Raw genomic sequence first — 288,358 nt, 5'->3', positions numbered from 1 at the left:
CTAGTAAACAAGGAAGTCCCTGAATAAATCTTTTGAGACACAGAGCTTCAGGCTGATAAAAGTTTGACTGAAAACATAGTATCTCATTTCCACTAAAGTATTCTCCATTTAAGATTTTTGGCTCATCCAAGGTCTACTGAAGCCAGCAAAAACACTTCCATCTTTTTCCATGTGTTTTAGGTCAGGAACTTTCTGAGGAAGATACGTAACAAATCTAGCACACTGAAAGCAGCAGACACATTTCTGGCTTTGCAGAAATTCTAGCTAGGAAGCAAAAACAGGCAAAAGAGGTGACAATTTTTGTGACTTTTTAGCAACAATAGCTGACTCTGTATTCATTCTTTTTCATACTTAATAATATTGGCCCCTTGTTCCCTTACCATGCCACTGTTTGTAGTACTCATTTGTTGTCTCTTGTCTTACTTTCTGACTGTGAGCTCCTTTGGAGCAAGGATTGTCTTTCTTTTCTGTTTTTGTATGGCCCCTGATGCATGTGGCCTAAGAGTTCATGGCCAAAATGCTACTGTAACATAAATAACTAATCAATAAATAATGACAATATCCTTTGTAAACACAGTAAGCAAAAGCGCCAGAATTTGCACAGATTTTGGCTGGGTTGAACAGTCCCCATAGTCCTCTTCTGTGCCCTTCTGGACTGCACAGTGCCAAAGGACTGAACGACTTTGTTCCAGCCCTTGCTAAAATGCTGGTGGGAAGTGCTGAGCCTGCCTGTCTCCTCTTAATGACAAGGGCAGAGCCAAAGGCACTCAGCAGGTTTAAGAAGATACCCGGTCCCTTGCAGGATTTGGCCCTGATATATTGCAATTGTATCATGATCTAGAGAGATAAATCTGTTAGCAGGTCATGGATACTGAAATGTCCCTGTAGTAAGAAAAATGGGAAATTATACATACCATGCCATGAAAGCAGTGCATTCTGACAGGGCTTATTCTGATAGCTTGCAGTTCTCTTGACTGCTTTGCACAGATTTTGTGGACAGTGGAAAGGAGTGTCCTTCTGGCATGATCTGGAGCTAATTCATCAAAAAGTAGCAAGTTTTCCATCACTGGCTCCCTGTCCTTTCTGTAGGCATGCTGCCATTTTAGTTAGGTATCCTGGCATCCTGTCCTGGAGCATCCAGCAAACCTTTTCCCACTCCTTGCTCTCAAGCATACTGTTGCCTGGACAACATGTTCCAGCTCTCTGCACAGGCATCAACACCCATACATATAGACAAATAAGACTGTGCCATCGAGATCACCTTCCATGGCTGTAACAGCAAAGGTCTCAAACTGCTAATTAAAAATAGATCAGAACAGATGAGCCAGCAGGCTTCAAGCCTCATCAGAAATGTATGAAGCAAAGACTTCGGATGACGTCAGGAAGCGCCAAGTGATCCAGTCCCCAGGACTCTCACTAATACGACAACCACAGTCTAGAGACGAGACTGACTGTTAGGACTAATTAAGCTGACTCACTGTAAAATGGCCATGGGATTAAAAATTCACTGTGAGGTCGATAACTGAAGCCCAGCAGGTGTTTGTGGAAGGGATACCCTTGCAAAGAGATGAAACTGAGGGCCACATTGAAGGCAAAATCTTGCCTAAGAGCGACAGAAAATCCCCTTAAGGAAGTGTGAACGGAAGGTGAAGAATTACCCGCGGAGCGCAGTGGGCGCTGCCGGGCCCCGCGCAGAGCGGAGGAGCGGGCTTGCCCAGCCCAGCGTGCGGGGCGGGGTGGGACGCCGCGCCCGGCAAGGGGGCGCTGTGGCGCCGGCAGCGAGTGCCACCAGGTGGCAGTGCTCCAAAGCAGGAGCCGTGGCCCCGCGGCTGTTGTTGATTTTTACTTAACTACCCTGAGCAGTGATTTATGAGGTTGTACTAGCAGACGTAGAGGGCTCCCTTTAACCTGGCAAAAACATGCTTATCTCTCAACCCCAGGCTTAGGGCCACTGTGTGTCACTGGAACCACTTCCTAGCTCTCATTTTCTACAGCACCATTTAAATTTCCAAATACAGTAGCGACGGCAGATGTTTACATTCTAGACTGGGGTTCTATTTTCTTTTTATTTAGAGAATAAAAATCAAGGAGTAAGGTTCATTTTTGATTCTAGCTTATCTCACTTTCAGATCCTCAACCCCACAGTACAGCAGCAGGGCATTTATTTGAAAACAGGTATTTCCCTTTTGCTGTTAACTGTGGAAATCATTTGTGATTATGCGATTCTTTTAAATCTAAGGTGACACTGCCCTTTCAGAGGTAAGCAGCAGTGCTGAAGCACTGAAAATGGTTTCTTTTATCAAAGGTGGCAATGAGGAGAGGGAAACCATGTGCAGTGATTGCAGGCTGACAGCGCTAAGCGGGTAAAGTGCAAAGTGTGTCAAAAGAGTAGGTAGTTTAAAATGGATATTGATGCATAAACTACAAGGTGTCCTTGAACTTCAGAGGTATAGGAGGCAGTGGAAAGACCAAAACTCCACTCAGAAAATGCGTGGATTTGATTTTGTTCATATTGGTATTGTACTTGTGCTGGGAGCTGCAGAGGCTCCGTGATACTTACTCTGGGGTGGGCAAGGAATGGGAACCCTCATGGCCAGGGAAAAGGGATGTCTATGGGAGAAAGGGCTGCACTTGCTGTTGCTCCATGTGCAGTGTATTTCTTCCGTAACTAGAGGTAAGATGCTCAGAGCTGCAGCCACACACAAAAAAAATCAAACATCTCAGTAACTTTGTGGATTTACACTCTGAGGTCTTTGTGCTTTGGTTTTCTGACTGCAAAAAGAGAAGAACAATATATCTTGCCCACTGGAAGGAGGACAACGTTGACAGATAGCACAGGGACAGAGGCCGTACAGATACCTGCAAAGGACAGTCCACAAAGTAAGTTTATCACCAGGGGGCTGATTAATCTGTCACCAGTCAGGTAAACAGAAGTGTTCTCACACTGACAAAATCCACCTTGTGCAGAGAGTGAGTGCTAACAGACCGACAGCTCTTTAATTTTCTTGAATGGCACCAAAATCTCATGCTTTCCTTTCTGAAAAGACCAAATTTCACTCTCTAAAAGCTGGTTGTCACCCACTACCAGTCTTGTCCACCACAGCACCCAGCAATGAAAACGGCAAATGCCCTGACACAAAGATGGAAGCACAACCAAACCCATGTATCTATACTGTAATCAGAGCAGCTTTGTCTCAGGACAGCGGCAGTTGGACCACCTCTTACCACCAACTCTCTACTGCTTCTGCAAAACAACCAGAGAATATTTTGGATGGAACTATTGGGAATAACCATGGAAACAGCCTCTCATATTTACCAGTCAGGAGTAAACTTCCTATGTAAAAGCCATATATGGGGTACAAGGGTACCAACCTCTGCCATACGATGGGGACAGCACATCTTGTCAAGTGTGAAACACCGGAAATAAATTTTTCTCCCACAGAATGGTGTCACACCCTTGCTGAAGCTCACTCCTTCCTGTGTCTTAGCAAGCTGCAAAGTTAAAATCAAACCAACCCCACCTAAATTTTGTGATGAAAAGCAACAGAGCAGCTCTGTGAAGGGAAAGGTCTTCAGCATCGACTGAGAAGATTCAACATTGTTAACTCTCTCAGTTTACCCCATATGCAGCAGAGCAGGAGAGGCAGGAAAACCACCTTGACTACATCCCACCCATGGGAATAGAAAGCCTCACTGGATGCATAGATATAAACAGGGAGCTGAGGATGAGCAACTGGCAGCACACTACTGGGTTACAGAAGTTGAGTTGTTTAAGGAAATAAAAAAGCAGGATGTGCTAAAAGCCGGCCATTGTCTCCTCCTGGAGAGTTGCCCACTCTTCAGGCACTTACTGCTTGTCTCAGCTTTTAGGCTGAATTTAATATTTACACAGTCCTGGAGATGGCCCTATCCAGCTTTGTGTGACACACAGTATAAATATAAAACCCTGCTTCTCTAGAGACACCTGGTTGGATTTCTATTTTTCTTGCCAAAACATCATCTTCTGCCTGATCTAAAGGAACTTGGCCCATCAATGCAGCCCGACATTCTTTGGAGCATCATCAGAGATTTCAAGACCTACATTAGCTGAGCAGCCGGCAAGCTTCCAGTCCCCCTAAATATTTTCTAAGCACTCGGCTCGCTGAGGGAAGAGATTTAAGAAGAAATTGGCATGCAGTAAAGCTACTCATATTTGTGCTGCCGCTGTCAGAGCAATGGCTGTGGGCTTTTTTTGGAAAGCTGCAGCTCTCCACTAGCATTTTGACATTTGTGTCTTTTTGTTTGTAGCTGACTGCCCAAAATGATGAAAATTCAATGCACCTGGTCCCCAACTGGGTACTGAAGAGAGTTAGCATCTCTGTACATTGCTATTTTACCCTTGTCTCATGCAGTCTATGTCCTTAGGAACTGAAATCCCTGCCTGGTCCCTCCCTCCTTTTCTGCAGTGTATGGTAGTGCACTGCTCATCCCCACTGCAGTGAAGATGAGATCTTCTGGCATCCTCCCTTCTAGTATAATAGACTGGGAATTTGCAGAAGATTCCTAAATTGAATATATGTCACTGGTAAAACTGCCAGGGTTTGCAGCAGATATTCAGGTGGGGTCCCAGAAAGACTGTGGTGAAGATACCATGGGGGGCAAGATGACCAGAGGTTAAGAGTCCAGTGTAAGTAACGCCCAGATCTGGAAGGGGGAAGAGGTTCGTTTGCTCCATTTTCCTGCCTTTTTTTTGATTTGTCCCTACCACAAACTTTGCCATGGAAGCTGAAGCACTATTGGAGATGCTGTGGCTCAGTGTCCTGTCCAGCACAGGGCAACTCTGGGTGAAAGTCAGAAACTGCAGCTACTCTTATGTTGGATCTGCAGTTATGCAGTTTTCCTGTTTATTGGAGCAGTTAAAGCTAACTAACACCACAGTGCAAACCCAGTGCAAACAGTGCAAACATTGCCCGTCACTGTAGCAGTCAACTCCCCACCCAGGGGTGCTCCTCCCAACTTTGGCAGTGCCATCGTAGGACATAAAACCATAGGACTCATCCCCAAGTGCTCCAGTCTCTCTGTGGGGAAGGAAGAAAAGGTTTTAGCATAGTGGTTATGAGCAGAAAGCCCAGCACCACAGAAGTGCAGATGCTCTTTAAACAAATCACCAGTGTGGAGAAAAAAAGTGTGGATTTGGATGCTGGTATCAGTGGGAATTCTTGACACATATTCGAGTAGGCAAACAGAAGCAAAACAAATACAGACTGAATACTTGTGAGGCTGCCTTGAAAAAGACTCCTATGACTCAACATAACATCCTATCAGGTCATGTTTGCTCTGAAGTTAGTAGCACAAAGACATTATCCCAATAATATTTTAATCTAGGAATGTCTATGAAAAGTATTTACAATTTGAAGATAAACTCACAGAGGAAAAAAACGAGGTGTGTTATTATGGCTGGATGATAAAATGCAGAATACCTAAAAAAAATAGGATTTTTACACTTCCACCCAAGTTTTCTAACATCTGTACTGGTATAAAGTCAGGATTCCTGCTGAGGTAGATGCAAGTATTTCCTGCTGTACAGGTCTGACACAGAGAAGGCATGGATTTTTCCCAGGCTGTGCAAAAGTGCTGCCCAAATGCCATGGTTAATGACTATTACAGGCTTGTACCCCACCAGAAAATGTGTTAGCCTTGTCAAGTATCTTCTCTTAGCCTAAGCTTTTCCCAGGGGAATTTTGTTCTAAGCACTTGGGACTGATTCTCTAATGCCCAGAGGAGCAATTACTGACCCTCCTCCTATTGGATGCAAAAACTGTGCTGAGAACTAGGGCTATTAAATGAGAGCTGGGTCTTGGCTCTAGGAAGGCAAATAGGTAAAGCAAATTCCTATAGATATTCAACTATTCCCCTCCCTGTATAGGGCATGACTGAAGAAAACAGGAGCAGTCAGCTGCCTGACCACTCTGTGAGGCTCTGAATTATTAAACTCTATTTTGTTTTTATTTATTCAGCTTGAATCCATATTTATAAACACTCTTATATACACATTCTGTCTCTAACCTCATACTGAAGCATCATTGCTGCCACCTCGGGAGGCCACAGTGTCCTTCCAAGTCCCAAGTCAGCTGCAGCAAGGGATGAAGGGATAGGTAGTCTTCTAGAGTTTGGCCAGCCCTGAGTGTGGCACTGGACCCACGTGTGCAAGGGAGAAACTGCCAAGGGCAGCAGCGTGGCCACAAGTAGCGCAGGCCACAGGGAACTCCACCCATGAGCCTGTCCATGGACCTTTCTCCACCACAGTCTGGCCACACATTCATTTAATGAGATGACTGCACTGTGGAATTCCCAATCTGGTCTCACAATGCAGGAAAATCCCCAGCATCCCCATCACTTCTGAAAGAGAGCAAGTTTAAGTGAATTACCAAGGTCATTTGAGAGCCTGGGCAGTAACACAAGCTTCTAGACCCTTATTCTCCTGCAAAATAACCAAATTCTAGCCTCTCAACATGAATTTTAGGTTTAATGCTCCTTATAAGAAGGTAGAACTGCAAACAGCCCTAAACTTCGTGCACTGACTGATAATAGAACTAACGTAAAAGGAAATATTATGAGCAAACCTTTTTGATGAAGTGCTTGTGTAACTTGTTTTGCAAAATTGTTTTCTGTGTTTCCGTGCATGTTCAAGATTTACACTGCCACAGTTTGGCTGTGTTAATCTTTAACTAGCCTACACAACACATGGGCTGATCAGACAGGCTGCTCTGGGAGGGAAGAGGACAGAAAATACAGCCATAAGGAAGGAAAAATGTGTAGGAGTTCGGTTTACAAACCAGTGAAACCAACCCATGGGCTATAAATCAAGATGAAGTTAAAGTGTCTTACTTCAAGAAGGCCCCAAGCATTGAAAAAATGAAGTCTGACTGAACTAATGAGACTGATTTGAACATAATGAAAGAGAAATTTGGTACTGGTGTGACAGCAGAGCATCGCCAGGAGCAGTCTTTGTTAGATCTCTTTTATTGCAGACATGCTGGCTTGATTCTTGGCATCACTGAGTGAGGGATGTTTGCACTACGAAGCTGAACCCAAATCATTTCTGTAGCTGTCTGAAGCTGGATACTTGGAGCCACCTCTGAAGCAAAGCAGCTGCTTTTTGTTGTTGCTTTGGATTACAGGAAGGAGAGGATCCGTGCTGCACTGAGCCCTGTGCATGAGTGTACTAGCTAGGCATTTATGGCAATTTTCAGCCATTAGCAGAAAGTGCTGCGTAATATTGCATGGACATGAATGCTGAGAGAGCTCCTCATGACCCTGCCTTGAGCGGTCTCTGCCTCCAGCTACACAACAGCCAGGTGCTGTTAGCTGAAGCAAAGGCACAAAGCTGAGATCTCTCAAATGTGTGGGCCAGTTGCAACTGGACTAACAATTCTGGAGCCTTATTTATTTTGTAGCTCCCTGTCAATGCCCTGATAAGTCTCTTGCTGCCACACATACACTGGACTTCCGTACTGTGTGTATTTGGCCTCAGACCTGAACAAAGCTAAAGCATTTAGCCTATCCTTGTTCTTGTACTCGCACTCTGCACAGCAAATGTGGGTACTCTGTCTCTGTTACCTTGGGGTCCAAGGTTGCAGCCAGCTTGCTCAGCTCCTGCAAGCACTTATAAGCTCCCCTGTTTGCATTCTGGTTAAGATTTTATGGTTTCAAGGTGGATGGTACATAAACACATGTAACAGAGTGCTCACAGGTTGCTTATTATTGTAGGAAGAACAAGGAGCCAAAGGGCCAGAACAGTGATCACTTAAGTACCCTTCCTTGCAATGCTTCCCTGACAGGCTGAATTACTGCTTGGGCTGGGGTTGGGTGATTCCAGGTCTTCTCTCTTCCTGTGCCTCCACTGGTCCTTTATCAGCAAACCCACTAACAGCCCAATGAGCCAACAAGAGCTCAGGACCAGGCGATACACTGCTTGGTTGCCAACCTGCCTGTACTGACCTTGGTCTGGCCTCTTTTCTGACCGAAGGATACTGCCATACAAACAGAAGACTGCCAAGGTTCAGTGACTATCAAATTCTGGCACTATGTCATGCCCTCTGGACACTGTTTTGTCCCAAAAATAGATGTAAAGAGACAGAAGAGTAGGATCAGCCCTACATTCAAAAAAGAGCTTGTAATTCAAGCAAGATACCCATATAGCAAGTCCTCGACATCAAACAGAATTTGTAAGTTATACAGACAGATTTCCCAGATCACTACTGAGCTGTTTTATTTATGCACCACAGCTGTCAATAATGATCTGCAGTTGCTGCTAAACAAGACACACAGTGTAGGATAAGTTCCAGAACTGTGGGGCAGGAGGTTGCAAAGCCAGCACTCTGGGTCTTTTGCCCTGGCTTGGACAGTGTGTACTGTGCTGAGGAGAACAGGGGGAAATGGACTTAAGTTTTTAATCTCTTCCTGCCCTGACTTTGGCATCTGTCAGCAAACATGACCTCCAAGGACTCCTTATCTTTGCAGAATTTTAGCATGCTTTGCCTCTTACAGGGACTTCTGCCTGCTTCTGTGCTTGTACGCTATCCTATCCCATCGCATACACTCCTAATACCCAGGAGCTTGCTCTAGGCTTGCTTAGCCATATCTCTGCTGCCACATGTGTGTTGGAAAGCATTTCACAGCCTGTTCAGGTCCTGTTTCCAACCTCATCATAAATCCATTCTCCATCAAGAGTCCTGAGACATGCTCCAGATCAACAGCCTGGAGTTGCACTCTCTTAAACATAATCTCAGCACTCCTTTAGGCACCAGAGTGTACGGATACATCTCCAGAAGCTCAAATAAAATGTTGATACAAGAGCTGTCATATCAGGAGCCTTTCAAGCACTCTGGAAAACCCAGACCCTTTTGGGGGTCTTCTTGTTCCAATGCTGTTTTGATAAGCTGGGCCTCTCTGGGTGCAGTATCGTTCAAAATGATGTATTTCAGGCAAATATATGTTTTCCATTCAAAAAGGAATGCTAGTGACCCAGAGCTGAGACCCTAAAATGTCGTGAGCTATGTTTTTTAGAGCTCTCATATCTTTACAAGTGAGGATCATTTTAAGGCTTTCCTAGACGTAAAGGCTTGGCAGACATACGTGGAAGTGGGCACTGTTTCCAGGTCATCATATCATAGAATCGTTTAGGTTGGAAAAGACCTTTAAGATCATCAAGTCCAATCGCTAATCCAGCACTGCCAAGTCCATCACTAAACCATGTCCCTAAGCACCACATCTATGCGTTTTTCAAACACTTCCAGGGATAGTGACTCCACCACCTCCCTGGGCAGCCTGTTCCAATGCTTGATCACCCTTTCAGTGAAGGAATTTTTCCTAATATCGGATTTACAGTTGACCTTGGTCCATCAGTCCAGCCTGTCCAGATCCATCTGCAAGAGCCTTCCTGCCCTTGAGCAGATCAATTGCCCCCCAGCTTCATGTTTTGGTGTTGTTTGCAAACTTACTGAGGGTGCACTCAATGCCTTCATCCAGATCACCCATAAAGACGTTAGACAGGACTGGCCCCTGTACTGAACCCTGGGGAACACCCTTTGTGACCAGATGCCAACTGGATGTAAGTCCTGTCTTCCACTTCAGGGAGCTGAGTACTCTGAGGGTGACTGGTCTTGCTATTAAAGTCTGAGGCAAAGAAGGCATGAAGTACCTCAGCCTCTTCCTCATCCTTTGTGGCAATGTTCCCCACCATATCCAATAAAGAATGCAGATTGTCCTTCACACTCCTTTTGTTTCTAATATATTTATAAAAACATTTTTTGTTATCTTTTATGGAAGTAGCCAGCCCGAGTTCTAGCTGGGCTTTCACTTCTCTAATCTCCGCCTTGCATAACCTCATGACAGCCCTGTAGTCCTCTGGAGTCTCCTGTCCCTTCTTCCAAAGATGGTAAACTCTCCTTTTTCCCTCCTGCATTCCAGCCAAGGCTCTCTGTTCAGCCAGGCCAGTCCTCTTCCCTACCAGCTCATCTTTCGGCATGTGGGGATGGACTGCTCCTGTCCTTTAAGACTTCCTTCTTGAAGAACATCCAGCCTTCCTGGACCCCTTGACTCATCAGGGCTGCCTCCCAAGGGACTCTGTCAAACAGGCTCCTAAAGTGCCCTCTGCAAGTCTAAGGTAGCAGTTCTGCTGTTCCCTCTCCTTCCTTCTCCAAGAATCAAAAACACTATCATCTAGTCATTGCTATGCCCAAGACAGCATGTGAAATATGTGAAATAGCAGGGTAATGTTTATTGAAACAAATACATATACAGCATTTGTATGCTGATTTATTTCTTAATGTCTGTTTTTATATTACATTATTATTAAGTAACTGCCCTTGCCAAATTTATCTAACCCTGATCCTTCATGTCACTATGGCAAATTGATTTTCAGGATTGTATTGAATACATGGAAGAAAGGGAAAAGGTCTTTTACAATGTTCTTTGTTTCTTTTTGTCTTTCTTAGTTTTGGGGAATTTCTCTGTAGAGGAATTACAGAGGACTGTATGAAAAGTTTATTTGTAAAAAGGTTGTTAAATACCTAAGTATGAAATGTTAAAAAGGAAAAGAAAAAAGGAAAGAAAAAAGAAAAAAAAAGGAGGGGAATTGTAGAGGAATGAAGGTGGGTTAATTATCATTGATAATATACAGCTGTGGGCTGGCTTCAGGGACATAAGGTGCAGCTGTGGCTGGTTCCTGCTAAGTGGTGAAATAGCTCTAAGGGGATTAGCCAATGGAGAGGGATCTGGAAGGGGAGGAGAGAGAGAGCGAGCGAGCGAGCGAGCGAGCGAGCGAGCGCGCGCGCGCGCGCGCGTGCGTGCGCGTGCGTGCCCTGGAGGGACTAGGAGAAGGCAGTAGGGGTGAGAGGCCAAGGGACTGGCTTGATGAGTATGAGGAAACAGCACGAACAGTAGATGGACCTTTGAGGCCTTGTGGGGGATTGGTGGCCCTGTTGGGACAAGGCATGCCAACTACTTATGGAAGTTAACTTGGTATATGATGGTAAAAGACCTTGCTGCAGCTGGCTAGTTTTGAGAATGCTGTGACATTTCTCTATATCAAAAAACAGTGATATTTTGTCTGTCTTCCTGGTTGAAATAATGCCATGTTAAGAACTGTATATTCACTTAAGTTTTAATTTTCAAATGAGCAGTCTTTTTAAAATGACATGACTTTAGATGTAACTTTGTCCTTACTGTGTATCTGATGTTCTAGTCTTGAAAGGATTTTGATTTAATAGGCTCAGCTTCTTATATGATGAAAGCTAGAGCAGAAGAATGTGATGTTCAGCATCTGGTATACTGAGTTTTCTAAATTCCCAGCTAATTCAATGGAAATTGAAAGTATAAAAAGTCAGATCATGAATGACTATGGATGAGTTTGGGACTAATAAATACATTTGCTTTATCAAGATATGAAAGCTTCACAAGATGTGTTTCTCTAAGATTTCTAATGTTTTGATATGCCATTTACATCTTACTTCTAATGTGTCTTTGCCCCATGAGCACTACAGACAAGTGAATATGGTATAGTTATATTTACATGCCAGATAAATTTTAAAGGCCTACAAGGATGGCCTTAATGATGAAGATGGAAAGCTAGGACTATGATCACTTTTCATTTCTTCTGTCAACCACCTTTGATGACTCTCCTCAAGTAATTACCAGCACTTCCACCACTGTCCATGTTTTAGGAAGAAAAATGGCAGGCAGCTCTGAAACCCAGCACAAGTTAGAGAAATGTTTCAGACTGAATCCCAGTTTCACCAAGGTGCTTCATGGCAGCCATGGGAAAAGTCTCCAAATCCAGGTGAGTGCCAAGAGAGTTAAGATACCTCACTGGCACACTAGCTGGTTTAGGAGCCATATTAAGTCCCAGCCTTGGCACTCTTCTCTTCTGCAGTCTTATGCATCTGACTCATCCCACACACCTTTCACCTGGGGCTGGAAGTCACAGTGCATTTTGGTCATATTGGTACTCGGCAAACTAGTAAGAAGCATAAACTGATCAATTTAATTTACCTTTGAGAAGTTACTTTGACCAAATAGCACGTGAAGGTGGAAGGGGTCACATTTACTGATTCTCAGGGGAGCAGTGCTGCCCTTCCTTGTCCTGGCTTCCACGTCTTCACCTCTCGTATGTGTGGGGACAGTTACTTGATTCTGCTGACCCTTGTGAGGTGTACTAGTCCGGCAGGCTGCTGCTTGCACAGGAAAGCTGCCTGACTGGATGCTAGCTTGCTTCAAGTAGTTTCATGGCTCTTCTCATCCACTGCATTTCTCCTGGGTGGCTGAGATGCTGGTCTAAGGATCCATGCAGAGAGTGGTAATGAATTAATTTGGATGATAATGAACCACTGAGCATATCTGACACTGTTAGCTAGTGAGCAGTTAAAGCCCTGAGGAAGTACAGTTTTACTTGTCTCCCCTAACATCAGCAGATCTGACTTTAGCAGGGAGCAAAGCCAGTGAATAAGAAAATGCCATTCTGACAGCCCTTTTTCAGGGCAAAACTGCCCTTTATCTCACCCAAACAATAGCGTGTGTAATGTTTTTCACAATCCCAGGACGAGCATAATAGTTGCTGGCAGCAGATCTGCTTTCATCATTATCAAGGGCCTTGTGTTTATGTGTGTTATTGGTTCCTGTTGAGATTGTTACATTGAAAACCATTTGTGGAAAATTAAAATTAATAGAAGCTTAAAAACACAGTATCATGTTTCACTGTTGTCCCTTAAGGAGTGAAAATAAACTATCTATGTAGGGAAGAAAGCTAAGAGCTCTTGTAAACAGGAACATTTATTTGCATGGAGTGCTTACATCTAACGCATGTGCTTTATCCTTGATAACTTACCATGTTTGGGTCCGGGAGAGCTCATTCATCATTTAAACATGGAATGAGGTACAAACCCTTCTAGCAAAGAAACTTGTGCTGTATTGAAATGTGTGCACATGAGAAAAGCTTGCCTGTAGAGTGTACTGATCCTTTGGCAGGCTTTGGCACAGATTAGAAAAGTACCAACTGAAAAAAAATAATGATATAAGTAGAGTGTCATTAGATGGGGATTGTCTGTACCAACATCCCTGACTTTGACCTTAACTGATCAAAGCTAATGTGAGCGGTATGGGGATAAGTGAGATGAAGGACCAGCCTTGATCAGAGATGGTCTTCAGGAGAAGATCTAGCAGATATATCCTGTATCATGGAGCCTGGAAAGACATATGTCCTCAGAAGGTACAATGCCACCAAAAATTCATGTCAGTAATAAAAATCCACAAGGGACCACTGAAATCACGAAGGTCTTTACATGTACTTCTTGTTCAGGATCAAGCAACAAATGGCCTGTGTATGAAGGGAAATTTTAGGAGGGACTTTCTCCTTCCCAGTCTCAAAGGGATCAAACTAGAGGAGGCCACAAAGTGACAGACATTATTTTTATTTCTCCTCATTTGTGCATTACTGATCTCCCAGAAGATGATGCCAGTTACATGTTCTTTTTCCTTAAGCCCTCACATTAGTGATTCTAACAAGGTTCTCACCACGCTAAGCATAGACCTGAGGCAAACTCACTTGTAAGGAGGTCTTTGTCACAGTGCCCAAACACAGAGTTTTATCACTCCGTTTTCTCTGGCCTCCCTGGCTTGGCCCATTGGATTACTCAGGACCACAGAGCCTGATCAGTGAGGGCAATGTGGATGAGATAGCACCTGATAAAAACTGGAGTGATGCTGACTGGCTGGGGAAAGCATCCAGAAGAGGTATTTGGGATGACTTTTCAGCTCAGCCTTTTTTTGTTAGCGGAGTTTGCCAACTGAGGGCAGCCCAGATGATGCCAGCAGGAAGTCTGAGCCTCTGCTCAGAGTGAAGGGTGTGCAATGGTGAGGTTAGATACCACAGGGTTATCTAGTCTATATCCAGCCTCTCCTGAAAGTGTTTAGCTGCTGGCTTGTTCAGTAATATTTGTCAACTTTGGTTATACCTCACAAGGTTTGCAATGCTCATTGTACCTTTTTTTTGCTCTGTAGCTTCTATTCCTCTCCCTATATCCTGATACTGGGGAGATTTTCTGGTTTATCTGCATTATTGGGAAGTTAGCAGTTTTGATATGGCGAATGACACATCTGTTTATTTAGGCATGTGTTGATAAAAGACATCATGGTCATAACTGCAGTGCAATACAAGGCCAGCTACATGAGAGGGGCCATTGTCTAGTAAATCCAGCCCCCATTTTTGCCTACAGTTCACAGGGTTCCTGCAGGGTAGTCTCAAGACAGAAGTTATCAGTAGATAAAAGAAAGCTACTCTACAGATGTCATTGAAGTTGAGCAAGTGCGGGTAAGTCTGTATTTTGTTACACAAAATATAGTTACTATTTAGAAGAGATACCTCCAGCAGGAAATGGCAGAGCAATATGGAGAATGGTGCAAAGTAGAATCATAGAATTATTTAGGTTGGAAAAGACCCTTAAGATCATTGAGTCCAACCACTGAAAACACCATTAAACAGCTGTCAAAGCTGACACACTGTACGAGCTGATCAGAATACAGTATAGTCCTTCAATATGAATGTTTCCATGACTTTGAACAAACCTCCCTGTATGCTGTTTCATGGGTATAAAGGCTCAGGTAATAGCACCTCTTGCTCTATCAGAAGAACTGTCCATAGTGACCAAAGGAAGAAAACGCAAGAAGGCAAGCAAAAAAAGCCATGACCAAGTAGTCAGGTTAAAAAGAGATGACTCTACAGAACAACAAATCACAAAAAGGCAGCATAAATATGCACCATTAACATCCGCTTTCTAAAGCAGGCAAGATGGCACAGGGCTCTGCATGGAATACTGATGGTAACTGTGAGAAGTTACCCTTAATCCCTTGTGCTCTGTTCCTGACTGTGAGCAGAATGTTGCTGCAGACAATTAGACAAGGAGCAATTGGTCTGTACAGGGTTTTGCACCAGAGCAATTTTTGTATTATTACTGAAAAACTTAAGTTTTGACCACCAGGTGAAATCAGGTGTCCTCCTCCTGCAGATCACTGTATATGATAGGACAGCTATGGACCCAAGTTTCTTCCAAGTGAAACAAGAGCAGGCATTAGAAAAAGGGAAGGTGAGTTTCATTCAACTGATTGGAAAGTGAGGTGCAAAAGGATTACGGGGTTTCTCAAAACTGCTCTGGAAGCTGAGTTGGCTTCTGATGACCCTTGAAACTGTATCTGTGAGCCTTACTTTAGTGAAGAACACATGATATTCCTCACTGAACTAAGATGGTAATTTTAATGCAGAGAGAAAATGTTTGTTTCCTGACAATTGCTACAGAGAGAATGGTTTTTTTCGCCTTTTTCTCTCTCTTGCTTTTATGCAAGAGCTTCACTTCAGCTCTATTTTTTTCCTTGAATAGATTTTGTGAGGCTGCAGGCTGACCCAAAAGCCCTCAGCAAGCACAAGAAAAATGCTAGTGCCAACAGCTATGTGATAGCTTGTGGCAGCTCAGCAGTGTACTGAGCAGCCAGAGCATCTGAGTGCTAGTTTGGGAGCCCATTGCTGCTCCTCTCCGCTGCCTAATTGGCAGCAAATTCCATAATTGCTACAAGTCAACAACACCAAGAGTTCAACACAGAAGTCAAACGAGGGGGGTGGGGGTGGTGTGTGTGTGTGTGTTGTGGCAACTTAAACGGCTGTACATGGCAGGTACACGCTTCTAGCAAGGGAGCCAAAGGCTGTGCATCTCTCTGCAAGTGAGCTATAAAGCAGGTTCCTAACACACGCACATAACCTCCAGCATGCAAATGTACTGAGCTCAGTGAAAATGATGATGACCAGGGACCTTGGTGTGTATTTAACTCATGGCATGGAAAGTGAGCTTTATGTAGTTAGGTTAAGAACTGAGAAGCATTTGCCTTCTTGTGTAAAGAATTTCTGAGACCCACCTAGGCCTGTGAGGCCAGGCATAGCTCCTCATGGCTCAAAAGAGGAATGCAGGTTTCCAGCCCCATTTGCAGGGACCAGAAGGTTTCTAACTGACCACAGCTAAACTTGAGGAACACCTCTCAGTGAAGTGCACGAGAAACATCCAAGGTTTATTTCTTTTGACTCACGTAACCCATCTGAATGGCCTTTTGCCTAGGCTCTCACACATTCCCTCTGCTGCATCATCTTGTCTCCCACTTCTCTGCAGACTCACAGAAGAGCAGCCAAAACATGAGAGCAGAGTGATTTTAGAGCAGTAGTGCCAGTTTGCCCTATAAATAATGCACAGAGCTCTTTTGTAGTGGTGAATTTTGCTTCTGAATCATCAACAGTGTTATCTTTCCCTTTCCTGCCTTCTGCTGCAGCCTTCCTGTAACCTAGAATTACCTAGAATTAAGGTTTCATAAACTTTAATTAGAATTAAAGTTTCATAAATCTAAAGTATTTTTTTCTGTGGGTTCAGTAACCCACCAAACAGCTCCTACTACTCACTGACTTCACAGATGAGCAGATCTCCTTTTCCAGGAACAGACAGCTGTGGAGCTGGTGCTCAAAGACAGCAATAGAGGGGAGGCCTTGAATTGTAACAATGCTGCAGTGCTCAGTGAGAAAGGACATTAAATACAGTTTTTGTAAGTAAACAGGACTGCATCCAAGAAAAGCCTGACCTTGACCATCCATTTTTCCACTTCAAGGGGAAAAAACTCAAAGGCTTCAAATACTGGCAAGTCAGAAGTAGAAATTCAAAGATCAAATCAGGTATTTTCCTATAAGCCAAAATCTAATTACCACTGATAGTTGACTTAGAGATAGCATGCTATACCAGTACAGTGGGGTGTGAATTATTGGCTGAGAGACATGTTTGCGCAGTTCTCTTCCTTAAAACAGACACAAAAGTGTAAGGTTTATAAATTTAAGAGCTACTGGCCCATTAATTTATTTGCTTTTCTCATGGAGATAGATAGCCTGCTGAAAATGTCATTCCAGCTAGGAAAAAAAGCGATTACTTCAGGAGTTCAAATGTGAGGCTGCACTTCCATGTCTGAAAGATCCCCAGATTGAAAGAAATAAACAGTTTATCATAAAGTCTGAATTGTGGCTCAGTGCCTTTATAATTGTATCAAGCATGCTAATGGCACTGAAGCAGAGACTAAGTGCATGAGAAAGCACCCATGCCTTCTGAACAAAAGCATAAACAGATACTAAAAACAAAGGAGATGATAGGTTTAAAAATTATGCCTTGCAAACCCCCACCAGCTCAGTGATATTTATATAAAGATGCTTGCCAGAGCCAAGAGCACCCAGAGGAGTATGTACTGTCATCTCCTCCTATCCACAAGTTTGGTCTTGGTGGCTCTCTGAGGCTGATCACAGAGGCAATTCAATGCACTTGGATTCTTTAAAGTCCACAGAGGTCACTGTTGACCAAAGGGATCCACTTTTTTCTCTTCCTACCCCGTGTTCTGCCCCGAGAGGCTGAGCCTGATCTTGACCACCCTTTGACCACCCCTGCCTCAGAGGATCTGAAGTACTGAGATCTGAACCGAGTCTGCAGTTGTGCCTTATGAGCCTGTGAGGCACCATATATTTGGATGCCAGTGTCACAGAAATAGTTCAATTCTCAGACAGCAATAGATGGAGCAATTCTTAACTGGCGTGCATTTTCTGCAGTGGTGATAAACAGTAGTGAAGCACTGTAACAACCCAGCCTCCTAGCACATAAGATGCTGTCCCTCCCCACCATCAACAGGGACAACTCCCTCTCCTAAAACTGTAGAAGCTGGTCCCTTCTGTTTCTCAGGTTGCTGCAAATCAACAGTTCAAGGGCAGAGATGGTCTGGACTGCTGAGCTCTTCCTTTTCCCTTCTTCTGCTTTTGGAGGGACAGTGTTGGCCATGGAGCTGACAGGATGGAGAGTCCAGAGTAGCACTGGCTGGCTGCTGTACCTTGGTGGCAGCCCCACAACTCTTGCAATGGCCCTCTGCCTTCCCAACCTCCCAGTGCTGGAAGCACTGGCAGCATGGGGACAATGTACTGGTGAGCTCTGTATCCTTTCTTTTCCACCTCCCTGTCCCTGGATTTTAATGTGTTCCAGGCTGGCACTGTCCCCTGTGTGGTGGATATCCTAGTTTAGCCAAAGCCTCTAAAAATACCACAGTTACATATGTAAAGAATGTGGCTGATATGTCTGCTTAATGTCTTGAAGTACTAGATTTCACTAGCCCCATTGGTACTGTTCTGTTCCCCAGCAACAGCTGGGGAATTTCTTAGTAATTTCTAGTAATTTTTAGCACTTTCTAATTCCTAAGTTACTGAATTCTTAGTAATTTCTAGCACTTTCACTGCCTCCTGGTATTTTGTCCCCTGAGCACTGGGTTCTTTCCATCTATCCCAGGAACAAGTTGGCACCTGGGTTACCTGGATGCAATTACTTGCAGCACATTCCTCCACTGACATTTCTATTCTCCCTCAACCACATTGGATCATTAATGAGTCTGTTACTTGGATCATTGACTATTATTTATGCAGAAACTCAATAAAACACTGTCAACTTGAAAAACTGTGTTCCTAGATGAAAACAAAAATTGTTGCTAAAGCTTCAAACACTGACCAAGTTTTCTTTTTCAAGTTCTTGATGCACTGGCCAGTAAGCTGAGAAGACCCATGCCACTTCCTTGCTGCATTTCCATTTGTGCTCTCCAACTCAGTCCTTACCACCACTGTTGGACTCTTCTTACGAATACAAGTCAAAACCTAATAAAACCTAATTACTAGAATCATGGGGAAAGCTATTTCAGGTAAGCTTCCCTTTCTAACCACATAAACTTTCATTAGCACATGTAGCTGTGCTTTCCTCAGGCATTTTCTAGCAGTGACTCTTTCATCCACAAAAGAATAAAGCTCCAAAGCACTGTGATTGAAACTGTGCCAAGGTTTATTGACATGGAAGCACCAAGGCTTTGGAGATCTATGAAATGGAAGCCTACAGAGAAAAAGATACATTATGTATAAGACCATATTCTAGAAAATACCCAAAGGGGAAAATTAACTAGCCTTGTACAACTGTGACAGAGACTTCCAGCCTCAGTGCTTACATTTCTGTTGAAATCTGATGAGGAGAACTGATGGAGAACCTGAAATCGATGAAAGTCAACAATTCACAGGTTTCACACAGCCACTGTAAATTAGTTAGTTGGATGGGAAAAGGTAAGACAGGTGAAAGATTTGGTTGCTTATTTTCTGTTAGAAATTAGTAAGAATTGGGTTTTTAAACTCCCCAAGAGAGAGGTGAATTCTAGCTTTATTGTCATAAAAGCTCAGAGGGAAATGTGGAACTGAATAAAGTTAACAGATGCATGGAAAAAAAATAATTGTTAGTAAATGTGAAATTTCAGCCTGGTTGTCTACACATATGGTAGGCAAAAAGCCAGCAGGTACCAGAAAGACTTGGAGATCCAAATGTACTCAAGACATTGACAAAACACATAATTGCAAAACAAAAATAAACCGGTCTATGACTGACAACATAATTTTTAGGTTCACAGCCTCAAGACCTTCTCACATAGTTCAAATTCTTGAGTGATCTTACACGTGCTTTAGGCTGGGGCTGTAGCACATATGCATTGGCTAAAAGCTCCTGATGTTTCGAGAACCTAGTTCCATTGAGGAGCTTACTCCCTTACAGATACCTTAAAAGCAAAGTGAAGGTATTGATTCCCAGTATAGTTTAATCCATTCCAGACCACTCCCAGCATCCCAAACCAGAGCCTAAAATGGTGATAAGCCTAGTCTTGCTTTTCCAGACAATAAAAAAAATGAATGGTTTAAATTCTAGCAAAGCTACAAATGCCAGCATTTTAACTTGCAAAAATATAAAGAGTGCTTGTTTCCCAAGAAAACGTATCAGCTTAACACATCTTAAATACCACTGTGATCTGCTTGGACACTTTTTTCCTCATCCACGATCTTTTCAGTGTCCTAGAGGCAGAATCTTTTAAGGACACCCTAAGAATTGCCCCTTCAGTCTATGAAATCTACAGGTTGAGTCAGCTATTGGCTCGTTCAGCTCCTCACTGCAACTTTCCCAGCCTCAGTTCCAGCACTGCATGCCAAGTTCGATGAGAGTCAGATAGAAGCCCTGCCCCTTCACACTTCCTCAGACCGTCCTGATGGATAAATCTGGGCTGCTGGGTATAGTAGCACCTGCTTATCTCTTTGCTTATTAAAATTAATCTTTAAGTGTTTCACCCCCAAATTTCTCCAAGTTAGAGATCCAACCCTGCTGTTTGAAATATTTTTTTTTTGAAAGAATTGTCCCCAGGGAATGGGCTGGAGCCTTTCTGTTTCCTTTGAACTTTCCCAGCCAAAGCATTATTTTTTTCAGCAGGGCCTGCAGGATAGATACAGGGGCCTATCAATACAAATCCCTCTGACTCTCAAGCAGGGTTTCCTGAAACAGTCCTGCTGCAGTGTCCAGCTCACCACACAGGAGGGCTGAGCTACTGTTTATGTTCTTCTGGATCTTGTCCTGTGGGACACCCCATGAAAGAGGACCTACTGGAGCTGTTCTCTGGCATTAGCTGTCCTAATCCTGCAGCCCACTGGCAGTGCAAAATGAAAAGTCCCATGACACGGTCTTTAAGTGAGAAAAAGCTGTTGGAAGCCACATTCAAATCGCCTTTCCTGTTCTTGTTAGTGCCCATATTGTAAAGTCTGAAACAATTGTTCTTGAAATGTTGTTTGCAAAAATAACATTTGGATAGCTTGCGCGCCACATTTCCATAGGGAGTGGATCTTTCTTTCAGTGGTTCCAAACACTTGGATATATAATGGAAAAAAACTGTTGTGGCTTGAATAATGGTACCACCAAACAGAAAGCAAAACTCACCAAGCAATGAATCCCAAAGAGTACTGAGACCTTGATGTCCAATTTTGCAAAGCTGTTAAGTATGGATGTATGTTGTTTTAAGCAAGCTGCTACGATAGCACCTTGCAAGATTTATTGTTCATGCTCTTAAGGTACATATTGACTCTTGGGATGTGCAGAACTGAAACAGTTGTTACAGAAAGTATATCAGAGTATTAGGTTTGGAGTGTTGTATCTTGGCTCACTGTTCCATCCAGTTCATCTCTCCAGTCTTTCTACTTTTGTTCATTAGTATCCCATGCACAGCTATGCTGTCTCGCTTTTCAAGCAAAATTTCTTAAAGCAGCTCAAAATGGAATTGATTTTAAGATCACACCTAGGTCCCTTGGGCTTCACAATCACTTCCTCAGGAAATATTTGAGAAGCCACCTGTGTGTGCAAACCCAGTATCTGCTTTTGCTTTATGAGGCACAACAAAAGGCAATTCAACAAACTGCGCCCAAGCCTACATCAAAATGTAATGAATGATGTGATGTGGAAGCAACCTTTGCCTGATTCACCAGACTAAATTAATCAGTAGCTGAACTCTGAGAAAGTCAATGGAGTTCTTTAACTACAGGCTGCAGGGGTCTTTGCAGTAGCATAAGACTTTTCATGCTCTAAGTACTGTAACAACCAAAGGCAACACATTAAAAATCTCGACTCTCTGGAGTTAACAGCTTTTCAGATTTAATACCATTTCTGCATTATTTCCTGCTGTAATTTCCAGCTAGCATGACTTAAATTTTGAAAACTGGCACAAAATTAAGAGAACCAAAATGAATATATTAATTTTATCTTGTGCTTTTTAAAAAAAATTCCATGATTTCTCCTGTAGTGCTTGTGATTCGGGACCCCTGGAATTGGCAGTGCAAATAACCCGGCAGATTCTGTGACTGACAGTGAAGTTGTTACATGGTGGTTCCCATGTAATTTAATCGGAGTCATGCTATTAAGATAAGACAGTAGCAAACTGCATTTTAGGTCTGCTCCTTCTTGCAAACAAACAATATACTAGCGTTATGCTGGAATCATCCCAAATTCTGCAATATGGCTGTCTGAAGATGAGAAGGCAGCTTTGAGCAATGACTGTCAAATGCTACGAGGCTGGAGTTTTATCAAAGGCTGCTGGAAGCCAGATCAGGCCAGGGGAATGCCCTTACTTGAGGGGCCAAACCCAAAAGCCTCAGGCAAAAAGCAACTGGGGGTCTCCATTCCCACAGAATATGAAGTCTGCATATGCTTTCCTCCCATTAACACACGGGTGTTGTCTCACAGAGCCAACAGAGATAGGCAGAGTTGTTGATTTCTTTCTGTATCTTAAGGTATATACAACTCTTTGCCTTTCTGCATGGGCTTTGCATTCACTTTAAAAAGGACAGGCCCAAGGGCTGTTCTAGTCCCCAGGCACAGCCTGCTGAACATTTGGGGAAGTGACATGTCCAGGAAAACGGCTGGTGACAAACATCTGCCATTTTGCCCCCCTGCTCCCAGATGTCCCCCATGGGTCAGTGCTCCAGAATGAGTGTTCTCATGCCCAAAGGAAGAAACAGAGGCTCTCACCAGTGCCAGCAACCTGATTCTCCAGGGTAGAAGGCCAGGTCCTTAGTGTGGTGACAGCAGGGCTGTCCTCTGCCCTGAGACTCTGCCCACTCGTCACCATTTTGTCCGCCCCCTCACAAGTGCCATTCTAAGGGTACACAAAATGGTGCCTGGTCTCAGGCACACAAAATGGCGCCTGATCTCAGGCACACAAAATGGCGCTGTAAATTCTGGCCATCCAAGCACAGCAGGTTGGAAGGCTTGTTCTTTTCACGGGGTAACCTTTTTAATCTTGTGCTTTAGGAAACTTCTGGGACTTGCCACATCTCGGGCATGTTTATGCGTATCAGATGTGCAGGATACTGTTGGTATCAAACACAAAACAGATTCTGCTTTCTGATTTTTTCTTCACCTGTTCATGTATACCTCAACACACTTCTGTGCTCCACAGCAGCCGCAGCAGTACATCTTGCAGCGTTACAGCATCCTGCTCTCCACGCTCAGTGCTCAGCCGTGCTGGTCAGCCTGCAAAAGTTCTTTGTGGACAGGCTGACAAGCACCCATGCCATCGGGTCCCTCTGGGGAGGTGCTGGTGGCTTGCCCTCCAGCCTTGGTGTGCAAGAGCACTGCCAGAGGGGCTGTGGCCAAAACAGCAGCCGCTCGCTCAGCCAGAAGTGGCTGGGTACTTTCTCTAGGTTGGCAGTGACTGGGAAGAGTATATGGGTGACCAAACATCCATCTTTTCCCTCTCAGCCAGAAAGCTTTACGCTTGTTGATTCCAGACTATGGATCTGATGATGAAGTTTGTGGCTTGATGTACATGAGGTATCTGGTGGTCTTCCATGAATAAACTGCAGGTCTGAATGGCGACTAATCTTAAGGAGGCAATATAAAAATCTGGCTCACATGCCACGTACAATGAAAAATTAAAATGGTCATAGTATAAACCAGACCTCATGTCAAATGGAAAGCAGCTAAGTGCATTTTTCTCAAGTTTACCCTGTTTGTCTTCCCAGCCTTTAGCTTCCAGTCTGATCGTTATTCCTGAGTGTTGCACACTTGTACTTGTTCATAGAGAGCTGGCCAAGGTCCAACACTCATTAAACCCATTGAGGACCTTCATTTACTCCAAGATCCAGATCCTCTCAACAAATGTTTAAAAGAGACTAACTCAAACTCCATCACAATAAAATTGTTTGTTTCTGTTATATGACTGTATGGGAAACAGCTAATTATTTGCAATGAAGAAGTTTTTAAATTTGCAACTTCTCCTTTGTTGGGGGTTTTTTTTGGCACAACAATGAAGTATTCTGCAGTCCCTACAATCCATTCTTCAGAATATTTTCACAAATTCAAAATCACAATCATTCAATGCTTTATTGGGCATGGAGTAGTTTTCTGTTGCAGGCAACATGCAGCCTATTTAGATACAGGAAGTTATGTTAGGATGGCTCTTGCAAGTCACATAGTAAAACTAGTCTCTAAACAGAAAATTGTAACTTTCTCCTTTGTCCTCCTTGGTGAACGTTCATAGAATAACCTTGGTATTTCCTTGCTGTTGCCCATCTTGGTATTTAAACTTACTCATGTAAGTTGTTCAGGGAAAGGAAATAAAGAAGCATAGTTCAGGAAGATGCATTAGAAATGTGAACCAGAATTTGAAGTAAAGCTTTTTCATTCAAGTAGAAAAATCAGTGATTTTATAAAATGACTTAAATGTTTAACACTCACATTTTTATTTCCTGTATAAATTATCCAAATGTTGGCTAAACAGGCAATAGTTAAACACTAATTATTTTTATCTTTGACACTAGGAGTCATGCAGAGCTATTATGTCTACAGATTTCACCTTGTGACAATTACAACTTGAGGATTCTGCTGTTTTTGTATATAAATATGTTTGCTTTTAATATACCCCCAAGTGAGACACAGTAGTCTGCATTCTTCTTATGAAGAGTATTCCTCCATTGATGAATTTGGAGGCCAGAGACGGCAAAGGAAACATGGCTTGTACCCCAAAGCACCTCAGTAAGGCAAAGCTGTATCACAGTTCAAGAATTCCTGGTTTCCAAGTTCCTCTTCAGGTTTACACTATACTTAACTGCTGAGCTCTACACGTTTACAGCCTGCTACACATTCAGCTCCCACACACACCTGAGTAGTGAGGTACAGGCACAGTTTCTTAAGCAATTAAAAAGAAAAGGAATTAAACATCAGAGAAAACAGACTTGTTACAATATCATTATTGTGTCTTTGGAAAAAAGTATAGTTTTACCTCACCTTTTAAATTTATTTTTATGGAATGAAATCTGACGTAAAGAGAACCCGTCCTTTTGAGCAGTGTCATTCTGTCCCCATCTATAAGGACAGATCAGTAAAAGCAGGTTGGTGTATCAACACTTAGAAAAACCAGATATAGCCAGTAATTGGTGCTGTAGACGCCATCTGTCTTTAGTACTTTACATGCTTTTAAGATGATGAAATACCTTCTGCACCACTACAAAAAATCTAGGCTTCTGTTTGTTATTTCACATAGTCAGTACTTAAACTATGGATAACATTTAATCTTGAAGCCAACACGTGATCAGCTTGAGAAACACAGTTTATAGGATTAAATTTCTTCAGCCTTTACTCCCCTGTTCTGTATTTCTAGGGATAGGGAACAGGGGCTTTGCTCTCTCCAGGAAAGCTTTTTACAATACCGTAAGGGAACTGTAGGAAATCCAACAGGGAGTTATTTTAGACACACACAGAGTAAACAAAGCACTGTGTTAGTGCAAAACAGGCCTGAGTCACCTCTTGTGGTTTTCAGTAAGTTCTTGAAGAATCTCTTGTGGGCATATAAGGGCAGAATTTGGGCCACAGTGTTGAGAAAACAGCACTGATGATGATTTCAGCATGAACAGAAACATATGGACTTCAACAAATGCATTCAAAAAAGACATGCTGAACAAGAGGTCTGTCATTTATGGAAGAGTTTTCTGCAAAGAGCTATTGCATGGAAAACATGTTGATGGATATAGTGAACTGAAGCCTTAATAATGGACATTAATGATCATCAATGTTAATTCCTTTTTATCTGCTAGGGACAGGGCTGTGTTTACACATAAAGAGGGCAAGCAGATACTTGGGGTTCCTCACTGTGTAAGGCCCTGTCATGGGTGGCTGCCCTGCATTGCAGCTGGTCCTTTTGGTTTTGCTTTTCCTCTCTATCATCTTTGAGCTCAATGGCCAACTGGAACTGCATGTTTCACAGATCCAGCTGTCTCCCCTTCACCACCCAGCTCAGGGATGCAGTAGGTGAGACAAGTTTGTGGCAAGTGGGTTTTGGTAAACTTTAACATGTGCTTCAGTCTCCTCAAAAATTATGAGAATGATGAAGTGGTTTTCTAGCAGTCTCCTTGTGTTTCTCATTCCTCTCCTCTGGGGTTCAGGGAAGGAAGATAATAATGTCAGTTTCTTTTCTAGCCATATACATATTTAACATAACTTAGGCACATAAGCTTGTCCACATTAAGTTAGACCAAAAGCCCTTCTACTGTGGGATCCTTTTCCAGCAGTCAACAAATTAACATGAGCAACAGAATATCATCATGGGGGAAAAAAATCTTTCCTTCCTTTGCCTGTGTGGAGATGCAGAGATGCTGAGTGCATATTCTGAACAGAGCCTCAGGGCCTGTTCAAGGCGCAGCAAGAACCAGAAATTGGAAAACCACAGTGTCTTTTCAGAAGTTTAGCAGACAGACCCATCCTGCTTCATCCATTGCTGTCAGAAATTATTTATTCAAAATGTTTACTGGAGCAAAAATGATGCTAAATATTTTATACATATATACATATTATACATATATATACATATTTGCAATTGATATTAGTTTTCCTCCTCTATACAAGTTTTGCTGCCAAGAAGACTCTTTAAGCAAGTGCTGTTAAAAGCACCTGCAAATTAGCTTTCACTTGATTTTCAAATTGACAAGTACCAATTTGCAAAAGATAGTTCCAGCTCTTCTGTATTTACTTTGGGAACAAGCACAGCAGAAATCCTCCCTGAGATTTCCCATGTTCTGCACAGCTCTGGCTGAGGAGCACAGGGATCATTCACAACCACCTCTTCCATCTGCATTTCATAGCACAGCTCTCAAAAGCAGCTTCTGGAAAGCTTGGAAAGTTCACGTGCCATGTTTGACAGGAGTGGGGAAAATAATCCCTTCTTTTGCATCAGTGCACACAACACCTCTGTGCTCCCCATTTCAAATCCTGTTCCTGATACCGCTGTGCCGGGCGGCTTTGTCTGCAGCACTGCCCTCATTCAAAATGTTTGCAGCCTCTGCTTACCATGCACAGCATATAAATCCTTAGGAGGCTGCAGCTCTGGTTTCTCAGTAAGGAGCACTGATTTGCCAGGAGCTCAGCCAGGCTGCAGAAGGCAGGTGTCTCTTTTCCCCTCCACACTTGCTCTCCTTTCCTCTTACACATTGAGTCCTGGCCAGGGAAGGACTAAGCAGAACTTTGTTTTAGGCAAGGGGGTCTCTTTCCTGTCTGCCAGGAGAGGCAAAGGCAAACTTTCTGCCTTGTGCCAGTTCCAAAGAAAAAGCATCCTTTATGCTTCCCTGCCTCAGGAAAGGCACAACAGCCTCAGAGCCTTTCTTCCTTTAAATTACCTTTAAACTACACTGGAATTCCTGTTAGCCTCCTTCAGCACAGCAAGTGCTTTCTCTCAGCAGCGTAAGATCTGTCTTCTGGTAGCAGCATGAGCCCTCTCCATAAGTCCCACTGCTACAGGAGGAGGACTTGTTTCTGGGTACCAGCCTGGGGCAGGTGAAGGAAGGGGCACAGAAACCATGTGGATACTCTTAAGAGAACTACCTACACACTTTATAGCTATTGCTTAGAAAATAGGGCATGTATAGTGGATGCTCAGATCAGCCAAGAGTTGCCTACAGCCTAGCTCTGAGTACAAAGAAATAACTGATTTCCAAATACGAGATTTCCATCTGGAGAGGGTGTTCCATAGGGCTTTCAGAGTATTCCACACAAAAATATGGGTAAGGAACACCAGCCCATACACTAGCCAGATTCAACTAACAATAATACTATTTAGCTTTGATGTTACCTAGCAGGAATCTTCATTACAAGCAAGATAGATTGTGTTCCCATTTTTCAGAATGAAATCCAGAGACATGTCTTCAGAGAGTTGTCCTGAGACTGAGCTCAAAATTCCTAACTTAGAATACACACAAAATTACACCTAAAGAAGGCATTACCTCAGGTATGAGAAGCTGTGGATATGCAGAGATCGTTACTAGGATTTATCCATCACTTGCCAAAACAGAGATAGCACCACGCTAATAAGATTATACCATTTCTCTTATAGGGAGGACTTGTGCATCTTTACAGCCTACCACTTGCACTCCACCTTGTGTACAAATGCCATGTGCCCAGTGCTACCTGCAGCAGCACTGCACCAAAACAAAGGAAGACACAGCTTGGTTTCAAAAGGTCAGGGGAACTGCCTTGGCTCTGCAGCAAAACTGTGCTGAAAGTGTGTGGGAAAACAGACCTCCTGCTTTAAGGCCTCCTGCAATTGAATGATTTTGTAAAATACAGTTTCTTCTATAATTAGAGACTCAATGGGGTTCCAAATTTACATTAACTTCATGAGCAATAATAAATTATTATTTTTTTCTTCATGCCATCCAGCAGTTATAAGGAGCTTTATCACAACCAGCAAGTTCAGAGTATGGAGTCCTTAAAAAAGGTCACAAATATCATTGCAGTACTTTTAATTTCAAGTAAAAGTGAGTTTGATTTTATACTTCAGCAAATAAGAATACATTCATAATTTTACCCCAATACAAGATTTCTTTATTTTCATATTCAAAATAGCATTTTTTCTCTGTGTATTTTCCACCTAATTAAAGACCAGATATTTACTAATGCACAAGCACTGTCATTTTTCAAATCAGTAACAAAGCACACCAAATACCATAATGCATCTTGCGCTTTTATTGTATTGTATTATAGACAAAGAGGAGTACATACAGAATAATCACTGTCATCACAACTGTAAAGTTGCAGTGTCACTGTGATCCCTTTGGGAGTCAGAGAACATCCACTTGTCATTCATTCCACTTTTTTATTGTAACAAGCTGCATGTATCAAACCTCAACTGTGAGCAACCATTTTTCTAAATAAAAACACAGCCAAAAAACCTCAGTGTTTGCTAACAGGACTTTGCAAGATTCTTTAAGGTACCAGCAGAATAAGCATGCACAATAGCAATACAAAACCATAGACACACTGCCCCCTGATAAGGTGAGCTGGGCTGGAAAATTCACAGGTTCAGTGCTGGAACTCCCTCTCCTGCGAAGAGCCAACTCAAAAAAACCTGTGCATTACTTTGGTTCAAATCTAAGTGGGAGTAAAGTAACCTAAGTTTAATATTTCACAAAGGAGTTGTGTTAAGCCTAGTGTTTTATCTGTAAAATAAAATATGGTCTATGATAAGAACCTCTATTGCTTCCTGTCAGTCAGTCACCACTGGAGTGTAATGCTGCTAGAAGCAATGTGTTGCTGTGTCATGCTGCTTCTCTTTTATACAAACTAGATCCTGATGACCTGTTAAGGGTTTTTCTAGAACACTACAAAGGACAAAGTGAATTTCCTGCTTGAAATGCAGGTGCAAGGAACCTTTTCCTTGCTGAGAACCACACACATGCTTTTTGAACAACTTTGGCAGAGTATATGGCAATACACTCCTTTGCGTTACTGAGTATGACTGCACACAAAGTTGGCAGTGGGTCACAGTTCCCTATTTCCCTGTGCCTAATGTGGTAGAGAAAATGGGAGAGAAGCACTTTGGAAACATACAAATATCTTCCATCATAACTTACTGAGCAGCCTGACAGCAAAATATCAGCCATTTATGGGAAGAGAGACAAATTCATAAGAATTGGCAAAATTACTTTGAAAACCACTGTTGTTGATACTGCTCCCACACTCTTGCTTGTATAAAAGCGTCTAGCCTGTACATAGATTCTCTAGCTGATACACAGATCTCTACTAATTATACTTTGGGGATGATATTTTAAGCCCTATGAAAAATCTTACTGTTATCTACAATAATTTTCCACGGGGGCCATTTTCTGCTCTCCTCCCCAAAACAAAGGAAAAAGGGAAAATAACACGAAAGGATTTGCTCTCCTTTTTCAAAGAGTAACAAGGCGCAATTTTGCCACCTACTACTACTACTACTACTACACTGCCTAAATTGTTTTGTTCTCTCTTGTCTCACACTGACTGCAGCAGGAATATTAATAGTATCAGCACTGTAACCCACTGCTATGGAATGTAAAGTCCATGCAAGAGCTATGGACCATTTTGGTAGAACTTAAATATTTCTCAGAATACAGTTTGCAAGAGACTCCTGGGCACACAGGCATTTTGTAGGCTCTCTGCCAAAACCCTGTGTAGAGGCCAGTTTGAGTGGATCAATCCAGTATGTGATTTGCTTAATGAAAGACACTTCTTCAGAAGATTTTGGCAGACGCAATCGGTTCAATTGCCAGGCAGTATTCATGCGATTACAAATGTTACTGATCACATTAGATACTTAATGCATCTCTCCAAAAAAATCACAGCTACTGTGCGGCTCTGAAGAAATTAAAATTGTGATACAGATTACAGTGTTTTCTGTGCACTGGACTATTGATACAATTGGGAACAAATACCTTCCTTGGACTGCCAAGCAGTGACAACTATTAATTTCTATATAAAGCCATGACTGCTTGTTTGTAAATGTTTAGCTATGCATCATTGCAAAGTAGCTTCCTTTTCATGTTAGGGATATATTCTACCATAAATGCATTAAAGAATTCAGCTCCATTGACTTTCACAGATCTATGGCAATTCACGTGTGCTGATGGGCTGGCCTGAGAATCCAAGGACAATTTTTGGCTTGAAATACTAGAAAAGTGAGATGCTATCCTCTCATAAAAGCCACAAGTGAGACTTGGGCGCTGTTTCTTCTGTTGACATTTCAGCAGATGCAATATTGCATACAGTAATGATAAAACACATCAAAGCAAAAATTATCTGAGCTGTACCTGCCTGGATAAAAATTGTTTTCCTTATGGTGTGGCACAACTTGCACTCTGTATCTTCCTGTAATTTATTGAACAGTATTTTAAAAATGAATAAATGTCCATTGGCCAAATCCCAGTGCTCTTTTCAGTGTACTGCACGAAAGCAATCACACAGGCCTCTCTTTTCCACTCTCAGGAGGAGGGTTTCTGTCTGCAGAAAAACATGAAATCAAAGAACTGAATATATCAGTTTAAAAGATTATATAATTGATTATACCTAATCCCTCCACACAGCTGTAGCCAAGGTGCTTTGCTGAGTGAAAAATCATAGTTATTAGTGCTGGTTTTCATCCAGAAAAAGTGAAGAAATAAGTATATTCAGAACCAAGATGCACAGAGAGTATTTTTATAGTTTAAATGTTTTCATTTTCACAGTTAACTACTAGGGAGTAGGCTGTCAAAATTATTAAAGTGTCCTTTATAAAGGCTGAGAAAAATTCCACTTTCAACTGCACGACTCTTAATTCCTATGCAGTTATTGCTGGCTTCCTGTTGACAACGTTTCAGTACTGTATGATTTAATTGCACCAGATACCACGTGCTGAGGAGCCAGTTGTGCTCCCAGTTACACTGCTGTTTCTCTAGAATAACTCTGAGTTCAATCCAGCTGTCAGACTAACCTTGTTGTCTGAAACTCATGATTTTTCATGACTTGAGTTTGTGGCTCCTATTTTAACCTGAGTTAATCTACTGACAGTTGCCTTATTATCGAATCCATTTGGAGCTATGCCCCTCTTGAAAACCATTCTCTACATACATCATTTAAAATTACTTGGTCTTGTTTTTGGAGCGCCTTTGTGGAAAAGCATTTACAAGCTTTTTTTTCTCAGTATGCAGGAAAGAATATTAACTTTAAATCCTTAAAGATATTTAAGTATCGTTTCTTTAATTGTGATCAAATAATTTAAGTCTTTTGTGTGTCCTGGTCTCACTTTTTGAGAAACAAAGGCTGAACTTCTTAAGTGGCACCATCATTTCAGAAGCTGAGTCTCCTGCAAGACTCAAAATTGTCAGTGCAAGCAACTCATGTTAACGAATGCAATTGTGACTGAAGAGAAACTTCCTCCTGAGCATATCTTGTGGTTTTCACCCTGTGGTCTGTGGTCCCTCAAGTAGTTTGTAGACTGACTTTGAAGAGTTTCTTGAGAGGGGAAAAAAAGTTACCAGGCTTAAATTCACCACGAATGCGTATCCCATCCGCACTGGGAAAAAACATTAAAGGTTGAAGCCCACTTATTAATAAATTATCTCATGCTCCATGAAATAGCAAGGTGTTCAGGCTGCTGGTGTTCCTCTGACATGATAGCTCATGAAAAATTAGTAAGAGCAAAGGGCTGATTAACAAAGACGCAGTTTCCAAAGGAATAGCCGGGCACTTCTACCTGGAGACCTGCTCCACCAAGCTTTTCCTGCTTGGCCAGCAGTACCTCTGTCCCCTAGCGGCTCCCACTCTCTGCTCCTCATGTCTTGCTCTCCGACTGCAAAATTTTGCAAGGAAAGGCAGTTTGAGAACTGCTTTTCCTTCCCCTCCACAGCCCTCTGTCCTTTTCAACTCAGACTTTTGACATCCACGTTTGCATTAAAGATGACTTGTTCACTTTCCTTGTCTGCTTTCACTTATCGGCTTAGTGCAGTGGCAGGCATTACTACACACTGTTCCTTGCTTGTACAATGAAATCTTGGATGAGTGAATGCTCTTATTGTTGTGAGCCCAGTAGAAATCATAGAATCACCTTAACATCAAACAGGCTTACTGGATTTCACTGTAATGCCAAGCTGTCACTGTTACCACAAACCCTGCCTAGGCATCACTCATGACTGCTTACAGGCAGGAAGAGCAGATCTGGGAGCACTCAATTGTAAACTGAAAGACTACGAAAAAGAAGCATCAATTACAAAATTAATTGCAGCCCTCTTGGCATTGGCTTAGGAAGTCCCTGGTAGGAACAGTCCTGCATGGAGTTTCCCCTTGTAAAAACTTTCAAGACTCAGGAGTTGTTGGACGAAGTTGTTTGTGTGTAAAACTTGAAAAATTATAGTCGGTCAGCATAAACCAAGCACCAGTGGAGTAAGGGTATGGAGGCTGTACCTTGCAGAGAATAGAAAGCCACAGTGTGCCATTTGTAAGGCCCTGGACCCTGCATTTCACTTTTGTATCTCTGCATCATTCAATAATTTGTACTTAACTGAAGCATCTCCTCCAGAAAGGGCTTTGGAGTCTCAATCCAAAGGCTGAAAAAGATGGACAGTAATATACCCTTTCTTTACTAGCAGTACTAAACTCTGACAGTTGTCAAAGCGTGGGTGATGTTCCAGATAACTGGTTGTGGTTGTTTTGATGATGCGCTGTTCCTATGCCCCTTGTTCTCTAATACTGAGGGCTGGCTGAATCAGTGCCTTAGCATCTTAGGCCTGTCCCAAGTCCTCACTGAAACAGCTTACCCTGCAGCACTCTGAGGCCAGCCTCTCCCTTTATATTCTGCCTCACTCTTAGGACACAGCATTGCCCTTTGATGGGTTGTATTCTTACTCTGCTCTGCAAATACAATAGCCAACACAGATATGTCTGAATATGTCTGTAAGTGGGATTAAGGAATTGTGCTGCCTCTGTTGCATTCAAAAAATCTTCTCAGTGTGGCTTAGAGAAATTTAGTACCTGCTTTAACTTCCCATGTAAAGTCTGGTGACAGTATAAGAACCAACACAGCTATGATTGCACATGGTCTTGCCGTGTCATGTGAAATGTAAATATTTCAGCTGAACCTAATCCAAACTTAGGTGAAATCCCACCAGGTACCAGAACAGCCTAGCACAGCTGCTGGAGGTAAAGAGTCCCTATTCACACTCTACCACTGAAGAGTTATTTAGTATTATGCTAGTGCATGGGAAACTTTTGCAACGTAACCCATACTGCACTCAGAGCTCTGCCCTAATCAGTTTGCTCTTGATAGCTCAAGAAAGCTAAAGTCACCCCAACCTTACTGTGTAGGGCCCTACATGATTGCCCAAGGTCACAAGAAAGCAAAGGCAAAGACATGTAATTGCCCTTCTGTGTTATAGTTTGAGAGGCACAATTAATTTACTACTCTGGTTGACTCTGCTGTGAATGATAATTTGAGTAGAGCATGACTTTAGAGAAGCAAGGAGCCCTTCTCACCTACCAACAGAGGTGACGGGTCAAAGGCACTGAGCAGGCACCTAAAGGAACTGGGAGACGTGGCTGCGAACTGGTTTCACTCACCACAAGTTGCTTTACTGTCATGTTGCCAGCGTTAATGGAGCTGTTAGGGAAGGAGAGGCAGGACAAAACACACATGGTGAGGCTTTATTAGAATTGAGAGACCTCCTGCCTCTAGCAAACTTCAGACAGCATGGGAACCACTGCGATAGGTCCTACCGCAGTCAGTGTTTATGCATACTTACGATCCCACATATGCATGCATTGCTAAAATCAGGGGATTTAACACACCCTCATTTTTTGTTCGTTGGGACCTCTGCAGCACAAGACTGGCATGTGAGGAAAATGCCCTGTGTGTTGTGATAACTACCCGAGCAAATGTGCTTCCCTCTTTTGCACAGACTATCGATCCATGAGCAAAGAATATATGTGCTTCCCTTTCCTCCCTGCCAGCCCTGCCTGCCACCTTCTTGCTCTCCCATTTGCTTTCCACTCCTACCCACTGAGCAGTCAGTCCACAGCTCAGAAACAATGTTGTGAGGTAGAGAGAAAATCAATTTTCTTGTTCTTCTCTCCTTCATGCATCATCTTTCCTTCTTTATTTGATGCAGGGACTGTCTGGGGTAATTCTTTAGCCTGTTATGCAAGAAGTTAGACTAGATGATCTTTAATGAACCTCTCCAGCCTAGGAAAAAATAATCTGTACTTGGTACAATCCTATTTGCTGAAATGGAAGTGAGTCAGCAGGGATGTCATTTCTGCTATACGCAGACAGGCAGACCTGGCCACTTGGCTATAAAGGCTAAGTAAGAGCATTTCTATAGAAACACATACCCGTGCGTCTAGATTATATGCCGTCTTCTTTAAATCCTGCAACGCCCTCTGCATGAACTCAAATGCATGGCAGTCAACACAGGGGCGACCTGGAAAAAGGTACAGAAGAAGACATCATTGTCACAGCATGAAATCTGGAGTGCAGCAGTACAGAGGGGGAATACTCAGAGACCTTGTAATGCCAGGAGCAAATCCATTTTGCCAGGCACCCACACCTGCATGTGCACAAGGTTAGGGCTGCCCGTGGACAGGGCTGTATCTGTCCTTGTGCACATGTCTGAGGACCAGAAAAAACACAAGAGCATTTTGCTGTGTGTACTCTTCTGAACACAGCTCAGGCTTCATTCTGCCCAGCGCCGCGTGCCTTCAGCCCCCAGCCTCTTACCTTAAAACTGAAATCCTCAACCCTCCTCAGACACGGGTTAATTGTCAACTGAAAATAGCAGTTTGCAGTGGTTCAGAAATCAGACAGGCAGGTCTGTTTTTACAGGAGCTCTTACAGAGCAGCCTGGCAAGGGACAGTGCCAGATCTGTATTTGCTTCCTTTCACCTGCTGCTGTATTTTTTCTCTGCCAGGAATGCAAAGCATCCCACTGGCTCTGCAGCTGGTGCCAGTGTGTGTGCACAGAGGGGCAGGGCAGGGAAAAGGCAGAGAAGAGGGGGAGAAGGAGACGACAACAACTAGAATGGCTCACTTCTGGACCTGGGCATTTCCACTCTGCCAGGATTCACCCTGCACTTAAGCCCTTTTGTGGGTTTTTAGGAGAAGAAATGCAGGTACTGGAGGAGGTGCAGGTGGAAAGGGAAGAGAGGCCTTCTGTACTGATCACAGAGCCCCTGTGTTGGGGGGAGTGCTGAAACCCTTGCCCACAGGCAGCCACTTGTGCTGCTCTGACAAAGCAAAGAGGGCGCAAAGCTGCTGCTGAGATAGCTGGGGAGCTGCCTGGAGCCAGGGACCTGCTGTGCAGCACTGCAGCACCCCATGCCTGGCACCCTGCTGCCAACATGGACTTAGCAGTTGGGCCTGACAGAAGGGAGCAGCCAGAGTGCTTCTTGGTCCCCAGCAAACCTCTTAGGGTCTTTGACCTGTTCAGGAGGTGTTTCTCTCCCATCCATCCTCCTCCATCTCCCCTCCGTGCAGCTGACATCTCAGGGAGACCCCGGGATCAAGCCAGGGATTGAATTCCAGCGATATGGGGAGATCCAAAGTCTCCACCTCTGTAAGTACATCACTCACAAAGACTCCAGGTCCAAGAGAAATAGTGACAGGATGGTTTCGAGCACATTTCAAAGACACACAACCCCCTCCTGGTTTCAGTATTTCAGTGATTTAATTTTTTCCACTTCAGATCATGGAGCAGAGTCCTCAGAGAGAACCTGCATCCTCAGTCTGCTGTCAACAAATCCATCATTTGCTTGATGCCATGGTCTGCTCCCTCCCCTTGCTGTGATCTCAGAAAGCACCCTGCCCTGGCTACACCTTGGTGAAGTGCTGCATATCTTGAAGTACTTGTTGCTAAAGTGTTCTTAAAATCAGAACTTGATGGAGAAAAATCCAAACTTCGGGTCATAAATGAATGTCTCCTGCTCTGGCAGTGTGGAGAAAGCTCTCTGAGGAGTCATGAATTCAACAGTCAATCATTGCCTGCTACCCAGGAAATCTTCCCAGGCCCTTATAAAGGCGATGGCTGCATGGAATCATTCACTGGTATTTATGGCAGCCAAGTGCTCCTGTGTGGACAGGGAGGTACTAGTGGAACGACACAACTATGCCAAGTGGTTGTTTCACTCTGCCACCCCTGTGAAAGTAGCTGCCCTGGCATCAAAGCAGCCTCTGCAGGAAGATGGTGGTGACACTGAGGATACCTGCCTGGGCAGCTCTGTGTCCTGGGTCAGCACATGCGAAGCTACTCACACCACACTGCTTTTTGACGCCACCATGCAGATGCAGACAGTTTCACCACATAATGGGATATTTATTCATACTTTCTAAAGTAGTCTCCTGGGCTGTTCTTGATGAAGAGTCCTTCTCCAGGCACAGCTATCCCTGGGTCAGGTTAGTACTCCTGCCTGCTGGGAGCTAGCAGCCCTGTAGCACTGGCAGCGAGAGAGCTCATGTCATTCTCCAACCAGCTACATCCCAGTATGGGACACACCATTTTGACTTAGAGCAGCACAGAGAGCACTCACTGAAGCAGCACTACTGGCAGATGAGAGGACAGCTGTACCTGGGAGGAGGTGATAAGCAGCCAGCGAGGTGGCTAGCTATAAACTCTTCCACCCATGCAGCCCTGCAGAGCTTACATCTGTTCAGCACTTTGGGAACTGAACTAGGGCAGTTCTGATCTCTCCATCAAGCACTAGCACAGAGCAACTTGCAAGCAGTTCCCCAAATAAAATAGAGGTGATACCCTGTTACCTGGAAAGCCTGTAGCTACAGTCAGACTTTTACCAGCAAACCTGCCCAAGTACTGATTTAAACAGGCTTTTAAACTATTACACTAGCCAGATTCCTGCAGTAGCCAATAGCAAATACTTAAGGAATATATAAGAATAAGATTAGAAATGTTCTTCCAGCCTATCAAGATGTTTGAGGATATCCTGAGTCTGACTGGTGTTTCTACATCTGATAAGGTTGCCGTGAATTTTTCTCACATTCATTTGCCTCATTACTTCCTGAATCCATGTAAACTTTTGGCACCTACAGCATCCTGTGACAATGAGTTCCACAGCTTAGCTATTCAGTGAGTGAACAAAATACCATTCTTGTCTGCTCTGAGGTTAACATCTGCTGCCTTCATTTCCTGCCTCTAATTTTTTGCAGTGGAAGAGACCGTTATTAAATATTCACTATTTTTGTCCAGCTTATGACTTTGCTGCTTTCCATCACTCCCTGCCTCAGTGTCTCCTTTCCAGACTGAAGAGCTGGACTGGTAAACTGGCCTATTTAGCTAGACTTCATCTCTCTTCATGCTTACAATATTTTCAGTAGGATGTCCATGGACATTTCCCCAACATATGATCTAAGGGTCTGTTTTCACAAAGGTTTTAAACAAATCTAAATGTGCTGTTGACAATAGCAGCAATCCCACCCTGATTTCTGTCCTTGGCTACATGTTCCCACACTTTCCGTCACTTACAGCAGGAGTAACCATGAAGTTGCTTGGTCAGCTGGATTGCTGATCTTTTTTTCTCCAGATCAGATCCTGAATACCCAAGTTCTGGGGCCAGAACAAGAAACAGGGCAAGGGCAGGAGGCCAGGTTATGGGGAGGAGGGCAAAGGCAGCATAGGCTTACATCAGCTTATAGTAATCATGAAACTAAACCTAAGTCGCCTCATAGCAAAGTACAGCAGAGTGCTATTAATTCCTTGCTGACAGCTGGGAACAGACTATCATTCATAGGGAGACTTAACAGGTTTGTGGATTAACATAATGAGAATTATCAAGAGTCAGCTATAATTCTTTAAATGGGTCCTGTCAGCACGAAGACTGTATGTGTCTTTGTGTGTTTGGGGAGAAGTGGGGGAGGAGAGCCTAAAATATGCTTCTTGGCTTCTTCTTGGTGAAAAACTGGAACTGAAAGCACTGTGGAAGTCTGATTTACTTTCCATCACATGCACATGGCATCTACTCTTTGTATTTCATGCACCTTGGCTAATGAAAACAGACTGACCAGCTTCTGTTCTTCAAATTCCACATTTCAGCTTTCACAGTGGGTGATCTGGGCTATAAATGAAATGGGAGACTGGAGAAACTACTTAATATTTTTTCTAGTGGATTGCATTGAACTTTAAACAAAATAATCCACAAATGTTAGTAAGACCACTTCATACTCGAACAGTTTTTTGCAAATGCAAAGTGCTGTGTATAAGGACATGGTTAACCACTGCTAATTAGCGTTATTCATAAAAAGCTGGGCCTGGCTCTCTGGCTGGCAGAAACTATGCCAAGCAGAGAGCAGGTGATGGTACCCCAAGCCAGATATCAGTGCCACACAGAGGGCAGGATCCCTCTGCAATGCTAAGAACTGTGACTCACTCGCATGCTTCTTTCGGGTGACTCCTGCACCTCCCACACTTGCATGAGGACATTGCTGTCCCTCTCCAGCTCATGCTGCTGTAGGAAGAACACATTTCTCCCACCAAGTGGGAGAGTGAGGCTGTAGGGCCGTGTGGTCCACAAGAGATTGTTCCTACTCAAGGCATGTTTCCAGTACCACGTCATCCACCTGGGAACAGAGAAAAGCATCGAGCACCACACTGGTCTGCCCTGCAGAAGGACACCTAGTACGGTTCATATACATCATATACCCCTGCCAAGAACATGTACTAGAGCCCCGGTTTTGTTGCTGGGTCATTCAGGATCCCACAGCCACCAGTTTACCTGGGCTGACAGTATGGACTTAAGTGCCAGCAATGGGGAAGGTATGTGCACGTGCGCCAGTAGCACTGCCCCCAAAATGGGTCAGTGCCCAGGAGGATCCACTCCATGATGAGAAATAGCCAGTGCATCTGACATCAAGCAGGAAAAGATCCAGGAATGTCTGCAGTATGTCACATCAAAGGTCTGCCTGGCCCACTGTCCTGTTTCTCATGAGCCACATCACTTCTAGTACAACAAATGTGTCTAGGAGCATTCCCAAGCCTTGAGAGCAGCTGGCATAGGACAGCTCATATCTGGAACAGATCTGGAACAATTTCCCCTTGAATTTACCCAATCAGTTCTGCAATCCCAAGAAAACTTTTAGCATCCATAGCTTCCTAAGGGAGGACTTCCACAGGTTAACTATCAGGAAGAGACTAGATGGGCAAAGGAAAGTACCTGGAACACTTAGCAGCTATGCAGCACTGTCTCAACAAGCGGCTGATTAGGAGCATCCTGAGTTTCTTGCTGCTTTAAAACTCTGTCCCTACAGCAGCACAGAACAATTCGCCATCCATGATCAGCTGAGAGTCTTCCTCCTCACCTGGCCTCAGACATAAATACCCTTATGCATTCGTAGCAATGCTACCAGCCTCCATTACTTAGGATAGAGCAGCCTGTCTCTCCAGAAACGCTGGACACAGAAACACTCTGACCTGCCCTTCATTCCTCTCTCTCACATGCAGGAGTCAGACAAGTCAAGGAACCTTCCTCAAGTGCTCCTCAGGGGTCTCAGTAGCTTGGCCAGAAGATATAAAAAATACAACTCCTTGAGACTGGGGTCAGAGACCCTGGCCAAGAGTTTTGTTCTACAGATAAAATGGGAGTTTCCACCACACAAGCAGAGTAAGGAACCACGATATACTTTGCCCCAAAAATGTGTTGACTTGCCTCTGCTAATAGACACACATATAGGGCACATATAGTTTATTTTTCAAGCACGGTATTCTCCCTGAGGAAACAAAATGGACTACTTGTCACAAAACTTACTAAAATTAATTAATACCTAAAAAACACACACACAAAATAGAGATGAGGTCAATGAGGTCTGTTTAAGAACCAAAACTTAGCACTAATAGAAAAGAATGGAAAAAGAAGGGAATTCAGCATGTAAACTCTGTAGAGACAAATACACATAGGTGTATTTGAAAACTAGTAATGGAATTATAGGAGAATAAAACAGTGACTAAATCAGGTCTTCTATTAAATATTTCTGCAGCCATGTGAAAAGATAGCTGCGATACAAAGTAAGCATGACTAAGAACTAAAGATAGGTTTGTATACAATTACCTTCCTTTTTTCTTTTTCCTCCCAGAGGATATTTTCTAATGAAAGGCTACTTTCCACTTGTTATCAGAACACCCTGAGAACACTGACTCCATGTTTTGCCTCATTTTGGAGCTAAGAACGTTTAAGTACAGACTTGCTCAAAATGACAGAGGAAGCTAATGCAGAGCTGTGATCCAAATTCAAGAGAACCCAGCTCCGTGGTGTGCTCAAGCCAGTCTGTCATATTTATTTATTTATTAGATCTGCAGAATAGCAGCAGGATTTCAGAAATCTATATACGCTTTACAAATACACTGATTGGGTAAACCTCCCCTGTGTCAGTCTGTAGTAGTTACAAGAAATTTGAACTTGACCTATTGTTCCAGCTAAATACTAAAATAAGAAAAATGTAATGCCTTAGCAGAAATAGACACAAATTTTCTTCCAACAATATCCAGACTAGCAAGCATGTTATATGTATTGTGGCAAATCTTGAAATGAAACTCTCTAGAAGCAGATCTAAAAGACCTAAACCCAAAGAGCTTTGAAACAAGCTCCAATAAAAATTATAGTATGCAGTTAGCATTTTTTTCCTAAATGACTACTAATCCTTTGCTTACGTGCTGTTTTTATAAGCGTTGTTTTCATGGGCTTTGCTGACATGTTACAAACTCATCATTACTCCCTCGCTAATCAGGCAATGCTGCGTTTTCCTGGAGCTTAAGGTCTGTGTGGCTGCTGTGAGTTAAGTGGAGGAAAGAAAGCAGACGCGGTGCAGCGGGAGGGCATGAGTGCACATGACAGGTACATACTTTCTGCAGGAATCACACTCCCAGGGTCCTGGCTGGCCCCTACAAGCCTCATGCTTAGCAGGCCAACCACTGAGATGAACGGGATCGCCACACGCATCACACTCCAGACAGACGGCAACGCCATTATCTCATCAATAATTCAAGCTATCTTCCCTGCCTGAAACAAGGAGAAATAGTGAAAATCAGCAGTTTGCTACCACACACAAACCCACAAAGAAGTGGACGAGACCTGATAAGCACAGACCCACATGCGCACGCAAACAAACCCACATGCCATGTGCTTGCAATGCACCCCACGGACCAGTTTGCCCAATACCTGATCTTTCTCTTCGCCTGTCTGCTAGACCCTTGGAGCAGTTGTAGCAAGCAGGAGAGGCTCCAGCAGCCGCTCTGAGCATGCGCACCCTCTGCATCCCCCTTCCCTGATTAGGGTCATTGCCATGGAGATTTGCTATAGCAACACTGAAAAATTGGAGCTGCCAAGTGGAGAAGATTTAAAGGGACCACAATGTGGTGAATGGTCATTGCTGAGCTCCTCCCCTGACTCAGTTCCTCAAAGGCCATGTCCTCTTCTTGGTGAACACTGGCTGCTGCTACGCACGTAAGAGGGTCTTAGGCAATCTTTGTGTTTGTCGATTTTATTCCCAAAGGGAATGTGCTGAAATATGCAGCTCCCATCCCTTGCTTTAGTTGTAACTCAAAGTGAGATTTTGTTCCAAGAGGTTTAAAATGAGATTAAAACTCCAAAGTTTGCTTGGAAAAATAAAGATGCAGGGCCTGTTGATGGTGCCCTGCACGCCAGGGAAGACTACATTATGGTCTTCATTTAACTACCTTGAAAACAAAGCCTTGTGGACAGCAGCAACATTGGCACATGAACCAGCCCAGGAATATGGATCCTGCACAGGATCACACTAGGTAACCATGATAACAGCCCAGTCAAAACCTATGTACTGTCAAATTTTAAAGACGCTCACTTCAAGATCAACTCTTGATCCAGGATTTTGCTAATAGATTGTGTCCTGACAAAGCTCAAGCATGAGCCCTTCTGGATCTCCGTAAGTAACTGGCTGAAATCAAGCTTTCAGGATGTGGAGGTGATATTTTTTGATACTTTTTGGAAAAAAGAGAGAGACACTTTCAATACCTGTTTGCCCCAGAGTGTGGTTCAAGACTCATCTTTGTTGTTCTTTCACAGGAGGACACTATGTCTCCTCTCACCAGGGAGCAGCCTCCAGCCTTCCTGTTCTGTACAGAATAACTAACCTGCCAAGCTGTGGAGGTACCAGCCTTCCCAGGCTGAGACACAATTTACCCCTGGATGTCTTCAGCTCTAGGGACTGTCACCAGCAACGTACTCTGCTTCTATTTTACTTGTTCCTGTGGCTTCCTCAGAATTACCTTTTACATCCCTCATTTCAATGCTTATGCTTTTTGCACCAGGTTAATTTAAAGGTCATCTCAAAGCCCCCCAGGCTCTTGACTGCTTCCTGGCAAAGTGGAATTGCCTTGTGCATGCAAGACTGCAGAGGGGCAGCCCAGAGTTGTAGAAGCAATTCCTACAAGAGTAACACATTAAGCAAATTTTTAGCCCAAAGTGCAACTGAAGCTCAGCTTCCATTGCATGGAAGGTCCAAATGAAAGTCTCAGCCAGTGGGGTCTTCATAAGGTGAGTCACGGCACACATGCACCAAAATGGCTCCACAGACTTTATGAGAAACTGAGACTCCTAATCCAGACTCTGAAGTTGGATGCCTGAAGTGAGTTTGTGTGAGATGGCTCAGTTTAACATTGTTTGTCTCTTCACAGGCCTCAGATGCCTGTTAAAGGAGCAGTTCTGTAAGAGCCAGGATATAATGGAACAACGTTGTACAGTTTGCCTATACACTCATCTAGCGCTGGTCACCGTCTAGCCCTGATCTGCAGTTTTAAATAACACCAAATGGAAATTCTGGCACAAAATGCAAACCTTACACTTCCATTCATGCTGGCATATGTGTTTCTTGCGCATACCCTCATTATGGTCCCATGGCCATATCATACTTTTCATACATGAGCTTCAAGAAAAGGACTGAAAGGAATTGCCTACAGATGCAATCACCTTTGATAACTTGGAAAGCACTGTTTGTTCTAATATTTTTTCAAGGTATCAATATAGTATTTTCTAAAGTCATAAGTATTTTGTAAAACCTTTTTCATAATTGTTTGGTCTTTTCAGTAGGTATGTAGAACAAGCAGTGCAACACACGATAAAGCAAGGAAAGGATTTTGACATCTCGGGGAAGAAGGCCAACCACAGAAGTAAGTAGTGTCACCCACCCTAAACAACTGCAAAAAGTATAAAGGGGATCAGAGCAGAGAACTTGGGAAAATTTGGAATAAAGCTGAAGGTCTTGAAATATGTCATTCCTAGGATGCCAAGACTCCAAGGATGCCTACACATGGTTTGGTGGTGTCTTGTTATTAGGGCCTCTATATCACAGCAAAGTTTTGCATAGTCGTATATGCATCCAATAGAGCTTCTCTGCGAGAGGATGGACCATCTTTGTCTTGGTTTCTGACTGCTCCACCACCCAATATCCAGACTTAACACGGCAATAGTACCACAGAAGGGGTCCTTGCTGAACCGGCCTACTGCCATCCAGACAGTGCACCACCATTGAACCTGGTCCCACTTGTGACACTGGGAGGGATCTGTGGTAGGGCACCCTCTATCCACCATCTAATGGGGTGGATGGTGTTATTTTTGTGTTACAGCACACCGCTAAGCTTAAAATAATGCCCATTTTTTTAATTGCTTGGTGCCAATGTAAAACAATCAGACATTGAACTTGCAGAGTTGGGTCAGTTTTTGTGTCAAATGACATGGTCTTTAAGAAGCATGAAAGAAGTTCCCAACTGCTCTTGCTAGCAGAACCGTGTGGTCCAAGACACAGTTCTCAATTCACAGGGAACAGAATCTGGTCTGCATGAAGAAGTTCCAGAAATCTGTGTTGTTCTATCACCTCCAGCAAAGCTGAAGAAGAGAGAAGCGTGAAAGCATTTGCATGACTTGCTTTGCTATTATATCCCCTATTGCCTACCCCTATGACTAAGGAATATCAGTACCCAATTTAATTTTAAGGATGAGAAAATTCCAAGAGATTCATAGGAGTCCAACTGCTGTCTGAAGAATGTCATAGTGAATCCCAGAGGGCTGTTGGAAATATTTGTACTTCATTTTCTTTTTCTACAGAGAAGCCATGCCTAATTATCATTTGCTAACAAAAGAAGAGTTTCCTCCAAAATAATCAGAACCACCCAGACATTTATTGGGAAGATGAGGGCAGACATCTGGTAGCTCCCTCAGAAAATCTCTTGTTGATGCCTAAGTGTCACAGGTATTGAAAGTTACATCTTTGCACTGAAGGAACAAAATGTATGTACCTAGTTAAAATCACTAACATTAAAGGCCTGAGTTAGATATGTGTGCCTAAAAGGAAGGTGCAGGCAAAGGTTCTAATTTTAGAACTCTATTATTATACTCATGAGTACACATGGCAAGTGGGGTGGTTAATCCCACTGTAATATGAAGTGTTAAATCATTGCCTGCTAACATGGCCATAAGCCCTTTTTCTGAACTCAAACAGAAGAAGAAAGCACAGAGACAGAAAAATCTGTGCCTGGTTACTATTACTTGAATAACAGAGTGGCAAGAGAATACAGGCCCCAGAAAGGCCAAGTAGCAAACCCAGATGCAAATAGTGAGAAACATGAAGAATAGCAAGAAAGCATTTTTTAAACACATGGAGAGTGAGGAAGACAGAAACCAAGTGAAGAGTTTGTTCTCTGTTCAGTAGAAGGGGAAAGTTAATCAAGTTGAGGCCTAGAAAGTAATAGAGGTCTTAGCATCTGTTTTACCTACCCAACCAAAATAAGGCAAACTAGTGAGCAGCAGGCTAACATAACTAATACCAGTGCACAAGTTTTAGGTAAGAACACTGAACAGAAATTTGCTTTGGTTACATACGCTTGTAGGTTTGTGGCACATCACTTTTCTGGGTTTCAATCTGCCTAGAGCTCTTTTTTTACTCAGGGCTATCACTAGACCTACCTCAGGATATTTAAAGAAGAAACCAAAGCAACCACCATCAGCAACCATTGCAGAGAGCTCAGGGAAGATGTGAGCTATACCGGCCATGGAAAAGGGTAAATGTAGTGACTATCTTTAAAAGGGGGAAGAGAAAATCTCCCTTATATTACACACAAGCCAGTTTACCATCAGTCCTTATGAATGTTTTAGAAGCAATAATCCCACCAACAAACAGTTTGTAAGCATTCAGAAAACAAAAACTGGAGTTGCAAATAGGAGGTATTTGTCAAGAATCAAGTCAAACCAGTTTAGTTTCCTTCTGTGACATGGTAACAGGCCTTGCAGGTAGGGAAAGCCAAATTTAATCAACTTCAGGAAGATTTGTATTGCTGTGTTGAACAGCATTGTCAGAAACAAGCCAAGGAAACTGCTCTGAGGCCAGCAAAACTGGTTGGGTCACTGCTGAGCCCTAGCAATAGGTCACTGCCACTATGGAAAGATATATCATATTGGGTCTGCAGAGACTCACTTAGTTCAAGGGTTATTCAGCATTTCATTAGTCAGCTGGATAATGAATAAGCAAAGTGGTTATTTAAGATGTAACATCAGTCCGGAGATTATAAGCAGTGCTGGTTACAAACTGTTTAAATCATACAGATAAGTTGAAAAAAAGGGGGTCTAAAATAATAATATTTTATAAGGACGAGGACAAGGTGCTACATTTCATCAGGAATAATCAACAGCTCCTATTTGGAATGGGGAACAGCAGGTTAAGTGGTACTTCTACGGTGGAGCTAGGGAGTCACAAGCTGAAATCAGTCTACAATATTCTGTCATTGCCAAAAAAATGTGATTATACAGGGATATAAAAAAAAAGTGCAAGATCTTAGACTGCCTTCAGCAGAAGGTCTGAGCTGCAGTATTGCATCTGGTTTGGTCACTGCAATACTAGGAACTAGCAGAGACACCAACAGCAGCAGAAGTAACTAGAGGTTTAAATTGCATCAATAAGGCACCAACAAAGCCCCTGGAAAAATTCTTAATAACAGGGATGGCACTGGGATGGATTGCCTGTCAAAGATGGGGATATCTAAGCCTGTAGGCATAAACTAGACATCATTTGGGAATGGCACTGGGACAGCTGGCTGTGCATAAAGACAAGGGATGAACTGGGTGATTTTTTATGGATACCTTTCCCGTCCTATTTTTAATGATCCTATGATTATGAGAATCATTTTGCTTCCAGGCAGTCACTTCCCAGCTCTCTGTGTTCTAATTCCAGTATAAACACAGACACCCCTGGGAGAAACGCATTGCCCTTGCACAGCATCTGAAATTCAGGCTATTTCTCCCTCCCCAGTTATCAGGGCAAAGGCAATGTTTTTCTGGCCTAAGCAAGTATGATGGCTAAAGAACATTCCCATTTTGGGATGAATCACTGATAAGGGAATTCAGAGACACTTGGCTGCAGGGCAGCTGCCAGGGCCCACCGCTTCTTAATCCTCCTTTAAATAATTATTTTACACTCTTGCAAATGAATTGAGAGGCAAGAGGCTGGTGCATTGTAGATGTTTCAGCCCATAAACAGAATAAATTGCATTGCCTTTTTTTCTGGCAGCCATCTCAGGCCCTGAGGACTGAAAATTAAAGCGCCTTGTACTTATCTTGTCTCTCATGCCATGAGGTAATGATTCACCTTTGCTTGATGGCTTGGTATCTTCTTTAAACACTAAGTCTGAGGTTTGGTGGGGGAGAAAGGTCTCCTTCATGAAATGACAAATTTGTTCTTGGCATCACTGATTGCCAAGTTCCCCATCTTACAGCTTCCTGGAAAACCCTTCAAGAACCCAACCACAAGCTAAACCATGGTCGGCTATGAGCCTTTGAGACACTGCAGCTGTCCCAATGAAGTCCATGTGACACTGCAAAACAGGGATGTGGCCGCAATTAGGAAGTATGATAGAAACTTAGCCCCAAGATCCTTTAATGCAGGAACTAGTCAACTCCAAGAGGCCTCTTTCACCACAGTGTAAGATGTGGAAAAGCATTCAGGCTTGATCAGTTCTCCAAAAATCAACTGAAGCCAAGTGTGACAAGCAATTTTAAACACCTTCTAAAGCCTACAATGCTTTCTGCTACACAGGGGCTCCTGTCAAGCTATTGTAAAACAAAGGTCAGTTCAGGCTTTCGGTTCCGAGAAAAAGTAAGAACCACTGGCAAAACACCAGTTTTCCTAGTTCATATTTGAGGTTTGCATTGGAGTGCTGGAAATTCAGCAACTGTCACTGTGCTAGACAAAGGGTAAAACTACAGCATAGGCAAGGGTTGTGTAATGCTTGTGTACTCTCAGTCTGAATGCCACTGAGAGTGAAGCTGACCTATTTGCCTCACTACTGCCTGTCTTATCCCTGTCTAGGAACATATAGACATGTCATTTTTTACTTGCTAGAGAGCTGTGTGCAAAAATCCCTTCTTAATTCTTGTGTTCTGAGAGCAGAACCTGTTGGTTGGGTTTTTTCAGCGCTGGGATAGGGGCACATTGTTCTGCGGCTACCAAAACCAGAGTAACTAAAGGCACAGGCAGTTCTGTGAATAGCCTGTATGTGCATACAGAAAGGGGAGGTGGGGAGACTCATTTTATTTTAGAAAAGCTATCGACTTCTGGGACACGGTTCAACCTTCCATGGGTAAAACACAGTTTGATTTTACATTGTATGTAAAACAAACCATGCTTTAAATGGGCAGTATACCAGCTGTCAAAAAGCATTTAAACAATGTTCTGTTCCCACTTCAATGCAAGACTGAATTGTGCATTAGTCATATTCAGTGCTGTTGGCTGAAATCAGATACTTTTCACAAGTTGGATGCTTTATTACAGTGTATATGTAATCCAGGATTAATGCAAAAGCTGCTTAAGCAAGAAATCATGTGTATGAAATTTACTGCCTGTATGAAGTTCTGCTCTTCAACTGAGGAAAAGAAACAAACACAATGCCCAGACCTTTGCAAGTCAACAGCAGTAAAGATGGCCTGCAATGAGAGCCTTGACTATAAGCATTCGCAAATGCAGGCAACTTTGATTTTGGTCCCAAAATTTGTGTCTCTCCCAAGGCCCTATATTAAACTGAAAAGTTTCAGAGTGAAACCATGCTTGTCTTTTTAGGTTGTAAAGAGTTGAATAGATATAGCCTCACTAAACCTGGTATCACTGGGAACTTTAAAGAATGTTGGCATTTATGCAAAGGAAAATGCTAAGTTTCACCAGGCTTAGTGTGGAAGCCACACAAAAGGACTTATTTTTTCCTAAATGAACATTGGTTTGCTCAAAATGTTTGACATTAAAATGTACTTTATGTTAGCGGATCTTTCCATTAATTTGGACTAGACGCAACTCTGTTATACAGAAAAGCTCCTACACTATTTCGTAGAGAAGCCCCTTAGATAAATATCCTTATGTATATCAAAATGTCATGCAATAAAAGTTTTTCGCACTTAAAGCCAAATAGAAGCTGTGTTTTGTCTGTACGTTCTGTAACAATTAACACAAAACCCTAACTGCTGTAATGCATCAACTGACACTTCATAGAGCAAAAACTCTCAGCAATGTGATTCCTTGATTTCTCTGTCAGTGATACCTACTGGCTTTTGCATAGCCAAATATTTTTGGAGTTTAGGAAAAAAATAAAGGAATAGAGTAAAATTAGAGTTCTAATCTTAAAAAAAAAAACACAAAAAACCAAACCAAACCAAAACCAGAAAATACCATCAATGCTTAGAAAACATCTAACAATTAAAAGTAGTTCAGGGTGGAGGCTGCCATTCCATTTGCCTGGGCACGAACATTAAGTGTCAAGTGCACCTATTAATGCACACACACAGAGTATTCAGATCCTCCCATGCCAAAATAAGAACCTGAACACTGGCCTCCCTTGAAACTAGTGCCCTGCTTCCCATATGGAACAGTCTGTCTTTCCAGTTGATTTGGACTCTCGAAGAGTGAAGCTATATAAAGAATAATGAGAGTTGCCTGTCCTGTTCCATTTTCAGACTTGATTGACAAGGAGAGCAAGCTATAGTTTTGCCACTTAAATGATCAGAAAAGTGCAATATCACTTACTTCGATTTAAACAGCAAAAGATGCTCAAGGCTAATGAAGACAAGCTGATATGTTAGTAAGTTTTCAGCAAGTGCATGGTTTGTTCAGAGCAGAAACAAATGACAGCCTTGACTATCAGGAAAGAAAAGTCTATGATGACCAATGTAAGAAATAGAATATATGCAGGTATTTGCATTTCCTTTCTCATTACATCCATGCCTGCAACTCTTTTTCTTCTGTTTTAAGTCACTTTTTAAAGTTCAGGAGCTCAGAGGCCTTGAAAATACCTTCTCTGCCCCTCCTTATCTCTACAAAGTTACAGTCAGAACAGCAAGCTGGAGTTAGAAGGTTAAGAAATATCTACATGGAGATTAAATTTCAAACCTATGCATAAAAGAAAATACTGTGTTTGAAACTAGAGCAACAACCCAGCATATTTTACATTGTGATTTTTATTTCGTAAGTTCACAACACCTGAAGGTGTGATGGCCACCTTCCAGTGCTACTGACATGACAACTTCTTTGCCCCAGACAGCTTTCAGTGCAGTCACAAAGCAAGAGACAACCACATAATGTACTGCAGGGGATAAAACAGGACAAGTTGTACAGCAAAGAGGATGCATGCATATTCTGATGGCCCTATTAACTATATATGAAACAACAGTTTGGATTTAGCAGGGACCTTTGGATTTTGAGGAGAAAAAATGCAATTCTTGTAGGAGGCACAGTGGCAGTTTTAATTATGATGGGAAGAGAAAGCATGTTTGTACTAACACTTTGCATTTTTAATGTTAAATAAATTTTAACATTTGGCTTTCACAGGGCAGAGAAAATACTGTATGCCTAGATGAAGAGGAACAAGAGGCAAAACAGTGCCAGAGCCATCAAAGACGTAGGACTATAAGTCTGGAAGAAATTTCCCAGCTCAGCAGCATGACCACAGCAACGTATGATCACTTTCAGACATTTTTCACATGCACAAGTGTTTGCTACTCACGAGTGCATTGCTGCAAGACTTCTTTATGGCATGGGACAGATGATCTGCATATTGAATGGTCAACACAAAGGGTAACTAGGACAGTGTCTTGAGCAAAAATCCAAGGCTGATAGGGCAAGGGTTGAAAGCTAGACAGAACTGGGCTTGTACACGAATCTCTGAGTAATTATATAGCTCCTTCCTGGCAGTAGGCAAATGTTTTGCAGTATCATTTCTTTCCCTTCAAAAAGAAGCCTTTACTCCTCCTTTTGGAGTGGTCTCTGCAATGTGCGGGGCTGCAGAAGCGGGACCACTGGCCTACTTAGCGGTGCCATGTCCTCAGTCAACAGGGAAACCCAGAACTTCAAGACTTGCTAAAAGTGTTTGTTTATAAGGGATAAAAAGGAATGGCTCTACGGAGCACAGGGAAGTTTATGTTATGAATTTGGGAAGAGGCTTATTACTACACATAAGAACAACTGCACCAGATCACACCAAAGATCCTTCTAAGACCAGTATCTTAGCTTTGGCACTGACTGATAGGAAATGTATAGGGAAAAACATAAACCTAGGTCAACTGCAATGTCTTCCTACAACACCCTTAACTTGCAGAAACTTGTGGTTCAGGAATCTTGGTGGTTTTATATTTAACAGTTTGCAATAGGATTTTCAGGAATGAGTCTGAACAGCTGCTTTTTAAACCCACATAAATTTTTAGCATCAGCAACATCCTGGAATGAGGACTTCCACAACTGAAACACACAGTAGATCAAGAGCATCATTCTCCTGTTTGCTCTGACCCTGCCTCCAGCTGGTTTCATTGAGTGCACCCCACTTGTTTGGGAAGGTACAGCAAACAGTCAGTCTCTGGTCATTCGCGGTTTTATAAACTTCTACCATATCCTTCTTCACTCACCTCTTGTCTAGACAGAAGACCTCTAGTCTGTACATTACTTTGGACTAGCCTAGCTGCTTTTGTCACCAGTTTATCTGGTTCTGCTGTATTCATTTGCTCTATAAAAATAGTCTTGACTTTTGTCACTGTGTCATATTAAACCTGAGTTTACATATTCAAATCCTTCAAGAGTTTCTGTTTACTTGCCCGGAACAGATATTCTGGTTGCTGGGTGCAGTTCCCAGACCTCCCTAACAATCCTTCTTTAGAACTGGTGGCATATTAACTGTTTTCTGCACTCCTGCTATTTTGCTGGGTTTGAACAAGAGGTAGTACAGAACAACCGTTCACCTAAAGGAAAATAGGTGAGGTGGTCTTCAAAGGAGCACACAGCAATTTCCACTAGGAAATCCCTGGTTGTAATGGATATTCTGCAGACTTTAAAGGAATCTTTTAATATTTTCTTAAAAAATTCACATTCTGAGGAAGAGAATGAGAAAGTTATCCCCCTTTCCCCATCTGTACCCCTCCTGGCTGCTGCTTCTTGTGGCAACAGGTGTTATGTCCTCAAGGGAATTAGGAAAAATAACATCAGAATCCCCTCTCCAGTTCACACTGAGCTTCTGCACTGGCCTGTATCCTGGTTCCATGCAGAAGAACATGCTGCACTTCTCAGTGTGCAAGAATTGGTTTTCCAAGCCCTGAGACAGGTTTGGCAAGCCACTGAGGCTGTCTGTTGTGTTCCCCTACTCCCCCAGCTGTCTCTTACCATACTGGGACTGGCAGAGCAGTAGTTGTTTTTCCTCTCTCGTCCACTTCCAGCAAAGTCCCACCAGCTTAGTTAGACAAGTGAAGCCACAGGCAGGCACTTTCTTCCAAATTAAGCTGAAGAGAACTTGGCCTTCAGATGTCTACCTCCCACCCATTCCCCAAACCAGGTCAGCACCCCACAGTCCCACTGTTGGAGTGGTTTGAGACAGCTCTAAACCATGTCAAACAAACTCAGAGCACCTACTCAAACTGCTCAGCCCAGTTCAGACTTGTGAGTGGACAACGTATCTCAGAATAAAGTAGTAGAGTTGAGGATAAAAATAATCTCAGCTTTCAGGTGCACAAGTCTTTCTTCACGCCTGAAACAAAAGGAGCAGCTTTCAAAGGCAACTACAAGGAAAGACCAAAATATTCATAGTTCAGTCCATCACAGAATGGACCAAATATACATGACCTGATCACTGCATTTCACCTGAAGTAAAATAAGGAGGACTCTCATGAAGAAAATTCTTGGCACCGCACAGAGCTTTCCTTCAATGTGATGTTGAGCAGTTGCTGTTAGCAGGATTGGGTACAGCTGGAACTGGCAAGGCTGCCTAGTCATACCCTTATTCTCCTTTTTCTACTCTAGCCACTTGACCTGCTAAGATAAAGCTATTTAGAGAAACAGTGGGTTAAGAATGGAGTGTCCAGGGAAGGAGGGGAAGAAACTAAAGGTTTGAATTAAATAAGACAACACTTCTACACAGGGTATCAGAAAACTCAACAGTAAGATATAAACTGTTCTGGTCCAAGTACAGCACACATAATTCCTCATGACATACTTCATCACAGCTGATAGAACTATAACATGCCTGAATGTGGTCACAGTGCAGACAACAAACAGAAAGGACTTCCATCATCTTTAATACACAGGCAAAGCCTACAGAGACCACAATGTCCTATCTCAATATAACTGGGTAAGTTGCCACAGATATATGTTCATATTGGAGACAAAGAATAGCTGTGAATGTCTCTGGAGCACTGTTGGCCATGTTTATCTTGTGGGTTACACTTGGCCAACTCTGATTCAAAAATCAAAGCAGGTAAATTTTTCCCCCGCCCTAATACCAAGTAAGATTTACTGAATTGAGCCCTTACTGGCAACCCAGCGGATGTGAAAAGAGGATACTCTTTAAAAAAAAACAACAGAACAGACAAATATAGAAGACACAGCCCCCCAGTTTCCTCAGTACATTGGGGCTCACATGCTTGCAACATGAACTCCATAAAGCTGTATTTTATACAGCTGCATTTTAAAAACCGCTGAACAGGTGATACTCCTTAGCTGGCCTCCAGGATTCAGTTCAGCAGATTTGCAGTTACACAGTCGCACAGATTTCTCTTTTCCACCTGAAGAAGCAGAGTTTCTGTCTATAAGAGGGGGGAACAAGAGCAACATCAAAAAACAAGTGTCAGCACTGTAAAACTAATTAGGTCCCAAAGAAAAGTCAGTTTTACTTTTGTTCTAAGATTTGGAATTGATTGTATGAGATGAGGCTTGAGTTAAATATAAGAGTTACTGCTTACTGCTCTGCAAAATAATTTAGTTTCTGGATGATTAATTGGCATACCAACATGGCAATACTTCCCCTGACATGGAGAAATTCAGTCCAGTACACATTCATGTTTTTCACATTAGTACATTCAGTATATGTCTGGGCATTGTTATTTTTGTTTAAAGTTACTTTTCTTTCTTACAATCTTACTTTCTTTTTACAACTGCACAAACTGGAGCATAAGGTCTCAAGTTCATGAAAGCCTTAAAAAAACACCAAAACCCTGTCAGTAATTTTACTTAAACACAGACTCAAACAAAAAATTTAAAGTATTTCAGCCTGGACTCACTGTTGAAATTTATACAAAGGAAGTAAGGCATAACTTAATCATGGAATCATAGAATGTCTCAAGTTGGAAGGCACCCATAAGGATCATCAGGTCCAACTTCCTGCTCCTTGCAGCACTACTCAAAATTAAACCATATGATCAAGAGCGTTGTTCAGATGCCCCTTGAACTCTGACAGGCTTGGTGCCATGACCACTTCCCTGGGGAGCCTGTTCCAGTGACTGACCACCCTCTCAGTGAAGAAATTTACTTCTGTTTTAACTTCTGCTTCACTGTTGTTACCGTTAATACACTGTTGGAGTCTAAAATAGACAGTAGGTGCTGAGCTGGCACAGAGCTGTCACAGTTCAAATGCGATGAGATTGCTGGCTTCTTTAAGGAAAGGGGTCCCAAAATGGTGGAAGCAGTGGTCTCCCAGTTCAACTGGCATTCATCAGTATCAGGAAATCACTGCTGCCCACAGGGTTTTTTTGGAGCAGCACAGGTAGATTTAGAACTTCTCAGAGCTGGAGCTGACCAGAAAGGCCTGCACCCTCTCAGCCTACCTGTGCAAGAAGGGGCTGAGGACCAGGGAAGGGACAGAAGGGCTACATAAGGGAAATGTGGGAATCCTTCCTCTCTAGCACACACACACTTTAGTTTTTCTGGATGTTTGGAGCACATGGCTTCAGCAGATGCACTACGGAGCACAGAGCCATTTGATTGTATCTTCATCTCAGTTTGTCTATCATGAGCTGAAGCTGTATCTGAGAATCAGTCTGATCCAAGAGAGGATTTCCTCCTTGTCATGGGACACACTAGCTGCGTGAAGTCCACTCACCAAATTAATCTCCACTGGTGTAACCAGATATACAAAAAAAGGGCATTATGAAGACTCTCAGCTCTAAATGCCAGTGAAATCCATCCTTAATCTTCCCATCTTGTGATTTTTGTGTGACATGGCATTGTCATGTGATTAAATGCTGTGTTTTAAAAGCTGTGTTATCCATTGACCCACATCAGCTAAAGACACTTAGAGCAGAGCTGGGCCGAAGCTTCCTGCTTAGTACCTGTCTTCTGAGTACAGTAAAACCTATCTATTTGTCACATTTTTTCCCCAGATAAATCACTAGACACAGCCGTGTGGTTCTATATTAAATCAGGTATCGCTTTTGATTGTTTCAGCTACTCTGCAAAACTGGAAAGATCTGATGAGACTTTGCCAATCACCTCAAAGACACTCAATCACTACCTCCTAACCATCTCCTTGACATCTTTTGCAATGGCTTGAATAAGGGAGGTTGACAGTATGCCAACAGCATTGGAGTTAAGCCCCAAGGCTGCTTACCATTTCATATATCTTTAATAACATTTTCGAGCCTTTGTTGTTACTTTCATGGGCACATCTAACTTAATATGCTTTGAATATTCCAAATAACCATTGACAGTTTAGAAGAGAATAAAGAGCAAAATGAATGGCCCCAAATACAGTTTTGCTGACTGTTTGTGAGCATGATCACATAACTATTTGCACAGAGATTTGTTATTACCCCCTGGTGGGTTAAAGCACATTTTAATGAAAAACCAACCCAGAAAAAAACCCAAAACAAAACAAACACTCACACACACATTCCCCTCTGGGGGAAGGGGGAGAGGGGGGGTGGCCGAGAGAGATTAAAAAACCCAAACAGGGCACAGTCCAGATTCTGAACCTACAAAAAAAGCTTGTAAGTTCAAGCTAAAAATGCAGTTCCTAAGTTCTTTGAAGTTAATATACAATGTCCACTGGTTAACTCTGAAAAATGGGTTGGAATCTTGAAAATAAGTGTCTATAGTGCAGATTTACAGTGAACTGTGTAGCCCGTGGACTGGATCTGTTTTACAGGATTTGTTTTATGGCCTTCTCCCTGCTGGCCTCTGTCTTGAGCCACTTTTAGATGCAGCAGGGAGCTGGCTGTGAACTGGCTGAATGGTTTTGATGGTAGCAGCTCCCTCCTAGCAGAACAAGAACCTACTCTTTAGTTCATGATCAGAGCTGCACCTGCCACACAGTCCGCTTTGGCTGAGTGGTAAATTACAGATATCCCCAGAAAAGATTGCCCAGAGTTGGTAACTGCTGTTAAAACAACTAATCCAGCCTGCAGCCTGCTCCAAGGGGCCAGCAGCAACAAAAAGGTAGAAAACTGTATGCAGGGGGACAAACAGATCTGGCACACACATAGGTAGTAGCCAGCTTCTTAGAGGTGGTCTGTGACCCTTTTCTTACTACATGAGCAAAAAGCAGCCAGCCTGTCAATCAGTAAGTGATCATCACATCAATGCAGGTTACAAACATGCCTAGTCTTGTAAAAGGAAGCAGATATAGCCTATGGCCCTCATAAAAGTGTGTGACCTATGCTAGAGTCAGTTTGCTTTGTGAGACACCATGCAGATCAACACAGGGCCGAATTAAGTGTGAAAACTCTTGAGTTATGCAATAAAACTATATGGTTCCCCCGTACAGAACTGCAGGGTGAGATTTGCAGAAGGAATTAAATGAGAATTTCCTCCCTAAGCTTCTGGGAATCCCTCCCCCTTCAACACAGTTAGGAGCTCCTTAGTCATCATCGAAAAATCATGCCTGCAAACAAAAGAGAGTTTTTCAAGGAAATTAGTGTCTCCAGTGGGAATACTAACAAAGGAAATTGTATTTTCAGGGACAGAAACATTTGCCCCGCTAAGGAGCAAAACAGACTAAAATAGTCAAACGTAAAATATATATGTGGCTGCAAGCAATTGTCTTAAAACTCCTAGTTTGCATCAAATTGGGCCACAGCTGAATAATAAAACTAAGACTTGAAACACGGTTCAAAGGCAGTTCCAAGTCTTCAACTATTAAATATTTCCATGTCTTTTGAAAACGTAGGCAGAATTCCTAGCTTAATGACTGGAATAGGCCTGTCCTAGTCCAGAGGTACTAAAGGATCTCAGTGTGGATTCAATTATTTAGATTTTAAAGTGGTAAGGAAGCAACAGGGTTTTTTTGGTGAGAATGTGTCATGGTGTCACATTTTCAGGCATGCTGTCAAATCTACAACTGTGAAAGTCAGTAATAGGACATTCCTCTCAACCGAATGTTTTTTGTACTCTAATTTCCTCTCCTTGGCAGTCTTTTATTTTTTAAAAAGTATTAAAATACAGTTGCTATGTTTGGGGATTTTACTGCTACTCCTGCTTTGGATATTTGTATTTTATAAAGCTTCTGTCTTGGTCTGCAAGCTGTAGTTGTTGTAAAGGTCACTACCATAGCCAGTCAACCAGAGAAGATTTTAGTTGAGATATTTTCAAATCAAGATCTAGAAATCCTGGTGAAAAGTTCAAAGGTTTGTAAAAGAAGAAAAGGTGTGCTAGAACTACTTTACAGCACAATCTGAACATCTTTTTTGAGCTGTATACAGTGCTCAGCACATGTATTCATTAACGAGATTTCTTTATGAAGAAGCTCAAAATACATTGGACCTGCAATTATTGAACAGATCTTGTTCAATTGTAAATGCGCTACATACTAATGTGGTTGTGCTGGAATGTTTGTTTGGGTTTTGTAGTATGTCACAATTCAAGTCATCTTCATTCCTGCACCTGCATTTTTACCTAAACGTCATGGACCCTCCCCAGAGTTACCTCCAACCATTCTTCAAAGATGCCAGTTTGCAGGCTTTGAACTGTGAGCAACCTTGACCACAGATTAGAAAATCAAGAAAGTTTGAGTACCTTCTGTTGAAAAATCTGTGTAAGAGTGTAGATATAGCACTTCAGGAAAAGGGAACACAGGTGGGGAGAAAGCTACCCTCCTGAGACACCAGTATCTGACAGCAGCTGGGATACAGCTAGTCACAGATTGCAGGTTGCAGCAGCAAGAGACAAATTCAACTCCCCTCACAGAAGGAAGATACCAACCTTGGCAAATACTTCACACTGACTGCAAGCCAAACAAGTTTCATTCCCTATGCTGTTCTACTTTGTGGCATTTTTCATCATTATGAAATCAGAGCAATGTCAAAAGTATATACATGATGATGTTTCCTCCCTTAACTTCTCCCTATGGGTAAAAGCATATGCAGGGGAGTATTTTATTTTAGCAGGCTTTTTGTTTGAACTGGCTCTCTCCTTTTGGGTAATAAATATAAATGATGCTCTCACCTTACTCTCCCTAACATAAAAAAAAAAATAAATGTGTGTGCTCAGCATTTGGAATGAGAATAGAAACACTAATGGCTGTAACTCTGCAAGAGAAGGACAGAGGGCTGAGGACTGGTAGTTCACTCTTCCCTAAGTGGTCTTAGTGTCCCTGATACCCCAAGGCAGAATAATTCCACAGATTATTGCATAGAGAGATTAAATGTAATTAACCAGCCTCAGTTTAGAAGATAGAACAGTACAGTTCATAGTCTTATTCAAAATCCTTCCCTTTATCTACTTTTACCCACAGCATTTTCTTCCATATATAAAAAAAAAAAAAGTACTTTAATGTTTCCTTACCCGTGTGTCTAGATTATATGCTGTCTTCTTTAAATCCTGCAGAGCCCTCTGCATGAACTCAAATGCATGGCAGTCAACACAGGGACGACCTAGGAGAGCATTTAGTAGAGCATCTAGTAAAGAATCATGACTATATGGCATGAAGTATTAAGGAGAAGAAATAAACAGTGATTCTGAGTATGAGGAAGAGCTACAGGAAAGAGTCCACAGAGTACTGATGTATGTATGCTTGAACAATCCAGGTTATTGTAAATGGTCCACCATGATGGTCCACACAGTCTCTCAACGACAAAATAATTACTTGAACAAATTTGCATTAAAAATTTTCTTCCTCCTTTATTGCTGTTTCCCTCATCCTTCTCTTGTCACAGTTCATAGTGTGGAAACACTAAACCCATAACTTGAGTCCTTTCTTTTGCTCCACCAACCCTGAGCACATTTTCATCCTCATCTTCACATTTTTCAGAAATTACCTCTGAAACCATGAACCTGTTCCTTGGAAAATCTTGTCTTCTAATCTCACAAACTTGAGCTTAAATAGAAACCTAATGGAATAAAATTGACTGCAATATCACAAAGACAGATCACTTAGTCTCTAACTTTAAATATGATACAGCTTTGTCCAAAGCTAGTAAAGCAAGGAGCAGATAAACCCAGTGCCCTGTCATTAGTGGGCATTGCTGATAAGCAGAACTGCTGCATTATGGACTAAATGCAGTGTTTGAGATAGTATTCTGGTATCTAGATATCCAGACTGAAGGTCACAAGGTTTGCTTTGCCTTGATTCTCATGTAACACAAAGCTGTGCCCTAACAGATAGCAGTACTGAGACAGAACAAATATAGACATGATGAAATGTCTTCGAATCATCAGGTTCTACATCTGCTCTTATTTGCCTCTCAGTGCCTGTGCCTCTCTGACAACTTCATAGGAAATACTGCACAAGTGAAGAAATTCTGAGCACAGGTTTAGTTTGCTCTTTGAGGTCTGGTAGGGAAGAAAAGATGAAACCTAGAGTGATGTTGGAAAATCCTGCAGTGTCTGTCAGCCTATTTTGCAGACACTTGGTATTTGACTGATTACTACATGCCTCTGATAAACCGGAATATGAGCTTCCAGCTCATGATCTGTGTGGTAACCAGCAGACAGGAGTTCTGCCTGCTGGAGAAAAGGAGTCTGCCAAATTCTTTAACTGACTAAGAAAAAGAAAAAAAAGATCAAAAATAAACATTGAGCAGTATTAAAGACCTCCCTTCTTACTGTTGTACCACCACCCAACCTTAGTGTTCTTATATTTGCACCAGACAAAAGGAGAGGACAGCATTTTCCACATAAACAACTTGATACAAGGAGCTGTCATTATGACATAAAATAAACTCAACACTGCTCAGTAAAGGAGAATTAGGTGGTTGAAGGCTGCAAGACTAGGTATTGACAAAGTGTGCTTTCTTGGCATCTTCACTGAGAATTTTTTTAATAAGTGTATTATCATACTATGTTTTTTAATAAAAAACAACAGTATACATTACCAAGAATGAAAGATGTAATAAACAGTCAATGTCAGTTGTAAAAAGCAGGTCACAATAATGTCTCTGAAAAGCAAACAGTAATTCCTGGCATAGAAAGGGTTAACACAATGAAAGGGCTGTACCAAAGAAAAGTTGCAGAACCATGGCAGATTTCAGGAGAAGCAAGACAGCAACAGGCAGGAGACATGGGTAAGAGAGTGGAGAGCCTTGGATGCAGGAGAAAAACAGCACTGGTATGCTATCAGGTTGTGGGTTTAAAACAACATGAGCAAGACACATCCAATATCATTTGAATTATTTGGACAAGCTTCAGTGACATGAAGTCCTGCAACATTAAATCTACAGTACAAGCTGTATGAGAGGACTTTAGGGTGGTACATACTTTCAGCTGGTATGGCTGTTCCCGCTTCTTGATCAGATCTAACAGGCTCCGTGAGCAGCAGTGCAACCACAAAAACTAAAGGAACTGTAAGGACTGCTCTTCTCAGAAGGCACGGTGCCAGCATCTTGGAAGAGGTGCTTCTCTATTTATCAAGAGACATAAATAAGTTTGTGAGGAACATTACAGGTACAAGGGTTTTGTTACAAAGAACTTAATGTTCCTGATGGCTAAAACATTGGCAGCCTTCATTTGAAAGAAAAAAGTATCGGAAGGTCTAGACCATGGACACAAGTATTCTATACTTTTCCAGTGGTGCACATAAAACCCAGCTGAGAGAGAATGTCCATAGACATGAAGGAGAAGATCAGAAGTCTCTAGGCAGTTTTTGGTTTCATTTGCAAGCCAGGATGCTAGCAACTTTACCTGCTCTATGACTCCAATCTTTTGTCTAACTACACAGTCCCAGACTAGCACATGAATCTGGACAGCTGGTTCACTTTCAGACCTTGAGATCAAACCTTTAGAGATTACAGAGGTGGCTAAAATAGACCTGAACCTGGAAATGAGGTTTTTTACCCTCTGGCTTGCACCATCTTTTCACAAACATCATAACTAAAGGTAACCATTATATAACTAAAGGTAACCACAGATCATAAAAACTTACTCCTTTATGGAAGTAGCTGAAGGAAAAGATTTTTATAAAACCTCTACAAATTCATAGGCAGAACTTCTAATGGTAAATGCATCAGAACTCTTTGCCCTTTTGTTTCCCCTCCTAATCTGGGCTTCAGACCTTTATTTGCAGCCATCCATTTGTTCCTGAACATTGCAGCCAGGCCACACCATGCCCTGAACACGCACGTTGTACAGATTGGTCCAGCAACAACTCCCCTTCACACAGAGGGAGAATTGTTTTGTAAGTACACAGGTTTCAAATTAAGTATTTTCCTGATCCAACAGGCAAACTGTTCAGGACAAGAGGGAATGCAGGAAACTTGGACTGGGTCAAGCTGCAGCTGTCTATCAGAGACTGCAGTCCAAGCCTCGAGGATCCTGGCAAACTGCTAGGGTGGTTCTTAGTTCAGCTTAGTTTACCTTCCATTCCTGTACATTCAAATGGAAGAAAGAATCAAATAAGGTTAAGCTGTAGCAACACAATAAAATCCACATGAAAAATGTCTTTAGGTAAACCTGGGAAAGCAGGACAACATTCTGTCTCTTCCTGATTTTTAAGTCAGTGCATACTAAGCAAAAGGTGTTGCATAAGAACTCAAATCTGTATATACTGAATGCAAAAGTACAGCACTCCCGAAAACAGCTTGTATTTCACATTTGGAAGGGCAATAGAGGGAAGCAGGAACAGAAAGGTTTTTCCCCATCTTATCACAAACACAGAACAGAACAAGCTTGCTCTTCAATATATGCAATCCACTGTTTCAGACACAACTAATCAGATGCTGCAAATTCTGCACGAGCACTTGCAGCACGTGCAAACCAGCCATTCATCCAGGAAAGGAGCATTATACACATTCCCCTCCTGTGCACCTCATCCTAAACATAAGAGTAAGGAATGGTTCAGAAGCAAGAGACACACACATACATCTATACTCACAGATATATTTGAGACCAGACACACACAAAAAAAGATCTGGTAATGTAATTGCTATAACCTCAGAACTGGATTTTCTATCCTTCCCACTATTTAGAAGTGATCTGATGTGATCCTTTTTCTTACTTGAACAGTCCTTGAAATAAAGGGATTAAAATCGTAACAAGCGGGTTGGATTTTCTGTTTTAATTAATGGTGATCTGCAGTTAAAACAAGTATAGCCCAAGACACCAGGTTTTGCAACAGGATACAGCAGAGTATCTCTGAATAACAGTAAATCAGGGCAATACCAGCCTCATTTGAAAGTACCTAACACAGACGCCTCCCAATCAGTAGAAGCAGAGGCTATTCTCACAGGTGACTATGTGTGCCTCAATGGTTCAACAAAACAAAGCAGATCAGCTGTTAAACTTTTTCAGGCTACCTTACACATCACCCACCCCAGCACCCGCTCAGCTTCATATGTGAGCCCCCTACAAAACAATCTCTCCCTGAGTACAGCAATCACCTTAGATCACATCTAACTGCTGCCTCTTAGTTATTCCGTGGGAATTTGCTATCTGTGAGAAATAATCATGACAGGCTTCAAGGGTGGTCTCTCTCTGCAGTGCAACTGGGAATGAAGACAGATCTGTGCATGGACTTCTGTGAATGAGAAGTTACCCCCTCTAACAAAGGAAAAAATATCAGTACCTGATCTCTCTCTTGTCTCTGTGATGGTCTCTTTGAAATGGCCGCTGCAAACTGCTAACAGAACAAGTGCAGCATTTCTGAGCATGTGCACTGTCTCTTTTTAACCTTCTCTGAAAGAGGTTATTACTATGGGGAGATTTCTGCCATGGCAACAATGCAGAGCACTGCAGCACACAGCACAGATTTAAAGAGGAACAGGCTGTGTCTCCCAGGACTTGGGAAGGATGTTTCTGCTTCGACATGCAAGTTCCAGCAGCGACTTAACTGCTCCAGGTAAGGTTTTTAAAGCCGGGCCATTTGATTCATCCTCTGAAGCCCACTGAATGTTTTTCTCAAAGTCTGCTTAGCTGGATGTGGTGCCTGATTCAAATTGCTTCCCTACTGCCTGAAAATAACAATGACAAATGACACCTGCTTTATGGGCAACTAGGAAAAACCATGGGATCACACTCAGGAACTGCAGGACATGTCACAGGTGAGACTTTGGTGAAAGCCAGGAGTTGTTCAGTCCATAGTTTGCCATTTGAATGGTTTTGAGTTACAGGGATCATAACCACTCATGCCTGCTTTCCTGGGTGTTTCTGCGATCCCAGTCCCAGAGCTGCCAGAATGGCTGCAGGAGTCCAAACTGAGTAAACTTCACCTCCCTTTTCCAGCCTGCACCTCTGTTCCCCTTCCAATGCTCCACGAGCTGTACTCCAGAACAACTCTGACAGCACTTGTGCTGAATGCAATACAATAACGGAGTGCAGATGATAAAACACTTCTTTCAAAGCAAAGCTAAATTCAGGGGTTGCATCACCCCCTAAAACACATTTCCCATCACAAATTAGACACCAGCAGTTCTTGTTCCAGAGAGAATGAGCACAGCTAAGAGCAGGCACAGCACTGAGAAGCATGCACAGACCTTCAAAGGGACCGTGCTCTGTGTTTGCTTTAGCCGGTTCAATAGGGACTCAGTCTTAAATGCTTTTATGGTGAAAGGTGGGGGCACTCAGTGTCCACAAAGGTCAGGCACACAACCTTTATTGTTTTCATGAGCAGAAACTCCTTTTCAGAATTATGACTACATTGCTGGTTAACATTTTTCTTTTCAACATGCTCTATAAACTTTCTATCCTGTACAGCCCTAGGGGAATGGTTTGCTCCCATTAATTCAACTTTTTAAGTAAGATGTTAAAATTTCACATGCTGCTGTATGAAGTTACAGCATCCATAAGCAGAGTCAAGTGGGGATTAACTATAGTACTGTCATCCCTATACATCCAAAAACAGAGAGAAGGGGAAAATAATTTTTAGAAGCTGTTCTTCTGGGCAAACAAGATTTACCATTGTTCTTGCAGAGATAACCATACAGGATTTGGTCTGATTAAGTATCTGCCTATACACAAATTACAAACGCAGAACTTTATTCTCACACCTTGGCCTCTCTTCTTGAGAAATAACATAGATACTAATTCACTTACACACACACACATCGTCCCACCCCCCGCCCCCCCCACCTTTTCTTAACCTGTGCTCCTGATCATTCCCAGTAAATTTTACCCTGTTCTCCCAAATCCTGTCATTTCTTTATCACAACAGTAACACCAAGCAAGCAAACCTTGGAAGCCTGAGTGTTATCACTGATACATTCTTCTAGACCCATGCAATGGACTTCTGACTCCCATTAAATAATTTTTTAAAAATCTGTTTCTGCCATTCTCAGCTACCAAATTCCTTGCTCTAAGCATATCATACCAGCTACTGTGATGTCCCTTCTTTAGCCTTGTCCTAAATCTGCTTGTCCTGCAACGAACAACTTGCTTTTTAGCATTTTAACCACATGTCGTCTTTAGGCACTTCTCCCCACTCTGTACTGTGCTAAGCACCATCTTTCCTTTTCACTGAAGCTAATATTTTGTCATCTGGAAAATATCAGTTCACCAAGAAGATCTTCTACAGAGGAGGCAGAAACCCCATTTTAGGATACTTTCACTTGAAAATGTTTTGAAAAAAATTATTTTGACACTTTTCAAACTGACAATTTCTGGCTTTCTGCTTCAAAATTATTTCCTTTTTAAACTAAGCTTAACACAGTAAAAATACATTTCATGCTCAGTTCATGAAATTGCAGAGTGTGAGCAGCTCTTATGTTAAGGGTATTGGGGAACATTCCCATGAGAACATTACAACACCAACAATTTCCTTATTTCCTTCATGCACAAAGCATGGGTGGTACAGATACTAGCCCAATGACACCCTGAAACTGGAAGTACAGACCAGAACTGGGACTACACAGCACCTAGCACCTGCACAACAGCCCTCAGTGGTGATTTCACTGGTGTGCCCAAAGTTGCAGTGGTGGTCATGTGGCACCTCTGGCTGAGCGTGAAAAGGGACATTTGGGTGAATGCTGGAATTCCCTGACTCCCCTGTTGCCCTGAGGGACCATTCATGAGGTAAGCAGAATTTATAGTCTCTTTATAATGAAGTTGAACACAGTGGGTTTTTTTCCATATCCCCACCAGCTAAAAAGCATCAAAGCACAGTTTCTAAGATTTCAATTTTTCATCTTGATAGCACATGTTTTTATACTGTAATATTTCTGTGGGACTGAGAGAAAAGCTCAGGCCTTCACCTTTAAATCTTTTCGCTGCTTGGTCTCTCCTTGGCCCTTAAATCTAGTACTCTGTCATAGCAGCAAACTTTCTTCCCTCACTAAAGGTAACAGATTCTGTCACTTCTCCTGCAGACACTTTTACTCTTTCTCAGAGTCTGCCCTCTAAATTACGGTAAAACTCCCCCCACAAGGTAGCATCTTGTCTTCCATCAAATCCTCTTTTAAGCTTTACCTCTGCTGCAAATCCTACAAAGCGATGCTGCCTGGCAGAGCCTGGGGAGGAAGCTGGCTGTGACTGCTGATGGTATGCAAATGTGCTCGTTATACCAATATCTTGCTGCTTCACACCTCTGGCTGAGTCCCTCTCTTGTCATCCCACCATAATACCGGGGCTGCGATAGCTCGAGGGCAGGGACTGTGTTTGCACTTGTTGGCACAGCACCACAAGGCTGGAGTGTTGATTGAGGCCTTCAGGCAGATGTGATGAATAATAATATCAAACCACCTAAAGCTGATCTCATTGCCCCACACTCTGATATATGAGCTATTCATAAAGCAAGACTCTTATTCTTTTCCTTCCAGTTTAAAGCTCTTGGGAAGTGTCAGAGTGACCAGATTAAGAAATTAAGCCGTCCTTTTTTCCCCAAAAAGGTCTCACATATCTTGGTAGCAGCAAATAATTGCAATTGTTCCTCCTTTCATTTTCCCTACCAGTAATTTTAGGAATAATTTCCTTGTCAGTAACTCCAACTCCTGCAGTCCCTATCTGTCTAAGTATAGCTCACCTGAAATCATTCTAGACCCCAAAAGTCTTGAGTTTCAGTGCAACACTGAGGCTTGGCTCAAGTCCAAGTCTGACTTTTCCACACAGCTCTTGGGGAGACCTGCATTGTCAGAATGACTTACTGCTCTTTGGATGAGATGCTAAACTGAGGTCAAATCTTTCAGCATCTCTCTGGAAGTTGAGAAGCATTTAAAAATCTCATGACAATATTCAGGAAGGGTTAGCATTAGCTGAGCTATCCTTGGCTTGCACTGTCCCTCCTGCACACATATCTTTTGGAAATAAGCTGCACTCCAAGCTGTGTTTGAGCTATTTCTAGGTACATAATAGTTTCAACTTTAACTAGTTTGCTAAGTCCACAGGGATGTTTTGAGTACTTTGCAGCAACTACACAAACACGCACATGTAAGAATGGGCTTTGAACTGGAGGGGGACCAACTGCTTTCTTTCCAAGCTCCCCATTCCAGAACCAGACTTCAGAGTCCAGGGGCCTTTTCTAACATGGGCAGCCTAGAAAGGTAAAGAAGAGATCTCTCAGCTGAGAAGCAGTGCACCATTAGCCATTTTCCTTGCAAAGGCTGCCTTGAAAAATAGCAACTGAGGAAGCTAAAGGAAATGAGATTGCTAACATTGGAAGGTTATCAAGGACTGGTTTTCCCCAAAAAGATGTTTATTATCTAAAGTCTGCACAAGGACTCTCAAACTTCAGAATCCAGAAGACTCGCAGTCAGGGGGCTCCAAATCCATTCCCTGCTCTAGGAATCAAGTCCTCTGCAGCTAGGACACCGATCCAGGATAACTTTTATGACACCAATACTTGGATCTCATTGATAATAATTCTGACATTAAGATCTCTGTGATTTAATGGCCTAAGGATGATGTATCTTCATCCATTTACGTCTGAAAACATCATCTTTAACCCAAGTTCATGTTTACAAGATATGTACAAGCTGACAGATGCGGCTTCTCCTTTTTACAATTTTTTTCCTTTCTACAATTGCTGTGCTACAAATTGCAAGCTGGTTAGTGCAGCACTATCTTGATGTTGCACTAACTGTGATTGCACAGTTTCCAGCTAAGAGCTTACTCATGTCTGCCTTCAAAATGTCTTGTGAATTAATTTCTTATTTGTGATCCAGGGATGTTTTTAGACAGAGTCCAGTGACAAATAAGGAATTAATATTCCTTAAGTATCATTATAGTGGTCACGATCTTGGCTGAGATACTGGAAAACAGACCTGAACCACCATGGCTAGTTACAGTGTAAGTGACTGAGTCAAAAATCAGTGATCAGAGCTGGGACACACTCCCACCCCCAGGAAGTCTAGAACTTGATCTAGGCAGGGATCAAATTCTAACACACAGTAATTAACAGATTTCACTCCCTGGGTCCTCAGGCTCACCTGGCTATCATTCTAGAAGAAAGGCACAGTGACCACCAGAGCAGAATGGGTTATTTGTTCTCTGGAGAGCTTTTTCTAACTGTTGGCAAAAAAAAGTGTATGTCTACAACACTTAAACAGAGTAGGTTCTTCTTCTGAAAGAAAAAATATGAAGAATTCCTAGTCTTATTTACTGAGTTACAGTTAGTAGTAGCAATTACTGCTAACCTGTGTTTGCACCCCCAATGATGTCCATATGCACTGCAGGGCACATCCCACACTGGAGGTGACTGCCTTCCTATGCTCCACATCCAGTCCCAGTTTCTAAGCAATGCATTCTTTGATTTCTGGCATCTTGGGAAATATCTTTGTTTTCTTTCACAGTCATCCACCTGGTTGTGTTATTGGCTTTCACTGCACACTGTTGTAAATCACATGAATTTATGCAGAAAGACAGCATCTAGGGTCTAGCTAGCACAAGATCCCCATCCAGGTTTAGGCAGACAAATGCATGGCAATGCTGCTTCAAGACTGTTCATTCACTGTTCATTTCCAGCACTTGTTGGAATACGTGAGGCAGATAAATATCTCATGCCCCAGCAATATCAGAATCATGAATCACAATGGTAGTTCTGCAGCTCTGAGACAGAAGGGCAGAGATTCATCTATAACTCATTTACCAATATGAGAAGGAGATAATGATAAATTTAATATTGGCAAATAGATTGAAGGGCATGTGAGGAGCAGCCCCACATACAGGTCAGATTGAAGCAAGATTTGCGGAGAAAAGAGCAAGCATGGTCATGCAGGATGCCAACAAAAGTGGGAAGATTAAGTTAACAGCAAAAGTGGTATGAGATAAGAAAGTAAGTTGGGTAGGGAGAGAAAAAGAAGGGCTAGTTTAGCTGGAAAAGTGGAGGAAAGATCCATTTTCTTAAACCTTTCAAGTCCTCAGACAAGGTTGGTGTAATTGTGATGCACAAGAATGCTTTATATTTGGAGATGAACAACAAATAATTTTTTTTCTAGACCCTCTCAAAAATGTCAATAATGATATATAGCACTCTGAGGAAGAAACAGATATCCTGACTTTGAAGGTCTAAAACCGATGCATGAACTGTAGGAAGAGTATAAGGACACTGCCCAGTTGCGTAGGGATGGGGTCAGGGAAGCCAAGGCGCAATGGAAGCTGAACTTGGCAAGGGATGCAAAGAAAAATAAGAAGGGCTTCTACAGGTATGTCAGCCAGAAAATGAAGGTCAAAGAAAGCGTATACCCCCTGATGAGCAAGGCTGGCAAACTGGTATTAATGGATGAGGAGAAGGCTCGTTAACAACTTTTTTGCCTCAGTCTTCACTGGCAATCTCTCTTCCCATACCTCTCAAGTGGATGGACTACAAGACAGGGACTGGGGAGCAAAGTCCCTCCCACAGTAAGAGAAGATCTGATTCATGACCACCTGAGGAACCTGAACGTAAATAATTCTGTGGGACCTGATGAGATGCATTCCAGGGTCCTGAGGGAACTGGCTGATGTAGTTGCCAAGCCACTCTCCATGATATTTGAAAGTCATGGCAGTCAGGTGAAGTCCCTGGTGACTGGAAAAATGGAAACATTGCACCCATTTTTACAAAGGATAGAAAGGAGGGCCCTGGCAACTACAGACCTGTGAGACTCACCTCTGTGTCTAGGAAGATCATGGAACAGATCCTCCTAGAAGATATGCTAAGGCACAAGGAGAACTGGGAGGTGATTTGAGACAGCCAGCATGGCTTCACCAAGGGAATTCCTGCTTGACCAACCTAGTGGCCTTCTATAATGGAGTGACTACATCAATGGACAAGAGAAGAGCTACAGATATTGCCTATCTGGACTTCCACAAGGACTTTGACATAGTCATCTACAACATCCTTCTCTCTAAACTGAAGATATGGACTTGACAGGTGGACTGTTCGGTGGATGAGGAATTGGTTGGATGGTCATAGCCAGAGGGTAATGGTCAATGGCTCAATGTTCAGATGGAGATCAGTGACAAGTGGTGTCCCTCAGGGCTCTGTATTAGGACCAGTACTGTTTAATATCTTCATTGATGACATAGTAGGATTGAGTGCACCCTCAGCAAGTTTGCAGATGACATCAAGCTGAGTGGTGCAGTTGACAAGCCTGACAGATATGATTTCATCCAGAGGGACCTGGACAAGCTCAAGAAGTGGGCACATGTGAACCTCATGGGGTTGAACAGACCAAGTGCAAGGTCCTGCACCTGGGCTGGGGCAACAGCTGGTATCAATACAGGCTGGGGGATGGAGGGTTTGAGAGCAGCCCTGCTGAGAAGGACTTGGTGACACCAGTGGATGACAAGCTGGACATGAGCTGGCAATGTGTGCTCCCAGCTCAGAAAGCCAACCTTATCTTGGGCTGGATCAAAAGAGGCATGGCCAGCAGGTCAAGGGAGGGGATGCTGCCCCTTTGCTCTGGTGAGACCCCACCAGGAGTGCTGCATCCAGTTCTGGAGCCCTCAGCACAGGAAAGACATGGACCTGTTGGAACAAGTCAAGAGGAGGGCCACAAATCAGAGGGATGACCACCTCTCCTACGAAGACAGGCTGAGAGAGTTGGGATTGTTCATTTCAGAGAAGATAAGGCTCCAGGGAGACCTTATAGCTGCCTTCTAGTACCTGAAGGGGGCTTATAAGAAAGATGGGCAAACTTTTTAGTGGGGCCTGTTGTGATAGGACAAGGGGTAATGGTTTTAATCTAAAAGAAGGTAGATTTAGACTAGATACAAGGAAGAAATGTTTTATGATTAGGGTGCTGAAACAGTGGAACAGGCTGCCCAGAGAGGTGGTACATGTTTCATCCCTGGAAATAGTCAAAGTCAGGTTGGACAGGGTTCTGATCATCCTGATCTAGTTGAAGATGTCCCTGCTCATCGCAGGGGTGTTGACTAGGTGACTTTTAATGGTCCCTTCCAACCCAAACTATTCTACAATTCTATGAACTATAAAGTATTGCTCAAGTGATGTAGACACATCGTAAGGAATGGGATGCCATTATGCAGCTTTGTTGTACGGGGTACTCTCTAGACATGTTCCATTACCATGACTTCTGTGGATTATTGTTTTAAGAAGTTTAAACCCCAGCAAATCAAGAAAAACAAGTTTCACTCTTATGCTGGAACCTAGAACTGTCAGGAAGCTGTAAGCATGTCTGTCTGATAGGTGAATCTGCCTGCCAAAACAGCTGAACACTTTTTCCAAAATTCAGCAATGCCTGAGTGGGAGTTGGACAGGTACTTATACAATTTTAATAGCTTCAAACAGTGCTTATGTTTAAAAGCATGAGCAGGTTATTTACAGTGCAGCCAAATTTTCAAGGTGAGGAGAAAGAGAAGTCACAGAAGATATTTTACTAAGTGCTTAGAGATGTGCACAAGACAGTATGGCAGCCAAGAGAAAAATGAAAGAGGTGTCTGTCAACTAAGCTCTTCCCTTTCTGACTTTGCCTCTGCTCCTTTCATATACTCCTCTTGTCTCTTATGCAACTTCTGTTGTAATTATTCATTTACTCTGGCTCTAAGTTCTTTGTCTCCCATTTGACATCCTTTGCTCTTCCAGCCCCTGATATTCTCCTGCAACCCAACGCTCAGCTGCAGCATGTGAACACTGACCTGTGGTTTGGGCCCTCAGCTGAGCGCAGTCTAACGACACTCCAAAGGAAGTTATTTGTGCACTTCTCCACCACCTTATCCCTCTGCCAAAATGCTACTGTTCTCTAGAAAGATGGGTGAAGCAAACACATTGGCTTCTTATCCCCTTGTAGTTGACAGTCTGGAATGCTATGCCAAAACGGATCATAAAGTGCTTTGTAAAGGACAACGTGGAGTGTCACTGATTGACTACATGCTTATCTCATCTGCCAGAATTAGCATCAGCTCGGCTGGCTTTCTGCTCCTAACACAGCTAGCTCCAAGCAGTGCAGGCTGTAAACAAATACAGTATAGATGAATGTAAAAGAAAGAGACATTCCTGTTTTTAAAAGTCACGTAACCACCCCAAGAACTTCAAACATGCATGGAAGTCTCTCAAAACACTGTGGAGATAGTAGCATAGGTTCCCTGAGATCAGTCAATAAATTGATATGATGGATACTGGGACTGTGCTGAATCAGTGCATATCGGCTATTTGGGGATAGTAAGACACGTGTCCCCTTTTTTTAAAAGGAATGTTATAGGCAGGGGAGGGCTGGGACAAAAATCTGCCCAATCCATCTCCCCAAAAATAAGAGCTGGCTCCAAGTCACACCCTCAGCCATTAGCAGGAGGCCATAGGAGTGCTGAAAAGGCTCTCACTAGACGTTCTCCACCAATTCCACACTGAAGCCCATCTTACCTTTTCTAGGACTTCCTACTTATTTTTAGGGATATGGGAAAGACAAGGCAGTAACCACCTGGTTATTCCTCTCCATTGCTTCTGGATGAGGATTCCTCAACAGGGAGGACTGCCTTGTCCCCAGGAATGGGGTTAGCCCACAGTACCATCCTGCATTATTTTAAGTACTGTATTTGAATCTGTGATAATGCGCAAACTACTTCTCATCTCCACATCTCAAAAAAGGAAAGAAAAGAACAAGGCAGAGCCCTCAGTTGCATAAATACTTTTCTCTTGCCAAGGAATCTTCTCTAGGCAAGCATCCTGCATTTTTATCCCAGAGAACAGCATCCTCTCCTCAGAAAACAGGTATCTTTAACTTACTTTGCCACTACAGTCTGGACATTGCAGCAGAAAGGAAAAGAGATTATGTGAGGCTTAAAAGATCCAATTTTTCAAAGCATAAATTCCGGTGATGTCTATGCTAATGGTGTACTTGTGATATGCTAATTTTGCTCATGAGCAGCCATCTCTCAAGAGTATCTAATCTAATATGACCCTGAATCACTATGGGGCAATGGGTTCACATCTAGGGCATGTGGTTGTCATATGGGGAGATTTTTTAATAAGCAATTTGAAATAAATATTTTCAAGATTTACAAAAATATATATTCTAGTGGATTTATGTCAACTTTACAATATACTTGAGGCAAAGACAGGTTTTCAAGTAACATTAGTTGAAGTCTCCTTTTGACAAAGAAATAGCAGGGCTCTCTACAGTGTTTGAAAAAGCATACACTATACATGGCAGATAAATGTGCCTACAGTATATTAAAGCTGAGTTACAGCTTTTATCATGATATTCACTTAACCTCTCCAACTGCTATTTTTTTCATACACTGTCCCAGAAGAGAAGTTAATTTAGGGAAAGCACTTTAAACAGAATTGATACACTAGTGTGAGAACAAAACAAGCCTACCATTCCTCACTTGTTCCAGTAGGTTTTTTGAGCCTGAAACACTCCCACTTGGCTCAGCTGTTTTTGTATTTAAACTTGAGGTTTTGAGTCAAAAACAAAAACCATTTGTTCAGCAATTTTAAAGCTAGAAGTATTTAACATTTTTCCCTTGATGTGTAAAATTTGATTCACTGCCCTGTTGTATTGATGTTACTGGAGAGGCTTTACACATGATTTAGAAGAGAGATCAGCATTGCAGGACACCCAAAATGGCAAGTGGGCAGACAGCATGCTGTTGGGCTGGCGCAGGGCAAAGAGCCACAGCTTCTTTAGAGAGGCATTTGTGAGAGGCAGTAGCTGTCAGCTCCTAGTTCAAATTGAATCCTGGGTTCAGCAAGAGCTGCTGCCTTCCAGAGAGGCAAAGTAATTCCCATTAGCCAACCAGCTGCAGGACCTTGTTTCCTTGAGAGGCAGGATCACCTGGTTCCAGCCAGGTTTCTGCAGGAGTATATACCCTCTTTCTGAGGGGAGAAAAATTAAGCACTTCAGCAGTGTAACCCTCTTTATCCTGAACCTCAGGAGTGCCTGTCCTCATTATTATCACTTAGACCTGCAAAGCTGCTTTTCTGCTCCAGGCTTGCAGGGGAGGGGGGCAGGGGCAGGGAGAAGCATACATATATTCTGAAATTTAAAAACTCTGAAAGGGAGGAAAATATTTGCTATTTATTATCAATTATTTTATTAGTTGGACTCTTTCTACTTAGTTTTTATTTATTGGAGAAAGTGTCAGATCTATTTTTTTTTTAAGCCTGTAATTAAGCACAGTCAGGAGTCATTAGATAATTCAAAAAGCCTGCTGTTTCCCATTAACTAAGAGCAACTAGCAAAACAAGGGGTTTTTTTAATGGACTAGGCCTAGCTCTAAGTGTAGAAGTATCTTGGCGGGCAAAGGCACACACTATACTTAGAGATCCCATCTTCATGCTGTAGAATGCTGTATTTGGTAATTAATTCCCTCCAAACTGGAGTTGAAAATTGCCTCTTTCCAAACACTGAAATTAACAGAGGATTAAACTGTCATCTTTTGCATAAAAATGGGCTTTGAAGATTGATTGTGCTATGAGTCACCTTTTATCTTGAGATCAGCTATTTATATCTCATGCAGGTTGTGCTTTTTTGCTAGCACTTCATCTAGGTGGGAAAAGACTGCATATAGTGGTGTGGGATGTTTGTGAATCAGTGAATTCTGGCTTTTCTATCTTCTAACCAGTGTTATGTTGCAAATGTCACTGGAGAAAAAGAGAAGAGTATGAAGCTAGCAAAAATGGTAACTCCAGTATAAAGAAAATAGAGCCTTAAGACCCCATCTTCCTCCGAGACAGGCAAATGTTAAAAAATACCTTTGTTGCACCAGCAAAAAAAAAAGACATAAGAAAATGTTTGGGCGCTGTTCATGTCACACCATACTATGTTGGCATTTCCATTTGACATGCAGACTTGTCAGTTTTAAGTGTAGCTGTGAACTACAGATGCTTTTAAAATAAGGGATAGAGGAAAATAGATTCCCATTCAAAATAGAACCTGTGCTAGGTCTAAAAAGGCCTGAAATTTACTAGTCATACAGACAATTTTTCAGCTGCATTAACACTGAGGGAGGGAGAGAACATACTGAGGTGCTCTCTGTCCTTTATCTTTCAAGCTGGTTTTGAAATCTCCAAACGAAATATTTCCTCAGTTTCTAGGGACCAGCTGTTCAACAAGTGGTGGGAAATGGAGGGAGCAACAGACAAGCAGCTTTGAAATCTGCTCATACTGGCATGGCTGAATTGTATTCACTCATCTTTCCAGAAGCCACTGAACCGATGCACTCATGCAGCAAAATGGAACTGGTACATTCATATCCTTTTCACCTTGGTACTTGCATAAAATATTTGCCCTACCTTTGCTGTTCCTTTGGATGCCCATTGGCCTTTTATCTATTTACCAAAGCAGGAAGTACCTAGTAGGACTGAGTTAATGTCTGACAGATCAATAGTATTTGCCAGGTACTATTGGCTTAGGCTTCCTAACAACCACTACTTTTAATGAAAGTGTTAAGATCTATAGGTAGGTGTTCCTTCTGGAGTTACACCACTGAACTGAAATTTAACCCTTCACATTTCCAAAAGTCAATCAGGCTGTCATTGAAACAATGGAATAAAATCACCAGTCCTTGATCTATTGCTGTTTCTATTTAAAGTTGATAAACAGTTGATTTCACATAAGATCTCATCAGCATTCCTTAGTCAGCATGATTGTTTCTGGACTTCCTGGCATTCCGACTAACTAAGCAAGCAAGTTAAGGTTATTTAGGAGCTTACAGCTAGGATGGATGGAAAGCGAAAGTAGACAACATGCTGCCACCTTTTGGTTACAGAAACAAGAACAGGTATTATCTGGACAGATCTATCTAGTGGAAATTAAAATACATCTGTGCTTGTTTTCTGTAACAAAACAACCCCAAAGTCCATATAATGCAAGGTGCAACCCTTCATGTTCTAAACTGCTGCTCTGAGTTTAGCTCACATTTCACACTTGTTCAGTCTTGTTTGTGCTCATTAATAATTACCAATCAATAATTAATAATTTCTCTCATTTAAAACATACAGGCTTGAGTTCTCTCACCTAAAACTAATGCTTTGCAACACTAAACTGACTTAAGGAATAACTGCAGAATAGAAGGTACAAGATCTCATGAATTAGTAGCTTGTAGAAGTAGATTACTGCATGTCATAACTCCTGTTTGGCTATTTATAGGGACGCACATAGTTAAGGCAGCCTGACACTTTCATTACTAGATTCGTTATCAGTATAATTGGCACGTTACAACTTTTAACCTTAACTGTTCGAGCGAGATTTTCTGTGCTGGCAGGCTGCTGAGGACCTGAAGGGTATTTTGTTTCCTTGCTTATTAAAACATTGGTTCAGCTGTCTTGTGAGAATAAAAGATGGAAGAATGCCTATCTTAATAAAAGAAATGCAAGATTGTTCTGTTAAAAGTTTGCATACCTTCTAGTTTGATGCAGAGCATTGGAATTTAACAGATGAGCTATCTGTATCAGGGATGTGCTTCTCACTGCTCAGATGAGTCACTGCACAAATTTGGGCCAAGTGGCAAGCCTTTGAAAATCCCAGTTTAAATATGTTCTGTAAAGACTTAGGGGAGCTTGTGAGCTCAAGTCCATGAATGCTCTGTTACTCCCAGCTCCCATGTGCCAGAGGCTCTTTACATTTACTGTGCATACAGATACACTAAGCATGCCCCACCCCGGGGCACAAAAATCCATCAAACACTTGATCTTCTGTTTTCCGACACTGGCACTGAGTTCTCAATCTCTTCTCCTAGCGTATGGGTAATGTAAAGGAGGATCTCATCTGCCTGTACTGCAGAAGGGACAGGAATTCTCCAGTCACCATCGAAGCAGTGTTGGTAGCCCTGTAATGCTCTATACCAATGATCCATTAGTCCTTGAGACCTGAAGCCCCTGATAGCCTACAAGATCTAGCTCTGGGAGTACTTGATAGGGTGGTGAGGGCCCCTCAGGTGGAACACCTGGACAATATACCCTAAGGGTGTCTGGCTGTGAGATCACCTTACAGGACACTGCTCAAGCCACCTGTGCAAACTGCACTTTGGTGCACCTCCCACCCAGATTAGCCCCAGTCACTCAACCATGAGCAAAGCTGTGCAGCAGACCTGAACTTGGCCCTTATGCCACATCATGCCGTTGTTACACTTAACACCTGGGTGCTTGTATGCAAAATGTCCCTGTCTCAGGGAAGACTTGCAGTCTTGCAGACCTTTAATGTACTAATGGTGCCACCCTACACTGTCTGCTGCACCACACTCAAAAACTGGCAGTTGGTGTGCACCCTTGTACCTTGAAGAGTTCTAAGCTCTCCTGCCATTTGGAAGAGTATCCAGAGGACCACAGACATGAGGAAAACCACCAGGAATTATCTTGTTTCTGCACTGACCACTTACTGACTGTCTCAGCAGAGACACTCAACAGCTTCACAGACACTGTCATATAAAGATCAAGAAGCTGAAGGAGACCTACAAGAATTGTTGGTAGGGATTTTGAAGGAAAACAACCCCCACCCATGTGTTATCACTTTTTCAGAGAGTTTAGCTTCATCACCTACCAGGAAAAGGAAGAGAGGAAATGGTTTCTCTTTTTAAGGAGGGAAGTGGTACATTGATTTACCATGCAGTGTGGTGCTTAATCTCTCAGGGAGGAGGGCATCTGTTATCTTTGACAGGTCAGGATCATGCCATTAGGAATCTGGGTCAGTGGTGGGAAACAGCAAGACAGATCCATCCAGAGGTAAATGAGGCCTCCTTTTCCTACCAGTAAATTCCCCTAAACCTCTTGGCAACCAGAATTCCTTCTCCCAATCTCAGCACTCATCTTCCACACATCTCATGAACTGTTTTTTACCCATCTTCCAAGGGCAGTTTTTTTATCCATTTACCCTACATGCTCAGCATCAGCACAGAAGACACGCAGTTGCCCAAAGCAGTCACTGAAGCCACATCAAGTTGGAGAGGCAGGGAAATACCTGGACCAGCAGGCCTGCTAGAAATACTTGCAGGGATAGGCTTTTATTTTTTTTTCTTTTCTCTCTGTCTGCAACTTTCCCATCATTTTTAGAGAAGCATGTCTAGCTTGTAGATATAGAGCTGTATATAGCTACTCAGTGCACAGAATGGACCATGATATGGAGATGAGTCAGGATTGTGTAATTAATCAGATCATGTCCAGAGGATCCTGGCTCTTTTGTTGCAGAAAGTGAACACAATGACTGCAGGAAGCAAAAACTGATTGCTGGCTGAGGTGTTTGTATGCTGCTCGAAAGGACTGGATTCTCTATTTGCCTTTCACACAGACTACTAGATTAGCCACTTAAAAACCCATTTTTCATGGGCAGCCATGAACTGGGTATAGGGTTTTGCTGCAAGCCTAAATTCTAACCTTGTGTAGCTGCAATGTAATGTAATAAGCTGTAATGCTATCTTCTCCTTACTTTATGAGGATGTAATCAAAATACATTGAATTCTGTCTGTGAAACTCTCAGTTCCTACACTATTGTGTACCATTGAAAAGTCCATAATGAAATTACTAACTCTGTCTTCAGAGCAGGATTTGAACAGTAATTATTAAGGCATAGAGTCCCACATCAGGCATCAAAGAGAGAACAAAACATTGAATAGTTGCTCATCAAATGACCACCATCCTTTCTGTGCACTGAATGGGCGCATGTCATGACTACTTCGCAAAATGTAAGGGGAGACAAATCAAAGTTCTGAAAACATGAATTCTGGCATTTTCTAACTTCAGAATCCTTGACTTTGCAGCCTTAAAATATAAATCCTATAAAATAGGATTCTTGTGTGGAATTTGAAGATACATTATGTAAAACAAAGCATTAAGAGCCATAAAAGGAATCCCTGTAGATTAAAAGTGCAATTAAGACTGACATTTTTAATACTTTAACCCTGATTATTATTAATTAATTTAAACCTATACATTCATCAGCGCAAGCTTTATCATAATATTAGAACTGTAAAAAGGTCCACAGAGTTTTGAAGTAGTTGAACTAAACTACTGTCAAACAGTAATGAGGCAGTGTAACTCTGTGTGTAAACAGACTTAAGATAATAATATGAAAGACATTTAAAGAGATTGGGAAAGTGTAAATTAATATATTTTTCTATTTCAGCTAATTATTCTCTTTGGAAGATTACACTGATGAAATTATGCCTGTAGCTAACATACTTGACCATCTGTGTCCCATGCTTCAGTCCGTAAGTTGACACACTTGGCTCTAGGTCTGTGGCACTGCAGTAGGTTGGTCTTACAGCTCCTTCTCTGTATTCATCAGGATATGGGTTGTTTGAACTGTCAGTAACAGAGTCTGCCTCTTAAATTCAAGCTGTAGGAGGTAAAACAAAATCCCAATACATCAGTCAAGAGGATAGGATCACACTTGTAAGCCAGCTATTAGAACACTAATGTTTTTCATGTTTATGGTTTTACTCAGAAGGCCTCTCTCTACACCCATGTTCATCTGCCCTTGTACCTCAGCTGCCAGAAATATGTTTTGCAAAGACCTTTAACTGAATTTACTCTGATGCAACAATAATCTCATCTCTGCACTTGCTTTTTCCCTGGATTCCTGCCAGCTCTTCAGAAAAGCTGGTTCCGGAATCAATTTTGTAAGGTTTGTATGTGAATGAACAGGACCTTTAATGTTTCATCTATGAACATTTTAACAGTGAAAAAGCAAATAGCAAATGACAGTAAAACAAAAAAAACTTGATTCCATCATTGTTTTCATGTTCATCACCACTCCATGCTTGGCTGGGATCAGCTTTCCCTTTGCTTGCTCATTCCCTGTTCTGCATTTTCCTGCCATGTTGTCAAATGTGCAAAGAACTGGTTTATCCCTGCCCCACCAGCATCAGCATTTTACCACGTTATTCCCTGAATTACTGTGGAAAGATTCTGTGTAGCCTGCAGGTTAGGACTATGATATTTCTATTTCAGTTTCAAGGTTTGCATTCTAAGTGCTAGTATTAAACTGGGACATTTACAAGGCATCTGGCAGCTTTGCATTTGGTAGTTTGCAAAGAAGCTGGGCACCTAGTTCAGTGGTGGAGTTACTTTCCTTGTTCTGTATCACTTGATATATAATTAAGATAAAATTGCACTACCGGGCTTTCTGCATGTCAGTGTACGATCTATTCCATTTAGTCACAGTAAATTACACACTCATCATTATCCTATGAAACAGCATAGTACCAGTGAGTCAATTATACCTGAGGTCAGATTGCTCTGTGTTCAATGTCTTCCTATTATGCCTGATTTTCCTGCCATTAAACTAAATGATGGTCTCCTATTGATTTAAAAAAAAAGTAGGATTTGAAGGGATTTAAGAAATAATGTAAAAATTGCTATCATTAACTTTTTCCAAAACATTTACTAAAATAAAAAAATATTTTTTGGAATTACTGAGGTTTTTTAATTTGCTTCTGTTTTTCTTTTCCCTCTTTTGCTCTTCTCATTCCCCTCCTCCATCAGTTTGAAAACCTGAGTGCATAATGTCACCTTTGAAAAGGGCTTCGAGAGCCGTGGATCAAAACCTCTTCTATGTAAGTGTCAGCACAATCAATTTCAAAACATCTTCCCTCAAGCTAACTGACATCACCTAACAGTATAAAAGGAATTAAGAAATTAAGCTGAATTTAAACATCCCCCTTATTAATACAACTGAAAATTGGGAAAAGTACAACATTCTTTTTAACTCCAGCTGTCTCCTCCTTGGTTTAGCCCAGTTAAATTTCAGAAGAGGAAAAATGTAGAGTAAAAATCACTGATCAGATGCTGGAGAACTGAGTTAAAGACCTGCCTCATGTAGTTTTCTTACCCAGCCCCAAGCATATAATTTTATCTACCCTAGTCCTTAGCTGCCTCTTTGTTAAATAGGGTAACACATGTACAAATCTCATAAAACTGTGAGAATCCTTTTCATCAGGGATCGAGTCATTAAAATCCAATGGCAATTAGAACCATACAGATGGATACAAATAGTAAATGTGAACAAAATATGTCTTCTGAAGCTCCCTGTGGATGTGTCCATCAAGACATCCTCAGTTACTAAATACAACAAAAGCCTTGCTAAAGTTATAATAATAATTTTGAAAAAGGAAGAAAACTCTCAGCACATCAGAGTGAAACAAATAATACTTATCCAAAATGCATGGAAAAGTAAAATGGTTTAAACACTTAATTTACTGGGTCTATTATGGACATTCAGTATCAGTTTGTACTGAGTAGCAATGCCTCAATAATTCATAAACAGTCACATGCTAAATATTGTAAGTTTGCCAGCAAAAACTGCAACCTTGTAAGTTATTATTACAGTCCCAGAGGAAATCCAGCCATGCTGAGAAAATTTGTACTGAAAAAGAAAGTTTGTAAGGAGAGGTATTTATGTTTCATTAGATGAAATCAGACCAAATACAAGGACTGTAAGCCTGAAAGCTTGTTTATTTTTCCAATTATATCTGATAAAATATGATGCCTTCCTACAAGCCTAACTCTTCTTATAGATTACAAAAGTATTACTTTAAAAGTAAAACATTTACAAGAAAAACTTCACTACAGTTGATAAATATTAACAAACAAATGGACATGTGAAATGACATAAAACACGTCCATTTGGAACCCTTCCTTCACCAATAAAGCCTAAGATAACTTATAACTGGAAAAGATTAAAAGAATTATAATAATTTTCACTGTTCTCTACATAGCTCTAAAACTGCAAAGCTAGTAATTTTCCCCTGCTTATTTGTATTTTTCCCATAGCAATGAAAAGAACGAAAATAAAAAACTTTAAAGAGCCGTAGTAAAAACATAAAAATGGGTGGAGAAAATTCACTGGCTTGAAAAAACTTGAAAAGCTTTTAGTTCATTTTAACTTTCAGTGACTATAGTTCAAGTTCACAGTATCCCTTAAACTATGAGAGATGTTTTGATTTCAGCCAGACTCTTCAGTTATGCATATCTTGTCTTGTCATGCTCTTCAGAGGTGTCTGTATTTTTTTTCCACTATAATCGGTGTTTTTCAGAAACTCCAGTTCTCAAAGCAGTATCTGAACTAACACTAGAGATCTTTATTGCCAGGCACTAACTGACATTTACTGTTTATTCAGACAAGCTGAAAAACATGTATGCATTTGAAATTTATTGTGGGTAAATTTGTATAATTTTATGATTGGGGGCGGTGGGGGGTGGGGGGAGAGAGAAGGAGAGAAAGAGAGAGAATTCTCTGGCTTTATATGCACTGCTATTAGAACTTCTCTGGAAAAAGTATTACTCAAACACCCATTAGCCCAAGCATGTCTTGCTGAAACACTATCCTGAAGCCATCCTTCTGCAATTGCTAAGTGGTTCCACCAAGAAAACCTCATGATTTTGCTGGCTACCCAGATTGTCCTTTCTATCAGACTTACCAGTTGCCTCTACAGCCTGAACTACTGGTGTTCCAGCTTCTGACACTTGCCTGTACCAGCAGACCTGTTGTCCATACAGCCAAGCATCAAGTATCAGTGTAGTCTGGTATTCAGCTCCTCATTTTATTGTCCTTGGAAAAGGAGTACTTGCTGTCCTAATGGAATCCTGCCCAGCAAGCTGCACAAATACAGAGACAAATACCAACAAATGAAGGAAACAAATGGGACGTAAGCAAATACTGCCATAAGGAATCTCTCTTTTAATTATAAGGAGCTACCACTAAAAGCAGGAAATTTTGTCTGAGGGACTTCTAAATTCAAGGACTTCTACCTTTTATCACTGCCAATGACCACAATCCAGAGCCAGCAGAGGTGGACTGTGAAATCCAGGTTCTCCATTGACTCATAAATACGGAAAGAGTTTCAGGCCCAGATAACCTACATCTCCTAAATCACACCTAGAACATCCAGTTGTATCACGCATGGAGTTTCTTGAACAGTGGAATAGGTACGTACGATACAATACAACTTTATGGTAAGACTGAGATACCGTAACTCCTGACTGAATATTTTAGTGTGTCCTTTCTATGCCTCCTGAGTTTTAAACTCTTCTCCAAGTGCTCAGTGTGGGACCTGTGCCAAAAAATTTACAAATTTTCAGTTCTTTCCTACTTTACACGGTGACATGGAAATGGTCTTTTTTGAGAAAGCATGGGCTGGGCTACCGGGCTATCAGATGGTTTGAAAATTGGCTGGACTGCCAGGCTCAACTGGTAAAAACGAATGGTTGACATGTAGCTAGTGAAGAACTTAGTGTTCAGCATCTTGACAAATGACCGGATGAAGACAGAACACACCCTGAGCAAATTTATGGACAGCAAATTATGGAGTGGCTGACATGAGGACTGGCAGAACTTAATCCAGAGACCTCTCAATATATTTGAGGATTAGGTCAACAGATGCCTCAGGCTCAGTAGAGAATAACCTCAGGCATCAGGACAGTTGGGAAACTGGCTGAGCATCAGCCCACAGAAAGGACCAGGGAGGGGATCATGGCGGTGTCAGGCTGAGCATGAGCCCATTAAGCCAACAGTGCACTCTCACTGCAAATAAAGCAAACTGCATCCTGGACTCCATCAAGAATCGAAAGAGGTGTATCAGGGAAGATACTATCCCACACTCATTAAAACAGAGAAATTAGGAGCAAAAATTTTCACAGAGGCTGAAAAATTCTACTTTAACTAAATGTTTATCCAGTATGCATAGAAAGTAAAAGAGCACCTTTTCATAAAAATGGGCATAAACTAGCTGGGAAATTAGAAGGTAGTAATCCTTACCAAAGCAGTGAGTTTCTGGAGTAGTTTTCTGCCTTCAGTAGCAGGGTAAAACAGTCAAGGTAGTTGCAAAATGGAGTTTAATAATTTATAAAAAGACAAACGTAATAATGTTGCACATAGCAGCAAGTGGTGATGTCAGAGGTCGCATCCAGTCTTACATTCCTGAATGCAGCATGCTTAAAGAGTGATAAAAAATGAAAGAAGATAAAAAATGGTTTCTGAAACATAATAAATAGGGAGAGAAAAGAGGAGGCAATAATATGGTTGTTGGCAAACAAAGTCCCTGGAGGTAACGAAGAGGGAAGCAATCTTCCTTGAAAATTTGGTGACTTTCTTGTCGAAGACCACAATGCTGTCTCAGTGTGGCCTGATGCCACTGACTTTAATAACCCTCATTTTGTAGCACAGTTTTATTGGGATGGCTGCTAGAAGCATTACTGCTTCTAACAAAACAGAAATACCACATTTTATACAGTGTATGCCATGGGATGTCAAGTAACAGATGAACCTGTATGATTCCCTTGCATCCCTTATCTACAAAGCAAGGCCTTTCTACCATTTGATCATATCATCATAAGCAAAGATGATATAAAGCATCACACATGCACAAATATATGACTTTGAAAGAACAAGTTTATTTGTGATCAGCACTTTGCATTTTAGGTCCTAGTGTTTTTTTAAAACCCCTAATGGTTTTTAATTTTGCACATTGTTATGCCTGATTAATGATATTTGTACTGCTCACAGTGGTTGTGTTCTTGTTTATTAAAAAGTAATTGAGAAGATAATTGAGCTCTGCATTCATCGTTTTATGTTTTAAATAACTATTGAACTGCCTCCTTTTGTTACAATAACACATTAAAAAAACCTTACTAAAATCAGGAGTGAAAGAAAGGCAACATAAGAGGTGGCAGAGGCAAGTGCTTCTATGTCAGTGGAAGCGCAATGGCTGTAGACAGAGATGTCCAGAAAAAGCTAAAGGAATACTCTTCAGCCAGGCCCACCAGCCCTGAGAACAAATACCCTTTTGATGACCTCTGAGGTCAAACATGGGAAGCAAATAAGACTTTAGTGAAACCTGGAAGTCCCATTAATCACCCCATATGCCCTGCTAGATAGGAGAGCAGCACCTTTTCCAAAGCAGTGCATACTAATGAAGCCAGGGCAACCCTAAGGAGGATGCACTACCACTACACTGAGTAGCTGCTGCTGAGTGACATACGGAGATGGAGGAATGTAGAAGGGGAGTTTCCAGTCAGATGGCTGGCTCCTCAAGGATGGGACCTATCACACAGGTATGCTGCTCTGCAGAGACTTCAAGGAAATTGTTTCATCACTGCTGATAACCTTCAATTTTCAGGCCCCATTAGCCACTACTAAACATCAGAGCCCCAAAGTGGCAGTGTATCGAATGCAGCTGCTCTAGAGCAAGATAGAAAGCAAATGGCTGTTTTGAATTCTACCTCTCACTCTTCATGGGCCTTTAGCATCTTATGATTTAAGTCACTACGCCATGAAGTTTATTTGGGGAAAAAAATAATCACAGAATCGTGCGGCTGAAGTCATGAGAGAGTATGACAGTAATATAAGTGTAATGGTAGCCAGATGGAGCACCATTGCAATAATTGCATGGCACATCAGGCCATGCCCATTCACAAGAGAAGAGGTATCCAGGACAATTTTCATAGCTTTTATGTCTATTTATTTCTGCAGAACAGAGTTATATAAGTTTCAAGAGACTTTGCCTGCCAGGGAAGGTAGCTGTGTCACAGCTGACACAAGAGGTTACCAGGAGCAAGCTTCCCATTTGTCTTGAGGAAGTCAGTTAATCTGGTTTTGAGAAAATTCTTAGTGTTTCCTTTCAGATCCCATCACTACAGCAAATTTTAAGACAAAATTAAAATGCAAAAACTCCTAAAAAAGTAGCATTTTATGAACTGAAGCAGTATAAAAATGTACTGACAGGTGCTAAAACTGATAGTAAATATCATTTTATGAAATCAACTACTGCTTAATGATTATTTCATTGTGTATGTAAAAGTACTGAAATAGATTTTCCTTAAAATTATGTTCACCTTAGACTTACTGACAAACCTCTGTTGTCAGTTAACATAAAGGATATTAGCCTGTTACTACTATCAGTCGCTCCATTAGTGTCCCTAACAGCTCTAAAGGTTTAACCACGCAGACAACTTATGTGCCAACCTGATACCACAGGACAAAATTTTTCCTCTTTTTGTGCTTTGAAAAATAGGAAACTGCACTTTAAAAACATACTGAAATATTGAATATACTAAAAAGTTGCAGTGTTTAGAACTCCAGTTACAAACATGAAAGTAAAAATAAAAGTGCAGAAAAGCTCAGTTATTCAACCTTAATGGCAATGTGGGGGGGGTGGGGTCGGAGGGTGTATTTTATGTTCATACACAATCTACTATATTGTCTACCTTCTTGGGCTGTCCCCTGTCATTGTGGCATGAATCACAGCCTAAAGCCTTGTTGGCTCAGAAACTGCCATACTTGCCATTGTAGGATGAGATGCTCATCCTCAGTGCCACTCAGTGCCACTGCTAATGCTGTTTATTGCATATGCCTCAGTGCTTCCTAAAACACAATAAAAGCAGTTTCTTGTTCACTGAGAACTCAGTGCCAACACCAGCCTGGGATCTCTGCCTATTGGCATACACCTCAACTTAGATGCCCAGCTGAGCAGTGCTGCTTTCCCCTGAACCAGGAAAACTCCAGGCTCTAACCCTGTGACGTCCTTCTGAGTATACACAATTATTCTGAGTCAGACAGGTAGTAACACAGCACTCTGCTCTCAGAAATGCAGGACTGATTCACACCAGCATATATTTTTCAAGAGGTAACAAGACAAACTGCAGGTAGGGAAATTCCTGGAGCATGGGTTTTGATGTGAGATAAAGTCATCTCTCTTTTAAAACAATTACAAAGTGGATTCAAGAGATGAACCCTTGCCTATGTCTGGTTTTTATTTGAATACTGTCACAATTGGGCAAGTGAATCCAGGGTGCCTCCTCCCAGTCTATCTTGTAGCGTTCTCCAACTCTTCTTAACAATCTGATATTCAACATCACCATCTTCGAAAAAGGGACTTGCGTCTTAGAGGAGAAAACATCTGCAGCCAGTTAAGAGTGCAATGCAACATCATGTGGGATATAAAGCACTTCCAGAGAAATCAAGTATACCCTTTCTAGCTCCAGGAGTCCCTGAGGAATGAACACTTTTATATTTGCCATTTTACTCTGAAAATCAATACTCAAACTAAATAAAATTTAGGTAAAAGAATATATAAAGCTTTATTATATTCAAACAGAAAGTTTATGTAGTAGTAACTAGACAGGACAAATACATGCTCTTACAGCTAGCTAGCACTTTGTCTTAATCTCCACAGTGTCTGTATGCTCAGTTAACAGCTAATAGGGACAAAATTGCAGGTGATAGGACTGGAGCCAAATCGACTATGCAAAACCTTATATTCCAGATACATATCACACAATAGGCTCCCTTTTCAAGTCACACTTCAGATAAGAACATAGAAGTGATTACAGTAGCTCAGACTAGACAGCCGTGCAGCTCTGTGCTTTAGCACTCGACAGTGTCCAAAAATAGATGCCCCGAGGAAAGCACAGAAAAAAAGAAAGAATGTAATAATACCCCTTTAGTTTCCAGCAGCTTGACGTTCCCTGAGAAAGCCAGTACCTAATCCCACAGAAAGTTTACTGCAACAAAGTTACCCTGTCAAAATACATTCAGTCAGTGTGAACTGGTAGAGCGAGGCTGTACAACTGCACACTTTGTACTGTGGCCTTGTGGAGCCTTTATCAGATCTGATGCTTAAAAACCATTTCATGTCATCTCATGGAACCAGGTTAACTCTCTGTTAGCTACTGCTTGAAGGCAACCAGCTGCACAAACCACTGCATGTTCTCTGATTTACTTCCTCCAACCCACCTTTAAAAGGAGTTGGTTACTTTTCACATTTGAAGGCAAGAACATTGCTAGCTTTCTTTGGTTAACTAGGGGGGGGGGTTGTAATTACACTCTCTCATGGATTATACATTTCCAAAAGCAGCTGACAGTAGAAAACAGAGTTAAGGGTGAGATATTAAGCTATGCCTCACCAACAGGTTTGGGGAATTCTGTCACAATTGTGCCACTTCACACTTTTTTTATTTTCAGAATGCTTTCTCACAGCAAAGTCCATACCCTTAAGTAAAATCAGACCTAAATCTATGAGGGACTATGTAAATTACAGGAACACATGTTCTCTACCCCAGTTAATCCAAAACCCACTCTCCTGACACAAAACAAATAGTGACAGTGGACTTGATAGGATTTTGCACTACAGTTAAGCATCTACCTAAGTTTTACCAATATTGGTGGCTACTTTAAACAGCTGGGTATAATTAATAGATGGTAAAGGTTACTAGTGAGTGGCATGTTAATTATATGTCTAAACTAATACCATTCATTTTACAGCTGATTTTTAAAACTTTTGCTTTAATTTATTCCTATTCTATTTTCAATTTAATCATTTATCCCAGTCTCTTACTTACTTTTTTTATTTCTGTGCAAACTAACAGATAGATAGTTACTACTGGATAAATAATTATCCCACAATTATGTATGGAACTAACCTACTGAGATAGAGGTCAACTAAAATTCTGGACAGAACAATTTATGTGTTAGACAGACTGTCTCAACTTTGATTTTGCTGTTCTAAAACATCAGCTGACTGTACACAAAAGCTGTGTCTTAAATCACATTTGTTTTAAGTGTACATTGATAGTAGCAACAAAATTCATGTGTTCATTTGCACACATAAATGATTAGCTGGGGAAAAAAAATCCTAATGTACTAATATATAGTTTATTCACATAGAAACTCTGCTCTAAAACACTTCCACCCTGATAAAAGTCAGTGTTTCATAGCACCCAAGAGCTGCAGACACCCAGCATTTTGTATATTAGTAAAAGCTGGGAACAAGAATAAAATATAACACTCCACAATGCTGTATTAAGGAAATATAAAGCACTCAGCAAAAAAAAAACTGCGCTACTTCCCTAGAGAAATCAGGTTGAAAGCAAGTTCTTTAGAGGAAGAATGTTGTAAAGAAAACGTTTTCATTCAAAAACATAAGAGAGAAGGTGAATTTGCTATGCACTCCTACAACTCCTGTGCTTCAATTTCAATTAGAAAGACACTAAAATGAACTGTTTATGTTGCAGTTGAAAACCCCCTGAGTCTTCTGGGATTTAGGCAATTGATTAATTTTTCATATTTAAATAACAATGAGCTGAATCACAAGGGAATATGAACGTTATGTGTACCAACCCCCAGCTCCTGAGGGCCTGCCGCTAGCTTTACGAGCCGCTGAGGTAATCCCCTTACAGCTCAAGCACCCAGCACAAAGCATCTCTGGGGAAAACGAAGAAAAAGACACTCAGCTCGTGCCAGACCGTGGCACCACCGGGGGATTCACCATCCAGCACGACATGCGCAAGCTGCCTTTACCTTGGCCGAGAAGCAAACCAAGGGCTGATAGGACCTGAGGAAAACAGGGAGGTGAGTGCGCTTTAAGGTGCTATTAGCACTCTAATAAGCTCCCCATGGTGCTGGCTGGGGGAAACAGACGGCCGTTTCAACGCCGGCCGACCAGAGCGAGCGACAGGCGCGCTGGCACGGGCTCGCTGTGCTTGAGCGGCCGCCGCTGCGGGACTGGGTTACCCGCCCCCTCGGGAACATGGGGGCTGCGAGGAAAGGAGACGTGGTGCTCCGCCGAGCGCTGGGTCGGAAGGCCCGGGGGCCGGCCTAGCCCTGGGGGGGGAGGGGCGGGCTGGCAGTAGGGCCTTAGCGCTTCGCCCGCCTTCAGCGGCAGCCGCTCGGCGTGCGGGGCCAGTGAGGCGGCTCCCGGGCAGGAAGGGGGAGGTGGGAGCCCGGAGCCCGGCGGGGGGAGGCTAGCGGCCTCGGAGGGCGGGGCGGGCCCCAGTCTATCCTGAGCTGTGCCGCCAGGCCCCGCGGTGGCTCACCCCCCCCGCTCCTGGTTTTTATCCCTTTTCTGCCTAGGAGAGCCCCGGAGAAGTTAGGGCGGACTGTGAGGGACAGCGGGTCGGGGCTGAAAGAGAAGCTTCTCCGCGCTGAGGCGGCGCCATCTTGCAATACGGATAAAAAAGCTGTGCTGGGCGCCATTTTGCATCTGAACGACAGATGATTAGAGCCTCGTTATTTTTCGCCGTCAGGGCGCCGCCATTTTAAGTTACGGCTGACTCTCCGCCTCCCCTAGCGCAACCTCATAGTGCGCCGCCATTTTGGCTTGCGAACAATACCCCGACCCGCAGGGGTCCTCACCTCCTCCATCCCTCCCTTTAGGTGTCTTCATAAAATGCCCGTGGAGAATCCCCTCTTTTTTCGCCCCGCTCCCAAGATGGCGTCGATGCGGGAGAGTGACACTGGCCTGTGGCTACACAACAAACTGGGCTCCACAGACGAGCTGTGGGCGCCGCCGAGCATTGCCTCGCTGCTCACGGCTTCGGTGATCGACAACATCCGTCTCTGTTTCCACGGGCTCTCCTCGGCCGTCAAGCTCAAGCTGCTTCTAGGGATGCTGCACCTGCCCCGCCGGGCAGTGGATGAGGTGAGAGCTGGGTAGGAGCTTGCGCGGGAAGCTTAACCGAAGCGGGGTCCGTGTGTGTGAGGGGAAGAGGTCGGTCGGAGACGGCGTGAGGGGAGACGGGGGCGCAGCGCCAGCACCACCTCCCCCGCCCGCCCTTTTCTTTTCTCATGGTGTCTGTGGGGCGGGGAGACCCCAGGGCGCGGCGCCTCAGGCCGCCTGGCGCTGCCCTCTCCGGCGCGGTGGGAGCGGGCAGCCCCCTGCGGCAGCCCTGAGGCAGGGAGCCGGGCAGCGGCTGCTCCTCAAGGGCAGGTGCCCGGCCGCACTCGGCACGGGGTGTGTAATGAGGCTGGTCCCCACAGACATCCCTGCATCTCCCTTGCAGCCTTTCTTGGACGGGGAGGGGGAGGAAGAAGGTCGCGGCTGGTGGGGTGGTTGGTCGAGGCCCAGTGCGGAGGACTCTGTCCTTGCTGCGAGGAAAAGCGCTAACGTTCCCTGTGATAAAAGGGAGTGAGTGGAGTGGAAGCTTTACTGCTGCTGCTCCTCCTCGCCCTGCTCTCCGGGGAATCTCTGGTTAGCACTAGTTTTTTGAAAGCAGTTTCGACCTGAAGCCCATCTTATGCCTCCCCATGGACTCGTAGTTGTAGGGCTGTGTTTTGACAGTCTGGGTGCCTTTGGGAAGAGGGCTTGTGGTCCTCCTAGGATTAGGACAGAGGCAGGACCGTTTGGGAACAGCCGTGTTAGGCTTCCTTCACTTTCCTTAATACTGGCAGCTATGTAGGTGTCCCAAGTCGAACATCTCTGCTTGGAAGGACAGCAGCAAGTGCTGAAACTTATGGAATGGAAGATCTGGGGTCTGCACTGAACAGTGCTTTTCGCCACCTTCTTGCAGTCAAGCATTGCTTGAAAAAACTGCCATGGGTGGGTTTTTTTGCTTCTCTTTACCTTTCTGGGAACAGCTGGTGCTTTCCTTTACTGACCTACCCCAACTAATAAGCTGGCTGGCTCAAGTCTGAGCTGGCTCTGCAAGCTTATTTGCTTGGCCTGGGACCATACCTCATCTGCAGCTGGCTTGTTCTTACCAGTAGGCAGTTACTGATGTTTGGGGCAATAGCAGGACAATGACTGGGAAACATTTTAAGTTTCTTCAGCTAGGTTTAAGGAGTACCTCTCCTACTTCCACCATGTATGGTATTGGATCCCAGTAACGATCATGGAGGTGGCATGTAGTTAATCCTCACATTCTTCTGTAGAGTATCCTTAGCTGTGCTTGCACCAGTCTCTTTCTTGGCTAGGACACAGCTGCTGCTTAGGCTTAATGTACATATGTACTAGGCAGGGTGTGGGGAGACGGTATGTAACTTGGATTATTGTATGCTCAGTTTTGGGGTACTTCTAAGCTGAAAATGCACAAGGATCACAATTAAGCAGTGGTTTAGTGTTTGCCAGTGCCTGTCTTGCCACATGCATCTGTATAATTGATCACTCTTGCATGTAGTCAGTGTCACTTAAAAAAAAAATGAAATAATTCTTGTTCAGCATAATTACTCTAATTTTCAAAACATGGTACTTGTGTTTAGTGCCTGTTCAGTGCACAAGCTGTCGTCTTCCTGTGTGACAAATGCAATTTTGTTTTGGCCAAACAAAATAACCAAGGCCAGAAAGGGGCATGGGGAGCTATGCATAAGCTCACATGAACTCTTGAATATGCTAAATTCTTCTGAAATAGTGTGAAAATCCAAGTAGCCTGGAAGAAATGAGTATTGCGATGTTTGGAAAAATCTGACAAATTAGTGATGTTTTTAGATCAAAAAGAGCTTAGTTTAGGGACCTTCATAAGTAACACTGTTCAACTCTTTGAGGGAGCAGCATTTAAGCAAATTAACTTGTTGAAACGCTGCGCGAGTGTTCACTGGGTGGGTAAAATAACTTTTTGAACTGATTCAGAGGAAGATGGTACCCAGAAACTTGGTCTGTGATTTTGTTAGCCATGGAGATAAAGTATATGTAAAGAAGAGCAAGTCAGTTGCTGTACCTTTTAGTGTAAAGTTATCAGTTATGTTCCAAACATAAAGCTGATCTCACTGCTGTAATAAAAGATATTCTAGGATTTTCCGCTGTTTTGGTGCAGTGTGTGAATGCAATCATAGATTTAATCCTTCATTGTAAACAAAGCACACTTGATTGAGATCTAGGGATTTAGCATATTTTCAGTCCTTTGCAAAGTACCTATAACATCTTAGTTATTTCAGGGATGTGACTTTAAAAAAAAATCTTTATTTGTTTTTTAACTGAGAGGAAGGGATTAAAAAATTGATAAAAATTAAAAAGTTGTGAGACAGAAACCCTTAACATTGGTTGTACCGGAAGGAAGCCTAATGATATAGCAGACCTACCAGCAAACTCCTGACAGAAAGGGATGTTGTCTTATCAGATGTTCATAATTTGTAGTGGCTTTGCTAAGATAGGTGGTATCATCATAGAGTGGTATGGGTTGGAAGGGACCTTCAAGATCATCTAGCTCCAGCCCCCTGCCGTGTGCAGGGACACCTTCCACTAGACCAGGTTGCCCAAAGCCCCATCCAGCCTGGCCTTGAACACTGCCAGGGATGGGCCATCCACAGCTTCTCTGAGCAACTTGTTCCAGTGTCTCACCACCCTCACAGTAAAGAATATATTCCTAATATCCTGTCTAAATCTGAAACCTAATCTAAATATATGTTTGTGTTCAGTATATGTGTGCTGTGCACCTCTCTGTAGTGTTCTCTGCTCAGTGTATTGTACTGAATATGGTGTCTTTTTGCTGGCAGAAGTACACTGGTACAGGATACCTGTAGCTGCCTGGAAGTGAAATTCATCATTTGGGAATCCTACCCATATCTCAAATGGTTAAACTTAACTGTGAAAGTACTTCATTAGTCTCTGTGGAAAGTCATATGTGTGTTTTCCATGCCATGTGCCAGTCTGTATTGATCATGTGTGAGAAGCACTGAGCTGGCATTTGGAAACTTAATAGCATCGGAAAACACATTGCATCAGCTTTGTAAAGCTTTGGGAATCTAGATAGGAGATGCAGGATGTGTTACTAGTTTATGTAAGATGTTAAATGATATACCCTGCTCTAGGTATTAGACTTAGTTACTGTTTTCTCTGCAAAGTACTGGGTTTTTGTTTTCTACATAATAGCATTTTCACTGAGGCACAGAATAACGTGGAGACCATTTGGGAGCAGAAAACTGAGAAAGTTATGTGGGAATTGAGGAAAATGTGGTGGTGCTTGGTTTAGAAGGGGTTTACTTGGCTGCTGATCCTTCCTAAATCTCTGTGAAAGCTTCAGTCTAGACAAGTGAATCTTCAATGAGCTGTCTTGAAGGCTAAGTCCTTTACTTAAGTGCTTTTTTCCTCAAATGTAATATCCTTCAATTTTCGTAATGTTTTCATTCAACACTCCAAATATTGTATATCTATAAGCAACTTAATCCTCATAATACTCCTGTGGGATAGGTAATAAACCTGATTATTTTTTTTTTTTATCATGCTGTGAACCTCATTGCTGCTTGTGTGTTCCTGCTGACTAATAAGAATAATTGGCTCCCATTTTTAAGTGTGTTTTGTAGGCAGTTATCAAAAATATCCTTTCCTGCTGTAATTCTCTGGGCAGAATTTGCTAACTCTTGAATCTCCCTGCCCCCCCGCTTTTCATCTGTTACATTTTTTCTAGATAATTGTGCTTATTTGAAATGATGCCTAAAGCTCAGTGTAGTGCTGACCAGAGTTTCAGTTGTGAATTTGGCAGAACAATTACTTCTGTTTATTTTGTATATTGTATTCTTGTTAACCTGATTCACAATGCCAATGCAAGTTTTCTTTTTGTGCCAATGTTTAATTTATTTATTCAGGGTTAGACTGTGATGTTACAACCAAGTCTGGAATGAGGACTGTGTGCTTCAGTGCTTTCTGAATTTCAGTCTTGAGAGGAAGATCTCTATCCCAGCAGCAGCCTGCACTTTTATTACAGTAGCTGCAAGAGACCGAAAGTCAAGACTGTTTCTTCTTGCTTGCTTATGTGAATCAGGAGTCCTCTATTCATGCAAGTGGGACTTGTGGAGTACTACTGCAAAGGAGTAAGAGGGCACGTGATGCTTGCCTTTCCCTCTGTTCAGAACAGGCAGGCTGCTATGCATTTTTCTGGCCTGCATTTAGTGTTCTTAATTTTTTTTGTGATGTAATATGGTATATTTTAATCTAATACTACCCCTGGCCACTTCTGCTCTTTTTCATGATTAAAATAAAAAACATATGACAGTGGTAGTTGATGCATCCTGGTTTTGTATTGCATAAATATTAATATTGTACTTTCAATCCAATGCTTTTAGCTTAATGAAAATGCTGTATAATAATACAGATACCTATAAATAACACCTTCGCTATCCCGCATGAAAGATTAAAACTTGATTGCATTTATTAGTCAACTGTTGATGTAATTGTGTAAAGGTATAGTCACATAAATTGAGGTGTACTATAAAGCAAATGAACAGGAAACCTTTTCGAGAAGTCATCCTGGAGTTATCACTTTGTGTGTTTCTAGTAACATTTCTTTCTTTACCTCTTCTCACGGTGCTGTTTGTGTATTCTTCCTGCACAGCCATTATTAATCTCCTTTTGTCTCTGTTCCCAGACTTTCCCCATCCTGCCTGATCCTTTTCTTCTCAGATGTTTTCAGTTGTGCCCTATTGGGTTTTTTTGTGCCAGCAGGCTGAGAAAAATACTTAAGATCCTTAAGTTTTAGATGAGAGAAATGCCAGAACATGTTGCATCAGATCTTGACATTCATGCTTAACAAGATGCTGGTTGAAGCTGATGGGGCTCTTACTGACCCAGTGTCGCAATCTTACACAATTAAGAGCTTGGGATTATGGCTGTGCTCTGTAAAGTAACAGAAAAACTATACGTAGGTTTCTCAGAGTTGCATTTCGTGCATTCTCAAACCACAAAGAAAACTTTTCTTCAGTTCACCACTGAACTGGCAACATATATTTAAATTGCTATTGAAAGACAAACCTGAGTCAAAACTCAAATCCAGGCTTGTTAAATGCAAACCCATATTTAGGCAATGTCTCTGGTTAGCTCACAGTATGTGTTAGTGTGCTTCGCTTCCCTGTGTATGACAGTGGCTGTTTTTTCATCCTGTTCTTTCTGCCATGAGGCCTTATGATGATGTTATTTGCCCAGTGCTAGGCAAACAAGTTGTTTATGGGCTCCATTCTTGAAGGAGCTGAAGTCATGTGAAGCAGTGGATTGTGGCATAGGTGGGTTGCCTGAACTTTAGTTGCTCTGTGAGCAATGTGGATTTGACATACCCAGACAAGAGCTACATAGGAACATACATAGTACAGGCATAGAATTGTTTAGGTTGGAAAAGACCTTTAACATTATGGAGTCCAACCGTTAACTCGGCGCTGCCAAGTCTACTACTAAACCATGTCCTGAAGTGCCACATCTACCTGTATTTTAAATACCTACAGGGGTTATGACAGCTCTGTGATTTTTTTGGTGCAAATGGGAGTTTTGTGGAGCAGATATGAATAGTAAATTGGGATGATACAGGAGACATCTTTTCTCCGACTATTGCCCGAGTTTGATTTGGTGGAGGAAATTACATTCTATACATTTACCTGCATTAGTTGTGTCAAGATAAAAGCTTGTAAAAGAGCTATAAATAAACCATAGCTTCATCAGTCCTCATGGCGTGTTTAAAATTTTCAGGTGTTTTAAGTAAATCAGTATTGGAATTCCTGTAGGGATAGACAGGAGAATAAAGGACTCTTTCAACAGTATTGATGCTTGTCCTCATCGACTGTAGTGGAAGTGACTTCTGATGAGCAGTTTAGGGTTGAAATAGAGATTGCTGAGCCTGTGTGGAGTCTAGGTGGGGGTTTTGTGTTTACTGAGAAAGAAGTGAGCAATGGAGGGCAATACAGACTAGAACTTTAGGAATTTATTCTTTCCATTGAGTAAGTGTTGGTTAAACTTGACAACACGTTAAACAGTGTGTGGTCATGGTTATGTGGTCAGTTTAATCCAAAGCAAATCAATAGTGCTGCTGAAGACTGTAACTGACAGTTGTAGTATCTCTGCTCTACTCTTGTGGTTCTAGTGTTTGTGTGACAGTAGTCAGCCACGCTAAGGGGCTGATCAAGCTTAAAGCTATAGAGAGATGCTGTTTTGGGTCAGATAAACTGATCTAGTTTGTTTTGCAAGCATGTTACTGTAAGTGCTAAAACTTGCAAGGAGGGGTAACGGCCAAACTGCCCCTGTAGTGCACTTGTAAACCTTTCTGAAGTGAGAGGGCAATAACATTGGGTGAAAGGAATTAAGAAATGTCAGTGTTTGCCTCTGAACCTTGAAAGGCTTGGGTGGGACATGGGGGTTGTTAATAGAGAGCAGAGATTTAACTTTTATTTCTTAGAGTTGCATGGGTAGAGTAAGCTTATTTTACTAAACTTTTTCATAAGAAGAGGATGGTTCTAAATAAAGGGAAAGAAATAAAGCATAAAGGTGAAGGTGAATCTCTTGCTTGTCTCCCTGTGTTCAGAAACATGTAGGCTGTAACTAAGCTATATGTGCCTCAGTGGGTTGTGAAAAATTGAAATTCAAGTATTTCCTTACACCTGCTTGTAAATTCTTCAGTGTTAGTGCCACACAGATAGTGTGTCTAAATAATTTACATAACTTTACTGTTATGTTTTGTGGATTAGATGCGCATTACGTCTCAAATATCTTAGTTCTGTGAAGCTAATGTTGTAATGCTTACATGAGAGTTTACTTAAAGCAAGCGTTCAGTCTGTATTTGAGGGGTTTAAGCTTAGCTGTGAATGAAATAACTAATTTAAGAGATTCACTATGTAAACCCCTGTCTGTAGTAACCTTGACTCTAGTTCATTTCATGGTGCCAACAGACTTGTTTAGTAATTTAAAAATATTACTGTGACAATTAATATTTTTTTATGCATTATTTCCCCTTTTTCAAGATGGATGCTTAAAGAAAAATGACTTTTTTCTGACTATAGAAACTTCAGATAGATGGAAAGTCTTATTACTTGTGGCATATTAGAGGGCTGGGTCTGTTTCTGTAATATGTAGTTTTTATTACATGAAACACATTTTGCCTAAGCAGTAAATTTTTGAGGACAGTTTATGTTCATATGATGCAGATATGGTCTGTCTACTTAATTATTCGGTAGTCCAGAAAGGGGCACATCTTCATTTAGATGACTGTTGTACATAACTTGTTTTCTAGTTGTGCGTTTTTATCACTGAATATAAGGTGTGGGGACACTGGGAGTGTAAATGTAGAATGTAAAGAGACAGTAGTGTAATGATCTGGTCTGTTACATTTAGTAAAAATGTTCAGTGCTAAACAAAGCTTCAAACTGCCAAAAGCTCAAAACAAACTTGGGTTAGATTGACCAAAAGCAATATAAAAAAAAAAATAATCTTGGTTCATTCTTTAATTCTTTACTTAGTTCTAGAGTTGTGTAACTGTGTTGAAGCAGCCTCCCTTTTCCCTTCCCCAGTAGTAAAACATTGTGCATGTTTATGCTAGTGTCTTATTAAAATAAAAAAATCCAGCTAACCTGTTTAAAACTGTTTCCAATTGGCTGATTTTCTTTTTCTTTTTTTGTTAGATGAAAGGGGCACTGACTGAAATTATCCAGCTCGCTACCTTGGATTCAGACCCCTGGGTCTTAATGGTAGCTGATATTTTAAAATCCTTTCCAGATACTGGCTCCCTTAACCTTGATCTTGAAGAACAGAATCCCAATGTTCAAGATATTTTAGGAGAACTTAGAGAAAAAGGTAAGCTTTTTCTGTTGGTGTGAGGTATAGAAATACAGTGCCTTTTTTCAGAAATAACTTGTTGTTTCACAGGCAATCTTGCTATCTTAATGGTACTGGTACCAGGACAAGTAGTATGTCTTGTCTCTTAACTGCCACAGTTCAAGATCTGGGAACTGATATTTGAGGAATGGTAACTTATTAAATTATCTTTTCACATATCATCAGAACTTACATGTTGGCTATTACCCTGAGTGTTTGTGAAGGGCAACACATAAGGTAATGTGGATTCATTAATATCTGACAGGCTGTATGTGCGCTGGTAGGTAATAACTGGCTTACTGCAGCTTAGGAAGTTGAGGTTTTTCATATATTGCTCTGTCTTCATATGTTGTAGTACCAAAGAAGACAGTAAGGCTCAGCTTCTGCAGTGCTTGTGTGGACAGCCTCGTGTGTGTGTAAGCACCACTGTTGTGTTGGGCAGGTGGGGTGCATTTCTGCTGGAAGTCCTCCTCTAGGCAAGAAGTGATAGGTGCTGGCAGAGAGACTGATCACAAGAAGAGTAATGCTGCTGATGACCCGACTAGCTACACATTGCCTAGCAGCTAAAAATAGTGGCTTAGGCACTTGAAGAGTTGCTACTTCAAACGATGTAGTAAATGGTGATGCAAAGCTGCTCCTACTTCAGGGAGTCTGATTTAGCACATTGTGTAGCAAAAGTCCTTAGGCATCAATGGACCGACATGGTCTTGAAGTTAGGATTGCAGCAGACCAATAATGAAATGACACAGTGGTGGTGGAAGTGTTTTGCTTTCTTACTATAAACAAATGATCATTTGTTTGTTCACACTTTGGTTTGGACTTTAGTGTAGTAGTTTCCTTGTTATGTGTAATTTTAAGGAATCTAAAAATTCAATCATTTTTATTATCTTTTACTCTAATAGCATATTTAAGATTCCTGCAATATGACTAGGTGTAATTAACATGGAAGTTCTTATGAAGCTAATGTAAAAAACAAACATCCTAATAACTGGTTACATACTGTGTAATAATTGGAACTAAATTACTCTCAGTGCTTAAACAAGTAATCTAAAAACACCTGTACAGTCTAGTTGTAAAATGTTTTGTAGTTAGCTATCAAAGAGGTGCTAATACCCATATGTACTGTGTTAACTTTTTATGCAGTAAGTGAATGTGAAACTTCAGCTATGTTGCCGTTGGAATGCCAATACTTAAACAAAAATGCCTTGACTACACTAGCTGGGCCACTTACTCCCCCAGTGAAACACTTTCAGCTGAAAAGGAAACCTAAAAGTGCCACTCTCAGAGCTGAACTCTTGCAGAAGTGTAAGTAGTAGTACAGCTAGTTGATAAGGTTGAGTAACAATTTAAATGGTGAAACGAAAACTTGTATTCAGTCTTATTCTCCAATATGGGGATATACGTTAAAATTATCTGTTATAAGAGCTTTGCTGGCTGATTGTTTTTTTTCTTTGATAGACTGATGTGTGGAAAAGCAGGTGCAAGTCATTCCAGCCATGATTACATTAAAATGCTAATCTTGATTTAAATGCTGTTCAGATTTCAAGGCATACGAAAAGCTGTAGCTTTTTAAATCACAGATACATTCTCTCATGTGTATATTTAAGGCAGTTGTGAAGACTCATGAGGGACAGCTTTGGTTAAAGCTCCTGAAACAAAACTGAAATGAGAACCTAGTTCTTATTTTGCCATGTTTTTGCAACAGGGAGCAAGAGCTGCTAAATAATGCTTTTGCTCAGTGTGGTTATATAGGGTGTGAAAGCTAAGAGGGTTTTTGCTAACAAAAGGCAACATGTGTACATACATGTATTGATAGCTGGTTAAACTAAGCAATCTTAAAATAGTTTACTGTACCTGCTGTTCCGTTGCAGCAGCTTGCTGCTTTCTTGCATGTGATTTGAGTAGTTGATCTGGTTAAATACAAAACATCTAACTTTTTATGATGTTATTTAGAACTTTAATTATTTCAGTCTTTATCAAGTAGATTTCTGCTCTGATTTCTTTTAGCTCAGACCATCTTGTTAGTTGCATAGTTATATTGATTTTGCATTTTTTCCAGATACTGTTTACCTTGCAAAAATAACATATATATTTCTTTGTTGCTATTTCCATCTTTTCATGTATTAGTTAATAACATTTTATATAAGAAGCAATGTATTGTATTTTTTCAGCACAGATTCTGTAATAACTACAGACCTTTCTCTTTTTAGCAACAGAAACTGCACAACAGCTAAAGAAGACTGCAGGAGTGCCTTTCCATGCCAAAGGCAGGGGACTGGTCAAAAAGATAGATACAACAAGTATGGCTCGCTTTTATCACTTCCAAGAAAGAAAATCTGATGAAATAGCCTTGATGAAGAATAAAATTACAGTCTAGCTTTTATAAAATCTTACTTTTAGAAGCAAGAGATTTCTCCCTTTCTGCTTCCCTCTCTCCAGATATTGAAATGTTTCTGACATGTCTTGTCAGAAAGAACAAGAGTGTGGGGTTTTTCTTAAATGGCATGTATATCTGCCATGCTTCTAAAATGTACGCAGCTAGATCATGCCTGTAGACTTTGGTAAGAACTTAATTTGCATCACTCCAGGAATAACTCCTGACTAAGCCATGTTGCTCCAAAAGGGAGCAGAGTGTGGATCTCTGTGATCTGCTGTGCTCTTTGAAATGCTGTGAAGTAGACTGAAACTATCCTGTATTTGTTTAATCCTGCATGTTGAAAGAATGGGGACAGTGTGTTCTCTGCAGCCAAGGCTTCTATTTAATGGACATGACAAAGATGTGTAATCATTCTTCAACTTTGCATTAATAGATTTCAGCTGTTTGCTGAAGTTCCTGAACTGCTTCAATTTTTCAAATAAGTTTTTGACTAGGAGCAAGAAGAGGGTTCAAAATTAGTTACATACTTTAAATCACTGCACAGATTTAACTTTTCTGACCACCAATATGATGCTGAGATGTGAAACTTGTGTGATTTCTTGGTGTGGTGGCTAGAAGCCATGAAGTTCTTTGTGCTGATGCTACTTGAAGATGTGGTCTTGAGCACCAAAGTTTGGCCACATGTTCATGCAGGAAATGCAAGAAGTGTAGTTGGTAATTTGAACTAAAAATTTTCCCTGTATAGAAATTGACCATTAGTTCTTGGCATTCTTTTTAGCTGTTGAACTCATAAAGCTGGCTTTCATACTTGGCCTTCAGAGCCAAGTGGTCTCTAGAAAGATGAGTTATAGGACTAGCTGAGGTTTACTCTGCTGAATCTTACTCACATTGGTCAGAGAGGATTGTTCTGTGGTGAAAAGGTTTTCAGTACAACATATAGAGGGATACAGAGTACCTAACCTCAAACTAAAATTCGGTGTTCCATCTTCAAATTGTAGGGTATGATGAGTATGTCAGGAGGCTCAAAGACCTGATAGATATGTTTTTGTCCCCCTAATTTTTTAGCAGTTGATGAAAGAATGCTGTCTTCAGGACTGTTACCCTTCTACCTTCACACTTGACAACAGTGTAAAGTTGGGGGAGAACAGCTTATAGGTGTAGCAGTTTCTACTAAGTATTGAGACAACAGGTTTTCTGTTCGCAATATAGACCCAAATTGGATCCTTCTTGTGCAAACAGCAGCTCTGATTTCAAGCCCTGGTGTGAAGCAGTAATTTATCTTTCCAGTAGATTATTAGCCCTGAGCCCTTAGCCCTGCAGAGCCTGGCTAACAATCTTTGATCAAAGACAGTTTTACCAAGTAACTAGATCTTAAAGTTCAAAGAGCAACTTTGGTAATAATTGGATTCAGAACATTCATGACCAGTACCTTTTTATGTGTTTCAAAGTTTTTGTTGTCAGTAAGGAAAGTAACAATGTATTTAGGAACAGTATATTTTGATAGCAGTGCACCTGTTCGATCACTTCCTGTGGAATGGAGTTGCAAGCATTAGCCTGGAGATTGGCTCTTACTCCTTGTTAGAAGGGTAAGATGTGATCTGACCTTTGAGGGACATGTAGTGTATTATAGACAGTTCCACATTATAAACCTTTGAAATTAAGGGGATGTGTGTGTGTTAAAAAGGGCAAAAGTCAAAGAACTCCTTGTTACAGTTCTTTGTAACTAATTAGATATGTATTATAATTGTTGCTTTTTTTGATCTTCCCTAAGCACCACTCAAAGGAATACCAAAACAAGCTCCATTCAGGAGTACTTCAGCACCTAGTGTATTTAGTCCATCTGGAAACAGAACCCCTATTCCTCCTTCGAGAACACCTTTGCGCAAAGAAAGAGGAGTAAAGGTAGGTGCACTTTTTTTAGTCTCTTGCTTTCCTGCTCGGTTCTTCTCCCTGATCTGAAGTGGATTTCTGATGCTGTTTTGAATCAAGTACCAATATATTAAAGAAGAAAATTAAGAACAGTATTTAGAGATAAACTATGTAAAGTTAACGATGGTTATTAAGTTCTCTGTGGTCTTTTTAGCTTTTAGATATCTCTGAGCTGGATATGGTAGGTGCTGGCCGTGAAGCAAAGAGAAGAAGAAAGACATTAGGTTGGTATGCATACTTACAAATGCTATTAATATGCCTGCAAATAGGATCTAGATTTGTAGTACCATTTTGTTCTTCAGTTGTTAAAACTTCTCTGCCCCTGAACTTTAAAAAAAAAAAAGGGGGGGGGGGAATCCCAAACCAAAAATGCTTAAAGAGAGGATTTTAACTTCTTTTAATGCTCCTAATCATACTGCCATGTGCCTAGATAATAACTTGAATCAGTTGCATGAAGGGATGGAACTAGTCAGTTGTGCTTTGGGCAGAACATAGGTGAATGAGCGTCTTCAGTACTGGAATTGTTCTGAGCTGTTTTGATGTGTTTTATTTCTACTGGCTGTGTGACCGGGTAAATTAATTGAAAGTAATGGTGAAAAAACGTATAGTGCTCCAGCATTCTGGCTGAGAGATCTTAACAAGTGGATCGTGTCTGATTTACTGCTCTTAAGTGACAGTACAGCGCTGTACTTAAGCATATCAGGAAGATACACTAGGCAGCATATTTGCACCAAGACAACCTTTTTGTATTTTTTTGCAAAAAAGAGTACCATTTAAGAACAAAATCGTAATTTTTTTCTTGGGTTTTGATGCTTTCTGATATTACAAGATTAGCCTAATTGTCTGCCTAATACTCAGTTACTATAGTCTGCCTAATACTCAGTTACTATAGCTTGATGGATGTATATTGTGGTTCAGTTCATAATTGGGTTGATTCTAAATTTGTGTATGAAGATTATCTACCAACCTTTCAACATATACCTCTTTAAGCGTGTGTTAGCAGACTGAGAAATGCATTTTTATGTCTTTGTTTTTTAAAAAAAGTGTATCTACTTCAGTATTTCAGGAGACTTCCTTGAACTGACTTCTGTTTTTATGTAATAGATACAGAAGTTGTGGAAAAGCAAGCCAAAGAAGAAACAGTAGTAGAAAATGCTACCCCAGATTATGCTGCTGGTCTTGTGTCTACACAGGTAAAATCAAACAAAACCAAAATAGACAAAACTCAAACAAACAAAGAAAAGAGGAAACAGTGGTGGATGTTATTCTTGAACACTGTGTTGATGTTTTACTAACTTGTTGAAACATGCCTCTTAGTGTAAAAATCTCTACATAGTTATTTCAAAATTCCATTATATTTTCACTAAACTAGATAAAGAAACAGGATAAGGTAAAGCTTTTGATGCTTTTTTTGCTATTTTAGCTTTGTGATGGGGTATGGCATTTTTGTAACTGAGGATTGTAGTCTTCTGTCAGGTGAAAGGAATAGGAGGGCTGTCCGACCATAGGTAGGTAGAATAATTTTCAGTAGTTCCTGCAGGTTTCACTCTGTGCCTGTGCATCCTTTGTTACCCTGGTGGAATAATGTCCACAGAAGTCTGTGAGGAGCACTTGTCACTGGCCTGTGCCCAGGACAGATAGCTGAATATAAGCAGCTGAGTAAGAAAGAAGTCTTTACACCTCACCTGTCTTGAGTTCTGGCTTGAGGGAAGAACCTATAGCCTAGTACCCTTCTGTGATTCTTTCTCAGTTTTTAGCTTGTAATCTTTGAGAATTGATGCTTTAATCCTGAAGGCAGCTTTTTCTGAGGTCCCCAGGCCTGTCTAACTAGGTTTAGCCAGTCCCATGACTACTGAAAGGGGAGGAGAAATACAGTGGAATTGATCTCCATCCAGATTACCCATGGTTTATAATTTTGTGCTGCTTAAAACCCATAAAGTTCAGAGGTGGCTGCTCCTTCTCTTTGACAGTCTTTTTTTTTTCCCCTCTTTTTCCCCTTGAGGATCTACAGAAAAAGTTAACCTGTTGCTAGAGGTAGTTCAGTTGGGGGGTGGGAGGTGAGGAGAGGAGTTGCATACAGGGGTTTTTAACCTGTTCTTTCAGATACTGTGCACTGGAAAAACTGATGCAGCTTTTTTTTCTCAGTCAGGACGTAACTTTTACAAGAATGTGAGATCCTCCCTCCATTTCTTAGTTAGAAACTGCCTCTTCTATTCCAGCAAACTTTGGCCTAGAATTAATTTGGACAATTGTGTTCTTTAGGTACCAATAGATAACTTGAGGTTGCTGCATCCAGTGTTTGCAAGCCTCTTGGGATGATAGAAATCCATCTCAAATCTTAAGTGTTGTGTCTTGTTCTAAATTTAAAGTGGTTATGATTCCGTCTGCCTCTGTTAGTCCACGTGTTGACATGCAATGCTTGCCTTTGGAGAGCACTCTTATTTAAAAGACCTGTGCTTTTGTTGGTGAGCCAGGAAATTTTTCCTCTAGAGCTTAATGGTAAGCACATGCAACATTGGTCCCATGGGGGGCAGCAATCTTATGGTACATGTGCCAAAGACAACATATAGGCAGGTGTCGGTAGACCTGTGTAGAGTGAAGGTCATTGCCTGTCTTGCTGCAAAATGCAAACAGTATCTTTTTTGGTGGGTTCCACATTTTAGAGTATCAGTCTTTTGTCTAGTAAGGCTACCTTAAATGATTTGTCTGCCAGATTTACTCACTCAAAGCTGCTTTCCTCTGTCAACCCCTTATGTTTATAAGGCTGTATTGGACCAAAGTGAAGTTCTTCATAGAGATACCATGCTGTTGACTTTATGCTGTGTGTGTGGTATCACGTATAGTCAAGTACAAAATGTGTCCTTTTCTTTGGCTTGATCCTAGATGACATCTGTCATGTTGTGCTGACATCCTGTTTCAGTGGAGACAGGGTTTTACCTGTACTTTACTGCTACCTTCAGCTTTCTTATGTCCCAGAGGCCTTTGCATTCTACTGGGTGATACTTTAGTAGGCCTTTTGCCCATGGATGAACACAGGTTTCTGCTTGCTATTAATAAGGAGCATTTTTGCTCAGGCAGAAGATTTCTATAGTGTAGTTCTTCAGAGAGTACCACCTGCACAAACTGCATAGAGTGGTCTCCTTGCTACCAGCTGAGGAATGGGACAGAGGAACAGCAGCTTGACTCTTTGCAGAAGTACATTCTCTGTAATAGTATTTTTTTTCTGGCTCGTACTGTGCCTTCGGAAGCAACTTTGATATGAATTAGGGGAAACAGAAGCTGGTTTTTCTCTTCTAGGGTAATTCAGATGTCTGAATTTTGTATAGGCAGCTAAGGTTGAAAGGGGAAATATGCCCTAATGGAGGAGTCCGTAATTGAGTTACCAAAATGAATATCATAGCAGAACCGATGTTGAAATTGTATTTAAAAAAACAGTGCATGAATATATGCAGTATGGCTATAACACTTTCTTTTCTGTTTTACAGAAACTTGGTTCATTGAACAATGAGCCTGCACTACCTTCTACAAGTTATTTACCCGCTACCCCCAGTGTGGTTCCGTCTTCCTCATATATCCCAAGCTCTGAAACACAGCCAGGTAAAAGACATGTTTTTTGCTTTTGGGACCTAATACTTCCAACTCTATACAGTTTTACTGTCTAGCTGTTCTTTATTAACAGACCTACTATCCCTCAACTCCAGTGAAACAACCTTAGCAGTCTAAAAATCAATTGTAGGAACCCAGCCTTTGGATTTGGGATAACCAGACCTATCATTTAACCTAAATAAAGAAAATGCTTGTTGGTTTGAAGTCTTAAAATGACTGCTAGTTAAGTCAAGCAAGCAAAGGAATTTGCTGGTTGGGGTTTTTCTTACTCTGTAATAGAAAATCCAACTTCTTTTTTTTAATCCGTAAAGAGACACCAGAAAAACTCTAGACTTGTGTGTATGTACTCCATACATGCATCCATATGCATGCACTTATCTGACTCTTGAAAGCAACTGTTTCATGTTTCCAGAGGCAAGTACATATTAGTTTTCACACAAGCTGGTATCAAGCCATCCATTTTACTTTCACCTTTTATAACAGTCTGATAGATTATAGCTGAGCTGCTGCATATTTTGAGAAGTGCTACATTATTTTCAATTCTAGAAAATTGCCTGTAGTAAAAAATAGTGTTTGTACAAATCCTTTATTTCTACACTTTTTATTTTAACATGGTTGCTTTTACTTTTCCTTCTCTGCTGTGTGTGAAGTCTTAGATGAGTGTATCAGTTGGCACTAACAGATGTGTGTGACTGGGATTCATTACCAGACCTTGTAGTTAACTGAAATGTTGGATCTCTTTAATGCATTATTTTTACTCTTGCTTGTTCTGACTTGGTACTGTAATGTTTGTCTTGATGTCTGTGAGCTGTGGCATGTTGTTCACTAGAAAAATGCGTATGCAAAACCTGATCACTTCACTTGGCTCTGAAACAGTTCAGAATCTCTGTGAAGGTCCATGCAAATCTTTGTCTGGCAGAAAATTGGCATCTTGGAAGGAATGCAGTCAAGAGCCCATCAGTGATGTCTGCAGCTAGTAGTATTTTCCAGAGCCTTGGCATTGTATTCAACATCAGAAAAAGCCTAGTTTAAAATTCTCTGTTGTTTTTGTTCTCTGTTTTTTCTGACTTATTTTTTTTCTTTTGGAGTATTGTGTATGTAGCTTTTCTTATGGACAAAGAATGTAAAAATTCTTTCCTTGATACTAGATGCACACAGAAGATCCACAGATTTGGTCTCATGTAATCTGAGGTTGCATAATTAAGACGTTACTTTATGCAAGTTGGTTATTCTGGCATGAAAGGAAGCCAGTAATAAAACTTAGACATTTGTACAAAATTAAGGGATAACTAATTGTTACAAATGTTTGTCCTCAAGTGTTCACTTCCCTGTTCCATATACTGCTGGGTAATAGCCATATCGTTGAAACCAATGCTGTGGCTGTGCTTAGATGGAGAGTGGTAGACATCTCATTCTCTAAAATCTGACCTGAGGGTCCTCAGTGTAGCTCTGGTCTGTGTCTGGCTTTTAGTCTACTGCAAATACAATGTAAATAGGTTAGCTTCAACCCGGTGAGATTCCTGAAAGATAGGTAAGCAGCTGTGTCTGAGCTGCAATGAATGTAACTGGCTAGAGTGTGTGCTGGGTAATTAGTGTTTGCTGGGCAGACGGTAACTTACATATACGATCAAGTTACTGTGATTTTGTAACTGCCACCTGCAGCTGGGTTTGGAATAGTAGCTCCTTTAAGTGCAGATGAATGGATCAGCTCTAAGAAATGACAGTGAGGACTTGTCAATACTGTGGAGTTTTAACCATCTTAGCAGTTAGTGTTTAAATAATGAGTGATTTGCGAAGACTACCTTTAATTCTGTCATCTGTTTAAGTATTTGTGTATTTTCAGTATTTGTTACTGGCTGAGACTTAATTGCCATTTCCTTTGAAAGCTGCTGCTACATTAGGTAAAAACTGATGAAATGTTTTTATAGTTTTGGCGTCTGCATAACAGTACAGCAATAATTCTGGTAGGGTCAGAGTACAGTTGTTACAGTAATACAAGCTAAAAAGTAAATAAAGCACACTCAATTTAATAAATCTGATGTTCATTAAATATAAAATTTGATGCTAAATATAGAGTAATCCATATTGGACAGCTAGTCAGTCTAATTATTGCTAAAGATAATTGTGTGGAAAGAGTGCTAGCTTTTCAATTTTTCATATAAATATTAGATGGCGTGTTGAATCATGGTGCTAAATGGGATAATCAGAATTTTTACTTTTCTTTAAAGGCTTTAAATGGTGATGCTAATCCTTGTTTGAGGATTGTTTTTAATTATCCTCATTGGTTTTTGCAGCTGGCTCTGCACGAGAGGCCTTGCAGACTAACAGACAGCCTGAAGAGCCTGCAGCTCCAAATGCTACTACAACTCTTCCTGCACAATTTAAACAAAGAACACCTATGTACAATAGTAACTCTAATCCACCTGCAGCTACACCTACCTCACCCCTAACACCTACCACACCTCCTGCCATTTCCCCAGCAGCACAAGCACCACAAGTAGCCCCTCAAACTCAGCAGCAGCCACCACCAAAAAAAAGCCTGTCTCTCACAGTAAGTAAAACGGGTTTTTTGACAGCTGCTTTTGATGTAGATTGGAAAACACAGCTTCTTATTGTTGGTCTCATTTAGTATGTTGGCAGTTCTTGGCCTTTGGATCATAGAGTGGTTGAGGCTGCATTTTTATAACCAAAGATAATGAACATGTTTTGTGGCTTTGTTAGCATTGCTGTCTTAATCACAACATTTTTGGTTGTGCAGTCTTAATAACACAGTATTTACTGCTATTTATTATGTAAAGTAATGTTGCATTACTCATAAAGAAATTTGGAAGAAAGGTGTATTTCCGGCAAAGCTGTCACCCAGCCAATTAAATATAATGAAGCTGTTAAAAAAAGATCCCGTCATTACCATGGTAGAAGAAAAGATACCAATACATTATTCTAAGGTGAAAACCTTTATTTCTTGATCCCCTCACCCCCACCATTGCACATCTTTTAAAGCCTGAGAGTGGGGCAGAAACCAAACTGAATTATATATGTCCCGGAGCTTCTTATTGCTGGTATGTTGGTATATATTATGTGCATTCTTGAAGTTAACCAGGTAGCTAATTCAGGATGCAACTGGTTTGAGGATTTTGCTAAGCAAATCTGTAAGCCTGGCTTGCAAGAACTGAACTTTAAGAAGCTGGGTGACTTTCTTTTCAGTACTTCTACTTCATTTATTAGAGGGGGAAAAAAATCATCTGAAATTATTGCAAGCCTGGGTTTGTTGGACTGTAGAAGAAGCATTGGGTTTTTTCCTCCTTTTTTCCCTAATGTCATAAAGAACACAAAATTGATAACGTAAATGTTAAATCTCTTAGCATATGTTTCCGTAACTATCTAAAGGTGTGGGGGTTTTCCAGTTTCAGAATCGTTGTCGCTGCTGTGTTAGGTGAGGAAAGCCTTGAGATTATGCTTTTTTCTGTTTACTTTTTTTATAGGTCTACAAACTTCCACATTACTCTCTTATGCTTGTCTGTGGCTATTAATATGGTACCTGTTTGTAGTGTTTTCTCCACTGGAATTCGTGTTTGTTGTATTTGTTGCAGAGGGAGCAAATGTATGCTGCACAGGAAATGTTCAAGACTGCAAACAAAGTTACAAGGCCAGAAAAGGCTCTTATACTTGGATTCATGGCAGGATCAAGAGGCATGTATAGAGACTAATTTAGCTTGCTTTTGAGTACCCAAATCTGAAATACAGCCTAGCATTTCTAATTGTGCATATGTGAGTGCAAGACTTTTGCTTTAGCTCTGCTCTATACGTACTCGACTCTTTGCTTTACTCTGGACTGTATGTAGTTTTATAGCTTATATTTCTAACTGGCTTAGTGCTAACTACCTGGAAACAGGTCTTAGGGTCTCTTTCCAGTAAGTCAAACGGTCTGTCGGAGCAGCTGCTGAACACAATGTATACATAACTGAGCACATGTAATACAGTGCTCAGGGGTTGAAAAGAAACAAAGCAGCCAGTCAAAACAGTGAACAGACTGGTCAGGTTGTAGCGGTCTGTCTAGAAGGCCAATGAAAGCACGTTCTTTCGTGGCAAGTCAGGGTACAAGCTAGGTAGTACAGAGCTTCTTTGCTAATCGCTTAGCATTAGAAATGTAGCAACTTTTGTCTCAGAGACTTTAGGTAACTGCAGGAACTGTGAATGACAGGGAGATAAGCTGTCTGTTGGCTAGAACCTGTCATATATTGGCCTTGATAGACCAAGGCTGTTTTACCCAGAAGATTATTGGATGTAAGATGAGAAGGGGCTTAAGAGTCCTTGAGTGAACTCTCTCATCTGCACTGGCTCTGATTTCTGACTTGGTATTTGAGGGCTGTTATCACTGGATTGCTGGAGCCTAAATGTGGCTCGTGCATTTGGATTAATGCAATACATTACTGAAGATGACCAGGGTAGAGTTACTGTGATGTTCCTTGGGCTTTAAGAAAGTTTTGTGTATCTTGCATTAATGATGGTGCTCTTACTACTAGAGGCTACCTCAAATTCCAGTAGGAGGGGTATAGTTTAATATTTATATGGGTAGGTTTTTGTAATGCAAGGTAAAATATTTTGGAAGTGTGCATGTGTGTGTTATCTATATATGCATATGTGAATATATAACAGTATGAATTCCTTCAGTAATATCAGCACCTTCTGAAGGTTGGATAAATAACTGCCAACTATGATATTCTTGAGTGCCAGTTCCAGTACCTTGAAATGTAATGTTTCATACTTCTACTGTCATGAAGCTGAGTCTTGGATGAGTGATTTCAGTGAAGCTGTTTGGGCTTCTAGAAGAGCTGAAAATTGTTGCTTTTAACTAAAAATGTATCCCAAATAAAGTAACTCTGGTAGTTCAGGTTTACGAAGTCCCATTTAAATATAAACGTCTCTTATGACTCTTCAAGCAGAGAGAAATGACACTGACATGTTTTACTCCCCTTTTGTTGTTGTTCCCATTACTTTAGCCTTGGGGTTCATCTTCTGGGGTCTGGTTTTGTTATCCTTAAAGCTCGGTCTGTGATGTATGGAGGGAAGAAGATCTTTGTGTGGCTATGTGTAATAGGGACATTACTTGCTTAATTTGGGGTTTGGGTTTTGGGTGGGGTTTTTTTCAGCATAAGTGAAGAATCTCAATCAAGTGCACTTTACGTTTTCTAATACAATGTTAAAATGTGTAATGTGTTTCTATTTGTTTTCACAGAGAATCCTTGCCAAGAGCAAGGTGACATCATCCAAATTAAACTTAGTGAGCATACAGAAGATTTACCAAAGGCAGATGGCACTGGCAGCACCACTATGTTGGTTGATACAGTCTTTGAAATGAACTATGCTACTGGTGAATGGACCAGATTCAAGAAGTACAAACCTATAACTAATGTTTCCTAAGAGATGCAGCAACAGCAGACTGGACCAAATCAAGCTTAGAGTCAACCAACTCATAGAGTATGTCAACTGTACAAAATGGCATTCATGTGTACATTTCTTATTACCCTCCAGAATAGAGAAGTTACGGCTCTCTAATAACTGGGCTCAGTGAATGCAGAAGAAGATGTCAAACTCACTTTGGTTTTTTTTTTTTTTTCATTGTGGGAGAGGGAGAGGTGATCTTAAGGTGGGGGGGAAGTTGTTGGTGTGATTTTGTTTTCCTACAGTTCAAGATGCCGGAAAAGGAGATCACAACTGAAAGATTATGGATGGGAGCAGTTTACTTCTCAGTACTGAAAGATAACTGCTGCAGTCATTCACAGTTTACCATTAAATGAGGGCACAGATCTTTATTGTAAAAATATTTTCTTTGGCTACATGGGTTCTATTGTAAGAATAGACATTTAAAGCACCACAGATCAGTGCTTGATTATTTTGTAGTTCAGCTGCAGTATAACTAAATATTGCAGGTGGTATATGTCCAGTGTCTGATGGTACCCACTGTATGTTAGCTTATTTATGCTTGGGTCATAGGCTGAGATTGAGCAGCTTTGTTAACTCGCTTACTGTCCATGTCCATGCCCAGCAGAGTTAATCTATATTTGGCATTATTTGAGAGAAACTGAGTATCGTAGCTTTCTGAGGAACAACACCATAATAAGAAAGAAATGATGGTGGCTTGTCACTGCCTGGAAGTGATAGCTAACTCTTTGCCCTCCAAGTCTTGGGGTAGAAGTTGATCTATGGTTTCTGCATAGCAAGCCCTTTGAACTGCATAACTTACCTGGGAGGAAGTGAAACTATTACATCTTGAGACCAATTGCAGCTGAATGTAAAAATGGCCCTAGAAATGGCTCAGTGACGCATCTGAATGTAGATAGTTGGAAGACTTGTTGTCTTGAGGCAGTGTTAATTATGTTTAGTTGAGCAGTCATATCGCGTATGAGCCCTGATCCAAAAAGATTTGAATGACTGTAGCTGTGGTTGTTACCAGTGCAAGTTATATCAGTATAATCACTAATGTGGCCACAATTATATGGGTGTATAAATGTGCCTTATACTTGTCCCCTTCTAGTAGAAGCACATCTTTGTCTTTATAACTGTGTTCACACCACTGGTATAATCTGGCTTTAATAGTACAAATAAATCTTGCAGTTATTGAGAGGGCTTATGTACGTAGTTCAGGATTCATCATCTGAAGGAGACTTGGCTTAAACATCTGGTTTCTGCAAGTATGTGTGTGTGGAGCTGTGCTTGGTTGAGAACAGTGCTTAAAAGGAAGAAATACAAAGATGAGTAGCATAGTGGTTGGTTGGTGCTGAGGATGTTATCTTGGGCTGATTAGAGGTTCGTGTTAAAGTGGAACTCTTAGGACAAAAAGGCTTTTTGCTTTCTTTTTTCCAAAAAGAAAGCAGACCAAATCCCCCAAGTACACATATACTAACAAAGGCTTTTAGGTGATTGATTAGAATCTTTTTGTATTGTGGAATTTTTATTGGATTTTATTTTTAGTTTTTTCAAACAAATTATCCAACAGAACAGGGCAAGTATAAATAATAAGAAAATCTATATTCTGCAGTGTTTTAATATGTGACCAAAAGTACAGATTTCTTAACTTATATAAAAGCAGATATACAGAATGTTCTAGCTTCTGTAGTGGGCAAGTTATTTGATGGTAGCTGCTACCATTACAGAGTTGTGCATGTAGTAATGTGATGTTTACTAACATGTAACTGTCACACCGGGGGCTCTCCTCTACATAATTACCCCATTTCAGAATCGATGCAGATTATAATTCCTACTGTGATTTTTCTTTAAACAGAAACCAGCCTGAGAAGTGAGGATGAGTGGTGGGGTTTAGTTTTTAGGAGTTCAGTAGAATGAGTTTTCATGATTTAACTTATTTGATTATAGTATGTTACACAGTAAGGGCTAACAATAGAATATGAAAGTATTTGCCTTTTTAAAAGAAAGGTGTAAAGAAAAGTGACATTCCTTTTCTTGTCTGCATTCAGATTTTTAAAGCTTTCTTGTGATGACCAGTTTCCTGTAAACATGTATGATACTTCTGTCTTAACTGTTCCTGCTTGCTAGATAAGCTGCAAGTACCAAATACAGTTTTTACAAAGAACTTTTAGAAAATTAGCTGACCTGAGGGGCATGTATTGACATTGTAAGTTGTTGATGCAAGGCTCTTTGCAATTTAGTAGTGTTCAAGAGGTGCTGTGTGATGGCTCTTTTGGCTTACTTGAGATTAATGGGGGTCCCTTGCTAAACTTTCTTGGTCCACAGAAGTCTGTATCTCAGACTGTGCTGTTGGGATGGAAACAGGTGTCCCTCTCCTCTTCAGGAAGCCCTCCGAGGATGCAGTGGGGTCATTTGAGTGCAGTAGTGTATAGGAAGCTTAACCGTGATGCTGTGTGTATTTGCTGCATAACAAAGTTGGTCTCCAGGCCTATTTGTCTAAAGTCAGTCATATGCAATAAACTGAAATTTTAAATAGAAGCATAGGATCTTTTTAATTCCTTAAAGTCATTAGTATGTGAAAATTTTAACACTGCAAAAATAATTTATTTTTAAAGTTAATTTACGACCCTCAATACGAGAGCATTACTTCATCTTGATCTGTGAGTCTAGAATTTTTTTTAAAATGCATAATGAAAGGGAAGTTTTTGCCACGTTAAAACCATAGGGTAAGAAGAAAAACTACGTGGAGCTTTTTGGTTCAGAGAATGCAATCGTTGAACTGGTGGCCTGAAAGTGGGGATAATGGCAGACAATTTGGAAGGGGCAACATCAGCGTTTAAATTCCAGTATGATAGAATTGTTGCATACAGAACAAAATCTGGCCCTGGAACTTGGTATTTTTTGTCTTGAATATTCAGTCACTTGGATGTCAGCTAGATTCTATCCAGTGAGGCTCAATGTGTGCTGTAAGATTAAACAACAACATTTGTTGACTCTAGGATGACTTGCAGATGTACTGACGTATTGACCAGAGAAGTAGCTCAGTTTTCTTAAAGCTTTGTTTGTGTCCTTTTCTATTTCCTTTTATCCAAGCATGAAGTTTTAGGAAATAGCAAGCCTAAACTCCCGAGGTGAATTAGTGCACCTCAGCAAGGCAGGATGTCCTAGCTTCTTTTGCCCTTGCTTGTAAAGAAGCACCTGTCTATGCAAGCCTAGGCATGATATGAATTAGCACGTTTGGTTTTTAGAGTATGGAATACTGGAAAAAATCAATGAAAGTGGCTTGTGTTTTCCCTGTCCAATCCAAACTTTTTTATTCTTAGGGGAGAAAGAGCACATACATGCATACCCAGGCTTCTTTAACAACTTGTCCTACACTGAAGTGCTGTGTTTCTTTAGGCTCCTTTTTCTTTCATGAGCGCTGTGAGGACCAGAAAGAGTGAAATGAGTGTAATGAAGATGGTGAGCCTGGGGAAGATACTGAGCAAGAGTTTTGATCATAGATTCCATCTTCCATTTCGACTTTCCTACCCTAGTGCTCTGTAGTTATCTCCATACAGAACAGTCTAGGCTTAATGTGGTTAACACTAGCATTGGGCCAGTATTTTGTGGGTTGACTTGATTTTTCTCTGGTAGCTTTGCTGTTTAATCTTTCAGTTAAATACCATAGGATGCTGGATGAAACAGGGAGGACCCTTTGGTAATTGCTTGATGTCTCTCTGTGAAATTGGTCTTTCCAGAGAAGAAAAACTTCTCTCACTAAGTTGTGTCAAACTGCAGACCACTTGTCTAGATGAAAGAAGCTTGAGACTTTGACATTATACAGTTTCAGAATGAATCACATTTTCATAGTAAGATCTGACTGGAAAAAAAAAAAAAAAAAAGACTAAAAAATGTTAAGCCAGAGCCCTCTGGGAATCTGGTGCCTTTAACAAGAACTGTCATTTTGTAAAACGTTTCATCTATAGTATAGCCCGTATGTTTTCTATTGTTTTTTTTGTACAGTTGTAAATTCAAAATATTCTGTCTTTGGGTACGTATTTTCAGTGTAATACAGTATGTATAATAAAAATTTAGATTTTCTAAGGAAGTGGACTGGGACTGTCTTTAATAACCAAGTTGCATATTGTACTAACAGCTGAATTGGTGATGAGTACCACTAGCTTGAGGCCAAACAGCCAAATTGCATGATAATGTGTATCCATTTTGATTTGTCACATTGCTTCTGTAGATGCATTTCAAAGTTGACATTTCGAAGTTGGCATGTGCTAGTTTTGTTGGTTAGGATATTTGCGAGTAGGAGGTTTACCAAAATACCTGCTTGCTGTTTTCTGGGTGGATTTGCCGAAAGCTGATTAACCTTGGGTGATGCAGCCCCACAGTGTGTGGGTGAGCATGTACTGAAGCACTCAAGCCACAGACCGGACCTGATGGTACAAGGAGGGTATGCCATGCACAGGTTCTGTGGGTGGCTCACATGGTAGGAAAGCAGAAGAAACTTTTTTTTCGTTAATGCCACCTTTAGTTGAATTACAGCAATGGTGGCTTCTCTCAATTATAGAGTGCTGCAGAAGGTGGCTGTCTTTTGGCTTGGGATTGGGGTTGCTTTTCAGGAATGGTGTTCATGCTCAGAGACACCATTTCTATGGTCTAGTTTATCCTGTGATAAACAAAGGCTTATCTTACAATGTTGAATTATATGGATGTGTGCAGCTGGCCTCATTCCAGTTCTTTTGTACGGCTGTGTGAAGTGGCTGTGTTACTTGCCTGTGCTGGTGCAGTGCCAGATGTAGTCAGGCTTTGCTTTTCTATGTCAGATTGACCTTATCAAATAGCCAGAGAGGGAATCCTGTTCCAGGTCAACTGCTCTGGTAGAATGCTTGCGACAAAGCTTTGAGAATAGGTTGAGATGCACATTTTATTTCATATGGCACTTCTGTCGAAGAGGTTTCATGGTGCCCAGATGAGTGACTTGCTGATACGTTTTATATTAATAGGTATGTGCCAGTTTGCCTGTCTTCTGAGAGTGGCCTGTACAGAATCTGGCCCGCCTATTTTTAGCGATCTCTGTGTCAGTAGACATTTTGGACAGACTTAGCTGGTACAAGCACGTAGGTCTTTTTAATGTTTAGGATGCTGCTCTGATACTGTCATGACTGATGATTGACCAAACATTGACCTCTTTAAGACCTGGACAAACTAATGCAAAATACTACCCTGAAGCTGTCCTGTATTCCTAATACCTTTAGACAGAACCTAAAGCATCTCAGACTTCTTCTCCCTGCCTCTGTGTGTGTATGGTTTCTGAGAGCAGCAAAGGAAAAAATAAGGCAAGAAGCAAAAAAGTGATTGCTCTAAAGCAGACAAGGCAACTTTTTCAGAACCTGCTGTGTTTGAAGACATTTGCATGGCACCAGGCCTTCTCCTGAGGAACCTGGGGATATTGCTTCATCTGGCTCTCAGAACATGGTTCCTAAATAGCATTTGGTATTAAAATATACTTACTCCTTTCTGGTAGAAATTTCATGAACAACAGAAAACAATCCATTTCTCTGAGTAGTTGATTCAAAAACTCAGTAGCATGTAAGTTTGGTTCTAGTGGATCTAGATCCATCGTTTGGTGTCCTTGTAGTCCATGGTGTCTCTTCTTTTTCATCTTTCAATGAAAATGATTTTATTATTGGCTTGTTTCTTCATGTAGGAGGGTTGGAGGCAGAAGCTCACGTGACTGATCTTGCTTATGCTAAAATAGTCATGTGCATTGATGCAGAGCTGTTGGCTAGATGTGACCCAAGCTGTACCTAAGTGGAAGATCAACCTTGTTGCCTTCTTCCCTCCCACAAACGCTACAGGCACTGACAGCAGAAGCAACAATCTGCAATGGATTTTTATAAGTCCTTCTCCTCTCTTGGGTAGAACAGAGCTCTTTTGGAAAACACTCCAGTCTCTTCTGCAAAGACCTTAGTGATGTCCATTAAAAGCTGTCCCGCTGAGTTATGAACGGAAACAGATTCTGTTTTCAGTGTCTTCCACAGTGCCTGTGAAGTATTTTGGTTTACTCTTACAGACCACCAGCTACCCTGTCAGCATTCCTGAAGTTTGAGGCCTGGGGAGCTAACAGTTGGAGCTGTAGACATGCTAGATAGAGGAAGCCTTGCCAGAGCGGTTCTTCATACTGCTTCGTTGATTGGGGCGTTCTGATGGCTGAAAGCTGCCCACAGTATGAATGTGTATGTATGAGCAGATGGGTTGAAGGAAAATGCAAGGCACCTTACCTTGAAATTCTTTGAGCTATGTATTGACAAATGCATCTCCCTTTCTACGGAGTCCTTTGTTTGAATCCCGTAGAGCTGGAGCGCTGTAGGAAGGCCCCATCCTTTATATGTGCTGTTTTGTCACGAAGGAGGCAGGTTATTGAAATGCCCTGGGAGTGGCTACTGGAAAACCCAGCATCTTCAGTTTAGATGTTGGTCATGTTCAGGGGTTTAAATCCCCACAACAATATGGGCAATATGTTAGTCTCCAGCTGCTGACGAGCGATCTTTCTGACTTGGTAATGCTTTTAGTGGTGTCTCAGCTGTATCTGATCCTAGAGTGCGTTTCAGATCATCACACTGACTCCCTTTTACCTTTATTTCTTTAAACCATTCTTCTGCGTATTCTGCTCTAAGGTAGCTGAGCAATTTGTATAATTTTTCTGCCTAGAGCGCTAGATGGGTTGACCTGCATCCTTGCATCCTTAGCACTGACTATGCCCAAGACATGCTGGTCCATTTTGGACTTTCTCACATTAAGACCCTTTTTTTAAATGATGAGGACTAATTAAGATTTAAGTGTTCAGTGCTGCTTGTGAGAAAACAAGCTTCTGGACTCAGGTTGTGTATTTTCATTGGATAAAGTCAGATCTCTGCTGCAGTACCACACCTTTCCTTTGACTATCTCTACTTTTTTAAGTTAGTATTCTTTCTAAATTCAAATGCAGAAGCAGCACATTTTTTAAAAGAAGTTTGAGCTATTTGTTTCAAAGTGACTTTAATAACTCTTCTTATTACTTAAATTTCTTCAGCTCCCTCTTGTGGGTTTTGTTATTCCATCTGCACAACACCAATGATGGAGGCTTCTGCTGGTGTGGTTTGAGAAGACCAGCGCTGCCTTTTTTTGCTTAAGAAGGGTGTTCGTTTTGACCAAGTGCAGGGATGTGTCCTTGCTCCCCGAAGCTGTGGTGCCATCATGTGGCCATTTGGTCAGGTACAAGTTTTAATGTCTGCTCAGAGCATAGAAACGTTCCGTCAGGAGCGCTGACAGCTTTGGCTTGCTGTTTTTCTCTTACCCGTGTAGAAGTCTCTTGGCCCTCCTCTTGGGCACAAGGCTGGTTTCAGGATCGCTCAGGAGCAGCGCAGTACGGCAGAACTTCTCTTCTTACTTGAAATGAAGGAAAATCCTGGTGGCCTCCTTCCTGCTCACTGAGTTCTAGATCTACCTAGAACTGTCGAGGAGCCTGGTCGTAATTCTGTAGCAAAGGCCCTCCCGACTGGGAGGCTCATCCACTGCATATGCTCGTAACTGTTTTGCTGAAGAACTGTTTTGCAGAAGCTCGTAACAGCTGCTGAAGAGCCTGCAGTGGATAAAAGCTGCATTTACATCACTGACTTGCAGGCTGTTGACTGGCGGCTGGACCTGTGCTCCTAAAGTCTGAGCTCCTCTGCTGTTTCATGAGTCAGTTTACATACCAGGGACTTGGGAGAACCTTGCATCTGAAAGGGAGTTCTGGATTCCCAGTTGCTTCCCAGCCCAGCTCATGGGGTGGTGCTTCCCATGGGTGTCAGGAATGCTTTGGTGCTTTTTTGTCTGCGAAGGAGGAAGTGATACCTGCTGGCCGCTACCTCTTCTATATGCAGCCAGGTTTTGGTCTGACTTGCAAGCTGCATCACTCAAAGAAAAGTTACTTTCCAAGAAAAGCGCCTGTCGGAAGCCAGCTTGCAGTTCGAGTATCTTGCTCTTTCCCAGGCAATAGATGCAGCCCAGCCCCTGGTGCTAGCTCAGCGTAGGGTACGCATTGGGAACACGCTGCCAAAAGGACAAGGCTTGTCAAATAGCTGGATGCAGCGCAGCAAGGGCCGTGGCTTCCCCTGGCATAATGGCAGCAAGAATGGTTTTGCAGTGGCTTGCTTGGCTTGGAGCACGACAGTCATTTGGCACTAGGAGAATTATCTGTTAAGACCTTAGCAGTGACAGTGGAGTGGTGGATAATCGTGGGAAGAGCCTAAGGATACAAGAATAAAGTGATCTTTCTGCTCTCATCTGCTGGCAATTAACAGGGACTTTCTGACCTTAGGGGATCACCCAGTGGTTGTGACCACTCTCAGGCTGATGGATACGTCCCATCTGCTCTCAGCACCACGGGCTGCTGATTGAGAGACTTTTCCTGCTCAGTGTTTCTTGTTTAATAAGTAGCTCTCCTTGTAAATAGACAAGTCACTTGGATATCTTAACACCCAGGTGACTTGCAGCCAATTGATGCACGGTCCTGTGGTGGCCCTCAGGTATCTCAGAAATTTAGGTCTGCCCTCAGCAAATTCCTTTACCCAGCTTGGATGGATGTGTGGTTCTGGGCAGCCTTGGACAACAGCTATCCTTTCCAAGCTAGGCAACATTTGTGGGAGTTGGTACAAGCTGTCGGAGTGTTTCAGCAGGTTGACATATCCCTGGGAGAAATGTCACCACTGCTGCTTCTGCCCTGTAAGGAGCCAGCTGAGTTTTGAGGGTGGAGGGCGGTGTCTGGTTTATTTGGGGACACAAGGTTCACCACCCATGGAAGAGCAACTGAACTGACAAGAAGAGGACCCTGTGCCAGCCTAGGACATCACTTTTGATCAGCTATGGCCCTGGTTTTATTCTTTGTGAACCAACTAGCAAAAGCATTTAATCTCAACGGAGACAAGGCAGGGCAGGTCGGGAGTTGGTAAGTACTCCTCTGCCCTGAAGTGGCATCAGACTTTTCCTGTTGGAACAGTATTTCCAACTTACCTAGTTGCTAAAACAATTGAAAGCAGCCTGCCTTGCCTCCCAGCTGGGCTCTGGTAGCTCATCCAGAAGGGGGGCTTTGAGGGCACAGGAAAGGGTTTAAAACGTAGTTTCCCTTTCTTCCCTCTGTTGGGCTGAAACTTGCCAGTGAAAGTACTGTCACAGTGGTGAGTGTCAGCGTCCAGTTCTTAAGCGCTTTTCCTGTGTGTATGTGTGCTCTAGCTGCTCAGAAAACATGTGACCCGTTCCTGGGACGCGGGGGTGTAGGGAAGGCTCTCCACAAGCGAGGGGTGCAGTCTGTGGTATGAAGGACTGGTCTGCCATCAGCTCCTCTAAAAGAATAAATCTCACTGGGTAGCTGCCGGCAGTGTTGTGTCAGTGCACGGGGCTGCTTTGCCCTGCAGTGATGCCCGTGCAGAGGTTGTGTACCGCTGCGAATCCTCAGCCCGCCAGCTGGGCTGCGAAATGGGTGGCCCCACACAGATATGGGTGGACCAGGTTGTTGCCTTGTTTACGCAGCCAGAGATCAAACATGCTGCGCAGGGACTCGGAAAACCTGTAAAGCCAAGGTGAGAAGTGTCGGGTTGAGAGCTTGCCCCCCTGCAGGGAAAGGGCAGCCCTCCACTGCTGCCTTGCCCCGAGCTGCTGCGTGGTATCTGTGTGAGGGGCTGCTGGGGTGAGTGCTGGGCCCTTGAGTCTGACTTCGCTTGCTGGCGGTCAGCAATTCAGGTTATGGTTGACAATGGGAAGCCAGCTGGTCACTGACTGACCTATACCCACCCAAACCTTAGATACCAGAGCTGGGGAGGCTGCCTGCCCCCCCTGCAGCCACCACGAGGCATGTTAGCATCAACAGACCGTTGCTGCTGGAGACAGGAGGACAGTGTCCCTGGCAGAGCTGTGGGTGTCAGGGAAGGTCCTTGGACCGGAAGGTGCTTGCATCTCCTGTAGCAGGGGCTGTGCTCTCTGCAGCTTGTGGGAAGCGCTGCTAGGCTGCGCAGGCAGGGATTGCACCAAAACGTCTGTTGTGCAACCTCCTTGCCCATGCGGCAGTCATGCAACGTGGGGGAGCAACCACACGTGCGGCGCAGTGCTGTCAGAGCACTACGTGCGATGCCAAACAGACCCTACCTGGGCTGCTGAGGAAAGCTGGAGGGTTTGGCTTGGAGCACGCTGGCTGTTGGCTCGCCGCCTTGAGCCCTGTGGAGGATCCTGGAGCACAAAACACACAGCAGTGCCTGAGCTGCTCGCTGAAAGCGTGGAGTGTGGCTGGGGGGGCTCTGCATGTGGAACATCCACAGTCCTGCACAAGTAGCCAGCTGTTCCCTGAATGTGGGGAAAAATGTGACGTAACGTGAGATGCGGCCTTCAGTTGTGTGCAAGAAGAAATCCTCCATGGCAGCGGAGGCTCGGCAATGCTGACTACCAACCGATGGGCACAGAGGCGAATGGTGGGTGGGGTGTGTGTCTTTCAAAGCAAGGCTACCAGATGAGAAAGCCATAGGGACATCTGTGTCCTTGGGTAGCACAGGCACAGGAAGGAGAACCTGGCCTCTGGGCATGAACAGCAAGCAGGATAGCCACCAGATAATATGTGGAATAAAATGGGATGGGGCCTCGCTAAACGTAATGTACTCACTTCAGAATCGTCATAATCGGAGCCATTGAGTTTGATCCTGACCACAACAACTTGATGCATCAAGTTTGACAACTTGGGGGCAACAAGGGGGGGGATGAAATGCTGATTGGGAATGCTCTATGCTCACCAGAAAGTGAATTTTGGTTATGGCATGGTTGATCTCAGTTAAAATGGGAGCTGCTTTGAACCGTGTACTCTTCTTGGGGTTATTTTTCTTCTTACAGGCAATCCTGGGTGTCTAAAAAATGAAATCCTTTTTATTTGACGAGGTCACGGGGGGCTGGCCAGCAGCCAGGCACAGGGCTCCAGCACAGCTCTGCCCCATCCTCTCTACAAGCCCATCACTTCCCCCAGCGTGCTTCTCTTGCATGTACTTCTGCACGCTGCAAGGAGAGGCTTAGGTTTGCTCTTCTGCTCGGTATTTAGCTTTGCACTGTGCTTTGAGGTCAGTAACGTCTTAAGACCTGTTGCAGTCTCTGAATATAACCCCCCGCCTTTGTTGGGGGGAGGTTGACTGAGCCACATGATCAGAGTCAGGTGACAATATTGGGCACAAAACCAGAGGAGAATAAACAGTTGGGTGTGGGAGATCTGTAGCTGCTGATCTTGCCTTTTGACAAGCTGTGTTACTCCTCAGGGAAAAATGAGTGCCTGGCCCTCTCCTCTGCTTTGGAGCTTAACCACGGTGTGTCTAACAGGTAAGTCCTCCTGAACCAGCGTTTGCTGGCTGAGCATGGAGGTGGGTAAAGCCATAGAGGGCTTGTGAAAGCACTGGGCTTTGCAGTCTCGGCGTGCTGCAGGAGGGCTGGGAAAGAGCAGGGGGGGAAGGCAGAAAAGGAAGTGTTGAAAGATAGGCACTGTTGGAAACGCGCTGTATGTGGTAAATATAAACACTTGCTTTTGTAAGAGGGGGAAAAAAAAGGAGAAAAAATAGAGCCCTGTTACTCTGCATACTGAGGATTTGCAGTGGCCTCTTCATGGCTTGTCTTAAACCCCAAGGAACAGGATCCCCCAATATGTTCACTTTCTTGAGGTATTTTAGTAACTGGGCCTTTATAAGAGAAAGAGCATATACAAAAATATTCAGGCATTTTTCTAATCATGCCTCTATCTGCTCCTTACCTTGTTCTTTTCATCCTTTTGTACTGCTTAGCTATATATATATATAAAAATAAATATCTGTGTTCTTATAGTTAATATTTTTGCTATGTGGAATATGCAAAACTCATTGCACTTCAGATCACGTACCTTCCTGCAGTCCACCTGCATTCGGGGGGCTGGAGGCTGCCGGGGCCCTGCAGCCACCTCCCTTCTTGGATCAAGAACCCATCAGCCCTGCTAGAACAATTTGCATTTTACTGAGTTCCTTGTCAAGGAACTGCTCAGAGCTGCTCAGAGCAAATACCTGCCGAGCCTCATCTTATCTGCGTGCGTACAGGGCAGCCTGGGCACGTAATGAGGTACGAGCCGTAGTCTGGCACTCTCATGGAATTAAACGACTTGAGGAAACTCTCCGTTTCAGGATCCAATTATTCACCTGTTGAATTCACCAAAGATGATTATTATCTTCATCTAGATGTGTAACTGTTAGCTTGGTTGTGTTTTGTTTGGCTTGAAGGATTAGTTTTTCAGAATGGCAGGCTGTGCAGTTGTGCAAGATGGAGAGAAAGGAAAAATAAGGGAGCATCCGCCCGATTTCTGCATTTTGTGAGTTCCCAGCCGGTGTCTGTGTGCCTCGCAGGTCAGCAGGGTTGCTTGCCTCATAAGTCAGGAAGGATTAGCTCTGTAGTTAAGAGTTCAGTGACCTTCCCTGATGTCCTTAAGGCTCTTGAAGTGACACATGATGCCAAGGTGTCACAGAGAGTGACCCATCCTTGAAGTGTCCCTGGAGATACCTTTGTTGATTCACAGCATCCCTAAAAAAAAAAAAAATAAAATTCTCTAGGAAGCAAGATCACTGCTCCTGGGCATAGACAGGGTAAGTGCAGGAGAGAAGAGGGTCTGATGAAGCTAAGGTTGTTTGAGTATTGTTTTTTCTCCTGTGATACTACAACCGGTAAAACAAAACATCACCCATTTTTACTAGATGCTCAAAACTATTTTTTCCAGCCTGCCTACTTTATAATTTCGTTTAAACAACTTCTGGAGGAAAAAAAAAAAAAAAAAAAGTAGTACTGGCTACTGAAGTTTTGCAAGCGCTTTTTAGTGACTATTTCAGTAACATGTTACGAAAAGTTGTTTTCCATTTTAAAAAATTCATCCTAACAGTACCACCATTTACCACCAGAACCAGCCAGCCAACGGAAGCTTACAAAAAAGCAATATTCAACTAAAAAATGGTGTGCAGCCCGAGGCGTTTAAATCCCCTGCAGTGCCTCTGGCTGACAGAGCTGAGCAAATGTTGGGGACAAGCTGCTCTGTGAGAGATTGGACTTTGATCCCAGTGGTCCTGAGAGCTTTTCCCAGGAGAACTTGATGGGGCCGTTGACTTACTGCTAGCATTTATTTTGAGATCAGTGCAATAAAACTCGGCACCGACTCTGCTGATCGCTGGATGTGAGGAAAGAGAAGCAGACTTACTTCAGCCCTTAAAGCAGGTGAGTCAGGTGGAGAACTGTGCATCTTGGCCCAGGGTCAAGGCACAGCCGAGGCAGCAGTGTCCTCTGAGGGGTGCAGAGCTGCGCTCCCTGCCTAGGACCAAAGCTGGTGTTTCCAGGTCACCTGGATTTGGGCCTGGGGCAAACAAATACGCCACAGAACGTTCACTGTTAAATTCAGCATCTGTGCTGGGGGCTACAGCAAGAAAATGTGGGCAGTGGCCCAGATGGTCTGGCTGCTTATCTGCTGCTTCCTTCAATAGGTACAGAAAGATAGTTTTTTGCACACAGTGGAGTACAAAGCAGGCAGTATGCAACAGGGGGGAGAACTTCCAGTGAGCTCTCTCCATGTGATCGCAACTTTGTAAGGACTCTTTTATTCAGTCTCCTGATCTTGCTGTAGAAATTTAACTAGAGATACTAGTCAGCTTGGTCTGCATATTGTTGTTCATACTATGGTGGGGCTAAGCACTGGTACCCATGGTGCCCAGCTTCACGTGCTGTAGCCAAAATTGAGAGAGAAATCATAGGCTGGCTGGAGGAGAAGCGGGCTTGGGAAAGAGCCAACAGGGCCCTGTAGGTCTGCGGTCACCTGGTGCTTGTCCTGTTGCGACTCAACAGTGCTGCCCCTCTGAGTCCCTAGCTTCTCATCCTGCTCATGTCATTCCTCATCCACACCCTGCTGTTGGCTGTCAGCTGCACTCTTTGAGCTCCTTGAAACCCATAAAGCAAGTCCTTAAAACAGTCGTTTTACTTTCCATGCCAATGGCCGCTTGATTTCAGCAGGCCCTCTTGCTGGCATGGCTTAGCACATGTGTGGTGGTTGGAAGAGCATGTAAACACCATGTTATTAGCCATAGTTGCATACTGATGCTGTGTAAAGTTGGACATTTTCTGAAGCTGCAGTTATTTTAGAGTAAATCCTTGCCCTGAGTTTCTGACTCAAGCTGATGTGACAGCTGTTGTGGCAGGAGCTGGCTATTTTGTTTTTGCGTTGCTTCCTTTGCTTAGTACCACACTGCTAAATTAAAACCAGCTTGCTACTTTTCATGTTTAGGCTTATGGGTCTCTCCTCTGTTCAGAGACTGGAAGACATCCCCTGTGCTTGTGTGTCAAGAGATGGCTTTCAGCAGCAAACAACATTTCGGTCCACTACGCATCATGGCGAAACAACTTGAACTGTAGTAACACCACTTTTCTCAGAAGATTACAGCTGTCCCCACTCTGAAGGGGGGATTTCAGAATCAAAGCGAGTCTTGGCCTGTGGGTTCCCTTCTGGTTACTGGCTGTATCTCCAGAACAGCTTAAAAAAAATAAATAATCTCACACCCATGACTTCTCTGTTTTGATCCCTTTAACTGAGATGGGATAAAACAGCCAGCTACTTGACAAGCATCTTAAGTCAGACTGTTGTGACATCTCAGGATAAAGTGTCTCGAGGAGCTGTAGCTAACAAAACCGAGTGCCTCAGGCTGTTGTTGTGCCTTTTTATCCAGGAGAGTCAGACCTCCTGGACATCTGCATCTACTGAGTTGTGGCCTCATGGACCCACTAATTTATTTCCTTGATAAGTCTCTGGTATGCCAGGGATGCTTAGATGCTGCCCATGTTTGCCTCCTTTTTTCTGAATTGCTCTGCAGTGGAACAGAGCAGAAGGGGGTTTCTGGACATCAGACAAGGATACAGGGGTTAAGCAACTGATAAAGCCCTAATGGGAAGCCTCTGTTAAAGGCAGAACAATAATATGGCCACTAAGGATGTTACTTCTTCTCTTAGGTATTACTTTAGGCCAGACAACCACCGCCCAGGTCCCTACTGCATCAACACCAGTGCCTCCCAGTGCAACTACCACGCAGGTCCTCATTGTGTCAACGCCAGCACCTCCCAGTGCAACCAATACCACAGCTTCTGCTGCCCCAGCTGCCCCTGCAACACTCTCAGCCAGCGTGGCATCAACCACTGCAAACCTTGTCATGTCCACAGCAGCACCCTCTGCTGATCCAAGCACAAAAGAGCCTGATAAGGCTCTGCCCACCGCGAAAGATGTGACCGTCCTCATCTCTGGCAGCATGGCCACCTCTCCAGTGTCTACGGGACCGATGGCTGCACCCACCAGTGCCCCAGTGTCCCCTCCAGGCATGACCACGTCTCCCAGGGTCCCATCAGCAGCTCCATTCCTCACCACCCCCAAACCCTCGAACTGCAGCAGAGTGAACATGACGGCCTGTGCCCGCTGCTCCCCAGGGACGTATCCCAGTGAAGGTAAGAGTGTTAGGTGGCAAAGTGACTCATCAAGGGAGGTGAAACCAGCACACGTTCCCCTGTTGGAGGCTGGGACAGGCAGCAGGAGTGGGAGCTAATTCATTGTACTTTTCTGGTTAGACTTGGCCGTTGCTGGCCTTGTGCTGTGTATTGGTCTTCCCGAGGCTTCCCCAGTAGGATGAAGAAGCGGTGGGGTTCTGGCACAAAGTGTGGCACAGGTGCAACCCTGATCTGTTGGCCGGAGGGTGTTGCTTTGAGGTAAGGTGCCAAATACAAGGACAGCTTCTAAATATGTCTCGAATGTTGGAAACGGAATCTCTGCTATAGAAACAGCCTTTTCACTTTGGCTTGGGAAGCTACTCAGTCAATCCCTGTTGTGGTCAAGAGTGCATAGAATTACCTTTTCCAGAAGTTAGTTATGTTGTAACATGGTTGGTTTTGTGTTTCTTTTTCGTTTGCTTTTTTGTTTGTTTGGTTGTTTTTGGTTTTTTTGGTTGGTTTTTTTTTTTTTTGGGGGGGGGGGGGGTGTTTAAACATCACCATCACATTCCCCAAAAAATCTGAAATTTTTTAAAAAAATCCCTAAAATACAAGTCATGTACTTTTTGCTTACTTCCCCCACTGAAGGGCACTTTTTAAAAGAGGAATGAGCAGCTCTGATGCTTTGGGGTAAATCTGCAGAGGATGGGAGGTAATTCCTGTCTCACTCACATGCAGGATGTTCATCTGCGGGGTCTTCTCCTTTTCCCATGCTTGGTTGCTGCAACACCAAGGACTGGGTCCTGCAAGCGGTGGGATGGCAGGTCTGATGTGTGCAGCTACAGCAAATCCTGCATGATTACTCTGTGTAGCTTGGATTTGTTTTGTGGAGCAGAGAGGGCTAGAGCTTGTATCTGGTGGGAATGCCATGGTACCTGTCCTGAAAGAAAAGCTGTTGCTGCTTAAGGCAGATCCTCTGCTCTGGGGTTTTATTCTTCAGTTCTGCTTCCCACAAGCCTAAATTATCAGTTATCCAAAGGAGTATGTAGTAGTTTTTTGTTTGTGTGTGGGAGAGAAAACAAGGGAAACCCTCCTGGCCCCTCAAGTTAAAAGAGAAGAAAGCAGTTATCTTAATTACCAGAAATCCACGCTGACAGACTTGAGACCTTAGATCATCTTATGGCTATTCTTCAGCTTGCTAATGATGCACAGCAGGATAATTAGCATTAATATTACAGTTTCTATTCTCCAAGACTGTCTTGCAGGTGGGGTTGCATCCCAATGCTTCTGCATCCATGGCAGCCGGAGTTTAAGTCTCGCGATCCTAATCCTGACTTTTTTGTTCCAATTTAGGCACCTTGAGCTGCTCGTGCTGTGGGGGGGGCTCGTGCATAGACCCCAGTGCCTGCACCTCCTGCCCGCTGGGCCACTACCAGCCCGAAAGTGGGCAACCATCATGCCTGCCTTGTCCTCAGGGCCATTATGCCAAGTAAGTGACTGAGCTGCTGGGCATGGGGTGGTGGCTGCTCTTCCTCAAAACACTTCCCAGCTGTCAAAATCTCCTTTGGGCTATAGGAAAAGCACTGCCAGGGTTGTTTCTCAGTGGGAAACACAGGGGGTTTTACATCTCTGAGAGAAAGAGCAGCTCAGGGCTCGCTGCACCCACCCATGATGCAAGATAGTAGGCGGTGGCAGCGAGAGGCCGTGCGCTCCCTGGCTTCTCACTGGGCTTTGTGGCAAACTGGGTCAGGGAGCTCAGTCACTGCAAAGCTGAAATAGCTACGTGCCTGTTAAGCTGACCTACAAACAGCCCTGCCTCTGGAGAAGCCCCAGGCTGCCCTTCTCTCTGCTCTTCAAATGAACTCCCCGTGGGGCAGGCGGAGGTGTGAAGGTGTGTGCCTCTTAGCACTGCTACATCCTTTCCATCAGGAAACCTTGGTGTGGGTGTCCTTGTGCCGAGGGCTTCCCAGACGCAGCTCCAGCTCTCTGCAGGCTGCCTTTTTTTCCCCCGCAGTCTTTTGTATGTGTTAGGAGGGAGAAAAAAAAATCTTTTTTTTTTTTTTTTTTTTTTTTGTGATGGGGGCACACTTGGGAGCGAGGTGTGGGTTCAGTTCCTCAGCTTTTTTCTAGGATATCTCTAGCCAACTGGCTTTATCTCTATGCTTTGCCCAATTACTTTCTCAATCCCTATTCTGTTGCCTCCAAGGGATTCATTACATTTAAGTTACTGGCATCTAAAGCAATATATTTGGGATGCTATAGTGTGGAAAAGCTAACGATATCTCAGCCAGAAGCCCAGCCTTGCAGTTTCACCAGGCTGCCTCACCCTGGGTACACTGCACAAGTGTCCTCTGGCTGCAGGTTGCTGCCAGCAGCCCGTGGGCTTTGTCCCGCAGGCAGCTGCAAGGACAGGCGAGAGCTTCCCAGGACAGTGTCCCTGGCAGAGCACCTCCATTCAGGTCAGTCCTGGGGAGAGGGAACATGCCCACAGGGACGGGTGAGCTGACCACACAGTTTATTTGCAGCAGCCCCTGAGTCTGAGGGGCCACCAGCTTCCTCCTCCGTGCTCCTCCCTTGCTGTTGGTGCTGTGAGGACCTGCCTTACCTTATTTACCCCTTTTCCCCCCCAAGCGCTTTAGAAAAATAATCAGAAGCAGTCTTCAGGGCATCACACACACGTTGCCGTTGGGATGTTGGAGAGGGCAATGCAGAGCCGGGGAACAGGAAGGTTCAGCAGACAGCAGCTGGGGTTACGCATGTTGGAGGGGGGACCAGTAGAAGGGGGGATGCAGGGAAGCGGAGGGGAGGGGGTCTGATGGGCACAGTGTGTGCGTGGCCACCTCTGTGGCAGCTGCCCGGGCCTCAGGGCTCCAATGGGATTGTTTAACATTTTTGTGGTATTTGGAGAATCCAGCACTCCCTGAGCTTTGAGTGGCTCTGGCTGGTGCAGGCCCTGTATTGGTTTGTTCTAAGCAAAGCATTTGCTATGTTTCCAATTTATTTTTATTTTTTTCCCACAAATCTTGCTCAGCCCTGGGGTTTCCAAAGGAATTAAAGAACATGTCCTTGTTTTCCTCCAACACATCTCTGAGTATGTTAACAAATTCTTATCCCCACATGCTTGTTGTTGGGGATTTGGCTCTGTTGGTGACAAATGCAATAGCTTTTCTCTTTCTCTGCCTTTCCCTCTTTTCTTCCCCCTCCTCCTGGAGGTCTAACATATTGTATCCCCTTTCCCACAGCCTCTGTTATTTAAGGTCAGGACTCTCACACATCAGTACCTGTGGTTTAGCTCCTTTTTTTGACTCTGAAGTGAGTGAACTTTCAACAATCAAACGACTCCTTTAAAAATTGCTGATGAATGCTGAACATCCAGCACCTTTCTAATGCAATTCAATTTCCAAGTGTGAATATAAAAGCCTGGCTTTAAACCCAGGTTTTTAAGCCTGGCTACAACATAATTTTCAAGACCTAGAATTCAGACTAGAAAACCTGTCTTTTCCATATAGCCCACAGGCACAGGGCATCTCTAATGTCAGTAATACAGAAAACTTTATTTTTTCAGTGGACCTTAAACATTCAGGTGCGATTATATTATTGGTTTTCTGCCTGAACTCCTTCTTTATAATTACCCTATTTCTAGACTTCTCAGTAAAACGGAGTTATGCTCTGCTCTCTCCTCTTAAAGTCGATAGAGGCTTGGGTGACCTAAAATAGCATTCACCTCTGCTTCCTCCTCTCCTAGCTTCACAAGGAGCACCGTGTGCCTTCCCTGCCCACCTGGCCATTTTGCTAATGAGTCTGGGGCTGCAGTCTGCAGAGCGTGTGAGAAAGGTAGGCTTTGATTTATTTTCAACCCAAATGCATTTTCATCAGGCTATGCAATGCTTTTTCCCATGGCCAGATGCAATTACCAGGTAACTTAAAAGCACTGGAGAGTAAACAGGTTATTTTGTTCAGGCTAAATATAGAATAGCAGATTCTGTTCTGTTATTGAAATTTTTATTAAAATGAAAAGAACAGATCTCAGAGTCATGCTTCTGTTAGCAGCAGGCTAGTACTAACACTGCAATGAAAGCCTTTTCCAGAAAGTCAGGAAAGAAGGTTTATGAAATGCAGTTATAGCACAAGGGGGAGGAGGGTGTTAGGAAAATAAAATATTCTTCTATTTTTAATGACAAAAATTAGTCTAAGCCATCTTTGTTTTCAGTTTGGCAATCTTCTGTGGTCTGAATATTAAGTGTAAAACTCTCCTTATTGCCCAGACCTTAAAACCTGGGTTTTCAGCAAGCTACTTTGCACCTGGCTAATGCACTGTGAACCTGGTACAATGCGGTCGCAGTGTAACAACATGTTCAAAACAGACTAGCATTTACTTATGCAAAAACCTAATTAACACATGCAATGCAACAGCTATTCTGTACACAAATTAAGTGCTCCTCATACGTGCACAACTGTTCTTTTGAAAATCTGCCCACCAAACTGTTTGGCTGGTACTTAAATCTTGGCTATCACTTGCTAAGTTTGAGAGGGGAAAAGTCTTAGCTGCTGACAGTGCTGCAGTATGTCACTCCCTTTATTCATTTATAAATTGCAAATGCAATTTATAAATGTGAAATGTATTTCAGGGCATTTCACTCCTTGTGCTTTGGGGAAGGATCTGTACGTGTCCTCCTGCCCATTCATGGCCCTGGTGGTGCAGGGAGGGAGGGTGAACAGCAGATTGCTGCACTGAGCAGAGCCGTCCTGGGTGGTGGGTCTTGTGCCCTTCCTTTTTGGGGGAAGATGCACCCCAGGCTTCTTGGGGTGGGGGAACCCCTGGAGAGGCTTGCCCTGGCCAGAGACCTGCTCCAGCGGAATAACCTAGGAGTCGACACTGGAATCGCCTATTTCAGCTTCATTGCAGCTGAACCCAGTGCTAGGAAGGTTGACAGGTCGTTCTGTTTCCCTGGCAGGGTTTTGGATGTGAGAGTGACACCAGGGAAATCTGCCTAAGGCCTGCCCCAGCATGGCAGAGGTCGTTATGAAACTGTCATTGCTCCTTCAGGGCTTTTGACAAATAGAAAAACGAAAGTCCTGAGTTAGCCCATGAAATGGCACTTCAAGTGTGTTGTGGGGAGGTGATTTGGTTGCTTGTAAAATGGAGATGAGATGAGCAAATATACAACGATGTGTGGTGGTGGTGGTGGAGGAAAGACCCTGAAGCCTTACTTTTCTCTTTTTCAGGCTATTTTAGCTCTAAGCAAAATGCAGTTTTTTGTCTGCCTTGCCTGCCTGGATCATTTTGCAAGTAAGAAGTCTGCTTGTGATGCTGGCCATCAGGCAGACAGGGAGGGGTGGTTTTCTTTTAGCCACAGAACTAGAAGAACCAATGCAGTGGCCAAAGGCGAGTCGCCTGCCGTTTTAGCTGTAGGGACATTGGTGCTGACCCTGGCAAGAGAGGGATGGTATGATGAAGGGGGGATCCTGGCTACGTGTGGAGGTACCCCGTGATGACATGGTAGAGCATCAGCTCACAACCCGCTTCCCAGCGTTGCTGTATTGTGTGGGCATTGCACACCACCGACAGACTGATCCTGGCACAGGGACTGAGCTGAGCACCGCTCTGCATTCTGTAGGTTGAAGCTGAGCTGGTGGTTTATTTATTCTGAGTAGGGATGTGCAGAAGGCAGTAGTTAAACTGCCCTGGCTGAGCTGTCACCTCCGGGGTGGGAGGGAGGCCCTGAGAGAGGTGCTAGTGTGGGGTACCTTGTGATGGGCTCTGCACCCACCAGGTAGGGTTGCCTGCATGGGGTTTACATCCAAAACAGGTGAATTAGCACATGAATACTTACTTACCTTCCTCCTGACCTCACCTTGGGCTCATTTGTCCCGTGTTATGCAGCAGATCTCTGCTGACCCTTGATTAAATTGCCACAAGACTGGACCCGGGGCTCACCCAACTGTATCACAGTCTCTCTCCCAGCTCCCTGCCAGTACCCACTGACTGGTTCCAGCCAAGTTTGCTAAGGAATAGCGACTTCTGGGTCAGCAAGTTCCTACAAGTGTCATGCAAATAAGTAACCAAAGAGAGGACAGAAACATCATCATGTGCCCAGCCCTAATTAGACACGCAAGCAAACCACACGGGAGAGAGGCACGGTTAATACCCACAAAATGGCAAAAGCTTAGTTCCTGGTAGACCCTGGAGACTTCAGTCTGTGCATACATAAGAGAGCTGGCTTTGGTGGGCTGGGCTGGGCTTGGAAGTGCCAGTCCTACAGCGTTGTGTGCCTACTCTCCCCTCCGTAGCAGCAGCAGCTGCACGGCGTGCCTGCCTTGTGCTGCTGGGCAAGAGGCTCTTCGGGAGGCGTCGGAGGCGTGCATGCCCTGCCTGCCAGGTAACGCCTGCAGCTGAGGAGGGGGTGTGGGGGGGTGGGGAGTGGGGAGCTGCGGGAACGTGCCTGCATTGGCACCAGAAGGAACGGTGCATTCCTGAGACTTGAGCCTCTGACCTGGAGTTTGCCACTCCTTGGCGGCACAGATGCCCTGGCTGACATCTGCAGAGCAGACTGTTGCCCCCACAGTGATGGGAGGGTGCTGGGGGTTTTTGGCCCTTCCTAGTTTGCTAGGACCTACAGCTGGAGACTGTGCCTATGCCATGCCTTCCCGCAGGCATGGTTAATGGCTTGGAGGAAGGCTGGTCGCCTGCATGCCGGGGCTGCTAAGAGCTGTGGCTACATATGGTTCTAGCAAAAAAGTGTCTTCATTGGTGGTGGTTGTTTTGCTGATGAAACCACAGACTTGCTAGCAGAGGTGGGGGATGCTCCACACCCAGCAAGAGCGAGGCAAAGGGGAGGTCAGTGGGGTGTGTGTGTGTGAGGAAACGACCCTGCTCCTTGCATCGCTGTCTTAAATAACATCAGACTCCGGTGGGTGAGCCAGCAGGAGGGCAGAGTGCTCGGGTTGCTCCCATAGCCACCGATGGTGAGCCTCTGTTCTGGAGGCAGTAGCAGGGATTTCTTGCAGGTAAGTTGTGTTATAAACATGCAGAAAAATATTTGCTGCTTTGAGACCCAGGACTTCTGTGACCTGTCATTCCCACAAAGCTTAGGAATCTGAGCTGTGCTTTAAACTTTGCTCAGTGAGTTTCAAACAGCTAGAAAAGGTTTTGAATCCAGAATTGGAGAGGATGAAACACTACTGGCCTCCAGCTCCAACCTTCTGTCAGCTTTAAAGCCAGAGCTCACTACTAACCCATCTCCTGCCATACTTCCACTCGTACTTGGCAACAACTCTGGTTGCCAAGACCTAACCTCAGATATCCTTTAGTCCCTCTGTCCTCGTTTGTTCTGTCCTGCCCCTTTGCCACTGAGCAAGGGCCAAAGCCCAGGCTCAGCTTTTGTTATACACGTGAAGTATTTAATGGTCTTTCTCCTTGTGTCTTTGAAAGCTCAGTCATCCGTATGCAATTGCAAAGGCCCCAGAGTCTAGTCCCAGATCTTAATTTTTGTGCTTATTTGCTGTTTTAGGTACGTTCAAAGGTCCCAGTGATAACAAATGCAAGCTCTGCAGGCCAGGAGAATACCAGTTACAGCAGGGCAAGGAGAGCTGTGACCTGTGCCCAGAAAATCACTACTGCCCTGTGAGTCTCTGGTTTGACAGCCTGGATTAACAAATACAGCTGTCCCAAGACAAGCAAAATACACTTAATGCCGTTTTTATCTGAGCCTCTTTCCTATTCTTAAACAGAGACAGGGCTGGTTAAAGTTATGGCACCTGGAGCTTGGCTTTGTGCCACCCTTGGAGCTGTCTGGTCTCATCATGGGAACAGCAGAGGATGGTGTGTCCTTTAATGAGGGGGTGGTGGTGTATGGACATGCTGTATAATGACATCTTCTGCTCTTTGCCTTGCTCTGAATAACACCATAGGAGCAGACAGGCTGAATTTAATGATGGCAGGTTAATTACTTGGTTATTTTCCTCATGTTTTTTTAATGCTGAAGTGTCACCTCCCTTCACGCTAGTTACCTTATGCAGTCCTCGCTGTTTGCTGGTGCTGAATTACTTCTTCTCTTGGGCAGAGCCCAGATGTGACCCCGGTCAAGTGCCCTCCCGATGCCTTTTGCCCCACGGGCAGCACTGAACCGGCGTACTGCATGGAGGTCTTTCTTTACAAGGCAGGGAACTCCTGCCAGCTGACTCCCCTGACGGTCATTCTCCTGGCTGTCTTCTCAGCAGGTAAGTGTCGGTCTTCTTCGTCCTCTGCTAAAACCAGACACCCTTCTGCAGCTGGGTGCCTTTGTGTTATGCCAGTGGTGCTCTCTGGATGGTGTGTTTTGTGTTTCTGGAAACCTGGATTTCTAAAAAAGGTCTTTCTGTCTGCCTTCAATGCAAATGATAATCCTTTCCCCATTTGTAAGTAGGGATATTGCTGTGCTTGCTTGAGGGAAGGCTGGCATAATGCTGAAGGTTTGTTTGCCTTTGGGAAGCAAGTACATATATGGGCCCCAAAACAGGAATTTCTTTGCTGCCCAAAAGTAGGAAAAAGGACGATTTCCTTTTGGTACGAGACTTCAAGTTTTCTAAAAGCATTTCCCCCTCTAGCTCTTGCCACAGCATCCAGCAGGACAAGGCACTGTCAGCTTGTGCAGTGTTGGTTGTATGAATGCTGTAGGGCACCTTGTAACCAACAGCATGAAAGACAACAAACACCTACTGAGTATGTAGAACGACAGAATCATTTAGGTTGGAAAAGACCTTCAAGATCATCAAGTTCAGCCCTTAACCCAGCGCTACCAAGCCCGTCACTAAATCATGTCCCTAAGCACCACATCTACATGGCTTTTAAATACCTCCAGGGATGGGGACCACCACCTCCCTAGGCAGCCTGTTCCAATGCCTGACAACCCTTTTCGTGAAGGAATTTTTCCTACTATCCAATCTAAACCTCCCCTCATGCAGCTTGCAGGCTGTTTCCTCTTGTCCTGTCACTTGTTATCTGGGAGCACAGACTGACGCCCCTGGCTACAGCCTCCTGCCAGGCTGTTGCAGAGCCACCGGGTCCCCCCCAGCCCCCTTCTCTCCAGGCTGACCCCCCCGCCCCCCCCAGGCTGGTGCCCCAGCCCCTGCCCCAGCCCCTGCCCGGCTCTGGACACGCTCCAGCCCCTCAGTGTCTGTCTGGCCGTGAGGGGCCCAACGCTGAGCCCAGGCCCCGCGGGGCGGCCCCACCAGTGCCCAGGGCAGGGGGACAGGCGCTGCCCCGGCCCTGCCGGACACACCGTTTCGGACACCGGCCGGGACGCTGCTGGCCTCCTGGGCCACCTGGGCACGCTGGGGGCTCATGCCCAGCCGCTGCCGCCCAGCCCCCCCGGGCCCTGTCCCACCGGGCAGTTCCCAGCCCCCTGCCCCCAGCCCGCAGCTGCCGGGGGCTGGTGTGACCCAGGGGCAGGGCCCGGCGCTCAGCCCTGGGGACCCCCACACCACCGGCCCCGGCCCCTCGGCCCGGCCTGCCCGGAGCCCCCCGCAGAGCCCCCTGCCCCCGGCACAGCCACGCTCCCCCCGGCTTGGTGCCATCTGCAAATTGGCCGCGGGTGCACTCGATCCCCTCGCCCACATCATCCATAAAGGCATGAGACAGGACTGGCCCCGGCGCTGGGCCCTGGGGACACCCCTGTGACCGGCCACCGGCGGGAGGTAACTCCATTCCCCACCGCGCTTTGGGCTCGGCCACCCGGCCAGCTCCTAACCCAGCACAGACCGCGGCACCCAAGCCATGAGCAGCCAGTTTCTCCAGGAGATGCTGTGGGAGATGGTGTCAAAGGCTTTAGTAAGGTCCAGGTAGACACCACCCATGGCCTTTCCCTCATCTACTTGTTGTAGAAGGAGATCAGGTTCATCAGGCAGGACGTGCCTTTCATGAACCCGTGCTGGCTGGGCCTGATCCCCTGGCTGTCCTGCATGTGCCACATGATGGCACTCAGGCTGACCTGCTCCGTAACCTTCCCTGGCACCAAGGTCAGGCTGACAGGCCTGTAGTTCCCCTGATCCTCCTTCCTGCCCTTCTTGTGAATGTGTCACCCTGGCTGAGCTCCCGTCTGCTGGGACCTCCCCAGTGAGCCAGGGCTGCTGCTAAATGATGGAAAGCGGCTTGGCAAGCTCCTCTGCCAGCTCCCTCAGTGCCTCCAGGTAGATCTCACCCAGCCCCACAGACCTGTGCGTGTCTGAGTGGAGCAGCAGGTCACTGACAGTTTCCTCCTGGGCTGTGGGGACCTCATTCTGCTCCTCGTCCCTGTCTTCCAGCGCAGGGAGCTGAGTACTCTGAGGGTGACGGGTCTTACTATTAAAGGCTGAGGCAAAGGCGGCATGAAGTACCTCAGCCTTTTCCTCATCCTGTGTGGCAATGTTCCCCCCTGCATCCAGTAGGATTGTCCTTGGCCCTCCTTCTGTTTCTAATATATTTGTGGAAACATTTTTTATCTTTTATGGCAGTGGCCAACTTGAGTTCTAGCTGGGATTTCACCTCTCTAATCTTTGCCCTGTGTAACCTCACAATGTCCTTGTAGTCCTCCAGAGCTGCCTGCTCCTTCTTCCGAAGGTGGTAAATTCTCTTTTTCCCCACCAAGTTTCAGCCAAAGCTCTCTGTTCAGCATGTGGAGCATCCCTCATCCCAGATGCCACCTGCTGGAATTAGCTCATTAGGGCAAGCCAATGGGTGGATGAGCTTTTCCTCTTGGAAGCTACACCACGAATACTCATTGCAAAACAATGAATAAGCATTTGTAGTCTTAGCAAAGGGAAAAATAAGAGTTCTGTACGTTTTAATCAGTATTTGGGGGAGGCTTAATCAGAGATAACCGTTACAATGCAAATGAGCAACTGTTACTGCTATGGATTGCAAAAAGGGCAGACGAGCGAGCTGGGAAGGACTCAGCTGTGCACAGGCAGATGAACAGAAACTCCACTGTAAGTGCCTCTTACACTACCAGCTCTCTTGCCACAAGATTATTAATCTCCAAGTTAGAGAGATGATTAAGTCATCTGAGGATAAGGAATTGCAGCCTTATATCCATGGGTTTCTCTGGCTTAGGCACCACAGTTAGGTGCCTCCTGCAGACCTGTTCTCCATGTTGTTAAAAGGCAGGGGAGAGATAAAAATTGACGTGTTATTCCCCATGACAACCGGGAGAACAAAGCTGCTTCTCCAACAACACAGCAGCACTAGTTGTTCTCATCAAACTCTTCTCTTGGCACCTGAGGAGAGGACTGCATGGATACACAGAAGGGGGGAAAGGACAGCAGGGTCTGGAGGAGCTATACCTCCAGGAGCACTGGTTGACTGCTCATCTCCAGAGGGCTGAAACATCCCTATGGGAGCAGATGAAGGTTGTGCCGACAAGCTGTGGCTTGGAGCTGTGTAAACGCTCCTCCCCTGGCCTGTATCCCCTTGTGCCAGGCTGCAGTCCAAAAATCTGCCAGAACAGATGTCATCTTAAGTGAGTATTAATTAGAAAAAGTAGATTAAAATGAATTGTATGAAAAGCCTGTCCACCTAGGGACAACGGCCCATTAACCAGCATTTCAGATAAACATGCCTGAGGGTCACAGAACAGCATTCCTCAGTGAACTCCTGCCTGTGATGGAGCTTGCTATGAAGAGGGGTAAAGGGAACGGCCATGCAGGAACCTGCGAGTGTTTCACGGCTGGTCTGACAGATCAGTTGTTTACCACGATACTGTCTGCTCACACAACCTAAATTTGGATATATTTGTCTGGCCACATTGCATCACAGCGACAGATTTGTGCTCTTATGTTAAGATCAGTTTTCCCTGATAATGCTTCTGCCAGAAAGAAACAAACAGAATGTCATGGTACTTGGTATTTACCAATTATTTCCATGTCTATGCCCAATCTAAAAGTAAATTTTCCTGACAGTCCTGATCTCAGTCTAGACTCAAAGTTAATCTTTAGTTAGTTAGTTCTTGTGCTTCAGTGTAAGGTCATTTCTCAACAAGATCCTTTGGTGGGATCTGCAATGGGTAAGATGCCAAGTGCAAAATAACAGTTCCACAGAGTAGGAAAGGAAGTTTCTGAATTATTAAACCCTGCCATTAGTCATACAGCTTCCAGAGTAAAACCGAAATGCTGAAGTTGGGTCTTTGTTATTACAGCTAGTTGGTTGTTTTTGGTTTGGGTTTTGGGTTTTTGGTTTTTTTTTGGGGGGGGGGGGGGTTGGGTTTTTTTTGGTGCAGAGTATGTAGGAGAGAAAATCCCCTTATTTTACCAGAAGAGAATCCTTGAGTTGGGAAGGCCTACAGCAAATATCACCTGAAACTTTACTTTTCCATCTGAAAATAACTACCATACCTTATTTTCCAGGTGGAATCCTTGCTGTCTTTCTAATAGTTCTAAGAAGAAGGCAAGAATATAGCAAGAAATTGTTAAAGTCTCTATTGCTACCCCGAGGCTCAGGACGACACACAACTTATGGGGGGACTGAGCACACAGAACCTGTCTATGCTGGCTGGTAGCTAGGACATACTATCAGCAACCATCTTGCTTCTCTTTTACCTGGGACAATACAGATGTGTCTGTATAGGCAAGGTGTTCAACCATGAGCAACCTATTTCTGCATAGCTAAAATAAGTGCCAAGAAATAAAACTGAATTTTTGAGTTGTGGCTACTTGTGCTAACCAACCCTGGTGCCAGCCGTACTAAAATGGACTGACAAAAAAAATCTTAGCCTTTCAATTCCTGCCTTCTTTTACAATTAATACTGCTTTCCTCAGGAAAAAACCCCACACCACAACAGCAAACAATTAGGTCTCTTTTTCCATTTCAATAGTCAGCTCAACAAACTGAGTGAGGACCGACTTTTTCTTTTCCATTCTCAAAACTTTGCCATCACTTTAAGTCCAGGACAGGGATCCCAAAGCCTTCCCCTTCCTCTCAGCTGTGAGAAAACATGCAGCTAAAATAATGGTTGACTCCTGGACAAATATGTGTCTTTTCTTTCTTGTTGTAAGGTGGTCCTTCATACTAGAGCTACAAAAGCAACTCAAAACTTCCAGCAAAGCTCACGGGAACTGTTTCTTTCTCTGCTGAGCCACATGGGTTACGACGTGAAACTGGCAACCATTTGGAGCCAGACAGAACAGCATGCTGCAGCCATGGAAGATGCCTCACACATTTTTGCACACCTAGGAGATGTGCCTGTACTAGACCCATTGCTTTAATGCCCATGTAAAGTCTTTGCCCTGATCACTGACAGTTGATTCGTCTCCCACCCACAAGAGCAGCACGTGTGTTCTCTACCTGTTTGCCCCACAGAGCTGTGGCACTCCAAGCTTTCTCCTGTGTGCATTTTTTGTATTTGTGTATTTTACAGGGATGATTTCAAATCATGCAGGTGTTTGTTTGGCTGGTTGACCCATCTCTTTTCAAATTTGTTGTTTGCTCATTATGCGTGGTTTTTTTCTCACAGTGATCTTTAGCTTTCTGCACCTGGTCCTGGTGGCCATTTGAGGTCACCACACCAGGCACTCAAAAATGCCCGTCAACTGTAATGGAGCCAGCTTCAACTGCTCCGTAACATCAGTAACTGCAGACTCTTAACCTTCCCACCCTGTTGTCCTCCTCTTCCTACAGTGAAATTCATACACGTAGTAGGTGTGCTGTGTAACCCCAGACAGGCCAGCCACCTGTGGCCTTTTGTCACAGTCCTGTGCTTCACCAGCTCTATGAGCGCTAGTAAAAATAGCATCTACATTAAAGGATCTCTGCTTTTCAATGAATGTGTACCAAGGTGGAAGCAGGTGTTACTTCTCATGTTAAGTCTTTTGCTGGGCTAGTGCAGCAGCAGTCAGCTGAAGTAACCCAGCCGGAGGGGGGTTAAGTGATTACTGCCCTCAGCTGCTCAGTCTCTTCTCCCCAGGGGAGGTGTTACTCTGTTTAAAAAAAATAATAATATATATATATGAGTTCTCTGATCTCTTTCAACTATGCCAGATGAATAAATGGGTAGGAAGGGAGGTACCTCATTCTTTGTGGTCAGACAAGTTGCTCAGAGAAGCTGCGGATGCCCCATCCCCGGAGGTGTTCAAGGCCAGGCTGGGTGGGGCTTGGAGCAACCTGGTCTAGTGGAAGGTGTCCCTGCCCGTGGCAGGGGGGTTGGAACTAGATGATCTTTAACATCCCTTCCAACCCAAACCATTCTATGACTCTAATCTGGAGCAGTAGCAACATGGATTAGTACCTATAAACCATACCCCAAACGCCACTGCACAGCACAGGCAAAGCTCCCCACATCCCAACAGTCTCTCTCACAGTTGATTTAGCAGACAGGCGTTAAGTTTCTCAAATGGCAAAAACCTGTGGTTATTCATGACAGCAGCACAGGGACACAATCCTGATGCACAGCACCAGAGGATCTCAGCAGAACAGTAATCCATTAGTATCAAAGCAATTTTCTGAAATGCTCTTTAAAATATATATATATATATATATATATATATGTATGTATGTAGCTGCTGTCAGACACGGGAGATTCCATGCATGAAGTGAAACCAGACCCAAACAAAAACCCGGCTCAAAAAGCAAAATGCAGTCAAATTCAGACCAGACCAAGCAGGAGCAGCACCAGTGACAGCTAAATGAACCCAAGAGAATGGAACTGGTAGGATTCCATGACCAGTTAAAAGTTGTTAAAGCCTACGAAATTATGAGCAACAGGAAAGAGCACTGTAACAGGAAAAACTGGACTGCAAAAAAATGTCAACACTTTTGTGATGAGCAACACTGTGAAAACAAGCCAAAGCACAATCATTATCACCTCCATACAAGCTTAAAACTATTTGCACAGAGTCTCTTAGGAAGACTTGGAGTGTAAGTTTTCACTATGAAAGAACAACATCCAGTTCCCTCACTGCCAAACCACAGTATGTATCATTTCCCTTTTTTTCTTTAAAGAAAAAAAAAATAAACGTGCAAATATAACTATACAGATCTGTTTTACAAAAAAGAATTAGCAACTTCTTAAATAACTAGGAATGAATTTTAATATTTAATAAGACACTGAAGTTTCTCAAGCAATCAGACATGGAATAATGTGACTCAACAATGCGGAAAAATCCATTAATGTGTCTTTCAAGATATTTTGCTTTTCCAAGTAATTCAAATTAAAAAAACCCTAAAAACTGACCATGAACACAAAGCTATTGAACAAAACAGACATTTAATTTGATTAATCTTCCTAGATTGTATGAAAATACATCTAACATATTCAATTGAAAATTGTTTCCATGCTTGCTCATGTGATAAAAGAACAACAAATTGTGAATTTGGCTATTGTGTACCAGCTTTGAGAAGTTTGCTGGAAAAGGAAATACTTCTTTCTACTTCGATGGCCAAGACACTAAGTACATAATTTAATGCCACATAATATGCCATACTTAGATGTTATTTTGATGAATTTATAACAGAAAATATTTCAAGTTACTGAATGCTAAAAAGAATTGAGTTGCATCATGAGGAAGCTTAATTTTTCCAAGATTGTTTTCCCCTGTATTTGAACAGTGGGAGAAGGAAAGCAGCGAAACAACTTTTCTTTTGTCTTCTTTTTTTACCAAAACTTCAGCCTATTTTCCCAGTGCTGCAGAGTAGGGCACAGAAGCCTTCGTTAAGACACCTAAAAACCACCTTTCCTGATTCAGAAACTAAACTTCTAGCAGATCACCACCTGAGTGACTTAGCTGAGCTCATGGTGTTACATGATCAGTACATACGAAGGGAGAACAGGATCCACATTTCTTTTACAGATCAATCTCCAAGTATGTGCTCAGCAGAAGGAACAAATTCCTCACAACTCAAAAGCAAACTCCCCAGTTTGCAGTCTCAGTGGTGCAAGCCTTTGTTGGCCCAAAGAGCTGAGCAGTAAAGAGCAGAGAAGAGGTAGAAGGAAGCAGAAAGTCAAGCAGCCACTTGCTAAGATCTGTTTGTGTGAATTTAACGTAACGAAAAGAGGGCTAAGAGGGGTTGCTTTGAATGCCAAAGTCTTTATTTACCCATAGACAGATACAAAATGGGTGGCTGACCTGCATCCTGCCATACTAAATGTGCTTGTGAGCCCACCCGAGAGGCAGGCAGGGAGCTGTAGGCTCTGTGACCCATCTTAGAATGGATGGTGTTCCTGCAGCAGTGCCCATCAGTAACTATTTGAGATGGTGGCTTCTGGAAGTGGGTATCTGCCTCTTAGGCCCTGGGGCATAACTGTTCCAGGGTGCCAGAGCTGTTACACTATACATGAAGAGGAAAAAGCAACGAAACAACTAAAAAATTAACAAATTATAAAAGCAATGGAATGTAAAGGTAAAATTTTATAATAACTTATTTAGAAGTATTCTTATAAAGCCTTCCTTACATAGTAACAGTATTCAAAGAATGGTCCCAATGACATCAAATTCCTTCATTTTGTTTAAAAGCAATGAGGAAAATCTTTCTGCTTTACTAGCTGATCTCACTTTCCTCTCCTTAAAAACCACTATTATAAAAACATACATAATACCATTTTTTCATTTTGGCTTTAGGCACATCTCATGCTTCAGTCCTGGTATAACAAATATCCATAGCAGAGGGAGTTTCCCTTCAAAATCAATTAAGAAATGTTCATTTTTAGCTCAAGTGCAAGGCTTGGCATACCACTTTAAAAAATGCAAAAATGTAACACTTCCCTCTATACTGAACTGTGCTATTTTTTCAAAATTGTTTGAAAAAAATTAACCTTCCAGCAGTGTTTACGAAAACGGATGAAAAGAACAAAGCAGTCTGGTCACAAAATAGAACCCAAAGAGTTCAGGATAGGGCAATGCTACATTTCAAACCTCTTTCCATAAATTTCTTCTAACAAAACCAAAGTTTTTACATGTTGGGAACAAAACAATTCCAAAAACTAAATCTGCAATCAAATCCTGAAGAAATACTTTGAAAAAAAAAATACACTTTCATGATATAGCAAGGCTTCATTTTCAAAAGGGCTACACAGAGTGCACTATTAAAGGCAAACTAAGCTAGAACATACACAAATTACTAAATGGACATGAAGGCGCACATTGTGTTTATATAGGCTAGGTAACAATGGCACAAGTCAAAACTTACTTGTAACACTGCCTAATCACACACCAATGACATGCACTGGGAAGAAAACAGGTAAAGACATTTTTCTTTACCGTTTTTTCCTAGTTCTAATATTAATTTCCATCAATACTAAATCTTGTATATTTATCTCTCTGCAAGTGTGAGAACCTAACGGGAGCAAACAATTCAAAACAGCTTTGCTGACACAACACAGTGGCAATAAGACAGTTGAGAGCAGAGCTCCTAAAAAAGTAAATAGTTTCAGTCTGCCAAGTCAAGTAGCCAGTTTTAGATAAACTACCAAAAGGAACAGAGTCAGGCTAAATTTCACATTACAGTTGCTCCTTATGTGGTTCTTCAAAAATCTATTTCACTTTTAATTAGTTGTTTTGAATTTAGTTCTTGCACTTCAGTCAAGTTCCATCTTCTGTTTCATTCATGGGTTTTTCTCTGTTCCTTGTTGGGCATTTTTTGCATTATCACAAAGTTGTAATGCTTGGACTCCAAGCATTCCAAAGAAATGTTTGCCTCTGTGTTTTACTTGACATTAAGGGGAAAAAAAATCAAGTAATTTTTTTCAAATAATAGGTTTGGCAAGATTTTTTTTTTTATTAAGGCACAAAAAACCTAGAGTATTGGGCCTCGATTGCAAGACAATATACCTTTAAATCCAGACTTGTACAGCTCTGCAAGATCAAGTAACTTCTATTTTGCTGGAATAAAATACAGGAAAAAACAGTATAGAAAAAAATCTCTTCCAATGTAAGACTTCCCCTCTCTGGTACAGGGTGTGCCTTTCCCACCATGCACTGTATTTCTTGGTGGAAGGATATTTATAAACATGTTTGTTTAAGAATCATTGGAGAGCTATTTTATAAGAGCACAAACAAACTGTTATGTGTGTGGTTATAGCGAGATACGCACCTGGATCATGAATGGCATTCAAGCACTTGCTCAAAAACACACAAGGCAAGCAAATCTCATTGGGACCACAGACCAAGCCATTTTTACTTAAAAGGACTTGAGAGCTAATAACTTCTTTCAAGGATATACTATTTAAAACTTCTGTTGGTTGACAAATACTAACTCAAAAACCTATGTTTATGCCTACCTGATTTGATTTTAACCTACCTCCAGCCTGAAAGTATTTTGGAGGGAACCTTTTACATTCGCAACAATTCAAGTGTAACTGTAATGCAGAGTAATAAGTTTGGTTTGTCCTGAAATTTTCTGAACTATGCAGTTCGTTATCAGTGCAGAAGCAGCAGGAGACTGCTGTCGTTGGCTCAGTGGATTTATAAAAAACAAAACAAAACAAAATAAAAAAATCCCCCCCACGTAACCTTTACAGAATATATGTAAAATTGTGTCCTTCCCTGGTCATATTCACAACTTATCTACAAGATAGTGTTGGCAGTAGCAACTGCAGTCCATGACTATTTGCATTCAGCTCTCATCCATCTGTTCCTCTGCTTTCTCTTAGGCTTCAACTTGTTCAGTTTTTTGCGGGGTTTCTCAGACTTCTGAGTTTCAACAGAATCCACCCCGAGAACATGTTCAGAGCAGCATAACTGTCCATTCAACATAGAATTTAGTACTGTCCCATCTTGGTGTTCCTTGCAGAAAGAATTTGGGCAGAAGTGGCAGAAAGAAACAGAAGGTTTGCCACAAACATCACAGTGGTGCCAAGGACACTCCCACTTCCCTGCAATCAAAACCAAAGAGCGCATTAGTGGGGAGTACAAGGTGTCATCATCTTTTAAACAAGTGTTGTGTTTTAGCAGCTGAACAATACACGGTTTTCCTGACAAAGCACGATGAGACAGCAACTATCAGGGCTAATCTCAAAAATCAAAATGCTACATCATACTTCTAAAGCTCAACTGACAGCAGGAAGTAGCAGACTTGACATCCTCTCATTTGAATACAGCAGTCAACTCTAGCTAGAAGAAATTATTCAGGCTTTATTCAACAGCATTTTATAGAGCTTGCATCTGGTAGGGCATCCAAACATCCAGTCAACTGCTGCCTACAGTTACAATGCTCGCCTGTTTGTTGCAAGTTTTGCTCAGGGACAGCTAGTGTGCTTTACCTAGAGACATCCTTTTGCCCCAGCATATTTTGTCAGTCACCGTTTTACTTGTTTCTAGAATAACAGGCTTTGCCTGCTTCACTTCTTCATAGCCCACCTGACACGGCTGACTGGAACCAGGTAGCTCCTGTGGTTGGTGGGACTGCAGCCTCATGTCTGCTGCCCTTAACATTTTCCTACTCGCCTTGTTCCAGATGCTGCTGCTATTTTTTTGGCTTGAACCAAAGTGGCTTCATGCGTTTCTTAGATATAATCAACTTTGCTGTGACAGGGCCACAGTGCTCCTACCAAGTGATGTACTCAGTCACCTACACTTGTAAAACAAAAAGCTCATTTTGCCAGAGAGGCAGGAGAAAGGCTGTCATCTTGTCTCCATACTCAAGATGAGCTCCCACATGATGCACGAACAAAGTTCTCACCATACGAGAACAATGTTTTCAAGATGACACCCGTGACAAGGTTTCAGTGCAATAAATGAGGCACCTGCACAAGTTTTTATTTACAGAATTTTAAGAGGCAAGCTGACTCACCAAAAGGACGTTTCACCAAACCAAGACAGGAGAGATGATAAGCTTTAGTACAAGATTTCCTGTCGCACAATACCAGCTGGCCTCCATCACCACAACGGAAACAATCATCTTCAGATTGTTTCTTCCCTTCATTTTTCGTTCTGCGTCTCCGTGTTCTCTTTTTGGTCTTTTTGCCTTTTTCTTCTGAGGCATTAGTGGAAGAATTCTAAAAGAGTAAGATCCAAATCTGTAAATGCCCGTTTTGCACAGGAAAACCACCACACAGCCTAGCAAAACTGTTGGCATGCCTGGCAGGCCTGTGCATGCAGGGAAAAATTTGCCTTGGTGCAGACTTATCCAGTGCCTCACCATGCCTCTGTGTTGACAAAAAAACTCCACACTGACCCTTGTGAAAAGCTACTCCGAAACAAGATCTTGTCCCTACAGTTCCTTCTTACTGGAAAGCTCTTCCACTTTCTTATCAATGGAAAAAGGTCTTCCAATTTCCAGCCTAATCTACTTGCGGCTAATGTACCCCCATCTTGTTCTTGCAGCACCAATCACTTCAATATCCATTTTTCTCTTCCACTTGTGTACTCACGCTCGAATTACTAAAACGAGTGTCCTCTTCTCTTTGAAGAACAGACAGCAGAATTTCAGGAACTGCAGCTGTGTCCCTAATGCTAGAAAGAATATACCAAACCTCACCCGCATTTCAATCTGACATTCTGCTACTTGCATTTCAACTCTCCTTCACGAAATCATAGAAAAACCATTCTGGATGTTTTTTCAACATTCCTACCATCATTCCTTCCAACCTCACCCCAGTAATCATTACCTACTTTCTTTAAAATTAGCCCATTCTATCTACCAGTGCAGACATCCCTGCAAAACTGAACTGTATCTTTTCATTTCTTTATGGCTGTCTGTGTAAATTGACCACAAGCTTAAGTGAAACCTCACTTTAGCCTAACCCTTAACAAAAACCAGCTGGGTGAATTCTGGAGATTTTAAGTCCACCCTCTGAAGTACCTGATACTGAGCAGTATGTAGGAACACAATAAAGTGCTGCCTTTCTATATCCACAGGTGAGATTTTCCCTCGCACTCCTATGCCAGCCCTTCAGGAAGCCCCATCAACTGCTGGATTACAGGTTTTAAATTAACTTTGTATGACACAAATCATACAGGTCATTTCTTGACGTGATTTGGTATCATTCAAAACTTACATTTCAATTTAATGTTTTTTAACAAATCTTAAGAAAATAATCATATTTTAAGGTTTAGATGGCAGAAATATAAACCCCAGTATCCAAATAATCTCGCTGACTGTAGTTAGGCTTGTTCTTAGTCAGTTTCTACCTCCTACAATCCTTCCCGTCCCCACACTTCAAATGGGACTGGGAAGGTTACTCCTCCTGTAACCCCTTTTTTAATATGCTTTTGATTCCAGAAGCTAGCACAAGCAGCTAGCAATATTTCTTATTCAGGACCCGAAGTAATAAATTTCTCATAGGAGAAACTGGAGAAATCGTTTTAGGGTGCTCGCAAAACCTTGCTCGCCTGCTGTACTATTACAGCATAAAAACGTATTCTTCAGCACCAAAGTTATGTTTGGCAAAAGGGTGCCTCCATCTTCCCAAGGAAGGGAAACCATAAGCTTCTTCCTCAGAGGACAGGTAGCCTGTGTTCAAGCAGCATTGACCCTTATAACAACACAAAACTGGTCCACAAAAAAAAATAACAAGGCTAGTAGGCGAGATACTGTTAAAATCTCAATGCATTACTTGCCTTTGGTCTGTCCCCAAGAAATCCACTGCAGTTTGGGGCACCACATTTGCAGACTGTTTTTTCATTGCCCAGACAGTCAAGGTTGTAATTAAAAGTCAACTCTGTACCTGAGTGAGATAAGACATACCCTTTCATTATGAAGGACAAGGTAACAAAGCCTATCAAAATTATTACAAACAGATAGAGGTTTCATTATCTGTTGCCTGGTTTTCAGACTATCTGTCTGCTGATCTTTTAGCATAAGATCTTCCCCCTCTTTACTGCTCATAAGCATTGACAATGATTAACTAGACGCCAGTACAGCATGACATCTTATGCAATTACATTTAAAAATAAATTGGTCTGACCTCACAACACTGTGCATGTGTTGTGTCTGGTCTACATACACACACATTATATATCTCTATATCTCTATATACAGAGCTAGACATACCTATAGATAGACAGATATATGTGTACGCGTGCATGCGTGTACACAAACCAGAATACAAATACTTTCAAACAGCCGCCTACATCCACTCCTTAAGCTTATTATCTTCACTTGAAAAGATGCAGAAGTACTGTTTGAGATAACTAAAACAAAAACTGTGCTCTACAATGTGAAACGAATGCAAAGATACTAACTAGGGGCTCTTTGGTGTTCCCTTAGAAGCAAGCAACAAAAAGCAGCCATGAGACTCTCTATTAAGAAACATTAAAGTAAAAGGCAGATCACAAAGCATCTCTTCCGTGTGCCGAGTTCTCTACAAAGACATTTGCACTGAATCAGTTAAACCATGACCGTCCCACCCATAAAGCGTGCAAAAGTCTTAACTCAGGGAATATTAAACCAAACCCAACATAAGCTGATATACCTGCAGGAATGTCGCACACAGCAAACAGGCCGACACGGGTGTCTCCATTTACTGTCCATTTTAGGGTTTCACAATTTGGTTGGCAGCTGTGATTCATAAACCGAGAATAATTTCCTTTGGGGCCAGCATCAATAATACGGTCCTGGAGATCAAACCAGCAACAGATTGAATGTTTTTTCTCCCCCCTCTCTTGCAAAATATTAAATATCCATAAATTATTTCAGTAGTTGCATTCAAAGCAGACATGGTGTTGCTATCCAGAAGCACACAAGCAAACTGATGGTACATGTTGTATTGAAAACTGTAGTGTCTCATGTGGCCTGGAACGTGACACTCCCAAAGCAATACTCATGCTCTAGCTCACATTTTCCCAGAACCCATCGCAGCCACACACGGCAGGATAAGCGTTCTTGTGAGCACTGTGGTGGTCATGTCAAAGAACCCCCTCCCTCCCTCCAGAAAGCCTCAAAACTCAAACTCAGTCCATTTACCTTTTACTTTGCATTCACAAAGCTGTGACACATTTACAAATACTGTGCTTTATGGTATTTACCAAGTCACTGCATGATTACTTGCAGAGATTACCAGTTTCTCACCAGCTTTCTTTCCCCAAATCAGCCTAGTTTAAACAAAAACAAGCTCTTGGTAACGTAAAAAAATCCCATCCCTATACACAATTGCCTTTTAATTTTTATCTTCACCAAACATATCAGACTAACAAAATAAGTCTTGAAACAGCCAGAACTGTGTTTCTTTGCACAGCTGCTTAAGAAAACCTTGCTTATTTATGAAATAATATTATAGTTTCCTTCTAACTCATTTTTGTAATGCACATATATGATTGTCATGACTACGCGCACATACATCCAGGCACTCTAACTGCATGGCCAGCTCAGCCTCACAATAACAGGCATTTTTGCAAGATAAAACCAATCAGCATTTGTTAACTATGGCAAGAGTCAAATACATATTTGGTCCAGATATCTAAACGCACTGATGTTGTATGTCAGCTTAGTAGCGGGGTGAGAAATTCAAGTGTTCAGAGAATTCTGGTTTCACCATTCTTGGGTGATAACCTCTGTGCAGGAACTCCTCAGTTACAGGACTAATGAAAACAGTAGCTGTGGAAATACAGAGCAGGACAGTCTTGAGCAAAATAAAGGTGATTACGACTGAAACAATATACAAGACTGACAGCCAATTCTTTGTTTTTCTCCTAAGTAGCTGTTTGGGGACTGAAGCTAATATATATATATATATAAAATCAATGCCCTCTGTTGTCCAGGTTCTCTAATTTCTTCTCTTTCTCAGGAATAAAATACTCAGAGGTGTGCACAGAGAACCACAGATCCTGAATTAATTTGCTGCATTAATTAATCTGCTGGATTACTTTGCTGCAGAATCGATACGTGGAGTGCTGGCTGGCTATAAAATGCAGTTAGTGCCTTCAGAAAAGTTTCTACAAAAGCACAAGTCTAGTTTTGCTATAAACAAAGAAAACTATGCATAGCAGCAAAAAAGAATAAATGCCCAATATAGGACACAGCCTCACAACTATATTCCATGCTATTCTCATGTGAGATTTTTTTGTGGTTAAAATTTCAGTAAAAGGATTGCTAACAGTAATTCTTTCAACTGTATCATTACTATTTCCTGAAACTTCATACTTCCTTTTAAGACTAGGTAAATAAATACCATTGCTGTAATTGATTTCGAGCAACAAAGCACAATTTATAGACCTTAATATATTATAGACTTTATTACATTATATAATAATTATAGACTTTATTACATTACGCACTTAGAACTAATGAGATGCATTATATATATATAGAATGGAGCAAGCAGGCACAGAAAGTACAACATTGCGAATACATGGAACTGCAGAACATCAAAGGTAGCAGAGTGCTCTACCAAGGTAATCAACAGAAGGAAAAAAGATCAAAATAATGTTATAATTAAACAAGGGAAAAAATATACAATACTATACCTTATCAATAGTAAGCATATAGAAGTGGGTGATGTCATTTTCATGTGCATATTTGATTCTTGCCATACATTCCTCTTCATCAATGAGTTCACCAACATACTCATTCACAAACTCTCCCTGAAAGATACCAAGTATCACTAGTAAAGTATATACCAAACCCACAAACAACATCACAAGTCACCGATTCTTTGCCAGGCAAGAATGATTCATACCTTTTTAATGTCCCTCTTAGCAACCAGACCCCACCCTTTGCCGTCAGTTTTGATGATCTTTGTCTCAGGGTACTGACGTTTCGTAAAGCACTGGTTTTGGCACCGTTCTCCAGCTGGACAAACTTGTGGATGGCATTCGTACATCAGCATCCGATTTAGGCACTCAGAGTCAAAGCCACAAGGGTTTTCATCTGTGGGTTTGCAGTTGCACTTGGGAATCTCAGAAATGTCAGCAGTATATATCTGCACTTTACCACAAGGTTTATTGACCTGAATAATACACCAAAACAGTTCAAAGATCACTATAAAACATTTGAATTTATTTTAAGTTATTGCAGTGGTTACTGATTTGGTTTTGCAATACTAGATGTTCCAATGGAAGCAAAATTTCATCATATCATGACTATAAAAGCATGATTACCAGCACATCATTGTACCCTCTCCTCCCCATCTCACCACTCAGCTCTTCCACTCCACCGCTGGCTTAGACCTTTGAGTATCCAGTGAATTTTCTCAAACTTTACCTTAATATGCTTGTACGGTGGAGGTTTACGTTCACTTTCTTGGGTTTCTTTGGCTTCTCGCTGTAGCTTTATTTCTCGAAATCGAGCTTCAGCTTCTTGCAAAGCTAAAAAAGATTGTTGTATTAACAGAAAGGCTAGAAAGAGGATTCCTTCCCCCAAGCTGACTTCCCATGTGTGTTAAAGAATCATCTTCTACTTCCTAGTCCCATCATTCAATTTTCTTGCAAACAATGTTTCTGGAGCGTTAATGCTCTTACCATATGTATCAATTCTACTCTTTTTGTCTCCCAGTTAGACTCACCATTTCCTTTCCAGAAAGTAAAAACCATGAGAAATCACTCCCATTAGATGCTAGGCTTTTACAAGCCATGAAAATAATGCTTTCATTCACAGCAATAGTGACTACTGCCCAGGACACCAAAACATTTTTTTAATTCAATATCGTAAAACAAATGTACAAATCCAGACCCAAGGCTATGTGTGAAGAAAGTAAAGCATGCATACCGCAAGATTAATTTTTGTTTACTTTTAGCTACGTACCATTTTTGAAGACTTTTCCAATTCCTTTGATCCCGTGGTATCTACTCCCTCTGTCTCCCTCCATGTAAGGGAACACCCGTGCTTGGTGCGTCCAATAGTAATCCTTAGAACCAAAGAAAAACACAGGAAATTCTCCGATTTCATGCTTCATTTTCTGGATATTTGGGGGAACGTTTTTCGGATGGCAAACTTCTGCAGGCCACCATCTAGCACAGACGTAGAAATAAAAAAAATACAGCATTTTAGTCAAGCTCTTTCTGCAACAGTTTAACAAAATCACCCTAAACAGCAGTAACTGATTATTACTTCTAAGATCCAAGTGGATTTAAAATCTTTTCCTCCCCCCACTCGCTAGGCAAAGAGAGAAGACAGGACTAGAGAAGGAAAGCCCAACGCTCAAATCTGTGAGGCGCTTTTGCAGCCTGCAAGATAAACATACACATGAAGCGCCTTGCATCTGGTTAGCAATAACATCATCTTTAACAAGACCTGCAATCACTGTAACTGTCAAAGATCAAGAGACAGCTGATAATAGCTATTAATGCTTTCTGGGATAAACCCCACCCACCTCTGTCTCACTCAAATCTCAATGAAGTGTAAAACACTGACAACCTGAGTGACTTCTCTCCCAGCCTGCAAGGCAGTAATTTAGCCCATTACAAATTATACCAGCTTAATTATTTGAAGAGATCTCTGAAACAAAAAGGGTTGAAGACTCATGCACTGGAAACAGATGTCAGAAGACCACAAGGAGTCCTGTATGGGTAATGCCTTGGCCCAGAGCAGCAGTGAAGCTACAAGTCTATGAACTTGAACCTTGCAAGAAGATGGGGTCCCTATTTCACAGAGGAATGGGAAATCTATGTGCAGCAAGGCTGGCCTACAGAAGCAACCAACTGTATGATCCTGTACTGTAAAAAATAAAACTATTAATCAGACCTGTAATTTCCCAGTTTAACCCAAATAATATCCTGGAAATGGAGCTTCTTCCCTGCCCTGCAGTCATTGCAGTACCAGCTCCCATCTGGCATTTCAATGTTTAAACAGTCTGGGTGAAACGCTGCAGGACATGACTCGCAGCACAACAAGCTTCCTCCTTCAGAGAGAGAGAGTGAAAAAAAAAAAAAAGGTTGGAAACATCAAGACAAAAATAACAGTTTTGCATCCCAACCAGGTTCAAAGTAGTGCAATACACATGTGGTAGGCTCAGTTAGAAAATAAATGGTTAAAACATGCTGGCCTGCAACAAATACGTATCGTTTAGTTGTGTACAAAAACCAAAAGGTCCTTACTAATTTGAATGCTTAACAGACTAGGATTAGAAATATATACAAAATAACAAGCAAGCTAGTGATAAAAAAGCCAGAATAATGTACCACAAATTATAATTACTTTGTTTTACTTTAATGACTACATTATAGTTAACATAGTTTACTATATATTAATATTTCACTGTCTGCAAAATTTTAACAGATTTCTCTTGTGGTTTTTTTCCTGGGGGGAGAGGGAATGAGGTTGGTAGTTTGCTCCATGAATTATCAAGTGGAAAGTTACCTACAGCTTAAAAGCTGCTATGCTGCACGTTAATTTGTTACCAAATCAGGTGAAATTTCACGGCTACAGTTTAATCAGCACTATGAATTCTGTGGTTCTCAATAAGAAAAACAATTATTCTACAACGTAAAACAAAACACTGTTAATTAGTGGCTCTCCCAGCAACAACTAACACTGATTCAGTTTGCTGTCTGTGCTAAACTAAAAGCAACTCTTAAAAATATTTACGTTTTAATGTTACATATTAGCAATAAAGAAAAAGCTTCAGCACACTGAACACAGGGGAAAGCACAGAGATACTTCTCATGACGTGTCTCTGGTAAAGAATTAAATCAAGCTTCTGGTTGCTGGACAACGTCCAAGAAAAATTCTTTAACAAATGGTATCTGCAAAAAAAGGATACTCAAAAACTTGAAGCAGCACAAGCCAACCTGAAGTTATTTCAATACCTAACAGAGCCTAACTTAATATGCCACATTTCTAATGATTTTCTATAAATATATTAGTAAAATAAAATTTAAATTAAAGATTAAAACGCTCTGATGCTGCATTTATGAAGAGTTTTGCATCGGTTTACCTTTTGAACACACAAAGCACCAGCTCACATTGACATGCGCATGATGACTTTTTCCTTTCATGGCAGTGAAATGATTCGTACAAACAATGCTGTTGGAAGCGATGACTGCACATCCCGCGGCAATGCAAACGTCTCCAGCATGGTATGCAACAGGACAGCGAACACAACGCATCATCTTTCCTAGCAAAGCAGAATACTGCCACATTATTTTTGAACAAAACCGATTCATTATTTGAGCTAAAAAACGGTAGTACTGCCTGAGGGAGCCTACATACACAAAAAAAATGTATCAATTATGTTTTCAAAGCCTGCATATTTGCATTTAGCAACAATACTGAATTAACAAAGGTTTTTTTTTAAAAACCTTACACTGAGTTTAAAGCACGATAATATTTAAACATGAAGGCTTTAATTATGCATACCAGGGTAGACAAGCTTTCCTCAGTCACGCAATTTTGTCTACAGATGTTGCCCAAAGCTAAAAATATGCACAGAATCAAATGTCTCCCCATTCCGCGAGCCTTGCCGCAGTATTTGTACATTCACAGGTCTTGCCCTCGCTCTGCTCAGCCTGTCTCTCCTCATCATATATGCATTCTAGATCTCATTCTCTCTTGAGAAGAAAACATGGTTAGCTATAGATAACTGAAAGCTAGTTAAAAAAAGAACACAACCAAGGTAAATACTCAAGTTGGCTAAAAATGGTTCAATTATTGTTTTTAGAAGAATTCTGAATTGATCAATAGTGTATGCATGCCTGAAAAATTACAGCTAGCAGCTATTAAATGGGCAAATTCCTTACCTTAATATACCATAAAAAGACTTAATTCATCAGTCATAAAAACGTAAAATGAAACTACCTTTTGAAATTCGTGGATGTAAGGGGTTACTAACATGACAACTCAGGCAGCTGTGGAGAGGACATCGAAACCCCCTGTTCTCAAACACAGTAAGATGAAATTTTTTCACACAAGCTTCATGGTAGAATTTTCCACAATGGGATACGACGCAGCGTTTCACATCTGCCTTTCTCTCCTTACACACAAAACAGGTATGCACACCTAATGGCAAAAGTAATACAAATAATGTAACTAATTTTTCACCCAAACACATGAATTTAAAATGCTTCTGCTGTGAGTTTTTGTTATGCATGAGGAAGTTGCTTTTGTTGTGGATTTTTCTTTTAACAAACTCAGATCAAATCCTCTTACTTGATGCAAGTCTATTTACTTTAACTCTTCAGTAAATACTAATCTGCTCAGATACATATAAAATGAAGTTACAATGCAAACCCATTGCAGTTAAAATTGTACACAACACCCAAAGCTCACCGATCTGCTTTTACATTCTTATTTATAAGCCTCAGTACACCGGGATGACTGTGAATTTAATTTTTTTTTTTAAAGCAGTGAACTAGGATAATGAGTTGTCTGTGATCCTGTGAAATTTGAAGCAGGTCCAAAAACCAAAGACAAGCATCCTCTAATTTTATCTCTGGACCGCTTGGAACACCTTTATTTTGAAGCAGCCTTGTTCCAACAAGGTTTACTGTGTGTACTGAAATAAGCTTATGAGCAAGAACGCAAATCTTTTATGTAAAGTTTTGAGATTCAGAACTTCCAAGCAGTTATTATAGGATTAAAAGCAAATGAAATTAATAGCAGTAAGGTAGTCTTTTAATAGGAAGAGCAGAAGATTGATATAGACAGACTGAAAAAGGACTTAAAATGTTTCACTTGCTGCTGTTTTCTAGGATTTCTTAACTCTTTGTGGCAGACTAAATCGAATCTGTAATTGTACTCAGAGAGCAAATATTGTGCAGTTAAGGTGGCAATGGAATTCAGACTAAATCAGCCAGGTTACAAGACAGTTCTCACTGAAAACAGAGTGAGCTTTATAAAACATGGCACACTTAATGGTACTATATGAATTCCCACCCTGTCAGGCACCAAAGGATAAATATGGTTTCTCCAAAGATACATACTCTGTCCAGGAGGATTTCCTAGAACAACTTATGGGAAAACTACAACTTTTTTTTTTAATTAATAGAAAGGGACAAACTTGCCTGATGTACATTCACTACAAATGAATTTTCCTGCTGGTCTTCCAGAGAGGCCAAGGCAGCTTACATGAAAAGCTCGATAGCAAAGTCCTTCACACAGTAGGAGATCACCTGTTTTTTCACACAGCTTTTACAACACAAAGGCATTGAATGTTAAAGAGAAATTCATATGTGGAAAAAACTGTTTATTCCTTTTCATATATTGCTCCTGAAAATCTCTTTTCCCGTTGTGGAAACCAAATTTAACAAGTGAAAGATAATTTTACAAGCATCATCACATGCCCTGGCTTCCAGTAGAAACAGGTAAGAGTCATTAAACCGCTAGAAATACCACTCATAGAACCACGGTTCATGAGTAAATATAATCTGACAGAAAAAAGGAAAAGAAAAAAAAGCTTTAAGAAATTTTCCCTGAGCACACTGATGCATCTGAGTAGGGTTAAAAAGCATCCTTATTTTCCTCCTCCTTGGCAAAAGGAGATTAATCTAGGTGGCACAATGATACTTGTATGTCTGAGTGGTTAGCAATGACACATGCATAACTAAAAATGAACCGAACAATAATGCTGGCAGAATTTAAGGGATTAGCCAACATTTACAGACGGCTATAACCTCATCATGACTACGTACAAGAAATGGAAATATAACTGCTTGCCCAGTCTCGTGAAAACAAATTCCATCTGTTCATTTGTATTGTGTAGTCATTTCATAATCTAAGCACTCTCTAGAATAGTTTGAGAAAGCTTTTTGCTTTCAATTAGCTTGCCACGCACACGCGGCTACCAATGCATCACTGCAATCTCTGCTGCAGTAGCACAAAACCCACTGGGTTTTACTTCCCCCTCTTTATTAACAGATAAGCGAGCAGCTCTTCTCAATCATTTAACTAGTTACCTGGCAACACTCATGCGCTTATTCTGAGGTACAAATTACGCTTATCATAGAGATCTGGAAACTCAAGCAGAAAGGCTAAGTTGCTTATTGGAGGTCAAGAAAAAATAATAACTAGGAATTAAGAACGCCATTTACTGCCATGGCACCCTCACCGCTCACACATGATAAGCCTGTTTCTGGCCTATTATTGTCATTTTCATATTTAAAAAGACCTTTTCTAGGAAACCTCAGAAAACACGGCTCACTGCCCCAGCTAACATCTCTCACCTGACACACATATTCTTTTTTTGTTCCTGCTCCTCGCTCAGATTTTTTGGATGATATAGACACTTCAGTCTGAGTTTCATCAGCACTTTCATAGGGAGACTCTGACCGCTCATCTCCTTGGCCATCGGAGATCTGAAGATTAAACATACATGTTAGAGAAAGCAGTCATGTGTGGTCAATTTTGTACAGAATATCATCTGAAGGAAGCAAACAGGCTGCAGTTCAAACTAGCAGATTTAGGCACACTCTTTCAGTTTGGTTTCCCCCACCTTTAAAAAACAAGCTCAATTAATACCAGAGTATACATTTGTGGAAGTCTCATCAAAAGGACTATATAACAATCATCCCCAGCAACTCAAAAGCAGCCAAAACAAAACACCAAAACTTCGTAATACAGCTTTTTATTTATAGTCATTTCTGTAATACAGTTAGCTAGAAATGCCTAGTCAGTAACACAGGGATACCTTCAAATCCTTTGATTAAAGTTTGAATATGTATTTTATGAGAGAGTAACAGTTCATTTTTAGAAAGAAACTCGGTAAACTTCAAGCTGCGTATGAAAGCCTCCGACCCAAATACTCTCCAAGAAAGTGGGAACAGTATATAGAAGAGAGGCAGAAAGAAAAAAAGTGGCTCCCTGAATATGTTTAACGAACATTATAGGCAATAATTAATTCAAAATACTACAACAGATAGAGCTGTTAGGGAGAAATCTTATATAACAGATCTAGATATATTAAAGATGGAGGATATTTAAAAATATTCACAATGTACCTAAAAAACACCCCAACCTAAGTAACATACTTAAAACAAAATATTGGGCAGTTTTCAGTTCAATAGAATTCAGGGAGGAATGGACAACAGAGTCATTTTTATCTCATGTTACACCAGAAAATGCAGAATTTCACACTGTTGCCCCCGGAGGGTACTCAGTGAGTTGTGTTTCACTATGTACATTCTCCAGGAGAGCACCAATTGGATGCTCTCCATCAATCTGGAATCACGAGAGAAACCTGTCACTTCTCAAGCTTGTTCTAATGGTTATCACACATACCATCAAAAATACTGCCTCATGTCCCTTTCGAGTTGTCTATGCGCAACTCACAGTTGATGATGATTTCTCCAGGTATATCAGCTATATTAAAAGCCTTTGGAAGCAGACATTTTCCTCTTGTGGAAGCATGCTGCAACTAAGCCCGTTTCAATCCTTTTTGGTAAGCCAGAATGCCCTCGTATTTTCTGCCTAAGGAACTTTTTCCAGCATCAAGGGAATTTTGGTGGGTTTTCTCTAAAACTTATCTGTACTTTAAAAAGGCTGTTGAAAATTCAGGCATGAAAGCTGGAAGCAATAGCCCATTAGGTCTCGTAAGTACAATACCCAAATCAAACCAACATGCTACTCTTCTTCACCGCTTCTGTTCCACTGTGTAAGGATTTCCCTAAGTCTTTTCAATACAGCACTGAAAGTCACTGTAAATTGCCGTGGTACTCAAGAGATCATTTTGCCCATAGCTGTTTGCCAGGATACAGACACTCTGCTTCATATGAAGAATTTGCTTTCTGGTTTGAGACATACTATCTCTTATTTGTCTACAGTAAAGCACATTTTATTAAAAATGGTCCAGCTTACCAAGTAATGGAGACAGCTACGTGCAACCTCCCTATCAGCCAATCTTCATGTCATGTGTGTAAATTTATTAGAACTGATTTATTTTGAAATCAGAGAAAAATGTAAAGCTGAACCAGGCCTAGCATTACTCTATGGAATCCCTTTAGGAACAGTGGTTTTGAGCAATTACTTCTCACCGTTGCTGCCAGCTAACTTGCATTCCTCCATTTAACATTTGCTTTCCTTGACCATGTCTAAAAATATTTTGCAAATTGGATCAGATTGGCAGTTGTTGGTTGGTTGCCTTTTTGCAGACTACTTGCAAGGGTGTAAATGCATTTCCTCTGTGCAAATTCATACTATCAAAGCGACTCGTACCTACGCTTCACCTATGAATATTCCTACAACTGGAGTAATTTGGAGATTCTGCCCGGCTGTTTTAGAAGCGGTTAAACGAAACTGCATGTAAAATCACTGCTTTGATCAGGCACCAGGAAGTCCCCTGGAAGGAGCTGTGAAATAGTAAACTGCAAATGCAACCTAAGTGCTCGGCCAGGAGCAGCCAGTCCTGGCTGGGAAGGGGCAGATACAGAAAGGTAGCGTGGTAGTTTGGCAAAAACACAGGAACAGTTTCCCTTACAATGTAAGTAAACTTACACACATGCTTATTTCTGTTTAAACTATTCCCACAGAAACATCAAGTATTATAAGCAGTGCACTGCTCTAACATTTTTAGTGCCTCATTACGCTCCTGTTTCAACTAGCCAGAATTAGTCATGTTTAGAAAAAAAAAGAAAAAATAAACTGGAAGGTCTTAAATCTGTATCTTTCCTACCTTAAAAAAAAAAAAAAAAAGTAGTACTCTTCTATGTTGTAAACAAAACAAGCAGTCTTATTATAACTTGACACTACGGTTGTCCTCCATCTCTTACCCACACCAAAAAGTACACCTAAAGCCCTGAGAAAAACTGCTCATGCAGCACACCGTAAAAGTTAAGACGATCTTCTTTCCAGCAGCAAAAGCTATACAGTCTCACCCTTGAGGATGTACTCCTCTTCCCCCAGATCATTACTTTTGAAAGCAGAGCAGAGAAACAGAACATATTCAGTGAGAAATCTACTCAGTCACAAGAGAATGAGGTTTGTTGCAAAGCAATGGTTTCCCAGATCTTCTTTGGTTTATATACTTGTAAAACGTTCAAATGAAGGATACAGACTTATAAACGGAAAGATAACCCTACTGGCAGATGACAGTTTTTCAGAAACCCCCTAAATACAAGTCACAAAATCCCAGCCGCTTGTGAAACACAGGTAACAGCCATTTTCCTACAGAACTGAGATCTTACTGCCTCGACATCAATGCATCAGCCCTTCATTTAAACTAAACTGTTACTGAGCCAAAAAGGAGCAGTGCTGGCAAGAACAAAACTACATCACAAATGCAACCACAAAGCCCAAACTGTATCAGCCCATTCCACAGAACACTTGGCGATTTACACCCGCCTATAGATTAATGCCAGATTTCAAGCATGAATACCAACACACATAGCATGAACAAAATACTTCATCAATTGTATAGTTACCAGACTGAGAGTATCTTTCAAGATCTCTCCTTTACAGCTGTCAGAAGCCTCATACACTTCGCAAATCAAATGCTCTATTAACCATCAGTTTTGCACTACAGACAAGCCTGGATACCTGCTTATGGCTGTTGCAATTCCTAAGAATCAATACGTTCCTAAGAAGCTCAGCAACACACTTCTGATGCAGGCTGCTGCTGCAGAACGCGTTTCTTGGTCCCTGCTATCATTACCAAAGGTTTAGTGATGATACAACTGATATTATGTGATATCCAACAGCCACGTCATGTGTAACTCATGCACAGCTCATACCCACTCCACAATCATCTGAGAGTTTTCGTACCCTCTAATTTTAGGGGGCTAATAAAGGGGGAGGCTAGCAGGTTCCCTGTTATAAGAGAGGGAAGCACTTCTTCAGGGTAATACGGAGTTTGACCCCAATTTCGTCTTACTTCTATCCCGCAGAAGGCACAAGACCCTGTACCAGCCATCTCTCTTTGCAAGTAACCCCTGGTCTATCTAACCACCTTTTGGGAAAGCTCCCTCTATGAAGAGAGCTGGAATTCAACACCTGAGCTCCTGAAGTTATTCCAGAATACCCGATGGAAATACCAGGGATGTAAAATGAGCATCTGTTCCTTCAGGCCTGTGTAGAAGAGGCTGAGACACCCTTCACCTAACGCTTCTTAGAGAAGACTCACAACCTAAAGACAAGTAGAGCATGAAATGTTTGGGAAAACTGTATGTGTACCCCAAGCAAGCTGCAGCGGCACTAAAAGGTTCTGATTCACCAAGGGGACAGCAGAGTTGCACAATAAAAATACCTTTAGATTAAAACAGTCATTAACAAGATGATTGCTGGAAATCGGCTCATGCTGACATGAAACACAGACATCTCTAAAATTAAACATAAGGCTTTTGTGGTTTTTTAGCACAACTTTCCATCATGGAATGTTTAATAGTTCACATACAAGTGCCCAAATCGTGGCACGCAATAAAAATCAGCACAGGTTTTTGGGGGCTTTTTTCTTTAATTGTTGAGTTACAAATGTAAATCTTTCCCTTGTGATCATGTCAGAGCTTGTCTTGTCCTTACTTTTGTAATATAATCCCCTTAGCAAAGTAAATTGCATGTAATTAAGTCTTCTGATATTCAGGCCAAGGTTCAAAGTAATCAACGTTTAGATTAGTGGCAAAACCTGTTAATTAGCAATTTGTAGCAATTGCCGGTTTGCTCTTTTAATCTGTTTTACTGAGTAATTTCTTATTTCTCATAAAGACAAAATACTATCTTTAAGAGTGCAAATTTAGGGGGAAAAAGGTGAGGCTGTTCAGACTCAGAGCAAGTGACAAGCTTCTGCAATGAAATTGCACCCAAACTCTGGAATCGCCTCCACTTTTCATTAGCAATTACCGATGCTGCAACACAGAATCTGACACTTTTCTTCTGCTGAAGTTAGTATCATTGCAAGCAGCATCAAACTTTACATTCTGCACATCAATCAGGCTTTCCTTCCCATTTCCTTCCATTACTGAATGTCAACATTATTTTGCAAGGACTTGCCGGTGGAGGCTTTCACACTGCACTGCCTGAACGTTCAGCAGCTGGGTGGTATTTCAGAAATCAAACGCAGCTCTTTCTACTGGCAATTGTGCATCTGCGTACACAAGTGAGAGGAAGAGAAAAAACTGGCTTAAAAACAAATCATGAGCTTTGCTCTTCATTTGAGCTGGCCCGGAACTGACTTCAGGGATCAGTGAGGTTCAGGATAGGGCTGCTCACAGAAGCGACAAATCTACCGCCAGGCTCCCAAGGCAATCTTTCCTTTCCCATGTGTACCAGTTATTATTCATTACTATTATTCACATGTTAAGACTCAATGGGAACATGTAAGGACAAATTACCGCATTCTTCTGAGTTTTCTAGAGCTTTGTTATTGGGAAAACACTCATTACTGAGTCAAATTGGCACAAAATATTGGCATCTCTCTCAATTCTTTGGGTTTAGTATTATATTTTTACACATGAAAAGATACAAATTGTGGCAATGTGTCATTAGTTTAAGGATTGGGTCTACTCATCTCAAGGTATTTTGACCATACATTTCCGACAACAATTTTTTTTTGCAACCGCTACTCAAGCCCGCAACAGTCTGGGAATCAGCACATCAAGACTTTCTATCCCCAAAGTATTTTTAATTTTCTTTTGAACTATACGCTCAAACTCCCGGTTTGCAATAACCAAAGGAAGTGTTTAATGGATTCTTTCAAACATTGATCTATTTTTAGACAGACTATATAGAAATGCTTATAAAAACAATCTTCAACATTTTTAACTGAATGAAGATGCTTTGCACACTGCAGTATTTGACGTATAAAGCCAGATTATACCAGCAACCACACTGAATACTGGGTAATTGTTTAATTGCTAAATGTAAGGATCAGACTGAGTGTTTTTTACTGCTGCCTGAACTACTACTCCCCGTTTTGTGCAAAAAGGATATATAATGTGCATAGGATTGTTTGTGCAATAACGGTTTCCTTCTCATGATTACTCTGAGTAACTAAGAAGTTGTTTTTGATGGAGGCTGTTGAGCAGACTAAGAAAAGAGGAGGAAATACATGCAACTCCATACATTTGAAATAATACTTAAGACACTAGATTATTAAAAGGAATTAAATTGAGTCAGCTACGTGATCTTGTGAGCTTATATGTTTATATTCTTAATTTTGCCTTTTGATTGAAGCTTCCTAAAAGGGTTAAGGGGGGTGTGGGCAGGAAAATTATTTGACATAAGTAATTGTGTAGAAAATAATTTCTCAAATGTTTTCCCTACTGCAAGACTTTCCTCAGCTGCAACACCAAGTTTCAGTTAACTGCATAGTTCACTGCACCATAAATTAAAAGCATTTAAAGGTGAAAGGATAAACATTGCTCACACTGTTCAGTACATCTAAATGCTGAGTTCAATTCTACAACAGTTTTTCAAGCATTTTTTGCAACCAGGTACCTGATTCCAGTCCCAGCCACATGCCTCAGCAGAAATGCGAGCCAAATCTTCAGTGCCTCTGGCTTTAAAAAAAAAAAAAAAAAAAAATTGGATGCAGGCTGGTATGTACGCTCAGCTTGCATATTTCTAGAATCACATGGGTGTACTTTGCAAATGGTATTGTTAGTTCCACATCTGGATGGTTGAAATTCCACTTATTAAAAAAAAGATAGGTACTGACATATACTCACTTGGCATTCAATAATACTGATATGCATTACAAGAAAGGGTAGTCTGGAATTTAAAATTCAAGTGATGTTGTGTTTCAAACTAGGTGAGGCTGATGTGAAATATTTAAGTGGACATTTGCTCTATCCAGTCACCCACTTGAGGAAAAAAAAAATATTTCCATTTAAATTTTTCTACTTCCTTTCAGACAGCTCCAAAATCACAGTAAATACCAGTCCCAGCAAAACCGTTATACTGTAATTAAAAGGAAAAAGACATTCAGAAACTCCACGTCTGAAAATAAATGGCTGTACTCATCCTGTCTGCAGCCCGAGAATTTAAGAAGTGACTACAGCAAGAACATAAAATACAGCTGTTCTGCTTGTCAAGACTGGCTCTCAATCAGCTGTTGAGCAGGCTATTAAATGTGCTTTTTGTTTTAGGCTTAGGATTAAGTCTTCCATTTTTAAAAGATGATCCATAAAAGCATCTTTGCTGGCTCAGTGTTATTCTGGGGGGGTGGGGAAGGGGTGTTGTGGTCTCTTTTATTTCCCTGTAACTCTTAGCTAAAGGGTGTCCTAAAGGACCAGAGCATCAGTACTTGTTAAGGCAAAAACTCACGCCTCATGGAGCACGAAGCAAGTTTCAAATACCACTCACTGTGTGTTAGCAATTGCAAAGGGAACAACATTCACACTTCTGGGCTTATCAGCTTCACTGGGACTCCTCTCCTAGATCCAATTCAGACAAGCTTTCCCTGCCCAGTGTTTAAAGGTTCAAAAGGAATTCGGAAATTTTGAGTGAAAGAGTTGCCAACATTTATGCATCTATGGTGCCCACACTGGAATGGGCTCCAACAGTTACTACTCCACCAGTCCCACACCTTTTCAGACTTCTCTAGCTACACCAAAGTGCAATTTTCATTAAAAATATTTCTTCCTCAGAAAACTCACTTGATTAACTCATTCAGTCTTATAAAAACATTTCTTATATTAGTTATACTTGCTTAACAGCCCTTCTTAAGCACTAAGAATACAAGCTTTGGTCTTAGTCATATTCAAGACAACGGTGGTGTTCTGTCTTGTGCTTAAGCAGTTAAAAAAGCAACTTAAAGGGCAAATTTCTCCAGAGCCAAAAAAGTTAACCCTCCCACTTCCCCTTATTTTACTCTAGCATCTCCTGGTTTATAATCCTGGCTGTAGAACGTCAAATGGAAACAAAATCCACTATGTATGCTTCTTTTAAAGCTAGGGGTATATAAAATGAAAACAAAAGCATGCAGAAAATTATTTCCTTTTGGGTTTTTTTGTTTGGTCACCTCCACAGCAGGATCAATAAAAGGGCCCACAAAGAATGACCTACCACTCTTTCAGAGTTGTCTTAAGACACTTACTGGCTTAAGTGGCATCCTCTCTCAGGTCATCTGCTATCTTTTAACAGATACATTGCATCTTTTAAGAAGCATTTTAGAAGCATGTTTCCATGACTTCTGAATGCTGTTGCCTATCAAGTTCCACCTTGCTTAAAACTAAGGACACTGCTACAAGCTCAGACTTCCTGACCTGAGTTTAGAGGCAGTGATTGCTACACCACAGCCATCCAGGAGGAAGTGGTCTGGACTGGCTAAGAGCTTTCTCTACAAAGCTTTGAGTATGCATGTTCTGATAAGCAAACTCTTTAGTCTTTCCACAGACAAACCCCAACTGCATTTTTTTTTTTTTCTTATTAAGAAAATCTCAGTGGCTAGAGGGTTGGGCTATTTTAATCTAAGCACAATTCATATCAGAGTAAGTCAATAAGCAACATACAAACAATAGATCAGGCTGTATTCAAAAGACAATCTATTGTGCACCCACACGGAGACAGAAAAACTGACAGAGCCAATTGAGTTACAGTTAACATTTCCTTTATTTCAGTATAAGAATTCCTGAACTGAATGAAGAATGATATTTTGGCCCATACTGCTAGACTAGATAAATTCTTTAAGTATGCGGTGCCACAAGTGTACACAGTACTATAATAGCAAAAAAAGACGGCCTGGGACAGGTTTCATTTTTATTATTAGCAGGAGTTAAGACGTTTCAGATAAGGATATTATGCATTTCTGAATTTGCCTGGAAAGTTAATTAAAACTATCAGAACACTTTAAAACATTGTAAAATTGCCTACAGATACTCATGATACTTTGGTAGGGGATGTGGAATAAAAACCTACATCAGGTAAACATTCAGTAAACAGATTCTCTGCATTCTGAAGCCTAAGTCATACACAGGATGAAAATAATTACAGAAGAAACTTAATTTTCTACACCGAACGTGCTGCCAAAGAACAGAGCCAAGCCTAGAATTTTTTTCCATGTCAAAGTAGAAGCAATGTAACAAAACTGTACGATCTGGTGGGCAATGCAGGTCATTTCATTTGTTAGAGGCTTTAGCAGAGGTTTAGCAAGAGACAATTACTCGCAGTGTTCCACAAAAACGTACCCCTGACAGCTTACTGCTGCTTTGAAACGGGATGGGAAAAATATCTATAGGCATAAAGAAATAAACACAGGAAAGAACTGTCTGCTAAGTCAGAGGATTTAAGGTGGCACTATATATTAAATTATCCTTAAGTATTGTTTTGAAGAGAAAATTATCTTCTTAGGAAGCTAGAATGAAATGCTAGAAGCACACTGATTTCGCTTAACAACCTGCAAGGCTAGTTTCAACTATTTTTTCTTTAGGGCAGTAGTTTGTTTAAAAGAGCATGAATTCCTTTCTTCCTTCCTGTTCTTAGGATCTCAAAGACAGTTATTTTTACCTTCAGTATGCGTGCTTAGAATATTTCAGTTGTATACTGTAGGATAACTAGACTCTAGGGTTAATAAATGGAGCTGACATACTTTTCTGTTCCAAGTTGCACATGTCTTATGACTGCATTCTCGATTAAATACCTTACCTTTTAAGAATTGCATGTTTTCTCCATTGTGTATACATGTTAATACCCATTTAAAAATGCAGCTAAACCAAATCTGCCTCAAATTGGTAATGTGAAAAAATTACACTGTTTAATATGCAGAAAAAGAGCAAAACTTCAGGTTTGCATTATTATAACTTGCATTATTATGCCTTAGAAATGCAAGAAGTTGTAGCTATAACCAGCTTGTTTTGACACTGGATGTTACAGAAACAAGAAATCCCTCTAGGGAGGATACAAGGAACTTATGATAAAAGGAACACTTTCAAAATCTTTCACAGGCTTCTTTAAACTGCCGTCTGCTGGTCAGCTCATACTTGATGAAGATACGATGAATAACAGGCTAGCTAAGAATTTAAAGTATTACATGTTCTTTATTTTGTCCTCTCTTAGAAAGAAATTACAGTTTCTTTGCCAAAGTTCAGAAGCAGTATCTAGACTCTGCAGAATACTACGATACTTATCTACTGTCAACAAATCCATCCAATTTAATGAAGCCAGCCGATAACCACAAAAACTGAACAGCTAAAGCAGGTATGTTTCATGCAAACACACAAAGTGCCAATAATCCAGTAGTAATGGTAATGTAAAGCCTTTTTTATTTATTAAAAAAATACTGGTTACACTTTACTGGCACCTACTACATTGTTGGGAGGTGGAGGGCCAAGGTAAAAAATGAGAATACACCACCTGTATCTCTTCTCACAAATAACATGAATTTTGGATGGTTACACCAAGTCTTACAGAGGCAGTAAAAAACTACTCCGAGCTTTTGCAGACTCCGAAGTGTTGAGTTTCTTTCTCACATCTGGCCCTACCAGTTGCTCATTAAGAATTTAGATTTTAAATAAAATCGTATTTCACATGAAGCACTGGAGGAAATGATTACTGATGTCAAGTGCCTAGAAGTAAAATTAAGTCTTTTGTTTCAAGATTAAATGCAGAAATGAAATTTATTCATTCATGTATAAACACCTTACTGTTTCTGTCCATCCATCTTAAAACGACTTCAAAACCCAATTTTTTGAAGGGAGTGAAAGCCTACCTTTTAATCCCTGATATGTTAGGTCTATAAATGTTTGCTTGTTCTTATGGCAGTAGCGCACACCTCCACCTGTCTCTCTCCCCTGTACATTACATACCCAAAGTAACTATCAATTGAAAATTTGGCCTTGACTAATTTTACAGTATTTCAAGTAAACCCCATTAAAAAATTCCCCCAATAACAATAAAAAGTATCCAAAATATTTTTTAAAAATGTCAAATAAGATGCATCTTTCAAACAAACAAAAAAAACTGAGCACACCCTTCACACTGAACACTCCTTTCCTACAACTTAGTTGCAATGAACTGACATTTAAAAGGTGTGCAGCTAGCAACAGTCCTTGACAAATAAGTCATATCCAGGTTCCATTCTGGAACCAGCTGTCCACAAATGGTGGGGGGCAGGGGGGGCGTGCGGGGAAAGGAGAGGGGAAAAAAAGGTCAGAATCCACTTAGCATTGCTTGTGGAGGTGTATGTGCTTGTGGAATATGCATATTTTTTTCTATCTTTGTTAAGAGAGCATCTAAACAACATTTAGAAGTATTACAGTGAACACAGAAATATAAAAGTTAAACAGTAAATGTATTTAATGTTGAGCAGAATTACATCCTATTCAATTAGCTGTGCACAGCTTTCATCATTGCATGATTGTATTTATTTTTTAAACTCTTTCCCTTAGCATTCTGGAGAAGGTTCCTCTCTGGATGACTGCTCTCAGGGCACACACATATTTAACCATTTAGACAAGTGCTAAATAATAATACAAAAGGGGAAAAAAATTTTAAAGCCACCCACACAATCCAAAATTTACATCTTTCCTTGTTTTGTAGAATAAATCAATAGTAAGTTCAGAAACACATGCCTGACATTTGTGTTTTATTTAAAGGCAAAAAGTATTTATTATTATATGAAACTGGGTCCAGTCCTTAGTTGGTATAGGTTCAGGTTAGTATAGCTTTAAACCATCTAAGGATCTAGCCCACTAATCCAGTCCCTGATGCACCCAGCCCTGCAAAATCTCTGTTATTTGACAGGGTGTTATTTCCTGTTATGTCGATTGGGATTGTTCTGATATTTTAAAACCTTTTACACTCTTGAAAACAATTAATTCCTTTTCTAGTTTTTTGTATCTGTGTTCTGTAAGCAGTGTATGATACTTTCTCACATCTTCTGCTGTTTAGCAGTAACTGAGTAAATTAAGAGCTAAAGTTTTAAAAATTTCCATCTCAGCCTATATAACCATACCCTTTTTCACATGTGAACCATTTAAGTCACAACCGAAAATTAAAAAAAAAACCTAGTCTTTTGTTGAGAAAGATTTCTGGAGATTTCAGTTTATAAACACCATATAGCAGAAGATTCTTTCTCCCAAGATTACAACATTTAGAGACACTATTTAGAGCCACAAAGACCGTATGTTCTTTAAACTGGCCTGGCTGAATAGATGGCCCCAAATACAAACAGCCATTACACAGCAAGTCCCAGCAGTAAAGCCAACACAGCAGAAGCTGTGGTAAGTCAATAGATGGGAGTCTCTTAATCCAGAGAACAAAATGAGAACAAATATTGCTTTGACTGCTGCTATGGATATTATTTCCTGTGGGACTTCCTTTGCTTGTTTCATTGGGTTACAAAAGGGAGAATTCAGTAGGGTTTTCTGTTAAAATATTTTTCCAGTTACAGTAGGATATACAGCCATTAACATGCAATCTTTTTTCCCCACCCAAAATGTAAACCATGTACTGAACATTGCCTAGATATTTTAACTGCATTCATTATAGTGTCTAAGCACCTCATGCATTTGTTAGGGGAGATGAGTCTCTAGGATAGCTGGAAGCCCTACTCCCTTGTTAGCAGGCAAGTACTTTCTCTACAGCTTTTGTAACACAAACTGCTTGAAGCCGTTTGTCTATAGATATTTTACTAAATCCTACCAACTACATTTCTGATTCCACCTGCAAAACAGCATGCGTACTTCACCCTCATGCTGCCACTCTTTGGCTGATTGGTTTTAACAGTGTAGATGACTCGGAGAATGGTTTAATGGATTGTATGAACACACTTCTGGTACATACATTTCATTTATTGTATGTCAATTGAGAAGAATTACAGTTCCAAATATGCAGAGGTAAGACTATGATTAGTAAGTATCAAAAAGATTCATCCTTCACTGCCTGTTTAGCTCTATTGGGAATGAAGCTATTTGCATCACAGAGAAATAGCACTTAGCCTGAAAACTAATTTGAGCTTGAAGGGGCTCTGCTCAGAAAAGTGTCCAGTTCTAGATCAGAGGATCAGGAAAGTTGCTTCAATATAAAAGCTATGGCAACATGACGATATTGAGTTACATAATGTAACTAATGTAGTACACTTACATAAAGTCTGTAGAAGAAAATACAGAACACACCGGCAATTTACTTTGCCTCTAATAGAAGGTTACAATTCTAAAACTTTGTTGGTAAATACATTAAAAACCACAATAATATCTCGACGTCCCCAAATCAGACGTTCGTATTACAATAAATGAATTTGCAATGCACACATTAACAGGTTTCACAGAGGCCAAAACTGTAACTTGTCTAGAGCACCAACGTTAGAGAATTCGCCTTTGATTTTGTTTTTAAACAAGATTCACACCTGAAAATTTCTGTAATTAAATGGCTGTGTGCAAACACCACTTTTTTTTTACCTCATTCTCAGTTAAGGAAGCTGAAGGAGATGAACTCTTGCTAAAAGCAAGAGTTGAAGATTCTGCTGCTGAAGCCCGATTTCGCTTCTTCAGAGGTTTACAAGCATCAGACAGATTTTTCGTTGCTGTAAAATAATTTTGGTTTACAAAGTGAAGTTTGGAACTTTAAAATGTTATCTCCCTGAAGCTATTTAAAATACTCCTTCAGATAAAGGAATGATTTAAGTAGGTCTTCTGGGCACCTACGTAGGGCTGAGAGAACATGACGTTTCTGAAACCATGTGTTTTGGCTTGATTTTACAAATAAAGAAGTTTCTATTAATCAAATATATACTACAAATGGCTAAAAAATGTCTTCCCGATTTTTTTTGGCTCATTTCTATTAAAATAAAAGTATCTTGTGACTTATAACCTCTTTAAAGCAGAGGTAACAGTTATCTCCTCAGATAAACATTAGAAGGCCTATATGATCTCACCACAACCTGAGTACCGCTAACACTTAGTTAAGAGAATGGTTATATACAGGAGCCAGGTACCAGACATTATCTATGGCACGTCACCACTTCTACATTGCACAGAACTTGCAGAAGCTTACTCGTCTTTGGCATATCATTGTAATACCTAGAGACATGCTCTTACAGAAGTTACTTCAAACTTGAGCATCATTAATTAACAAGTTTTGGATTCTGGTCCAAGGTTATTCCTAATTCCCTCTGGTGCTCCACGCTGCCTCCCATCAAGCATCATTTTAAAAGACTAAAGTCACATAGTAACTGATTACATTGATGGTCACTGCACTTGTTTTGTTGGGCTAATGCACAATGAAAAACTGGAGCAGTAGGATTTGTATCACTGCTCGCCAAGATCACAGGGCAATAGCTTTAATTTGGTGCCATCAAACGGTGAACTTGTGAACTGCTGCTCTAAATCAGCAATACACAATTCCATTCAAGTATATACTGTTGCAAACTGGTGGTAGTTAAGGAAGAGGGCATGCTCCCCCCCCCATCTGTGGCATAGTGGCTATAACTGGTTATTATGTCAGCAAAATTTAGCCGGCTGCCTCAGACAACCTGTTTATTTTAAAATTATTTACTTGAAAAAGTTACATTAAAACTTATTCTGACCACATTACCTGACTGGTTCTTTTGTGAAGAGGAGGTTTCTGTGACCTTAGAAGAGTTTGTTTTTGCTGTTTTGTCATTGCTTGTCTCCCTCTGTCACAAAAAAAAATATGAAAAAATAAAAAAACTCCTAATTTATGAGTGGTTGGATAAAACTGGCAATTACTTCTGGATTTATGTTATTAAAAAGAAAGTGTCTTTACAAATATCTGAATGCTAATGTAGTTAAGCTAGCCCCATTTAAGTGATTTTAAAAACTCATTCACAGCACAGGGTACAAACCCATAAACAAATGAGAAAAATTAAAGAACACAGTATTCCAGCATCCCACTTATCCATCCCAAACTCAGCATATCAAAAATGGGAGCTCTAAATGAACACGAAACATGTAAATTATCCTTACTATTCTTCGTCTAAACTGGTCAACTTAAAACCTTTAATTATTAAAGGTAAACTGCAGAATCAGTATATAAATTTAAGAATAAACCCTGTGCAGAATTTTAAGTCTCAGAGAGGCTTGCTTTCAACTCCACAACTTATAGCAGTGCCATTTTTTAAATTACTATGGTTAAGATTGTTTCAGCATTTCCAAAATAAAAACACTATTTTCAAGGGAGCATAAACAACACATGAATTTGCTCCAGATTGAGAATTTATCATTAAAACTTTAGGCCAAAACCTGGGGAAATTTTTGTTAAAGCTTTGTCAAAATCAGACACTGTTCCTTATACATGCCATTATTTTTTTCTTCTTGTATGTTACAAAATTAATTCTAGTACTAAGTCACTCAATTGTAGCTGAGAACGCTTAACAAATGCTCACCTGATTTGTAAGAATAATTCTATTGAACAGAAGGTTTTACATACTTTTTCAAATTCATCTGACATTCAGTTTTACAAAAGATGTGTAGGTGAACACCTCAAAGGCCAGAGAACCGGTTTACTTTGTAAAAATAAGTATCAATGACTACTGTACTACAGATGTGCTACACTGTGCTTTTACTGACTTCTAAGTAGACTAAGATGCCCTACCACTAGCGCCACTGGAGGCTCCCAGTATCAGTTTTGTAAGATTATGGTTACGGTTCTGTGTAAAAATGAAAGAAAACGTACAATATAGTTCACTCTTAAATTTAAAGTGTGCTTTACAGAACCCCCATTTGCTAATGTGCATTTTTATATACATCATGAAAGCACCAATGAACAAATCAGTTTTTCAAAATTTTCATATGGGTATTTATGACTTAGTTTGTGCAAAAACATTCAGATTTCATAAATAAGAATTAAGGAGAAAAAGGAGTGGATAATGCACAACTCTCATGCAAGAAGTAAAACATCATGGAAAAAAACCCAAAACATTAAAGCTCCTCCTATCCAAAATGACTGTAACAGAAGCCTGCAGGTAAACTGAGAATAGCAGAAGGAAGGTGTATGGTTAGTGTTTGCTTTTTTGAATCATTACATGGACATTTTCACTGTCATTCACTAAATGTTTTATGAAGCAGCGGCACATACAGCTAGAAGTACCCTGGGCTGGTGAAGGCAGGAAAAAGACTAAGAGATAATTCATACAAGAACCTGCAAAGCAACCATTCTACAGTATCTGACCCTTCTGTGGACAGAAGCACAAACACTGCTATATGCATTTAGAGTTTCCAAATTACCTAATACTTACATACACCAGATTCCTTGTAACTCGTTCTGATAAATGGATCAGATAGAGAACAACACTTTTAAAATGCACATTGCTAAGTCAGTGTTATTAGTGGTATGTATCTTATGGGAACCATTAATCTCTTTTATGTATTTATTTTCTGTTAGCATTCACATCTGCATCACAGCATCAAAGATACCAGAACCTCGTCTGCATGAACTATATACTGCAACCACCTTTCATTCTACTTGTAATAACGTAGGCTAACTGTACTGTACGAATACTGGTGGGACAGTAAAGTAGTAACTTTAGGGACAGTCAAAACAAGGACTTCATAGCAGGAATTACTTGCAATAAGTCAACTTAATTATTCCATGGATCTAGTGTATTGTAGTGAATTCAAATCAATAAGACAAGTTTAAAAAGGGACCAAGTGATCAGATGAATATTCAACAACTAATCTGTTAGAGCAAGAAGTGCAAAAGCCAGCTTTGGCCCTTCTTTCTGCAAAGGTAACAACATTTCTCAAAGAATTATCTTTGTCCCTTGCTAATAAGCTCATTAAGTCTGACTATCTGAAATTCTATTTATTTTTTATACTGAACTCTAAACAAGCTGTCTGAATATCCACAATATTGAGAGAGGTACTAAAATAACCAGCCTACCAAACAAACTGGTATCTACAAATGTAACCTCCATAATTCATTTAAAAAATAAATCCACTGCCTTTCCTCATATTAGGTTGTTTCGTTTAATCGCTGTACCACTAAAATCCTGAGATGAGGTCTGCAATGCGATACACTACAGTATGATACTATAATAACATATCTGAAAACACTTGTGAGCTAAGCTTTCCACACAAGTAAAACCCAGGAAGTTCACTGGTCTACATGCATGACTAAATAAACCTACGCTTAAGTCTCTACAAGATTTGGGCTGTATCCATATGCAGTTTCAGTGACCTATGTAAGGAAAAAATCTCATTCTCACAGGCAAACTTAAATGAAAAGGACACTGTGGTTTGCACCACAAATATACTGTAATACTTACTGCAGTTTCCTAACTTAAGAAATGGGTCAGCATGCCACTCTAAAATGTTCTATAGGCTTCCAGTTCTTGAAAAGGAGTTTGCCTGTTTTGCTTTACTTGCTTTCGTCTCTCCCCCTGCTTTTGTCTCAATTAAGTATTGACTAAAGATTTTTTTCTTTCACATTCTTGTATAAATCTCTGAACTCCACTTCAGGAGCAAAGAAAAAGAACTACAAAGCATGACAACACAGAAAGGTCATGCCTCTGCACATTCCTTCAGGAAACAGGTTTTCTGAGCATACATTTCCACCACAGTTTAAGTAGCAAGTGCAGCTTATCATACCTCCATCCTCAAAACCAAAGAAAACCCCCCCCCATAAGCTCACATGTATCTCTGAATAGTTACAACAGTTTGGTTTGATATACAGACATTACTTTTTTAATCCTGAAAACGGAAATGCTGACAAACTTAACTACAGCAATGTGATTGGTGCTGCTATAAATCAACCCAAACAAACCAATGACATAATTACCTTCCGATTATTCTGTTTATCCATCCTGAGTCTTTTCCTAGGTGCTTCCTGAACTTCAAAATCTTCTGTAGGTTCCTTTGTCCTCTTTTTTTGGTTTCTTTTATTTCCATGTAAGTTACCTTGGGATGGGGGATGGGGGAAACTTACATGAAAAATAATCTAAAACCCACTTTCAAATTATTTTGAACTGATCTAGTTAAGTTACTTTTCTTTCAGTCATTATTTTAAAAACACGGTTAAACATTAACACAGTTTGATGACCTCTTAATACTTAAGGTCTGGTTTCTGGTGCTGAAGACTAACTCTAGAACACATCCAAATTGACTGCTTCATAGTCTTATTTTAGAAAGATGAGTCTACCTGCATAAGCACTAGTTTAAGATCTGAATACTACTGCCCAACATTTGTTTCATATTGTCAGACTGCACATGATCAATCTATACAGCTTTTAACTCTCCTGCCACTTGTAACAGTGTCTCATCACTGAAATGAATTAAGTCTCCTCCTTAAGTCTCCTTTAAGTTCTCCAAATGATACAGATGAGGATACTGGCGACATCTAATAAGGGGCCTCTAGAAAAGACAAGATATCACCAACCACAGAGACTAATTCTCTCCTTCTAGTATGACAGTTTCAGACTCTCTCTAACAAGTTTACTTGTATTTTAAAGGAGACTGTAAGATCCCCTTCCTTTGTGAACCAAAATCCTAAGAACAGGATCACGTTGGTAATTTTAAACCAACGGACTTACTTACATATTTAGATGATCGTTTACCACGAAGTTCAAGCAGCTGCTAAATTACAAAAGGTCAGTGACTGACCTACATACCCCTTGCACAGGTTCAGCTACTGTTTGCACTTTCTCTACCTCAGAAAGATAGATGAAGGTTTAGGAAGTGGTCTGCTTCATCAGGATGAAATGACAATGTTGTTATACTCTCCAGTACTCTCTACTTTATGAAGCTACAGAGTATTATTAGTACAGATTGCAAGCTCCAGGGGCACAGATATATTAACTGAAAATTGCCCTACTGCTACAAGCATTTTATTCCAGTGGGAACAAATAGCTGTAAATATTAAAAATATAGCAACTTGAAAATATGGATAATTTTCAAATTAATGTTCTTATCTAAACAATCTAGGACATACTCTATTATCAGACTCTGAATCCACAAAGCAGATTGAAATGGCTCCAGGAGAACCTGCTACTTACAAAAAGCCAGCAAAAAAAATCCCACAATATTCTTTCAAGTTTAAGATAAGAGGATTTGGGTAGGGGAAGGATTGAACTGACATGTTTTCATCTGTAGATAACTACGTACACAATATATGTACTAGAAACACCTGGTACAGGTACAATTTCAATTACATTTCTTGCAATATGACACTGAGGAAGGTGAACAAAATTCAGCACTACAGTGTTTAGATATTTAATTTGGGATCCATTAAAATTCTAATGTCAAGGAAGACAACATCTGAGATAAAATAAAGAGATTATGATACGTGGGCGATTACATAAAAAAATACACTCAATAGCTACTTATAATGATGAACTATTTGCACACAACACAAATTTCAATTACTTCTGGATCTTGATCTCCTTTTAGGTGAGTCTTGAAACACTTTACGTTTGGCCTCTCCAATATTCTTCAATGATGAACCTTGAGAGATACAGAATGTGTTTTTTTTTTTAAACTGATATCCAAATATTTCACATTTAAAATTTAAAGTTAAAAACTTTTCAGTTTTCCACAAAATGTTATTTCACACACACACACAGTTAACAAAACTGACTGCCATTTTTATACAAGTTTTTCCAAGTCTCACAAACTTTCAAACACTCCCTCTCATTCTTGTCATTGCCCAAAGCAGCACCTGTAGGCTTCTAATACTTCCATAATGTCTTCTTGCAGTGCTGTAAAGCTATTTTAAATTTGAAAAACGATAGCTAGTTAAATTTGATAAAGTTCATGCAAATGCCAAACTGCCTTCCTCCATCTTTCTCACATAAGTGACTCTAAACCCCCTCAAATATTTTGCAAAATAATTGAGACCGTTTATCAAAACCAAACGCTAGACAACAGCAATAAAAAAATAAAAGGAGAAAAAAGAAAATATTTGCAATCTTGTACAATGTCCTAAAAGCTTTGAGTAGCACAATAAAATGCCAAATGGATGGAAGTTTCGGAATAAAGTTTGGAATACTTCTTCCTGAGTTGATAATGATATGAGGTAATATACTTTAGGTATAAGTGAAGAAAAGATTAAACTTTTTAAACCATTTCCTAACTATTCTATAAAAAAACAACTCAGATTTTACAAGTAATAACACAACTTCCCTTCCCACCATCCACTCATAACAGGCAGTGGATGCAATGGCAGCTGCTTATGGGCAGAAGAAGAATGAGAAATTAGCAATCTCTAAACAGCAGAAGGTTTACATATAACAACTTTGCAGAACAATGAGCAAGAAATGTAGACTTCATGGGTTGCGTTTATTGTAACCATTGGCATTCCTTTGCTATTGGCACAAACACCAAGAATTAAAACTGGAAAACAGTGTGAAAGCTGTTTTCCCTACAGGTCTCAAATATGTGCTTAGTTTAACGCCACTATGTATATCAAATTTAGTTAGAGTACACTAGCACAGTTTTACGTTTACCAGAGTCTTCTTCAGATTTGGGAGAGGTCACTATGGCAAACTTTGTGTTATAGCGAGCTTTCTGTTTTTCACTAAGCATGTTCCACTGCGATTCCAGCAATTCTTCAATCTCCTCACTTGAAGCATCTGGATGTTCAGCAACCACCTATACATGCAGAAACAGGGTTGTATTTAAAAAAGGTGACCATTGAAAAGAATGGTGTACACAATTCTATTGCTTTGGAAAAACTGGATGAAAACAAGTTATCTAACATTCCCGCTATAGACAGAACTAGATTAAAACATGTATCCAGTTTTTCTTTGAATAACCCCTTCTCTCTTGTTCTCTGTCTCTCTAAAGAAAAAAAATATTGGGTAGCATATTTAGAAGTATTAAGAATAATTTTGGAAGCATCTAATTTGCCTTTTCACATTCAAAAACTGGATCAGTGTAAATTTTGTCTTGTGGTCATTCAAAAGTTTGTATAATTTCTTGATGAAGTTTAAATCTGTACCACAAAAGACAGACAAGCAATATAGGAATATATGCTAGCCTAGAAAGACATCCATCAATCTACAGAACTCATTAAAACCCTGAGCTCATTACACCTACCTTAGAAGAGCAATTTACATAAACTAGTACTTGATGTAACATGTAATACATCATTTTATGCTACATATATGACTATTAAGAACTCAAAAAGCTGTGCATCTTTTCTTAGTAACATGAGCATGACACATAGAATGTGTCAAAATCTTATCAACACAGAATTTAAAGAGAGTTTCTGGAAGTTTATTCAACACAAACAGAAAATCCAGTATAAAAACAAAGAAAAAAATCCTCTCAAACTCCTTCAGTATTCCCATACTTCTGCTTAAGGAAAACCAGATTTGATTAATCATACAAGTCAGAAAGCTCCAACACTGTATGATCTACAGAAATAAAATAGTAGCTTTAAAATTAATCCCTCTCATCTCATTACCTAGCATTCTCCAAAATCCCTTTACTGGAGTGATGCAACCGATACGCCAAAATCATAGAGTACAATAAAAACTAGGCCAACAAAGCCATGCGTTCAAACAGTAACACCATTCAACAGAACAGATACAAGTTTTCTGTGGTAAGTGGAAATGATTAAACCTAATTTCTTAGTGTCTTAAAATTGCATTTCGTGTTGTCGAACAGGATACATGTGTGACTAAAGCTTCTCCAGGGGGTTAGAATAGTTGTACCACCTTTCTTCTACTGGGATTATTCAATGTCTAGCAGGGAAATTTATGCTGTAATTTTTCTCCTAGTACAGAACTAAGAGTTCTCTTGCTTCTGTGTGCCATAACCCATCTGCATATAGCTCGGGGAATACAGCTACCTTTGGTAGCCTGTACTCAGATTTTGATTAAAATCCAGCAATGTAAAAAAACAAATTTGAGAGGTGAGAACATAAACAGACCTATAAGATACCCCTCCCACAAATCTCACTTCTTTAGGAAAAGAAATTAGTTTCAATTTTGACTATTGCTGCTGAGCGTATATTCATTGTGCTCAGCTAGGGCACAGGGTTATTTAACTCTCTAAGAAATAACTAGCCCTGTTCACACAAATGAGATACAGTTTAACATCACCTCCAGTCCCACCAAAATACAAATAAAACCTACTTTCAACGGAATAGGAGCACTGTGAAATAAGCAAAAGACACTCATGATTCCTAATGGCTAAGGAATCCTTGCAAAGGTGGCCCCCAAGGAAAATGCCCAGCAGTCTTCTCTGAAGTCTTTATACTGTAATACTCAATCCTGGCATACATACTGGAAATGATGTATCAGGTATCTTGACGTACATGAAAATCATGCACTTCTCCCTGGCACTTACTCTAACTGTGCTACAGAACACATGGAAGATCTTCTCTTGGATCTGGGAATTAGTATCACCATAGCTGTGGAAAACATGGTAATTAGACCAAGCGTCCTAGCTTATCCAAGGAAAGCATATTACCTTCACTCTCACTTGTCTTAATGTTCAACAACTCCTTACACATGCAGGAATCTTCAATTACAAACCCTTACTAGTGAAATCATATCTTAATTTACCTCAAAACAGACATAAGGCCCAGATCAATGAACTAATAAACATATAGCTGTCTGCCTCTCACTGAACACCTTTATCAAGTCAGACACCCCCTTCCAATGATTACACTTCACAGAAGAAGGACGTAAGAATGCCAACAGTACAAAATATATCTTTACTCCTTTGGTAACAGCACAAAATACTTAATGCATCACTACAACCATGAAAGTGCTCCAAGCTCTCAATGCCTCCCTCAGGGAAGCATGCCTCTTAAACCATTAAAAACATCTTCCAGCAGAGTTTATCCAGTCTTCCAGCAGCCATCATTCATTTCTAAAAATTTCAACTATTCCTCACCCTCCTATCCCCAGAAAAAGTAACACAAAAAGTAGTAATTAATAAAATCAAATTGATACATGAGTCCTACTACCATACAAAGCTAGTCTCCAAGCAAGACAGAGCAGAAATGGCTCTACTTTTGAGAGAGCTTGTGATTATTAGAGGTCCCAAAAGAATATAGTCTTCAGTCATTTGTTTCCATTCACTTCCATCCCTTCAATAGTCTGGGGGCAGAGAGCCTCTTCTGGATCTATAACTTCCCTTTCTTCTAAGTTTCTACATGTAAATACTCAAGTAGCTATACACTGAACTCTCAGATGTCATCAATAAAGTAGCTCAAACCCAGGTCTGTTTCTTAGCCAATGTTATAACTCCTTCTAAAGCATCAGAACATCTACAACAGCAACAAAACAAATCCTTGGATGGAAAGCAAACCATGCAAATTGAACCAGATAAGCCCAAACAAAGGCGAAACAGAACACTAGTTTGGATACAATCTCCACCTTCCACTGAAGGCACAAAACTGCCATTTTAAAAGCGATGTGACAGGCTGGAAGTGTTAACTAAACTCAGGTAACTTAGGTTCTGTACAAAAAGCATGAATATCTAAAACAGTATTTCCCCACTTCACCAGTTAATTTTGAATCAAGAGAAAGACAAGTTCTACTGCCCTGATCGGGATCGGTTAGAGGGACTGTTATCTGCAGCCACCTTGTATCTGCATTTTTTGTAACCTAGTTCTCTTCTGTGTGCAGAAGTGCTTTGCTACCTATTAGAATGGATCACACAATCAGGTGGATTTGGGTTTTCATGAATGATCTTATTAAGGTATTCTAGGCAGAAATGGTAGGATGTCCTCTCTGTAAACATATGTAATATTTTGAAACCTACTTCCTTCTACTTTAATTGCAGCATTAGGCACTATCATCAGTGTGACTTTCAAGTTTATGCAAAGTTTTCAGTTTCCTGAAATGACGCTGAAGACATAGCAGTTCCTCAGTGTTGAATACTGCAATAGTATTCATATTTTCCATCTCTTAATTTGAGAATTACAGTATAACCATAGTAGGGAATGAAGCTTGATAACTGGCACAGAAAACAGAAATATAACATCAGAGACTCATCATGTCTCTTCTGTGGTAAGATATATTTGGCTAAAAGTCCATAAACCCAGTCATAATAATCTCATTTCTTCCAGAGAAGTAATTTCACATCCCTCAGTGTTGCACAAGACTTCTTGCTACCTATGTTAGAGGCCAAGGAAATTCCCCCTTACCACTATACAAGACACAAGGTTACTTACAGAAGAACTGGAAATAGAACTCATGCCTCTCAAACATAAGACAGATGATTTACCATACAGCTTTTTGTAATGAGTATGTCAAAATCTGTATTTAATACAAAACCCTTTCCTTCCCGGAACCAACAAACTGAACTGCCAATGCTTCTCTCAATTTAACCAAAGACATTAAAAGGTATGTGTCATCTTGCATTCATTTTCATTCTTAATACTAGCTTAAGTTGCAATGATCTAAAAAGATCCTATGTTGAACCACAATTAATTCAGTTTCATATAACAGAATTTGTTTTTCAGTTTTTCTTTATAAGGTTCATACCTATTAATGTTTTCTAATGCAATTATCCTATAACAAAGTCAGCCATTCAGTAGCTGAAGAGTGTGGCAATGTCACCACTAACTTTCTGGTCCTTCTGTGGGTATTATGGAATAGCACTGCTACAAGAAAATGAGAACTCATGCTTCTTTCGGTGCATGGAATTGTACTGCAAATGGATCAGAGGGTTGTAAGGAAGAAAAATGACGGTCATGACTTTGAAATAATGAGCTAGAACAGCAGTACTGTTTTTATACTTCCAAGAGGCTTCCTAAGAAATGTTGTTATTAGGCATTTATTTATTCTATCTTGTCTTGGAGCATAATCCTCTCAAGAGGACCTAATTTCTGTCCCAGCAGACTGCACACTGATAGTGATTTTCACAAGCTTTGGTAACAAGCTTCTTTTGAAGCTCAGCAAAAAAATCTAGGTAGGCAAACAGTTTTTGAGGAGTTCAAAGACAAGGGAACACACTGAAGGAATTGAGCCACATCTTCAGAAAGAATGTACAAACTAACTACAAGTAGACTGCCATAAACAGCATGAGCATATGCATGCATATCTACTATATTTTTTTAATGTATGTAAAATAAATGGCTAACACAAAGGACTATTAGATTACATAGGAAGATACCAACATGACTTATATTTAAAGTACAAGGGCATTATCATCATCTTGTTTACACTGCTCATCTACATTCCTTTCTTTCTCTGTGTCTAGACTAAGATTTGATGCAGGCATACCTTGTCAAGCCCAGAGTATTATGGATTCTACAGTAACAACTGGGTTTTGCCAACTAAGGAAGCTTCTTGAAGTACAGAAATGAGAAGAGGCAATCAACAATGATAAATAAAAGAGACTAACCTCATCTCTGTGCTTCTGACAAAAGACCAAAAACTGAGATACTGCATCGCCCTTTCGGCTTCGTGGAGTAGATCCTGGAGTTTTCTTTCTATTGAGAGGGGAGCCTATCCCTCTTTTGGATTCTGCCTGTTCAGATGACTTTTGAGGAGTAGTATTCTTAGTCCCTGGCTGATTGCTTTCTTGCGTATCATCAGTGGCAGACAATTTTGATGTCCTTCTCCTCCTCTTGTTAGGAATGCCAGACTCCTTCATTGATTTCAGATTTTGAGTGGTTTCTTCATTTGAGTAAGATGACTCATCTATCTCCTCCAACGGTTCCACAGCAATGCCAACTTCCTTTGCCACTCGAGGATTAAGATGAGGTCTGTCCCTAACATAGATGAAGGTGTACTTGGCCTTCCGTTCTTCCACTGTCATGCCTACTGCTTCACTTGCTTGTTTAACACCCATCTCCCACTGTGGCCGCAGCTTCCCTGAAACAGGCTTTAACATCTGCAAGATAAGATGACAGTGTGAGAAACCTGCCCACTTTTGATTTCAAAATGCCAACACTAACACAGAACAATTCCAGGAGATTAAGTGTATTTGATAGTACTGACACCATGCATGAATCAACAACAAAGCAAAAGAGTACTGATTTTTAATAACCAACAGTGGTAAACCATCCCATCCTCTGCATCTGTAAGTGAAATACAGGACTACAGGCCTCTGTAAAACAAGCTGTCTTTAAAGCTTTCTAGAATATCTATTTATATCTGTACATACCTGTAACAGTAAAATAAAAAGCTGCAAATTTTGTCTGATTTGGTAGCCTCTTACCTTTATTTTCTCTGCTTTAGTGAGGGCTTGTTTTGCACTTTCCTGGCATAACTGTTCAAACTGGTCTTTTTCTTTGAAGGGCACAAGGCTCTTCTCAAATATCCAGGCTCGCTCTGGGGCATCTCCAAAAAACTGAACATGATATTGACGAAAACTCTTTTTCTGTCCTGAAAAAGAAAAAAAAAATGTATTTAAAATACAGCTTAGGTTGTTCTGTACACTTTCAGACTTGAAGTCTTTTGTAAGCTGCTATAGTTACCATGATAAAAGCACAGTAAAACTGGTCAACCTTTCAAGAACCACTTAACTGGCTTGAAAGTCTCTGAGCTATGATGTTTGATACAAAAGCCCAATAGTTTAATTCCAAACAAGAACATGCTTTGCTAAATTAACTTAAGGTTACAATTGCCTTTCAGTGCTTTCCATGTATATTAACTTACATGTAGGTCTGGATGTTTCTGAAAATTCTGCATTTGGAAAAGTTTCCGAGGCTCGGATAGCTTGTGCATCCAGCCTCACTTCTGATTTACCTAAATTTTATCTTTTAATATTCTTGATCAGAAACACATACTTAGCTAGTTTTAACACTTGCCGTCACAACTTCATCTTAACTAAGCTTTTAAGGAATCAAAGCCAGAAATGAAAAGGATTTGCATGGTGGAACGGAGAGAAGGAAGGTATGAGAACAATTCTGAAACCTAGCCAAGAAACATTCATTCTTCAAAGATTGTAAAGAGGAACACTGTCTCACTGTAGTAAGACATAAGCATACAATCTTCCCCTTCTAAAGATCTCAGCTATTGTACAACGAAGGGGGAAGACAACACCTTCAAAATTCAAAGTTCACAGTTAACAAAGAACTTCTAAAAGGTAAGAGAATCAGACTTAAGATGTCCTCTAGCATCTGCTTAATTAAATCTCACAGATTTGGCATCCAAGTGTTCAAGTTAGGGTCTCATTTAAAAATAGAAAAGGTTTTAACTGCAACGATCCACACTTCTGTGTTTGTAAATTCAATCCTGCTAGACAAGGATCAGTTACACCCCCTGCAGTATCTATAGTTCTTCAAGGTGTCACCACATTAGTATGTCTAACACATAGTCTGAGAGGAAGAGGAAATGAGGTAACGATGTCTACCCAGTAAGAACAAATTACAGTCACAGTTCTGTTACAGATGTCTTCATTCTATGTCTAGATTTTGCTAGGTTATTCTCAATTTCTTCTGCCTTAATCAGCAAATACATCTAGTTGATTGCTTCATGCACTATTATTAATGAGGTTTCCAGACTTAGAAAGAACTTTCATTTCATAATTACTCAGCCAATAGTTATTTTTAAAGAGGCTCGATCTTGTCTCAAGATATGTAATCTGGACTGGTAATATGAAATCAACCTAATAAATGGTATGTGCATAAGTTTTATTAAGCATTACATATATATATATACTAGCCATTACATACATAAACATATATATAACATACATGACAGCTACAAGAACAATGATGACTCATTTGAGATCAGATATGAGAATCTAGAGGAATGGCACAGGGAAAGGTCTTGGGACTATATGCATCATACATCTAATCCAGTAGTCTAATACCTGTTCCAGTAATGCAGTCAGGAGCAATTCTTTTGCACAGTAATTACTTTGTCCTCATCAAGAAAATGTTGCTTGACTAGGGACTACTGAGTTCCAATGTCAGTCTATGATGAAATTAAGGATAATATTTGTATTTTACCAGGATGGCCTAGCTGCAGAGAGAGATGGCACTGACTACGTTTACAACCACCTGTAAAGATCTGCCCTTGAGCAGCCAACAGCCCCGCTCCAGGCAGACACAGACACTCTATTCCTTTTACAATGTAACACTGGAAAGCTGTAACTGCCTAATTAAGAAGTCTCAACAATAGTGCCTACCACCAGAATCATTGAACCTAATCATGTACCTTCAGGTATCTTCAGTGGGCTGAAGACAGGATCAATGCTCCTGGATAAAATAATGGAATTCATTAAGGGCTGTTATATACAAAGACATAATTTCTGGCTCAGAATTCTGGAACCACTAGTTATTGAAGGTTTGGGAGAGTATGCTGGGGACCCACCACTATTGTCTTTTTCTGTATCCTAGCATCTGTGGTTGACCACAGTCAGAGACAGGATATTGAATGCGATGGAGCTTTAGTCTGACTCGGTATGGGTCTTTTTACATGAAAATGTACATCCCCCCAAGTCAAAAGTTACAAACTTTTAAGCCTAACCAGCTGGAATGACAAAATCAAGTATTAGCATCCAGAAACACTGATTGTTTATAAATGCTGTTTTTATCTATATATCCCATATATCCTATCCTAGAAATGAGAAATACAGAGAGCTAGCTGAATACTTCTACAATTTCCAGATAAAAGAACTTTTCGGTTTGGAACAGGAGGCTTTTGATAGTGCCTCAACTCTGAATGGTAGGTGGAAGATAATACAAGACTGGAGCTACATACTGATGGGAATAAGCACATCAGTGTGCATTCATCAGTCATGATGGTTGCCCAAACCTAGTGAAACCTCCTGAAGGCAGGCCCCAAGCCAACTCCAGAGCACATATCAGAAGTGGCCATCATCTGTATTACTTCAAATAGATGGAAGTTAGCAACTCACAAGTACATGGGCCTTTCTTTCTGTTAGTACTCCACAGGTTACATTCAAATGCATGGCATTGTTTTTTTGCTAGTTCTATTTCTATAGTTTCTTATAAAAAGCTACCAGACATTCTTGATAATGAAGCATAAACCTCGCTCCTTTCAAGGAGCAGAGTAATTCAGTTAGGAACAAAATAACAGCTTTATTTCTCTCAAAATCCAGCTCTTCTATCTCATAATGGACCTAATAATCCAAAGGCTAAAATCAGAGGGGCTGCCTGATCAAAACTCTGAAAGACTGCTACAAGAAATACTTGTCTGAGGAGTCTATAACAACCATTCTAGCAATTGCATGAATGCTTGAAAGGGTTACCAAGAAGAAATTTAGTTTACTACCAACACCAAGTCTAGCTATAATCCTAGAGATCTTCATTCAATTTGTTCTTAAAAAACTCCTATGAATGAGATCACACCATTTCTTCAGGCAACCCATTTGAATGCTGCATTATGTTTATCCCTTCCAAGTTATTTTTAATATGTAGTCTAAATATTCATCGCTACTAAACTCTCTTCTCCCCGGAACAGGAAGGGTTTATGCCTCTTCTTTGCATGTCACTTATTTAAGGCCAGTTACTGGGTTCTCCTTCAGCATCTCCTTTCAGAATAAACAGCCCCAGTTTCTCCAGTTTGCCTGTGCAGGTAGACTCCCAGATTTCTGTTCATGCTGTTCTCAGAAGCTTCTGTTTGGTCCATGTTTCTTGACATGAGATGGCCCAAACAGGAGGAAATGAACAAAGCATTGCCACTGGAAAAGCAAAGGATCTACTTTATGGTTTTTTATAAGCAGCACTATTAATTCATGTCAGTGTGACTGTGGTCTTTCTGCAGAGAAATCTACAATGCATTATCATGACTCTCTGTTTCGTTCCTGCAAAAATGCAGCTTTCCACTCATCTTCCAGCTTGATCACCCACTACTATAAAAATCCAACACTTACTGCTACTAACTGCATGGTTTTTCAGACCATACCTCTAAAGTGTCAAGATTATTCTGATTTCTAACCCTGTATGCTTACAGTCCCTCCACACTGGAAATTTGTAATTCCAATGCAAATTTTAGCTGTATATTCTAGTCCATTTTCCAAGTTCTCAATGCAACCCTTGAAAACTACATAAAAACAAAAACTCCTTTCCCAGACTTAGAAATACATAGTTCAAAGCTACTGCAGTCTCTAGCAACAAGGAAATGCCCTATTCTGTTTGTAACAACAGAAGCCAATACTTTCACTTGATCTAACAAAATACATGAAAGTATTTAGAAGCATAAATATCAAAACAAAGGTAATGTGCTCCTACTTTGGTTTGATATTGCTAATAACTTCTTGCTTTTCTCATTAATATGCAAGTTTTCTTGAGTCAGTTTTCATATTTTCTAAATTTTCAGTACAGTTTGGCATAAACACAATAAAAAACAGTTTAAAGTGTTCAGCTGGAGCTAAAACTAGTGAGGGATACAATGGGCAGCAAGATCTTCTGTAAATACAACCATAGCAAAACGAAGGCTAAGGAATGTTCACTGGGGCAGGCGACTGAGCGACAGGCTGGGGTACTCTATGACTTCTCTGTCTCAGGGCTTTGTTTTTTAAAACTGTGGCATCTGTCCCCAAGTCTCCAAGTCCCTTAGTCTACTGATTAAGGCTGTAAGACAGAGGCACTACCCACAACACATTATGGAAAAGTCAGGGAGCACTTAATCAAATCAGACATATATGAGATTATGGGACCACATGGGATGCCTCAGAAGGAGCTGAAGGTGTTGGCCAGTGTGATTGCAAGAGTGACCTCTATGATTTTTGAAAGGCCACAACCATCAGGGGAGACACCCAATGACTGGAAAAAGGCAAACATTGCAAACATTGCACCTCTGTTCAAGAAAAACAGGAACAATCTGGGGGAACTACAAGCTAGGCTGACTAGCTTACTCTCAATGCCTACAAAGATAACAGGGCAAATTCTCCTCAAAGACATGTCCAAGCACATGAAAGACAAGATGTCTGGGAATAGCCAGCACAGACTCACCAAGGGCAAATTGTACCTAATCAACCTGATTCACACAGTGCTAATATAAAAGGCAATGGACACAGGTTGAAACAAGGGAAATTTCAACTAGATAAAGGGAAAAGTCTTCTTGCCATAAAGGCTGCCAGCTGCTGGAACAAGTTGCCCAGAAAGGCTATAAAGTCTCCATCCTTGGAAGGCATTTAATATTTGACTGGACAAGGCTCTGAGCAACCTGCTCTAACTTGGAGACCGTATGACTTGCAGAGGTCCTTTCCAGCCTGTACTATTTTATCATTCTACAACCAGCACAGATAAGCCTCAACAGTTTCACTTATCAGAACAGAAAACAAAGCAGCAAATAGGATTAAGAAATCGTACAGATTCCTACTTAACAATGTCACTAACACTTGGTAATCCTTGCATTCCAAATCAACTAATGTTGTCTGTAGGTAACCGTATTGATTCTGTGAATCACGGAAAATTTAGCTGCCTGAATTACAGATTGCTTTTATTAAAGCATAATCATCAGGAGTATTTAATTCCCATTAGCTTTCAAAACAATTTTTAGTCCATATCACTTTCTCCAAGCCTCTCCATAAAAACATTGGCAAGTACCATCAGGTAATTTTTTTAATAAGACTCCACACAGTTTCATAGATCACAATTTTGATACATTTTGGAGAATGTTTCGAGTTAAAAAGATGAAGAGTGGAAAAAAGGCTCTGTCTGCTATATGCTCAAGAATAGCATTCACCTGATTTTAACATTCCTCTTGTCAAAATGGAGCTGATTCAGTTACTGATACAACTGAATAGACACAATGAAGAACAGAATTTTCCCAAAATAATGGTTATGTATACCTGAAGAAATCTGGAAGTTTGTAGCAACACTCACATACCTTTTAGTTTAGTGTAGGAATGAAGAACAGGATCAGCAGAAACCATACATGGCCACCATGGGAAACCAGACACTTTTGACCACACTAGATCTCCTATATTATACTTCAACAGATGGACTTTGTCTTCTTTGATGATACTTTGAGTTGGATCCCTCTTAGCAGGAGCCTTAAAAGATTAAAAAAATAAACAAACCAAAAAACAAACAAAACAAAAAACTATCACCATATTTCTCCAGATGTGCACTAGGATTACTAAACAGCACACAAAAATAAACAACAAACTACAGTTCATACTCTGTTTAAACATTCTCATTATATGTAAAAACACAGAGTGGTAATGGAAGGAGGGAAGTAAGAAACAGTTCAGCAGAACAAAGAGCTATCATGTTTACTAACAAGCAATAATTATATTACACATGTAATAAAAAGTTTACATTGCAATTTTTGTTCTCTCAGAAAAAAAAATCCAAGTTCCATTTATGTTCTTGGTTTTAGTTAGAAATACTGGCTAGTAAGCTGTGGTTTGCCTTTATCTTTTCAAGTAACTGCTGAGACCATCAGGAATGCTTAGTTTAATTTCAAACACATTAACTGAGCACTGGATGTAGCTGTGGAAGAGCCAACCTCCCTCTGTATTGAGTATTATTAAGTTTAGCAGCATATACACAAAAGTGTTCTTGGATTTAAGAAAAAATAAAATTAAAAAAATCCCTAACTAGAAGACTGAAATACTGTCTTTATGTCTGAATAGAAATTACATAAATACCCAGTTAAAAACCCCTGAACTCTGTCTTTCTACATACTGAGAATTTGTGACATAAGCCCTTCCCCACACCCTTTTGCAAGATTTTCTTTTTCTGTTCCACTTTTAGCAGTAAAAGTTTGTGAGTGCTCAGCTGGTGCTCTAGAGCTATTTTAGGTATTGGAAAACAATTACAGAACTATTTCCATTCCAAGTGAAAGCTTTAAGTACAAGGGAGTTTTGTGTTCCTCTACAATAGATACACATTTTAACTGCATTATAGCAAAGTTCAGCAACACAGACATTTATTCACCAACTAAAACCATTTCATCAAGTTAAGTACATTTTGTATTTTTGGCTTCATCTGTTCTTTTGATAGAAATAACGAATGCCTTTATCTAGGTAAGCACTAACTCTGGATGTAAGAAAGCAGAGAAAGTGTCACATTACAGATAGCTTACAAAAAAAAAAAACCCAAACACACATTTTTAATTTGATTTTTCATTTTTATAGTCCTAAATAGTTTAACATACAGAAGGCGGATGAAAGCTTCAGGCTTTCAGTAGTTTTAATGTTAGAGCTGGAGCAAAATTCTGGTTTAACTAATTAAAGTGGCAAGAAGAGAGAACACCTTTAAGAAACCAGAAATCTAGAATGCAGAAACAAGTATTTGAAGCACTATGTTGACCCAGAGTAGATAAGGTTACTTAGTACAGGTTTTTAAATCCACAGAATACTACCATAACTAATTACACATTATTTTCCAAACACAAACAACAAAAAACTTTGATGTGCTGCAACAACACAGAGATTTTTTTGCAACTCAAACACAGAAGTACATCCAGTCAAAAAACCTAAAGCTTAATGTATTCAGAAACTTCTTTCCTCAAAGCTCTGAAAGCTGTGCCTGGTAAACACACATGATGCTATGTCATCTGATCGTTAGGGACAGTTACTCATCAAGTGATTCAGCTTTTCTGATTAATTCAGACTTGGTTCATGTGCCTCTAGCTAGAGCCACGTTCCCATGTCTCAAGGTTTTTGGCTCTCTAAGGATTCTGTAAGACTCTCAGAAAACCCTTCTCACTGAGCTTGCCTCAAGTCCAGCACTCTCAATAGACCTAAAAGATTCCAAGCAGATGTGAAAAATCAAATGCTGCTTCTAGCAGTTAAACGTAACAGGAAAAGTTATGCTTAAAAGCTAAAAATTAAGAAATACATGCTGAGAACAGGTCTGGAAAAACATTAATCCTAACACACACAAAATGAATTCAGCAGTTAAACTAAAGAGGTGGGATGAAAATATTTTTCAGTGAGTTAACTTTTCAGAAATGTAAAAGTTACTCAGGATTCTGAATCTCATTTTTAATTTATGAGTCCCTGTATTTTTCAGAAAGTGCAACTAAGCTGCAAGGATTTACGACTACTGTCTGAGGGAACTGGCTGGAATAATGAAAAGGCTCTAGCAGTGCTTCTTATTGCAGCATAATCTAAAAAGGGTGGCAGTACAAGGGTGAACATCGCATTTCAATGTATCTAACAAGCACTTCGCAAATTTTAAAAATGCCCAGAATTCTTGTACTATACTGGATGACAGTAAAAAAAAATTACAGGCTCTGATAAAACCTGCAAGCTTTATCTATATAATGCCTGCTGTGTTTATGCTTTTTGTTTTACTGATAAAATGTGCAGTCTAAAAGAACAGCACAGAATTAATCTATTGTCATATGAGCTCTTAAAAAAATTCTTTTAAAACCCATAGATAATATCACCATGAACTCGTTCACTTTCATCTTACTTCTCCACATCACTCTGATGTAGTTCCACTTTCTCATTCTAGAAATTACTCTATTTAATACGTATCTCAACACTGAACAGTGAGCTGAAATTCCTGTCATGTACTTCTGAGACAAGCAGCTGTATGACACCAACATCTCTTCAACACTCCTCTCAAAAACATTTCTGCCAGCAGAGCATTAAATGCTTAACTATTTAAGTTCTTTTAAAACACCAGAAAATGCTAGATAATGGAAGGCAGTCACATGCATAATTTCACTTCAGTATCCAGGTTGGGTTTTTTAATTTATTGATGGGATGGGTGGAAGAGGGCGTTTCTAAACAAATTTGCCATCCAGTCCCCTGATGGTGTCTATGTTCTCATAAGACAACAGTGGGAGCTTCTTTACGAGGTACTTGTACTCTGCAGTTTTTAAGAACAGCAGATCATCATTCAAATTGCAAAGTGGTATAGAAAAAAGTAATTTGGCTTGAATGGTTTTTTTTTCCTCCAGAAGAAAACAGGAATTGTTGTTTAGGTAAATTTTGATTCCTAATAATATATAGTCAGACAAAACAGGGCATCTGACTATGCATCTGTGCAAGACGAGAAGGCAGGACTCGAAGTGCTCTTTTGGTGGTCTGTGTGACTGCACTAGAAGACAGGGAATACCTCTTCCTGCCATAACCCATCAATTCCTTCTGTGATGATAGTTAAGCAAGCAAATTAAGATAGGAGACTCCTGATTTAGAGCATAACTGTAAAGCAAGGGAACGTCACACAAAATCAAACTACTTTAAAATACCTTCCCCTAAATTCTTGGTTCTCTACATCTTTCTGGCACTTCATTTCTTGAAAATTGTTCTCCTTTAACTAGATATCCTATCCATACATGTAAATAAAGCAAAACCTGTTGGGCTTTCCGTGCTGCAGAAGAGCACAGAACAGTCTTTGCTTGCCGTCATTGCTAAGTAAGCCCGGACTGCTCTGCGTACACCCCATCCTGTTACCTTTTACTGCAGTTTTGACAGAAGTAAACATACATTCAGTTCCAGAATTTCCCCTCCTTCTCCTTCCTCAATTATAGGCAAGCCCTGTAGCCTCCAAGGTAACTGCCACCTCAATTACCTTAGACCGAAACTTTAAACCAGTTATGCTAAACAGAAAGAAAAAGCTTGTGATTGTACTTCTTTTCTACTTTGGGAAAGAATTTCAGCATTTTTTTTCCCCTTTCAAACAGTAGACTGCAGAGAAGTTACATAGACAGGCAATCAAAGCCTCGGTGAGCAGGTGATGAGCCCCCCACAGACCAGCCCTAACACTGAATACACAGACCATTTGACAGGCTCTGCACTACTCAGTATGGCAGACATCGTAATTCCAGGCTTTCTCGATTAGTATCCTAATGAAAGACTGGCTCTGAAAGGCAGCTAAATGGATGTTAAGTTTATTTTGTCCATGAAGGCACAGAGTGTGGAAAGGAGTTAACTCCCTTACTACAAATGAGTTTTTCCGTGAGAAATTATGCCTTGGAGAGTACCAGTATCCTTGAAAATTCATTGGGGCCAGCAGCTGCAACAGGCTGAGAAGGAGAAAAAAAAAAAAAAAAAAAAAGAAAAAGAAAAAAAAAAAGTAATGCCTTTCTTCTTCCCTTAACATTTCACAGATTTGTTTGTCATTTCACTCAACACTTTCATAAGCCATGAGTGACAGGCAGATTGAGAAGATTTTATGACAATGCTGTCAGCATCCTATCAGCCCAGAGAAATGGCCTGGCTATAGAAAACATTGGTATTTAATTAACTTTGCCTACAACTGATCAAAAAAATCCAATCAGTTTCCATTTAGTTCTGGTCTGACTAATGAATATGATGGTGCAAGAACACACAGTGAGTGATGGGTAATTTTAAATCTTAAAACTACCTTAAAATTACCAAAGAAAAACACCTTTAAGGGCAGCACCTTTGCTGTACTAAGAGCTTTAGGTTTGTTTGTAGACTCTGTTATGAAAACACCATGATGAGTGTTTAGTAAACAAGGGACAAAGGTAATTTTAAAAAACCCAAATACCTAAAAGGCTTACTAGTTGGTGTCAAGAGAGAGATAACTTTATTTCTCTTAAAGTGATTAGTGGTAGAGATACTAATATTATCATTATCTATTTTATGTATATACGCAAGGAATTATAATCCCTCAAAATTATTAAAAATTACCTTAAGCATCAAAAAGCTACTATTTCACTATACAAACTTGAAAGCTATAGAAATCATTAAAAATATCTTCATCGAACTGTAAATTGTCAAAAAGGGATTAAACAAAGAACGATGTTGAGAACTGGTAATGAATACACCACCAGAACTTAATATTGGACAAAACAAACAAACAAAAAAACCCAAACACCACAACACAAAACCAAACACAACAACAATTAGGACAAGTAAAACCTGTAAATGCTCTCCCTAACAGGGAAGTACATATTGAACAACTTGCAGATATCTGATATCCTCCTTTCTGTTTTCATTTTCAATTCAGTTCCATCCTATATCAAAGAACTTCTACTGGACTGCACTACAATAGGCAGTCATGCTACAAACACAGACTGCTGGTGGTCTGCTTGTACTCCAAAATAAAAAACAATCTACTAGCATTGCAAAGAAACTAAAAATAATCAAGGTCCCTAAACAGAATATGCAATTAAACCATACTTTGAATCAAAGTCAGAACACACAGACAGTCAAGCATGTTCTTAACTATGGAAAGGTAACATTGCCTGCTGACCAAACCCACATATTTTTCTGGTCCTGCTATCTACTTGTGCTGTGCTTCATCCACCAACACTCCTATTTTCTCCCATGGGCTTGTGTAATAAAAATAAAAGTAAAAATGTTTTCTCTTCTCTTGCCTCTCTATCAGGAAAGATAGTGAACTAAGGAAATGGTTGTAGAACAAACTTCATTCCTTTCAGAGGTTCAGGAGAGGTGGTAAATTTGTCTGGACACAAAAGGAACAACAGAACAGAAAAGTTTAGTTTTGTAATGCTGTTCTGTCACTTCAGAACTCGCCAATGATTAAGGACACTATAAACAAGCCAACAAACAAAATATGTAATAGGGCAATGATTCCAAATGTTTCTTCCTTGAAAAACCACCATCACAATTATGTTCTTAGGAAAGCTCTTGCTTCCTGAAAAATTCAGGAATTTCATTTGACAAAAGACAATCACCATCCAGTCTTCAGGCAAAGGAACGAAGGAATGCAGTTACTTTCCCAATGAATGATGTCCTGTCATTCAGGACAGAGAAACAGCTTTTTCTCACTATGTGACAGAGGACAAAAAACTCGTGAAGTCAAATCACTTCAAAACCAAAAATTACAACTACAGCTGATTAAAATCCCTGCAAAACCCTCAATATACACTATTGCTTTGAATGAACAGGGTGGCAACTTAACACTGTTAAGAAAAGGCCAGTGTTCATTCTAAATGATATAAAAATACAGTATCATCACAAACATAAATGCTGTAGTGTTTGGTTTTGGGGTGGTTTTTTTTTTAAGAATATAACTCACATATTACAGTTCATCTGTTTATCCCAGAAGGACACATCCTTAGAGGCCCCATGTTTATCCAAATAGCTCCCACCTTCTGGGATGTGGGGAGTATATTTAGGTAGTAAAGCACAAGTCACTGAAAGTATTAAGAATAAAAATAAGTTTTTGCACTTTGTCTTGTTATGTTTGTTTATTATTTCATGTAAGAATGTTGTGTCATTACAGTTCCAGCAAACCACTGCCTACAGAGGGAATACTTCAGGCAGAAGACTGAAGAGTAAACCAGACCCTCACAAGAGGATTAAGAGAAAACGCTGAATTATTACTACAAAATGGAGAAGAACAAGGAAATACTATGAAAAAAGCAGTGAGCTGGCAAAGTTTTAGGTTCCATCTTCAGTAAAACAAAAAGGGACATTTCAATAGAGCATCCAAGGACTGCTGCCCTCAAAAGGCCATTGCATCAGCCTCTGCACAATCACATCTGCAACACTCTTAAAACATGCATTATATTGTGCAGAGAGGTAAAGACTGAGGGGGAAGAAGACATGAAAAGTCCAGATCAAAACCAAAAAAATTTAACAAACTATACCAGGGGCTGGTGTGTTAGTTTTTCAGATTTCTAACTGTTTTATACCAAGCCAGACGTTTAACTAAAACCTTCCAAATTCAATTTTGTGAGCAATTACATTAAATTTATTTCTTCAAGTTATGTTTTCCTTTCTTCTACTACTAAGCACTTACTTCTTTTCCCTTGTATTACTAAAAGAGAGTCAAGTCTGGCAGTATTAAGGATTATATTTGCAGAAGACACTACATTTGAGTCATCCTGCCACAACTAGGATTTATTTTTCTTGAATGTACTTAGATGCTAAAGCTTTAGAAAAAGAGGACAAAAGGGCTGAAGAAAATTACTGTTCTACTTGCAGATCCCCCAAAAACTTTTCTGTGCTGGCTGAGGCTCTTTGAAACCAAATACAAGTTTCATGACAACAGGTTTGTCTCCTCCATTTCTTTCCACAAATTTGTCTAAAGCAGTTCGTGGACAGCATGTTATTACTATGCAGGACCCTCCCCTCCAAGAGGGAAAGAAAGCAGAAGACCATAAAAATCTAAGTTAAACAGGAATTCATAATGTAGATTATGGATTTTAAAACAAGATGAAAGCTCAAATTTGTATTTCAAATCAACCACTGAACTCCTGGTTACATTTTGCTTTTTTTTCTGGCTTTGGTTCCCTCATAAGCAAGTCTCCAGGAGATGAGAAATTTTTTTAAGATGCTTTTACATTTTAAAAAAATCTGTCTCTCCACATCAGCAATCTCCCTTTAAACAGACACAATATGAGCAAGTATTTTAGAAATAAAACTTAACATGGTATTTTAGTAACTAGGCTAAAATGCTTTTTTCCAGAATTAAGAGTTGAAGAGAAACAGATTCAATCATTCAAAGACAGATCCAGTAAAATGCAAGTTATGGAACGCTTCCCAACCCTCAATCTTCCTTAAAAATGTAGAGAGCAGTTTCTTTCAGCTGCTTTACTGAATTTCTGCATTTACATTTAGATGACCTCTTAAATTTTAAGTTACATGCTTATTATTGAGTGGTTCCATGTTTCAGAAATTAGATAAGGTTGATCAGAATGAATGAAACCTCTTTTATACTGGGTATTAGAAAAAGATTTCTGCCTACATCCAACTTCTCTAACCTTCATCCACCCTCAAAAATTTAAACTTTTGATGTGGTATCTGGGTATGTAAGACAGTGTAGATATGAGATGCTACAGAAGTCTGGAAAAGCATAACTGTAGAGCCATGAAGTTTGGCACAGGAAACAGTTATTTCTGAATAATTTCCATATGAATTTCACATAGGATAACAGAATGAAAGTTAATCATCTCGGAATACCTACAGATTTTCAGAATGCCATATCCATATGTATTTTGTTATCTGCATGTACAAAGGAATCTGTTATCGGGGCCTTACTCATAGCGGTTCCCCATACCCTTATAGAGTTCAGTAGGAAAGTTTTTCCAAAACACTTTAACAGATACCCTCCTCTTGACAGCCCACAAACATCCAAGGTAGCACAGGCAGATGTGTTCTGAATCCTAATATTCTTGGTAAAAGACAGAAAAAAAAGCCTAGCTAATACTGCAAAGAGGCACCCAGATTTACAGAACATTTGTTTTCTGATGAAGGTAGCTACTTACCTTGATACTTTTTTGCAACAAGAACACTTCTGAAAGAAGTTGTCTAGGCTTAAACAGAACAAATACTGACTTGGCATAAAGGGGCTCTGTTAGTTAACTAATAATGTGACAGTCAAAGTACTACTTTGCCTTTGAGATTAGAGCTTTAAAATGAATCTCCATACCTAAAAGCAGGCACAAGAGGTCTCTGTCCAGGTTGTGTTGTTACATATACCTAGTAGGTCCTCCTCTTCTACAGATTAAAGGCAAGTAAACATGATCAGTGTTTATCAACCTAGGGGCAAGTGGGGGGTTAAAAACCAAAAAAAACCCCTAAATAGACATTACCTTGATTTGGCAATGCTGAAGCATATTCCTGAAACATTTCTTTATTTTCAGCAATAAGGATGTATAGAAAACCTTGGAAACCCCAAGCAGAAATGCCCCAACCCCACATTAAATTAAAATAGGGCAGACATTGCAATAAAACATCACGAAGCACATTATCAAAGTGCTGTCAATTCCATGAGACCCAAGATCCCAAGTTTTTTTAGGTCATCACTAGCATCCTCAACCTACACTCAGGTTGACATTATCAAAACAAAACAACAACAAACAAACAAACCCAAGCTTTTCTAGCCTTAGTTGCTCTTACGAAGTCACAAATTGACTTCCCTTCTTCATACAAGTGCAGTAGGGCTTGTTTGGTCTGTGCAAGATCCAGTTTTCCTTCTTGCACTGGGCCGTCAAAATAAAGCATTTTTATGAACTGTCTTGAGAAGGGAATTAATTCCTTATTATTAACAACCTACACTTTTAGCTATTGCCCATTTTATTATGCACAAGAGAACAAGTCCTGTAGGTACTTGGTATTCACAAACAGCAGAAATATAAATGTTAGCCCGGCTGGACCTTTTTATTTATAGTAAGAGGATAACAAAATATGGTTATAGACAAAAAAAAAAATAAAATTAGTGTCTGTGAACAAAGTTCTCTTTTGGAGATCCTAAAGTTCACGTGCCCTACATGAAATCCATTCCAGAACAAGGAAACTTGTAAAGGAGGCTGGTATCACTGTTTCAAGACACATCAAAATATTTTGCTTTCACTACTTTGCCTAAGGGTTACTACAAAGCATCTTTCTTGACAAAAGTAGGCTTTAAGGGCCAGAAATGACATCTGGTACAGATCACTAAAGTTTCCCAAAAATTTGCCTGTAAATCCATCCAAGTAACATAACCCTGAACTGTAGATCTAACTCTCAGCTAAACATGAAAGTTAGACATGCATTATTTTGGTTAAGCAGAACACGGAGCAGAGCAACAGAAAGGCTTCACCATATCTTGGACAGAAAAGCAGTGAAAACAAGCAAATTCCTTGCCACACCAACTGGTAATGGTCAGTACAATGTGAAGAGGAGGTGCTGAAAGAACAGTATCCATTTAAATTATTACACTACCAGCACAACAACTAAGAATAAGTCTGGTCAACTTAAAAAACAATTAAAGCAAGTCTCATTAACCTCTCAACTGCGTTATGGCTCATGACTGTGTTATCTCAACAATCTGCTGTTGAGATGTAAAGCGAAGTTAGTTCTTCCAGAGGGTAGCCTGGCTTACCACTATTTGATCTGTCATGTCCACCACAGCGCCCAAAAAGACAAAATAAAAAAAGTCCTGGAATGCCCAAACCAAAGATGACTATGAAACAATGCAACAGTTGCTGACATTCTTTGAATCTGAGTTAGACTACATCTGTTCAGCTCTTTTCCACAGAAAGCTGGCTCAGTGTTCAGAAGCACTCAGAAATCAAACAAATGCTAAGTATTATTTATAGTGAAAACTAATGAAATTGAGAACAATATAGAAAATTATTAACATGCCACTGTATGCATCCAAAAGACATCTGTATCTGGAATGTCCTGTTCTGTTCTGGTCCCTCATTCTCAAAAGAAGAGACAGCAGAACACAAAAGGCATCACAGTTCACAAAAAGGATGATATCAAGAAGTAACATTCTGGAGCAGCTCCTGTATGTTGAACAACATACTAGGACTCTTCAAGCTGAAAATGAAAATTGAGCAGTTTGTGAGAAATCTGTATAAATTTGTCCATAATCCCTACTTCTGGTATTATGAGAGAATCAAGTGAAACAGGTAGGTGGCAAATTGAAAAGGAAAAAGCTGCTCTACTGCTTTATTACTTAATATCACGGATGCAGGAAGTTCACACTGCCTCTAAAAGAAACTGAGGCCTTCTATGAATTTAGCCATCTACAGCTATTAGATAGAAAGTCACCAGCCCTAGAAACCTGAGTCACAAACTGCTAGAGGCTGAAAGTATTCCAAGAGAGCATCCCTCCATGATTTGCCAGGTCTATACTCTCCATTATGCATTCTCCGCTGAACCTCACCCCCAAGGTGAGGTGCTGAATTATACGGCTCCTTGATCCAGCTTGATAAACCTATCTTTATATAGCATTTTTGTCATCACTTCAATATATTATTTCATATTTGATTTGGATTCCTCCACCAATGTGTTATGAAGAGAGGAAAAAAAAAGTATTTACATATTGAGGCGACAGTTTTACGCAGAAAGTATACTTAATTCAGCCACTTTTATGTACAAGAACAGAAAGTCTGGTGTGAAAGGCCTTGAACAAATACTTAAGCTTTCTGTAATTAATTTTGTATCCACTCCAAGAATACTCATGGCTTCTAGTCTCCCTCCAAACCAGTATACTCTTGACACTGTATGCTTTTTGGTGCTTCTTAACCTACAAGTAGTTCTTTAAGATAATTTTTCAATGAGGTGTTAAGAACAAAAAATTAAAGTTCCAAAGTAACAATTACTGCTGCACATTGTTAGCTGCTTAGCACAAACAAATTTTCACGGCATAGCTGAACATAATCCCTTACGAACAGCTAACGCAAAGCAGTAGCTCTGGAACCCTTCCAAAGAGGATAAGAAGCTATTTCTCTTGTTCCTAAAAGGATCACCCAGAAGAGATTTTTAGGGTTACTCCTACTCCTTTGGGATTCTGATGACATCAGCCAGCCAGCCTGTTATCAATTGCCTGAAGACAAGATCAGACACTTCAAGAACAGCCTATTAAAAAAGAAAAAGCAATTGAGTTCACTTTACCCTACAACTGCAGAACTTGACTCCCATGGTAGTTTAGCTGCTCGTTTTATGACAAGTTCAGGATTTGTACTTGACCAGGAATTTCTAAGAACTGATGGTGAAAAATACTCAAGCAAGTCCTCATTCTGAAAAAGACACATTTATTTGACTTTGTTTTTTCTTTTTACTTTTTTTTGAAAAATAAAACAAGTCACCTCAGGGATCTGGCTGTAACACCTATAACAGGATAATCGGAGATTTCATGAGCACAACTCTCCAGTCTTACAGAGGGAACTTGGTTTCTGCTCATCTCTACTGACTAGATGCAAGCTCCACAGCAACATCACCACCTTCAGCGGTCCCCATCTTCCTGCATTTAGCCAGCACAGAAGCATAAAAAGCAGCAGCTAATCTTCAGACTGCTTCTGGTTCTACCCTTGCTGGATTTCTAAAACTTTGCCATTCACTGGGAAAGGCACTATAACATTACGTAGATAGCGGATATAGTGGAGTTGGCTGGTACATTTTTTCTCTGAGAAAATGACATAGCAACATAAATACAAGACAATGACTAGTGGAATTTCTCCAGTTAACTTGCACCTGCACTCTAATGTAGCTGCTGCAAAGTCATTATAGACTGTACCAGGCAGAAAGAGTAACAAACTGCCCAGGTTTCTGGTGTAATACTAGAAGAGGGCTACAAGACAACTGGGTAGGAAGCTATGTGGAAGGTAGAGCTTTTGGATCATGTACATTTTACACAGCTGGAATACCTAAACTAGGAAGTGTAGCAGCGTGTGGACTTCCAGGTTTGTTCTGGACACAGTTTTGCTACTTTTCCAAGCTACTGCACTGTGCTAGAAGTCATGCCAGGAAGCCATGCCAAAAGGGCAAATTGCCACTTGTAGGCCCAAACCGGCTTATGCAGAACAAGCTCAAGTGTGCCAGTATCACATACTGAGCTGTTCTCAGGGTTAGGGAGCACAGACCTACTTTGGGACCATCGGCATGAGAGCTGCAGATATATGTACTCTATTCCCCGTATAGCAACTCTGGATTGCTCTAGGGCCTGGGCTTGGATTACTTCATATTAGTATATGAAATAAAATCTCTGCCATTCTCCTCCAAACAGGATTGTTTCACTTCTAACGAAAGCATTGAGCGAGAAAAATCTAGGTAAGTCCTCATTCCTAACTGGCTGCGTGTTGCAGGAACCGACAAGAACAATGACTCAAAGAGCAGCCAGCCACCACAAAACCTAGCACTGAGGCATACTGCCATTCTCATGAGCAGCACTAGAAAGTGGGCAACTATCAAAGCCCATGGGTTTGGCATCGGTTCAAACATCTAACATGTGACACCTACCACCAGTAACACAGAACATTCGGAGGTGGTGTCAGACCACTATCAGTGTGGTGCCTTGGCACAGAAGTTGTGAAACCAGGACTTATCAGAAGAGGCCTGGATTTTAGAGTAAACTCCTCAGGTAGAGAGATCCTAGAGGTAGGGGGGGAAGAAGGATGAAAGGCAGGACAGAAGGGAGGAAAGAGCCACAGCTTGTCCCACTTCCTCTCCGCTACCTTGGGAAAACAAAAGCAGTACAAGCTCTTTCTCGGAGGCCTGGAAAAGGTGGTGATTTACCAACAAAAACCCAACTCATGTCAGAGCTGGGCAGATCACGTTTATTTCCAACTGAAAACTGACTTGCAGATGAAGTTTTTAACAACCTTCCTTTATGTTAACAAAAAAATGCCCAAACAACAAGAAAATCTGACAACAGAGCACTGGAACATTTGTTAAATGATATGCCTCTCACCTCAGCAAGATAGTAATCTGCTATGTCCATCAAACACAGATATAATTACCTTACACAAAAGGCAGTATTTGAACCATGGTGATTTTTGCCAAATCAAAAAAGAGCTTGGACAACAAGGAAATTGAGAGAGAAACCAGCCCAGAAATAAAACCAGACAAACAGGTTTTACATTAACTTGCAACCTACAATAAACAGGTACCTAAGTGCAAAATTAATCAGCTTTTACTCCTAATATATTTCTCTAACTTGCACTTTGCAGCCAATCAGCTACATAAAACCATAGTGTGATGCGCTAACACTAAAGCTTTGGATGTTGGCAATGAAACAACAGCTAGAGCAGGGGCTTGAAACAAAACAACATTGATATTGAGATACTATAGTTATGAGCACAGAGAATACATGTGCGTCACTAGTCTACATGCGGACAAAGATTTGAAAAATCTCCTTCAGCATGTTCCCTAGTATTGTGTTTTTCTTATTTTAAATCTGCAGTTGCAAACCCTCCCTGCAAGAGAAAGGAAAGCCCCAGACTTTTTACAAGGAGTTTTATCATAAAACAATATGTGTGACCTTCAAATGCTTTTCCTTTTGCCCTTTGTGCTTTTTTAAAGTGCCCTATGCAAGGGGAAAAAAAAAAAAAAAAAGGAAAAAAAAGCCAGAAGCATGACCCTCTGTTTCAAGTGCTCTGAAAAGAATAGGGTTATAATACTGCAAAGTCTGAGCTCAACCAGGTGGCTGTCCTGGTAGTTTGGCAGCTCATGTGTTCGGCACAGGAGCAAACAACCCCATCGATCTCCAGCCATCAAATCTCAAGCATTCTGGGAAACAGTGTTGACATGGTTTTCTCCCAACCATTTCTGGCCAGAAGACAATGTGCAAAAGCCAGATGAAGCTTTTTTTTTTTAACCTTAAATGAACCGCTCACCAGGAAAAATTAAAGGCCACCCGTAACAACCAATGTGAAAGGCCTCAGAATAAACTGTGTAGATGGACATATTAATACTGCCTCTTCTTTCTAAATTTAATAAAATAAAATGCCACACAAATATGCTAGTTGTTGATACTAATAAATACAGCACCTTTTAGTTCAATTTATCCTCATTAACAATGAGCAGGACAAAGAATTACTCCAATTATTGACTGTGCCCATACTTTTTTACCTCTGAGTAGAGATTTGGAAAATTCTGAACCAATTAGTGTTACAACATTCTGTTTAACAAAATTAAGGGAAACAAACTCTAATAAAATGACTGAAAACATCAGTATTAATCATTCTAGAATGAAATATATTCAAATCATAAACAAATGGTAAATTATTTTTGATACAGAGTTCTGTGAACTCATTAAGTAGTTTTAATGAAAATAAGGGTAAATGAAATCAGTAAAGCATCAGCTATGTGTGTGATTCTCTGCATGTGTAACCTTGGGAGAAAGTAAGAATCAACATTAACTAGTAAACCTGCAGTTGACAGGAAACTGTAACATAGAGTTTGCATTTAAGATGTGTAAAAAGAGGACCTGTTCACTAGCCAACACATTCATAAATGCTTACCACTGCTACACAACACTATTCTGAATTACTCACTGAGAAATCTAATATACATAGAAGTATCCCTGCTACGTAGGTTTCTTCCTCAGAGATAAAATGACTGCAAACCACATTCCTTTAAAGGGAATCTAGCAACAAAAACTAAATAAAGGGGGGAAATGGCTCCCAGCAGCATTCTTATTTACAACTTGGTAAAGTGAAATGTCCATTTCTGCCCATGTTTAAAAGAAGCCAAAAACAGGTGAGCTTGACCGCAAAAGTTAATGGCATTTAATGCAAGTATCTAGATCTTTCCAATGAATACAACTCACTAGGTTATAGCAAGCAAAACCAGCTCTTTTCAGATGACAAATAAAGGTAGGGACTAACATTCCAACTGCCAAAATCTGACAGTAAAGAGCCTCACTTATCAGCCAACTGACAGCTGAGTAAATGTTTCTTTAATTAAGAACAGGAATATAGAAATAGTTTTTCTCTGAAACATCTGGTTATTAGGAAGCCAGAATAGCTCATGCCCAACAGTTAAAGGCTATCTTTAAATTCAGAGGCCTCCCCAAATCCCTTGCCCCGGTGCACATCCTGGCTAGGTCTTTGCTGCATGTCTGGATGAAGTTTCTGTTTCATACATCCCATACTATCACACCCTGATTTCATAGAATCATAGAATGGTTTGGGTTGGAAGTGACCGACCTTAATGATCATCTAGTTCCCCACCCCCCACCACGGGCAGGGACACCTTCCACTAGACCAGGTTGCTCAAAGCCCCATCCAACCTGGCCTTTGCTCTGGAGATTTATTTTAATTATAAGGCAACAGAACTTACGGTGTACTCCTAGTTTCACCAATAAACACGGATCAGAACCACAGTGCATCTGTTCCTTTGTTGAGACAGAGAGTATCACAGAAAGCAAACTGTTTATGGGAAGCACCTACTGAAATACCCGAAATGAAGATTAGCATATAAACAAACAAAATCTCAGTATGATTAACAAACCTAACAAAAGAAAGAATGTAAAAAAAAGTACTACCTTCTTTTCAGTAGGGCTTGAAGTCTTTGATACTAGTGCTGCTTCAACAAGACCCTGCTCAAGTAAGGAGTCATATTTTATGCTTCTTTTCCTGTTTCTCCTCTCCTTGTTTGCTGGCTTTTGTTCATTTTCCTCTGACTGAGACACATCTGCACCATTGTCTCCACAAATGGAAGATTCAAAAAGAGGCTTTCCATTCATGTATGTTTTAGTGATTTTCAGCTTAATTTCTGGAGAGCCATTCTTGATAGGAGTAGTGTTGGGTGGTGTTGCAACTCCCTTGATTTCCTGGGGTTCAAAGCGCAGCTTGGCATCTTGGGCCCCAGACTCGCCATTAAACACACGAGAGGTTAGATCTTTCAATTTATCAGCTGGAATAAACGGAAGAGTCTCATGGCCATTATATTTTTGCATGACACCTTCTTGGAGGGTGGCAGAAAGTTGTGCTTTGCCCAAGTAGACAGAACACTCACGATTCACTTCACAATTCTGAGTTTTCCCATTGGTATTTCCAAGGATCTCTGGTACCTGCTTCATTTTGATGTAGTTAATTTTTCGAGTTAACAGTTGAGAACTTCTTTTGATGCTAAAGTCCATTCAGCCCAGATGTTTCCAGTCTTACTCTGCTATATTAAGAGGAAAAGACAGAGAATATTTTTAATAATACAGAAATGTCAAAAGCTACCAAGTATTCAGATAGGTATGTCCCCACCAATACAACTCAATGTACTTCAAGTTTTACTAAAAAAGTGCTGTTTACAATCTTCATAACCAAAATACTTCAATATATATATTAATATGCATTACGAAAAAGTAAAAACAGATTGATGAATCATCAATTTTATTAAAGCAAAAGCAGAGCAAAACCACAGCTTTAATTTTAACTATCTGTTAACAATCTACAGCATGAGTCTTACCAGTCTTACCCACACTAATTAATCAAAGGCATTGGACTGTTCAAAACAAGTAAGAGTTAGACCTAAGATAATATCATTAATAACAACATAAAACAGATGAGTCTATTTCTAAGAGGTTGTGCCAGCATAAAAACCCCACAGGCTGTGTTCCTGTAGCACCTACACCATGGACAGCAGCATCACAAGCTTCTCTTCCATACTCTACAAAACAGGCACCTCCATCTTCCATCAAAGCACACCTCCTCAGGAAACAAGACATCTCAGTCTTCAGACATACCCCAAAGTTTTCCGGCTATGAGAATGAATAAAAGGCGAGCGTTCTGCATCATCAACACCAACCCACTGCGAAAAAGCTGATCCTTCAGGCCAGTGAACCCACTGTGCAAAATTTAAATGGTCAAAGTAATTGCTGGAGTTTCAGCTTTTTCGTAACAACATCAGCAGCAAACACTCACTTTTTATACAGAAATGTGAAAACATCCAGCAAGCTAGAACTGCACTATTATCTGCCCTAGATAGGTTTTCCAAGGGTTCTAAAAGCCGACCCAGCCCATTTAAACATTATATTATTGCAGCAAACGAATGGCAGAATGACTCCTTTGCGCTCCTAGACCAAGCAAGATGATTGTTTTCATTTCTAAAATTCATATGCATAAACTCTTCCTATTACCAGGTCCAGTGTATACATGATATAGAGAAATACACCATCATAAATATTATGAAAGCTCAGCACAATAATCATCATATGCATGCTCAGGTAACCAATTTCATATATGATTAAGTCCAAGAACTGTCACATCGAATCAAAAATTCATCAAATCTGGTCTCATACACTTCCAAAAAAGTGCAGTAAAAACCATGATGAATAACTATTGAATTGTCAGTTGCTATGGAAGAAAACTCTTCTGAATCTCACCACCTTGATTATTAAGCTACACCGTTAAAATGTTTACAACTGGTATATTTCTGAAACTTGCGTATTTGCTACTTCTACATCAGGAGTAGCAATGCACAAACTCTTATAAGTGAGCATTGCCTTAGTCTGGCAAAGCTTCTTAATGGTGTCAAGCCTGAACTCAAAGCAACTGGCCAACATGAAACCTGTTCATCCACAAAGATGCAGAAAAAGTAAGACATCTAAAAATCATAGCTCCATCACTCCTTAGCAAATGCTTGAATCTCCCTAACATGCTGCTCTAAGGTACCCTACACGATGCAAGGGTATCTCCATACAAGCCATGTACTCATTTAAGACATGAAAATCATTCTCCAGGGACAAGCAACAGTCTGATAAGCTGGTATTAAACAAAGTAAGGAGAGCAAGTATACCTGAACTTCAAGTGAAACTGTGGCAGGAAAGGTTCTAATCTTTCTTTAGCAAGATGAAGTCTGAATTACCAATAAAATCTCTGATAAAATGAATGGAAACCAGCCAACTGTATTAACTCTTTTGAAGAGGAGTCAGAGGTAAAAGCAAACTCAAAATTCCACCAGAACAGAACAAAGAATTCACTGAACTGAAAGAGAACTCATGTACTTTCACAAGACCTTCTCTGAAAACACAGACATGAGACAGAATTTCAACCTAGTTAATCATACAGCCATGTTTCAAACTGTGATTCAGCAGATTTAACTGAAATCATATTTAAGAAACGACTGATGACAAATTCTGTAAATCTCTAGGCAAAAGGCAAACCCATTACGGAACATGTGATGCTTATGGTTACGGAGATGACAGCAAAATTCCTTAATAATAACAATAATAATAAAAAAAAAAGCGCCCAAAACACTGAGTTGTAAAATCTGTGCTTCCCCACCACAAGATTCTTAACAGAGTAAATCAGAGCGTAAAAAAGATTTGAGGTGGGCATCTAAATTCCCCCTACCCAAAAGCCAGCCAGCCTACAGGCGAGCAGCTTTTCCACGGCTGCCGACGCCCTCCAGTGGCTGCCAGACCCTGCCAGAGCAGGCAGCACCGCAGCCCCCACCGCGCTGCCTGACGGACTGCTGCCTATCACAGCGGCTCACAGCAGGACCAGCACCAAAAATGCCTCGTGGGACTTGTCCCGTGCATCAACTACACGGTTAAGCTGAAAAACGTTTTTTAATATGGCTCCATTAGCTTCTCATCAGGGTCTGGTGTCTGGATCGAGACATCTGCATTTTGTAACTGTCTTAATCCGTAATTCTACTAGTACTTTTTTGTCCTGCTTAATAATAACTCTTACTCTCATCACTTACTTCCTTAAGCTAGAAAGCCACCAAGCTTGAGGCAGACCAGGACAACTCAAAAAAAGCAACAAATAATCAAATTAGACTATGTTACTGGTGTAACTCAAACTCAACACACTGCATGCATAAAAACAAGCGATAGCTAAAGAGCTAAAAAACATAAAAATCACCACAGTCACAGTATAACTTAGGCTGGAAGGGATTTCCTCCGAATCACCTGTGCTAGCCACCTTGCTTAAATCAGGGCCAATGCAGATCAAGCTGTTCAGGGCCTTGTCTGGACGATGACCAGTAAATAACTAAGTGAAAAGACAGTTCAAAGAACTCAAGTGACTTTCTAGCTAATAAACCTAAGAGTAGTAATTCTGTACCGCAAAAATATGAAGACCAGGAAGACCGTGCAGTGAAAGATCCTCAACTTCTAAGAGTTTCCTTGATTTGCTTAATAAATCCAAAGATACACAGCATACAGATTCTAGAACTTGAGGGAGTGAAGGTTCAGTTAATGATTCTCACTAACACATGTCACTAAAAACAGCTGAAAGCACTGAAAAAGGCCCCTGGAATCACTGGAGCCTAGAGAGACAACAAATCCAGGAGTATAAGAGGAAGTCAATGTACCCTGACTGACAGTAAGCGGGAAAAAGAAGACAAAGGCAGTAATTTCAGACTGTACAATTTATGAGAATCACTAGATACAGATTAGAGAATATGGAAAGCAGACCATGTTTGAACAAAGATTTAAGGGAGCCACATGAGAAGAGGCTTAAACTTGGAGGCAGAATAATGGGCAAAGATAATCGATGCGAGTACCTGCAAGCAAATATAGTCCCACTGGGGAGGTGAGACATGGTGAGAGCAACTTGCAGGTCAGTCACCATCTGTAGGACAACTGATGGAAGGAAATTGTTGATATGCATCTCAGTCCTCCTTGTAAAAAAATAAGCTACATTGTGGGGTCTGATTAAATGGAAAAAGCTAGCAAATCTACACATGGGAATAATAAAGGGTTAAGAAAGAAGGGCAAAATCAAATCTAGTTAAATTCTGTACAACCTTTGCTATCTAAAATTAATGGCAGCACAATACAAGCAAGAAAAAGGACTAGGCTCTCTGTGAGAAGACGACAATAGAGTAGAAAAGAAGAGGCAGCAAGGAAAGAAAATGATTAGCAACGATACCCAAGCAGTACTGTGAGTTTAAGAGTTAATGCAAGGAGATCTGTAAGACACAACATGAAGGAATGAATTCATAGATCACAGACAAGATCTGGCTCATCAGTTATAAGAGTAAGGTCCTGAAGCAGCTGAGCATATGATTAATTTGGTAGTTAAATTAAGCGCACTCATGCCAGACCACCATATCACATAGAAACAAAAGCAATCCCTTCTCTTTTCCAGATGACTCTGCATCTATAGAAAAGGAAACCGAGGGAGGCAAGGGAAAGGAAGGGGACAAAAGCACCACAGGCTAGTAGAGGCTAATGACCTTAAGCTAGTATCATCCCATATTGACTGTCTGGTGAACACAACAAGTACCATTTTTGCTAACAAGGAGGAAAAATCATGATAGCCAAGGAGTATGCTGAATAAACATAATCTTTTGGCTTGTGAACAAATAGCTTTCAGTAAGCAAAAGATATAACTTAACAGAAGTAGGTCTCTAGATAGTTTAATTGGACAATGCCAATCGAACGCTCCTTGTGATAGCTTTGTACTTACTTTCATACTAAAAAACAAAAGTTCTATATAAGGCAAATTATTCTGCAGACATTTTAAGTAATGTTATTAATTACTTGAAGGTCCATCATCTGACAGGAGTCATGAGCCAAACACAGTCTGTGTGTCAGATTCCTCCTTCATGGTCCAGGCCACTATCATTTATGTGATATTTATTATTCATTTCTTCCACATCTGCTGCAATTTCAGAGATGCTTTTCTTGTGTGTCAGAAATAATGGAGTAGTCCATTCCTTCCAATTCTGCCAAAGGGAGCGAAGAGTAATCAACAACAAGCATCACTATTAAATACCACTTTTGTTTTGTTTAAGAGTTTTCTTAAAGCCATTTCTCAGGTGATTTACTCTGAGGTGAGGGGGGTGGAAGACAACATACCTAAATAAAAATTCACAGTAAGAAAACTTTATCCACAAAAGCTATTTTTATTACCTACAGATCAGGCTTTCAGCTGGCACTAAAAAAGCAAATAGATGGCTGCTACTTTTTGTCCATAAAGATAGCTTTCTTATAAACCTTCTCCATTCTCTCATCAATTTTAAGACCAAAGGTTATTCCTATTTTCAGATCAGAATGAGACAAAATACTTGAAGAGATTAATAAAGTTACAATACATTCTTGCTAATACATTTGAAAAATTGAGTATGCTTACACACTTTATCTTGCATAAACCCCCTAAAATATCAAACAGCAGTAGAAGCATATTTACATTAATGCAGTACGTTGCAACTGTTCTTCACTGTATTAAAATAATGAAAAATGCTGCAGGATCTAAACAGAATTTAATTTTAGAAGAAAATGTGTAACCGAAAATTGCATGTAGATTTGCCGAAAATTGTTATAAACCAGCTCTATCCAGGAAATTCAAAAACATTATCTCTCATGGAGAAAACCATTACTGTAGGAGCTGGCAGGGAACTGAAAATAATTATACCAAAATGTTCTACAAATTTACCACTAGTCTTAGGAAAGAAAGAAAAAAGGAAACTTTAGTCCAAATGAGACAATTTTTAATTTAAAAGCACCTGAAGTAAAGACTTCATTAGTCTTGCAGTAGATGTACAATGATTTCAGTTAACCAGACAGCTAGCAAGGCTAACCTATGAAGTATTTTTAAATGAGTATACGAACATTTCCTTACACTTAGAGTACCCAATAATGTTTATATAGAGACATAATATACATTTCAACAAAAAAATGAAGCAATTTGAAACTTATGTGAAAAAGGTTAGTGTACTTAAGAGTTGCACTTACACTTACCTGCCACTCAATTTATTTAAAAAAAAAAAAAAAAATCAGTATTGATCTTTTCTAAGGTGTTTTGGGTTTGCTTCCTCCCCCAATGGATAAAATTTTAGAACTTAATTGGTAGTCTATTTTCATCAATTGAAACAAGTGAAGGCAATAGGCAATACCACCTTGTACAGTTAAGAACTGTAGAATGGCAAGTGAAGAATTCAATCACTTTAAGTGTTACTTGCTACTGCAGAAAGCAAGCTTACAGAACTGAAGCACTTGACTTTTTGTTTCTCCTCAGGAAAAGCTTTTGCAACCAGCCCTTGCTGCTGAGGATAAGGCTAGAAGATGCTGTAACAGGACTCCTCCCCAGTAATTGGTTTTCTTCAAAATCAGAAGAAATACTCTTTTTCCACTGCTGCAGAAATTTTTGTCAGTTCCACTCCTGCTGCTGGAGGTGGGTAGTGAAGGAAGGAGAGAGATTTGAGTAAATTCATATTCTTTTAAAACATTTAATTTCTGTCTGAAGAGAGAATACAGATACTACTGTATCAAATAGAAGCTTCTCCTCTGCAGATAAGCAGGTAGGAACTACTAGATTTACCACAAGTATTTAATAAACACTAAAAGGTAGCCCTCAACAGTTGCTTAACAGGTAAAAGTAAAAAACCCAAAAGTTATGCTTTCAAATGCAAACTTGAAACTTTTCTGTCTCTTGGAGAGTTCCAAATGGTTCAGCTGAAGGGAATGGGGAATGGCCCCTCTCCAGCAAAACAGGACTCGACAATTCAATATAGCTAGAATTCTCACCCAGTCTAGGTCTTTACCCACCAAAGAGATGATGTCTTTGCCTCTCAGGTGGGCCAGAGCTGTGCATCTGGCTTCTACTTAGCCTGGAAATGAAGAACCAAATGCAATCTCAAATAGTTTAGCAGTTAGGTGCAGAGTTCCTTATTTACACTGCTTTTTCATCTGGTCCAATCCTACTTTGATTTCCCACCTCTTTTTTAATCCCACTGCTTTTTCTTTTCAGCATCCTACCTCCACTGCACCATACACCTTCAAGACTTGGATCCTCTGGCTCTACATAATACTCACTGCAGCAGATAAATGCACTATAACCTGTTGGTTTCCTCTTCACTATGGCCACTGATTCTGCCCTTATTTCTGCATGTAGTAAGGACAGCACAGTAACTGCCTGAGGCTTCACTGAGAATATCATGAAAATTTCTGATTATGCAAATTCTGGGAAGGGAAGATCAAATCGGGGATGACACCACAAATTAAGTTATCAGTAGAAGTAATGAATCAAATTGTAGTATTAACGAAACATTACCAGCTACACCTCTACAGAAATAAACAGTGTTGCCCAGATCAGCCCAGACAGCAACTAATTTTAATACAGATACAATAATTTTGCCTAGACCCTTAAAACTCTATCTTTGTCTATCATGACACTAAAACCTGTTCACCCAAGTGGATAGATTTAGATGCCAGAAGCACACTTAGTGCATTGGAATAATTCTAAGAGCAGCATAGTGACACTGGTAATGCATGAGGCCTTGTCACTACAACAAAAGCCTAGCTATATGTATACATAGCACAGTATGATAATCTTTATGATAGAGCAGTATTTGGCCATGTCTTCTGTTGTTTATAAAAACAACACCACATGGCACTGATAATGCACCTCTCAGATGTAGGCAGGTAACGTGTAAAAATATGCATGATTTCTTTCATCCAGTACATTGATGTTCACATCCCATAACGTTAAGTAAAGAACTGCAAGGTGAAGTTCTGAGGTAGTTAACACTGACTCAATGGCACTATGGAATTTTACTTATAGACTTGCACCTTCCGGCAAAAATTGTATATATCCATATCTGATCAATGTAACTACATCTACAATGTAATCCCGGCCATACTGTGCTAATTCTGGTCTACTTTACACATAGACCGTAACTATATACATGTGACTATGTTAGTTATTCTATCAATGTATTACCTCAAAGCAAAACACACACGCATACACCCCAACTGGTAGACGTATGCCAGGAACACTCAAGACCTGAGACCTGGAATGCTAGACATTCTCCAAACAAACCTAACTACTTGCTATTAAGTGGCTTTTGGTTCAGACATCTGAAGTACTTCCCTGTGCTGGCGCTTTAATGTACTCTTGCCGAAACGCATCACCAACATTCGCATGGTTCTTAATTCCCTTTCCATTTCTTTCACAATGTCTACTTCAAAAAATCTCTCTAAAAGAGCAATTAGTGTAACTGTTACAGGTATAAAGTCTGGAATTTGAGGCAAGTTTCAGGTTTCTGCAAGTACAGTGTAGCTTACCCATTTAACTTGGAGACAGAAAGATAAAACATTTTCCTGTCCAACAAACCAATTCCTTCTTGTTCACTTTCCAAAACTTGTGTTGAGAGGTTTGCAATGGGTATCTCTTGCCATTTTTGACATCCTTTCTCTCAGCATAGCACTAGCAGTGTGGATTACTTCATGGCCTTATCAAGTATAGTTCTTGAGACAAATACTGTTGTACCCACTTCTCATGGGAAAATCTAAAGTTTTGACTGTAGAAGTAAGTCATAGTAAGCAACTGTAGTTGCTAGCCTTACTTGCAGATTTTCTGAAGACTCAGCTATCACTACCACTTGTGCCAAGCATTCATCTGACAAACAGATATTGTACACGCACCTTCTACTACTTGTTTTTTGCACTATTGCTGAATTTCAGCCATGTTCCACATTCAATCACAGCATTTGTTTCCCGTTTGTTCAGAAGCGCTACTATAAAACAGTTTCTGATGGTCTGCATTCTGCTTCCACAGAAAAATCACATTAATTTCATTCAGAAGTATCTGATTGAAAGTTCTTGGCAACTACTCCATATATCAAAATGATCCATATTCATACCTTTCATCCTACACTGCTCCCCAGGGTTCATACTTTGGCTTAAATCCCCCTGGTTTTATTATCAGACTAGAATTTGGACATTCTTTATTACAGAGATAACTCCCCAATTTAGATGTTTCTGAGTGCCAGTGCAGTCAGGTTCTTTGCCTTGATGGCATCCCACCAAGGCTGGCAAGTTCCACAACTGATTTATCTGATACATGATCTTGGGAACCTCAGCTCCACAGACTCACCCGTGCCACAGCAGGAACATTTACACTTCAACTTATAATGAATAAATATATGAAATGGGTCCCAAACACTATGACAGGAGGCTGTATTACTGCATCTCCTTCCAACTGCTTCTTTAATTCTTTCACCAGTAGCTTTTCAAAATATTTCAAATGGTGTTTAGATTACATTCCTAATAAAAATCTTTCCTAACCTCAGACTTCTTTCTTGAATGTATTTGTGTTACAAAGTATTTCATCTTCTGCTCCTTGGTGTATCTCTTATTTAGTAAGGCAGAACTCAAGAGAACAGGACAAGGTTCACTCTCTATTATGTTTTCAACTATGGCAAATAAAATGCGGAATCCTGATGTTAGCCCTCAAGGCCAAATATGTTTAAAGATTATTATTATTTTAAAACATAATTATTTTTTTTAATGTGTGCTTTAGCACAGATGTGAGATGCCATTATTTTAGTGTTTTGATATGAGGCACAGGCCAGAAGAGGTTTCACAAAGACAATTAAATGGCCATCTCTGTCAGCCAACAGAACAAGACCGCCTTGTGCTTCTCCCAAGGACCACACAGAAAACTAACAATATCCTTCACAGACAGCAGAAGAAAAATATTAAAGCTTCTATGAAAGCCTATTTCAACAGCACATCATGCTATAGTTTTCCAGTCATTTACCACATATGTATCCTTACCCCAAATATGGATGAATATAAAATAGCTCCAATTTGTGCTGGGGAGCTGAATACCAAAGTTTAAAACAAGATCAAATTGCTATCTTGCACAAAGATAAAAATAGGACAAGTTTAAAGGATGGGGACCAAACTAGAAACAGAGCCATCACCTGCTGAGTAACCCTTGCAATTTAACACATGCTTTAAGTCACTTACATATTTTATTAGTTTCAAATTATGTCAAATGCAAGAACCTACATCAATGGTGCTCCACAGCAAAGTAATTTTACCCAACATAAGAATGCTCTGAAATACATACAGGCTGGTGCTTCACTTTGCCATACTCAGTAAATTTAATTTTATTGCCATGAAATGTTGAAAAAGATTTTCAAACATCTACTTTCAATATGTAGCTCATCACACCATTGTACTACCTGAACAATTTCCATATAATGATATTATTTCTTAACATTAGCAAGGAGGACATTAGAAACCTTGCTTTAGTTTCAACCATGATTAACAGGTATTTGTTTACTGCACACAAAATGTGTTTTGTAAAATTCAGTTTATGGTGTAACCTACTATATGCTTCAGACAGAAGCAGCTTTTCAAATGTACTTGAAAGTCAATAGATTATCTGGTGCTAAAGTTTAGAGTTGCCTGTGAGCAAAGTAATGCATGATGGACTATGCATTAACCTATCATCACCATACATAAGGTATTAGTATATATGATCTGTTCTCCAGGAATCCTGCATATTTTTTTAGCTTGCTATTCACCAGAAGGGCAGCAGGATAGAGTATGGTTTAAGTTTCCCTTCTAACACATTCTAAAAACTTCCCTTCCTGCTGGTGTTAGAAAATATAAAATAACTATGCTAGACACCATCAACTTGAAAAAAACATTTAAAATAGCAATTGACATATCACTTTTTTGTAATTTCTGTCAGTGTAAACTGAAAGGAAAAAAGTAAATATGTTTACACAGTGCTTATTACCTCCAATGACTGCAGGTCACAGAGAAGCTAATTTGAAGGTGCAGTGAAGGAGGAATGTAGGTAGTTTCTCTTTTCCTCCAAGAACGTTCTTGAAACCAAAGCCTTCTAAGTAACCATTAATTATATAAAATAGCTAACTGACCCATTCAACCAGCTACATGGATTTACAAGCTGCGGGGTGACTACTGCCACGTCAACAAGGCTCTCTCCTCACCCACCCCTTTGCTCTCAAGTCCTCAACATTTATGCACCCAAAGAAATTTGGACTCCCATGCCAAGCTCTGATGGGACATTATTTTCTCTCTCCACTTTACCACCTGACCGCTTATCCTGGTGCCAGTCCATCTCAGCCTTTCTCATTTACACCACCGAGATTCCAGCATATCCTTGGTGAAGACATTTCTCCAAGCTACATCCTAACTGGAAAGCGATGCTTCCTAGAAACATGGACTTAACCACTTAGATCCACTTCAGTATCTCCATTCTTCCTTCGTCCAAAGGCTAGATTCAAGAATTATACTAGACTGTCTAATTTCTACTCAACCATAAGGCCATTTCATGTCTCTTTGCAGAAAAGTAATGAAAGAACTAAAATAGTATAGTCGCAAGCACAGTATTAAAATATGCCATCATCATCGACTGCATTATTATTACTCCTACCAAGCGTTTCTTAGTGGTGTTTGATTACTGAATGGTAGGGTATCTGTTGTTTTTAGCAATAGCACTTGGTGGATACTTTCCACTGTGCAGCACAGTACACTTGGGAAAAGATGAAAATATTTTTCCGAGGCAAGGCTAGGCACTTTACCTTGTTCTACACTGAAAATACTTGCAATTTCCATGCATTCAACCATCTTCTACATTTAAAACCTAGGAGATGTCTTGTAGTTACGTACGCAGAAAAGACCAGAGGTGACCAAAATGCTGCAAGAATTGTGCTTGTATCTTCTCATCATAAACTACATCCTTGATCCAGTAATCTGAGCAGAGCAGGTGGATCTTTATATACGCATGGAGTCCCAATGCAGTCAATAGGCTTTGATCGACCACAAGTAAAGACACGCATTTATCAGTCTGTAGAAATAAGGCCTCACTTGGGAAACAGAGACACACCGGTGGAACAAAAAGCAGGCTCAGTCCAAAAGTGAGAGGTGAATGGGCCACAAACAATAGGACACTGAAAAATAATCCCTTCTTGCCATTCCTTTGCTATTTTGTCAGTGAAATGCTTTGGACAGAAAGTCATACACACACACACACACACACACACACATATATATATGTATACAAACCCATATGCATACATTTCACCACCCAAATATCAGAAAGCAACCCCCTCAAGAATAATTTTTGCTTCCAGTCCAAAACAAATACTCACTCTATTGCAAGCAGGCAGTAATTTAAAATGCAATAGTCTCTTCTGCAAAACCACTGGCTTCAGAAAAAGCACGTAGCCCTACAGATATTAAAACAATTTTTTTTATTCTTATTAGCCATTTGTTGGATTCCCGTTGAACTAAAAAGAAATATTTTACATTTAAATTCCATTTTCTAAACTACTTTAAATCTATACCCTTAAAGTATAATGACCTAGTTTCTTCTGACATTTTCAAATAATATTTGATAAATTAGTAGGTTTTACTGTACTTTTAATATCTGAATTCTTCTGAGTATGTACGAGGGTGGATACTCCTATAACCCTCACAGGAACTAGCCATATAATCTCCAAGAATATCCAGACCTTTTATATTCAAATACAGAAAAAAACCTGTCATATTTTTTGATGGCTGCATACTCCATGAAAAACCCAGCATGTTTTAATATATGGGATATAGATGCTTACTGAAACAACCAAAAATTGCATATACTGTAAGCACTGAGCCCTGAGAAGTCCTGCAAAACAGTGGTTTTATTCAATGATTACATCCAATAGTCAAATAATACCACACTGTGAAACTGAGGAGTTTATTAAGGTTGATATGCTGCATTTCCTGAGCAAAATTCCCACAGCAAAATAAGCAAATCATAGCTTCAGCACTAAATTTACAGAGATTCTACTAATATCAAACATTTTAATGAAGAGCCAATTTATTCTTGCAGCTGAAGCCACACATTCCATATTTAAGGAATCCTAGTAAGCATATATGTATGCATAAACCACCAGCAAGGACTCTTTGCAAAATCTATTACAAACTTCGTTGCCACCCTACAGCATTTACAGTTACCTTCCTTTGATGTCTGAAAAGGCTAAATGCCAAACATACCCTCCTTGGGTTTTGGGTTGTTTTTTTTGTGTTGTGTTTTTTTTTTTTTAAACCAGACCTCGTTTGGCTTACTCAGCGAGGGTAGCACTAGCTCCTAAATTTAAGATTCATTACAAACCAATTTTAATGCAAATGCCAATAAGAAACTATTCACACACACAAAATACATGGGCAATGACTGATACCAGCCTCTTGCCTGTTTAATGGCTGTTAGCAAGAGGCCCATTTTCTCTGAAATCTGTTTAAATACGGTGTTTACTGCCTCTGTACTTCTACTAGTATTTACTGCTCCTTTCAGCCGACATGTTTAAAAAAAGCATAACCAAAAAGCAAGTATAAATATATTCAAGAAGTATGGCAAATTCCCTTCTCCACCCCCAGAGCGGTAAAGCCACAGCGGATGAGCTGTAACTATGGCCTTGGGAATACAAGTTCCCCAGGCTCTTTTACCACACAAATATCAATTCAAGTTACAAGAGCCCTATCCTCTTATACTTAATGAAGATTGAGCCAACGAGCCCGCACGCCTTCGCAGGAATGTTTTCTTTCCGTTTTCCTAACAAGGCTCTCCTCCCATACAGGTCCAGGATGGACTGCAGAACGGTGTAAGTAGAAGGATCATCACACCAGTGTTTAGTGGAGGAATAAATCAAACATGGCTTCCCCCTCCATACATTTCCAGAGTTACATTCACTCCTGCTGCCGTACAATCCCAGTCCTACCCGGAGGGAAGGGGCAGGAGCAGCCTCCACCTCCCCACAGCCTCACCACCACGGAGGGGGGGGGGGGGACATCTGCAGCCACCCCACCCCTTAAGGAGGCGGTTTAAACCCTGGGGGAGGCTTTTTTTTTTTTCCCCCCATCGGTCGTACCCGTGCCCCCCCCTCCGGTTTTCTTTCTGATTTGCACTGATTGATCCCCCCCTCCGCGGAGGAGGGAAGTTGGACGGGTGGGCACCTCTCCCTTATCCCTTCATGCCACCCCCGACCTCCCGCAGCGCCGAGGAGGAGGAGGAGGGCAAGGGGGGAAAGGATGAAGCTGCAACAGCCGGGACTCGGGCTCGGCATCGCTCCTTTCCGCTCCTCCGCCACCCGAGTCAGGCCCAGCCAGCAGCAGAAATCCTGCGGCAGCCTCCGGGGGAGCGGCGAGGGGCGGGCGGGGGGGACCGCAGCCCCTCAGCGAGGAACAGGTAATGGGGGGGTGGCGGGGGGGTGGAGAGAAGGCGGGGGGGGGGGGGGGGGGGGAGCGAACAAAAAAACCCTCCTCCGGGGAACGGGGGAAACGGGAGCCGCGGGCTGCCCGGGCAGGGGCGGGCGATGGAGGCGGCGGGGCGCCAGGGGTAAGTTTGAGGGGAGCGCAGCCCCGGCGGACGGGCAGTCCCGGGAGGAAGGGCCGCAGCGGGGGGGCGCAGATGCCCCGCGACGGGACCCCCGACCCCCACGCCGCCTCTACAGCGTTTTGCCGGGCAGGGCCCGCGGTCCCAGCCCGGGAGGGGGCTCCCGGTGACCGCGGCGAGGCGCGGAGCCGGGCGGCAGCATCCCCGCGAGCGAGGGAACCTCGCCGCCGCCGCTCCCGCCTCCCGCCCGGGGCCTGCGGGAACGTGCCCCGGGTGCCTCCTCCCCTCCCCGGGGAGGCGGCGGGGGGGGGGCGCTCCCGGCCTACTGACCTGTGCCCTAGCGCATCCTTCTCCCCCGAGAGCCGGGCGGAGGCGGCGGCGGTAGCTCGGTGCCGGGGAGCAACGGCAGCGGCGGGAGCTGAAGCGACACGGCAACAGCGGCGGCAACGGCGGCGGCTCCGGCGATCCTGCGCGGCAGCCCCGCCCCCTCCTCCGGCCAGAACCAGCGCGAAAAATCCGGGCCGCTGATTGGCCGCCGCCGCTGCGCTGCCCCTGGAGCGGCTGTTTCAAATCCCCCCGCACGGAGCCGCCCGCACGCGCGGCCCAGCGGCGGCGGCCGGGAGCAGCGCCAGCCAGAGGGCCGCAGCCCGCCCCCGGGGACGGCGGCGGCAGCGCGGCCGGCTGCGGGCCCGCCGGGGGCCGGCCGGGGGCCGCCCGCCCTGATGGGGCCGCTGCCGGCGGGGGGGGAGGAGGAGGACGCGGGCGGGCCGGGTGCCAGGGGAGGGAAGGCCACAGGGCGAGGTGGGGCCGAAGGCGGGAGCTGTGTGGGGCCCGGCCCGCTCGGGGGGGCGGGGGCTGGCTTGCCGTGGCGACGGCCTCAGGTGGGCGACAGCGCGTCGAGGGCCCGCCGGCCCCGCAGAGGTCGGTGGAAAGCACTTGTTTTCGAATACTTTTTTTTGGTATTTTTTCTGTCCACGGTGGGTTCAGGGATGCTCGCCGTGGGTCGCGCTGCCTGGTGGACGTGCCCTCCTCACCCGCTGGGCTCTGCAGTGTACATGTGCGCTCTTGGAAACCCCAGATTTAAGCCAAATGTTTTGCCTTTCTGCACACATTTCTGAGGATGGTGGATAGTTGCAAGAATCCAAATGCACCTGGCTGTGAATTACCAGGCTGTCTCCTCTGGAAGTATGGTCTGGTGGTTGTTGTGTTGTTGGGTTTTTTTGGTTGGTGTGTTTTTTGGTGGGTTTTTTTTTTTTGGGGGGGGGGGGGGCGGTTAGCATTTGCATCAAAACAAGTACATGTGCTTGCAATTCCCTAGTTGAAAGCACAGCAATTTTTTTAGGCCAAATTATTAAGTAATGTCGTGTTATGGTAAGAACAAATATTCTCATGAGCCATTGCACCAGATAATGTAAAGCAGGTAACAGCTCTTTCAAGCTTCTGGTGGTCTGGTAAAGGATTTGTGGCGCACAGAGAACGTGTTTTCTGCACAAGGCTGAATATAGTTGCTCAATGTTACGGATACTGTATTAACCTGGTCACTAAGGGCCTAATGCAACTCCTGTGAAAGGTAAACAGGTGGTAAGGGCGGAGGAGGGGGGACACCAGCATTGTATTTTCTGGATAGTGGGTGAACTCACACCATCCGATACAGAAAAGCTCTGATAATTTTCTTTTACGTTATCCTTAATTTACTTTTATATGTTTTTCAGCGTTTTTCTGTGTGTTTAATTGTGGGTGCACCTTTCTTAGCATGGCAAACAGCTGAAGGGTGCAAACTTAGTGTTAATTACTTAGTAATGAAATAATTATTGGCTGATTAAAATGTTAATCTCAAGGTGGCTGAAGGAAATGAAATCTGTAGTGGTGAAGTTACCTTATTTTACAGCCTTCCTGTAAAAAAAAAAAAAAAACACCACAACAAACTATCTTTAAGGTGTTAGACAAACATGATTTAGCCTCCGAATGTCAGTATTTACAGCATTAAAGAGAAAGATAAAGTGCCATCACACTTTAAAACTGCTAATGTGAATTGAGTAGGATGATTTTATGTTCTAGCTTCCTTTCTAAAGTTGTTACATGCATTTACAGGGGAAAAACACCTGTTCTAAATAAAAATAGAGGCAGCATTAACAATACAAATAAATAGAAGAACAAATACATGAATCCTGTTTTTTTGCTATGTAAGGGCATGTACAATTGTGCTTTTCTTCAGTGTGCTTCAGTAGATCAATAATGCTAATGCATGAAAAGTACAAAGCTTGACATGTTTGCAGGGGTGCTTGCTGACCCTCCTGTCCTCTCCCACCCCCAAAACAAACAACAACACAACCTTGTATAAGAAACCAGGTTAGTATTAATTCTTGGCATGCTACAAATGCATTTTCTCATGGGAATAAATTTTGTGTTCAGGCTCAATGATATAAATTCATCTCTATGTATGGGTTTAAGAAACAGATTTTTCATTCTCTACTTTCTACTAATGTATAAGATCCTCCAGATAATGCAGTTCTCCTGTTTGCCTTCTGTGGTGGTTTAAGATTTAAGTGGAAGGATTTTGCTATCATGGTCAAGGTGACAACAAATCTTTGTTACTCCTTTCAACTCCTATAGATCACTGGCCTTGTCTATGCTACTAAGATTTGCAACCATGTAATTACCTTCTAATAGACCCACCATACAAATTTCCAGGAAAACTTATGCTGGGAGTTAACACTTTAACTGGAATAGCACCAGTTTATATGGTATGTAAATACCAGTACAAACTTCTCCAATGTTGTGACCCTTTTAAACAGAAACTGTGCATGCAGGTTTCCTAACTTCAAAAAAAGGTGTCTTTTTTCCTTAAGTTCATATTGTGATCATAAAAATCTCTCAATTCTTCTACTGCAGTACACAGGCTGATTCCTTGAAAGTGGATATAATTATATTACACATCTGAAAACTGGGTTCAAAAAAGTTTTAACTTTAACAGTATAAATGCACATGCAGTGCAGAGGGAGCTTGTGCTGACAAGGAACAGGCACACTGCATTATACTAGAGTGATGGCTTTGAAAGAGGTGACAAAGTCCTCTAATCTGTTACTAGTAGTTGCAAATTTCTAGACTGAACCTCTTAGTGGTTTTATTATCTTTTTCATTTTTCTATGTGATTTTGAATTAGGCAGTATTTTTTAACAGTTTGTTTCTTGGATAGTCAAACAGGTCATTGAAACCCAAAGATGTATGATGAGAGCAGATAATAGTATTTATTTATTAATGGCTCCTGTGTCGTTTGCAATCTAAAATTTTATTGCTCCTTTCAACTTTTATGGACATACTGTGTTAAGAAGTATTATCAAGATCAATATGCTTCTGTTGAACTCAATAAAGGAATTTAAAGAAATGTAGTGTTTGCATATTGTTCTGGAAATATTTAAATATTTTGGAAATTACCAATTAGTTACTAGACTGAAAGACAAGTTACAATTTAAACACTTTCAAGGCTGACTATTCAGCAATAATGGTAAAAGTACCCCTGGTTTTAGGGCTATGTTAGATATGCTGAAATTCTGAAGCTGAAAGGTGATTGTGTGTGTGTGTTTGGGTGGGTTTTGGTTGCTTTTTTTTTGTTGCTGCCACAGGGACAAACAGTGCTAGAAAAGCTAAGGCCTACACTGTAGTTGCTGTAGTTTCACTGTGTTAGGCAGAGCTCAGAAACAAATTCTGTGTGTGTGGTACTACTCCACGCAACAGTGCAGAACTCTCCTCTGAGTTTGGTCAGCCCAGTGAACAAGGGGATGGAGTACTTCTTGCTATTAGAAATAATGGAGATGAGCCGTCCCTGTGCTGAAGCTTTGCCTTTCTCCTGGCAAAGGCCAATTGTAATGATGGTGCAGTTAGCAAGCATGTTTAATCTCATTGTAGATGAGAGAATGTCGATGAAGCAAGAGCTTCATGTTTACATTTCTTTCCTGTACAGATCTTAAGAATTGATTGCTTACTGAATTCCTTTCTTATATCCCTTTTTATTTTTGTTTCAGGATTTTATATAATCATCTGTTTAGTAAGTATCTTCCTGAATGCAGATCATCTTGGTGGCAATGTAAACATAAGTATAGTTAAATGGAAGTTACTGAGTGCAGTCTGTGAGTTATTCGGATACTCCTGAGTTAGTACAGCAGCACAGCATGTCCACAGTGTTTATTGTACTACAAGCGTTTAATGAGATGAGGACTGTACTAGGCCATATAGAATCTACAAATATGGGTTTTTCTTGTTTCACAGACTTTTCTAGCTATTAGGGCTGGATATGCTAGAAAAGTCAATGCTGCCCATTGTCCTGTTTTGTTGTAGCACTGATGCAGATACCTTCCCAGTGTTGTCCCTTGCTATCACCATTACTCTTTCACGCTATCAGCTGACAACCCATCACCTGAGTGCTAACTTTGGCCAGCAGTCTGTGTTTTTCCATTGGATTAACGGTAACTGTTGTTTCCAACCTGCTTGAACCCTGTCTGAACCTATCCTTAGGTATGTTAGGCATAGCTAGTCAGAGCCACTGATCCTTTAGCATGTGTCATCACAACTGTTAAGAAACATCTTTATCAGCAGATATGCATTTATGTCTTTGGCCATGCAACATACTGCATGCTGTTTAATATGGAGACAGCAAGCTGCTGATGTAGAATTAAGAAAGAATGAGGTATAAAACTTAAATCAGAGTTTAAAAATACTTTAAAATGTAGCACAATTGTCCTAAAATTGTAGTACTGAATGCATTATTGAGAACCTACCAGTATATTTACTAATTTGAATGAAAGTTCATTGAAGATGGTTATTTAAAAAATTCAGCATTGTGTATTAGAATTGTTTTTACTTGAAAATGAGAAGGTACAGGCTTCTCAGACTTCCTGCATGTTTTGTGTAATCTCATATAAAAACAGAGTAATTATTTTTAAAATGAAAGCTGATTCTTTGGGAAAAAGAAAATAATCTTCTTAGAGAATTTCAAACGGAATTAGTCTCTGTCCAAATGACAGACCTTAAGGGCAGCTATAGCTTATAGCTTAAATGCTGTTCAGAGTAGGAAATTACAACCTTGATGAAAATAAAGTTAGGTGATAAGACCTTCTTTGTACTAGAGTTGTGCACTGGTCTGTTTACCAGATACATCTTCAGTTAGGAAAAGAACGGAGTAAATGTCACTTTTCTCTTAAATGCCTATTTCTGTCTGCATCATTTGTACTGAGCAGAAGGAAGGGAAGTGTCACAGAGGGAGAAAAAGAGAGGAAAGTTGTGAGGGAGTGGGATAAGTCTTCAGGGGAAGGCAGAGGCCAGGAGAATGGAAAACTAAGGAGCATGTCCCTGCTGTTTTCCAGTGTTGGGATGATAAAAACCAGCTGTGTACCAGTTCTAAGCAGCTAACATACTCCAGCCTGGTATAAGTAACTTCAGTGGGCTAATAAATTTATCTGTAGAAGTTATATGTCTCTAATTACCTTCAACATCAGTATGACTTAATTTAAACATTGCTGACATTCAGAATAAAATAAATCTAATCTATGTAGAAGCACACAGCTTGAGGATTCAAAACACATTAACTCTTCTATCTATTGATAGCATAGTACGCTACTGTGTTTATAAACATAACCTCATTTAGAAGTATAAATACTGAAATACACTCATTATCAGAATTAATGTTTAGCACTACAGAGCAAAACTACAGTGTTTTTGCAGTATGTTTGGTATGCATTTGTAGATCTTAGCTTGTTAAGCCTAAACCTTAACTCTAACTTAGCTTTTGAGGAGCTGTAATGTAGGTTTGAATGTTAATTCTACTGCATTTCAAATTACTGACTTGTGTTTAATCTTCATGTAAATCTTGTTCAGTGATAAATATAATGTAGTAAGTTATATAGCAATGGAAGTCTTGAAGTTTTTTGCGTGATTTTTTTTGTTTGTTTGTTTTCATTTTGGCAGAGAAGTGACTTGGTATTTCCAGTCTATGCCAGTGCCAAAGAATAAAGTTTCTTAAGAGTTGAATAGGCCAGATAGATAATGCTACTTCTGTTTTCCGCAGACGCTAATGCAGTGTTTTATTTTGCACTATGTTAATCTTTGCTGCCTCAGTACAGAATGGTGAGGGTAGCTATGTCAGTCCTAAAGGTTAATTTCATTCTTTTTTTAAGGCATGCCATTATTCTGTTAACAGTAATTGCTCTTTTTTGAATGATTAATTTGATCATATGAACTCTTTCTAATTATGTTGGTGGCTGGCAATTTCCTGTACTGAGAAATTGTAGCTGTGATCATATCCCATTTACTTGGTATATGTGCATGAGAAAAATGCTTATTGACAGACATTTTCAGAATTATCCAGTAATTTTGAGAACTGTTTGGAGACTTTATGTAAGATGCCTAGCACTTGTTTTATATTAGTGTTGAGTACATGCAAAATGTACTTGACAAATGAGGGCCGAAACAACTGGATTTGAGGCATAGGATGAGCAGGTTTGCAAATGCAGGCCTAACAGCAAAATTATCACCTGTGCTGTTTTTGCTGTGAAAACTCAAAGGAGTAGGATGTGTTTCTTGCACATTTTACCATGTTCTTACACTCTTCTTGAGCTTGATAATGCTTGCTCCTCTAAGCTATATTTGTTCGCTTCAGTTATTGTTAATGAGCCAGAGCTTACACTTTGCAAATCAGTGCAGGCATTTTATGAGACACCCTTGCTTGGTGAACAAGCCCTGGCAGGGAGTGAGAGGTAGCTGCTGAGCTGCCTGCAGGAGTTACACTGCGGTTCACTGTTGGCAGCTCAATCCTACACGCAAGAGTGACCCTGCTGTGGCAGTTCTGGCTCCAGCACTGAATCTGTATCTCCAGTTTATGTACAGCAGAAGATACTGGAATACTGGACTGCCTCAGCTGCATTTACAGCAGCTGAACTGAACTGCAATTCAAATGAAGAATGTACTTAGCAGAGAAGAGGCATTGTGCTTGGCCAGTGTGTAGCAGACAGCCCACGTGAAGTTTCACCCACTCTATGTTGTCTCACACTGAAGCAGGGCATGGTTGTAGTACCAGTATGCCAAGAATAGCATCATTCCCATGGACACAAGCCACCATGTGTTGGACTCCTCCTTTCACAATTACTGCAGCAACTGGGCATCTGGTATTTGCTGAAGGGCTGAGGTTATGTGCATCTTCTGGCTTTGAGCTGGTTCTTCAAGGCAGGAAACTGTGTGCACTGGTCCAGAGGGGGAGATAGGCACTTAAATGGCACTCAAAATTTAGGAGTCTAACCTGTGATTCAAAGCCTCAACTTCTGTCTTACCCCAGAAGCCCCCTATAGGGGCTAGAAGAGGTACTTCTGCTTCTGACTGAAAGTACACCACTGGCAGCATGCAGCTCACCTAAAACACCAGCATCCTGAAACTGAGCATTCTTGCCAGTGATCTGACACAGAGGCCTTCAAAGTGTGACTAAATGCTTTGCCACAGCATACATACCATCTTAAATGCACATTCTACATATGTTCCTTATTTCACATACACTTGTAAAACTGTTACATTTGACTTATATTTGGAGACACTCTGGCAAATATATGTACTTAGTGTTAGATATGTGAGTTGTCTCTTGGCAGCCCCAATCCTGTATGCTTCAATGCAGCTGTAATCCCCAGCGCCTGTGGGGAGTCTGGTCTAGCCCACTCTAGACCTGCAGGAAGGAATAGCTGCAGACCTTTTTATGTGTTCCCTGATTTCCCTGTAATCTGTTCCAAGGATTTTTACAGGCAGGCAGCAGACAGCGTGTAGGCCTGGTATGGCCATGTCCCTTGCAATACATTAAAAAATGCCATCAGACTTTCACTGGCTAGTTAAGATTGGACCTGTGTTCCCTACCCCTTATACACAAACTGCCTCTCTAGCCACATATCACCCTTCCTGATCACTGGTTGCCCCATCTGAGGCTGGGACATAAGTTCGGTTTGTGAATCAGCTTGGGTACTGCTGCAGTTCTCAGCCAGGCCTGCAAAGGTAAACTCATTCCCTTCATGAACAGATCAGAAGTTCCTGCTTCAGAGCTTTGGGCCAGAGAGCTCCTGCTGCCCAGCTACGATCCACTGCTGCATGGCTATCCGCCTTCATCTGCCTGGTGTCATCTGAAAAGTGTAATAAATTAGGAGGCATGCTCTCAGAATTTGCCAGTTTGCTGACTGTACAAACAGCAAACAGAAATCTGAAGGATGCTTTGGAGATGCTTTTTACAATGCAATATAAACATAGTGACTAGGCCTCCTGAAAGGTCTATGGATATGCCCACACTGGGACAGTTGCTAGGTCTAGCTGATTCAGGAAAGAACACAAAGAAGTCATTGATTCAGTGGGAAACGTTTACCCAAGAGTAGTGTTTGAACAGCTCGGGTCTCGGAACAGAATTCCACTTTGATAGCAGTCAATATTCATTTAAAATTTTACTGTGGCTTCTGAGAATTGATTTCTAGGTCAGCTTAAATAATCAGTTATCCTATTCTTTCATTTCCTTTTCATGCTATTGCAGGCAAATTAACTGTATGTTAAATCAGATCTTTAAAATTATTTAAGACTCATGACCCAACTATACTTGCCTTTTAAAAACTCTCAAGGGCAGAGAATTAAACGTCTTGCATGTTTGTATGGCACCAGTACAGGACCCCTTGGCATATAGGTGTCCTGTAGGCAATATTGAAATATACATGTTAAATAATGGTGTTTTCTGAAGGTAAGAACCATGGGTTTTGCCAGCTTTTTGCACAGTTGTATGTGCCAGGTAGACAAGCACTCTGGAGTTTGAAAGATGAACGAACCCCTTTTGAACTATAAGCATCCCATCCAAGTGTGATTCCTAGGGAGAAAATCTTCTCTTGTCCAAGCTTTTTGGATTTATGATGGCCCTGTGGAGTTCACTGGTGGGTTTATTTGGCAGGTGGGCCTTATTAACCTGCCAGCAAGGGACTATTTGACCTGCTTAGGTTTGTACAGCTTGTAAATAAAGATCCTGTCAGGGAAGAGAGATTCTCTTGTGCTTCAGACTATTTATATCTGTTATAACTGTGGCTGTTAAAGCTTATAAAGAAACAGAAGGTCTGGGATGTGAGACAGAAAACCCTGAGGGAGTCTTACATGTCGTATTTGGATTGCTGTGTTAATATCCTAAAATAAACACAGCATGCCAGAAAGTGGGGAATACATTTATTGTAATTATTATTAACTCAAAGGCCTAAATTATTGGTTATTGAATGGAGTATGGCTGAGCTTGGCTGCAGAGGACAATAAAATAACCTCTTAATTTAACACTAGCAGCTATTGGCAATCAACGGGAGCCAGACATTTAATCAGCTACATTTCCCCTTTTTTTATTATTTATCTTTTTTTTTTTTTTTGCATTGTTCTCAAGTGTAATAATTAGTAGTATTAATATTTTCACAGCTCAGGTTAAGAATGAATATGAGTTTACAATAAATTGTAATCATCATCAAACTATGATAGACTTGCCATCAATACGATTACTTTAATCAGGCAGAAATATTTTAGTGAAAGGTATGTTGTATTTCAGATTTTTAAAAATCCCCTCAAGAAGTCTTTCTGTCTGTCTAGTGCAGGTCTGATGATAGGGCCCTCTTAACTCTATAATATGTAACTTTTAGTAATGTGTCCGCATGAGTGAAAAGACTTTATAATTTCATTTGTATTACTTATAATGTAAGAATATGGTTTTCTTTTATTCAGAAGCCACCAGTTCAGACTAGTTGAACAAAAGAAATAATTTTTAAGAAAGGTTTCCTTCCGCTTTAGCTGACCTACTGGGACACCCAAGTGCTACTGCAGATCTGCCAGAGTTCAGATTTTGAGTCTGTATTCCATGTTCATTCATTTGAAAGTCAATTTTGCAATATTTCTGTCTTCTGTTCTGAAGGGGCTCAATAGCTATTCTGTGACTTTGGTCAGGTTAGACCGATCTACTTACGCATTCTAGTGATATTTTTAAATATTAACAGTCACCAGTTTATAGAAAATCTGTTGAATTTACATTTACAAATATATTGGCTGCAATGTACTTCACCCAAGCGATGCTGTGGCCCAGCAGAACTTGATACTGGGGAAGGACAAAGTAGAGTACTACTGCTGATGTGCACTGAGCAGAAGAGAAAGGCTTCCAAATTCTACTAGGCACCAAAACTTTACAAGTGGAAGCCACTCAGGAGAGATGCCAAGACAGGCAGTGCCCTTGTTTTGTTCCACCTCTCTTCCAAATGGGCACCTCTCTTACGGGCTGCATCCCCTGGCTCCCAGCCCCTGCTGTGATGTGGGACTGGCAAACTGCTGTGCACCTGTTCCAGAGGGATTAGCCACCAGTGACAGCCCATACCCAGAATTTCCTCCACAGATGCTAGTACCCTTCAACAAGTGAGTCAGAACCATTTGACTTGGAGCTTTTTATAGTTGTTGAGGGTAGTGATAATCATCCTAATAAAGTCTAGCTCTTAATCTCTCATACTTAATGTTTTACCATTGGCTGAAGAAGAAGATACCATGCTGCTCTTCACTCCCATCCCTATCTGCTTTACCAGCATAGCAAAACACTGCTAAGCTTTTAGGGTCATCTGTCATTACATTGGAAAGCGAGTGTTGTCTGGTGGATAAGATACCGGGCGAAGTCCAGAATTGACTCCACTAATGAATTCACCATTGGGAAATCTAAGACTATATTACTTCCTCTCCTGTTTTGATTTTCCTACTGATAAATACATTCATTTGAGAATTCCATAAACAGCTCATGCTGAAAGTCAAACATGCTAGGATTGGTTTGCAGAACTGGGCTTTATATTAAGTTTTCTAGTCCCAAGAAACAAATATTGTATTCGTATATGTTTATATGCACCACATATGATTATGGTGCTAATTGATTATAAAAATAATACGCACTGGGGTTTTTTTGTCCACCGCTTACAAGCCTTTATGTAATTCTAGTAGAAAACAGATTTTGATATAATTTATTTTATTACTCTTGAAAACTGTGTCGATATAGCTGAGTGAATAAATGTCCTAAATTTAATTCCACCCAAGTCCCCTCTCCTTTTTCCCCCTAATACATAAAAAGAATGAGGCACTTCCTGCTAACCCTAAGCAGAAATTTAGTTCCTGGTATATCCACTCAAATGTATTCAGGAAGGAAGGAATACTCTTTCTGAGGCTGTAGTGCTTTTACAGTGGCTGCAGTAGCTGTAGCTCAGACTGTCCATAAGTGAAAAATACTGGAGGAGTTGTGTAATGTTTGGTCTTTGGGAGTAATAAGGAACAGGCTCGTTCATAGGTGAGAATAATATGCTTGGGCTAGCATTGTGCAATACAGCGAAGCAGACAAATGTTCCTGCACAGAGGAGACTACCATCTGCTAGAATTAAACAAAGCATTCATACCAGCCACAAAATGTACTGAATAAAAAGATTTTTTTCTAAAATAAAACCCTCCCATTTTCTGGCTAGGACACATAAAGATTGATTAGGTACCACTTTTAAGAGGTGGATTTTGTCAAAGAGGAGGATGTTTAGTGCTGTAGAGAAAGAAGGATTTGCAGAGAAGGGTGATAAGATAAAGATTTGTCCAACATAGGACTGGGAAGTGGCTAAGTAGGAACTGTGAGCTGAGTGTGTGGGAGGGAAGGAGGCAAGCATTCATTTCACCCAAGACGAAGAACAGGAAAAAGGCACGGGGTGCAGGACAGATTTCTGTCTCTTAGTCCACTTAAAATTAAATGACCTGTTGATTTAAATTCTGGAAGGTATTAAAACTGTGTTCATTAGGCTTTTAATATAAATTTATCAACCAGTTTGTTGTGAACAGTTTGTATCTGTCCCCTCTTCTAATTGCTGTCTTTACCTCATCAAAAAATCCAGGAAGTGACAACCAACCTGATACACCTTTCAGTTCTGTAAGATTCTGCTTGATTTAGATCCAGCTCCTTTGCTTAAAGACATCAAGTATCATTTTTAAGCAGCACACCGTAGGGCTTCTCTAGCTTCACCTGCTAGTGGTCAGAGACAGGTCGAACACACCCTCACACTGTTGATAAGCCTTCCCCTGGCCCCCATGACAAGCGGATGTTAGGACAGAATAGCAGAATAGATTATACTGCTGGTGCCGGAGGAAAACAGAGCTGCCTGGTAAAGCAGTCCTTTGTGTGGTGTATTAGGAATCAAGCTCTGGCCCTGTTTTGCCATAAATTAGCTGATTTAATAAGCATTTCCTGCAACTTTTAGTAAACAGATTGGTTCATGCTTTAACTTATTACCGTGCTCTTATCTTTGCTATAAAAATGTATATAATCAAGAGGTTTCTGAGTGACAGAGTGGAATTGTGAAAACATCCGCATAATGTTTTTCCACTTGCTTTCCGCCTCGTTCTTGGATTTGCTGGCTGAGACAATGTTTGGAGTAAAGTCACATGATCAATCTGCATTTTCTTGCAGTCTTCCTGAGCTGTTGCACCACTCTTTTTCATGTTAGGTATTCTGTTGATCTATAGATCTAAGCTCCTTCTTTTAAGGGTAATAAATCAAAATTATACAGTGTTTAGGATTTCAGTCAGAGAGATTATGTCAGAATTAGAACATTCCTGAGTGAAGGTCACATAAATCAATCCTTCAGTTATTCCATTTTCAGTTTCATTGTAATGAACTGTACCCTGCTTGCAGTGTAAAAGCTTATGGCGCTAGAATACTGATAAGATGATATTGGATTCAGAGTACATTTTCCACTATTGGATGAAATCTGCAATGCGATATATGACGTATATGCAAGGGTCTGTGTTGAAAAGCCTTGAAATTGCCAAATTATAACATTCTAGGGATGAGGTTGGTTTGCAAAATCATTGAATCATCTTTACTGCAGAAAGAATTTTAAAGGACAAAGTAATGACAGAGGTCTTGTAGTAGAAATGTAAAAGGAAAACATATCACTCTTTTAAAGCTATGATATTAAACAAGTTAATGGTATATTGTTGTGCATTCTTAACACTGGGCTGTAATTTTTACCTGGGTAGTAATGCCTAACAATTAACATAACTTTTCATACTTACAATACTTGACAAGTGATGTTGCTCATAATAACATAACATAGCTAAGTAGCCGCCTTAATTGCTTGTGAAATTGTAACACTGAGAAGTGAGGAACTTGGGACTGGGATCAGACTGGTGGGATTTGGTGTATGCTGCTGATTATTCACGTTGTCGTCTAAATCCCCTGATCATTCACACATACAACCTATAAATACTTCCTAATGTGTATATTGAACCTGTGCTCGACAGACAGTATAAAGCAAATAGTACTCTTTGAACACACTCCTACTCACTTTGCCCCAGGGAAATAACTAAATAGTACCTGTATTTATTTATTTACTATACGCAGCCCTTTGCTGACATGCCATTATACCAGGGCCTGCATATTCCAGCCGATTTGATAACTCTCCTTTCACTGACACTGCTCTTCCCACCAGCTTGCCCTGGGTTAGACATACCTAGTTACCACTCAACCTTGATTTGCATGTGGCTTACTCCAGTTTCTGTGCACCCCTGCCCTGTGCAGCGGTGCAGCTGGAGGCCGCAGGGAGGAGGAGGAGCTCTCCAGGGTTCTGCTCAACCTGAGGTGCAAGGATTTGGGGAGAAATTCCTCAAATCTGCCCTTCCATCCATCCAGCTTGAATCAGCTTGCAGAAATGAGGACACGCCCAATGGCTGTAGAGGGCAAGTAGTGCATCAAACTGGTAAAGGCTCTCCACTGCAAGGTTAAAGATGGAAACAGGAATTCTGGCAACCCTCTATCTACCTGCCTGCATCATGATGCTCTGAGTAGTGCCCTGAATGTGGAGCTTGCAGTCCTCCATGTTGTGTTTCTGGAGGGCTAGTTGGCTGGTGGAGGTGGGAACAATCGTTGCACTGAAAGAGACAGTTGAGGAGCAGGTGGCAGAGTTTCAGGAGCAACAGTGAAGTCATGAGCTCACCAGAAGTGGGCCTTCAGCTGATGGATTCAGTTTCTGAGGGTCCATTCAGGAATGATCTCATGGTTCTGGTAACTGGAGGGTAGTCCTGAAGCAAGGTGGAACGTAGTTTTTAAATAAAATTTTAAAGAGGAATTTTTAAGGGGGTGACTTAAACACTATCCTTCTGGTTGTCCTGGAAGTCTAACAGCATCACCTTTTTAGTGGCAGCTTCAGCTGGGACATTTGAAAGACTCAGCTTCTCCTTGCAACCTGATAGATTGACCTTCACTTGGGCTACGCAATCAGAGAAAACATTTGCAGAGTTTTTACACGGCACTGAGCCTGCTGTTCCGGAGTGTAAGAACTGAGGGATGACAAGCTTAAGACAAAGCACAAGGACCACAAAGGCCAGTGATGATAACCATGTGAAAAATAGAGGAACCAGAAGGAATGAGGGAGAAGGGGGTACAATAAGAAGTGCACTGGGATATTATGCAGCTCTTCAGGAAAGAATCACAGATGTTAAGCAGCTCATTAGGGAGGAACAAATCTCTCCAAATCATAATACCATACCTGGACAACTACAGTGTGAATGTGAGCGTGAGTACATAAGCATGGGTTGTGTGTGCCTCTGCAGTGGGGAGGCTTGAAGACAGGTTTGCCACAAGCACACATGTACATGAGCTGAGACACAGCAATATACAAGTAACCTTGGTGACAGAGGCAAGACTGAAACATGCAAATTCATAGCTCCCAGCTCTGTGCTCAGACCACTAGACTACCTTCTGTGTTTCTTTATCAGCAGCGATGAAATGCAACAGTCACTGCTGCAGGCAGAGTAGGCTAATGGCAGCAACACGCTACGCTTGCCCTATTTCTCATACTCTTTTCCCAAGCACTCGTTTCTGACTATGACCAGAGACTGGATAAAGGTACTCACAAGCCTTTGGTTTAGCCCAGTGCAGTTGTTCTAGTTTGCGTAATGCCAAATGAAGCCCTCATCCAACCTAAATAAAGAATAGGATGTGGCACTGTAAGTTTGTTTATAGTATCTTAATAAATTTTAGAACAAATGTACTCCATTTGGAAGCAAAAGAACATTTTCTTACTGTCAGCTCTACAAGCTGGTTTTGAAAGCTGATAGTCACTGGATTTCTTGTTCAGTACATTAATGCAAATAAAGCTCTGGAGAAAAAATCCGTGTATTTCTTCTGCAGTACCTTCTCCCTGCCTCCACATCCTGTCTCAGCACTGTCTGCAATTCTTACCTTCAGCAGGTTTATGAAATGTCTCAGCTGAATAAAAATATGTTGCTACTGATATAGGAGAAGGATTGGAATTCATTTCATCTTTATTACAGTGAAATGAAATTAGTTATGTTGACACCTCAGTTATAAAGGGAGAAAAAGCGACAATATTTTTTTACCCACGTAAGTGAAATAACTCTGTTGATAAGCCTGATATGCTATATAGGAAAACTATTTTTGTATGATGCCATTTCACAGAATAATGTAAATATATGGATTGCATAGGTGTTAGTAGGAGCAGAAGTTGCTCAGAACAAATAATCCGTGAACTTACTTTGTTTCAGTTAAATTCCAGTTTATCTTCATTTCATTCATTCTTCTTGTGATACTTAAGTTTGCCATACTCTCTTGGGATTCTAATTAGTGAGGAACATTTGAGGAACAGCACTACCATAGTGAATTGAACAAAAGATCAGTGCCTCAAGGAACCTGGAAAATACTTGGACTAGAGCAAAATATCTTTCCTGTTGGTTTATTTAGATAAATCAAAGTTTTAAATAGAAAGGTAATAGGTAATGATTAATATGAAGCCTGCTACCACTTGAGAAATGTATTATTTTGAAAGCCTGACCTAAAAATTTCTTTCAACCAGACCTGTCATTTTTCATTTGGGCAATATTGGCTTGTTCATCTTGTTTTTTGAAATGTGCTTAACCAGACAAAAAAATTAGAGTAGTCAGAGAAAGGAAACACCTTTGTGATTCATCTCTAATACATTTCCATTAATCTCAATGGAGTAACAGTAATAGTATCTAGCCTGTACACTCTGCAAAGGAGAGAAATGTGGTTCTGTAGACAAAAGGCATGGTCTGGTTAAATCAATTTCAATAGCATCTTGTCTCGACATATTTGAGAGCACTATCTTTCTCAATTAATGTCAGCTTTGCTCTGGGAATACTCTTTGGTGGTTAACTGTTGCTGTTAGAGAACTAACTTTAGATATAACACAGCTGGCTTATGTATTTTGCTGTTAATATGTTTGGTAATGGAACAACAAATGCAAAGTGAACAAACTACTAAGCAGAATGCAGATGATTTTCCACCCAAATAAATCAACTTTGAGGATAAGAAAACCCAATTGTAAATTTCTTTTGACTGACCCCAGATAGGAAAAGTGAATTACAAACCTCAGGAACCCATTTAAGGTAGGTCTTAGGGGTTTCTTTTTCCCAGATTTCAAAGTCTGCATTGTACTGGGGGTTGCACACGTGCCTCTGTTGAAACACCACCAATCTCTGGATTATTTCATTTAAAATTCATTCTTGGGCAGCTTCTTTATTTTCATTTCCACTTACATCAAAGTCAAATAGAAAACCTTCAAACAGCCCGACTCCTCACAGAGCACAAGGATGGGGGAAGAGCAGACATGGTGCTTTAGAGGTATCAAGAAAACACTGAATGTATTTGTGAGAAAGATCAGAGAGGAAAGAAGAAGAAATCAAACTGAAGAAAGAAGATAATGGAAAGCAAGTGCAAGGCAAATTTTTAATGCATGCCACTTCATGGCTTTCATGGGTAACTACCCGCTAGAGGGAGACACACTGTAATGTGTTGCCAGGTGGATTATGGCAGAAGTTGGACTTTACAATGAAGTCCAAAGAAGCAGCACTGTGGTAAGAAAACCAGAGAAGATACAAGTTCCCTATCCTGGTAGAGTTTCATGCTGCAAAGTTCTGTTTAAGATACCAACTGGACTTAAATTCTTTCCCCTTCCGACCTGGGTTTCATTACGCTTTTATTCAAAAAATCCCCACCTCTGCTAACCTCTTTGTTCTTCTGTTGGTGACAGGAGCACCTGGAGATGTAAGGATGGCAGAAACAGTGTGGTGTCTGTCTAGGACTAACTGAATTGCCATAGCCCCCCAGCATGGGGTGAGCCATGCACGCCTCAGTCAAGTGCCTTGAGACCCACCAATGGTGACCCTTCAGTCTACCTCAGACACCTCCCTGGTTCCAACTTAGGACTTGCATCCTATGGTTTTCATTAGCTGCCCATGGGTAATCATTTATGGTTTCTTATTCTCACCTCTATTTATGCAGAATGGATAAGGCTTTTAAAATTCAAAGCAGGCTCAGGCATGTCCTTTCCTCAAGGGAAACCAAGAAGGGAAATAGTAATGGATGCTTATCATAGGAAAAGCAGCTCTTACCCACCTGTGTCATTCCTGCTTCTGAAAATCAGTAGTTTAGGGACTTTCTAACTTCCAAACCAGACATTGCATCTAGATGAGCGTGTGTCAGAGACTTCACTAAGCCTAGCTCCTTTGAATTTGTCTATTTTCTTTTTGAACCTATTTATTTATATTTTGGGACTTTAGAACATCCTGTAGCAATGAGATCATATCAAAACATATTTCCTTCTGTTCTTTTTTAAACCCTGATTCCAGAAAAAATGATTGAATTAATATGGTATTATAAGCAGTGATAATTACCATTTTCTAGTCACTTTCCTCCCACCTTCATTATTTCCCAGACCTCTGTCTATTCCCTTCCTGTTGCAGTACAGAATGCAAGCCCCAGTCTGGCTCCTGTTTATAGTAGGATTTTTGATTGATATAAAGGCTTTTCAGAGTCAAGCTATTAGGAATGACAAGTCTTCTCTTAACTCTAACCTTGCCTCTGCGTAAGAACTTTTGGACAAATAAGAACATAATACAAAATCAGAAAAGATGCATAATTATTTCCATACAGGAAGTTTGCAGTTGATAGTTCGGTGTCACAGACAGAAATGACTAGTCTAACGTGCTGTGAACTAAGTTGGAGCCAAAACAATTATCTAATGCCTGTGAACCTTCAGGGTCAACTATACTCTCTGCTACCATGTGTAATGCCAGAAAAGTTCTCCGACAAACACCAGCCATCAAAAACACCTCTTCCTCGCAAACTCCATGTCACTAGTTTCCAAAGTGGCCTGCGCCTATATTCCACTCCCCTTCAAATTCCTTCAGAAATAGTACCGGGGTTCTGGGCACTACTGGTTTGTCAGCCCTGATTTAAGGATTACCAAAACCAGCATGGCTGCCTTTGTCAGTACCCTGATACGATCCTCAACACAAACCAGGTTAAGGTAAATATTAGTGTATTTGCAAAAAATCCAAATATAAGCAACACCTTTGCATTGCTTATCCAAAGCAATACACAGAAATGAAAAGAAATACGGTACACAGGACATTTGCAGACCTAGAAGAGCAGCTGGCAGTGCTCTGTAAGAAAACTAGGCACAGGTGCTGGGATTGAGCCCAGGGCCCTGATTCCCAGCTGGCACGCTGAAAGAGGCTTCCCACTCAGGGAGAGTTAGATGTCTGTTCCTTGGGAGGAGAGGCCTCGGAAAGGGGAGGAGGTTGCTCCCTTGGCACAACAGGAGAGCACTGCTGGCTGAGCCAAAGGGGAGTGGAGTCTTTTTCTTGATATCTGTTGGGTGTATTTCCTCTATCTGCTGTTGGATTAGTGATTAAAAAAAAATTATTGATATAAGTAGTATTGGAATGAGTGTGGGGCTTGTCACCCTGACTGATGAGCAGTCTGGATGGCTTACTTTTACCTGTTGCTCAGATTAGTCCCAATGAGTTCCTCTCGCTCTAGCCAGCTGATGAACCGCTACATATTTGCAACCCCCAGCTGAGGGTTTGGTTTGTACACAAAGTTCCTTCTTGCTTTCTGAGGAGAACACCTAGTTTGGGGGGCTTTACTTCCCCCGGACACTGATCAAATCCAATGGTAAAGCTCTTTTATGTCAACTTTTTATTTTCTTATATGTACATATAACTTGCTAGCTACAGTTTCTACACTCATGTAACCAGAATTAAAACATGTAACGGATTACTGAGAAAATAATTAATCACTTTAAGGTACCAGGACGTTTAGGGGTGAATGCCTCTTAAGTCTGTCTCTAGGAGATACTATAATAGTAATAAAGTGAATGGAGGCCTAAGACAGGCAGGAGAGAGATTGCTGATTACATGGGAAAGCTCAGACAAAGCATCTTCTGTTTCTGATGCCTGAAGTTCAGCTGCCTATGAAAAAGGCAGGATACTGGCAAAGCACCGTTGGGATGTACTTGTGCTGATGGCTTTCTATTACTTTGCTATAGCTTCACATCACATTTTACCAGGCTATTTCACCTCAAGATTCTCATATACCTACAAATCAGTCCAAACCAAGTGCTGTCAACAGAGCTGCTGCTTCACTTGCTTTGGAGGCTGTTGTTCTTTCTGTGTCACAAGAACAAAGTTAATAGTGTTAATTTTTAGCCCTTTCCAACACTTTTATGGTATTATCTGGCAAGCACCAGGATTTATTTTTACAAATACACAACTGCACTTGTTTCTTTAGCACTCTGTGTCTGCAAATCTCACTGATAGCAAAGGGATATGGCATGCATATGCATGTGTAGGATTGGGGCCCAACAGCATAGGTCCTGCTGAGGTCAAGGCACAGACATCCATACAAACACTGATTGGAAAATTTACAGTATAGAGGATGGTTGTAGAAAGGGAAAGCGCACTGACCATTCCAAAGGAACCAACTCCTTTTTCAAATCTCTTAATCTGCTTTTCATTATCTCTGTGGGGAGGCCTCTTGAGAAAAGCAGCTCTTTGACTTGAATAAAGGAGGGGCTGTGGGCTTGCATGCTGGAATGGGCAGGTCATTGTACAGCAGCATGGAAGATGGGAGTGTTAGTCAGGTCAAGGAGAACAGGATAAAAAAGTGTGAGATCTGTGTTACAGGCTTGGTCTGGATTATGTAAGGTAGAAAGTTTAAAGCTGAAAGGTAAACAAGAGAGAGCAATTCAAAGGTTAGAAAGGCATATTCCGGTAGGGTCATTCAGGAGGATTGTTAGGGAAAAATATGGGCCAGGACTGATAAGATCATCAGCACAACCAGCAAGAAAGAGGTAACAACAGCTGATGCCCAAAAGGGCTGAATTCTGCACAGGAATTTTAAGCATCAGGCTTCAGCAAATCAACCTATCCATCTTCAGTATCTTATTTATTCTTTTAACATAAATGCTTAGTTCTGTTTCCCTCCTTGGAGGCAGACAAAGCCTGAATATGCCTGGGGACAACAGAACTACATAGCATTTTGCCTGCTACCAAGTCATACAGCTGTATCCACACACTGGCTTTAATCCTCTCCCCTCTAGACCACTGCTTATCACAAGCAGCCTCACCCTTCCCAAATTGCTAAAGAATTTAAATGGCCCTTGGAAATAGCCCGTTTCTCTCCCTTTTAGAATAGAAAGGTAAAAATTCTCCGAAAATGGTGTGCTGACCTTCTGCTGTTTCTTTAATGGACTCAAACCGAAAGGTATCTCTGCAGGGACCTCCTATTTTTCCAACACTCCTATACTACTGGCTGACTTCACCAGGAATTTGGAGATATGTGAGGAGTGCAGGATCAGGTCTACACAATCCAGGGTGGGGTGGGGGGAGGGCTTCCCTGGTCACAGTCTGTTCTTGTCTTGCTTCTTGGAGGGTTTATAAAAGCAGAGGTGGCAGTTTTAGGGCTTTTATTGACAGTAACACAACATTTGGTGTTTTCTTAAAGACCTAACTCTGAGAAGCAGATGATGGCATAAGATTGTCAGTTTTCTGTGTTTCTAATTGCAGACAGGAACTTGCAAATTTTACAGACTCACCCCCCCTCCAAAAAAAAAACAAACCAAAAAAAACAAAACAACCCACACCAAAAAAAAAAACCAACCAGGAGGCAAAGAATAAATACACTTTTGTAAAGCCTGTCATTCATAAAATCAAATTTGACACATTTGGAGGCATAACAGGTTATCTTTAAATACAGGGCTGGTAATTTTGCAGCAAAATCTCAGACCCCCTCATATCAGCTGGAACTAACAGGCGCATTTTTAATGATAGACTTCCTTTTGTCCTTCTTTATCCCCCCTCTGTTTTTCTCAAGGTCTAAATCAGTTTACTCGTTACAGCTACGTTCTTTCCTTTTTGCTACATGTATTGCCTGAACACTGCCTGCCCTCCCTCTTCTGCTTGATCCCGTCTTGGCCAGAACCTTCTAGCTTTTTCCCCATGTCCTCCTCCAGTCCTGTAGACAGCAGCGCCCCAAAACACTGCTTTGTGCACTGATTGTGCATCTTTTCCGCCTGTTTGTTTCACGTAAGCTCCATCTGCTGGTTAACACTAGAATCCGTGTGATTTTCACTACGAACTGCAAATGCTACTTTTTCCTCAATTTGAAAAGATTTTCAAAATTACGTTTGTATTCTCTCAGCTGTGTTCTCCTTGTCTGCCTGCATGTCGAATTTCATTAATGACAATCTAATACATTATTTTGTATTGCTAATTTGGGTCAAGCCTATGCAATCTTGTAAAATACTGCTTTCTGACTAGAATTTGAGCAAGTAATTATCCTTGGATCAGGAATGACTGTTTACAGCACGTTATTACTGTCAAGGAAATCTCTGAGTAGCTTTTCACTGCATTGTTTGAAAAGGCACCCATGGCAGATTGTTTCTGTGCTGTTGCTAATGTGAAGCCACTGCCGCTTGATTTTGGCACATTACAGACAGCAGTGAACTTGTGACCTGGACGTACATACAGAGCAAGTCTGTAATCCAGTGACCACTTGAACTTTTACCTTTGGGCTCTAACATTTACAGAGCAACAGGCTTTAGTATCTCACAAGTCTCTCCTCAAAAATCTGTGATGGTGAATGGGAGTATTTTTTAAAGAACTAATAATCTGTTGGTTTTCTCCCTTGGGTGGGAACTTAATGCAAGTTGCTACACAGTAATGTCTTTTTTTTTTTTTTTTCCTTTCTTCAGAGTTACGCTGAACAGTGGTGAATAAAGATGAGGTTAATCCCATATTGTTAAATCTATTCAAGGAGATAACCTGGGGATTGCCATGGAAACAGATTCTACAGACTAAAAGCGTAATCCTACTTTTAAATACTGTATATGGGCCTGTACCACTATGTAGCTTATAGAATCACACTGTACACAAACATGATCTTGCAGAAGAGAAACGGCAGACCTGTCTCCCATCTCATCAAATGCTAATTATGCTCCCACATCCTCCTGCTTACAGCCCAGAGCATCAAGCATCGCACCTCCTTCCCCTCCACCCACCGAATATTATCTCCCCTGTCCCTTGCTGCCTTTGCTGCCAGGTTGGTTTGTCATCTGGGTATAACAGGGAACTGAGGCCGTGCCTGTGTAACAAATGTGGTGGTTCTGGCAGGAGCATCATAGATTTGGTATAGTTACACAGCCACTTCCACAAGCTATAGGGCAACTGACTATGTGTCTGAAATAGGGAGCTGGAATCCTGTTATCCCTCCTCCAAAACAATCAACAGCATCTAGGAACTGCTTCCTGGGAAGGGGTGACAACTATGGTGAGCATGGAGGGGTGCCCCCTCCAACTGAGCAGGTATTTTTGGCAGGCCACAAAGGAGTGCTGGTCCCCATATGCACCTGCTTACCACCCACGAGAGCTCATTAGATGGTGAAGAGGGAAGGAGTAAAGGACAGTAGCAGATAAGAATGTCATATAGCTCTTTACTATGGGAAATCTGTTGCACTGTGAAGTGTAGACTTTCTGAAAGAAAATACTGCATATATAGCTAGTTACCTCAAGGTTTTGCTCCCCAATTTCTAGACAGATCTCTAAGCTTCCTCAATGAGAATTATAGGCTCATCTGCTCCTTTTCCATGTCTATGCACGTAATGCACAGACATAGGCATATTCTGTGCTTTTATAGGTCTTATGCATATACCTATTTTAGACAAGTAAAACATTCTTGCTTTTTTTTATCACTGAGCTGTGCTTGTGTATCAGTACAATACAGGTTTCAATATTCCCACAGCCTGTAAAAGGTATCACAATTTCCTGTTATTTGGAGTATGTTTTGTAATTTTTCAGACAACTGTCACCTTGCTTTTGCTTCTATTTAACATTCAGGGGACAAAGTTTTGATGTTCAGTACCAAATAATAATCTTGATTTTGTTTAAATATGACATTTATTTTAATCGTTCTCAGATCCTTATTAAATCCATCTAGAAAGAAAGGTTTGTAGTTCTTCCTTTTTTAGTCTGTTGCCCCCTATTCCAGCTAGAAAACACATTTTTCAACAAGATGGCTGACACCTTTTCCAAACAACATGGTTGCTTTAAGAACCAGGTCTAAAACGGCTGTAGCAGCTTAAGTCTTTTAAAAATAAAACCCTAGTAACTGTGTGTATCGTGGTTTATTCTGGGGAGGGGTGTTGTCTCTGTGAACTCACAGGCTGTTGGTCTGGATGGATGTTTTTGTTTAAAACAAAAAAAAGACTTATGTGGAATGCCCATGCATCACCTACCATCACTGGGCCTTTTCATGTGGGAGCAATTTGTACAACTATTTGAAAATTATTACTTCATCTTTTCTTAAGTGTTATTTCACAATGCTTGGTAAATGCACAGAATCAATTTGTATTTTGAAACTGTATCCATTTAGGAAATTTTCAGAATGTATTATCATCCCTTTTCATATACAGTAGAAAACTGTATAACTTCCAGGTATAAACAAATCTGGAACAAAAGACTGTACAAAAACATAACGGATTCAGCTCTGAAAAGGCTCATGCATCTACATTGTCTGCCACCCTGAATACTAATGAATTTAATGAAACTATTGAAAGACTGGTTAGTTGTCTGCATAAATGTATTGAGACCTCTGTAATCATCTGTTTGCTGTCTGAAATCTCTTGTCAATAGTTTAATGACTTCAGAGCATATTATTCTTCTTGTATAGGCTTCATATAATGTTTCTACATAATTAAGCAGCTTTGTTAGAGGAACTGCCATTAGTTGCCCCATTTCATTTGGTTTTGTTATCAGCCAACCAGAAAGAAAAAAGAATAACAAGAGAAGGCTACAAACCCAGTCTAGTGAGAGAAATGTATAGATTGGGATTATGTTTTGTTGGGTTTTTTTTATTGTTTGGTGTTTTTTGTTGGCTTTTATTTTTTTCTAAGATTGCCATGTTAACATAAAGCACTGTTGTTACTTTGCACATTTGAAATAGTTTAACCATTTAAATGCACTACACATTTAAATACCTGTAAAGACAGCTGGCTAAAAATCTTGCAATACCTTTGGGAGCCTAACATTTTAAAAGTAGCTCTAATAATAGGTACATAAATAATAATACAAATAATTTTTTTAATAATCACTAGATTTAAACAACACTAGTGTTTCTGTCGCTAACATGGTGAAAAGATGTGAGAAAAAGCTCTTTTTTTAAAGATTCAGTAGACTGAATATTCCATCTTCTCATATTCTTTTGAATTAAAAATGCACATAGTATAAATTCAATCTAAATTTTTCATACTTAAGAGAAACTCTGAGGATTTTCTTTAAATACATAAAAGAACTTTAAAATATGATCAGTTAATTTCCTGCATTTGCCAAGTCTCAGCCATGAAAGGATGACTGCAGACACATCTGCTTTTTCCTGCTATGAGATGGTGTTTCACTCACATTTTGGGTCAAACCTGAAGCTTCTGCTAACCCTTTACATATAAGGTTAAATAACACATATTTTCGTTGGAGCTTGGGTGGGTGTATAGCTGAACAAATGCCTGGCATTATAAATAACCTGTGAAATGTAAGAGGTCTAAACCTACAGTATCCTTGTCACTTTTGAGCCCTGTCCTTGAGGCAGCCATCTTGTTGACAGGGAGTGTCAGCCATCTTGTTGAAAAACAGTTCCAGCAGCTTCTCCCCCATTTTCTTGTGACAAGGCAGGCATTAGCACCCAAACACCACATAAACAGTTTTTAAAACTTCCCCATTCTCCGATGAAGTTGTAATTTCTGCAGTTTGATTCTGGTTATTCCCTGCAACTGTCTATACAGTCAAAAAATAAGCAAAATTGATGGTACTATTTAATACTACACTGAGTACTGAAACATTTGATGAAAGACCCTAATGCTGGTCAGTGGTAGACTGGTATTTGAAGAAGTGCAACCTCTGTAGCAAAACTATTAACCAGCACTAGCAAAGCACATCTGTCAATTGAATAGTTTATGTGCTATTTTGTATCAAGAAATGTCTTAGCTCCACAAGGAGGGTATTTTTTTTATCACACATCCTGAGATCCACAAGCAATACATGTGCACACATTGAAACAACTGCTGCTAAGCAGTACCTAACACCACCAAACCCGTCAGATTTTGGCCCCAGGCGTGAGGGAGCGTCGTTGCACTGACGGCCTGGTACTGGTGCCTGTACTTGGGGCTGCGGTTGCGCGCTCGTCGGCCGCGCTGGCCTGAACCGCTCAGGTGCGGTACCAGCGCCTTCCTCTCAGCGCACACGGCCCGCCCGACCTTCCCGGCACGGCAGGGGAATTAGCGGGCTGTGAGCCGCGGCCCCGCCGCACGCCGTTTCTACCGTCCGCTGGGGTAAACATAGGCGGGGCGGGGGGGTGCGGGGGGCACACGGCCTCCTGCAGCCCCGACCCCGCACCCACAGCAGATCGCTGGAAATCTGCCCACCCGCCGGCCGCTGCCGTTCACCGGCTGCCGGCGAAGGAAAGCGCTGCGGCGGCCGGCGGGCCCGCAGGACTACATCTCCCAGCATGCACCGCGCCCCGCCCCGAGTCCCTTCCGCGGGCTGCCCGGCTGAGGTCGCGCCACACCGCCTAGGCCTACAGACCCCGGCATGCCGCGCGCCCCGCGCCCGCGCCCGGCTTACCGTGCGCCCCCGAGGACTACACTTCCCGGCGTGCCCAGCTCCACGGGGCGGCGCTATGCAAATGTAGCCGCCGGTCGCGGCTCGGCGCTACTGGGCGTGTGGGGAGCGCAGCGCGGGGCCCGGGCGGCGGGACATGAGCAGGCCGTCAGCCCGCCGCCGCCGCCGCCGCTAGCCCGCTGCCGCCGCCCAGCCGCGCGCGAGCGCCAAGATGGCGTCCATGCTGCTACAGACGTGTGGCCGGCGGGCCTGCCGCCTGCCCCGAGCGCTGCGCCGCCAGTCCCAGCTGGGTGAGGCTCCCCGCGGGCCGTCAGGCGGCTCCGGCGGCGGGGAGGGAAGCGCAGCCGCCCCACGGCCCGGCCCTGCGCGCTGCCGCCTGGCCCGTGCTGGCGGCGGCGCTGGAGGCCTGGGGAGGAGGGCGGGCGGGCGGAAGCGGCGACGACGCCTGGGGGCTCCCGGTGTGGGCGGAGAGGTCCTTGCGGGTGGGAAGGGCCGCGGCGGGGCCCCGGCTGAGTCCCTGCCGCTCCGTCCTCCGCAGCCGGCGCCAGCGGGCCGGGGCTGGGGCTGGGCCCGGCGCTTCGCCTGGGCCCCCTCTCCCTGCCGGGGGCTGCTGTCGGCTCGGCGGCCAGGGCGGTTTGAAGGGATGGTGCTTTCCCCTCACGGCAGTTGGGGCGCATGCACCTCTTAAATGCTAGCTGGCCGAGGAAGAAAAAGCCATGTGTTTTAAGGTGCAGAAGTATGTTACTACGTTTCAGTCCTGCAAGAGTTTATTTTCTTAGTCTGTTAGGAAGGAAATGTGAATTTGCCTTCTTCCAAGTGGCTTTGAAAGCTTGGGAAAATAAGGAAGTGCAGTACGTGATACTGTTTCCATTAATGATCATAATAATTTGGCAGGTTTTTGGGCGGCAAGTTTAATGACATGAAACAGCTGATAACATGTGACCTACGTGAGGCCTACGGTTGCTCTTTACGTCCGTGATTGGAATGGCAGGGGTTTAGCGAGGAATGCATGAAAGCTTTACGGGCAGAGGTTTGTCACTGACACAGAGCCCTGACTTGTCACTGAAGTGCTGTCTGAAAACAGGGTATCTGCATGTTCAGATGCAGGCAAACCTGATCAGCCATATGGATGCTTTTTCATTTTGATAAACAAGCTTGTCTTCTTGGTTACCAGTAATCACTGAAGTGTGGTAGCTTCTTCTAGTTGATAATATTTTTAAGCTGCTGTTGTAAAGACATTTATTTAGGTTAAGCTTGGACGGTGACCTTAACAAAAACCTGTGGTATCTTAGCCATCTAGTTTATTTAAGATGGGAAGAAAAGCATCCGTGTACCGTCAAATTAGATGGGAGTTCTTATTCTTCTTGTGATGTAGCATAAGAAGAAATGGTAATGATGGCTATGATTTTCCATGTTATAAATCTTATCCCATGTGAAAATACTTATTTGCTGAAATACTGTGATAAAGTAATTTGTGTGCAGTGATGCACTACACTTGTGATACGATCCGTACTTTCATTTTGAGTGTTAATCTATTATTAACACAGTATTTTATGGTGTAATTTTTTTATATAGTGTTTTGCTTTACTTAGCTCATCTTCTTTGCTTTACGTGTAAGTAATCTAAGATTAAGTTTAAGTGCTTCCAAGAATCCTAAATATTCTTCCTGTACAGATCAGGCTGTTAAGTACTGCAAGCTTACACTTCTGTAGGGACTTACTTCATGTTAGCCTTTTTTTTTTTTTTTTTTGAAAACCCTAAATGTAGTAACGGTACACAGCTATTCTATATTTAAAACTTTTGGTTTTGCTGTTTCATTAAGTTAAAAAAAAAATCCTCATTACTGCTTTTGCATGAGGAGTATGTTAACATACAGCTTTTCTGGCACTACCACCTTTCTCACTTTCAAACCAAGTAATTCTAATGCAGGTTTCTTAAGTGGGCACTGTTGAGTATGGTAAGCTACGTTCACCTTGTTCAGACACTTCTGGATGTCTGTATTATCCTAGAAGCAAGGAGTATGGACTTTACTCCCTTCTGAAGGAAGTATATAATTTCCAGGCTCGCTTGCTCTTAAGTACATGATTGGAACAGACCCTGCAAAACATAAAGAACTTTTGTTGTCAGAACTTACAAAGCTGAAATTAACAGTTATTCTGCAGAATCGTTTGGTGAAATGATGTTTCTGTGTACCTGTTCACACCCTGAATGGCTGTATGACAAAAAGTGTTTGAGTCAGCATGTATTCTTATGGTAACCTTGGAATTTTGTTCTTTGACCCTTTTCTTAGCATTAATGAGTCTGCTTGGAAAAAAAAAAAAGAGAAATATATATAATAATGTGAAGGTGTCTTGCTGTTAGAGTTTTGTCTAAGAAACTCTAAATCAGTTTTGATCTCCCAGATCATACATCTTTATTCTAGGGTACCTGTCCGTAGCAATGTCCTCTATCAGGTACACAGGCTTTGTGTGCTTCCTGGCACTCAGGTGGGAGAAGCAGATTACCATGCTGCAACTTTGAGTACTTCTCTGCTTTGCTTAGCTGTTGCTTAAAGTCACGGACATCCTTCTGAGACGGCTAACCTTTTGAGCCAAGAAATTCAGCTACTGATCTTTCTGTAAATACTAGAGAGTATCAGGAGGCCTTCACAGATTCTCAAGGCTTGATTTTTGAGCCAGAAAGAGACAGGTTTTCCCCTGGCTCTACCTGCCATGGCAGTGAATACCTGTTAGAGTTTGATATAACTTGAAAAAGGTGAATCCTTTTCCTTTGACTTGATAAAGCCATAGCTTTTGCTGTAATAATATCAAAGGCCGCTTAGCATGAGACATCCCTTGCTTATTGGGCTTTTTCTTTGGTAAGTTAACATCTTCCTCTTTCCCCCTTTTTATATGTTCTAATTGCCCTACCTGATTTTGGAGGTATCGCTTTTCCTCTAACATTTAGGATATATTTTGTTGGGGAAGGCTTTTGGTGATCAGCATTGGGTGCTGTGTTTTCTCAGATACAAATTGTCTACTTCAGGTTCTGTTATGTATTATATCAGCTATACCTTAGCTTTGATGGTGGGAAAGTTGACCACTAGCCTCTAAAATGACATTGCTATCCTCCTGTCTCTTAGGACTGACTAGAAATAGTAGGTTCTAGATAGGAGAAACAAACCACAGCATGCCTACTCCATCCAGCCTTCCATTTTTGTTTTGGTTACAGTGAATTCTGAAAAGTTGGCCAAAAAGAGTCAAGGCATTTGGAGTGTTGCTCATGTATCTTCCTTTGATCTGTTCAGGAGTCTTTTTGCACTTGGTTTTGGAAAGCTACTGAGCTATTGCAGCTAGATATCAATACAAGATTTTTTGTTCTAATTGCTTTAGGGAGAGCGATCATTTACTAGTGAGTTCAGGGATGATTTTTAGTGATTACAGATTGCATGCAGCCACTAGGTAGCATTTTATGTCACTGATGGTGCTTCCATGGTGTTGGATGGTCAGAAGGCTTTCAAGCATGGCCCTTTACTGAAACATGTGAACTGACTTAGATAGTCTACCATTTGATGGTTGTCTCAGTTTATTTCCAGAATGGATACTGCTTGTCTCTATACCTAGCGAATGCCCATTTATAGGTGTCAGCCCTTCCTGTGGACTTTATTGGTTATTATTAGGACTGCTTCTGAGTTAGCATTTCAAATAAAATTCATTTTGAGGAACTTTGCATTTGCTGGAAAGCTAACCTTTCATATTCTTTGGATCAGTCTCTTGCTTTTCAAGGCAATTTGTATCCTTTGCAGAGAGATCTGGGGTAGAGCTATTTTTACCAGGTGCTAACCAAAATGGGCAGCAATGTATTGAAATGGCATAGTGTGGTTCCGCCTCTTTGTTGAGGTGTGTTCAAGTTTTGTTTTCTTGCTTAAAAAAAGAAATTAATCCTAGATACTTTGCAAGTGCTCCATTTGGATCATCTTACTACTGTGTTAAGGAGCTGTTCAAAAATTACCTTTGCTTTTAGTGAAGTTTTTCTGAAATACAGTTGCTTGTATTGAATGCTTATGGAGATGTCAGCCATATTACAGAATTGCTTCCTACCTGTTTTCTCTTTTTTATCCTGTAAATTGAGATTACAGATTGCAAGAAATAAGAACAAGTTATGTGCTTTAATTTGTGTTGGCATAGGATGAGGTATTTGGGCTTCAGTGCTTCACATGGTTCTTGTCAAAGCAAAACAATTTTCAGTCTTGACTGTGATGCACAATCATCCAAAGTGTGAATATGCTTACAAACAGTGCACTATAAAGAAGTTGCTGTTACATGGCATCTTTCTTGTGCTTTCATTAGTAGCCATTCCTAAGTAAAGATTGGTCTTTCGCGTATTTGTGTACAATTCGCTATATGGATAAATGTAGTCCTGAATTTCCAAATTAATGCTAATTATTGGTATTTTTCTAGGTAACTTGGGAGATCGGGCATGTTTTAGCTGTACATCCCTGAGGTTGGCAAACAAAATGTGAGTAAATACGAACTTTTTTTTCTAAACTCAAAACTGTACAAAGCCATCAGTTAGTATACTATTATAGAATGTAGGTTTATATCATCTAGACAAAGTGTGAAAACGTTGCTTCAGCTGTGTTACTGACAGATTAAAGGAAGTCTGAGTATTACTCTCTTCACCTGTTTGGCTGTGTGTGGGAGAAAGCAAGTGATGTCTTCCTTTTTTCTCCCACTTCCTCCCTTTTGTTTCACTTATGATGTGAAAGCAATAGAACATCAGTCTTGTTCTTGAGTGATTCCAGGTGACATCAGGGGATATCATGGGCTCCTTGCATACTTTCACTGTGGAGTTCCATAGAGTAAACATTCAGTCACAGCTAGTTTGAAAAATGTAGTTGACAGTTAGGAATGTAGATAATTTTGAGTTGTATTTTTAGTAAACCAAAGTAGTTTACTGTATGTTACAGCCTTGGGTGAGGCTCTACTGGGAGATGGTGTCCTCTTCTGGAAAAGAATTGAGCTGCTGTGTGGCCTTATGGAACTTAAGGAGTTGGGTGTTGGCAGAATCCATTCTCTGTTCATGACTTGGCTCACAAGATGTACTTGTGGATATGAATTTCCTAGCGCTTCTTCATGGAATGTAAAAAATACATATTCTCTACTTGATTTATAGTCTAACTGCACAGGAAACAGTCACTAGTGTTTAATTTCCTAAATTTTCATTTTAACATGAAGATGTCTCCATGGACATAACCCTGTAATAGGAAACAAAGTAATTCTTTTTTTAGGCATGTTAGTTTTATGTCACTTACCGTATAATCAGTTATGAGAGTTTTTTTAATATATAAAGCATTTTTAAATCTCTGCTTACTTTTTAGTAGATTATTATATGGGGCCTCTCTCTTGGAAAATCAGAAACTTACAGCTTTAAGTTTGTTTTATGAGCATCTGAATATTGGGACAGAAATTCTTGTTGTTCTTTTGAGAAGTTTGGGGTTTTTTTACGATAAGCTACTGTTATTGTAATGTTGCTGCTTAAAATAAAACACAAGCTGCTGTTAATGTAATGTTGCTGCCTAAAATAAAACAAGCTAGTGCCCATACCCCACATGACCCAGATCCAAAAGCAAGGGACTCTAATGAAACAAGTACTGAGGACAGTTTGGGATAGAAGCTCTGTGTCTGACATCGTGCTAGTGAAAGTGTGTTCAGAGAGGCACATTGCAGGGGAAAAAATTTTTCACAAGACAACTCAGAACCAATTCTGCTGACAGACCTCCCTTCTCTGCACGCAGTAGAATGTAGGTATTTGTATGTAGGTGGAACTTTGTCTGTAGGCCTGGAGCTCTGTGTTTGGGAAATGATATGGAGTCAGGATCGATTGATTTATGCAGGTGTTTTAATCTGGTTTTGAATATGTACTTTTATTTTCTTAAAGGAACAGTAATTCTCATTAGTTAATGTCTGTGCAAATCTGTAGTTTTCTAGCTAATCAAGAGTCATGGAGTTGAAGAATGGTTTGGATTGGAAGGGACCTTATAGAGACCACCTAGTTCCAACTCCCTGCCATGGGCAGGGACACCTTCCACTAGACCAGGTTGCTCCAAGCCCCATCCAGCCTGGCCCTGAACACTGCCAGGGATGGGGCATCCACAGCTTCTCTGGGCAACCTGTGCCAGTGCCTCACCACCCTCCAGTAAAGAATATATTCCTAATATCTTGTCTAAATCTATTTTCTTTCAGCTTAAAAACATTACCCCTTGTCCTATCACTACATTCTCTTGTAAAAAATCCCTCTCCAGCTTTCAGAAAAGAAAATGTCTTGTGTAGCTGTGTATGTTTCAGCAGTCATCTGACCACTGAATGGTCAGATGCTTAATTTTGGTTTAAGCTAGAAAATAATGATAATGTGTCTTTAAAAAGAAATAATGTGGTCAATTTTCTGTACAAAGCTCTATTTGAATAACATTAAATAGATAAAACGATTAAAATTTATTGGATGCATGTGGTAAGATTAAAAAGTATGTCTGGCTGAAAAATGAGTGAAGCTAATACTTACAAATGTTCAATAAACTTTTTTTGTCATTGTCAGAGCTGTAGAGCCACTTGCACCTATTTTCTCTTCATTGACTGAAGACAAATACACGTTCTGATTTTGTTTTGGTAGTATAAGGGCTTCATAAAGAAACACCCAAGTCATTTCTATCCTGTAGATGACATAATGCTGGCATTTCAGTTTGAGGGACACTTAATGGAGCTCGTTTATGTAAAATATTTTATTTACTCTTAAGTTTGGTACATCCTTTTATGTGTGTACAATCCTGTGTGTATTGAGTAGTTCTTCTGTGTGTATAATGAGTGTTTGAGCAATGTTTCCCGACTAACTTGAATTTACATTTAATTAAGAAAAGGGAAAAATTCTGAACAATGTAGAAGAGTGTTGGTTCTGTGTGCCTCAGCTCAGTACCATGATGGAAGTTTGTGCAAAAGTTTCTGCTGAAAAAGGAAAACTAGATGCATGGAGATAGTAAAAGAGGAACTCTTTTGGAAAACATGGAGGAAAATCAGATTTCTCCGATGTTAATTCTCTTTAACTCTGCACCTATCCCAAGACAACAACTTCTGGTTTTTTTTTCCTCCAGTGTTTTCTTCAAACAGGAGAAGTAATAGAGGGGGCTTTATGTTACTTATGGATTTACAGATTTATTTTCAAATGTAGCTTTCTAAATGGAAAGCACTTCTGGTTGCTACTCTTTTTTTAATTGGAGTAAAATAAGTTACCTGTACAAAGTTTAGTGGAAGGTTCTCTGCAGGGTTTTTTTGTGTCATGAAATAAAGCCAAATATTCTGTTCAGGTATAGGCATTGGATCAGAAGGGTCACAAATTTGGGTTTTTTTTTCTTAAATATGTGGTAAATATTTATCAAATGATGCATTTTATAAATGCATACATTTATATAACTATATAAATATAAAAATATTAATAACTTACAAACTACTGCTAATTACTGAATGCTTTTTTCTTTTGAAGGACTGTACACTTTAAATATTGCACTAGTGTCCCTCCTGTTTACGGATACTCCAAAAAAGATCGCTACTGTTGTTGGACTAAAGGATCTGAACAAATATACTTTACTCTTAGGAGCTCTTCTGGCTCATGGACGCCACTAGCAACCATGGGTGTTTCAGGTCCCCAGTATCTTCCAGTTAGATGGTGGCACTCTTCACATCCCCTTCAAGATGACTCCATAGTTGAAAAGTCACTGAAGTCCTTAAAGGACAGGAACAAGAAGTTAGAAGAAGGAGGTCCTGTATATAGTCCAACAGAAGTGGAAGTTGTGAAAAAACCTATTGGACAGAGGATTGTGGACGAACTGAAGCACTATTACCATGGTTTTCGTTTACTGTGGATTGACACTAAAATAGCTGCAAGGATGCTTTGGCGAGTACTTCATGGAAACACTTTGTCTCGTCGAGAGCGGAGACAGGTACTGAGTAAATACCAATTTCATTTGAGTATCCTTAACAATTGCTCCATTTTACTTTAATCTAGCTAGTTCTTTCTGTTGTCTTCTGTTCCTAGAATTAAAACTGCTAAGTGTATTTCCCCCTCCTGCCTATGTGGACACTAAAAATTTTGGATATGACCCCGAAACATTTTAGTCTTGTTCCCCATTACTGAAGATAAATTTGATATTTTCTAGTTGGAACAGCAGAGGACTCTTCTGCTTTGTCATGTGGACAGTGGTTGTGGTTTGTTCACAAGTTCCCATCCATGTGCTATGTGTGTACATGGTCACTTTCTCTGCTTTTTCACTTCAGCTGGAAAAGCAGAGGGAAGACACTTCTAGTGAAGGTTGGATTTGTGCCAATTCTGTTGTGAGGTTGCTGTGCTTTATTTAAACAGAAAAAAAGCTGCAGGCTAAAATGCATGATTGATAATTAGATATTAGTACAATCTCAGTTATAAATCTGTTTGTGAGATAATTTTAGTCCAAAGAAGATAATTTGAGGAAAGTTTTTGTTCTATACTTTTGTTTTTCTTCATGGCATGTAGCTTACATTTATGAAACTGTAAACATGCAACTGCTAATTTTAAAGAAAAGAGCATGGAGATGAAGTGTGGAGTGCAAAATGAGGGTGCTTTCGAATTAGGTAACACGTGCATTTCAATAGTAATTTCAGTTTGTGGATCAAGTAAATATGCTTATTCAGTTAAAATTAAAAGATATATGATAATTGAAAACATTTAATGTGAGCTTATATACAGAAAGACTGAAATAAAGGTGTTTTGAAACTGGTATAGTTTAAAACTTTTTTGAAAGGATGCAGTACTGTTTAACTTCACTAGTTCATTAGGAATATATGAAACATGCTGATTTAATAGTTCTCATCTTACTATTTTTAAAGCCGTTTATACAGATAAAGTATTTGTCTTCCTGCCTTTTTTTAAAAATATTTCAGCTATTGCTAGAAGAAACGCGGGCTAGTGAAAAGTGTATGTACTCTGGCAGCAGAGTTAAATAGTGCTGCTTGCATTCATGGTTTGGTTCTATGCAGTTTGTACACTGTACGCGCAATGGGTTAGGTTCACATCTCTGCCTTCCAAAAGCTTTTTTGTTGAAATGTGTTGAAATGATCAAAAACATGAATATTTGCTCATTTAAATAATTTCCTGATAAAATTAGGGACATAGTTGAACATTTTCATGTGTAATTGAAACCCATCACATCTTAATGCAGTATACAAAAGTGTTTTTCCTATATTCACCAAGTTAGACAAGTAACAAAAATTGTTAAATGCACATGTAGCAATTTTCATCTGTGACTACATCTGGTCTCTTTCTACAACAGCACTGGTTGATGGTATTTGGCCTGAGCATCTTCATGCTACTTATTTTTGCCCTCTTCCTTATGCTGGTACAAGTGTATGCTTGGCAGCTGATCCAGCTGAAACGTTGCTCAGCAATAAATATAACAGTCTGTGCTGACATGAGACAGGGGATTATGTAGTGCCAAGAAAGGGTAACTGAGGATAGGGGGGGAATGAGGACTGCAGGACTTCTAGAAGTAGCAGTTCTAGCTTGTGCTGGCTTATTGAGAGCTTTGGGGAACTTGGAAAGCCAAGTGAGACAAATTAATTCATGGTTTAAAACCATGTTTAAAATCTTCCAGAGAGCAAGATTGGAAGCATTTGGTTTTCTTGCCTGTTTCATGTTCACATACTTCTGGGAAATTAACAAACAATAGTAAAATATGGATATCATGGAAATATTTCTGCTGAAAGATCAGGACTGTATTCTAGAAGGCATGAACCTTTAGAAGTAGTAAGTTATCTTTGGACAGACATGCATTACTCCCATCAATAGATGGATTTATTAATTTGGTTGCCCTTTAATTTCATCACCTAGTGATGATAGAGCTGTCTTTCTCATATTTACATAGTGATCTGGCATTTGTCCTTCCTGAATGCTTTTTTTTTTTGTGCAGATGTGCGAGTTCAGTATCAGTTCCCTTATTTAAAATAAAATAGAAATTTATCGTGCAGGTGTATATTAGTGTTTACATTGATGTAGCTTGTCTCTTACCTAGTGATGTGTGTATGTGTGTGTCTGTATGCATGCAATCCAGTGTAGATGATGTGGAGAAGATAGTTTTAAGTACTACAGTAATGTTACTTTCTCAGTCTAGCTTTTGTGTTTTCTTTATACGGAGGTAGAGAACATCATGTCTCTTGAATGGAGTCATGGTAGGCTTAGAACCCAGGGTCGGTGAAAAGCAAACCAGCTTACAGTTGAACAAGAGCCTTTACATGTGCTTTTTTAAAACCTTACTTTGAACTGTGTTGAAACAAACTTTCTTTTTATCAGTTCAGCCTGAAATTGTAGTATATTGACTGATTTAAAGAAGTCTTAAAACTTTGATGCCAGATTGGCTTCAACTTTGCAAAGGATGTTCCTGAAATTAAAAAAATCCCCAACAACATATGTATATATTTGAAGTACATATTGCTGTAAGTCCTAGAGAAATCTTATCTTCACGCAGACTGACAAATGAGCTATTTCTGCCTGCCCTTTCCTTCCTCTTTGGAGGCAATAATGGAAAGATACCCAAGTAATCCAACCACATTAACAAGCAGCTGTAGCATGGCTAATGCAAGCGAGCTATTGCTTACATAAACCAAAAGTCAGTTCCAAAATTCTGTTTGTACAGTTGCTAGTGGGGTTTGGATTCAACAGGATCCTATATCTGGACTTAGGAAAGAAGGCAGGAAGAAGTAAAACGTGCAAAATATGAAACTGGCTGTTTAAAAACTAATTGCTCTAGTGCTGCCTCCTACAGCAGGATGGTTCAGGACACAGAGGTGAGATGGTAAACAGTGTGGAGTTTGTGGCAAGTTTGCAAACCATTTTAGCCCTGCAGGGGAGGGAAAAGTGGAATTCGTGAACAGTAGTAGCAGATAGAGAGTAGTCACAAGCTTTTCATGCTGTGCTGCCAAGTAATGTGTGTGTAATCATGCACCATTGTATTAGGTTCCTATGCAAAGTTGTTGTCCTTGAGGTAGCACAGGGCTGCAGTTTCATGTTTTGTGTAAGCTGATCCAGGGCGGTGCTGCTGCAAAAAAGACCAGTCCTGCTTGGTGCTTAAATCAAGGCTTCCAACAGCTCTTCCACCCGCTTTTGGTTTCTACTGATCCTTGATCCTTTTTCGCTTGTCTGTGTATGTATTTATAGGTTAGTTTTAGCTGGATCAGTGGTGTACCTTCACATTGTGACTGCTAGTGCACGGTCATGACTCTTTATACATTGTCTCAGGTTAGCATTAAGTTAGCTTAATCCGGTTGTAAAACTGCTTCCTTAGATACGGATTTTGCCTTATACAAATACTTGCACGCACTGTCTGAAAATATACTGGGTACAAATAGGATCTCTGTGCTGTGCTCTAGAAATTTTTCAGGGTTTTTTTTGTTTTGGGAAAATGTACTTTTCTTCTGACTTTAAAATTTTTCTTCAAAATTTTCTTACATCTTTTTGAACTCCCTGGTAGTCATTGTCTTCTGTTGTTTGAATGGAAAAATCTCTGAGCCTCTAAACAATGGACCAAAGCATCCCTTCTGGGTAACTGAATTTTTTATATACAAAGAAAAATGTAGAACTTTGGAACTGTGGAGTTTGTGCATTCCTTGAACAGTATCTAAAGATTTTGTCTGGTTTTATGCTAAGAAAATTATGGTTGAAGTTTTACTGGTTTTGTATTCTAGCAAAGCAGTCCTGGCAACGTGCAATCTATACTGCTTGTTGCTGCTGTTCCCCTGAATTGGCATGAGCTGCAGGGAGGGAATGGAGAGGGAAGCATGCATTTACTTCTGTAATAGCATTTATGTTGCCAGTTTTTGCCAATCATAGCAGTGTTTATCAAATCATAATATTGAATGACAGTGCTGTGGCAGTAGTGTAGCGTATGTCTGACCTTCAGTCTCTGATTTACTAATTGACAGTATTCCCAGTAACTGGTTATTTGCTTTGTAAAATGAGGTGGAGTCTGCACTCCCCACTATAAACCAAGTTATTAAGCTTCCAGTGAGCACTGAAAGATTTGGTTATAGACTGTACAACCTTACAGGTACACTTATGGGTGTACAGAAATTGGAAGGACAATATTTATTTTATGCCGTTCAATATTCAGTAAGTAATGCATCGGCCTGCTTCAGAGGATTACTGCTCTAGAAAAGCAGTGGTTTTAAAAAAAGGATCTACCAAGCTGGGCTCATCACCCTGGATTTAAATGTACATTACAATTGTTAGAAGGCTGAGAGGGAGGGATCTTTCATTTTATTCTTGATTACTTAGTGCATACTAGCTCATGCATGTAAGAAGTGGTAGAGCATAAATAAAGATGAATAAAAGAAGTTAAGCAGCTTTAACAACAACAAATGACCACCTCCTGTTTTCAGGTGCTTTTAAGAGGTTTAAATGAGATACTTGCTCAATAATCCTATTGAGACACAGTGAGGCTTGTGAAATACTTTCTGTAGTGCTGAAAACTGCTGAAACTCTGGTACTCAGTAGTATATAGCAACTTGGAAGAAAAAGATACTGAAAACTGACTTTGTTGCGTCCTTTTTCTGTGTTGTTTTCACTTTCCCTTGTAGTTAAAATATATATCTATATCTATGTGAGCTTCAGTGATAATGTGGATGATCATATCAAGCAATTTTGAAATAAATACTTAAGATTTTGCTTATCAATACTTTTTTTTTTTTTCTTCCAGTTTCTTCGAATATGTGCCGATCTTTTCCGCTTGGTCCCTTTCCTAGTTTTTCTTGTTGTCCCATTTATGGAGTTTTTGCTCCCAGTAGCTCTTAAGTTGTTCCCCAATATGCTTCCCTCTACATTTGAGACAAAGTCTAAAAAGGTAAGCAGGTCTGAATTTGTTTTGAAAAACATATGTAATATGTTTTACATTACATATCATGTGTATTATGATATGTAATATCAGTAATATGTTTTGAAAAAATTACAACTTTCCTCTGTAAAGAAAGAAATTAGAAAAAGTCTTAAAATTAGAAAAAATCTAAAATTCAGAAATTCTTTTCAGTATTAGGGGAATGCTTTTGTCATCTGTATGTTGTTTTGATGAGCTTGCTGTTAACATATAATAAAGAATCAGAGCTGTCCTGGTTTACCTTTCTGTGTGTGCAGGTGCTTAGCTGTGAGGGCTATAAGTTTCTCCTGTCTTTTTTGCTCCTTTTTTCTCATGTTCCTCATCTCCATCTTCTATGACTCTTAAAGTAGAAGTGAAAGCTATGAAACTTTATTTTTCTAGATTATACTAAAATAGGCAGACTAACATTTGTAGTCCTTATTCTTGATGCAATGTTTCTTGTATGTATACTAAATAGTTAAAATAGCTTCTTATGCATTGTTTTGCTTAAACTTTGTTTCTTTTAGTTAATGTTTTCATGGAATTGTTGAGCTTTGTAAAAACACACCAAAAAGCCTCACAATTTCTCACTTTCAGAGCCCAAAAGACTTAGATGAGGTTAGTACATAGGGAGTTCCCAGTCAGTCACAGATGTAATCAACCATGTTTGTATACTTGGATCTAAGTAACCATTAATTTCTAATTCTGTGATAAGTTCCTCTTTGTTTGGATGAGATACAGTGTAGGATTTCTGTGCTGGATACAAGAGTTAGGAATTACCCAAACCAGTTTTAGTTTCTATTTTTTTGTTACTAGTTCAGAGGGTGCATGTTAGTTTTAGCAGGCAAAACCACTCGTGCTGCACTTAACTCTGTTGGCATTGCATCTCATGCTTCATGGAGCTTTGAGCTGATCAATGTATTTTTCAGTGTGATTTGGGAATCTTTGATAAGAGTGAATGTCCTCTTGTGGTGGGTGTGTGTGTTACAGAAGTTCAGGAGCACTCCACATAACTTGTCTGAAGGCAGAAGTGGTATTCCGTGTGCATATTTTTGGAAAGAACTTTTAAAACCAAGTATGTTTTTTAACAGGAGGAAAGATTGAAGAAAGAATTGAGAGTAAAGCTTGAATTGGCTAAATTCCTTCAAGACACCATTGAGGAGATGGCCTTAAAAAACAAAGCAGCCAAAGGAAATGTTACAAAAGATTTTTCAACATTCTTTCAAAAGGTAAACATTTTTTAAAATGTATTTTCTTTTCCTACCAAAAAAAATAGCTTGGTGTTTTCTTTGCTTTATGATAATCATTAGATACCTGTATTCTGTTGGATTTGAAAAAGCAGGGTGTAATAGTTTTTTTGGTATATATTTCTTTTTTACAAGTAACACTTCAGTGTGCTGAAGTTTTACTGTTCTTAACTCTGGTATTCTAGCTGGTAATTTTGGTCTCTGATTCTAGAGATTTCTGCTCATTTGATGCATGTTCTCTTATTTCATTAATAAGTTAATTCTAACATAAAAAAAAAAAGCACGCTCAGAGATTACCCATGTAGTTTTTGACCACTTTTTTTGAACATTGGGTAAAAAGTGGGAGAAAGGATTTCTTTCAGAACTCATTAAAACTTAGTGGGGGCAGGGAAGTCAATTTTTTTTTTTTTGTCAAATTTCATTCTGCTTATAAAAACAATTTTTACATATAGAGTTGCTATACTGCTGAAATCCTTTTGGATAATGACTAGAATGTTATGTAATCTGGAGTTTTGCTAGAATGAGTGTGCTGCGTTTGGTACAAAGTTTTTCATTTGCAAGCAGTTGCTGACACAGATTAGATGTCAGTTATCTGCTTCTTACATTGACGGCCTTTAGGTTTGACTGTTTCTTTTCACCACCCTGCAGGTAAGGGTAAGGTATTCCCTGGAGACATTAAAAGTATCTTCTTAGGATAGAATGTATCTTGGTTCACACTTCTGATTTCTCTTAATTGTGGGACCGTTGAATAAGAGATTGAGCCAACAACCATCACCAGGTGCTTTGTTGAAAGTAAGAGTGTAGTCCCCATCTTTAGGGAGAGTGTATTTGCACAGAAAAAGCATATAAGCCTGGGGATTTCAGACCTGAACTTTACCAGTCCTGTCAGCTAGCTTGAGCTTTTCGTGATTGTTAGTGCTGAAGGTTAAGTTTTAAAGGGTGGGGTAATAAGATGATATTGATAGTGCTGCGTAGGTTACCTCAGATAATGATATTTGCCAGTTGGTATCTGCTTGCAAAGTCCATGTTCCTTGAAGCTTCTATGCAATCATCTGTTTCTGTTTGTCATCTGCAGAAAATTTGAAATGGTTAGTTACAGCAGTTAGTAGCTGAAGCACTGACACTGCAGACTCTGGGAGCATGCCACTGCCATGCTTCATGTTTGGAACATGTCATTTTCTTCTGAAAGGACTGCTACTGAGAATTTACATTTGGCGGTTAATTTCTGTGGAAATAAATGACCTATTACTCCACATCTGCTGGAGGAAGTCCCAAGTTCCTCTGACGACTAAAAAGAAGTTTCAAGCCCTACATTTCTTTTGTGTGGGTGTGCTTTTTACAGCTATGTATTTCTCATTTATGCCATGGAGACAAACTTTATGGATCTCATTTCATTGTACTAGGTAATAAATGTCAGAGCAAGAAGCTTAATGTTTCCCACCTTTTTGCTGTTCTTTTATACTGCTCTGCAGTGATGTATTTGATGCTGCAAGACCCATTGATTACAGGCTTAACATGTTTGCTGCAGAATTCCAGAATTTATCTGTGTTGCTTTGTAGCAGTGATGTGCTAGAGAGCTTCAGTTTGTACACTCAAGAAACACACACTTGGCTCTGCCAAAATTTAGCTTTAAACAAGGAAGAAGATACTTTCGGTATTTTTCAAGTTCCATTTTTTGCTCCTGTAGCGAAGGAGCTGGTGAAGTGTAACAAGGCCTTTGACATACCTTTCTCTGGGTTGGTTTCTCTGCTACACAGATACCCTGGAGGTTAATGGACTCAAGACCGTCTTGTCTTTCAAATTTTTATCTTTTCCTATACTCAGTAGCTGCTCACTAAAAGATTTGAGTTGACAAGTAAAACAGGTAGGCATAATAAATCAGGCTGTATAGGTAATGTTAGGTTTTCAGGCTGTGCTTGATGTTACTTAGCTTATGTTTTCTTTACCGAGCATAAAGGTAGAAGGACTGGGAAGAGTGGGTTGTTTTTTACTTCTCTCTACTTACTGTTTAGACTGGAGATGTCAAGTGACTGGGAGTACTTCATTGTTAAGTTCTGTAGATTTTGGATTTAGTAATATCACTAATAAGCACTTTTTCTACTTCTTTTGAACTGTTATTTCTGCTTCCAGTACTTGGATTCAATTAATGTGTTGCCAGATGGCACTGCACTGAACTTTAAAGCTTTGCATTTGTACAAGCAGTTATGTAGAACCTTACATCAAGGATACAGAGTCCTTTCCCAAATAGTGGTTTACGCTTCAAAATAGCTTCAGGTACAAGTGCCTTTCCATTGAGGTCCCACAAAACAGCTAGGAACTGGAAGCCAAATGGTGGTGTAACAAACATGGTTGTGGAGAGAATGTAGGTAGTTAAGTGTCCAAATCTGTGTTTCATAGGGACACCAACGTTACATCAAATGGCAAAAGTTTTGCATTTTCACTTTTATCTTCACAGGGTGGTGCTTTTAGTGTGCTCTCATGTTTAGTACTAAAGTATGGTACCAGAAAGAATACTTGTCAGTATACTTCTGTAGCAAGTATTTATTTGCTCAGATATACTTTTTTTTTTTAGGTATCTCATGGCAGTATCAACTCAGACCTGCTCATTAGTATACAGATGCATCTAATATTTTTTCTTAGTTTTATCTCAAATATATTATGAAATGTTGTTGGAAACTATCAACACCATCAATTCTTTTGCCTTTTATAATAAGTTGTTGGGGTTTTTTAATCTTCTTTCATGTCTTCCGTGTGTCCTATTTTGTATCCCAGAATCGATGCAATGTACTTGACAAATGAAGAGAGTATTTTTGTTCAAAATAATGCCCAACCATAAGAATTGCTTTGATAAACTTTGTGTGTGTTTTTTTTTCTTACAGATCAGGGAAACGGGTGAAAGACCCAGTAATGAGGAGATCTTAAGGTTCTCTAAACTGTTTGAAGATGAATTGACTCTGGACAATCTAACTAGGCCTCAGCTGGTGGCACTTTGTAAATTGTTGGAACTTCAGTCAATTGGGACAAACAACTTTCTCCGCTTCCAGCTGACTATGAGATTGAGGAGCATAAAAGCAGATGACAAAGTGAGTCATTCTAAATAGGCGCTGGTTAATAATTTTAGCATGTAAGAGTATTGAGTGTGTGTGGATATATATGTTTTTCTGGGCGTTTTCCTTTTTTGTCTTGTCTTATTTTTGAGCTAACTTCAAACAAAAAGGCTTGAAGAGCTTAAAATCGGAAGTGTCCTTATTTGTAAAGGAAAAAACTGACGTTTTTTTAATCAGCCGTTAACTGCAATGGAAGCGATTATGTCGCAAAGAAAAGCATTTCTACGAAACTGTAATTTGCAAGGGAGCTGACAGAAATATTAACTTAGAGAGACTGATAGTACCATAATGGAGCTGTTAAGACGACAGTACAGTGTTCAGTTTAAAAGGTGGAGGCTATTTTGTGTTATCACAGCAGCCTCTAGTGGCCGTTGTAAAAAATACCAGCCTGTGGGTGTGCATTGATGGTGGTTCTGCGGTTTTGAGCTGTTAGATGTTAAAGTTTATTTTACACTTTGGGCAGCTGATTGCTGAAGAAGGAGTTGATACCCTGACTGTTAAAGAACTGCAGGCAGCTTGTCGTGCCAGAGGTATGAGAGCTCTTGGTGTGACAGAGGAGCGTCTCAAAGAACAGCTTAAACAGGTATGTTTTAGTAAGGCTGAATACACAGACGTAACTTCAGTTGTTAGCTCTGATTTTTGTTATGATTCTGAGAAGTGATTTTGCTTCTGTTCTCATTAAAGGCTTAGCTAAAACAGTCTTCCTCCTTAGTAAGTCTTTGTCATGTGTACTGTATAAGTATATAGTAGCCATGGGTTTCTGGCTTTTGACTGGGCCATGATGTGATTGTGCACGTAGATAAAAGTATGTTTGCAATGTTGGCACTTTGTCTTGTTAATTAATTGTATTACTCTGTAAAGAACTTTTCACCAAGTAGACCAGTTCTTTGTCTTTTGATATTTTCCAGTTTAGAGGAAGATGCATGTGAAACAAAACACTTTCAAATATTCATTCAATACTGCTTGAAATACTTCAAACAAAATGCTTCTTCATATATTTCAATGTAATTGCTGTAATTTTCAGCTGCTTATAGCCTGTAGTTCGTCTGCTAGAATATTGACTGATGAGTTGTGGTAAAAAAAATTAGTATTTACTTTTTTATGTATGCTTGACTTGATCTGTAAAAAAAGGAAGGAAAAAAACCTCAAAAGTTGAAGATTTGTTTTATTTATTGCATTTATAGTGGTTAGATCTGCACCTGAACCAGGAAATCCCTACTTCGTTGCTTATTTTATCCAGAGCCATGTATCTTCCAGATACCCTTTCTCCAGCTGATCAGCTTAAAACAACACTTCAGACACTACCAGAAAGTGTTGTAAGTATTGATGTACATGGTCTATGACCAGCTTGCAGTATCACTATCGAAAATTCATTCAGAGAAGTAAATACTGTTCTTGACTCCTTTCTTTTCCTTGAAAAGCTAAACCATGGATAGGCTTGAGTGACCTTCAAGAACAGGAGTAATTGACTTATATGTGGAGGGGTCTGAGAATAAAGCAAATAAAAGTTTTCTGAGAATTCAAAAATAGGGTAACTTCTGGGGGTTTTAACTATATCCATTAGAATACCTATACTACCGATCTCAGTAAAGATATATAAACTCCTTACATTATGTAGATGTACATATATATACACACACACATATAGACTTTAATAGACTACTTACATTGTTTTTAGGCCAAAGAGGCTCAAGTCAAAGTGGCAGAAGTTGAAGGTGAGAAAGTAGATAACAAAGCACGGCTGGAAGCAACACTTCAGGAAGAGGAAGCCATCAGGAAAGAAAATGAAGAAAGAGAGATGGAAAGGTTGTCTGAAGCTGCCGAGAAAGCCAAAGAAACTCTTCAAGCTACAGCCATGGTAAGTTCTACTCTCAACTACAGAGAAGTAAATGTCGGTGATGTAAAAACTAGCATGTTATGAGTTACTGCCTCTGCTCTGGGTCTTCCCTGCACAAAACTGAACTTTTAAGTTCACTTATGGAAGATACGGGAGAATAATAAAACCAACTGCAATACAGAAGGGTTTGCTGTGAAATAGAAGAGGTTGTCTGTCTTGCATATCTCTGACTTCTGTTTCCTCTTAGAGTAATAAGAGAAGCCTTTTATTCTTCTGGCAGAGGTGGTGGTTTTGTTTGGTTTTTTTATCACCTCCACCCTATACTTTCAATGTTTTTATCTTTGGCTCTGTTTGTCATTAACCTGATAATGTTGTGTAAGACTTCACTATAAAAGCTCCTGGCCTGCTTTACTGGTGAATTAAGCCGCAGGAGCTCACAGGCAAAGTTCATTAGTTGCAAATGGATATTTTAATGTGAAACCACTTGATATTTTGCAGTTTTTTAACATCATCTTCTCATAAAATTGTCTGTGACTACTTTGGCCGCTATTTCTATTTTGGGAAGTAATTCTTTACTGGTACTACTAATACACATAATGTTACCTTTGTTTTAATTAAAACTTCATGGGTCTTTCAAATTTAGAAAGAGGTGGAGTCAACAGTAGATCTTGAAGCAGCTGCTCTGCAAGCTAAAACAAGTCAGTTGGCTATGGATGCTGAGCAAGAACTGGCAAGGGCAGATATGGCGATGCATTCGGAGACACTGAAAGATACAGCACCAGTATTGGAGGGTATTAAGGTAATCTGCATAACTGTGTTTTTATACTTGTTAATGTAAAGATTCAAGACATCCATATAATAGCCATGATAAGTTGCCTGGCTGTCCTTCATTTTTAACCATCTCACCACATTCTGTCAGTTAAAACCAGCTAATTAGTGGATTGCAAATGCTTAACCACCAATGGAGAAATCAAAGTCAGCACAAAAATGTGTCTGTGTCATTGAAGTTATACCTGTTTTGGGGGGCTTTTACACTGGCTGTAGATACAATGGATCTGCGCATGTTTAATCTGTGGATAGTTAACACATGAGGAGGGAGAGGGCAAGAGCAGGTAAAGATGAGTGTTACCTTCTTTTTGAAGGGTGTAGCTAAGACCAAATGATTTAAGTAAGGAACTAGGTTTGGACTAGATTTTACTAATTTGTATTGACTTCCTCTTCTAAACTGATGTGGGCAGTGTACATATGCTATAAAAACTTCTTAGTGTACTCTTTCACTATTTCTTTAGTATGATGTTGAACAAAATTTATACCACCATTCAAATAATAGGTGAATTTCTAGGATTAGCATGCTTTGTTCTGATCAGGGCATGCTTTGTTACAGTCATTGTGGTGGTTTTGTTCACTTGTTACCTGCCTGGCCTGGAGCTCCCCAGATTCTCCTCCTTGCCCTTACTGAAGATAGAGGTGACATCTGCTTTCTTTGAGCCCTTGGGAATCTTCCTGATGACACGTACTTTGAAAGATAATGGAGAGTGGCCTCAATGACTTGAAACCACTCCCTCGGCATGTGTGGTTGTATCCCATTAAGTCTCATGGACTTGTGTATGTTCAGTTTGTTAAATTTTCTGTAACCTGATCATCCTCCACTGATGGTAGATCTTCCTTGCTCCAGACTTCCCTGTTGGTCTCAAAGACCTGGGATTCCTGATGGCCAGTCTTATCAATAAAGACTGAGGAAGGCATTGACTGCCTCTGCCTTTTCCATGTCCTTTTACACCAGGTTCCTTGTCCCATTCAGCAGCAGGCCCGCATTTTCTCTTGTCTTCCTCTTGCTCCCAATGGTAGAAGCACTTCTTGTTGCCCTTCATATCTTTCACCAGATTTAACTCCAGGTGGGCTTTGGCTTTCTTGAACCCATCCATGCATGCTGGGACAGTGTCTCTGTATTCCTCCAGGGTCACCTGTCCCTGCTTCTACCTCTTAAATGCTTCCTCTTCATGTTTCAGTTGTACCTTTTGAGTTTTATTTGTGGCTGAGCACTTTATTTTTGTCCATGAGGTTTGATGTTGGGATTTTTCTCAGTCCCAGTGTTACTTCGCAGAATAACAACATTGATTTAAAATGGATGTTTTAAGTAGAAAAACATTTTCAGTTTTCCTGGGCAGCATCATTATCTACCTGCTATTATTATAACATTGTTCACTTTAGAATGCTGCCAAGGCAGCTTTAGTGGTAATAACAAACCGGAACTAGTTCACATTGAAATCATGCATTGTTGTGGGATGCGTTAGCTGACTTGGCGGACTGTGTAGCTGGGTGCATGGTAGTGCAGCCATGAGGAATGCTGTGGGAGGGAGGCAGGCAAAGCTGGCATGATGTTTGGAAACACAAGGGTATGTGATGTCACAGCTAGCTTACACTGCCACATCTAGCATGCTTGCTAAGCCACCAATGCCATGGGAATGTATGACACTGGGCCACAAGTAGGACTTCAATAACCCTAACTGAAAAGAGAAAACAAGAAGTAATGTTAGTGTGGCATTTATTAACAGAGGTTACAGTGTGGCCTGTCCCGTAAAGATGCTTCCAAAGACTTTAAACATCGTGGAATACAATCTTGCTTCTTAAAGGAAAAATGTTAAGACTGCCAACTTCTTAAAGGTGACTGATTTTGAGTCAGAGGGATTTGTTTTCAAACTGAGTTGCTTGCTTTTCCCCCCCCCTAAGGTGAACTACAGATACTGTACAGATACATAAAATCAGGAGTGAGGCTGATGGCTAGATATTAGTACACTGAAACCCTTTCTGAGTTGATGAAGGGGCTGGATATCTAGTGTGTGAACTGTTCTGTAGTTCTTTCTTAAAAGTGTATCATCCTTCTGCTCTGTGTTTCTGGTATCCTTGTTTGCACATGTCTTTCTGTATTCTGCTTATGTGGCTGTTCAGAGTGTAGCCATTAAAAAAAAAAGCCGGTGTCTGGGTAAGATTAACACGCTAACTAGCTAGTATTACGGGAATTTTTGCATTTTTAATGAATCATCTTGAAGTCTTGTTTTTTAAATATTCAGTTGAGGGTTAGGTTTTTATTTTCAGCTTTTCGAGAGACAGGTGTACTTCCCAAACTATGAATATTCATCCTCACTGTCACAGATGATGTTGGAGATAACTTTGCTCCAGGTCAACTTCCTGAATTTTGCTCTGCAAATTTTTTTGTGTAATTTGTCTTTCTTATACATAGTGGATTGTTTCTCAGTTGTTTGGCTTTTTCACCCAGCAAAGAAGGAAGTAAAACATTCTTAAATGAGACAATTAGATACAGGCTTTCAAATAGCCAAAACCCATACGGTTTTTCAAATTCATATTAAAATTTCAAATGAATCACCTTAGCTGAACTTACTACTGGCGCACTTAAAAAATATGTACCATAGCAAACTAATTGCATTTAAGATCTTTGCATTGGTCTCAAAATGAGGTATCTGCATTAGCCTCAAAATGGCAACAACGCTATTGCCTCCAAACATGGAAGGAGATTCTTGAGTCTGTCTTGTCTGGTAAAAGGCACAAAATCTTTGTGGGAAATTACAAATGTGTTTTTGACTAATTTGTATTATTTTCTGTTACAGGGTGAGGAAATCACAAAGGAGGAGATTGACATGCTGAGTGATGCTTGCACCAAGCTGCAGGAACAGAAAAAGTCACTAACAAAGGAAAAGGAAGAGCTTGAGGAACTGAAGGGTGATATCCAGGAGTATAATGAGGTGAAGAATAGGGCATGGATGTTCTTTTTTTATTTCTGTTCATGTTTAATTTTAACATAAATGATCCACAAATTGAAATATTATCTTACTTGGATGCCTGTTAGCCTGTAGTTGGTTGCTGGGTGGATGAATTTTGTATGGGTAATGCAGAGCCTCATTTGCATAATATGTTTAAAGCCCAGTTAAAAATCACTGGAGTAGTTCTCACCAGATGAGAATCCTGTTCCTGCTTTTATTCCCAGGGTGACTAGACTCACAGGTGGTGTCTAACTGTTGCATGCTGCGGTTCTTTCTTACCAAGCGTAGATGTCAGTATTACAGTTACTCCAAGTTAAGTAAAATGAATCTTATTCAGTCCTATGAAAGATGTGGAAGACAACGTTTAAGGGATGCCTGAAAAAGTCAACAGTGTTAGAATTTATTGTTCTAATTCCAGTTTTCCTTTATATGTCTACACATTTACATTTCATTTGTAAATGGCTCCTGTCTTGAAATGCGAGTTGAAGCCAGTAGTGTCTGTTGTGGAGAATTCATACCAATAAAAGCTTTTCTCTCTCTTGACCATTTCTTTTAGGATTTGCAAGAGATAAAAGAGCTCTCTAAAACTGGCCAGGAAGAGGCAGTGGAAGAGTCAAAGGCAAGCAAGCGATTGACCAAGAGGGTGAACAGAATGATTGGTCAGATTGACAAAATTATTAATGAATTGGAGACAAGTCAAAAGACAGTGGATGTAAGGCTGGATGGTGCTGATAGTTCTTCTGCTGGGTAAGTGACTTCAGAGCACTGAATGTGTCTCCGCTCATCTTCAGCCTTGCTTGTCTGATGTGTGATTAGAAAAGAATTATCAAATAATTTTTAAATTTAATTAACATTCTAAAACAACTTAACAGAATTGTGCAGTAGAACTTTCTCTCTAAGGTATGTTAAATGTGGTTGAAATGAGAAAGAAAAAAGCAGGTAAAGTTCCCCATATGCTAGTCCTGAGGGGGTTTTGGAATTCAAATCATCGATTAGTATCTTACCATCTTGTTCATGCCTCTAGCAGTAATGGTGATGAATGTGAAATCATGCCTTTAGTCATGCTCCTCACACAGTAGGTTTGCCCTGTGTCATTGAAAAGGTGCACACCAGTGTGGTAAGCATATTGGTGTTTGTTGTTCTTCAGTAGTGAAGATGCCAGTGAGCAAAGAAATTGCAATAAAGTCTATTCTGTCTCTAGAGAGAAATGAGGGAACAAGTATAAGGGAAGTAAGGAGGTAATTTTACATGTTCCCTTTCTGAAAATTTGTTTCATTTCAACTTTTTAGCAGCCTTGCAGATTTTCAAAGAAAGGTCTTTTTTGGTAGTTTCATTTCAAAAGTAATTAATCAACACTTTTCCAGGTCTTAATGTTACTGGAGAGTCTTTCAGGCAACCATATGTTGAGCGGTCATATGTTGCATATTACAGGCACTGAAATACCTAAAAAGTGACTGTAATTCTCAGTTTGTGATTATGAATGTTCTATTAATCTATTTCATGCCTGTGCCATTTTTTGTGATTCATTAAGGGAGCTTCCCAGCTCCCATAGAGCACAACTTGAATAGAAATAAGGGTTCTGCTTTTGTTGCTTCTGAACTTTATTTTTTCCAGTCCTCAGGGCAAGTGGTCATGTGTTTCAAATTTTGTGTAATAAGATTAAGGGAACTGTATGAATGGTGCTGTAGAGAAGCTGTTCATCAAAACCATCAGAATTTGTAAATTAAAAATATGATACAGAATCTGCTTGTACTTAATGTAATTATAGGCTGTGTAATGGGTGGTTTGTGGATAATCTTATAGGTGATTGTGGATGACTGAAAATTACTAGTTTAAATATTGCTTAATTGTTGAAGGCTTGCTTTTTAATCTTTATGTTGGTGCAGTCATTACCAAGCTGCCAGGAGTCAATAGAAATGACACAAGTCCAGGACACTTAGTGGCAGCTTGAGAAATGCTCTTTGACTAAAAGTCAGTTTGTTCCCAGAGGTTAGGGCCAGATACAAAGCTGGGACTATACTGTTAAAGACTTTCTGTTTAGTATTTATTGGGTTCACTGTCTCCTGCATTTCAGCTTGACCTGTGCTGGAAGAATGTTCTTCAAACTAACAAAACTACATAGCAGAGGCTTTAGGCTGCAGAAGACAGACAGCTTTAGCTTCATGAGACAGCAGAAACATCTGAAACCTGCTAGTCATGATGTCAAGTTTAGTGCTTTCTTCTACAAAGTCCCTTCCTTGATATGAAGCAAACAAAGCCTGTTTTAATGAAACAGCTCAATTGCTAAAGTGATTAGTTCTCAGCTTTTGTTTTCCTGTGATTTTTCATTAGTTTTGTGTAGGCCAGCAATAAATCTGAAAGGATGACAGGTGCATGGCACTGCATCTTTGGTAAATGGGGCAAGACAGGGAAAAGGGCATTAGATACACGGTCTGGGAAGCACAGCAACTGCAAAGTTTATTTCAAATGCTACTGGACACCGGTATTTGTGCAATAAAGCATGTGGAAACCGAAAGTGTGAGATTTGATGGTAAGGTCAAGATTTACTTGAAATCTTCTTGCTGATCAGTAACTCATTTTTGCTTTTTTTTTGCATTCTGTTCAGGATTATAAATACATAGTTAATGTCTTTACAAATGACCTGTAGTGTAGTGACTTTCAGTACTGCCTTCTGTCAACTCTTACTCCTTTGGAGTAACTGCTTGCTGTGTACAGATTGCGCTTCCTCTTCAGGGAGAATCTCATCAGTATTGCTGAGCTAATTAATGCGATGAAACAAATTCAGAAGATTCCAGAGGAGAAGCTAACCAGGATTGCAGAGGCCCTAGATGAAAACAAGGATGGCAAAATTGATATAGATAATGTTGTTAAGGTAAGTCTGTGGACTACTTAAAGGAAATAAGGCTAGCCATCCTTTGAACATTGTACCTGTTCTGACTTAAATTCATATTGCTGTCTTTTGCAAGAGTCTTTACTTGATGCCAGTGATGATTTTGGTAATCTATTAATATTAGCATCTTCAGAATTTCTATGGCTATTTTTGGGGGGTGGAAGGGTAAAGGTGGTGGAAATACAATCTTTATCCTGAGTCTGTTACCCACATTATCTTTAAAGCTGTAGGTTTTCTTGTATGCCTATGTCAACTTCTGTAAAATACGGTGATTTTTTACATATATAATACTTAACACAATAAAGTGCTACGTATGAATGGGAGAGAGGATGGGAAGAAGGTTTGGAAAAACTACTTTAGGAATACCACCATTAGCCAAAGTCTCGGCATAATGCATATAGATATACTTTATGTCAACACAAGATAATAGCTTCTCTTGCCTGCTTGCATGCCTTAGAAAATACAGGTCTCAATGAAGTATCTGTGCTTGAAAGACACCAGACCATCAGTTGTCCTTTAGATCCGTTGTATTTGTCCTGCTCTCATTTTGCAGAAGATTCTCAGGTTTTCCCTGCATTTCTCCTTCATTTTCTTATTTCTTTTTTACTTGGTAAATTTAGGTGTCCTAAAACTTGCTTCCTTGCAAGTAATTTTCCTACTCAATACAGAAATAGTACTTGAACTATGGTCAGCTAGAAAGTACAGTATGAGCCTTTTGAATTTTTTTTTCTCTCTACTGAAGTTGTCCCAGTGGTGGTGATCTTCCCTGTTGCTGTAAACAGCCGTTGTATATTTAGAAACGCAGGTAAAATGTACTTCTGAATTCTGCATATAATGCAGAATAAATCTAGGTACTTGAGGAGCTATGCCAAGAATACATTTGCATTTGTGCAAAAAGTTATATAAAGAACTTTGGAATCACCTACTAAATTATTTTTTCATTTTGCTTTCTGAAAGGCTTACCCCTCCTATACCTTTAAGGTTTTGTAAATTTGTGTCCTTTTAGTACAGGAGGTCTCTTTTATAAAATTAAGCCTATAAAATAAATACTGTCTTAAATACTATTTCAGCAGGTGCTGAATCTGAGCTTTCTATTGGAACAGATACAATGAACAGGTCTGTTTTACTAATGCTTTAAAATGAGTGTCTTTGAGTGCCGAGGTCAAAAGTTCTAGATAATTTGCTTTTAAGTTTTAGCTTTTTTTTTTATATATATATATATGTATACTCTGGATATGTTTGAGGCACTGGTGGTTTGAATTTGTGTTTAATGTAAGAAAAAAAAATATGCTGTTTTTCTTGAACATCAGAGGACTAATTACTTTTTTTTTGTCCTAACAAAATGTATGATATGAAAATTCCTCAGTCATGTAAAAACTAAATGCTCGCTCAATTTCATTTTATGTTCATGTAGGTAGTAGAATTGATTGACAAAGAAGATATTGATATTGGCACCAGTCAGGTTGCTGAGATTATGGCATTGCTTCAAAAAGAAGAAAAACTGGAAGAGAAAGAGAAAGCAAAGGAAAAGCATGATAAAGAAGCTGCAGAGGCAAAGAATTAAGCTTCAGAATCTGAAGCTAATCCCGGTTGTAACCAAAACCTTGTATATCTTTGTGTCTAATGGCTATGTATTACTTGAGCTTTGTGATTATGGGAAGTGTTTTGAGCTGATTCTAGTAATAAATTGTAGATATGTTTTCTGATATATGGAATGAAATTTCCGTTCATCAAAGAAGTGATTTAGTGTCATTCCATAGAGATGAAAACAATATATGCTTCTTTAGCAGTACTCCTGCCCACAAAATCATGGATTTGCACTCGTTGTGGTACAGTGATCCATTAAACTTGCAAGTTTGCTGTATAAATTAAGTATATCTATCATGGAAAAATGTTCCTCATTTATTGTCTTGCATCATTACGTGGGGCCCAATCTTGCTCTGCTTCTACCTTTCAGCTTTTTCAGAATTTATGCTTTCCCCAAGATCACGGACTCTTAACAGTTACCCTAGCACTGCCAAATCCACTACTAAACCATGTCTCTTAAGTGCCACATCTACGCTTAGGGCCATGGTTTAGTGGTGAACTTGGCAGTGCTGGGTTAATGAGTGGACTCGATGATCTTAAAGGTCTTTTCCAACTTAAGCGATTTTATGATTCCTTCACAATATTACATATTTTCTAACCTGTTAGTGAAGATTCTGTGGCTTCAGTAGTAGTTCTTCAGATTGAGTTTTATTTAAGCTAAATATCACCAAGCTGTTGCCTCACTGACAGAGAATGTGGCATTCTAATCACTTTTATGAATTGATGATGACTATTCTTTTCAGTTGAAGGGAAAATCAGATTTGTTTTTCCCTAGAATGGAAACTTCCCATGAAGTTTGTTTTTCTTATGGGTGCCTTGAATTTCTTAAGACTAGGGAGTAGAAGATGTTGCTTCTACTCAAAATTCCATGAATTACTAAAGCATTGGAATCACAGGAGCCTTTTTAAAATAGTTTCAAAACACAAACTATCACACAGTAAAGTGAGTTAAAGTGTTTGTCTAAATAACAAAATGAAAGTAATCATAAGGGGAAAATGTCAGTTGTGATCTTTATGCATATAATATTTTTAAATGCAGTTATCTTCACATGTCTATTTTCATCTGGTAGTTACTGACACCGTAACTAGTTCTCTTACCTCTCAATTTTCATCTCAGGTATAAAATCACTAATGAGGTATAGTCACAGTACATAAATACTTTCATCTCATGGCCTTGCTTACTGTGCAGTCAGCAAGTCACGTCTGGTATTGCCAGTGCTTTGATTACATCATGGGCTTTCTAATTAATTACTTACAGTTACTGTCTTTAACTGTGTGATTAGATACTGACAGTAGGTCAAGGTTTACTCATTAAAGTCTGTCCTTAGTAGTAACTTTTTAAGTTTAAAAACTAAAATACCAACTCTGGGATGTTCCATAATTCATGGTAGCCTAAATTTTCCACTCTTTCTTAAAATTTGTTATGAAAAACACATGGTGTGACCAGAACCATCAAGGTTGTGGGTTGTTTTTTTATTTGGCACCCAGTATTATGAAACACACAAATGTTCTTGGTTTTGCGTACGTTATAGAGAGCACATATTACAGTGGTGCTGTACACAGTGATAGAGGTGGGCAGTTAGTACTTAAAGCTTTTAGTTGTAGTTGCATATTTTTGTAGAAAATGTTGATTCCCAAGCGTATTTCAGCATAATTCCATGTTCAGTATTTATCTAGATTGGCTAACTTATTTGTAAAAACTTATTTGAAGTTAGTGGAACAAAAAAAGTTTTGACAGTCTCATGGCTTGCATGATGGACCATTGTATTTAGTTCCAAAGCAAGATGTACAGTACAGTTAATTCTAGAAAAAGGGTCAGTGTTTAGTTCAAATACTGAGTTCGTATTTTGTACAGTTTGCAAAGAAAGCTGCTTACAATAAGTAAGATCCTCCTGAGAACTACTGTAACTGTATCTGAAGTCTAAAATTGCTGTGACAAAGCTGAAATTTCAAATCGGTATGATTTTTGTGGTTAATGTATCCCTAAGCAAGGGAGCTGTTGTCTTCCTTGTAAATCGAGATTAACTTGGAGATTTCAGCACGAAAGTCAGTTTGTAGATTTTGAAGATAGGATTTCGCTAGGTGCTTTTTTTTAGGCCAGAACTTATCTTAGAGGAAAGCGCAAGAGTAAAACTTATTTTCACAAAAATAAATATAAAAACTAGTTTTACATTGTATAATCTGCTATTAGAATTAATGGGCTTTGAAGTATGCTGATTTTGCAGTTGCATATTTTCAATTTGAAAACAATGTGTAACAGTCTTACTTGACATTCCTAAAACGTGATAAAGAGACTGTCTGTTACCTTTCATGGAATATCAAAAAACCTAAGAATTGTATGCACTTGAATGCATGCAAGTTTAAAATGAGGAAGTTGCAGAAAAAGCTGTTTTCAAAGGTTTATTGATTAAAGTTTTACAGAGCTTTAACTGTCCTTACAATAAATTATCTGAGTGTAGTATTTGGGAGTTTAAGACACTTTGCTGCTGTTCTTTTTCTGTGTTTACTGTTCACTTAAATTTTCTGTGGATTAAATAAGAAGGGAGCCAGAGATAGCCGATTTTTTAAAAAAATTATTTTATGAAGAATATCCTGATTAAAATAATTGCGATACATTTATTTAACATTTTTACCTTTTGGACTTGTTTGAAATTTGGCATATTATGAAATTTTAACAGGTTACATAAAATACATTTAAATGTCAATCACAAATGTCAGTTTTCCCCTGTTCCCTAAAGCGTTTAAAGGATATATGCGTCAGCCATAGTGAAGCGTTTTTGTGGGAAATATCTTCCTTCTGATGTTGAAAGTAGGCAAACAGCTGGACGTGAACACCACTGTTTTGCAACGTTAAAAAGGTTAGGAAGCTGTCAGTAATTCACATTTACCCAGTTTTGAACCTTCCCAAGCAGCTCTGGCCTGGTGATACAGGCAACTCCAGCAAATCGGTGGCTTGAGGACTAGCTTCAGAAAACGTGCTTTGTTGTCTTTAGTGTTGACCAAAAAAACAGAAGCTGCAGTACTTTCAGAGAAAGGATGACTTCTGAATGTACAGTAACTGGTCAGAACTTATTCCTGAATGAATATTTAGTCAGGAGATGTAAATATTTGTTTAAATAATTAAAGGATGTGCGAGATTTCGGTGACCTTGTGACTTACACAGGTAAAGCCTCTAAGCTCAGAGTTAGGTAATAGGTAAGACTGTTGTTGGGGTTGTTTCAGATTCAAGATCACATTTTGATAATAAACTCTTCAAGTGGAAAAAATGTAAAACACATAGAAGGCTTTTTAAAAAATCATTTTAGCAACAGGTAAGAGAAGTAAAGTAGGATGTCATTTCTGTTTCCCCTTCAAAATAAACAGGTTATAGGACCTATTTTATTGAAAAGCTTGTTTCTGTTTCATATTGGCTCAAAAGATGGTTTTTACTGAGATATTCATCACTATGTGCTGTGAGAGTAAATCTGCCTGCAAGTTAAGTACCAGAAATCTAATTTTATGGGTGGTTTGTCAGCAGGAGAATGTTTGCAGGTAGAGAATATTCTCTTGGCAGGATAGTAACCTTACACTTACATAGGCTTTGTCTGGGGGGAAAATGTTACATCTTTTATACAACCCTAGAATACTTCTTGTAACTTTATATCTACATACCTTGCTATTAACTTAAACTTTAGCTATTCAGTGTGTATTTAAATACTTTTAAATTGTTTATATCAAATTATTGGGTATATTTAATTAATAAAAATAATCCCATATTCTGTTCTTTGTATGTATCCCAAGTTTTGCTTTTCAGTTGAGGAATTTCAGCCCTGTGTTACAAATTTAAGTTGAAAATCTTTTGTCTGTGCTCTGAGCATACTGGTCCTGTGTTTGCCATAATGCCGTATAAAATTAAGTTAATTGGAGCTTGTGTCCTTTGTTGTAATAAATGTATCATTTTGAAACCTAATCTCTCAATTATTTTTCTGTTGCTTTTGATTATTTGGTGTTACTTTATTGCTGTTCAGATGAGATGCAATTCACAGAGCTGGATACTGATGAACTGAGTATTATAACAAATGTTTGAGGTAGAAGAGGGCCAGTGAAGGAGCAAATCTTTAAACCAGGGCAGGCAGTGGTGGGTTGTGTGGGACTTGGGGAGCTAGTAATTCTTGCAGAAATTTTCTTGACTAATGCGGGACTGCTTGCCTGGTGTAGTGAATTGTGCTAAACCATTATTTTTAAGTATTATATTTTAGGTATTAAAGTGGGGAGCAGTGTACCTTTTACTGTAAGGAACTAATGGAAAGGTTAAGATCCATTCCAAATAGAATTAAGTCTCCTTGGGAAGGATCTGGTTTAGGTCTTTGCTCAAGGTAGGAGAGAAAACACATCTGAAATGGTTCCAGAGATTTATGCCATGCAGTGCCACTCGCCCCTGATTTTGCAAAATTACAGGTATTCCTCTGTAATCCTAGTATTCTTCACAGAGTTCATCTCTGTGTACAGTAGCCTTTTTAATTCTTGGGCATATCTAACAATATGCTTTTTCAATCAAAAGCTGTTAAGGATTTATTGTTACCTCTCTTCCTGAAGCCTTGGCAGCCGGGGTGGGAAGGCAGAGAGAGCCTGAGCCAGCAAAGTGTCCCATGCACGCCTGGACCCTTGGAAATAACTTGGCTATCTCCAACATAACTTGTATTGCTGCTGTTTCAGAAGCTTCGGTGCTCGTCTGGGCCCAGCTGTGGTTGGCAGGCACAGAAATGCATAGCAAGGAGGGTCCAGATGCAAAAGGTGGGGGAGGTCCTGTTGTATGGGCTTGTGTTAACAAAAGTGGTCTCCTGGCTGCTTTCAAACAGGATTTGTGAATGTGCAAACATTGGATCTACTTTCTCACATCAAAAGTATTTCAACAGGTGGCTTAAAACAACCTCCTGCCTTGAGATGCTTTTTAAATAATAGGTAAGTTAGGTTGAGTTGCAGATTTTTCCTTCTTTTGCTTAAAGCCAAATATCGAACAAATGACTTAAAAAGCAGCAGAACGTGTGCCTTTCAAGCTCTTGTTTTAAATTTTTCCTTTAATGGACTTGGTGAGGGTGAGTCAGACTGTTGTACTGTGCCGCAGCATGGTAAAACAGACAAGCAGAAACTGTGGGTTTGAGTCTGTAAATTAAATGTTGACGCTGGCAGGTGCACTTGTTCGTGGTTGTCTGTCCCCTGAATGCCCAGGAAAGAGACTGACTTCTGGATCCAGTGTTGTCTTTGCCGAGACAAAGATATTATATCAAAGAAATCATACTCTCCTCTTAACACAACAACTATGTCTAGTTATTCTTGAAATCTAAAGAAAAAAAGGAGGAGGGTGTGGGGGGGTTTGGATTCTCTTGCCTTGATGCAAGGGGGAAACAAAACGTTGGTACCCAGGACTTAAGCAGAGTGCCTGGCTGCTCTGGCTGGTGCGTAGGTGGTAGGCACAAGCCAAATTCAAGTCCCAGAAAAGGTGAGGCTGGAAGGGACCTCCAGAGGCTGTGTAGTCCAGCCCCCTGCTCGGAGCTGGTTTTCCAGGGCCGTGTCCCATTGGGGTTTGACTATCTCCAAGGGTGGAGACTCCGCCGCCTCTCCACATCCTCTCTGGATGGACCTCTCCACGACCTGTGCCAGCGTTTGATCTCTCTCAGGAATAAGCGGGCTTTTTTCTTGCATTTCCCTTGTGACAGATGACAATAATCTATTATTATAGATGTGAATTTGTACATTGTCTGCAAATATACACAGAGGGAACGGTAACTGGCTTCACTAATTAGAAATAATGCGTAATGGAGATACTGCTGTAACTTCACCGGATAGAATCTTTTATATCAGGCTGGTAATGCAGGTGTGCAGAAAGCTGCTTGGAAAAACCTCTGACTTCATGAAATCATGGTCTTAAAATTATTCATATAGAATGGGTTCTGTTGCAGATTATTTTGGTGAAATGTAATTTAAAGGGTGCATATGTACAAATAGGGGTGGGGAGAGATGGATAGTCTTGTGGTTGTTTCATTGACCTGAGGCTTGAGTAATCTGTGTTGTGTTAATGGCTGTTCTTTCAGCAATACGTTGCTTGGCTCTTGTGCCACTGTAACACAAATGCTCCTTGACAAGGGCAGATGACAGGTTCGCCGCAGCAGAGTGTCTCTGTGCAGTATTTTGTAGTGATAAGGCTTTTAAATACTGAATGCAGACAGTGACAGACCATACCAAAACGTTTCTCTAACTAAGGAATTTTACTTTTCTCACTGCTTATACACTGAAAAGTGTTTCTGGTATTTTCTTGAATTATTTCTCGGCTGATGTGAGCAGGAGGATGTTTGCAGTGTGTTTCTAATTCCCCGTACTCTGTGCTCACTTCCATTTTTGTGTATTATTGGATATAAATCTTTCTCAGTAGTTAAATATCCTTCACAGGTCAAAATTCTTTGGGGGCTCATTAGCATGTAAAATTTTACCTTTGCCAAACCTTCTGTGGTTTTCAAACATCAGTTTCTCTCATCTAACTGGCGTAAAGGATTTCTGCTATGCAAGGGATGGATCTAATTCAGATTTGCCTCTTTCCGTCTAGTATTTCTCTATGTATATTGGCAGAGCAGACCCCTTCATGAATGGCCTGATTTATGTCTCAGTGAATGCTGCAGCCAGCAGTTCAAGATGTCAGGTCTCCCATGCATGTTGGGAGCGGCTGTGGATCCTCCCTCCCCCTCCTTTTGTCCTAGCTCCAGCCTGAGAGCCATCCAAGTTCCTGCCTAGTATTTTCTAACCGCATTTTCAGGTCCCTGGTTAGGCACGATCTTCAGGCTCCATCCTAAGGAGAGCTTCTGCAGGGAGCTGAAAGGCAACTGGGAGACGAGCAACGAAAGAAATAACTACGAAGAAGTCTGAAGAGTCTTTCTAAATTAAGATGGGAATTAACCTGTTATGCAGAAAACCTAGGGATCTTGGCAGCCTACTCCAGACTTGCAAGATTCTTCCCCCCTAGTTTTAAGCAGGTGATACATCCCAAAGCAGTAAGCAAATCGGCAGGTTTTTCTTCTCCATCCTTCCTATCCCCTGACCTTTCCCTTTTCTCTCTCCCATGCTTAATATGCAGGACTAAGTAGGAAAGATTTATGGAGTCCTTGTTGCGTTTTGGTTTCTCAGTACCTTGCTTTGCACTGGTGGGAGCAGAATTCAAATAGAGTGACCATTAATCTTTCCAGTGAATCTCTCCTCACTAGATGGTTTTCAGTGCTTGGTGTGTAAACTCAGCCATTAGTAGCCTTCATCAAGCTCCCCTCTCACATTCCTCTGTTGTAATTACACCAGTTCTACCATGGTCCCTGCACAGGCTCTGCATGCAACGCTTGTAAAAGCAGAATGCTTTCTTCCTTCCCTTTGAACCCCGTGTGCTCTTATCACAGGGAACTGTATATGCTTTTCCATAAGCCCCATTTCAACAGAAAATGAGTTCTTGGGATGAATCTTCAAATTCAGGAGTGACAGCGAGAGGAAGGCATGCACATCCCTGTTTTCCGATCTACCTTCTGCAACCAGTTACCCATTTAAATTCTGTGATTAAACTAACACTGTGGTCCCTTAGTGACTCAGTATGATTTAATTTGAGGTGTATCTAAACCATTTGGGTCACCTTTTTTCCCAGAAAATCCTTTGTACCCACTCTGAAAAGGGGATCCTTTGCAGTATCTACCTTTTCGACTTGCAAATCCAAGAACTGACCGATGCCAGCCCAAAACAGCTCTTGAAATAAATGACGGCAGACAAGCATTAACAGAACATCTTCATTTGTACCTCCTAATACCTTTGTGCTCAAGAGAAATCTGGCGTGGAAAACAGCTCAACTAGCCTGGCCCATAGAGGGTCTGTAGCATTGAATGGAAATAAAATGGAAGGGAAGATCTGACAGTGTTAGCGTTGCGGTTGTGCTTTTTTCCCTGTAATTTTCCCTTGAGTGAGCAGGATACTATAATATTTATTTTAATTTTGTGAATATGAACATACCCTCCATCAAAAGAAATCTGGTATCACCAGGTCTGATACTCTTACTGAAGTCCTTGGTAAAATTTGGGCACTTCAAGGAAGTGGAGTAAAGACTTGGAAAGTCTTTAAAACTTTTTTTTTTTTTTTTTTTTTTTTATTAAGCTGTCACACAGAGGCTGATGAAGCAGGTACATGTCGCCTGTGTTGTGCAGAAGGACTAGCCGGGGAGTGAATTTACACACCCGAGCACCGGGACCAGCATCGCCCCAGGGTTCCCACCCCGGGAACGACATCCACGCTGCAAAACGAGACCCTCCCCCCGAAATCAATCCCCCACCTGCACCCCCTCGACCTAACCTCGCAGCCGCGGCTCCAACCGGGGCGGGTCCCGGCCCTGGCAGCGCGGCGAGCGGTGGCATCACTAGATGGCGCGCCCCGACCGCAGCGCCGCCCGCCCCGGCCCCGGCTCCAGTCACGGCCTCGGCCCCGGCCCCGGCTCCAGTCACGGCCTCGGCCCCGGCCCCGGCTCCAGTCACGGCCTCGGCCCCGGCCCCGGCTCCAGTTACGGCCTCGGCCCCAGCCCCAGTTACGGGCCCGGCTCCAGCCCCAGCCCCAGTTATGGCCCCGACTCTAGTCCCATTCCCGGCTCCAGCCCCAGTCCCCGTCCCTGTCCCAGTCCCGGCCTGGGCTCCAGCCTCTGCCCCAGCGTCTGTCCCAGTCCCAGTCCTGGCTCCCGGCGCCGGCCAGGCTCCAGCTCCAGTCCTGGATCCAGGCCCCGGTCCCAGCCACAGCCCCTGTCCCAGTCCCAGCCTGGGCTCCAGCCCCAGCCCCTGTCCCAGTCCCAGTTCCAGCCTCAGCCCCTGTCCCAGTCCCAGCCTGGGCTCCAGCTCCAGTCCCAGTCCCAGCCCCAGTCCCTGTCCCGGCCCGGGTTCCAGCCCCCTGCGGCGGAGCACCCCAGGAGGGGCGCAAAGCACATCCCTTACTTGATCCCATTCCTGCTTTTCCCCAGCTTGCCCTTGCATTCAGTTTCTTGCCCTGTGCTCGTGGGCTCTGTTTCCCGGCTTCTTGTGTCTCAGATCTCTCTGGGCTGCCACCGAGGATGCTGTTAAGGCAAGGTGACCTGTGGCTGTTTCTGCCCCCGGCGCTTGGTCCCCCCATTCTCCCTCTGCCCATGTTTCATCTCCACCCTCTTTGTCCACAGGATAACCTTTGTCTGCAAACCAGAATGAGCATTTGTTACCTGATCAAATGACCTCGTATAATCAACCACTGGACTTGTCAGAATTAATGCCTCTTTAAAATACAGTGTAGTTTCTAGGAAGTTCTCCAGTCTCGGTTTAAAATCTGACAGTGCAAGAGGGTCTACCACAAGCCTCGGTGAGTTCTTGTACTCGCTTATTGCCATCGCTCTGTGGTTTGTGGGGCTTGTCCTGCGGAGGAAGGGAGAGGGGAAAGGAGTCTTTAAAATTAGAAAAATAAATTAACTCCCCACCCTTGGAAAATCAAGTAACAAAAAGGTAATCTGTCTCCAGTGAATTTCTTTAATGCCAGTTTTTATTCATTTGACTTCAGCTGGCTCGGTGGAAAAGCCCCCGCCAGTGTTTTCTTTGTGGGGCTGCTTACGGGCTGCAATAACTTGGGTAACTCCGGAGCTGCTCAGCTCCTCCAAAAATTTTCCAACTCTGTTGTTAGTGACCTGTGTCCTTCCCGAGCCCGAGCCCTTCCCTCTGGGCTGGTGAGGGGTAGCGTTTGCTTATTAACTCCTCAGTATTGACACTGCCATTGAGGCATTCAAACGTGCCTTGTGGGGTCTTGCCTGCCTTGGCTGCAGAGCATTCACTTTGACTCCACATCTAGAGGTGACACCTGAACAACCCTGACCGTACGGTCCTTTTGTGATGGGTTAAATCACTAACCTGGGTTTGCATCTTCCCACAGAGCCCAGCACTTCCACGTTGCTACAAAAGCAGCGGTGCTGGTGTGCTCTCCTATGCAAAGGCAGATTCAGCTCTTGTCCCAAGGGCTTAACAAATGTGTTACTCAGCGCTATAAACACTTAGTTAACAAAACCTGAAAGTCCATTCTTACTTCTTTGGTATGAGGCATTTTTAGGATCAAATGCTACGTCACTTTAGAGTGGGTTATGCACATGTGATTCAGTGGTTTGGATGTGATGCTTCAAATGACTCAGGCATGTTTTAAAAAAATGTACCTTGGTGAAAAAGTATGAATCAGAGAATTGGAATAATTCAGACTGGAAAGGACCCCTGGGGTCAGCCAACCTTCTGCTCAGAGCAGGGCCAAACTTAGATCGGGTTGCTCTCAGCCTTGTCCGGTCACATTTTGCTTGTCTCTAGGGATGGAGATCACACACGTTCCTGGGCCCTGTGTCTAACGACCTTCATGGTGATAATTTTTTCCTAAAATCTGGTGGGTATGTTCTATGTCACAGCTAGTATCTGCTGCCTCTTGCCCTATTGCTGTGCAACCTGAGGAAGAGTTTGGCTTTGTCTTCTCTGCACCTTCTCATCACATCAGGGAGTGGCAGATCACAATAAGGTCCCCTTGAAGCTTGTCCTTCTCCAGGCTCAGTGGGCCCAGCTGGCTCAGCCTCTCTCCATGTGCTATGTGCTCCAGCCCCTGGCCATCCCGTTGGCCTTTGCTAGAGCTGCTCCAGTATGTCCATGTCTGTCTTGGGCTGCAGTGCCCACAACAGGACACAGCACTCCAGATGTGTCTTGCCAGCGATGAACGGAAGGAAAGGACCATCTCCCTCGCTTGCAGGCAATGCCCTTCCTACTGCAGCTGTCAGCTGTTGGCCTTCCTTGCTGCAAGGGCTCATTGCTAGCTCAGGGACAGCTTCTCTGCCAGGACGTTTTCTGCAGAGATGTTCTCCAACTGGTCAATGACCATCCTGTACTGGTGGATGGAGTTATTCCTCCTGAGTTTGCATTTGCCTTTTTACCACTTCATGATGTTCCCATCCCATCAGCTGGTTTCTCCAGCCTTTGCATGCAGACCTCCCTCCCCTCCAGCCTAAGGACCGCTATGATCACAACACAGAACACACTGCTGAACAAGAAGGGTTGAAATGGAAACAAGGAGGTCACACATTTAATGCACGATGTGGAATAGTTGAGTCTCACTTGCCAAATCCAAGAGGTTATTCAGGGTAAAACTGGTTTAATGACAGGCATGGAATTGATGACAATTTACACAATTATTATTAAGTGAGCAAACTACCATGTGGTGTTACAGAAGGTCTGAAAAAAATATTAATAGGCTGTTGGTTCAAATGTGAAAGTGCTAAACTCATCAACTATGATGTGCTCTGAAAACAGAGACTTGAGCCTCTGCATTAAAAAAAAAAATAATGCTTCCCTTAGGAAGACTTAACCAGGTCTAAACAGAAAGCTTTCTGGCTGATGTCCAACTACTTTTTTTTTTCTTTTTTTTTTTAAGTCCTGTAATTAACTTTCTTTTCACTACTTTCTGGTGGGAAGTTCTCTTTTTTCTTTTCCCCGTTTCATTTAAGCAGTGGTGTGTGTTCAGTTGCTACAATGACGAGAATAATGGCATTCCTATCACTGTGAAACGTTATAAGTTGAAAAGTTTACATGTTTTTTTGTACGCACCGATCTTACAAGTTATAAATGACCCGTTCATTATTTACGCTACATGGGGTAAAACTTTAAACAAAAGGTTGTTCTTCAATTCACCTTTGAATTGCATGTTTTCTGTCCTGCGTGCTTTCTAGATATGAACTACAGCAGTACAGATTTTTTTTTACTTATTTAACAGAGCTGGTAGCTGCCGTTTAGAAGCTGCTGTGCAACAGCACTGGAACTTGCCAGACCTTTGTCCAAAGTGGATGGGTTACAGGGGTTTTGTTCAACCTATAGATACCTATGCTGTTTGCAGGTCTCCCTGCCCTACTGCAGTGATTGAAATGCTGCCCTGGTAGTTCAGAGCTACTGTTTGCTAAAAAGTGCTTCACAGCCATAGGGACTGTTGAGTTGTTTATTTCCCAACAGCATCTAAGGGTTATAAAAAAACAGATTAAAACCCTGAAACATCCGTTTCTAAGTCCAGGCAGAGCCTGAATCCAAGAGAGGATTCCTTCGGGATCAGCATCACAAGGCAATCAAGCGACTGCAGATCACAGTGAGAGCAGTGCGTTAAAAAGCGTTTTCAGACCATAATGAAACAGAATATAAAATATAATGATATCAACAAAAAATACAGTCATATCTTTCATATTGAGTTCCACACTCTCTGGCTCCCACCCCAGGAAGACTTGGCTTACGCGATGACTTTGCCTATAGCTGCTTTCTAGCTACCAAGCCTTTATATCATGCTGTAGCCTTGCCCACATAGAAACCTCCTGAGCATCTAGTGTGAGCAGAAAAGTAGTTAGCTGGAAGTTAACTATTGAAATCACCCCCCAGGCAGTGGTGGAGTCTCCCTGTCTTGCTGCCTTCCAACCGAGGTCTAGTTGTCATTCCTTGCATAGGATGCACAACTCCTTGCGGGGGCGGGGGGGAAATCACTTTTCAGGAGTTAACCACAAACAGCATCAGCAAAGATGTAAACAAGACGGTGTGATGCTGGGCACAAATTCCTAAAGAGGAGGCAACAGCTGGTGAGGCTGCAGCACGGCAAAGAAACATCTGGAAGCTATGGGAGATGCTAATCCAAGTGGGACAGCGTGACGCCGTTTGTCTGCCTCGTAAGAGCTTTCTGGGCCAGCTTCATAGGAAAGCTGTATGTGAGATAAGGGAGGTGGCTTCACTGGGTGTCGATGAGATCTGAAGTACAGTATATTGAAGCCAGGTTTCGGTATTGCTCTTCACTGCTAATACTGATGAACTGGAATGAGTCCAGGTTAATGAGAATAACGAGCAATTGGTTGCTCTGAGCAACAGTTAATGGCATTGCATGGCTTTAATCTAGAAAATACGGGAGCGAAGTCAGGAAACACCCAAGATCGGAAACGTTTGCTGAACGGGGCCCGGTGTGCTGCTATCCTCTGCAGCTGCCGGGGTGCGACAAGAGCCATCAACTTAATTTTCAGTGAAATTACTGGAACAGTGGGGTTTCTGCAGACTCTCACTAGTGCAGCTTGAGGCTTTGCAATTTCTGGTGTCGGCTGGAGGCTGCTAGGCCTGTAGCTAACAGCTGTGACAGCTGCTGCAACTCAGCAGTTGATGTGTTAATTTAAACCAACACTACTCATGCTTTAAGTTATTGCACCAGACTACGGCACAGAAGGATTTGGGATGGGACGTCTCATCCAATGCCCTGCACAAAGCAGGTCCAACAGGACCAGGTTGCTCAGGGCTTTGTCCAGCTGAATTCAAGGACTCAGTCGCAGCCCCTCTGGACAACCTATTTGTGATATTTGACCACCTTTGTAGTGAATTTTTTGTCCTTATATTTAATTATCATCTCCTGTGCTGCAACTTGTGTCCATTGCCTCCCCCCCCATCATGGTGCAGTCAATATTAGTTATTACTTAGTAAATCCCTCAATTAGTAGAGCGTTTCTTGGTAACTGCCTGCTGGGCTCTGATTTAATGATGCTGCAGAAGTGGAGGGCATGCAGCACTCCCACTTTGGCCAGGTTTGAGCATCATAACAGGGCGACTGTACCAGCCGAGCTGCAGAGATACTGTGCTCTCCCCACAGGGGTGCTGCTCCCACACAGCCCTGCTCGGCACAGCCAGCTGTGGCCCTGGGAACAGCTGCCTTGTCCCAGGGTGATGAATTCATCCTGGTCCATAGTTGGTGCACAGGGTGAAAGCACTCTGGGATCCTTGGGGATCAAAAGCTCTGTAAAGCCTGGAGTTGTTTATTATGATGGTTAACAAATAAAACTTTAAAATGCCTTAATGTAAGGAGTTCATTGGGAGGTTTACAGTTTGGGGTGTTTTATGAGGGGAGAAATTATTTCCAAGAACCACATTAAAGTAAGTCCCCCTTAGAATGATGCAAAAGGAGAGTTCCAGTGTATTACAAAATGAGCATGGCTATAGCTTTCTAAGCATTTAAGATCCCTTAGTATCAGGTGGAAAGGGGAAAGGAGAGTCAGGCAGCCAGAACAGGAATCTGTCTCTATTGGGAAACCATTAGAAAGATGCAATGTGGTGGCTGGGACCCAGGCAGAATTTGAATGCTATCCCTTGTCTATAAATAATGCGTAAGTATCATCATATTTTTGAATGCAGAGCCCAGAGGGAAATAATCTCTCTTGATTGAACTGGGATGTAACATTTTGGACTGGAATTCAGAGGTCCCAAGTTCAGGGGTACCGGGTGGTGTGTCCCAGCTGCTGGGTGCTCTCCTCTCCTGCTTGAGCATCTCAGGAGCAGAGACATGAGGATGCTGCACCAGAAGCAGATCAGAGGGCTGCGGCCTCTTACTTTGAGGATTGTCCGAGATGTACTGCAACCCCGACCAGGAAAATAGGATATTTACCATGAAAAATTTTTCATCTCTGGACCATGAGTGGAGTATTTACCACCAAAGTCACAGGCTTCTATCTGTGTCAGCTCAGAGCGATGCAACTCAAACAGAAAGCTTTTGGGGCAAATGGTGGAGTTTCCCATTGGAATTCAGAGTGGACAAAGAACAGAGGGCATGTCCCATCCAGCTTTCAGGAGTAAAGCTGCTCTGTGTCTGGGTCACTCATGTGATGCCAGTCACTGTGCTGTGCAAGCCATTCACGTATTACTGTCATGATACCCTATGCACTGTCCCGTAGGTGATGGGACAATAGACTAAGGCCTTGGTGGTCTAGGCTTTTCAAGTTCTGTGAACCTGGCTCCAAGGAGGTATGCAGTTCTGGTTTTAGTGATAAAATCATGCTAACAAAAGTCCTGGTGTTTTATGCCACATCAACTTAACCTGTATGCCCTAGAGCACAAAGTCTGGTTTTGCCCTCGTTCCCTTTCAAAGCCCATTCACATGATCTTTGTATGAGTTTGTGCTGGGCATGGGAATCTGGCTGTGACTTGACATTGCTCAGCTCTGTTCCATTGCAAGCAAGCAAGGAGAAACTTGATTGTAACGTTTACCCTGTTACAATGTCCCAGGACGGTAGCAAATATCACAGCCCCTTTCTGCTAAGCACTGAAATCAGAGACATGCCCTTTGTTTAGTGTGTAAGGTGTGAACAGGCAAGGTACAAGCAAGGATTTGAGACCAAAATACAGGAGAGTTAAGCAACCTGGCAAGTCAACAGACCTGCAAAGCAGAAAATGAAGTGTCCCCCATCACATGTCCCATCTGGCAAAAGGCACTGTATTGCTCACCTCCTACCTTGTTGCCTTTGAATTGCTTTATTTGCAATACATTTCTGTGGGGGCTGGCTTATTTACACAGCCTGCCCTCCCTATGCCTGAACTAGAAAAGAGAGCTGATGGAAGAGAAATGAAGTGGTTACTAATTAGCAATTAGTTCATTAATAGAAGACATCTGCTTCACATTAGGCAGGGAGAGATGGAGAAGGCTGACTCTTACATCCCTAGTGACTGGCTGTTTATGGAGTCTGCATTAAGCTAGAAATCAGGCTTTTTTTAAGGTTGCTTGGGGTTGCTTTTTTTTCCAGTCTGGAGATGTCTGTGTATTGAGGGCTGAGTGACAGTGAATACTTGTGATGAGACAGGGTATCATGCAGCACAAGATGCTCACCTGTAAAGGTTCCCCATTCTGCTGCATGAAGGGGCAATCTGCCTTGCCCTGCCTCCTGCTCTGTTGCCAGCTCTCCTCGTCCAAATTCCTAACCTGGGTAAGGTATGGGCAGAAATGGGAAGGAGGCTTCTCGATTTGGAAGGAGGAACTGGAATTACCCCTGCAGTGAATTGAGTCAGGCTCGAGCCTGTGTTTTGAGAGCAGTGTCCTGTACCAGGTGCCCAAACGCTCTCCCAGGACTCACAGCCCACTCCGGGGAGGTGATGGGGCTCACAGTGAGTTTGCTCTCCTGAGCTCTGGGTGCAAAATCCAAATTA

General features: G+C 41.0%; 6 protein-coding genes and 1 non-coding gene across 20 annotated transcripts; 3 read left to right on the top strand and 4 right to left on the bottom strand.

The window, feature by feature from the left end:
- Positions 1–28,410: 28,410 nt before the first annotated feature.
- On the bottom strand, positions 28,411–43,940 carry C2H4orf48 (chromosome 2 C4orf48 homolog). The gene is made up of 4 exons (XM_027791214.2): positions 41,406–43,940; positions 41,090–41,246; positions 34,584–34,672; positions 28,411–30,722 (listed from the first exon to the last, which is right to left on the bottom strand). Exons 2-4 carry the CDS (start codon positions 41,211–41,213, stop codon positions 30,657–30,659), a joined length of 279 nt encoding a protein of 92 aa, XP_027647015.1. The 5' UTR covers positions 41,214–41,246; positions 41,406–43,940; the 3' UTR covers positions 28,411–30,656.
- Positions 43,941–52,788: 8,848 nt separating this feature from the next.
- LOC101915719 (neuropeptide-like protein C4orf48 homolog) lies at positions 52,789–66,134 on the bottom strand. Of its 2 annotated transcripts, none has more exons than XM_055794748.1 (4): positions 66,003–66,134; positions 60,193–60,334; positions 58,282–58,370; positions 52,789–53,312 (listed from the first exon to the last, which is right to left on the bottom strand). In XM_055794748.1, the coding sequence occupies exons 2-4, from the start codon at positions 60,314–60,316 to the stop codon at positions 53,241–53,243; spliced, it is 285 nt and encodes a 94-aa protein (XP_055650723.1). In that variant the 5' UTR covers positions 60,317–60,334; positions 66,003–66,134; the 3' UTR covers positions 52,789–53,240. The 2 variants fall into 2 exon arrangements, with proteins under 2 accessions (XP_055650723.1, XP_055650724.1); XM_055794749.1 differs by lacking the exon at positions 66,003–66,134 and adding an exon at positions 62,495–62,605.
- Positions 66,135–88,185: 22,051 nt separating this feature from the next.
- Positions 88,186–114,929, top strand: NELFA (negative elongation factor complex member A). 2 transcript variants are annotated; one of them, XM_027791208.2, is made up of 12 exons: positions 88,186–88,574; positions 89,379–89,643; positions 97,308–97,479; positions 98,644–98,805; positions 99,711–99,800; positions 101,649–101,779; positions 101,961–102,030; positions 102,911–102,999; positions 105,292–105,403; positions 107,707–107,963; positions 109,003–109,102; positions 110,649–114,929. In XM_027791208.2, exons 2-12 carry the CDS (start codon positions 89,392–89,394, stop codon positions 110,831–110,833), a joined length of 1,620 nt encoding a protein of 539 aa, XP_027647009.1. In that variant the 5' UTR covers positions 88,186–88,574; positions 89,379–89,391; the 3' UTR covers positions 110,834–114,929. The 2 variants fall into 2 exon arrangements, with proteins under 2 accessions (XP_027647009.1, XP_005229891.1); XM_005229834.4 differs by lacking the exon at positions 88,186–88,574 and having other exon boundaries at positions 89,010–89,643.
- Positions 114,930–121,374: 6,445 nt separating this feature from the next.
- Positions 121,375–138,998, top strand: LOC106112719 (mucin-5AC-like). Of its 2 annotated transcripts, XM_027791223.2 has the most exons (9): positions 121,375–122,200; positions 125,876–126,361; positions 127,694–127,829; positions 130,086–130,174; positions 131,567–131,630; positions 132,632–132,720; positions 133,852–133,964; positions 134,404–134,560; positions 138,698–138,998. In XM_027791223.2, the coding sequence occupies exons 1-9, from the start codon at positions 122,146–122,148 to the stop codon at positions 138,847–138,849; spliced, it is 1,341 nt and encodes a 446-aa protein (XP_027647024.1). In that variant the 5' UTR covers positions 121,375–122,145; the 3' UTR covers positions 138,850–138,998. The 2 variants fall into 2 exon arrangements, with proteins under 2 accessions (XP_027647024.1, XP_055653295.1); XM_055797320.1 differs by lacking the exons at positions 131,567–131,630; positions 132,632–132,720 and having other exon boundaries at positions 121,379–122,200.
- A 3,675-nt stretch (positions 138,999–142,673) lies between these two features.
- On the bottom strand, positions 142,674–245,151 carry NSD2 (nuclear receptor binding SET domain protein 2). 10 transcript variants are annotated; one of them, XM_055796815.1, is made up of 24 exons: positions 245,012–245,149; positions 209,399–209,583; positions 204,456–205,081; positions 188,683–188,848; positions 183,095–183,261; positions 182,276–182,767; positions 177,415–177,559; positions 176,336–176,413; positions 174,753–174,871; positions 171,549–171,630; positions 170,414–170,538; positions 157,316–157,447; positions 156,158–156,281; positions 154,953–155,153; positions 154,093–154,272; positions 152,901–153,057; positions 151,962–152,167; positions 151,422–151,525; positions 150,898–151,167; positions 150,686–150,802; positions 148,696–148,837; positions 147,842–147,948; positions 146,073–146,277; positions 142,674–145,155 (listed from the first exon to the last, which is right to left on the bottom strand). In XM_055796815.1, the coding sequence occupies exons 3-24, from the start codon at positions 205,050–205,052 to the stop codon at positions 144,887–144,889; spliced, it is 4,185 nt and encodes a 1,394-aa protein (XP_055652790.1). In that variant the 5' UTR covers positions 205,053–205,081; positions 209,399–209,583; positions 245,012–245,149; the 3' UTR covers positions 142,674–144,886. The 10 variants fall into 10 exon arrangements, with proteins under 10 accessions (XP_055652790.1, XP_055652789.1, XP_027647043.2 ...); XM_055796814.1 differs by lacking the exon at positions 245,012–245,149 and adding an exon at positions 219,324–219,636; XM_027791242.2 differs by lacking the exon at positions 245,012–245,149 and adding an exon at positions 210,841–210,972.
- LOC114013091 (small Cajal body-specific RNA 23) lies at positions 148,983–149,115 on the bottom strand. The gene has a single exon (XR_003555934.1). It is a non-coding gene; the product is annotated as a small Cajal body-specific RNA 23 (non-coding RNA).
- A 9-nt stretch (positions 245,152–245,160) lies between the features above and the next one.
- On the top strand, positions 245,161–276,307 carry LETM1 (leucine zipper and EF-hand containing transmembrane protein 1). 2 transcript variants are annotated; one of them, XM_055796822.1, is made up of 14 exons: positions 245,161–245,298; positions 249,448–249,505; positions 252,521–252,977; positions 257,760–257,903; positions 259,004–259,141; positions 262,039–262,242; positions 262,730–262,849; positions 263,451–263,582; positions 263,945–264,124; positions 264,747–264,902; positions 267,730–267,864; positions 268,439–268,629; positions 270,616–270,754; positions 272,187–276,307. In XM_055796822.1, exons 1-14 carry the CDS (start codon positions 245,220–245,222, stop codon positions 272,334–272,336), a joined length of 2,283 nt encoding a protein of 760 aa, XP_055652797.1. In that variant the 5' UTR covers positions 245,161–245,219; the 3' UTR covers positions 272,337–276,307. The 2 variants fall into 2 exon arrangements, with proteins under 2 accessions (XP_055652797.1, XP_055652796.1); XM_055796821.1 differs by having other exon boundaries at positions 270,598–270,754.
- The last annotated feature ends 12,051 nt before the right edge of the window (positions 276,308–288,358 follow it).

This window comes from Falco peregrinus, chromosome 2 (genome assembly GCF_023634155.1).
Source record: "Falco peregrinus isolate bFalPer1 chromosome 2, bFalPer1.pri, whole genome shotgun sequence".
In the NCBI taxonomy this organism is placed as follows: domain Eukaryota; kingdom Metazoa; phylum Chordata; class Aves; order Falconiformes; family Falconidae; genus Falco; species Falco peregrinus.
This window is presented reverse-complemented; position numbering and strand designations above follow the sequence as displayed.

Bases quoted from the DNA above. Each gene is read 5' to 3' on its own strand.
- NSD2 (XM_055796813.1), bottom strand. From the start codon at position 205,052: ATGGACTTTAGCATCAAAAGAAGTTCTCAACTGTTAACTCGAAAAATT. The intron at 153,058-154,092 runs GTAAACCGATGC...CTCTCTCTGAAG, and splicing joins GTGCTTTGTGTGTTCAAAAG to GAGGAAGCTTGTTGTGCTGC. The intron at 147,949-148,695 runs GTATATCAGCTT...TATCTCACTCAG, and splicing joins TGTGTGCGACATTCCTGCAG to GTACAGAGTTGACTTTTAAT.
- NELFA (XM_027791208.2), top strand. From the start codon at position 89,392: ATGCCCGTGGAGAATCCCCTCTTTTTTCGCCCCGCTCCCAAGATGGCG. The intron at 98,806-99,710 runs GTAAGTAGTAGT...TTCTCTTTTTAG, and splicing joins AGCTGAACTCTTGCAGAAGT to CAACAGAAACTGCACAACAG. The intron at 109,103-110,648 runs GCATGTATAGAG...TTGTTTTCACAG, and splicing joins ATTCATGGCAGGATCAAGAG to AGAATCCTTGCCAAGAGCAA.
- LOC101915719 (XM_055794748.1), bottom strand. From the start codon at position 60,316: ATGCTGGCACCGTGCCTTCTGAGAAGAGCAGTCCTTACAGTTCCTTTA. The intron at 58,371-60,192 runs GTATGTACCACC...ATGCTCTCCTAG, and splicing joins AACAGCCATACCAGCTGAAA to GTCGTCCCTGTGTTGACTGC. The intron at 53,313-58,281 runs GTAAGGAAACAT...CCCCTCTTATAG, and splicing joins CATATAATCTAGACACACGG to ACAGAAACTCTGCTTCTTCA.
- C2H4orf48 (XM_027791214.2), bottom strand. From the start codon at position 41,213: ATGGCGTTGCCGTCTGTCTGGAGTGTGATGCGTGTGGCGATCCCGTTC. The intron at 34,673-41,089 runs GTATGTACCTGT...ACCTTTTTCCAG, and splicing joins GAGTGTGATTCCTGCAGAAA to GTCGCCCCTGTGTTGACTGC. The intron at 30,723-34,583 runs GTATGTGTTTCT...GTTTTTCTGCAG, and splicing joins CATATAATCTAGACGCACGG to ACAGAAACCCTCCTCCTGAG.
- LOC106112719 (XM_027791223.2), top strand. From the start codon at position 122,146: ATGAGTGCCTGGCCCTCTCCTCTGCTTTGGAGCTTAACCACGGTGTGT. The intron at 127,830-130,085 runs GTAAGTGACTGA...CTCCTCTCCTAG, and splicing joins CCTCAGGGCCATTATGCCAA to CTTCACAAGGAGCACCGTGT. The intron at 131,631-132,631 runs GTAAGAAGTCTG...TCCCCTCCGTAG, and splicing joins CTGCCTGGATCATTTTGCAA to CAGCAGCAGCTGCACGGCGT.
- LETM1 (XM_055796821.1), top strand. From the start codon at position 245,220: ATGGCGTCCATGCTGCTACAGACGTGTGGCCGGCGGGCCTGCCGCCTG. The intron at 257,904-259,003 runs GTAAGCAGGTCT...GTTTTTTAACAG, and splicing joins TTGAGACAAAGTCTAAAAAG to GAGGAAAGATTGAAGAAAGA. The intron at 264,125-264,746 runs GTAAGTTCTACT...TTTCAAATTTAG, and splicing joins CTCTTCAAGCTACAGCCATG to AAAGAGGTGGAGTCAACAGT.